The sequence below is a fragment of the Mesocricetus auratus genome, unplaced genomic scaffold (genome assembly GCF_017639785.1).
Source record: "Mesocricetus auratus isolate SY011 unplaced genomic scaffold, BCM_Maur_2.0 Super-Scaffold_15014, whole genome shotgun sequence".
Taxonomy (NCBI): Eukaryota; Metazoa; Chordata; class Mammalia; order Rodentia; family Cricetidae; genus Mesocricetus; species Mesocricetus auratus.
The window spans coordinates 17,524,097-17,781,171 of NW_024429186.1; the positions used below are offsets into that span (position 1 = coordinate 17,524,097).

Sequence of the window (257,075 nt, forward strand, 5' to 3'; positions counted from 1 at the left end):
GGTAAGTACCTATAATTGAATGTCTTTATATATTCCTTTTTTATTTTATTTTATTTTTTTAATTTTATTTTCCAGTTTAAATTTAGATAAGAATCAAGGTTGCTTCACAAGTCAGTTCCAGGTCCCTCTCCCATTCCCTCCCTTCCTCCCGTGCCCTCCCCTCCCCCCCCGTTATCCTCTCATTTCTCCAGGGAGGGTGAGGCCCTCCATGGGGGTGTCCATAGTGTGTCATTTCATATAGGGCAGGGCCTAGACCCTTTCCCAAGAGTTCTGGGTGAGAGTGCACCTCACATTGTTCTATTGGAATCCAAAGTCCGTGTGTATACTTGGGATGGGTACTGATCTGCTGCCCAAGGCTCAATAGATTCCCTAGGCCTCTTCACTGACACCCAGATTCAGGGGGTCTTGATCAGTCCCATGCTGGCTTCCCAGGCTAATGCCTGGGATTCAAGAGTTAACCTTTGTCTGGTCAGCTGTTTCTGGGGGTTAAACCAGCCCAGTCTTAATCCCTTTGATCATCAGTCCTCCCTCTCTGTTACTGGCTTTCTTGAGTTCAGCTCAGTACTTAACCAAGGGAGTCTGCCTCTTCTTCAATCAGCCACTAAATAAAGTTTCTGTTTCCCAGACTCTCTGGCCATAGGATTGTAGGCTGGCACTCCCCAGATCTATGTCTAAAATCCATATATGAGAGAGTACATGCCATGTTTCTCTTTTTGTGACTGGGTTACCTCACTCAGGATGGTTTCTTCTAGTGTCATCCATTTGCCTGCGAATCTCATGATTCCATTATTTTTTTCTGCTGAATAGTACTCCATTGTGTAGATGTACCACATTTTCTCTATCCACTCTTCAGGTGAGGGACATCTAGGTTGCTTCCACGTTCTGGCAATTACAAATAAAGCTGCTATAAACATAGTGGAACAGACCTCTTTGTTGTATGAATGGACATCTTTTGGATATATGCCTAAGAGTGGAGTTGCTGGGTCTTGTGGTAGGTTTATTCCCATTTTTCTGAGGAATCTCCATACTGATTTCCAAAGTGGCTGAACCAGTTGGCACCCCCACCAGCAATGGAGGAGTGTCCCCCTTTCACCACATCCTCTCCAGCATAAATTGTCATTGGTGTTTTTGATTTTAGCCATTCTGACAGGAGTGAGATGGTATCTCAGAGTTGTTTTGATTTGCATTTCCCGGATAGCTAAGGATGTTGAGCACTTTCTCAAGTGCTTCTCAGCCATTTTAGACTCCTCTATTGAAAACTCTCCATTTAGTTCTGCAGCCCACTTTTTAATTGGGTCCTTTGATGTTTTGGAGACTTGCTTCTTGAGTTCTTTGTAAATTTTGGAGATCAACCCTCTGTCAGATGTGGGAATAGTGAATATTTTTTCCCATTCTGTGGGCTGCCTTTTTGTCTTGCTGACTGTGTCCTTTGTAAAGAAGCTTCTCAGTTTCAGTAGGTCCCATTTATTAATTGTTGATCTTACTGCCTGTACTGGTGTTATGTTCAGGAAGCTGTCTCCTGTACCAATTCGTTCAAGGGTACCACCCACTTTCTCTTCTAAGAGGTTCAGTGTGGCTGGATTTATGTTGAGGTCTTTGATCCATTTGGACTTAAGTTTTGTGCATGGCGATAGACATGGATCGATCTGCATTCTTCTACATGCCAGTCTCCAATTATGCCAGCACCATTTGTTGAAGATGCTTTCTTTATTCCATTGTATATTTTTAGCTTCTTTGTCAAAGATCAGATGTTCGTACGTGTGTGGGTTAATACCTGGGTTTTCAATTCGATTCCATTGGTCTGCCTGTCTATTTTTGTGCCAATACCAAGCTGTTTTCAGGACTATAGCTCTATAATAGAGCTTGAGGTCAGGGATGGTGATGCCTCCGGACGTTGCCTTGTTGAACAGGGTTGTTTTGGCTATCCTGGGTCTTTTGTTTTTCCATACAAAATTGATTATTGTTCTTTCAAGGTCTGTGAAGAACTGTGCTGGGATTTTAATGGGGATTGCATTGAATCTGTAGATTGCTTTTGTCAGGATTGCCATTTTTACTACATTGATCCTACCTATCCAAGAGCATGGGAGATCTTTCCATTTTCTGAGGGCTTCTTTAATTTCTTTCTTTAAAGATTCAAAGTTCTTACGATACAGGTCTTTCACTTGTTTGGTTAGCGTGACCCCAAGGTATTTTATGTTGTTTGTGGCAATTGTAAAGGGTGATGTTTCTCTGATTTCTCTTTCAGCCCTTTTATCATCTGTATATAGTAGGGCTACTGATTTTCTTGAGTTGATCTTGAAGCCTGCCACTTTGCTGAAGGTGTTAATCAGCTGTATGAGTTCCCTGGTAGAGTTCTTTGGGTCATTGATGTAAACTATCATATCGTCTGCAAACAGTGAAAGTTTGACCTCTTCCTTCCCAATTTGTATCCCCTTGATCCCCCTTTGTTGTCGTATGGCAATATATTCCTTTTTTAAAAACTTCTTTGAAGAAAGATTTATTTATTTATATACTTATTATGTATACAGAGTTCTGCCTGCATGTATCCTTGCAGGTCAGAAGAGGGTACCATGTTTCATTACTGATGGTTGTGAGCCATCATGTGGTTGCTGGCAACTGAACTCAGGACCTCCAGAAGAGCAGCCAGTGCTTTACCTGCTTAGCTATCTCTCTAGCCATGTATATTTTTAAAAAGCCATAAAACAATAAAACAATCTGTAACAACTATGTGGCTGGAAAACACTCCTTTATAATGAAGCCAGCTCCAGAGTCCACACCACACAATGGCTTTAGCTGAGGACAGTGTGATACCACGGCAGCTGGAGTTCAACAGTGGCGAGACACAGGGAAGTTTCTCAGGCAGAGTGCTGCCTAAGAGGGGATACTCCAAGCACAGCTGAAACCTAGTAGAGTAGCATTCAGCCTTGAAATTTTATGTGCAGTTTAAGAGGCATCATCACAAAGAATAGGTAGCTGCTATTGAAGGAGAAGAGATTCTCAGATGTTACAGGTAAAGAGAAAGAAAGCAATGCAAATAGTGAAAGTAAAGGTCTTTTTGAAAAAGATAAAAGATGAGAACTTGAAAATATATCATCTCCACTATCAAGTATTCCTTCTACTTACACACTGAGCTTCAAGCCACTCCAGAATTAAGAAAACTGGATTGAAAATGAAGTTTCCTGTAGGGTTGTTAAAAACAAAAAACAAAAAATAAAACCCCAAACCACACAAGTACACAGTCTGAAAGGGCTCTCCAGACTGCAACAGTGTTCATACCTTGTTGTTTCATAGGAATTCTCAGAACAAGAGGAAGTATTCTTTGAAATATTTAGGGAAAAGATCCTAGAAAGAAGAAGACTCACATTTTCCTAAATTAACAATATAGAATATTGGAAGAAAATGAAGTAACATTTTAAGGTTTTGCTTTTCACCTAGAATGCAATATTAACCAGTCTATGTGGTAAGTAAAACAGCAAAAATAATCACAATTTATACATTGGAAATACAATGAACACAGCCTGAATTTTGGACACTCAGTGTTTGACAAAATTGTTTATTGTGGGGATTTCCATTTTCCTATGTTCCGTGTTCTATATGCAGTCCCAAGCTTATGGCCTGAGCCAGAGCCAGCAGGGTCTAGACTAACCATCAGAGTCCCTGCTAGAGTTTAAATCCACAGCCTTTCCTGGAGCTGTTCAATCTTCATCTTCTAGGCCTGCTTTACCTGTCATCTCCTGGATGATGACTGTAAGCTTCACATTTTCCTTCATGTAAATGTATCTTTACAATTGGTCTGTTTCTGCTACACTCTTGGTATAGCCAGAACTTAGAAATTCAGATGCCATGTCTCATTCTTAGGAAGTTACTATGTACTCTAGCATGACAGGAAAGCCAGAAGACCAGTGAAAGATGAGTTCTGGGAATGACTAGAGGGCTGACAGCAAGTGTTTCAGAATGGAATAAAATGGCACAGTGGATCCTAACTTTCAAGCAAAACAAATTATGTATATCTATATCTGTATCTGTCTGTCCATCTATCACTAATCTATCACTAGTAAAATAGCTAGGACAATTTCATCTTTCAAAAACAAGGAATTTCTGTGTCAAGCTCTTCCTACACACCATGGCTCCTTAGTTCTGTTTTCTGTTTCCCATTTTGTGTCAGGCAGGTGCCAGGAACATGTGTTTCTGACTTTCCACGCATTCTTGGTCTGCACTGTACTCAGTCAAGAGTGCTCTGGATTGGAGAAGCTGGGCAGCCCTTTGAATTACAGATATTTTACTTGACCTGGGTGTCTGTAAAGCTCTTGTCTTAGTTAGGGTTTCTATTGCTGCTATGAAACACCAAGACCAAGATGAGGGAAAGGGTTAATTTGGCTTACATGTCAGGACAGGAACTCAAACTGGGCAGGATCCTGGGGGCAGGTGCTGATGCAGAGGTTGTGGAGGGGTGCTACTTACTGGCTTGTTTCCCCTGGCTTGATCAGCCCACCTTCTTAGAGAATCCAGGACAACCAACCCAGGGATGGCATCACCTACAATGGGCTGGGCCCTCCCCCATTCACCACTACTTGAGAAAATGCCTTACATTTGGATCTCATGGAGGCATTTCCTCAACTGCAGCCCCTTCCTCTCTGATGACTGTGGTTTGGGTCAAGTTGGCACACAAAAGCATCCAGTACAGTTCTACATGAACCATTTAAAGATAATTGAAAAGATGCAATGAAATTTGTTGATGCATTGCTTCTGAGTTTGGATTTTGGGGTTATTCAAGAATAAGCTATTAAAGAGAGTCATGACAATAATTACAAAGGACCATGGAGTAAAGATATGTTATTGAGTTTGCTCATAGAATGGGACTCTGATTCAGTCACTTCCATGTCAGCAAATGTTTGTTCTTGTGTCTAGGACACATCATGTTTTTGGTGTGTATTGGTGGAAGAATCACATTTGAAATAGAAATGTAGAAACTGCTTTGGGATTAATTGTATCTGCACACTTCTTTCTGTCTCAGAAGTTCCAAGTATGTGGCACTGAAATAGATGCCTGCTGTGCTTGTTTACCCTGTTTACAATGAGTATGCAGATGGACTCCTATGTCAGCAGGAATTTTACTTTGTCTCAGAACTAACTGAGTAGATATGGGTTCCTACTCTATGAACCTGGAGACTTGGGAAAGCTTGTGGTAATTGTAGTAATTAATAAGAAAAAGACATCTTTTGATATGCCAGACTAAATCAATTATTCAGGAAGTTGTTAGAGATAACAGAGAATATTTCCATAGGAGATTTTAGTATGGTCATATGGATGTGAATGACTATATAAATACCTTGCACATGGGTGAATTGATAATCCCAACTGCAGTTAAACACTGCAAACCAACAATACTTTTTGCTACTTAGGTATGGTAAGGAAGCCAGTGACAGGTCCAGTTCATTAATAGTATTTTGGATGGAATAGTGCCAGTCCAAGGAAAGGAGAGCATTTTGCAGAGATTGAAAATAATAATATTTGATGCCAAATCTTCAATTGTGTCTGTATTCAAGAGCTGTTCTCTTTGTTTTGCCACTGGGTATCATCAGCATCATGTGATAGGGAACCTGCACAGCTAATACAGGAAGAAAGGCTTTATAGGACAGTGATAGGAAATATCTGTATAAAAGCTCAATGAAAAACTATAGAAGAGAGCAAAGACCAGGAGTCAAGCAGTGTAGGACCTCTATTGCAGAGTCCAGGAATGTGTTAGAAAAGAAGGAAGATTAAGTCTTTACAGATGTAAAATATTGAAAGAATTTCCAATGATTGGAGTCTGTTTATTGAATTTAGATATCTAGTCATGATCTATTTACAAAAGTGTTCGAGGCTGGACTGGTCTACTTTGTTAGCTCCAGGACAGGACAGGCAATATAGAGAGATCCGGTCTCTAAGGAAAAACACAATAATAGCAATGATAATAAAATATTATAGAAATGATTTATAGTGAAAATAGAATTTCCACCTATAATATCAATTTTCCTTTATTTTTGATAAAGTTTATATAAACAAAATCAAGTCTTTAAAATTTAGGCACTTAAACTGAGGAGCTTCTGCAGGGTAAAGGACACAGTCAACAAGACAAAACGACAGCCCACAGAAAGATAAAAGATATTCACAAACCCCACATCTGACAGAGGACTGATCTCCAAACGTTACAAAGAACTCAAGAAGCAAGTCTCCAGAACACAAAAGGATCCAATTAAAAAGTGGGGTACATAACTAAATAGAGAATTCTCAATAGAGGAGTCCAAAATGGTCAAGAGACACTTGAGAAAGTGCTGAACATCCTTAGCCATTAGGGAAATGCAAATCAAAACAAGTCTGAGACACCATCTCACTCCTGTCAGAATGGCTAAAATCAAAAACATCCAGGAAAGTTTATACTGGAGAGGATGTAGAGAAAGGAGAACACTCCTCCACTGCTGGTGGGAATGCCAACTTGTGCAACCACTTTGGAGATCGGTATTGAGATTCCTCAGAAAAATGGAAATCAGTCTACCACAAGATCCAGCAATTCCACTCTTAGGTATATACCCAAAAGATGTACCTTCATACAATAAGGACATCTGCTCAACTATGTTCATAGCACCATTATTTGTAATAGTCAGAACCTGGAAAGAACCTAGATGCCCCTCAACTGAAAAGTGGATAGGAAAAATGGTCTTGAAATTTTCAGGCAAATGAATGTCACTAGAAGAAACCATCCTGAGTGAGGTAACCCAGTCACAAAAAGACAAGTATGGTATGTACTCACTCATATATGGATTTTAGACATGGAGCAGGGCATTGCCAGCCCACAATCCCGCCGCCAGAGAGTCTGGGGTGCAGGGAGGACCCTAAGAGAGATATGCATGGTAACCCAAAGACAGTTATGGGTTGAGATCTCTTAATTGGATTGGGGGAGAGAACAGGAGAGCAGAAGGACATGGGAGAAAGAGAGGGAGAAAAGAGGGGGGAGAGGAGGACATGGAGAGCAGGAAGGTTGAGCCAGGGTAAAAATAGAGGAGAAAAAGATGGGAGTTACCATAAAAGAGGGAGCCATTATAAGTTGGAGGAGAGATCTGGCACTAATGAGATCTTCACAGATCTACAAGAATGACACCAAGTGGTATTAAGGCTACCTTAAATACCTTCTTAGAACTCTCATCCAGTGGCTGATGGAGGCAGAGGCAGACACCCACAGTTGTGAACCAAATTGAACTCCTGGAACCCAGTAGTTGCAAAGAAGAGTGATGACCACAGGAATCAAGAGCAGGCTGATGAAACCCACAGAGGCAGCTGTCCTAAACAAGGGGGAACACATGGACCCCAGACTGATGACTGAGGGGCCAGCATGCGACTGATCCAGACACCCTCCCACCGAACCTGCGTAACAGACAGGAGGCCTTGGCAATCTGTGGGACCTTGAAGAGTAAAACAGTATTTATTCCTGGCATACAGATGGACTCTGGGAACCCATACCAGGTGGAGAGATGCTCTATCAGCCTGGACACATGGGGAAGAACCTAGAACCTTCCTGGAATGATGTGACTGACTCAGAAAATCCCTCATGGAAGCCCTTGCCCTCCCTGGGGAGTGGAGGGAGGATGAAGTGGGGGTGAGGGCTTGGGAGGATTGAGGAGTGGAGGAGGAGGGGAGGGAGTGGGAACTGAGAGTAACATGCGTAAAAAGTTAAATAAAAATATGAAAAAAATGTAGGCACTTAATTAGTAATTTTTTTCATGAATCAAGGTTAAGATCCTGAGGTTTAAAATGGTGTGATTTTTTTATAGCATAAAGTGCAATCCCTGTTAGCAGTTTTCTTCAGCAGGTATCCCATCTCTCTGGTATTTCTAACATCTTGAGGTCTACAAGGTTTCAACTTCACAGCTTCATGCCAGCCTCAGTGACTTTTCCTAGACATGGAGGCAAATTCCATAGCCCCTTTCTTTTAACCTTAACTCCAGAACCACGTGACCAATGCTGTCAAGTTCTGCTGCTTACTAGTGCTGGAACCAGGGCTGCTTGTTCAATTACATCCTCACCATCTTTATGTTTTCAGTTGTTTCCTTCAGTGCCTAAGCTTGGCTGTCCTGGAACTCAATCTGTAGACCAGGCTGGCCTCCTACTTTGAGCTCTGCTTGCCTCTGTCTCCAGAGCAATGGGCTTAAAGGAACTCTACAGCACACCCAGCTCTAAATTTTTCTTTAATTCCTTTTCACAAGTTGGAAACTTAGCTGGCCCTGAGATCACCACTCCCTTTATTCCATTTCTTAATTCCTTTATCTCCTTGAACAAAAGGCTTAACTCCTCCCAGCACTTGGGAGGCAGAGGCAGGCGGATCTCTGTGAGTTCGAGGCCAGCCTGGTCTACAGAGTGAGTTCCAGGACAGCCTCCAAAGCCACAGAGAAACCCTGTCTCGAAAAACCAAAATAATAAAAAATAAAAAAAGACTTAACTCCATTCCCTTTCTTGATGCTCCTTTCTCCTTAGCATTTACATTATGTAATTTACCCTACTCAGATTGCTCCTCTTTATTATAAATCTTCATTAGAGTTTCCTCTAGTAACCACACAACAGAGTATATACTAGGTTGTTTTGAGATTTCCTCTGACAATGGAATTAATCCAAATCTCTTCACTTGAACCTCAGGTTGATTCTTTGGGCAAGGGCAAAAAGCAAGCACTTTCTTCACCAAAATATGCTAGAATGATCTTTAGGCAACAGATTAATATTCATTTCCTCTGAAACTTCATGAGTGAGACCCTTCCCCGCGACAGTTCAAATCATTCTCAGCACCACTGTCTTCTATGTTCCTACTAGTATGGCTCATTAAGCAGTGCTTAAAGAATTCCACTGCTTTCATAAGCCCAAGTACCAAAGTCTACATATCTCCAAACAAAAATATTATCAGGCTTATCACAGAATTATTCCACATTTTATACCGACTTCTGTCTTAGTCAGAGTTTCTAATGCTGTGGAGAGACACCATGACTACAGCAACTCTTACAAAGAAAACATTTAATTGGAGTGGCTTGCTTACAGTTCAGAAGCTTAGTCTATTATCATTATGACAGGGAGTATGGTGGCATAAAGACAGACAAGGTGCTGCAGAAAGAGCTGTGATATGTTGACATGGAAGCAACAGGAAGTAGATTGTCTCACTGGACATGGCTCAAGCATATATGAAACCTCAAAGCCTACCTGTACAGTGACACATGTCCTCCAATAAGACCATACCTGCTCTACTAAGGCCACACCTCCTAATAGTGCCACTCCCTCTGGGAGTCATTTTCTTTCAAACCACCACATATACACACATAAAATTTATTGTCACACCTCTATTAAGGCATATCATGACTTGTTTGTGATGTAATCAGACATGATGTCAACTCAGATGTCATAAATAATGAGAGCTAAGTTCCCTTCTCTAGTCTTTCAACTTTGCCACCAAATCAGTCATGTCTTCTCATCTTTCATTAACTTCAGGGGTGTGTGTGTGTCTGGATCAGTCATGTCTAATAGTTGGTATTTTGTGATAAACGTGCTTACTGAAGATTACTTTGCTAGTTTTGAGGGTTTTGTTTTAGATAATTTTAGAATTTATATTAGATAAACATTCAGGTGTTTGTTCTTTGAGTACTTCACAATCTATTGTGAAAGATCCACTAAACATTTACAACTGTAGTTTCTAGTTCTAACACTGAAGCTACATAGATTTTTTTTTACTTTGGTTGCCAGGGGATATTCCGTTTTCTGTTGTAGTATTAATCAGCACTGAACTCAAATTCATGTGTCTGTAGAGTTAGGAAATTGTTAGTCATAGTTTTATTGTGTCCATGTATTCTTTTCATATTTGAAAAGCACCCATTTTAATACTCAGTCTTTCATTATTAATGTCACTGGTAATGGTATACATATTTTGTCATGAGATCAGGAGATACTAGAAATAAATATTTCCAAGTAGAAACTGGAGATAAGGGGCATTCATGTAACAAGTAGACTCCTCTCCAAAGAATAAGGAGCACTCATGGGAAAGCTCATGTTAATGGCCCTGGTAGTCAAGCCTGTTTTACAGGAAGGAAAAAAACCTTAGGTAAATAAAATGCTTTATTTATGAGAATGTCTAGTAAGGAGAGACACATGAGGAAATAAATAACCGCTAGTACTTTTTCCTATTGTTTATCACTACCAAGCATTGTGTGTCTTGTAAATCATTACTTGTAAATAAGAGCGCAAAGCAAATTTACATCAGCAAACAGAACTGTATTCTGTGATCCTTTTATGAATAAGTGCTTCAGTTCTGTTTTCTTTTCACAACTCTATAATCATCCTCATGTTGTTTGTACTGTTAAAATGTATTCATTGTGGAAAAACAAAGTGTGTAAATGAATACTTTTGTTTCTTTTTGCATTGAAATAATTGCTTTTTACCCATTTCCACTTTTTAGTGTTTTCATTTGCATTAACACATTGCTCACACAGCAGATTTTAGAATTTGTTCACCGCTGTGCATTTCCCTTCAGTGTGAAATCAGGGTTCTGACCTCTGCTTGCTTGCCAGGAGATAAATACTTCAAAATCAAGGCAGATCTCTCTTAACTTAGAAAAAGATCGATATTCTAATTCAGTGATGGGTCCCATGATTAAATAGTAGCAACCGAATTCGTCAGGAAATTGGCATTCCGAAATCTTTTCTCTCATTTGCAATGAAGTTGTCTTTGTTTTCTGAAATTTCAAATTGCATCTCTTGGTTGAATCTAGTGGGAGCGACACCTGAGAATATTTCAGAGAATGTGTATGCTTTTAATCTAGTGTCTTACACAGCACTGTGTCCTGAAATCCTTCTTCATTGTGGACAGTGATAAGTTTGTAGCTTCTGTTACCCGAAACTTGTCTGACATTAGACTTAGAATTTTTGTTTTCTTCCTCCTGTATAGATATGCTCTGTAATGTAAACTATGCCGTGAGTAAAAGGTGGTGGGAAGGTCTTCATGAGTAGTTAAAGAAATTACGTCTATTGTTGCTGTTTAATGGACTTTTTATTAATTCTTAAATTATTTAACTTTTTACACGTTACTCCCAGCCCCCTCTCCCTCCCCTCCTCCTCCACCACCTTCCAATACCCCCAACTCCCTACACCTTCCCCCCTCCACTCCCCAGGGAGAGTAAGGCCTTCCACGGGTAGTTTTCAAAGTCTATCACACCCTCTCCCATGTGTTCAGGCTGAGAGAGTCTCCCTCCATGGGGAATGGGATCCCAAAGTCCATCCTTATGTCAAGGGGGGTGTCTGGATCAGTCCCATGCTGGCCTCTCAGTCAACAGTCTGGGGTCCATGCGTTCCCCTTTGTTCAGGTCAGCTGCCTCTGTGGGCTTCACCAGCTGGATCTTGATTCTTTGTTTGTCACTCCTCTTTATAACTGGGTTCCAAGAGTTCAGCTTGGTTTCCAGCTGTGGGTGTCTGCCTCTGCTTCCATCAGCCACTGGATGAGGGCTCTAGGATTGCATATAAGGTAGTCATCAATCTCGTTATCAGGGGAGGGCATTTAAGGTAGCCTTAATGCCAGGTGGTGTCATTCTTGTAGATCTGTGAAGATCTCACTAGTGCCAGATCTCTCCTCGAACCCACAATGGCTCCCTCTATTATGGTATCTATAAACCTGGTCTCCCATGTCCTCCTCTCCCCTCCTCTTCTCCCCCTCTCTTTCTCACATCTCCCCCTCCCCTCACCTCCCCCCTGTTCCCAATCCCCTTAGGAGATCTTGTCCCATTCCCCTTATCTCAGTTACCATGCATATCTCTCTTAGGGTCCTCACTGTTTCCCAGACTCTCTGGCGGTGGGATTGTAGGCTGACAATCCCCTGTTCCATGTCTAAAATCCATATATGAGTGAATACATACCATGTTTCTCTTTTTGTGACTGGGTTACCTCACTCAGGAATGATGGTTTCTTCTAGTGCCATCCATTTGCCTGAAAATTTCAAGATTCCATTTTTTTTCTGCTGAGTAGTACTCCATTGTGTAAATATACCACATTTTCTCTATCCACTCTTCAGTGGAGGGGCATCTAGGTTCTTTCCAGGTTCTGGCTATTACAAATAATGCTGCTATGAACATAGTGGAACAGACATTCTTGTTGTATGAATGTGCATCTTTTGGGTGTATGCCTAAGAGTGGAACTGCTGGAGTTTGTGGTAGACTAATTTCCATTTTCCTGAGGAATCTCCATACTGATTTCCAAAGTGGCTATACATATGAGTCGGCACTCCCACGAGCAGTGGAGGAGTGTTCCCCTTTCTCCACATCCTATTCAGCATAAACTGTCATTGGTGTTTATTTTAGCCATTCTGACTGGAGTGAGATGGTATCTCAGAGTTGTTTTCATTTGCATTTCCCTGACTGCTAAGGATATTGTCATGCTTCTGCTAATTTGATTTGGGGGCTTTTGATTTTAGTCTTAGAAAATAATATTTACATCATTGCTTCAAGATGAAGCAGACAGGGAAAAACACTATTTGTTTTTACTTTTAGAGATGCTCTTATTAACATATCCATCCCCCATTCCCTCACCTTCCCATCCTCCCATGCTTCCCACTGACCCCTCAAGTCACCCACCATTCACTCCCCGGGGATAGTATTCTTTTAATACTAAAACTGTTTTAAAAATAAACAAATGTGTGGTATTCAGACTGTTAATTAAAGAGAGGGATTAAGTTTGTAATTTTTGCCAAAATAATATTTTATTGATTATTTGGGAATGTCACATAATGTACCTGATCCCATTAACTTCCCTGTCCCTCCCAAACTTTGTGACTATCCCCAAGAAAAAGAAGAAGAAGGAAACAGGGGATTAGGAGGAGGAGAAAAACAAGCTCAATTTGTGCTGCCTGCATATTCACTGGAGCATGGTCACATTCCCAGCGGTCAATCCCTTAAAGAAAACTGAGTCCTCCCCCACTGAAAACCATAGAGTTCAATGTGTGTGTGTTCTTGGGTGTGTGGCATCTGCTGGAGCAGTCTGTTTAGTAGTTGGGTGGGGAACCAATGCCTTTGTTTGCCTTCTCCTTCCTCCTCTTCCAGTTTTCCAGCTTCTACCTGTGCCAGGGCTTCTAGAACTTGGGGTTCAGGATGCTGGTCTGGACTCTGGTGGGCTAGGAGGCTTCCTCTGGGGTACAGTTTTGTCACTTTGTTTTTACAAATATGCATTTTAAAAAATCTGAGTCCCATAGCAAGCCAAGCTCATCCCCCTAATAAAAAAACAACAACAAACCCCCAAACCCACAAAACAAAAACAAAAAAAAAACTTCGTAGTTGGGACTAAACTATAAAAGTCTGTTAAAGTCTGTACTACTCTTGATTTGTTGAATTGGGACATTGACTCAAGGCATAAATTGTAAACCTTTGTTTTTCTAAAATAAAGTAATAAAAAACCCAAGGAGTTTCCTCTCCACCAGAGTTCACCCTGGCACCCAGATCCCAGGTAAGCCTTCTGCCCACTGGACTACCAGCACTTTCTCAGTGCCTCCCAGGCTACCGCCACAGCCCCCTTCTCCTCCTCCTTGGGATCACATGCCTTTAATCCCAACACTAGGGAGTTATAAAAGGAAGAACCTAAGGGTCTTGTAGAATTTGTCTCTAACCATGTTGAGGAGAGGCAGCAGTCTGGGATTGCAGTCTGAGGCTTGGTGGAGACAGGATTGCCATTCCAGCCTGAGGTAGAGGTAAGAGCTAGTGGCCGGCTGCTTTGCTTCTTTGATCTTCAGCTTGAAGCTTGAACCCCAGAATCAGGATAGTTCTAAATGATTTTCCAATGCAAAATGCATGTTAGCAAATGCCATGAAAGAACACAAAATAATTGAGGTCAAACAGGGCCATTCAACTACCTAATGATGGTTTGGATTATGTTGTGAAGGTCACTCACAGGACTGTATTTGATAATTGGCCTCCAGCGGCTGGTATTGTTTTGGAAGCAGTGGAAATGTTTGCACTCAGGGTTCTGATAGTGGACAAGGTATTAGGTTATAGATAAATGACACTTCTGGTTAACTTTCTGTTACATGTCTGTTGATATGACCAGCTGATTTTTTCTCCAAAAAACATGGATAGAAGCGAATTTCACTACCATGTTTTCCCTAACTTGCTAGAGTACAGTAGGGAGCTCTGAGCCCTGGGAAATTCTTATTCTCTTTACTTGCTTATGGCAGGTATCTGGTCACAGGGATGAGAAAACAGCTGAGATGAGAGCTGAGGGATGCATGGAACAGAGAAGCATCAGATGGTTGTGAGTTACTGTGGGTGCTGAAACTCAAGCCACACTCTCTGCAAGAGCAGCAAGTGCTCTAAGCCACCAAACCATCCCTCCAGCCCCAAGAGTGCCTTAAGCTTTTCTGTTTAGTGAGTGCCCATGACACTTGGGGCTCTGAGATCTCTTCTCATTCATGAGAATCTTATTTTGTTTAGTAAGAGGTGATTGTAAAACAAGGAAATGCCTCTGTTCTTAAACTTTACAGTCCCTGAAGGGCTGGCCATTTTTGAGTAGTCCACTCTGTCCCTCCTCCATGCCCAAATAAACCCATAGCACTGTCCTCCCTCACAAACCTCCTCCAGGTATGCCAGGTCTGATACCTGGGGTTAAAGGCGTGCACCACCAATGCCTGGCCCCCTCTTATTTTTTAAACACTTTTTTATTATATATTTAAATTAGAAACAAGCTTGCTTCCCATGTCACTCCCAGCTCCCTCTCCCTCCCCTCCACTCCCGCTTCCCCTACCAGCCCCCACAATCCCCCCCACCCAATCCCCACTCCATTCTGCAGGAAGGGTAAGGCCCTCAATGGGGGATCTGTAGAGTCTGTCATTTTATTTCAGGGAGGGTCCAGGCCCTCCCACAAGTGTCCAGATTGAAAGCGCATCCCTCATTGTAGGATGGGTGCCCAAAGTCCATTTGTGTGCCAGGGATAAATACTGATCTACTATCTAAAGCCTCATAGATTTCCTAGGTCTCTTCACTGACACCCACATTCAGGGGGCCTGGATCAGTCCCATTCTGGCCTCTCAGTCATCAGGCTGGGGTCCAAGATCTTCCTCTTGTTCAGGTCAGCAGTTTCTCTGGGTTTCACCAGTCCAGTCTTGAGCCCTTTGCTCATCATTCCTCCCTCTCTGTCACTGACCTTCCCCTCTTATTAGGGACCACAAACCAGTTTGGTCTTCTGTAAGAAACCTAGATGACTTCTTTTTTTTTAATTTCCTACAAGGTTCTGAAAACATTTTCACTGGTTAGTCTCTCCTTGCCTGACTCCCATGGTGTAATGGCGCCCTCTTTGTAGCACTATTCTATCTAGGACTTATCCCTACCAGATGGACTCTAGATCACAAGAGCTGAATAATGCAGAAAATCCATTACACAGAGAATTGGTTATCATTTTATATTTTCCAAAAGAGTCTAAAAAACAGAAAACACAAAACCTATGTAAGTGCTAAAATAATTTTCTATGAATTAAAATAAGATAATGGAATATGGAATCATTGAACTACAACTAGAATTATAATAGAATAATAATCCTATAGCAATGTACCTAATATGTATTTCAAAAATGTAAATGTATTGTGTGGATATGTTTAATGAACTAGGAAATACAGATAATTGAAGATTATCTTTGTTCATTATCCAGATTTCACTTATGAGTTGATACTCAAATTCGATGAGTGTGCTGTATTTCTTCTGACATATCTCCGGAATGCTCTCAATGGGTGGATATTGCGCAGTTGGAATACAAATGCTACAAAAATTAATCCCCCTAGCACTACAGATGTTGCAACAGCAATTAGCATATGTCCTGGAAAAGGCAATGGTACTTCATCGACATAAATCTGAAAAGAAAAAGTAAAGTGGTTACGTTTTCTGGATGTGGTAATGCAAAACACTGGGCATTGTATGATCCCCACAATTAACCACACAGAAAATTTTTGTGGACACTCAGCATCCTCTACCACCACACTCTCATTCTCCGCCACACCCTGTCCAAGCCTTATCCTGCACACAGATTCTGCTCAGGTTTTTATCTTCATCCAACTTGGATTGGCATTGTTGTGTCATTTTCTCAGCCATCATTTCACTTCATATTTTATGCATTTACTATACCTGAAATTCTTCATGTAAGTCACAAAAGCTGACCCCAGAAACCACAGACACCTTGAAGTGAAACAACTCAGAGCCCTGTGGAACAAACACAGATGGTCATTATCAATGTGTGTGTTCCTTCAAACAGAAATATCTGTGGGAGCCACTTTCCTAGATGTCATTTATAAGGAGTTCCAAGGCTTTTGACATGACCATCACACATAAAATGAAGAGACAGTAAAGCAGGAACTCAATGATGAAGTTTTATTTCAGAATGAAACTGAAACAAAACAGTTTGGCTGTCATGAACACTTTGATTTAGCCTTCACATCTGTGGTTTTAACATGTCTCTGCATTTTCACATTTACCTTGCTTTATATATCCCTGTGATCCCTAACTTTTGGAAACAACGGCTCTACTTCCCTTTAGCCAGTTGATCTGGCCTATGTCTTAGAAAATAGTAAATTAATGTTCTGTTCAACATTCAGATTCCGTTAGAAAAAGGACAACCAGAGGGTAAAGAAAAAAGAAACTATACTTCAAAGCTGCTAAATCCCCACCATTCACCAACGTCTGAACTTTAAATCTTACTTTAGCATGAACAACTTCCCTCTGAACTGTACATGGTAAAAATGAGAATGCTGTCAACTCACCCTTATACTTAGGTTGAGACCAAAAGGATTATACACCGGAGTCTTTAGCCTTGGATCTAAGTAATCCTTCATTTTCTTAACATTTTCTGGCATATTGTGTTCTGAAATATACAGAATACATTTACAGCACACTTACATTTTCATATTTTGCCTAAAAGTTGTTGCATGCAATAAGGTACAATGGAAGAGTCTATTGTATGATGCTATTAAGGTAACTCATGCTCTTAGTTTTGTTTGGCTTTGTAAGTACCTTTAGAGTTCAGTTTTAGTAAAGATACTTTAATACAGGTTTAAGTAGAAAGAGAAAAAGAGACACAAAAAAGAAGAATGCAAAATATATACCCGAGAGCACAGGAATGGACATCTCAGAGTTACAGAAAATAAGCCATGCCCAAGTGTGCGTATGGGATCAAGGGAGAATTGCCTGTTTCTATGAAGTATCTGGTACTTAGAAGATGGAGAGATGGTTGAATGGTTAAGAGCGTTGGCTGCTGTTGTAGAGGACCTGCATTTGAGCCCCAGCATCCAAACAGCAACTCCCAATCATCTGTAACTCCAGTTCTAGAGACCTGATGGCCTCCTCTACCCTCTGAGGGTACCAGGCATGCAAGTGATGCACAGACGTGTAGGAAAAACACCCATATTCATAGAAAATAATTTAAAAATTCTGATACTAGAGATTGAACCCTAGGTCCTCGTTCACACTAGACAACATGCTGTCACCAAACTATGTCTTCACTGCTCTTCAGGGGGGAATTAAACTAACTTCCTCACACTGCTCCAATGCCCTCCTCTAGAAAGGAGAGAGCATCTGACCACCTTGCTGCAGCTTCAGTTCTTTGCAGCCTGACTCATCAGAAACCCATCCTGACAGTTCAGGGTTTGCATTTTTCTTAGTGGTAGGCAAATGATTTTCCTAAGACGGCAGTAGAGTTGCAAAATAGGATCACTTAAGGCTTCTCCGGGGAGCTCAAGAAAACAAGTCCGACTATCTGCTTAGCTAATTTCCATTGGGAATATGCTCACCATGGCCAACTTAAGAGTCTAAAAATCAGCTTGTAAGATGCTTCCATTTTTAAAAGTCAATTCTCTAAACATGGTAAGAGCCACCAGGATACCACAGAAACTGTGAATATTTATCAGTGAGCATGGGGACTTTACTTTCTTTCCTGGAGTTTTCACTTCAAGAAGGCATTAAATTTAGCAGAGCAACGTTTCTGGAGATAAAGGAGAAAGAGTGAATGGTGCCTGAAAGAGGGGAGGTTGTGAGGAGGGACTGGGAGAAGAGGAGGAAGAGTGTGGAAACTGTATGAGCTGGGAAAAAGAAAAAACCTTAAATAGGAAAAGAATTAAAAATTAAATTTGTCAGAGTAAGACTCACTGATGACCAATTGTCTGCAAACTTAGTGATACAGTGATGGCTAATAAAAGTTTCAATTTAATTCATCTTCCTACTTCACCAGACCTATCTGCCATCTTCCTGACTTATTGTGGGGCAACAATGGGGATTGAACCCAAGGTTTCAAACATTGTAGGCACTGAGCTACAACCCCAACCTTTATATATGTGTCTGTTTTTGTGCCTGTCTGTCTGTCTGTCTATCTATTACCTGCAAATATTTACACATAAATAAGCGCAAAATATGCAACTAAAAGTATCTTTGAGGTAAAACCGAACTTACATAAATTTCCTTTTATATTGTAAAATATGTGTCTCTTTTCAGCTCTTTTACCACAAAATCCCCACTCTCTTTCTTTTCATCCTTCCTTCTTTTTGAGACAGTGTCTCATGTTGACCAGGCTGATCCCATCTTACTGAACCTGGCCTTGAACTGTTGCCTGTACCTACCAAGTGCTGGGATTACAACTGTATACTACCACATTAAACTAAAAAGAAATCTTCACAAAACTTCACTTACACAACTAGAAACAGATCCTACAGAATATCTGGCAACACCTAGAACATTCAGGTAACTGTGTCATGGTGATTAATAAAGATACTCAACTGGTACATAGCATAAACTTAACCATTGTTGCTACTAATCTACAACATGACTTTCAGATTCATTTTGTGCTACAGATCATTTAAAGATTTATCTGTAATTATGTTTGTATGTGGGTATGAACAGGTCCTGCAGATACAGGCATAGGGCACCCTGCAGCTGGAGTCACAGTTATGTGAGCTGCTTGACATGGATCATCTGCAAGAGCAGTGCACCCTTCTAACCACTGACCAGTCTCTCCAGCCCTGCAGTTCAAATAACAAATCTGGCCTTAGACCATTGAATCCAGGTTACTGGAAGTGACAAGAACTTAAAAGCAGATGACAGAGGTAAATGTAAACATGCCAATGATTTAAATCCTTTTCTTAAAAAACCTCTGTCTTTTATTCATGTTAACAGGCTTTGCACTCCACTCATTATAAGACAATAATATTATAATGACTTGTACGATAAGCATAGAAGACAGAAAGCCATACTTAGTTGCCAGTTTTGCCTCCTATTCACTTCAGTCATGGTCACCAAATATGGAGGTTTTACGGATAATTTTTCTTTTTCATCGATAATTTCCAAAACAACTGGGTATTGTGTGACTGGAAACTTGAAACGATGAACCTAAAATACAAATGCCATGAATGCACATAATCTGTAAAATTCAGTACCATCATCCCTGGTCAAGAAATGACGTTTTCACAGATCCTTTGCTATTCTTAGGGTCTCTGCCCTTCAAAAGACATGAAAACAGTCTACCACAAGAAAATCCATGCAAATTCCAAGACAGAAGACATGGTAATGAGATTCATAACTTTTAGAAGTAATGTTTAAGCTTAGCATACAAAGTGATAGGTGTGATTGTGATTTTACATATATAAATGAATATGTATAATTGAATTTCCTTCTGTAACTGTCATTATACTTTAGGGTTTTTTGTTTGTTTGTTTTTGCTCTCCTCTTTCAAGTCCCCTTATCCCTAGATAGACCTTCCTTCTGCTTTTATGTCTCTTGAATTCCCTTATCTGTCCACCCCATTCAAGATCTCTCCCTCCTCCTGGGTGGCTACTTTTCTACTTTCTACTCCCCCAATGTAAATTTGAGTGTAGAATCTTTGTATGAGGAAAAACCTAGTGCTTCTCTTCTAAGCCTGACTTATTTCACCTAACATAATGATCTCCAGTCCTTTCCATCTTCCTGAAAATGTGTCCTGATTTCATGTTTCCTTATGGCTGAAAAGTGCACTTGTACAACATATTATTTATCCATGTATTGATGGATGTTTAGAATGGTTTCATTTCTTAGTTATTGTGAGTACTGCAGTAGTAAACATGTATGTGCATACATCTCTGATGGTGTAGTGACTAAGTTCTCTGAGTGTGTATCCAGCAGTGGCACAGCTGGGTCACATGGTACTCTTACAAATTATATTAACTAAATTAGTTTATGATAATGATGATGATGATGATGATGATGATGATGATTACTAACCATGTGCGCAAGTGCCCAAGTGCTCATGTGTCACAAAGTGCATGAGGAGGACAGAGGACAACTTGGAGACATAAAATCTTTCTTTCTACCTTGTAGATCCCAGAAACTGAACTCTGATTGTCAGACTTGGTGAGAAACACAACAGATGGCTCTATCCCCTGAGCTATCTCATCAATACTGATTTTAATATAAATTGAGGTCAGAGATTATGATCTTTCCATCTCTGTTCTTCTTACTTAAGATGCCTTGGCTATTTGAGAGTATTCAAGCTATCTGTGGACTTTTTGTATTGTTTTCCTATGTCTGTAAAAATGTTATTGGAATTCTGATGGAGACTGCATTGACTTTGTAGATTGCTTTGGGTGACACAGCCATTTCACAACACTAATTGTGTCAGTTCATGACCATGGGAGGCATTTCCATCTTCTAGTGTTTTCTTCCGTTTCATTCTTCATCTTCTTCAAAGTTTTAATTAACAGGCCTTTTACCTCTTTGGTTACGTTTCTTTCCTTCCTCCCTCCCTCCCTCCCCCTATCAATCTGTCTTCAGATATTATAAATATGATTTTTTCCTTATAAAGTTTATTATTGGTATATAGAAAAATAATGAGGCCAACAGGGACTACATAGGAAATGCCAGGCCAGCTAGAACTGCATGGTGAAAACTTATCTCAAAACAAAACAAAACATCTTTGTGTGTTCAAATGTATATGTGTTTGTATATTTGTGTACTTGTTTGCAGGGGTCCATGTGTGTGGATGGCAGGAGTCAATGTCCAACATTATCCACAAACACCGTCCATATTATTATTTTTTTTTTTTGGTTTTTCGAGACAGGGTTTCTCTGTATTGTTTTGGAGGCTGTCAGTCCGCCTGCCTCTGCCTCCCGAGTGCTGGGATTAAAGGTGTGCACCACCAACACCCGGCTCCATATTATTTTTTGAGGAAGGGTCTCTCATTGAACCTGAACTTCAGTGATTTGACTAGACTAGTTGGGATCCTATATCTGTCTTGCCATGTGACTGCCATGATACTTAGGTTTTTTTAATGTGGGTGCTGAGGATTTTACTCAGTTTCTAGTCCTTGCAAGGAAAATATTTTATTTACTTAGCCACCTCCTAGATCATCGTCCATTATATTTATTTATTTGAGACAGGGGCTCACTATGTAGTTCTAGATGGCCTGGAACTTGTTACATAGACAGCATTGTCCTCAGGTTCCCAGAAATATTCCTGACTCTACTTCCCAAGTACAGAAATTAAAGGTGTGTACCAAGAAACCCAAGGCTATGTACATGCTAGACAGGCACTATACCATGAGCTAAGCCTCAGTCTTCCTCCCCCCTCTTCAAAGATAAAGTCTTATATAAACAAGGCTAGCCTTGAACCCCTGATCCTCCTATGCCCACCTCCCTTAAGCTGTGTGTATGGGCATCAGTCACCAATGATTGGATTTGATCAGCAGTCACTTGAGAATTCAATTCCCAGTAACACTTTTAGATGAGATGTCTGTCTCCTCTCTCCCTCCTTTTCTCCCTCCATCTCTCCCTCCCTCCCTCTCTCCCTCCGTCCCTCCCTAAGTCTCTCCCTCCCTCCCTCTCTCCCTTCCTCCATCCTTGCTGAGAAGTCATAGCTGGCCCTGCTTGTGACTTGGCTTCTTTTCATTATGTCACTCATCTTTTTTCTTAGTACTTTCCAGGTGTGCTTTGTGAATTTTCAGAATTTTTCTCCATTTTCTCTTTGGAAATGGTGTCTAGTGTTTCTCTTGGTGACTCTTCTCCTTAACCAGGCCACACAGACATCTCTTCTATTCTGTCATCTCATCTAGAAATTACCCAAACAACTTTTGTCGAGGGGGAGATCTTTTAAGATAGGGCCTTGCAACAAAGTCTAGGCTGGTCAGTAGCTCACTTGGTAGCCCATTCAGGCCTTAAACTCCTATCAATTCCCTGTCTCAGCTTCCCAGGTGTTGGGGCTGCAAGTGTTTTTACCATGTACGTTGAAATTCATAACTTCCTGTTTTCCTTTTTCACGGTGATTGCTATGAAGAAATTTGACCTATTTTGGCTAAATCATATCCTATGTGGCACTCAATCAACTTCCCTTGCCAGTCTCCCTTACACATTACCCAATGTCTCTGCTTGTCACACTCACACACACAGTAGGTACCTCAGGCTTAGGATTCAGCATTCAAGCCCCACAGCCTTGATTGGGGAGCGGAGCATGGTCCTGCCTCAACTTGATGTGCCATGCTTTGTTGACACCCATGGGAGGCCTGCCCCTTTCTGAATGCAGACTGAGGAGGAGTAGATGGGGAAGGAATTAATGGGAGGTGGGGGAGGGGAATGGGAGGAGAGGAAAAAGGGTCAACTGTAGTCAGTATGTAAAATGAGTGAGAAAAATGTCAATTAAATAAAAAATTTATGCTAAAACCAAGCTGTTTTTATTACTATATAGCTCTATAGTAGAGCTTAAAGTCAGGGATGGTGATACAGGATTGTTTTTGCTAACCTCAGTTTTTTGTTTTTCCATATGACGTTGAGAATTGTTCTTTTGAGGTTTGTGAAGAATTGTGTTGGGATTTTGATGGGGATTGCATTTAATCTGTATATTACTTTTGGTAAGATTGCCATTTTTACTATGCTGATCCTATCTATCCAAGAGCATGGGAGAGCTTTCCATTTTCTGATACCTTTTTCAATTTCTATCTTCAAAGTCTTAAAGTTCTTGTTATACAGGTATCTCAGTTGTTTTGTTAGAGTTACCCCAAGATATTTTATGTCATTTGTGGCTATTGCAAAGGGTGATGTTTCTCTGATTTACTTCTCAGCATTATTCATACTAGCCAGAAACTTGAAGCAACTTAGATGCCCCTCAACTAAAGAATGGATAAAGAAAATATCATACATTTACTCAATGGAGTATTACTCAGTTGTACAAAGATAATGACATCATGAAATTTGCAGGCAAATGGATGGAACTAGAAAAAAGGTAACCCCAGACCCAGATGACAAACATGATATGTACTCACTCATAAGTGGATATTAGAGGTAAAGCAAAGGATAAGCAGGCTACAATCCTCAGCCCCAGAGAAGCTAGGTAAAAAGGAGGGCCTTAAGAGGGACACACAATTTGTCCTCCCCCTTGAACTCCTTTTGTTGTCTTATTGCTCTAGCTAGAATTTCAAGTACAATACTGAAAATGTATGGGGAGAAGGGACAGCCTTATCTTGTTCCTGATCTTAGAGGAATTGCCTTGAGTTTGTCTCCATTTAGTTTGATGCTGGCTATTGATTTGCTGTATATTGCCTTTATTATGTTTACGTATGTTCCTGTTATCCCTGATCTCTCCAAGACCTTTATCATGAAGGGGTGTTGGATTTTGTCAAAGGCTTTTTTTTTTGGTATCTAGTGAGATGATCGTGTGGTTTTCTTTTTTCAGTTTGTTTATATGGTGGATTACATTGACAGATTTTCATATGTTGAACTATCCCTGCATCTCTGGGATGAAGCCTACTTGATCATGGTGGATGATTTTTCTGACATGCTTTTGGATTCGATTTGCCAGTAATTTATTAAGAATTCTTTGCATCAATGTTCATGAGGGCAAAGATTTTCCAATCAAATGTACCTTAGAAACAAGCTGGTGTAACTATCCTAATATATAACTAATTAGACTTCAAACTAAAATTAGTCAAAAGAGATGAAGAAGAACATTTCATATTTATCACAGAAAAATACATCAGGATGTAGTCTCAATTCTGAACATCTATTCCCCAAATACAAAGGCACCCACATTCGTGAAAGAAGCATTACTAAAACTCAAATCACACATAAAATCCCACACACTTATAATGGGAGACATCCTACTCTCACAACTGGACAGAACTACCAGGTAGAAACATAGCAAAGAAACAAAGGAACTAACAGAAGTTATGACTCAACTGGGTTTAACAGACATCTATTGAACATTCCATCCAAACACAAAAGAATATACCTTCTTAGCACCACACGGAACCTTCTCTAAAATTGACCATCTAATAGACAATAAAGAAAACCCCACACATACAAAAAAAAATGGAATAACACCCTGTATCTTATCAGTCCACTATGCTTTAAAGTTAGAATTCAACAACAACACAAATTGCAGAAAGCATTCAAGCTCATGGAAATTGAACAATGCAACAATTGAACAATTGCATCACTCCTCAGTCAAGGAAGAAATAAAGAAAGAAATTAAAGACTTCCTAGAATTCAATGAGAATGAAGGCACAATATACCCAAACTTATAAGACACTTTGAAAGAAGCACTAAGAGGAAAGTTCATAGCACTAAGTGCCCACATGAAGAAACTGGAGAATAGTCACACTAGATAATTAACAGCACAGCTGAAAGCTCTAGAACAAAAAGAAGCAAACTCACCCAGAAGTAGAAACCAGGAAATAATCATTGTGCTGTCTTTTTTTCATATTTACTCATGTATGATGTTGGTTCATGTGGGCATGAATATTTGTGTGTATGCAGGGGTGTGCAGGATTATGTGCACTTTGAATATTTCCCTTGACCACTCTCCACTTTATTTACTGAGGTGGGTCTTGCTGACCCCAGAGATCACAAGTTTGGCTCATCTAGCTAGCCACCTAGCCTGGAGATCACCTGCTTCTTCACAGGTGGGCCAAAAAACTCCTGCAGTTTCATCTGGGTGCCTTGGATATAAAGTGTGGCCTCCATTCGTGTATAGGAAGCACGTTTTCCTCTGAGTTAGCCACCCAGACCTCTTATATTAACTTTATTTGTGACTACTGCTAGACTGAACACTGAATTACAGACTTTAACTTTTATTTCCAAGAACATGGGCATACTAGCTGCAGATCTTTGTAATGAATCAGATGACCATTACATGGTATTGTGCTTCATCAGTTACAGATTGTTTTCACATACACGTGTGTCTACACATATGTCTTTACATGCGTTGCATGGAATGGAGAGATCAGAGCAAGTGTTTCTGTTTTACTCAGGGTTAAGTCTACTTAACTCCTCTAGGTACAAAAGTTAGATCCTTTTAGCTGTGTCATATTTAGTTCTGTGTCATAATAGACATTATTTCCCCATGTGAGATTCAATTATTATTATCATTTAAATATTTTTTATGTATACGGGACTTTTGCCTTTTTGGTTGTTTCCAAGCCGTGTCCATACAGTGCTAGTGGAAGCCAGAAGAGGGCTTTAGACCCTTTAGGACTGGAGTTATTACAGAAGGCTGTGAGCTGCCTGTGAGTGCTGGAAACTGAACCTGGGTCCTCAGCAGAAGGAACAAGTGCTGTTATCCTCAGCCATGCCTCTAGACCCCATGTCTGAGTTTTCGGGTTTAACTAAAAGGTGCCTTTCCAGTCGTGGGAATAGGAACCACTCTATCATCGGGTAGTTACAAACTGTCTTACCTTTTCTTTACAATCTGAGAAGGCAACAGCATGGGAAAACTTTTGATGTTCTGTGCAGTTGCACATTTCCCGATTCCTAGCACTGGCACATTGTTTGTATTTGCCTGCTTCCTGTAGACAGAAATAGCATAGGTTGACTTATTTTCATAATTTGGGGCTTTTCAAATTAAGTGTTTGGGAAATATTTATTATCTGAATAATAAAATTCCAAGAAGTGAGAAGAAGAAAAATCTGTTAATGATAAAATAAGAGGCACTGAGGCTGTAGATTTGCATATAGTGCTTGCCAAGGAGATGAGATTATGGATGTTGTAATGCAACAGTATCTGATGTAATGGAACAGCATCCTTTCTGGTTACACATATACACTCAGAAACACTGCACAAAAAGACACAGCTTCCTTTCTGTGACTTTTCCTTTCATAGTGAGTTTCTCTGAGTAGCATGAAAGCCGATAAAGATCCCATGTATCATGCATGTGCAAGACTGTATCTTACAGAATGCAGACCAGTGTCTGATAACACCAAAGTGCTGACATGTACAACTGTCACATCCCCCAAATCCAGCATTAAAAGCTTCTTCAGGGGTAGCTGTGGTGACACATGTCAGAAGACTCAGCCCTTTGAATCAACTTTTTGATCAGGAATTCCAAGTCAGCCTGGACTGCATAGCAAGTTTGAGCCTGCCTAGACTATACAGCAAGACCTTGCTCAACAATACAAAACAAAATAAACAAAGGGTCAAACCTAACTCATAGTTACTTGGCAGGAATTGGATATATTTCCCATTTTACACACAGGGAAATCATGGTGTGGGAAACTCCAGGAAAGTAAAGATATACATGCAAAAGATCTTATGTCCCTAGAGGGAATGGTTATAGTAGCAAAACAGGTTTTATCTTTGGGAGAAAATGGAGTTGGAGAACTCAGTATCTTAGCGGCTCACTGCTTGGAGCAGAATTTCTTGCCTTTGAATCCATGATTCAGCAAGAAATGTGTTATGTGGTAATATATTATTTATGATTTTTTAACGCTTTCCTGAAGATCAGAAAAGCAAAGCAGGTGGTTACTAGCTCTTACTCTACCTCAGACTGAAAGCTGATCCTGCCTCTACTCTGCATGGCTGGAAAATCCTGACACTTCAGGGTCTCCCTATCCTCAATGTGGCTAGAGAATGAATGCCTCTCTGAGACCCTGTTGTTGTCTTAAATACCTCTCGTGAATCGTGGGATTAAAGACATGTGATATCAAGTACTGAGATCATCTTTGTGGGAGCTGTTTCTCCTTAGGACTGGATAATTTCTTGTAGCTCAGTGTGGCTTTGAACTAACAGAGATGCGTCTACCTCTACCTCCCGAGTGGTGGGATTAAAGGAGTGCACCACCATTGTCTGACTCTTATAGCTTGTTTATTCTATAGCTTCTATAATAGCTTCTTTGCTTTCTATACCTTTTTTGTTTGATGAATATTCAGACAAGCTTTAATAAATCATAAATAATATATCACCACAGTATCAACCTCTGAATATTTTGAGCATATAAAAACATGCATACAATGTGTATTATTTGTTCAACTCTTGATTTTTGAGTGTCTCTCTATGTAACTAAAGGGGGACTCAGACTTACTGTATTACCTAGGCTGACCTCAAACTCCTGATTCTCATGACTTAGACTCATGAACTGCTGAGATTACATATGTATGCACCATCATGATATAATTCTTCTACAATTTCTGAATACTCCTTTGTCTGGTGCTCATGGGGCAACTATGGTTATAGTAGGAACAGGTCAAAACAAGCAAAACCCTTGAGTTAGTATATCCAAGGCTTTGCCTTGACAGTCAGTATCAGGAAAATAAAGGCAACCAAAAAGAAGCCAGTCTTGTCTTATGAGCTTACTTTCTTGTGGGGTTAGAAGGACACAAAAATAAAAGAAATGAGTAAAATGTATAGAATAGTAATACTTACTACATAGAAAATCGAAGGAAATAGGGAACCCAGGAAGGTGAAAGTGGGGTTATAATTCTACATGGATTGGTCATGGAAGGCCTCACTGTAAGCAGAGAATTAAGCAAAATACTGACAAAGGTGACAATAGGGTGTGACATCTGACAGAAGATGGAAGGCTGTTCTGTCCTGAGGTGAAACATATAAGAGAAACAGAAAACATGCCAACAAGGTTAGGAAGAGAAAGCTGGGGGGAGTCATGTTGAAGCATGGTGCAAAGACAGAGAAAATGACACTAATCTTTTTCTGAGTGATCCTTCACACCAGATTATTGAAACAAGTGGGCTGTGTGTGCTTAGGGCAGAACTCATGTGGCCTCGGAGTTGAACTGTTGCAGCATTCCATTCTCACCCTGAAACTGAACAATGAACCTCACAAAGCACATTAACATTTCTTTTACAAAAGGAAATTCTCTCACTTGACCAGGCTTGACACCTCATAGAGATTCATCTGCCTTTGCCTCTAGCATGCTGGGGTGCTGGCCCCAACACATCAGGCCAAAGGAAATACTTAAGGGAGATAAACCAACAAGTACATATGCTTTTTAAAAGCTTTCTTTTAAACTTGACCTAATGGTAAACTTTGCTAGTCTTTGACATGGCTGTAAGTCACATCTCTAGCAATGTAATTTTGCAGGGCACAGAATCATGCATATGACTCTTAAGGTCCCTCTCTCTGAACAACACTACCTAACAATGCTTAAGTCTAAGGTGTGCAGCAGTCCTTGACTTCACTGTCCAAACTGAGCTCTTCTTGGGTCTGATTCATCCTGGACTGCACTTCTGTGGCACAGTCAAGATTCCAGTTTCACTTAGTGAAGGTCCCTATGGGAAACTCCTCAGGCTTTGTCTCCCTGCCTCCCATTGACAAGGGTCAAGCGTGATGCCAAAGCCAAGTTTTCCCTTTGAAAGTGACGGGAAGGCGCTGAATAGTTCTCAGCAAGAGGAATGCTAAATTGAAGTAGTGCATGTTTGTGTGTGTTTGCATATGAGGCACCAGAGGTTACCCAGATATTATACCCTTTCTCCTACCCCTAATGCCTTCCTGTGATCTACCATGCTCCTTTCACCCCAGACAGGTGGCGGCCAACTCCAAAGAGCCAGACTAGGAAAAGACAAGGAAAGAGTCTACACCAGCTTCTTGCTTGCTGTCTTAGTCAGGGTTCTGTTGCTGTGAGGAGACACCATGAACAAAGGAAAACATTTCATTGAGGTGGCTGCTTACAGTTGAGAGGATCAGTCCATTAACATCATGGTAGAGATCATGACAGCATGAACGCAGACATAATGCTGGAGATGAGAATGCTACATCTTGACTCAGAGGCAACAGGAAGTTGACTGACTGTCACACTGAGTGATGCTTAAGAAAAAGACCTCTCAGACCACCTCCACACACAGTGGCACACTCTCAATAGAAGATCTGGCCCAGATTGAAGTGTGCCCTCCAGCTTCAAGGTCTGTATTAAAGGCACATGTCATCCAGCCTCCTCCAACAAGATCACACTTCCTCCAACAAGGCCATGCCTCCTAAAAGTGCTCCTCCCTACAAGCTAATTAGGGGCAAATTCCATTCAAAGTACCACAGCTGGAAAGTAGTATGAGAATAACTGAAGGGGGCCAAAGCAGTAATAGTTGAAAAAGGGACAGCAGCAGTCCTGGAGTAATCAAAATAGATGAAGTTTCCCATTAAATTCTCGTAACTGTGACCATCGACATCTAAATAAACGGTTTCCCTTGCAAATTCAAGTTAACAAGTAAGTATGTATGTTGTATTTAGTACATATGCACTGTGTGTGTATCTGTGTGTGTGTGTGTGTGTGTGTGTGTGTGTGTGTGTGTGTGTGGTGCATATGTCATGGAGTGGGTGGAGTTCAGAGAAAACTATCAGGAGTCAGTTCTTTCCTTCCACTTCCTGGGAGTCAGACTGAGGTTCCGGCTTGAAGGCAAGAGCCTTTTTCAGCTACCCCATTTCATCGGCACAGTGCTTTCTTAAACATAAAACAAACACTGCATTAGTCCACTTAGAGATAAATTATTTACCTTTGACTTGTGAAATAGATTTCTTGGTATGGGTTTGCTAGGGTCTGCATGATAAAAATTATCTGTGAGTGGAATAGAAATTCCCATAGTAGATGGAGGTCTGTAGTTTATCTGCAAGTGATTAAACAGAGAAAGAGGGCCATGTTATTATTCACCAAAGCATAACTATTTTGTTTTTCCAGACAACAGTTCCATGCAAATATTTCAGGTTTAGCTCTAGGTATTATAGTCAACTTCTCCTTTTCAGGAGCCCTACTCCTAAGCTTCTGTAGCTTCAAAGAACTTACCGTAGGATGATACAATCTGGAATCTGTAAGGAGGAGAAAATGCCTTTTGCTACTTAAAACAGCTGCCATAAAGATAGAGGCTCAGTGATGTGTTCACAACACACCTTCAAGTTTTATTATTTTTTTTCTGTCACAAAACTAAAAGTAGTATATCAGCTAATTTTTACCTTTAAAATTGTCATAAGAATCCCCAAATAAACAAAACACAACAAATTCGCTGATCAGAGACTCGGCTGGTAGTGTCTGCTACTCAAGTGTGAAGGCCTAAGTTTGGATCTCAAAACCCAAGTGTCAGTAGAACCTATAACCCCAGTGCTGGGGGTAGAGATTGGCCTATCCTTGTAGGTCATTGGCCAGTCTAGGGAAAATGATGATCTCTAGGCTCAATGAGAGTCCTTGCCTTAGAAATAAGCCAGGGAAACAATTGAGGAAGACATTCTGATGTTAACTGTTTGCCTCCGCACTACATGAGCAAGCATACCTGAAGACATACTTGCACACATGTATACTGGCAACTCTCATACAAAACAAAATTAAAAGACTCACAGATACTAACAAAACACAAGCAAAACTTATTATATTGAAATGGGATTATGTACATGAGAATCCCAGGTTTAAGTTCAACATTGTGAGGCTTTATCTGAGGGAAAAAACACAAGAAAATAAACAAACCTAAACCCACCCGAAGAGAAATAGGATCAATTAGATGCATTGTTTGAGAGAAATCATTGTAAGTCAAAATAGCTGCATGTATCAGAAAAAGGCAAGATTAGCCATCATCATATTAGACTAATGGTGACAAGAGAAGTTAGTAAGAAACACAATTATGTAAGAAGGTCTAGGAATGGGTCATCACTATCATGTTCTCAAAATGACCCATAGTTTGAAAATGATGGAAGCGCTGGAGTGCCCCATGCAGAAATGCTGACACAGAGTGGCCATGGGAGCACACTGGAGAAATCTATCACTTGTTCTCTTAAAGGTGGCATAGCTACATTTCTTACTGGCAGAGTTTTGATCATATTGAAACCCTGGCTGTCCTTGTGAACTCCAGTAATCCAGTCTTCCCGTGGTATGTGCCGGCCAGGAATGTGGTGCATAGTCCTGAGGTAGCTGCAACTGCTCTTCATGGTTGGCACCACTGTAGTAAGAGGGCACTGAGTTGACGATTCCCACACAACCAGTGCTAGTGAAGTGGAACCCTGGAAACATCAAAACACGAAGTTTAGAATCCCGAAACACCCCAAATACATTGTTTTCAATCATCCAGAGAATGAACTATGGCAGTTGTGCTTTTGATTTTGAATGAACGAATTTATTAAGCATATAGCAAGTCAGCCAAAGGAAAATAATTAACATCAAGAAGTATAGAAAAAAACAACATTAAATCAGGTATTCAAAGCCCTTAACACAGACTGAGGTAGTCTCATGTTCTGTTTGTTAGTTTTTTCTTACGTGTGTGTGTGTGTGTGTGTGTGTGTGTGTGTGTGTGTGTTACAGATCAGAGGACAACTTGCACAAGTTGATTCTTTTCTCCTGCCTCCACCTTCCAAGTGCTGGGACTATAAGTATGCATTATATGTGGGGCTGGCAGGTAACCCTGGCTTCATGCATGCCAGACAAGCACTTTACCAACTGAACCACTCTCCCGATTCCTAGCATTTTTGTCTTGAAGTTTGTGAATATTGTTTCTTTGTTTTCTAATATCCAGGGTGGGTATTGCCACCTCTGTTAACCTAATTAACAAATTTTTCCTTGTATGCTCATGGACCAATCTAATCTAGACAAGTTCATTGAGACACCTTCACCTTTCCAAGGTGATTGAAGATTATGTCAAGTTCATAGGTATAGCTGACCATTAGGAAACAAACTGAAACATGAGTAGCATTATCAAACTAAATCAGGTATAGAAATAATAATAAAATATATTAAAACCAAGCCCATACTATAAATAAAAATATAAAATGGACAAAAATAATGTGGAGTGAGGTTTAAGGTTCAAACTTTTAAGATAATATATGTAACAATAAGGAGCATGGGATGGGAAAAAGAAAAAAAAACAAGAAGGAAAAAGAAAAAAAGATGAAATGGAGGGGCATAAAAATCAAGAGAGAAATCCTGATTTACAATGAAGGGAACACAAAACATAAAATTAGAAAAACGGTTTAAAAATGTAAAATCATGAAAGCTTTTCATTTTTTTATTCTTTTAAGATCCTCTTATTATGTAGGCCAGGCGGGCCTGGAATTCACTCTAGAGACCAGGCTGGCATCAGACTCTCAGATATCTCTGCCTGTTCCTGCCTCCAGAGTGCTCAAATTAAAGGTGCGTAACACTCCTGCCCAGATCTCATATTTCTAACCTTTGCTATGACCCCCCAGTACCTCCCCCATGTTATAGTGTACCACACACGCTAAGGGTAGTTACATAGTTACATACCCTTTTGATGGAAGGATTGTTTGTTATAGCTACTATACTATATTTTCTATATCTAATAAATTGCTTCGTAATTTTAAAACCCTCTTACTTTTTGGAAAAATTTGCTAGCTATGTGAACCTTCATATGGTAGCTATCAGTGATGTCAAAATGGCCTTCTGTCTTAACTTCCAGTAACGCTGGGTTTCCAACAACCACACTGACTGGTGGGACATGAAGTATTTTTATACCTATGGAAACAGTGCCAACAGCTAACATTACATAATGAAAATTGTAAAAAAACAAAAACAAAAAAACTAAATGTTTGACAGCTTAATAAATCTTAGTAAAATTCACCCTCATAGATATTTTCCTCAGAAGATGTATTTTCCCTTCCACTCCATATTTCTCTTCCATGTTCTCAAATGGATAGCAAGGTCACAGGGGTACAATTGGTTATGTTTGGTACTAGGCATGTGTTTGTAAGTACAATTACCTACAACTATGGAGATGAGGAAGCTGATGTCCTTTAAGTGACTAATATCCCTGCAAAGTCTGTATGCTGGGTTAGAACTCGTTCTCTAAAGAGCTAGGAGAGTCATCCCTCTAGTGCTCCCTCAGAAACCTGTTGGTGAGATTTACTGGTTTGGGAAAATCTCCTCCAGAGAAATTTAAGAACCAAAGAAAACATCCCAGTGTCACTGATTCACTCTTCTTAGGTAACCTAAGGTAAACAGCAAATGTCCCATCATCTGCTTGTCTGCCTTTTAGTGAGCCTTATTTCAAGGTTTATCTCTAGTGGAAAAATGTAGGGCTAGGGTAAAGGCATTTTCCCTTTACAATACAGATGACCTGAACTCTATTCTGGGTACCCAGAGAATAGTTGCAGAGACCTTACTCCTGAAAATAGTTCTCTGAATCCCACACATGTACTGTAGTCCACATGTGCTATGATATACCCTCACAAACACAAACAAAATAGGGATTAATAAAATAAGAAAATCCAGACAGCCTACTAAGTGACTAAGTGCATGCATTAAAGGAGGCCAGGGGGTAGGGCAAGACTAAAGCAGATACTGGGGTAGTTACATCACAGGACAACTTTACTTTTTTTTTTTTACAATAGCTGATCTATAGGATTGAACATCTGCAAAACAGGCTTAGAGAATAAATTCTAGGAACAGTGAGAGAAGAGCGTGGCAGAAGAGATGAGGAAGTTGAGATGTCAGAGGAGAAAGCCGGTGCCTTCTGTAGTATCCAGCCACTCAGAGACAGAATAGATGTCTCACACTCAGGGGAGCACCAGCCACATGGGGTTGGCACCTGACTTTACAAGAGTTTCACTACATCTCTAGAGCCTGTTATTAGGAGGTAGGAAGCCCAACACCCAACACCTGTCTCAGGCCCTTTCAAACTGAAGAAAGAGTAACCGAAGCAGTTTTCTGTCAGCTTTTCCATCTACTGTCCAGAACTCCATTCCCAATCATTGTCCTAATCCTGACCTTCCTGGGAATAACAGGAGCTGTACACACAAGCAGGAGCAACCATCCCACAGGAGGTGGGTTGTCTCTTCTGGCTTGGGCAGCAGTAAGACCTCTAAAGCAACACGTAGGCCCAGACCTGAGAGTGAGCAACCAGACCACACCTTGACTGAGATTTCTGGATTATTTTTACAGCTCCAACTCATCCTCTATAGAAACCTAAATCGTGTCAGTACTCTAAAGACAGACGCAGGCCTCTATCCATTTCTCTTCTCAATGTTCCATACTGGCTGCACATCTCTCTTCTGCTTTCTCCAGTACTCATCTCTTTAGGCACAGTTGAACTTCTAGCCCTTCCTTAGCAAACCAGTATGAGTTCAAACTCCATTTCGATGTTCTAAGAAGACACCAACTCTTTCTTACAAAGCACTGTGAGCCTCACTGACTCCTTCTCTGTCTAGAAAACCATCCTCTGGCCCTGTCTTAGCTCTTTCCCTGTTACTATGATAGAAACCCTTCTGAGAGCAGCTTACAGAAAGAGTTTATTTCAGCTCACAGTTCTAGGTACAGTCTATCCTGGTGGGGAAGTCAAGTTGAAGCAGCTGGGCCTGTCGTCCACAGCCAAGAAGCAGAGAGCAGCACACTAATGCATACTGGTGTCGGCTTGCTTGCTCCACTTCACAGAGTCCAGGTGAATGGACCCAGGTCTTCCCACATCAATGAATGTGATCAAGACCATCCCTCACAAGTATGCCCAAGGGCCTTTTCCCCAAGGTAATTCTTATTTGTCAAAGTTGACAACAGCAACCCTCATGAGCTCTGAGCCTGGGATGACAGAGCTCTAAGGAACTGCCCCCTCCTTCTTCAGCATACACAATAAACCTGATTCTTAGCTACCAGCGCTTGTCTCCTGAACATTGGTGTTTCTTTCACAATGACGATTCATGCATGTGCATTTAGACCTTAGTTAAATCTTAATCATTGCCAGCAAGTGCAAATCTGTCCTGCTTATGTGTATAATTTCCATGCCATTGGCTGTAACCAGCAAAGAAGTCTGGCAACCTCAAGCAACAAGTGGTTCTTGTTGATGACAGATCTGCTTCAAAAAAGCCTCTGCTGTGAGCTCTCTCATGTTCTTATCTGTAAGCTATGTGGTTTCAATTTACAGTATTTATGTTTTCCTTTTTCCAATTGCTATCTAGCCCTGCTGCTGGTAGCTGTCTCAGGACTTGGCCTTTGCTGGCTAGTGTCTGTAATGACTGAACTAATCCTATGACTTCAGAGAAACTTCAGCCCTGACAGTTTTGGTTTCACATACTTAAAATTCTTCAGTCATTATATTGTGTGTATAAGATGTTTGTGTGTTCAAGTGTGGGTACATAGATGCCATGGCAAGCATGTACATGTCAGAGGACCACTTTCTGGAGTCAATTCTTTCTTTACATTGTGGGATTAAGTGGCCTAAGTGCTTATATCCACTGAGCCACCTGGTTAGCCCTCACATTTTTCATAGACATTGTACTTTTATTCTTTTGTTTATCTATCTCTCTACTTATTTAATAGTATGTGTGTGAGTGCATAATATGTGTGTTGCATATTAATGTGGGTATGTGCTCTTGGGAAGGTCAGAGGGCAACCTGTGGGACTTGGTCCTAGCTCTCTCCTTTACTATGTTGTTGTGGCTCTCAGGTAACAGTCTTGGGGAAAAGCACCCCAGTATGTTGAGACATCTTTCCAGCATAGCTCACAAGTTTTTATAATAAATATAAGATATAGTATACTATATCATGTAAAGTCCATTTTGGCTTGAATTAAATACCTCAAATAAGTGCTAGAGAGATGGTTCAGTGGTTAAGGGCACTTGATGTTCTTATAGGGGAAGTTGGTTTGATTCCCATTACTCACATGGTATCTTACAACAAGTGTCACTGAGTTCCAGTGGATTTATACCCATTTATAGCCTCCATGGGCAGAAATATGGTACAGATACATGCCAGTAAAACACTCAGATACAACATAAAAATAAACCCATTAAAAATTAAGACAAATATTACCACACCAGAGAAACTGAAAGGTTTTCATGTAGAAGGAAAACAAAAAACTATGCTAAAATTGATATAAGCTTCAACTGTTAATTTACCTTAACTTTCTCATTTATAAAATGACTATTATATAGACTTTTAGGGTGACTATGAATATTAAAAATATCTATAAATAATTTAATATAGAGCCCACAATGTAGTCTTTAACCATAATTAGAACATACCTCTGTTAGTAGTAGTGTTCTAGGAATGATGGAAAGTAAAACAAATATCAAAGAGTTATGTTTTATACTTAAGAAAAGAAATAACTCCTTTTTACTCTTTCAATGAAAGCAAACTTACCTCTTGTATTAGCCATCACCTTAAGTTCATAATTCTCTTCACGTCCCACATCAATATACTTCACAATGTTTGGGGATATAAATTCATGATCATCTTGTTGAACCAAATAATTACATGGTCTTAAATTTATACTCCAATCCCGTCCATTAGATGTGCTAAAATTGTATAAATACCAGGACCTTGCTGGGAAGTATAAAGTTGATGTTATTTTATGTGGCATGGTAGCCAGTGATAAAGCATTCTTCAAATCTAGAATTTGTATGATCATGAAGCTGCTGTATCCAGGTTTCACCACAGTCTTTTCTACATCTGAGTTGCTAAACACTGCTGCATGACCTGGAGGTAAAACACAAGATTTTGTATAAAAGAAAACAGTTCCCTCTTTGAGCCCCCTGGCCCACACCTGCCAGACCCCTCCTGCCACCAAACCCTGCAAAGGGACCTGGAGGCAGAAGAAAGCAGCCAGCATCATTGGTTGCCATTCTGGTCTTGCCACTCCACCCTCCGGGGGAGAGAGAAAGAAACAGAGAGAGAGGGGAGAGGATAGAGCCTTGAACCCATACCCACCAGAAGAGGGAGAGACTCCCCCATACCCCCTGGAAGAAGAGATGGGAAGAAGACAGTATAAGAACACATCCAACAACAGAAAGATTAATGTAACACCACAAGAGTCTTGGCAATCTGTGGGACCTTGAGAGTAGAGCAGTATTTATTCCTGGCATACAGATGGATTCTGGGAACCCATACCACGTGGAGGGATGCTCTCTCAGCCTGGACACATGGGGGAGGATCTAGGCCCTGCACGGGATGATATGACAGACTCTGAATATCCCTTACTGAAGCCCTTGCCCTCCCTGGGGAGTGGAGGAGGGGATAGAGTGGGGGTGATCAGATAGGAAGATTGGGGCTGGGGGAGGAGGGGAGGAAGAGGGAACTGTGTAAAAAGTTAAATAAAAAACTATGAAAAGAAAGAGTCTCAGGACTCTACTCAAGCAAGACCTGACAATTCCAATGGAAATGAAACAGAAGAGAATGACCTTAAAAACAAACTAGTGAAAATTATAGAGGCCCTCAAAGAGGATATCCCTCAAAGAGAAAATCCCTTAAAGAAATGAAAGAAAACACAAGCCAAAAAATGCAAGAAATCAACAAATCTCTTAAAGAAAGCAAGAAAAGCCAAGAAAAAAATCAAACAGATGAAGGAAACAATTCAACCAGTTCAAGACCTGAAACTGAAATAGAGGCAATAAAGAAAACACAAACTGAGGGAATTCTGGAAATAGAAAAGCTAAGTAAATGATCAGGAACTACAGATGCAGGCATGACAAGCAGGATACAAGAGATGGAAGACAGAATATCAGGCGCTGAAGATAAACTAGAGTAAATATATTCATTGGCCAAAGAAAGACTTAAATCCAATAAATCCTTAACACAAAATATCCAGGAGATATGGGACACTATGAAAAGACCACACCTAAGAATAATAGGTATAGAAGAAGGCAAAGAAGCCCAGCTCAAAGGTGCAGAAAACATATTCAACAAAATCATAGAAGAAAACTTTCCCAACCTGAAGAAGGACATGCCTATGAAAGTACAAGAAGCTTACCAAACACCAAATAAATAGATTGGACCAAAAAAAAGTCCCCTTGACACATAATCAAAACACCAAACCTATAGAATAAAGAAAGAGCAGTGAAGGAAAAAGGCCAAGTAATATATAAAGGGAGACCTATAAGAATCACACCTGACTTTTCCATGGAAACCCTGAAAGCCAGAAAATCCTGGACAGATGTTCTACAAACACTAAGAGACCATAGATTCCAGCCAAGATTTCTATACCCAGCATAACTCTCAATCACTATACATGGAGAAAACAAGATATTCCATGACAAAACCAGATTTACACAATATGTATCCACAAATACAGTCACACATAAAGTTCTAGAAGGAAAATTCCAACCCAAGGAGATTAACTACACTCACAATACCATAGGCAATGGATAATTTCACTTTACCAAAAACAAGAAATAGGGGGGAAACTCACACACAATACCACTACAAAAAACAAATCCAAAACAAACAAGAATCAACAATCAATGCTCATTAATATCCCTCTATATTAATGGTTGTTGTTGAATTCTAATTTTAAGCCATGATGGTCTAATAAGAGACTAGTCAAAGGAACTAACAGAAGTTTTGACCCAATTGGGTTTAATAGACATCTATAGAACATCCCATCCAAACACAAAAGAATATACCTTCTTCTCAGCACCACATGGAACCTTCTCTAAAATCTACCACATACTTGGAAATAAAGCAAACTGCAAAAGATACAAATTGAGAGCTGAAATCAAAAAAATAGAAACAAAGAAAATAATACAAAGAATCAATGAAACAAAGAGTTGGTTCTTTGAGAAAATCAACAAGATAGACAAACCTTTATCCAACCTAACCAAAAGGCAGAGAGAGAACATGCTAATTAACAAAATCAGAAATGAAAAGGGTGACATAACAACAGAAACTGTGGAAAACCAGAGAGTCATCAGGTCACACTTTGAAAACCTGTACTCCACAAAATTGGAAATTTTGCAGGAAATGAGTGATTTTCTGAATAGATATCACTTACCAAAATTAAATCAAGAACAGGCAAACAATTTAAATAGACATATACCCACTAAAGAAATAGAAGAAGCCATCAAAAGTCTTCCAACCAAAAAAAGTCCAGGGCCAGATGATTTCAGTGAAGAATTCTACCAGAAACTCAAAGAAGAGTTAATATCAATACTCTTCAAATTGTTCCAGACAATAGAAACAGAGGCTACAATTACCTTAGTACCCAAACCACACAAAGACACTGTAGAGATAAGCCTTTTCCTTGCCAGCTGCTTTGGTTTTCCCCACCAGTCACTCTGCCACGTGGTAGTCCCCAAATAACACACAAGATGCAGTATTAATTATGAAGCTGTTGGCCTTGTTTGTTTCTTACTGGCTAGCTCTAACTTAAGTATTTAACCCATCTAAGTATTTCTCTCACCGGACAGACATCTTACTTCTCTGGTGGGCTACATGATGACTCCCTATGTTTCTCCTACCCAGAGTCCTCCTGGACTCCTAGTCCCACCTATCTTGCTTCCCTATTGGCCAACAGTGCTTTATTGACATATACACAGGACTTCCCCATCATCTCCTCTTTTCTGTCTAAATAAAAAGGAAGATCTTAACTTTAACATAGTCAAATTATATATAACAGAGCAGCTATCAAGCAAGAACACAGTTACAACATTTTGTCTATCAACATTCAGCAAGATTTAAATAAAATATCATCTATCCTATCCTTGTGAGTCCAAAGTCCTATATATAGCTTATCTTTTATTATAACTAAGGGAAACTATAATTATAACTATCTGTCTTCAACTCCATCAAAGACCACAGAAGGATAATATATAAGCACTAGGATTGACAGAGACATCTTGCTACCTGGACAGTCACCTGAATTTTCTCTGTAATGGTGGGGCATCCATCTTCAGCCTATAGGCCACAGTGTGTCTAGAAGACTTTTCAGCAAAGCAGGAAATTTCAAACTGTCCATCTGCATCAGCAGTCTTTCAGTCATTTTTCTGTGTCCTACAGAAAGTCTCGTAGACTCTTCCATGAAGCAGGAACCCTGAAGGACTGTTTGAGTTCGGCAGTCACTTTCCTGTGGGTCCTATATGTCGAGTTTATACAGCAACAGTCAAGCAGTCCAGACAAGAGCAGTTTCTTGCCCAAATGGCTAATCTTGCCATGTTGAAAGCAAACTCCATAACGAGTTTCTTCGATGCCTATCTTCCTCTCAAACATTTCTCATTGTCAAGAAAAACCCTAAACCATTTTAAATGCCATTTTCTAAAGGTCTTTGAAAGATTTGAAGACTGTCTATCTATCTCAAATATATTTCTGTATATATAGAAAACCTAACTTACCTAACTATAAGTTCTGACTATTATAAGTAACTATCTACAGTCTGTATTTAATTATGCATTATTTTTTAAAATATCAATATACGCACATATACTGAAATATACATGTCACAAAATTGACCTTGAATTTGTATCAATAAATGAAAAACCATACCAATATAAAGTACTCATTTCCATACCATAATCCCCTTTTTCCTTTAAAAAGAGATTAGTTGTGATCATTAACCAATTATAAGCAACCCCATTCAAATGAAAACAAAGATTTATAAACAATATGGGGATTTGGACATTGCTCATTCCAAACTGCTTCGTGCTGGATGGGGACGCTGTTCATACCATGGGGATCATGACAAAACTCAGAAACCTGTATAAGTCCTTATTTTTGGGGTCTGTAAGACTGCATCATCTTATATGTTTCAATTGTTGGAATACCTGGCCCACTGTTTCCGGGGGTCTTGGTTCATCAAACCACAGAAGCCTGGAAGGAATCCTCAGCTTTCCATTTTCTGTAGAAACATAAACAAAAACTCTTTTCCAAAGTAACATATTCTTATACTTAAATTTTGAAGTCAAGGCATTTTCAAAAGATATAAGTTGAATTAACTTAGCAGCATTTATAATCAAGTGTACTTTAGTAGTTTTTCCTTCCTTAGCAATCAAAAAACTGAAAAACACAATAGCATACAGTATTCAGACTCTCTGTGTATTTTCCATCTTTACGTGGCTTATTTATTTATCTATTACCATTACTCTCTTTCTTTTACTTTTATTTATCTATTTATTTCTCTGAGACAGGTTTCTCTGGAAATCTGCCTGCCTCTGCCTCTGCCTCTGGATCAAATCCCACCTGCGTGTGCTTCTCTACCACTATGCCATTTCATTGTCTCTCTCAATCTTACATATATTTTTAAACACACTGTAAACCTTTAGAGGTTTTTCTTCATCCAAGTCTGACTTTACTCTAAATCTTTATGTTTTTCTGGCCACGTGTATTATCTGTTAAGACCGAGGCTGTTTAAACTGCTGTTTTTCCAAGATGGCGGACATAAGTGTGATTCCAGCTCACTGTCTCAGTTTATGCTGAGATCCAGCAAAAGATGCCGAGTTGGAGATGTGGTCACTGCCACTTCCAGCTGTACGTATATACCTTTCAATTGTTAGCAGAGGCTCTTTTTTTTTTTTTTTTTTTTTTTTTTTGGTTTTTACGAGACAGGGTTTCTCTGTATTGTTTTGGAGGCTGTCGGTCCAGCCCAGCCTCGAACTCACAGAGATCCGCCTACCTCTGCCTCCCGAGTGCTGGGATTAAAAGCGTGCACCACCACCACCCGGCGTTAGCAGAGACTCTTAAAAGAACCTTGCTGGTTTTTTTCTTTTCTTTTTTTTTTGACTTATGCTGAGTCAGGAAGACTCGCTTGAGTGCGCCTAGTGAGTCTCTGCTTATCTCTAGCAAAACAGAGCCCACCTGAGAAAATGCTACCACCAAGAACCCATGCTTTTTTCCATTCTTTTGTTTCTAAAATTCCTTTAAAGCTTTTGTCATTCTATGTGGAAATTCATGATCCCACACCTGATCACCATTTGTAGAGTGAAGACTTTTCCTTGCCAGGTGCTTTGGTTTTCCCTACCAGTCGCCTGGGCTCTGCCACGTTGTAGTCCCCAAATAACACACAAGACACTGTATTAATTATGAAGCTGTTGGCCTTGCTTGTTTCTTACTGGCTAGCTCTGACTTAAGTATTTAACCCATCTAAGTATTTCTCTTACCAGACAGACATCTTACTTCTCTGGTGGGCTACATGATGACTCCCTATGTTTCTCCTACCCAGAGTCCTCCTGGACTCCTAGTCCCACCTATCTTGCTTTCCTATTGGCCAACAGTGCCTTATTGACATATACACAAGACACAAGTAAGATAGGGAACTAAGGACCAATCTCCCTAATGAACATTGATGCAAAAACTCAATAAAATACTGGCAAATTTAATCCAAGAAAATTAGAAAAATCATCCACCATGATCAAGTAGACTTCATCCCAGGAATGCAGGGATGATTCAACATACGAAAATCCATCAATGTAATCCAACATATAAACAATCTAAAAAAGAAAACTCACTTGAGGCTGAAAAGCCTTTGACAAAATTCAACACCCCTTCATGATAAGGGTCTTGGAGAGATCAGGGATAACATGAATATACCTCAACATAATAAAGGCAATATACAGCAAACCAATGGCCAACATCAAACTAATGGAGAAAAACTCAAGGTGATTCCTCTAAAATCAGGAACAAGACAAGGTTGTCTACTCTCTCCATATCTCTTCAAAACTGTACTTGAAGTTCTTTCAAGAGCAATAAGGCAACAAAAGGGGATCAAGGGAATACCATAGGAAAGAAGAAGTCAAACTTTCACAATTTGCAGATGATGTGAAAGTCAACATAAGTGACCCGAGGAATTCTACCAGAGAACTCCTACAGCTTCAACACCTTCAACAAAGTGGCAGGATTCAAAAAACTCAGTAGCTCTACTATATAGAGACAATAAATGTACTGAGAAAGAAATCAGAGAAATATCAGCCTTTACAATAGCCACAAACAACATAAAATATCTTGGGGCAACTCTAACCAAACAGGTGAAAGACCTGTATGACAAGAACTTTGAGTTTTTAAAGAAAGAAATTAAAGAAGATACCAGAAAATGAAAAGATCTCCCATGATCTTGAATAGGTAGGATAAACAAAGTAAAAATGTCAATCTTACTCAAAGTAATCAACAGATTCAGTGCAATGCCTATCAAAATCCCAGCACAATTCTTCACAGACCTTGAAAGGACAATTCTCAACCTTATCTGGAAAACCAAAAAACTCAGGATAGCCAAAACAACCCTATACAATAAAGGAACGTCAGGGGTAATCACCATCCCTGACTTCAAACTCTACTATAGAGATATAGTAATGAAAACAGCTTGGTACTGGCAGAAAAATAGACAGGTATACCAATGGAATCGAATTTAAGGCACAGATATTAACCCACACACCTATGAATACCTGATCTTTGACAAAGAAGCTAAAACGACAAAATGGGAAAAAAAGCATCTTTAAGAGATGGTGCTGTCATAACTGGATGTGGCATATAGAAACTGCAGCTGGATCTATATCTATCACCATGCACAAAACTTAAGTCCAAATGGATCAAAGACCTCAACATCAATCCAGCCACACTGAACCTCTCAGAAGAGAAAGTGGGAAGCACCCTTGAATGAATTGGTACAGGAGAACGCTTCCTGAACATAACACCAGTAGCACAGACACTGAGATCAACAGTTAATAAATGGGATCTCCTGAAACTGAGAAGCTTCTGTAAGGAAAAGGATGCACCAACCCCACCCACATCTGACAAGAGGGCTGATCTCCAAAATTTACAAAGAATTCAAGAAGCTAGTCTCCAAAACACCAAATAATCTAATTAAAATTGGGGTACAGAACTAAATATAGAATTCTCAATAGAGGACTCTAAAATGGTTGATAGACACTTGAGAAAGTGCTCAACATCCTTAGCCATTAGGGAAATGCAAATCAAAACAACTCTGAGATGCCATTTTACTCCAAAATGGCTAAAATCAAAAACACCAGTGACAATTTATGCTGGAGAGAATGTGGAGAAAGGGGAACACTCCTCTACTGTTGGTGGGAGTGCCAACTTGTACAGCCACTTTGGAGATTAGTATGGAGATTCCTCAGGAAAATGGAATTCTGTCTACCAAAAAATTCAGCAGTTCCACTCTTAGGCATATATCCAAAAATTATTACATTAGACACACAACCACATGCTCAGACAAATTGCAACTCAAAACAATGTGAAGAACCAAGACAACATGTCTCCTATCAAACCCACTAGTCCCCTGGATGTGTTTCTAGAGATTTGAAGAATCATCGAACTGTCAAATGTTTCAACTGTGGCAAAGGGACTGTAAACAGGGTGTTCCTAAAAGCAATGTTTTTTTTCTAAGAATAACACAAACAGAATGCCCCTTCCTTCTGGAATATGCAAAAGGTGTCCCAAAGACAGGCATTGAATTAATGAATGCAAGTCAACAAGGGACACTCAAGGTAATGTTTGGCTGTCTGGAAACTCCTGGAGGGGTCTCTTACAGGTCCCTATGCCACATTTATTTTAGTTGTTTCCTATCATCATGGAGGAAACTCCTTCCCAGGGCAACTACAGAACATAATGCCTATTTTAAGAAACCATATTGTCTATTCATTCAAGGGTACCTCCCACTTTCTCTTCTAAGAGGTTCAGTGTGACTGGATTGATGTTGAGGTCTTTGATCCATTTGGACTTAGGTTTTGTGCATAGCATAGGTATGGATCTATCTGCAGGCTTGTAATGTCCACATCCAGCACCCTGCTAAAGGTGTTAATCAGCTGTAGGAGTTCCCTGGTAGAATTTTTCCATCATTTATGTAAATTATCATACCATCTGCAAATAGTAAAAGTTTGACCTCTTCCTTTAATTTTTATCCCCTAGATCTCTTTTCTTGTCTTATTTCTTTAGCAAGAACTTCAAGTACAATATTGTAGAGATATGAAAAGAGTGGACAACCCTTGCCTTGTCCCTGATTTTAGAAGAATTGTCTTGATATTCTTTCCATTTAGTTTGATGTTGGTGCCTTGAGATTCTCTCCATTTAGTTTGATGTTGGCTGTCAGTTTACTGTATACTGCCTTCATTATGCTTAGGTATGCTCCTATCCTCTTACACCTGTCAGAATGGCTAAAATCAAAAACACAAATGATAGTTTATGCTGGAGAGGATGTGGAGAAAGGGGAACACTTCTCCACTGTTGGTGGGAGTGCTCACTTTAATAGCCACATTGGAAATCAGTATGGCTGTTTCTCCAGAAAATAGAAATCCGTCTACCTCAAGATACAACAATTCCACTCTTAGGCATATTACCCAAAGGATGCACATTCATACAACTAGGACATCTGTTCAACTATGTTCATAGCAGCATTATTTGTAACCTAGATGTAACCTGGAAGCAACCTAGATGCCCCTCCGCTGAAGAGTGGATAGAGAAAATGTGGTACATTTACACAATGGAGTACTATTCAACGGAAAAAAACAATGGAATCTTGAAATTTGCTGGCAAGTGGATGGAAGTAGAAGAAACCATCCTTCCTGAGTGAGGCAACCCAGTCACAAAAAGACAAACATGGTATGTATTCTCTCATATATGGATTTTAGACATGGTGAAAAGGACTACCAGTCTACAATCCACACCTCCAGAGAATCTAGGAAACAAGGAAGATATAGAGACATACATGTCTCCCAGTGAAGCAGAAATGGACAAGAGCTCTTGAACAAATGGGGAACATGGGGCAAGGGAGAGGGAGGTAGGAGAAAGAAGAGGAGAGAAGAGAATAGGAGGGATCAGGAAGGTTGAGTGGGGAGAGGAATAGAGGAGAGTAAGAAAAGAGACACACCAATAGAAGGAGCCACTATAGGTTTAAAGAGAAATCTGTACAAGTTGGCACTCCCACCAGCAGTGGAGGAGTGTTCCCCTTTCTCCACATCCTCTCCAGCATAAATTGTCATTGGTGTTTTTGAATTTAGCCTTTCTTACAGGAGTAAGATGACATCTCATAGTTGCTTTCATTTGCATTTCCCTGATGGCTAAGGATGCTGAGCACTTTTTAAATGTGTCTTTCAGTCATTTTAGATTCCTCTCTTGAGAATTCTCTATTTAGTTCTGTACACCACTTTTTAATTGGATTATTTGGTGTTTTGGTGACTAGCTTCTTGAGTTCTTTGTAAATTTTGGAAATCAGCCCTCTGTCAGATATGGGGTTGCTAAATATCTTTTCCCATTCTGTGGACTGTTGTTTTATCTTGTGGACTGTGTTCTTTGCCTTACAGAAGCTTCTCAGTTCCAGGAGGTTCCATTTATTAATTGTCGATCACAGTGTTTGTGCTACTGGTGTTATATTCACGAAGCAGCCTCCTGTACCTATTCATTTGAGGGTACCACCTACTTTCTCTTATAAGAAGTTCAGTGTGGCTGGATTCATGTTGAGGCCTTTGAGCCACTTTGGAAATCAGGATAGCAGTTCCTCAGGAAAATGGGAATCAGTCTACCACAAGATCGAGCAATCCTACTCTTAGGCATATACCCAAAAGATGCACATTCATACAACAAAGACATCTGTTCAACCATGTTCATAGCAGCATCATTTGTAATAGCCTGAACCTTGAAGCAACCTAGATGCCCCTCAACTGAAGAATGGATGGAGAAAATGTGGCACATTTACACAATGGAGACTACTCAGTGGAAAAAAACAATGGAATCAAAGGGAGAGGGACCTGGAATTGACATGTGAAGCAACCTTGTTTCTAATTTAAATTTAAATTTAATTTAAAAGTAAAAAAAAAACAATGGAATCTTGAAATTCACTGGCAAATGGATGGAACTAAAAGAAACCATCCTGAGTGAGGTAACCCAGTCATAAAAAGACAGCCATGGTATGTACTTATATATATAGATTTTAGTCTTAGAGCAAAGGAGTACCAGCCAACAGTCCACACTGAAAGAGAAGCTAGGAAACAAGGAGGACCCTAAGGGAAATATACATGGTCCTCCAGAGAAGGGGAAAGGGACAAGATCTCCTGTGGTAACTCAGTGCATGGGAGGAGGGGAGAGAGATTTGGGAGAAAGAGAAGGGGAGAAAAGGAGGGGAGATGAGTCAGGGGAAGAACAGAGGAGAGCAAGAAAATAGATACCATAATAGAGAGAGCCATTATAGGTTTTAAGAGAAATCTGGTGCTAGGGAAATGTCCAGAAATCTACAAAGCTGACCCCAAGTAACAATCTAAGCAATAATCCAGAGGCTACCTTAAATGCTCTTCTTTGATAATGAGATTAATGACTACCCTATATGCCATCCTAGAGCCTTCATCTAGTAGTTGATTGGAGCAGAAGCATGGATCCACAGCCAAGCACTGTGCCAAACTCCTGGAATCCAGTTTCAGAGAGGTAGGAGTGACGAACAAAGGGGTGAAGACCATGCTGGGAAAACCCACAGAAACAGCTGACCTGAGCAAGTGGGAACTCATGGACTCCAGTCTGACATCTGGGGAACCAACATAGGACCAAACCAGGCTCCCTGAATGTGGGTGTCAGTTAGGAGCATTGGGCAGTCTATGGGGCCTCTGGCAGTAGAATCAGGATGTATCCCTAGCCCTAGTACACAAATGGACTTCGGGAGCTCATCTTCCATGGAGGGATACTCTCTCAGGCTAGATACACAGGGAAGGGCCTAGGCCCTGCCCCAGTGACTTGACAGATTTTAATGATCCCTCATGGAAGGCCTAACCCTCCCTGAGGAGTGAATGGGGGATGGGATGGGGGTTCATTGGGGATATGGGAGGATGGGAGGGAGAGGGAACTGGGATTGACATGTAAAATAAAATTGTTTCTAATTTAAATTATATATATACATATATAATACTGCTAAGGATGATAGAAAAGCTATAGAGGGAGAACAAAAAATACAGGAGAAACCATAAAGTGGGTATTTTGTCAAACTTCTATAAATGAGCAAAGACCAAAATTAAAAATATGAATAAATGATTGTTATTGCTGGTTTGGTAGACATAGGTATGGATGTAACAATAATTTCATCACACTCTTGGTTTCCAAATTGGTCTCTTCAGGAGGTACATGTTCAGCTTTTAGGGATTGGAACTTTATCTTAGGTAAAACAGAGCACAAAATGGGTCAAATGTATAGGGCCAAAAGGACAGAGAGCAAAATTAAAGCTATATGTGGTTAACATGGCAATGAATTTATGAGGACATGATTTGTAACATCATGGAATGTAACAACATGGAATACTCAGATTAACATTCCCCCAGCCTTTTTTTTTTTTGGCTTTTACGAGACAGGGTTTCTCTGTATTGTTTTGGAAACTATCAGTCCAGCCCGGCCTCGAACTCACAGAGATCCGCCTGTCTCTGCCTCCCGAGTGCTGGGATTAAAGGCGTGCGCCACCACCGCCCAACCATTCCCTCAGTCTTAGAAACAATCTATTACTTAATGTATGTTTCTGGGAAAAATATTGCAAGATATTATAAAGAACAGTCACTAAGTATTCAAGCTGTAGAAAAACAGGGCACAACAGCTGCCTTTAAAATGGTTGACAGACAAACCTGAATGGGTTGCACAATGGCGTTTAATAACAGAGCAACTGAAGGCTTTAGAAGAGCTGGTACAGGAGGAGTTAAAGCTCAGCTTATTGATGAGTCAAACAGTCCTTGCAATTGTCCTGTATTTGTTATTTTTTTAAAAATCTGGAAAATAGTCTAGAATTCCTTTGCCTTCCTTATTGTAAGGATAGCCTCTTACAGTCATTTATTTAGAAGACTGCTTCTTCCCTTTACCTTTACAAGAAAAAGACAGAGAAAAATTTGCCTTCAAGCTGCCAACTTATAATAATACTCAGCCTTTCATGCGATATCAGTGGAAGGTTCTCCCACAGGCCAATCGGTGCCAAAATTTTGTAAGTCAGATATTGGAACTAATGCATACGCAATTTTCTCAATCTATAATTCGCTATTAGATGGATGATATTTACTAGTTGACTCAAATGTAGAATTTTTTAGAAAGAATGTTGGAAGAAAAAAATTTTGCCTTGTTGAGGATTACAAATTGCTCCTGGAAAAATACAAAGATGAGATACTATTAATTATTTAGGATATAAAATAGGTATACAGAAAATTAGACCTCAAAGGGTACAAATTGGGAGAGATTGATTGCAGACTCTTAATGACTTTCAAAGATTGATAGGAGACATTTCCCATCTATGACACTTTATTGGGATAAAACCTGATCAACTGATTAATTTAACCAAAGCATTAGAGAGTGGCAAGGACAAAAAGTTCCAGGAAATTATTAGCCAAAGCTGGCAGAGAATTGGATTTGGTGGAAGAGAAATTATAGAATGCACATGTGGATCATGTGGGTCTGAAGCTTAACTGCATTCAGGTCCTATTATCCTCTAAGCATCCCCCACAGGAATTGTAAGGCAGAAGGAAGATATATTAGAATGGATCTTTATTACCACATAAGCTGAGTAAAAAATTTAAAACTTTTTGTAAAATGTCTCTTAGTTAATTCTAGAAGGAAAACCGAGACTTCATTAATTAGCAGGAATAGTCCTAACAGAAATTATAGTACCTTTTAATAAGTATGAAATTGACAAATTATGGGCAGAACCCTGGCAAGGAGATTGAAGTAAGTTTTTGGGAGAGATTAACAACAAATATCACAAAATCAAGAGAATTCAACTTATAAAGAGAACTAACTGGTTCCTTCCTCACATTGTATGGGAAACAACAATTTCTGAAGCCTCTACATCCTACACTGATGCAAATAAATCAGGAAAGGCAGGTTGCAAATCAGACAATTTAAGTAAAGTGGATCTAAGTCCTTATGATTCTGTCCAAAAGTCAGAATTATATGCTATTCTTATAGTGTTAATGAATGAATTTTATGGAACCTCTCAACATAGTTACTAATTTGTAATATGCAGGAAGAATTGTTTTGCATATTGAAACCACTGAAATATATACCAGATTTGACTTTATTGTTTATTCAGTTACAAGGCATAATTAGGAATATATTCATCCATCCATCCATCCATCCATATGTATGTATATATATATATATATATATATATATATATATTTATTTATCACACATCTCATCCCAGATGGGTCTGCCAGGTACTCTAGCACAAGCTAATGAAGAAGTTGATCAACTACTGAGTGGAAATGTGCTGGAGGCCTCAGAATTTCATTTAAAAAAACAATCATTTCAGTAGCAAATGTTTAAGAAAAAGGCTTTCCCATCATGTGACAACAAGTCAGAGAATTATAAGGATATGTCCTACTTGTTATTTATATGGCCAAACTATACTACCTGCAGGTAGTAACCCAAAGGGTACTCAAAGGAATAAAATCTGGCAGAATGGCTGGGCGTTGGTAGCGCACGCCTTTAATCCCAGCACTCGGGAGATGGAGGCAGGTGGATCTCTATGAGTTTGAGGCCACCCTGGTCTACAGAGCGAGTTCCAGGACAGCCTCCAAAACAATACAGAGAAACCCTGTCTCAAAAAAACAAATAAAAAAATTAAATAAATAAATAAAATCTGGCAGAATGATGTGTTCCATTTTGAATGATTTGGAAAGTTAAAGTATTTATACCACACCATTGATGCCTATTCAAGATTTCAATGGGCAACTGCTTTGTGTTCTGGAAAGGTTGGTTCTATAATCACACATCTACTAGATATTATGACCATCATGGGTATACCTGTATAAATCAATGTCACGATGCTTCATCAAATGTCTCTAAAAAATGAAACAGTTTTTTACTTTATAATATAAAGCATATTACAGGTATACTACACAATCCTACAGGGCAGGCAGTTACAGAAAGATCAAATTGAAGTCTAAAGGATATGTTAAATAAACAAAAGGGATAACAAAGACCCCCAGAAATAGATTGCATAACGCTTTATTAACTTTGAATTTTCTAAATGCCAATCAGGAAGGAACATTGGCTACAGAGAGACATTGGATAATAGAAAATACTATGGAATTAAATCATCTAATATACTTTAACAATGTGTTGACCTCAGAATGGAAACCAGAACATGTGTTATGTTGGGGAAGGGGTTTTCTTTTGTTTCCATAAGAGAAGAAAAGCTATGGATACCATCAACATTGATAAAAATTCGACTTAAACAAGAGAGGTTTCTTAATTAGAAGGGATGATAGTTCCTCAAGCAATATGGCTGAGTAATTGAAACTAACCTGTAAAACTAACAAATACTTTTCATTTGATAAGATATAACTTGCCAAAAGAGAACTTCCCCAAAATTAGGGTTGGGGAAGGCTTTTGTTTCCGTCCTTTCAGGAGAATAACAGCATCCCACTAAGGAATCTGATAACTACTGGACAAATGAGTCAGGTGTAGAAAAAGATAAATCATCAAAAAAACTCAAGAAAAAGAGTAAATTGGTCCATTGGTATATCACATTTACAACAGGATAAAATTTCTTAACTCTTCTCAAATGTTTGTTTCTACTGTTCTATATAGATATATAATGCAAATAGGTTTTTTGTAACTCCACTCCAATTAAAAACTAAAGCTGGCTTTAGAGTGGAAGTGTGGATCTCTCCTTCTCAAAACCCAAGCATGCTTATTAAAGTAAAATCCAAAATCTCTGTCTCGGAAGAGCCCCCAATACAAGACAGAAGAAAAACAAAAATTGAAGGACTAGGCTATTGCCACAAATCTCTTAATTCATTAGTCTTATATTTAATTTTCAACAGCTTTTCTTTTTTGTGTTTTTAATTTAATTTATAGATAAGCCTGTTTTACATGTCAATCCCAGTTCCTTCTCCCTCTTCTCCTCCCCTGCCCCCAACCATTGCCCTATCCCATCTGCTTTCTGCTCCACATGGAGGGTGAGGCATTCTATGGGGGAAATCTTTAGTCTGTCATATCATTTGGGCCTAGGACTATCCCTCTATGTGGAATGGGCTCCCAAAGTCCATTCATACACTAGGGATAAATCCACTACCAGAGACCCCATAGATTTCCCTGGCCTCGCAATTGACACCCATGTTCAGGGTGTATGGGTCAGTCCTATACTGATTTCACAGTTGTCAGTCTGGGGTCCATGACTCTTCTTTGTTCAGGTCAGCTGTTCCTGTGGGTTTCTCTAGCCTGGTCTTGACCCCTCTCTGCAACTGGATTCCAGGAGTTCAGCTCAGTCTTCAACAGCTTTTCTTAAGGCATAAATATCTCAAAATTTGAAAGATTAGTACATATGCATCTTGAAGTTTTTGTCATGATATTAATGGCCATATAGAGTACTAACTAATTCTAGAAAAATGTTTCCTCTACCTTTCTGTACATGATTTTGAGTTTTAGTCTCTATCACTTTTCCCAGTGAACCATGACCATGCCTAACAGTGACCTTTGAAGTCTCCAAAAGGATGATGGGCCCCACAATGATGATTCCATCAAGACTAAGATAATACTACTAAGCTGAGAAATATAACCTAAAGATTAGCCTTGGACTACAAGCTGCTCAGAACAGTTTTGAGGTAGATAGCTGAGATGATCTAGCTTCACAGTCTACTCTAGCCAGAAACTGAGACAAGTCCTGCACTTTCCCATTATGCAAGGACTAGAAAACAAATGATATAGCTACCTCTACCAGGAATTCACAATTAACCCAACAATTCTCTTTTCAGGATGCCCTAAAGATTCCCTCATCCCCAGACAGCAGTAATTAAATATAAAACCAAGACACCTGCTTTCGGGTTATGGATATGTGTCATAGTTTGGGGGGATTGGCTACAAAATATTATAGGTAATGGTCAGGACGAAAAGCTAAGCAAAAGAGTTCAGATTTAGGGTTCTTGTTTTGAAAAGAAAAAAAGGAGGATATTAATACGATGGAATAAAAATGTACGTTATTGAATCTACTTTTAAAAACCAGCTTCTAGTTTTAAATATTTTACATTGAACTGGACTTTTGTATATTGTACACAAATTTTGTATATTAATAAAAATTTGAGATTTAATTTTGTTAGAACATAATATACACACATTTCTCATTTCTTAACTTGCTTAAGACATTGCACCTATACAGCTCATTTAACAATTTAATATAAATTTCTAGTTTTGAAAGTTATTACTACCAATTAAATAGGATATAAAGGAATGGAAGTTAGTAGTTAAACATTACATTCTAACTTGTAGTTATATTCAGTATGTTTTTAAGGTCAAAAAGAGATATATTTCAGATAGACAGGTCATCTTCAATCACTTCAGAGATCTACAGAATATTGCATTTAAGATGTTTTAATAGCATAGGTTCTTTTTTACAACAATAAGACATGTTTGCTCATGGAAGCACCACTCAACTTCAGAGAAGATGATGGGCATTGAAGAAACTCCATATGGAATTTACTTTAAAGTAGTCACTGGGAAAGAATACTTTCTTGCCTCAACTACTGACAATATGCTATGCAAATTGTACAAGCAAGATACAAAAGAGGTGACTGCCAAACCTTGCCAAGACAAAGCAGTTCAGTCAATCAAAAATTCTGCTTTATACAAAAGTCTGTCAGATATTTTAGGCCTTTAGGTCAGTGAAGGATGCCCCACAATTTCAGGAAGCCCTTGGTTGACTGTCCAGTCAGCAAGCTGTTTTTGTTATTTCTCACATTTTTTGGAAGTCATTTGCTCCCATTTCCTGCTCACACTGATAATATTTTCTTCTCAGGTCTCTGAGGGAGTTGAAGACTAGATAGTTACTAAAGAGGTACAAAGTATAAAAGGTTGAGAGACATAAAAAGATAATTTTATTATGAAAATAGAAAATAGAAAGTGAATTAGGTACAACCTTTTTTACTCATGAAGATAGGATATATATGGAGTATTTTCTATGAATTTGTCATATGCAAATGGATTAGACATTGTTGATGTATTTATTGTCTGTGTATATTGTATATAGTTTTCTTATATTACTTATAAACATTTATTTTAGACAAAAATGGGAAATGTAGTGATATTTTGTTTATGAGCTAACAGTAAGGAAAACCTTCTAACAATAGAAAGTCTGGACCCAGATGGAGTCAGTAGAATTCTACCAGACTTTCAAAGAAGAACTACTACTAATTCTTCTTAAACACTTCAGAAAAGTAAAAGCTGAGGTCACACTCACAAACTTGTTCTATAAAATCAGTCTTACTATAATACCCAAACTAGTTAAGTAATAATACACAAACTACAGACTGATATCCCTGATGAACATAGATACAATAGTTCTCAAGAAAATGGAAGCAAAAATAATAGATGTACTTATTAAGAATATTATCCACCACAGTCAAGTTGGCTTTATTTAAAAAAAATATGAGGTTGGTTCAACATATGTAAATCAATAAGCATGAGAAATCATACAAATGGTCTTACTGACAAAAATCACATGATCATCTAAATAGATGCCATTAAAGCCTTTGATAAAACCCAATATTTTTTCATGAGAAAATTTTTAAGGAGAATAGGGCTAGAGGGAACTTATCTCAACATAATAAAGGCTATGTATGAAAAATCCACAGCCAATACTATCCTAAATGCACAAAAATTGAAATATTCTCACCAAATCCAGATTGGCCACTATCTCAACTCCTTTTGAATATATTGTTGGAAGTAGTAGACAGAGCAATAGAACAAGATAAGGAAATTAAAGGGATATAAATAGGAAAGAAGGAAGTCAAATGATTCCCATTTGTATGTGATATAATATTATACATAAGCATTTCCTAAAAGTCCATAACAAACTCCTAGAAACAATAACCCAATTCAGTAATTCAGAAGGACATGAAATCAACTTAAAAAGTCATCAACAGCAAAAATACTGAGAAGAGATCATGGACATACCCATTTATAACACCATCAACGACAACAAAATATCTTGGAATAACACTAGCCCAGGAGGCTAAAATTTCAAATGTCTGAAAAAAGAGACAGAGAAAGACACACAAAAAATAGAAAAAAATCAAATCCTAGAAAAATTAATTTACAGTTTCAATGTAACATCAACCAAAATACCCACATTTTTAACAGAAATAGAAAACAAATACCCGAAAGTTTATAGAGAACCAGATCATGGATAGCCAGAGATATCCTGAGTAAAAACAATTCTTGGGAATTGCTATTCCAGACTCCAAGATAGTTGAAGTGGCTGTTGTACATACACACGCACACACACACACACACACACACACACACACACACACACACACACACACAAATACCACATGTATCTCTGTGTGTGTATTTGTATGTCAAAACAACATGGAAAAGGCTTCTCTTTACATAATGGAGATCAGGAGTGGGATGATGAATTTCCACGTAGAAAGGCAAAAGATTTAAGGGAATTTTAGAAACAAAAGAACGGATAAAAGCATGGACTTTTTGGTAGCAGCATTTTTATCAGGTGGGCTCTGTTTTGCTAGAGACAAGCAGAGACTCACGTGACTCGCTTAAGGGAGTCTTTGAGTCTTCCTGACTCAGCATAAAAAAAAAAACAGCAAGGTTCTTTTAAGAGGCTCTGCTAACAATTGAAAGGTATGTACGTACAGCTGGAAGTGGCAGTGACCACATCTCCAAGCCGGCAGCTTTTGCTGGATCTCAGCATAGACTGAGACTGTGGCTGGAATCACCCTTACGCCCGCCATCTTGGAAAAACAGCAGTTTAAACAGCCGCGGTTTTAACAGATAAGACACGTGGCCAGAAAAACATAAAGATTTACAGTAACGTCAGACTTGGATGAAGAAAAACCTCTAAAGATTTACAGTGTGTTTAAAAATATACATAGGATTGAGAGAGAAAAAGAAAAACAGCATAGTGGCAAATAAGAATAGAGAAGCCGGATGTGGTGGCGCATGCCGGTAGGATTTGCTGCAGAGGCAGAGGCAGGCAGATTTCCAAAGAGAAACCCTGTCTCAGAGAAAAATAAATAAAAGTAAAAGAAATAAAGTAATAATAGATAAATAAATAAGCCACGTAAAGATGGAAAATACACAGATAGTCTGGATACTGTATGCTATTGTGTTTTTCAGTTTTTTGATTGCTCAGAAAGGAACAACTGCTAAAGGACACTTGATTATAAATGCTGATGAATTAATTCAACTTATATCTTTTGAAAATGCCTTGACTTCAAAATTTAAGTATAAGGATATGTTACTTGGAAAAAGAGTTTTTATTTATGTTTCTACAGAAAAAGAAAATCTGAGGATTCCTTCCAGGCTTCTATGGTTTGATGAACCAAGACCCCCAGAAGCAGTGGACCAATGTTCCAACAACTGAAACAGCTAAGATGATGCAGTCTTACAGACCCTTAAACTAAGGACTTATACAGGTTTCTGAGTTTTGTCATGATCCCCAGGATATGAACAGCGCCCCCTTCCAGCACCAAGCAGTTTGGAATGAGCGATGTCCTAATTCTCATCTTGTTTATAAACCTTTGTTTTCATTTAAATGGGATTGCTTATAATTGGTTAATGATCACAACCAATCTCTTTTTAATGTTGTATAATCTGGACATGCAGGACCCATAGGAAAGTGACTGCTGAACTCAGTCTTACAGGGTTCCTGCTTCATGGAAGAGTCTACGAGACTTTCTGCAGGACACAGAAAAATAACTGACAGACTGCCAATGCAGATGGACAGTTTGAAATTTCCTGCTTTGCTGAGAAATCTTCTAGACACATTGTGGCCTATGGGCTGAAGATGGATGCCCCAACGTTACAGAGGAACTTCGGATGACTGTTCAGGTAGCAAGATGTCTCAGTCAATCCTAGTGTTTATATGTTATCCTTCTGTGGTCTTTGATAGAGTTGAAGGCAGATAGTTATAGTTATAGTTTTCCTTAGTTATGATAAAAGATAAGCTACATATAGGACTTTGGACTCACAAGGATTGGATGGATATTTTCTTTAAATCTTGCTAAAATATTGTAACTGTGTTCTTGCTTGATAACTGTTCTGTTATATATAATTTAACTATGTTAAAGTTAAGACCTTTCTTTTTGTTTAGACAGAAAAGAGGAGATGATGGGGGAAGTCCTGTGTATTTGTCAATAAAGCACTGTTGACCAATAGAGAACCAAGATAGGTAGGACTAGGAGTCCAGGAGGACTCTGGGAAGGAGAAACACAGGAAGTCAGGATGTAACGCCATGGTGTAGGAAGCCCAGAAACCTCTCCTGTAAGAGAAATACTTAGATTAGCAATTATGTTATAAATACTTAAGTCAGAGCTAGCCAGTAAGAAACAAGCAAGGCCAACAGCTTCATAATTAATATAGCCTCCTGTGTGTTCATTTGGGACTGATGTGGCTCTGGAACTAGGTTGGCAGGAAGGCTTCTCTTTACAGGGAGGGAAGTCAATATAGAAGGAAGGAAGGAAGGACAGGAACAAAAAACACCAAGGTTGCTTGATAAGACCTCAAGGAATGATATTACTTTATACTTACCTAAAATTATATATATAATATATAATTTTGGCTGACAATGCTCCCCACAAAAATCATAGCCTAAAACATCGCAGTACCGGGCTTTTCAAATGGTTATTCAAGGTTGTCCAAGTAAACCATCCTCAAAGCAATACAGGCTAGTGATGTAGCTGTTTGGTTGCCTCTCTGTTGTCTATCCCTGTCTTTGTGAGTCTCAAGTCTTATAGGTAACCTATCTTTTATCGCAACTAAAGAAAACCATAACCATAACTATCTGTCTTCAACTCCATCAAAGACCTCAGAAGGATAATATATAAACTCTACAGTTGACAGAGACACACCCAAAGTTGTTCTTTAATGTTGGAGCATCTATCTTCACCTACAGGCCTAGTGGTTCTGGCAGACTTCAGAAAAATGGGAAATTTTAAACTGTTCATCTGTATTGGCAGTTTGTCAATTATTTTTCTCTATGTCCTGCAGAATGTCTAGCAGACTCTTCTCTGAAGCAGGAACCCTACAGAACTGCCTCATCTTGTTTTGTCAAGTTCAACAATCATTTTCCTGTGGGTCCTTCATGTCTAGTTTACACAGAATACAATCAAACAGTCCAGCCAAGAGCAGTTTCTTGCCCAAATGGCTAGACTTGTCATATTGAAACCTACTCCATATCAAGTTTCTTTGATGCCCATCTTTCGTTCTGATGTAATTGGTGTTGCCAGGAGCAGTTGTGTCTCACATTCATGAAAAACCCTAATAATCCATTTTAAATTACACATTCTGAAGGTCTTTGCAATATTTGAAGACTACCTATCCATCTCAAATATATCTGTTTATCTAGAAAATCTAACTAACCTAACTATACGTTTTGACTACTATAGGTAACTATATATAATCTGTATTTAATTATACATTACATTTTAATAGAGTTATATACACAATATCTCAACAAGAGGAGAAATATACCTATAACAAATTGAACTTAAATTTGTCAATAAATCAAAATCCATACCAATGCAAGGTATTAATTTCTATATCATATTTTCCCTTTTTTCCTTTAGAAAGAGATTGGTTTTGGTCATTAATCATTTAACCAATGAAAACAAACATTTATAAGCAATATTTGGGAATTTTGCCATAGTTCTCTACAAACTGATTCCTGATGTTTTGGGGTGCTGTCAATGCCATGGGATTCTTAGAAAACCAAGAAACCTAGCAAAATCTTGACTGGAGTAGTCTGAAGGCTACATCATCTCAGCTGTTTTGGATGTTGGATCACTAGGCCCACTGCTTCAAGGGGCCTTGTTTGATCAAACCATATTAGTCTGGAAGGAATCCACAGTTTTTCATTTTCTGTGGAAGCAAAAAACAGAACCTCTTTTCCAAACTAACCTGTCCTTAGACTTAAATTTTGAAGTAAAAATATTTTCAAAATATACAGGTTGGATTAAACCAGCAGCATTTATAATCAAATGTCTGTTAGCAGCTGTTGCTCTTTTCCCAGCAATCAAACAATTCAAAGATAACACAGTAACATAGAGTATCCCAGACTCTCTGTGTACTTTCCATCTTTACTCTATTTCTTTTAATTTTGTTTGTTTGTTTGTTTGTTTGTTTGAAACAGGGTTTTTCTTTGTACTTTTGCCTGTCCTGGAATTCACTCTGTAGACCAGGTTGGCCTTTAACTCACAGAGATCTCCCTGGCTCTGCCTCCGAGTGCTGGGATTAAAGGCGTGTGGCCACCACGCCCAACTATTACTTTTTAACCACTTTATCCTTTTCCTTTTTTCTCCCAAGCCTATGTATATTTTTAAACACACTATAAACCCTTTAGAGGTTTTTCTTCATCTGAATCTGTCTTTTGTGTGTATCTCTGTCTTTTTCTGGCCATGAGTCTATTATCTTCCAAACAGTGTGGCTAAAATTAAAGCAGATGTATTAGCTGCTGGCTTTCCAACATGGAGGGGGCATGTGCTCACTGCCTCAACTTTTAAACCTTTTTGTCTGTATGACTAAAAGCTAAATCTGCCATGGACAAGCTGTGCGGCTTGGTGATATGGTCACTGCTGCCACTAGCTGCTGTACACACCATTTACCTGTTTGGTAGCACAGCCTCCTAAAAGAGCTGTGTGGTATTTGTTGCTTATACTGAATCAAGAAGCCTCTCTTAAAGGAGCCACGAGCCTCTGCTTGTTTCTAGCAAACAGAGCCCACATGAGGAAATGCTGCTACCAAGAAGTCATGCTTGATTTTGTTTATAGAGTCCCTTTTAAAACTTTTGTCAGATTTTATGTGGAAATACTCACTGGGTATCATTTCGTAGCTGGAATTTCTTGTCCCACCAGGTCCTGCTGCTGTTTTAGCCCCAAATAAGCACACAGACTCTATATTAATTAAAAAACTGTTGGCCTATAGCTCGTGCTTCTTATTGGCTAGCTCTGTCTTAATTATTAACCCCTTTCTATTAATCTAAGTATTTCCCCATGGTCTTATCTTATCGGAGAAGGGTCCAAGTAGGGAAAGATCTTTATAATTTGTTTATTGCAATTCATCATAATGTGTAAAGTCTTCTTTCTATGCATAAATATCCTTATCATCTTCTATGAATATATACTTTATATGTTTGAGACATTTTGTATATCAACACAATTTAGTTTTGTTTCAAGACTAAATCTTTTATTTAGACCAAAAGGGGATCTTAGAGACTTGTGCCAATGACCATGCCCACTTTGGGCATGGCTACAGGTGTATACAGACATGGGAAATAAAGGGCTATGCAGGGGAGATTCTCTAATACTTGGGGTTCCGGCCAAGTCTCAGAGACCAGTGGAGAGCTAACCTCGGTTCTCGGCTTCTCATGTAAGTGACTTCTCCCTAAATAAATATCATATAACAAACTATCCTGTGTAGCTTAATATTCTCCAGTATGTCCAGACCTGTTACTACTTCCTTGGCTACATGGCATCACTTTGAGGTCTCTTTCTGCCTACCTTTCCCAGAATTCTCCTTGTCTCCGAGTACTACCTGTCTTCCTACCTCTATTGGCCAAACTGTTTTATTTGTCAACTATTAAGAGAAACATACACAGAAGGACATCCCACATCAGCAGGTGTTGAAACAAATATGAACAAGGTGAAATAAATGGATAGATCAGTTAAAGAAACTGTTAAACATAAAACATATAGGCCCCCAAATGTCCAGGGAATCTAGGGTACTTTGAAAAGACCTATCTATGAATAACAGGGATACAGGAATGAGAAGAAACTCAGGTAAAAGACACAAAATTCTTTTCAAAAATACTTTAAATCATAGAAGAAATTTTCCCTAACTTAAAGGAGGTGCATGAATCAATAAAGAAATTCCTCATGATACATATTAATCAAAACACTAAATGTAAAGAACAAAGAAAGGTTATTCAGTGTTGCAAGGGGAAAAGACTGAGTCATGTATAAAGGCAGGTGCTATGGCTCACAGATTTATACAATGAGAGTTCAGCACATATTTTAGGGGTCAATCCATCAGAGATGCTTATCTCTTGAAGGACAAGACCCCATTTAGCAAGGTGATTAGAAATATTGTCACCAGAGATGCACATCTCATTAACCTTAGCAGCAAGGCAATAAAGAATTCTGCCTTCTGAATGTGTCAGCTGCCCCCACTGCAAATTTCTTGAGAGAAATGTGAATGAAGAGCTCTTTCCCTCACATTACAACTTGGGGGTTTTCCCATAGCACTACAATGTGTTGTTTACTGGGCATAATTTCCCCTATAAATGTGTATGTTGGATGACTGCCCCAAGCAATGCGTGATTCTAGCAAGAAAGTAACCGCAGTCAATACCCTTACTCTCTCAACCAGTTCTTTGTATAAACTTGTAAGTCTGACGATTGCTGGAACTAAAGACGTGCATCACCACCACATGGAGCTACACAGATTAATAGAAATGGGATAATAATTAAGAAAGAGCTAGCCAATAAGACGCCTGAGCCATTGGCCAAACATTTTATAACTGAAAAAAAAGAAGTCTGTCCTCCTGAAATTATCTTCCTTGGCAGACACTTGGCCCATGTTAGTATCCAGACAAAAGAGACATTCAAGGACAAGAATTATGGCATGTCTGAAGTTATTGAGTCATAGGTCTCAGAGAGCTATAGAACAGGAGTGTCCAGGATTCACTCTACCAGCATATAGGGAAGTGCTATCCCAAGGTAACCCTACATTAACATTTAGCTTATTTACCTAGTGACATTTAAGAAAATAGTAAAACATATGTATTCCCCTCTTAGGTTTCCTTAATGACTTAGCCTCTCTCTTAATTAACTCCCCTTTCTCCTTTAGAAGTTCTTGGAGGCTTAGCCTCCCACTTTGAACCATAAAGTAAGGCTGACAGTTACCACTTTATGTACAATTTTTATTTGTTTCTATGACCTGAAGAAATTTGGCTTTGCACCAGGTTAGAGCTAGAGAATTTCTGACTATAAGTATATTATCTGGAAACATTTATAGCACAGCAGAATGACAGGAGAAGAAGAGACATTTGGAAAAAAGAGAGGACTAGAGAAGTAGGTAGTAACTGGCAGAAAATGAGAAGAAATGTAATAAGACAAGACTGTAGGAAAAATAAGTAGGTAGAAACATGAAGAGGAAGAAAAGAACAAAGAATGAAACAGAGAATTAGAATTGTAATAAGAATTAAGACAGAATTAGAGCTAAGAAATTATAGACATTAGGACAAAAGAATTAGAATAGAGAACATTAAAGAGAGAACAATAAAGAGCACAAGTATGAAAAAATGTGTGTGCTAGATGATTCTTTTCCTCAGACTTAGATCCTAAGTTTATTGTGGCATCTCCTTGCAAACCCTGAGTGAAAGCTATAAAGGCATGACCTTGAATATTTTCAATACCCAGGCTCGAGTAACAACCAACTTCTTGATAGAAACTCTGAATGTCAAAAGGTCTGGATGGATGCTCTACAAAATGTGAGAGACCTCAAATTCCTGCCCCAGCTACTATATCCAGCAACACTATCATTCACAATCAATGGAGAAAGAAAAACATTCCATGATAAAACCAAATATAAGCAATTTCTATCTACCAATACAGATCTACAGAAGGCACAAAAGAAAAATTTCTATCTGAAGAGGTTAGCTACACCTAAGAAGACACAAGGAATACATAATCCCAGAACAGTAAATCAAGAGGGAGAAAAGACCTACACCATAGAAACAAAATAACAGAGATCAACAAACACTGCACATTGATCATTCTCAATACTAATGTTCTCACTTTCTTAATAAAAAGATTCAGACTAACAGATTGGACTTGAAAACAGAATCCATTTTTTGTATGATGCATCCAAGAAACACATCTCACCATTAAGAATAGGCATCACCTCAATATAAAAGGATAAAAAGGGGTATTCCAAGCAACAGATGTAGGAATTTATCATCAGACAAAATATACTTCACACTAAAACTAATCAAAAGAGTCAATAAAGGGCACTACATACTCAAAGAAAAAATCCAGCAAGATGATAAGGCAGTTCTGAACATTTATGCATGAAATACAAGGACACCATAGTTCATTAAAGAAACACTACTACAGTTAAAATCCCATGCTGACCCCCACACAGTGATAGTGGGTGATGTCAATGCTCCATTCTCACCAATAGACACGTCTTCCAGACAAAAACTAAAGAGACAAATGCTTGAAATAAATATCATGAATGAAATGAACCTGACAGACATCTATAGATTATTTTTCCCAAAAACAAAGAATATACTTTCTCCTTAGCAGCTCATGGAACTTTCTTCAATATTGACCAAGTACTTAGATACAAAGAAATTCTCAAGAGAAGAAAATTGAAGTAATACCATGCATCCTATCTGACTGGCATGTATTAAAGCTGGATATCAACAACAACAGAAAGTATACAAACTTATGGACACAAACTCACCACTGAATGGAAAATGGATCAAGACAGATATTAAGAAAAAAATAAAAACACAACAAACCCAAACATATGGGACATAATGAAGGCAGTTAATTGTAAGAGGCAAGTTTACAGTAACTTAGTGGCACATCTGAAAGCTCTAGAACAACAAGAAGAATTAATACCCCAAAAGAATATACAGTAAGAAGTAATCAACCCAAAGACTGAAATCAATGAAATAGAAACAAAACAACAATAAAAACAATACAAAAAATATACTGAAATGAAGAGTTGGTTCTTAGAGAAAATAGAAGATTGAAATATCTTTAGCCAAACTAACTAAAAGATGGAGAAAGAAGATCCAGATATATAGAATACATTATTATGGAGCTACAAAGGGAAACTAAAATAGGAGGATTCAATAGGAATTAAGATGCAAGAGACAGGTAAAATAAAGGAAAATACTGGAGGGATGATTAACATCAAAGGTCATTTAAAAGCCATAAGGTAACATACTACTGTGCCTAAAATATATGCACATATAAAAGGAATCTAATGCAATCACCAATTAATGAGGAAGACAATGCTCCAACTAGACATCTTATTCCACCATGTAAAACATTCAGTGCCAGGAATGGGTTACATCCTGTTGAATTGTTGGCTCAAAGGGTCTGTGCAAAGCCACAAACACCACAGGCTATTGCCAAGGGTACTGTTTACTCTCCAAAAACTGATGGTAAGGCCCTTTGATGAAGACAACATTTAATATATCTCATTGGAAACAGAAAAGTCAAGGTGGTACCTAACTAGAAAATTCATGCCTAGTGATTCCTGATTGTGGCACTAGAAGGTACTCTGCACGCATGCTACCAGAAGAGAAAGTTTATTATCAACCCAGCTACAGATCCTGTGTTCTACACCAGTGATCTGTCTGCAAGACTTACTGGTACAATACTGACACAAACATTATGGAGGTAAACAACCACTTACTGGTACAGTACTGAACAAACATTATGGAGGTAACCAACCACTTTCTTATTGGATATGAGGCTCACTCTATGATATAGAACTCACACCTGACACTACTAAAGTGGTGAAGAACTTGAGGCTATACATGCTATGGGCCTAGGAAAAAAATCAAATATGATTATTCTGCTAAAGGATCGTGGTAATAAAGTAACTTTTAATGACTTTTTTGATACCTATGTATCAGTGCCTCACTCAGCCTTCATCAAATACACTTATTTTAGTAGATACGGGAAAACACACACACACATACACACACACACGCACACACACACACACACACACACACACACACACACACACACACACACACACACACACACACACTGCTCAGGCAGGGTAGGTCTCATGCCCAGGAATAGTTAGCTAACAGAAAACAAACTCAGTAGGATGTTTTTTCTTACTTTGCTTTGTTATGGCATTATTTGTCTTACTGGTTTTTTGGTTTACATATTTTAGTTTCTGTTTTTGTGAGGAGGATTGTGTATTGTTTGTTTTTAGGGAAGGAACATAAAGTTGCTAGACTAGAGTGCTGGGGAGGATCTTGGAAGAGTTGGGCAGAGGGGAAACGATCAAAATATATTTTGTGCTTTTTTTCAATAAAAGAATAACAATACAGGTTCTTGCTATGTAGTTGAGGCTTACCTTGAGTTCATGATTCTCCTGTCTGAGTGTGCTAGGGTTCAGGAGTGAACCACTTTCTGTCACTCTGTCTTTACCTCTCTTTGTGGGCTGTAGATTGAATCTAGAATCTTGTGCATGCTTCACTTGACAAGATGAAGTCTTGATAACTGGAAACATAGGATCCTAAAATTTGGCATGATCTCCCACCCCATGACTTGCCTTTGGCTTGCATCTCTGCTTTCCTCTGTGGCCTGTCTATATCCCCTGCCAAACTAAAATCGAACCAGTTGTTTTCTAGTAAGTCCCTCTAATGGTATCCCAGTTACTCAGAGTGCATCCTAAATCCTTCACTAAATTAAAAAGGTTTTAATTATGTGTAATTATGTGTGTTTGTGCATGTGAGCATAGGTGCCCTCACAGAGTCGAGGCATTGAATCCCTTGAAGTTGTAGTTCTGGACTGTTTTGAGTGCCTGAGGTTGGTGATGGGAACTGAACTTGGAATCTTCCCCTCAAGCTGTATATACTTTCAATCACTGAGCTATCTATCTAGCCCCAAACCCCATCAACCTCTTTTGTGTACCTATCAGATAATAATTAGAAATAGAATCATCCTTTATAACAGAGATTCAAATTCTCTTTTTTGTTATTTTGTTTTTTGAAACAGGGTTTCTCTGTGTAGTCCTGGTTGTTCTGGAACTCACTCTGTAGACCAGGGATGGCCTTGAACTCACAGAGATCTGCCTGCCTCTGATTCAAAGTTGAAACTCATGTGCCACCACTTCCTGATTCAAATTCATTTGTATTTTGTAGAGCAACATTGTCATATTCTTTGGGAAAAAAAACTGACACAAAGTCTTACTATACCTCCTTGCCTAGCTTGGAACTTGATATGTACATCAGACTGACCTGAAACTCACAAAGTTCTGCCTTGTGAGTGCTAACATTGAAAGGTGCTGCATCATCATTTCTGTCCTCCTTTTTAAAAAGTTTTTAAAAATTAAATTCCAAATGTATTTTTAATTGACACAAAAATCCCATTTTCTCATACTTCTTCTGATCACTGTTTAATACCTAGTAAGTCTCAGTGTAATAAATAATAAGCACTTCTGAGAACATAGTTGTGAAGTTGTAGGTGTGGTTTATTATATTATGAACAATTGATCCTGCAACCTAAGTATCTGTAAACTGTGGTTGTCAGTTGAACAAGTACTGTAGTGACAGAGTATTTGCTTAGCATACACAAGGCTTTATATCTAATGTTCAGCACCCCACACACACTTATTAAAACATATTATAAAGAAACATGAAGTCTTCTCCGAAGGCAACTTTATTTTTTGTAACCACCAGAAATAGGCTATACTTTTTACTTACCTTTTGTTGTAATATGAATGTGGTACAAATTGTTTCCAGAATATGAAATGTTAAGAGAACCATATACCAAATAGCTTCCTATATTTCCGTATTCATCTATTCCAAAAGGTTGTATTATGTCTGTGAGAACCGACGTATGAAATCCAAAGGGACCATTCGTATGTACTAATAATTTTCTGATGTAAGCAATTCCACCTCTATGAAAACAAACCAGCAAACATAAAATAGATATCCTAAAGGTTTAAGTAAGTAGATATATTAACATATAATTCACAAATAAAATAAACCAATACTATAATTGATGACAATAATATACCAGTTAACAAATGGCTACTCGGACAACAGTTGGTGAAAGTTTTTACATGTCAACAAAATGGTATATACAACATAAATTTTCACTTAAGATGGGCAAAGATTATCTAGCTAGCTAACTAGCTATCTGTTATCTATCGGTCAGCTATCATCTTTATATTGCTGGGGATCAAACCTAGAACTTCATGAATGTTAAGCAAATGCTCTACCTCTGATCCACACCCCACCCTATAAATACTTTCAAATATCAGAGTTCAGCATAGATGATACTTGAATGAAAATAGATGCATACTCATTACTGCAATGTTTGTAAATTAAGACAAATTTCCTAAAGCAATTTTACACTTCACATATCAATGGAAATGTTCAAATTGATGATATGACTGCCACTAGGCATGATGAAGGAGATATATTGTAGATAAGAGGGAGAGAATAATCAGAGTCATATGGAAGGGCCCAAACTGAACTGGGCCATGAAAGGAGAGTAGAGAGGGAGAAGAAAAGAAAGAGGGAACAAAGAGAGTAGGTAAAATAAAGAGGTCTAATAATCCCAGCACTGTGGAGATGGGTGAAGACACAGAGAGAGGGGGGAGAGAGAAGGAGAAAGAGAGAGACAGAGACCAGAGAGAGATTGCAAGGAGCAAGACAGCACAGAAAGAGAAGCACATCTTACATCATCAGGGAACTGGAAATTAGAATAACAAAATCTAAACACTAACAATGCCAAATGTTGGTAAGGATGTAGGAAAGAAATTCTAATTTATTCCTAGTGAAAATGGAGAAAGGTATGGGGAATTAGGCAGTTTCTTTTAATCTCAATCATATTCTTAACATATGCAATATTCCTATGTATTTACCCAAGTGAAGTGAAAGGGCATATCTACACCACAGGCTGTATGTGGATACTACCAGCGTTCTGTTCTTGGGGAGGGGCTGGGAAGTCTTTCAGTTGGTGAATAGGTTGGAACTGAGGAGATGCTTAGTGTTTAAGAGCACTGGTGGTTCTTACAGAGGACCTGCTCTGATTCCCAGCACCCACAAGGCAGCTCACAACCATTGTAACTCCAGTTCCTGGAGATCCAATGCCCTCTTCTGGGCACCATGGGCACTGGGATACACATAGTGCACAGTTAGGTGCCTGTGTAGCCAAAACACCCATGCATAAAATAAAATAATTTAAAACAATGGGTGAATATTTATATAAACTGTTTCAAACAGACAGTGGATTAATACTCATCATTAAATAATTATCAAGCAATTAGAAGATAATAGGTATCTTAAATTCTTGAAATTAAAATATAATTAAATCTCTCCCCACCTTCTTTCCCTTCCTCCAAATTCTCCATGTCAGATCCTCCCTCATATTGCACCCTTTCAAATTCATTACCTGTTTTTCTCTTGTTGTTATATATATATATATATATATATGTGTGTGTGTGTGTGTGTGTGTATGTGTATAATATGTATATTATATATGTACACAAATCTGCTTAGTCCATTTACTATGTATATGATTACAGAGCTGACAACTTGTTGTTAAATAAACAATTAAGGGGTTCATGCCCTAGGAAGACTATTTTTCCAGCTCTCAGAACACCTTAGTTGACTCTAGTTCTTTATTTATTGATGGGGCCCTATCAAATTTCCTCCTTCTATGTTAGCATGTCTAGTGGTGTAATAATTGTTCAGGTCTTGTTTAAGCAGGGTAATAGGAATATTATAGGCACATTTAAAGAGGTAAAGTCAAATCTCAAAAGGCTGAGTATAACTCCAGTTGTGTGGCATTCTAGAAAAGGTAAAACTAAGGAGACAGCAACAACAACAACAACAACAACAAAAGTTGCCTGTTGCTGTGGAGGCTAGGGTTACTAGATTAGACAGAGTGGAATTTTAGTACACCAAGACTATTATATATGTCCTATAATGCCATCATACATTTGTTCCAAAACCCAGAATGGGCATCAAGAGTGAAGCCTGAGGTGGCCATGGGGTACATGTCTGTTACTTCGGCGCTCAGGAGGCTGAAGCAGGAAGATTAAAGGTTTGAGGTCAGTTTTGGAATACACAGCAATTTCCTCTCTCAAAAAACGGTAAATCCTGCCACAAATTATGAACACTGTGTAAAGATATGTCTGAGTAGGTTATCAGTTGCAGTAGATGGATCTCTGTTAGTTCAATGCCGCACTAGGCTACATGAAATTGATCCAGTATAAAAGAGAATCAGCTCACACAAAGGTGATCTCAGTACTTGGAATCGCATGTCTTTAATTCCAGCATTTGAGATATATAAGGTAAGAGCAGATATTCAGTCTGGAGCATTTTGGTCTGGAATCATGTTGGGACAATTTGTCTCCAGCCACCTTGAGGGCAGGATTGCTTCAGCCTGAGTAGAGGTAAGAGCTACTGGATTGGCTGCTTTGCTTCTCTGATCTTTCAGCTTGAATCCCAATATCTTTTTCTGGGCTTTTATTTTTCATGTTACAAGATCACATTGGGTGAAGTGTTTAAACAGTTATTTTAAAAATCAGGAGCAACAATGAAACCAGATATCTTCTACTTAAGATATTTATTATTAGGCCTGAACACTGTAATAGGAAAAAGCTTAATGTGCTAAAAAATGTTAAGAAATAAACAGAAATTGCATGTAAGTGATATGATTATTTACTTCAAGTGTATCTATGCCTACTAGGAACATCTAAAGGAATATGTAGACAAGCACCAAAATTATTACAAGAATTTAGCAAATACATGATTATGATACAAAGGGAAATGAAACTTTGGCTTTTGTTTCAATTACAAGAAAAGAAAGTATCAACTCATCTCTTTCCTTATGGCTATTAGGCAGACATAATTGGACTATGATTTGTTCCCACCAAGACTCATGCTGAGGGTTTCTTCCTCCACACAGTGGAGGCCAGTGGAGAGGTAAGGTCTGTTCTTGGTTGTCAGTTGACTACATTTGTGATCAACTAAAACCCAAGTGGCTGAGTACACCAGTGAGGGATTTTTTTTCTTAATTAAATAATTTGAAGTGAGCAGACTCACTTTAAAATCTGGATCTTTGGAGGTGCGAAGATACACCTTCAATCAGGGCCAAACCTTCTGGTTGCAGCCTTTAGAAAGAACATGGAAGAAAAACATCTTTTGCTTTTTGCCTGCTTGCTCTTGCTCTCACTGGCAAGTCCATTCCTTTCTGGCATTAGAGCCTACATTTTTGGGATTCTGCAATATACTGAAGACTAGTTGAGACACCCAGCCCTGTGGGCTGAAACAACGACTGGATTATTGAATCTTCCACTGGTAGACTGTTGGACTAGCTCCACCACAGCAAGTTTGCCATTCTAACCCCCCACACACACATTCTATAAGCTGGTTCCTCTAGAGAACAATGAGTAATACGTGAAATGTTTGCATCATGGGAGTACATCCAGTTGTCCTTCTATCTATCTTACACCATCAAGTAAGGTCGCTGCCCTGACCACAGTTGGAAGTCTTAGCTTGGATATTCTAGAAGCTGGAATAAAAAACCCAAACAAAGCTCTTTTCTCTATACATCACCCAGTTTCAAGTGTTCTTTAGTAGAAATAGAAAATGAACTAAGCCGGAACTAAGCAGAAATACAGCAGGATTATCAGCTTTAAGGAAACACCAAACACTAGGATCATTTCCACCATGGAAGCAGACCATGGGGAAAGGAAACAGTATTGACCGGGACACAAGAAAGTAAGCATGAGCCTAAACTGTTACATGTGCCATAGGCGAACATGTGAGTCTGGAAATGCTGGAGCACTTGAGCAAAGGGCCTGATACTCAGTGAAAGCCCCATGGCTTCCCTTTGAAGATTTATGACAAAGACTGGGGCAAGACAGTGACTAGAGACGCTGACAGCACAGGCAACATGAGAAGAATCCGAGTACAAGAAGAAACAGGCTACTACATCACTTGAGTTTCTGAACTTTGTTTCATGGAAGGCAAAACCCCTAATCCACAGAAGACTGGGTATCAGAAACTTGCACACAGGCTTCCAACAGTCAATTGGTGCTATCTGAGGATAACTATCTCCCTCTCAGTCTCTGCCTTCATCCTCCCGCTGCCCTTCTTCCCTAAGACGAGAAAGCTGTGAGTGTGTAAGAAAACAAAGACAGTTCTCTGCAGTGCACAGGCCAATACACTTTACAGAAGAGGGAAGTATAATATAAGCAACATTTCCTTTTCCTAAATTTCTAAGTAACTAATTAAGCAAAATTAGCCTCCAACAAGATGGCACAGTAGATGAATCCCTGTGGGTTGTCCTCTGATCCCACAAGTGGCACACACACACACACACACACAGAGAGAGAGAGAGAGAGAGAGAGAGAGAGAGAGAGAGAGAGAGAGAGAGAGAGAGAATAAATATTTCAAAACAAAAGAAAATTAATTATTAAGGCACTTGAGAAAGATAAATAAATTCCACCCACAAACTAATTGCAGACATAAAGCAGAATTTGGTTGCTTTAAGATATAACCTCTGTTAAGAGACTTTTTTCTCCCTTAAGAAAACCTGAGGAACTCAATATAATAGTCACATAGATAATCAAAAGCCAGAGAAATCCAGTAACAGGCAGAGGCAGGGATATATCAGGGAGTTCATATTAGCCTGGTCAACATAGAAATTTCTAGGCCAGCAAATACTATACAGTGACAATCTGTCTCAAATAGGTATTTAGTCATGAAAGACATTAAAAACTTATTAAACAAACAAATCTTCAAAAAAGTCAGTTAAAATTTTGACTCTGAAGGTCAGCATGTATTCTAAATAAGTGTGAGCAAATAGTCAATTACCTGTGGTTTATCACTTTCCCAAGGTGCATATTTTTAAATATCTTGTTGTATATATTGTGTGCAGGCTCATTCAGAGGAACATATGCAAAGAAAAGCATCTCACTGGGAGAGATATACTGTGGAGCTAATGCAGTATTAAATCCCAAATCAGGAGGCTGAAATTGGAGAAAAAGAAATATTATATGTTGAATGTCTGATGTTGTAATTATAATGCAATACAAATAGCGTGTTTCCCCTCCATATCAAAATGATACTGCTTTACTTATTGATTGAAATAATATGCCTATATACTCTTTGATATCTTTGAGTGTCTGTGTGTGTGTGTGTGAGAGAGAGAGAGAGAGAGAGAGAGAGAGAGAGAGAGAGAGAGAGAGAGAGAGAGAGAACTCAGTTTTCTACAGTGGAGGAAAAGGAAGTCTGATAAATAAGAGCCAGTTTGAGCGTCCTGTGCCCTTTGTAGGAGGCCAAGGTGGTGTAGGTAGTGTATGTGATGAGTTTGGAGGTGCAGATTTTGGAGTTGCGTTATCTATGGTGACCCCACCCTAAATACAACAGATATTGTCATAACTGGATTCTTACTAGGAATGATACTGAGCAAGGACCACTAAGGGCCTTCAAGCTATATTGCTCTGAGTCTCATGGTCTGTGCCTTGAGCCTCATGGTTCTGGTCTCTGCTGGAATATCCCTTTGCTTGAACTTAAGAAATGTTTTCATAGGTTTCTGACATTTAATTCTTTCATCATGAGCTGATCAGTTCTGGAACCTTTTAGTGTGGGAAAATAGAGCTAAATAGTAGCTTTCAAATGGTTGTTGGAGTTGATCATGTGTCTTAGTATGTGCTTGCCTGTGCGTGTGTGCGTGTGTGTGTGTGTGTGTGTGTGTGTGTGTGTGTGTGTTGGAGGTTGTGGGCACTGGGTTTTATCCATCAAGTACTACCTCCAACAAATATTTTCTGTCACGTTTTCCTCCCAGTGTTTGAATTTTGGGTACTCACCAAGAATGAAAGAGATAGGGAAACAGGGTGGCTAAAGAGACAATACTAAATTAATTGCCTCAGTGAAAAACATGATTCTAATCCCCCAATATAATTTGGGTATTTATTTACTCTCTGTGTGCCTTCCTTCCCTCCTAAGGAAATGAGGACAGATAGTTGTTATAAGATGAAGAGTTCACAGCCATGCCCGAAGCAAGTAAGAGATACTGATGGCTTTGTTTTCAGAGAGGATGCATGTGTCATTTTTAGAGAGAACGAAATAAAGTTGTTGAGTCAGAGTTCTTCAAATTTGTCCTGAGTATAAGAATCCCTATAGTTTCTCCATCTTAATAATTTCAACATTCACTAAAGGGAACTAGACCACTTTCTGCAAAACTGTGACATTAGCGAAATTCTGACATGGCTGCTTTTTGACAGTCTATCAGACTGCTCACGTCATCTACTTTGTACATTTGCAGAATCCAGACTCCAGCTCAGAGAACATGCTGGCATCTCCCCTCATGGAATTCCTCTCTTTACTTCGAGTGCATGTCTCAGAAAGAGGATACAAAAGCATCTTCCTCTCCACCTGTAGCAGTGGCCTGGTATACAGATTGATCTTTTAACGAATATATAATTTAATATATTTATTCAAATAATAAGTGTATAAATGCCTTCCTTCTGTGCTAGTTTACTCTCTAGTGCTGACCATAAGTAACTAGGGGAGGAAATGGCTTATTTCAGATTGTAGCTTTAGTCCACCAGGAAGGAAAATTATGTCAGGAACCTAGGAAATGAAGCAGAAGCCATGTAAGAATGCTTCTTGCTGTGACTGCCCACATTAATCAGCAATCAAGAAAATGCCTCAGAGACTTGGCTCCAAGCCAGTCTGATGTAAGCAAGTCATCAAAAGACATGATTCTTCCCAGATGTATCTGTTTGTGTCAAGTTGACAAAACCCAGCCAACACAGCTTGCATACATGTGCCACATATGTGTACTTACTGCTTTTAGAGGTAATAAACCTATATTGGATAATCTGGAGCTGTAATTATGGATGGTTTAGTCACCGTGTGATTTCTGAATACCAAATTCTGATCTTCAGAAATACCACATTATACATTATAAATATTAAATTATGCATCTATGATCATCTGTGGAGGACAGAAAAATTGTGCTCTATGTTAGCAATAATAAGGAATAAACTAAGGAGCAGGAAAATTTAATATGGAAAGTAAAAGGCAAGTTAACCCCCAGAAACAGCTGACCAGACAAAGGTTAACTCTTGAATCCCAGGCATCAGCCTGGGAATCCAGCATGGGACTGATCAAGACCCCCTGAATCTGGGTGTCAGTGAGGAGGCCTAGGGAATCTATTGAGCCTTGGGCAGCAGATCAGTACCCATCCCAAGTATACACACGGACTTTGGACTCCCATAGAACAATGTGAGGTGCACTCTCACCCTGAACTCTTGGGGAAGGGTCTAGGCCCTGCCCTATACGAAATGACAGACTATGGACACCCCCATGGAGGGCCTCACCCTCCCTGGGGGAATGAGAGGATAACAGGGGGGGTTGGGGGAGGGCACGGGAGGAGGGGAGGGAATGGGAGAGGGACCTGGAACTGACTTGTGAAGCAACCTCGTTTCTTATCTAAATTTAAACTGGAAAATAAAATTAAAAAATTATATATCATTAAGGACAAGATTTTCTTTGTTGTTTTTAAGTCTTTTTATTTCTAAATTTAAATTAGAATTAAGGTTGCTTCATATGTCAATCCCAGGTCCCTCTCCCTCTCCCTCCTCTCCTCCCACGCCCTCACTCCAACCCCTCTATTCTCCCCCTCCATCAGTACCCACTCCTTTCCCCAGGGAGGGTGAGGCCCTCCATGGGGGAATCTCAAGAGTCTGTCATTTGATTCAGGGCAGGGCCTAGGCCCTCTCCCAAGACTCCGGGCTGAGAGAGCATCTCTCATTGTGGGATGGGCACCAAAGTCCATTTGTATTCCAGGGATAAATACTGATCTACTACCCAAGATCCCATAGTTTGCCTAGGCCTCCTCACTGATATGCACATTCAGGGGTCTGGATCAGTCCCATACTGGATTCCCAGCCAGCAGTCTGGGGTTCAAGAGCTCCCCCTTGTTCAGGTCAGCTATTTTTGTGGGTTAAACGGGCCTAGTCTTGACCCCTATGCTCATCAGTCCTCCCTCTCTGTCACTAGGTTCCTTGAGTTCAGCTCAAGGTTTAGCTGTGGCTGCCTGCCTCTGCTTCCATCAGTCATTGGATGAAGGTTCTGATTCCTAGACTCTCTGGCCATGGGATTGTAGGCTGGCACTCCCCTGGTCCATGTCTAAAATTCATATATGAGTGAGTACACACAATGCTTGCCTTTTTGTGACTGGGTTACATCACTCAGGATGGTTTCTTCTAGTGCCATCCATTTGTCTGCAAATTTCAAGATTCCTAGATTGTTATTTTTTCTACTGAATAGAACTCCATTGTGTAAATGTACTGCATTTTCTCTATCCATTCTTCAATTGAAGGGCATCTAGGTTGCTTCCAGGTTCTGGCTATTACAAATAATGCTGCTATGAACATAGTGGAACAGATGTCCTTGTTGTATGAAGGTACATCTTTTGGATATATGCCTAGGAGTGGAATTGCTGGGTCTTGTGGTAGGCTGATTCCCATTTTCCTGAGGAATCTCCATACTGATTTCCAAAGTGGCTGTACAAGTTGGCACTTCCACCTGGTGGGGGAAGTCTTTCTGTGTATGTGCTTATCTTATTGGTTGTTGAATAAAGCACCATTGACCAATAGGGAAGCAAGATAGGTGGGACTAGAAGTTGAGGAGGATTCTCGGGAAGAGAGACATGGAGTCACCATGTAGGACATGGGAGAAGTAACATTCCCGGACCTTCCTCCGGTGAGAGACATGGAAATATTTAGATTAGCAATTATAGGTTAAATAGTCAGAGCTAGCCAGTAAGAAACCAAGCAAATGGCCAACAGCTTCATAATTAATATAGTATCTTTTGTATTATTTGGGGGTTGAAACTGCAGCAGGGCCCAGGCAGTTGGAGGGGAAAACTATATGTTACACCCCTTTCTCCACATCCCCTCCAGCATAAATTGTCAGTGGTGTTTTTGATTTTAGCCATTCTAACATGAGTAAGATGGTATCTCACAGTTTTGATTTGCATTTCCTTGATAGCTAGGAATGTTGAGCACTTTCCCAAGTTTCTCTTAGCCATTTTAGTCTCCTCTATTGAGAATTCTCTATTTAGTTCTGTAACCCTTTTTGATTGTTTCCTTTGGTGTTTTGGAGACTTGCTTCTTGAGTTCTTTGTAAATTTTAGAAATCAGCCTTCTGTCAGATGTGGGGTTAGTGAATATCTTTTCCCATTCTGTGGGCTGCCTTTTTGTCTTGCTGACTGTGTCCATTGCCTTACAGAAGCTTCTGAGTTTCAGGAGGTCCCATGTATTAATTGTTGACCTCAGTTTCTGTGCTACTGGTGTTATGTTCAGGAAGCAGTCTCCTGTACCAATTCATTCAAGGTTACCACCCACTTTCTCTTCTAAGAGATTCAGTGTGGCTGGATTTATGTGGAGGTCTTTGATCCATTTGGACTTAAGTTTTGTGCATGGTGATAGACATGGATCTATCTGCATTCTTCTACATGCCAGCATCCAGTTATGCCAGCACCATTTGTTGAAGATGATTTCTTTTTTCCATTGTATAGTTTTAGCTTTAGATCAGATGTGCATACATGCATGGGTTAATATCAGGGTGCTCAATTCGATTCCATTGGTTTACCTGTCTATTTCTGTGCCAATAAAAAGCTGGTCATGGGGGAACAGGAAGTTGAGGGGGTGGGGGTAGAATAGGGAGAAGAGGGAATCATAGGATCGAATACAGATCAGGCACCAGAGCGACCTCGAGTGATCTAAAGGGATAACACCAATTGGCAAGCTAAGCAATAGTGGAGAGACCACCTCGAATGCCCATTCCTGATAATGAACTTGATGTCTATAACCATCCGGGAGCCTTCATCCTGTGACTGATGGAAGCAGAGGCAAACACACAATTAATCACTGAACTGAACCCAAGGAACCCAGTGACAGAGAGAGAGGAGTGATGAGCAAATTGGCAAAGAATGGGCTGGCAAAACCAGCAGAGACAGCTGATCTGAACAGGGGAGAGCTCTTGGACCCCAGACTGACAGTGGGGAGGCCAGAATGGGACTGATCTGGACCCCCCAAATGTGAGTGTCAGCGAGAAGGTCTGGGCAACCTATGGGGCCCTGAGCTGTGGATCAGTGTCTATCCCTGATATACAAACAGTCTTCGTGTGCCTATAGCACAAAGAGGGATGCTCTCTCAGCCTGGACTCTTAGGGGAGTGCCTGGACCCTACCCAGAGTAAAATGACAGACTCTGATGTCCCCTATGTGGAAGGATTTCGCAATAGGGTGGAAGGGTGGGGGGGAAGGGGAGTGTGGGAGGAGGGGAGGGAGAGGGAACTGGGATTGACATGTAAAACAAGCTATTTAAAATTTTAAAAAAGATAAAATAAAATTTAAAAAAATTATACAAAGCTCACAGCTTTAAAAAAGCTGTTAGTAGGACTACAGCTCTATAATAAAGCTTGAAATCAGGGATGGTGATGCCTCCAGATATGGCTTTGTTGAATAGGGTTGTTTTGTCTATCCTGGGTCTTTTGTTTTTCTATATAAAGTTGATTATTGTTCTTTCAAGGTCTGTGAAGAATTGTGCTGGTATTTTAATGGGGATTGCATTGAATCTGTAGATTGCTTTTGGCAGGATTGCCAATTTTACTACATTGATCCTACCTATCCAAGAACATGGAAGATCTTTCTATTTTCTGGTGTCCTCTTTAATTTCTTTCTTTAAAGACTCAAAGTTCTTGCGATGCAAGTCTTTCACTTGTTTGGTTAGCGTTACCCCTAAGGTATTTTATGTTGTTTGTGGCAATTGTAAAGGGTGATGTTTCTTTGAAGGTAGAATATAAAATCCACCAGGAGCTAAGTTACTTCTCACAGATCTGTTTTAGACTTGTTCTGATGTGAAACCTTGTATGAGGATACCCATGGGGCTTGGAGAAGATTTTTGGAGCTGTTCATGTTGTATACAAAGTTTTCCTTTGGCAAAGAGTGTTGGTCCGGATAGGTCTGGATATGGCTCAGCTGTTAAGAACACACACTTGCTCTGGTAATGGACCTGCATTTGGTTTTCAGGGACCCTGCCAAGTGGCTCACAACTGCCAGTAACTCCAGCTTTAGGGTAAAACCCAGCACCTATAGCATCCACAAAAACCTGCCTTTATATATGTACACACACACACACACACACACACACACACACACACACACACACACAATTTAAAAACCTTAAAAGGGTTTGCATTGAGGAAAACATTTTCTCATTCATTGTCCTGAACATTGAATGTGGCATCTGTTCTCAAAACAAGGCAAACAGTTTCAGTGCATCATGTTACTGACCTTTCCAAAAATCAGATGAGAAGCACGAGTGCCTGAAGGTGATGAGCCAGTGTCAAAGCGTTCTGGAGTCAGTTTGTGTAGGAATCCCAACTGATCATAGTATATTATGTAAACTTTATCACTACATTTTCCACTCAGAGTGTATCTTGTCAATCCTGTTAGGAAACAAATGGAACTCTTTTGATACTGATATAGTATAAGTAGAAGAAACTTCGTATTATACCTGTAAATTTTGTTGTTTAAATTAAGGATGAGAGTAGGGCTCTGAGACTTGTAAGTTAGTAAAATACATGCTACTTTCTGTTACACCCTTGAAAAGTCTTTTGTAGGTCCTCTTCATTACAGAACATCTTCACCAAAGTGGGCAGTAGAACAGAGCAAAGGGGTTGTCTAGTCAAGGGATGTGGAAGAAAGGTGGTTTAGTCTTCCTGATAGTGTTGTCTCTTCCCGAAACTGTCAACTTAGATTACTGTTTGTCCAGGATCTCTTGTGCTTCTGCAAGGATTTTAAATTGTTTTGTCTCTTTCTGTGATGAACAGAACTGGAGTTTGAAGGCAAGGGTGTAATGATTTCATTAGACCCAAGATAAATGATAAGGGGTGTTTATTAGGGAACACTTACACAAATAATAATAAAGAATCGTGGGTGTGCTTCTCTGTCCTTCCTATCGGATCTGCTGCCCCAAGACAAAGAGCATGTGAAAGAGACTATGCCTCACCCTACCCTTTTTTTGCTTCCATCCACCTGAAACCATGCCCAAAGAGGTGTGTCCACCATTACAGGTTCACAGGCAAGATGCCACTACAGAACTTTGACTGTGCTTGTATGGAACCTGTAGATTGCTTTTGATAGGGCAGCCTGTTTTACAACAGTGATTCTTCCAATTCAGGAGCATTAGGAGTCTTTCCATTCTCTAGTGTTTTTCTCAACTTAATTCTTTGGTGTTTTAAAGTTTTCATTGTAGAGATCCTTCCCATCCTTTGTTATATTTATTACAATGTATTTCACCTATCAAGGCTACTGTGAATGGGATTTTTGATTTTCCTTAACACGTTGCCTGAAGGTTTGTTATATTATTATACTGATATGTGTTCCTATGGTCCTTGTATTCTGAGATTTTTAAAACTTTAAACATGAAGGGATGTCGGACTTTGCCAAAGAACCTTTTGTGTCTGATGACCATGTAATTTCTAAACTAGAGTCCATTTATGTGATTTATAAAATTTATAGGTTTACATATTGAACCAATCCAGAATCTCTGGAGTAAAACCAGCTTGATAATGGTGAGTAATGTTTTTGATGAGTTTTTTGTTGTTGTTGTTGTTTGTTTTGGTTTGGTTTGGTTTGGTTTAGTTTTTGGTTTTTTTTCGAGACAGGGTTTCATTGTGTTGTTTTGGAGGCTTTCCTGGAAGTCACTCTGTAGACCAAGCTGGCCTCGAACTCACAGAGATCCGCCAGTTTCTGACTCCTGAGTACTGGGATTAAAGGCATGCGCCACCACCGCCCGGCAGATGAGTTCTTACGTTTAGTTTGCAAGTGCTTCTTTGACCTTTTTTTGGCCTAAGTTCATCACATAATTTAGTGTTTTTGTTTTGTTTTTGTTTTGTTATCAGGGTAATATTAGCTTCAAAAAGAATTGAGAAGGGTTGGCATAGAGGAGCATGTCTTTAAACCCTGCACTAGGGAAGCAGAGGAAGACATATTTCTGTGAGTCTGAGGCTAGCCTGGTACAGTTCATGTGTTCCATGTCAGTCAGAGCTACATAGTGTAAGGTCCTGTTTTCAAAAGTGAGAGAAAACAAGGCTAAGTTTGGTAATATTTCTTCATTTCTGTTTAATGGAATAGTTTGGGAAGCACTAATGCCACTCCTTTGAAGGCGCAGTAAAACAAACAAGTCAGTTTAACAGGGGCTGGACATTTTTAATCTTACTGCTTGTTATATATATTCAAATTATTTATCTCATCTTTGATTACTTTCGGTAGGTCACACATATCCACAAATTTAAACGTTTCTTTTAGATTTTCAAATTTAGTAGAATATATATTTTAAAATAAGGCCTAACAATTTTGTAAATTTCATTGGTATTTTCATAATACCCCACATTGTGGTGATATTTTGTTTGTATTCTAACAAATAAAGCTTGCCCCCAGTGGCCACAACTATGAGGTTCACAGAAAATTTTCTACCAGGCAAATTTCTATACTATGCTAGAATCCAGAGACGAAACAGAACCCAAGGAAAAAACCACCCACCCAACAAAGACAAAAGCAAAAATCAGCACCTAGAGTTATAAGCATTCCAGTCACAAAAGGTATGATGTGAGTGTAAAAACACAATCAATAACAGTCAGGACAATATGTCTCCATTAGAGACCAGCAACCCGACTACTACAGGAGACTGTGAATATTCTAACAGTTGAAGCACAAGGAAAAGACCTTAATATGGCCTGTCTGAAAATAATAGAAATTAAAGAAATTAAAGTCTTCCTATAATTCAATAAGAATGAAGACACAACATACCCAAACCTATGGGACACTTTGAAAGCAGTGCTACGAGGAAAGTTCATAGCAATAAGTGCCCACTTGAAGAAACTGGAGAATAGTTACACTAGAGATTTAACAGCGTAGCTGAAAGCTCTAGAACACAAAGAAGCAAACTCACCCAGGAGGAGTAGACACCAGGCAATCTATGGGGCTTTGGGTAGTAGATCAGCATTCTTCCCTGGCATACAAATGGACTTTGGGTGCCCATTCCACAACGAGAGACACAATCTCACCTCTTGGGAAGGGTCTAGGCCCTGCCCTGAATGAAATGACAGACTGTGGACACTCTCATAGAGGTCCTTACCCTCCCTGGGGAAAGTATGGGGTATTGGGGGGGTTGGTGGCAGGGCGTGGGAGGAAGGGAGGAAAAGGGGGAGGGACCTGGGATTGACATGCGAAGCAACCTTGTTTCTAATTTAAATTTAAAAATAAAAATAAAAACAAACCACAATCAATAACAACCAGGACAATATGTCTCCATTAGAGCCCAGCAACCTGCTACTTCAGGAGGTTGTGAATATTCTAACAGTTGAAGCACAAGAAAAAGACTTTAATATGACCTGTATGAAAATAATACAGGGCCTCAAAGAGGAAATAAATAAATCCCTTACAGAAATCCAGGAAAACACAAACAAACAATGGAGGAAACACATAAAAATGTTCAAGCCTGGAAAATGCTTCTTGGTTCAGCAGCACATATACTAAAATTTGAATGCTATAGAGAAAACTAGTTTGGCCCTTGTGCAAGGATTACACACAATTTCATGAAGAGTTCCATATTTTTATACATAATCACACACCAGAAACACACACACACACACACGCACACACACACACCATTACCAAAACCAAAAAAATAATGGAAATTAACCATCACTGGTCATTAATCCACCTATAAAAAGATACAGGCTAGCAGAATGGATCCATTCTTTTGGTGCGTACAAGAAACACACCTCAACTTTAAAGACAGACATTACCTCAGTGTGAAAAATGGGCCTAGGAAACAAGCCAGATATAGCTATCCCAATAGCTAACAAACTAGACTTAAAACTAAAATTAAAATATGGATGACATTTCATATTCATCAAAGGAAAAAAACATCAAGATGAAGTCTCACATCTGAACAGTTATGCCTCATATATAATGACACACATACTTGTAAAGGAAATATTGCCAAATATTAGATCACACATCAAACCCACAAATCAATGGTGGGAGTCTTCAACAACACACTCTCAACAAGGAGCAGTTCTACCAGACATAAACTTAACAGAGAAACAAAGGAACCAACAGATATTATGAACCAAATGGACTTAAACGACATCTACAGAATATTTCACCCAAACACAAAATAATACACTTTCTTCTCAGCATCTCATGGTACCTTTTCTAAAATCAACCACATACTTGATCACAAAAAAATCTCAACAGGTATTAAAAACTTGAATAAACCCATTGGATAACTATGGCCTCAGATTATAATACAACAACAACACAAATTTCAGAAAGTCTTCAAACTCATGTAAACTGAACAACTCTCATCTGAATTATCAATGGGTCAAGGAAGAAATAGAGAAAGAAATAGAAATACTTCCTAGATTCCAATGAAATGAATCCGCAGCATATCCAAACTTATGGGACACTATGAAAACAGTGCTAACAGGAGTGTCCATAGCAATAAGTGCCTATGTAAAGAATCTGGAGAAATCTCACACTAGTAACTTAACAGCACACCTGAAAGCCCTAGAACATAATGAATCAAACTCACCCAGAAGGAGTAGATGGCTAAAAATAATCAAAGTGAGGATTGAAATCAATACAATAGAAACAAAGAGAACAATACAAAAAAATCAAAGAAATTAAGAGTTGGTTCTTTGAGAAAAATAACAACATAGACAAACCCTTATCCAAACACACCAAAAGGCAGAGAGAGACTATCAGAATTAACATAATCAGAAACAAAAGGGGGGACATAGCAACAGACACTGAGGAAATCCAGAGAATCATTAGGTTACACTTCAAAAACTTGTACTCTACAAAACTGGAAATTTCTAAGAGAAATGTACAATTTTTTATAGGTACCACACACCAAAATTAAATCAAGATAAACAATTTAAATGGACATATAATCCCCAAGAAGATAGAAGCTGCTAGTAAAAGTCTCCAACCACTCCCCCCACCAAAAATGTCCAGGGCCAGTTAGATTTAGGACAGAATTCTACCAGAATTTCAAAGGAGAGATAATGCCAATACTACTTAAATTGTGCCACGCAACTGATAAATAGGAACATTGCCAAATTCTTTTTATGAGGCAATAGTTACCCTGATACCTAAATCACACATGGATGTAACAAAGAGAGAGAATTACAGATCAATATCACTAATGAACATTGATGAAAAGGTACTCATTAAAATACTGAAAAATTGAACCCAAAAACAAATCAGAAAAATTATCCAGCATGATCAAGTAATCTTCATCCCAGAGATGCAGAAAATCTGTCAATGTAATCCACTACATAACAAAATGAAGGGGAAAAAATCAAAAATGAAGGAACTTTAAATCTTTAAAGAGAGAAACTAAAGAAGATATCAGAAAATGAAAAGATCTCTCATGCTCTTAGATCAGTAGGATTAACATAGCAAAAATTCAACCTTACCAAAAGCAATCTATAGGTTCGATGCAATACCCATCATAATCCCAACACAATTCTCCACAGACCTTAAAGGAACAATACTCAACTTCATATGAAAAAACAAACAACCCAGGATATCCAAAACAATCCTGTAAAATAAAGGAATGTCTATAGGCTTCACCATTCCTGACTTCAAGCACTATTATAGAGCTACAGTAATGAAAACAGCTTGGTATTGGCATGAAAACAAACAACTGGACCAATGGAATCAAATTGAAGACTATGATATTAATCCACACACCTATGAACACTTGATTTTTTATGATAAAGCTATAATTATACAATGTTTTTTTAAAAAGCATCTTTAGAAAATGGTGCTGGAATAACTAGAGGTTGACATGTAGAAGAATGCAAATAGATCCATATCTATAAGCATGCACACAACAGAAGTCCAAATGGATCAAAGACCTCAACATAAATCCATCCACACTGAACCTCACAGAAGAGAAAGTAGGAAACACACTTGTACACATTGGCACAGGAGACCACTTTCTATATATAACCACAGAAGCACAAACACTAAGAGCAACAATGAATAAATGGGACCTCTTTAAAATGAGAAGCTTCTATAAGGCAAAGAACATGGACTAAACAGAGAATTCTCAACAGAAGAAATTCAAGTGGCTAACAGACATTTAAGGAATTGCTCAACCACCTTAGCCATCAAGGAAATACAAATCAAAACTTCTCTGAGATATCATCTTACATTTGTTGGGATGGCTAGGATCAAAAACATCAATGACAGCTTATGCTTGAGGGGATGTAGAGAAGAGGGAACCCTCCTCCATTGCTGGGGGAAATGCAAGCTTGTACAGTCACTTTGGAAATCAATATGGGGATTTCTCAGTAAATTGGGGTTCAATCTATCTCAAAACCCAACAATACCACTTTTAGGTATACACCCAAAGGAACCACACTCATAAGATGAACATGTTTGCTCAACTATGTTCATAGCAGCATTATGCATAATAGTCAGAAACCTGGAAATTACCTAGATGCCCCTCATCTAAAGATTGGATGAAGAAAATGTGGTACATTTACACAATGGAGTACTACTCAGTGGTAAAAGAAAATGATTCCTTGAAGTTTGCAGGCAAATGCAAAGAACTGAAAAAAAACATTCTGAGTGAGATAACCTAGACCCAGAAGACAAATATGGTATATACTCACTCATAAAAGGATATTAGACAGAAAGCAAAGGATAACCATCCAAGAGTCTACAATCCCAGAGAAACTAGGTATTAAAGAGGACCCTAAGAGTGGCATGCATGGATCTGCCTCAGAAGGAGAAATATACATGATCTCCTGATACCTTCATCCAGTAACTGATGCAGAGATTCACAACTAACCACTGAACCCAGATCCTATAGTCTAGTCAAAGAGATTGGAGGAGTGATAATATGGACAAAGGGGTCAAGACGATGATAGGGAAAGCCACAGAAACAGCTGATCCAAATGAGTAGAAGCTCAGTGACTCCAGACTAATAGCTGGGGAACCTGAACAGGACTGAATTAGGTCCCCTGAATGCAGGTGACAGTGGGTAGCTTGTGAAGTTTGTGAGACCCCTGGAAGTGGGATCAGGAGCCATCCCTAAAGAATTAACTGGCTTTTTGGAATGCATTTCCTATGGAGAGATAGCCTAGACACGGATGTGGGGGCCTTTGGTCCTGCCTCGATGTGGTAATGGGACAGAATTTCATGACTCCCCATTAGAGGCCTTACCTACTCTGGGGAGCAAATAGGAAGTGGGATAAGGGGATGGAGCGGGGAGCGAAAAGAGAGGAAGAAAGGGAATGGGATTATTACCTTAATAAAAAAGAACTGCTGGAGGTATCAGCATCCCAGATTTCAAGTTGAACTACAGAACTATAACATGCTATTAGCATAAAAACAGACACATTGATAAATGGATTCAAGTTGAAGACCCAGACATAATTCTATGACTTATGAACTCCTATTTTTTACAAAATTGGAAGCCAGAAATACACAGTGGAGAAAAGATAGCATCTTGTCAAACTGGAAAACTCCACATAGAGGAATGAAAATAGATCCATGTTTATTAACCTGCAGAAAACTCAACTCACATTGATCACGGACTTCAACATAAGACCAGATACCCTGAATCTGATGGAAGAGAAAGTAGGGTAGATGATTTAACTCACTTGCACAGGAAAAGAGTCTTTGAACAGAACACTAATAGAACAGGTAATAGGGTCAACAATTAATAAATGGAACCTCATGAAGCTGAAAGGCTTTTGTATGACAAAGAACACCAACATTCAAACAAAACAGCAGCCTACAGAATGGAAAAAGATCTTAACCAATTACACATCTGATAGAGGGTTAGTATCTAGATTATTGTTCAACATCCTTAGGCATCAGAGAAATGCAAATCAAGATTAATTTGAGATTCTGAAAGATGAAACACAAATGGCTGAGAAAACCTTTTCAAAAATATTCAACACCCATAGTCATCAAAGAAATGCAAATTAAACTACTTTAAAATTTTATGTTGCACTAGTCAGAATGGCCAACATCAATTAAACAAATGCCAGCTCATGTTAAGAGGATGTGGGGAAAGAGGAACACTTAATTATTGCTGATGGTTGTGCAAACATGTATAGTCACCATGGAAACCAATGTTGCAGTTCCTCAGGAAACTGGGAATAGATCTACAGCAAGATCCAGCTGTACCATTCTTGCCTATATATCCAAAGGATTCTACATCTTACTCTATAAATACTTGCTCATCCATATTCATTGCTACTCTTTCATAAGAGCTGGAAATTGGACCCCTTTCCGCTGTGGTTATTCAAGTTGAAACACACATGTCTAAAGCTTAAAATCTAACATCCACATATAAAAGAGAACATGCTTTTTGGGGTCTGGGTTAACACACTCAGGATGATTCTGTTAGCTCCATCCAGTTTTCTGAAAATTTAATTTTTCTTAACAGTTAAACAAATTATTTTATTGTACAAATATTGCATGTTTTCATTATCCATTCAGCAGTTTATGAACATCTAGACTCTATACAATTTCTGGCAGTACCCTGTAGTGATATTTTGTTTGTGATCTAACAAAGCTTGCCTGAAGATCAGAGTGCAGAGCCAAGCCACTAGTTAGCCATAGAGGCCAGCCAGTGGTGGCACACACCTTTAATACCAGCACTCAGGAGGCAGAGTCAGATAAATCTCTGTGAGTTCAAGGCCCCCCCCCAGGCTATATGGTCTAAAAGAGAAACAGAGTTTACACTTTTTATTCCAGTACTTGGGATCACATGCCTTTAATCCCAGCAATAGGGAGGTGGAGACAGGAGTTATATGGTTGGGGGGGGAGAGGAATATAAGGCAGGAGGAGACAGGAGATCAGAGAATTCAGTCTGAGGATTTGTAGGGGCAGAATCCCCCCCCCCAATCTTTGGTCTAAGGATTCAGTAGAGGTAAGACCTAGTAGCTGGGTGCTCTGCTTCTCTGATTTTTCAGCATTAACACCTATATCTGAGTCTGGATTTTTATTATTAAAACCAATTAGAATTTGTGCTACAAGTCCCTTGCCCAAGAGAAGATGGTTAGCATAAAACAGACTCCATTTGTGTGTATATGTTTATTGTTACATTTTGGTATTTCTCTCTTATTTTTATTTTAATTTGTTGGGTTTTTAGGAGAGAGAAGGAACATGAAGTTTTGAGGGTAGGGAGGAGTTGGGAAAGATAAAAAATGTAAAAAGATCTATTGAATGTTAACATTTAAAAAATTAATTATTTGAGACCAGGGAACCAGCAGGACCAGGTAAAACAGGCCCTGCATCCAGGCCTGCCTTTCAAGGCCTGGGGATTGCCTGGGGACTGCCACAGAGATTCCCATACAGGCAAGAGCCAAGCACCCCAGATCCCAGGTCTTCCCTTTCACCAACTAGACCAGGGGACCAGCAGGTCCAGGGGACCAGTGGACCAGCTGGACAAGGTAAACCAGGCCCTGCATCCGGGCCTGCATTCCAGTGCCTGGGGATTGCCTGGGGACTGCCACAGAGTTTCCCATCCCTGCAGGAGCCAAGCACCCCAGATCCTAGGTCTTCTCTTCCACCAATGAGACCAGGGGACCAACAGGTCCAGGGGACCAGCGGGACCAGCGGGTCCTGTGAAACCAACAGGACCAGGTAATACAGGCCCTGCATCCAGGACTGCATTCTGGGGCCTGGGGATTGCCTGGGGACTGCCACAGAGTTTCCCATACAGGCAAGAGCCAAGCACCCCAGATCCCAGGTCTTTTCTTCCACCAACGAGACCAGGGGACCAGTGGACTGGCTGAACCAGGTAAAACAGGCCCTGCATCCAGGTCTGCATTCCAGTGCTTGGGGATTGCCTGGGGAATGCCACAGAGCTTCCCATCCCTGCAGGAGCCAAGCACCCCAGATTCTAGGTCTTCTCGTCCACCAAAGAGACCAGGGGACCAGCAGGTCAAGTGGACCAGCAGGACCAGGAGGACCAGGTAAAACAGGCCCTGCATCCAGGCCTGCATTCCAGTGCCTGGGGATTGCCTGGGGACTACCACAGAGCTTCCCATCCTGGCAGGAGCCACACACCCCAGATCCCAAGTCTTCTTTTCCACCAACGAGACCAGGGAACCAGCAGGTCCAGGTAAACAAGGCCCAGCATCCAGGCCTGCCTTCCAGTGCCTGAGTTCTGCCTATTGACTGCCACAGAGCCTCCCATCCCGGTGGGAGCCAAGCACCTCATTTCCCCGGGTCTTCTCTTCCACCAACGGGACCAGTGGGACCATTGCCTGGGGACTGCCACAGAGCCTCCAATCCGGCAGGAGCCATGCACCCCAGATCCCATGTCTCCTCTTCCACCAAAGGGACCAGGGGACCAGGTGGGAGACTAAGCACCCCAGATTTCTGGGCTTCTCCACCCACTGGACCAGAAGTAGGACCAGGAAGAAAAGAACTACCGGAATATTGAACTTGCTTGTACCCACCGAAAGGGAACTCTGGTGCCCTAACCACCAGACCAGTAAGGGGCTCTTTCTGTACCCACTAGAAGAAGAGATGGGAAAGAGACAATACAAAAACACACTCAGCAACAGAAAAACAAATATGACATCACCAGATCCTAAAGACTCCACACCAGCAAGACTCCAACATTCCAGTGCAAATGAAGCAGAATAGAATGGCCTTAAAAACAACTTCATGAAAATGATAGAGGCCCTAAAAGAGTATATAGGAAAATTCCTCGAAGAAATGGAAGAAAAAACAAACCAAAAAATGCAAGAAATGGAAGAAAAAGCAAACCAAAAAAATACAAGAAATAGAAGAAAAAACAAACCAAAAAAATCATCAAATGCAAAAATGGACTAAAAGATAAACCAAAAATTGAAAGAAACAATCCAAACAGTGCAAGGGTTGAAAACTGAAATAGAGACAAAAAAATACAATCTGGATGAAGGCTGGAAATAGAAAAGCTGGGTAAATTGTCAGGTACTACAATACAAGAATTACCAACAGAATACAAGAGATACAAGAGAGAATCTCAGGTGTTGAAAATACACTAGGAGAAACTGATTCATTTACCAAAGAAAACCTTAAGTCCAACAAAACATCCAGGAAATATGGGACACCATGAAAAGACCAAACCTAAGAATAATAGGTGTAGAAGAAGGTGAAGAAAACCACTTCAAAGGGGCAGAAAACATATTCAACAAAATCATAGAAGAAAACTTTCCCAAACTAAAGAAAGACATGCCAATGAAGGTACAAGAAGCTTACAGAACACCAAATAGAGTAGACCACAAAAAAGTCCCTTCACCACATAATAATCAAGACCCCAAATATAGAGAATAAAGAAAGAATATTAAAAGCAGCTAAGGAAAAAGGCCAAGTAACATATAAAGGCAAACCTATCAGAAATACACCTGACTTCTCCATGGCAACCTTGAAAGCCAGAAGGTCCTGGATAGATATTCTACCAACACTAAGAGACCATGGATGCCAGCCTAGCCTACTATACCTGGTAAAGCTCTTGATCACTATAGATGGAGAAAACAAGATATTCCATGACAAAACTAGATTCAAGCAATACATATCCACTAACCCACCCCTACAGAAAATAGGAGACTTCAACACCCTACTCCTGCCACTAGACAGGAAGACCAGACAGAAACTTAACAAAGATGTAAAGGAACTAGTAGAAATTATGACACAAATGGGTTTAACAGACATCCATAGAACATTCCAACCGAACACAAAAGAATATACCTTCTGCTCAGCACATGGAACATTCTCAAAAATTGATCACATACTTAGCAACATATAAGACCTCAACAGGTACAAAAATTTGGAATAACTCCATGTATCTTATCAGACCACCATGCTTTAAAGTTAGAATTTAACAACAACACAAATTGCAGAAACCCTACAAACTCATGGAAATTGAATAATGCACAATTGCACCATTCTTGGATCAAAGAAGAAATAAAAAAAGAAATTAAGATTTCCTAGAATTCAATGAGAATGAATACGCAACATACCCAACCTTACAGGACACTTTAAAAGCAGTGATAAGAGGGAAGATCATAGCATTGCCTGCCCACATGAAAAAAAACTGGAGAATAGCCACACTAGAGAATTAAAAGCAAAACTGAAAGTTCTAGAATACAAAGAAGCAAACTCCCCCAGGAGGAGTAGATGCTAGGAAATAATCAAACTGAGGGCTGAAATCAATAAAGTAGAAACTAGGAAAACAATACAAAGAATCAATGTAACAAAGAGTTGGTTCTTCCAGAAAATCAACAAGATAGACAAACCTTTATCCAACTTACCAAATGACAGTGTGAACATGCAAATTAACAAAATCACAAATGAAAAGAGACGCATAATAATGGACATTGAGAAATCCTAAGAATCATCAGGTCATACTTTGAAAACCTGTACTCCACAAAATTTGAAAACTTAAAGGAAATGAGCAAATTTCTGGATAAATATCACTTACTAAAATTAAATCAAGAACAGATAAGCAATTTAAATAGGCCTATAACCCCTAAGAAAATAGAAGCAGTCATAAAAAGTTTCCCAACTGAAAAAAACACTCAGGTCCAGATGGCCTCAGTGCAAAATTCTACCAGAAATTCAAAGAAGAACTTATTCCAATTCTCCTCAAAGTATTCCATGCATGCAATAGGAGCAGAAGCATCTTTGCCAAACTCTTTCTGTGAGGCTTCAAAAACCTTGCTACCCAAGCCACACAAAGACACAACTAAGAAAGAGAACTTCAGGAACCAGAGAAGCCAGGGAGACCAGGGGACCAGCTGTTCCGGCAGGACCAAGTACAACAGGCCCTACATCGGGGTCTGTGTTCCAGTACCTGGGGATCGCGTGGGAACTGCACAGAGCTTCCAATCACGGCAGGAGCTAAACACCCCCAACTCTAGGACTTCTCTCCCACCAACGAGACCAGGAAACTAGCGGATCCAGGGAGACCAGGGGACCAGCCAAGCACCCCAGATTCCAGGTTTTCTCTCCCACCAACGAGACCAGGAAACCAAAGGGGCCAGGAAGACCAGGGGACCAGCTGTTCTGGCAGGACCAGGTACAAAATGGTCCTGCTTCAGGGCCTATGTTCCAGTGCTTGGGGATCACCTGGGAACTGCACAGAGCTTCCAATCCCAGCTGGAGTCAAACACCCCAGACTCCAGGTCTTCTGTCCCACCAATGAGACCAGGAAACCAGCAGATCCAGCAAAGGGCCCAGGGGACTAAGCACCCCAGATTTCTGGGCTTCTCCACCCACAGGACCAGAACGAGGACAAGGAATGGAAGAACTACCAGATTATTGGACTTGCTGGCACCCAACAAAAGGGAACTCTGGTGCCCTAACCACCAGACCAGTAAGGGGCTCTTTCTGCACCCACTAGAAGAAGACATGGGAAAGAGACAATACAAAAACACACTCAGCAACAGAAAAACAAATATGAAACCAGCAGATTCTAGAGACTCCAAACCAGCAAGACTTCAACATTCCAATGCAAATGAAGCAGAAAAGAATGACCTTAAATCAACTTTCATGAAAATGATAGAGGCACTAAAAGAGTATATAGGAAAATCCCTCAAAGAAATGGATGAAAAAACAAACCAGAAAATGAAAGAAATGGAAGAAAAAAATGCAGGAAACAGAAGAAGAAACAAAGCAAAAAATGCAAGAAATGGAAGAAAAAACAAAGCAAAAAATGAAAGAAATGGAAGAAGAAACAAACCAAAAAAGGCAGGAAATGGAAGAAAACCAAACCTAAAAAAACAAGAACTGGAAGAAAAAGCAAAGCAAAAAATGCAAGAAATGGAAGAAAAAGCAAACCAAAAAAGACAGGAAATGGAAAAAGAAACAAAGCAAAAGATGCAAGAAATTGAAGAAAGAACAAACCAAAAAAGGAATAAAAGGCAACAAATGGATGAAAAGATAAACTGAAAATTGCAAGAAACAATGCAAACAGTGCAAGGGTTGAAAATTGAAATAGAGACAATAAATAAAACACAACCTGAAGAAAGGCAGGAAATAGAAAAGCTGGGCAAATGGTCAGGTACTACAGATACAAGCATTACCAACAGAATACAAGAGATACAAGAGAGAATCTCAGGTGTTGAAGATACACTAGGAGAAATGGATTCATCAACCAAAGAAAATCTTAAGTCCAACAAATCCTTAACACAAAACATCCAGGAAATATGGAACACCATGAAAAGACCAAACCTAAGAATAATAGGTATAGAAGAAGGAGAAGAAAACCACCTCAAAGGGTCAGAAAACATATTCAACAAAATCATAGAAGAAAACTTTCCCAACCTAAAGAAAGACGTGCCAATGAAGGTACAAGAAGCTTACAGAACACCAAATAGAGTGGATCACAAAAAAAAATTCCTCTCGCCACATAATAATCAAGACCCCCAAATATACAGAATACAGAAAGAATATTAAGAGCAGCTAAGGAAAAAGGTGAAGTAACATATAAAGGCAGACGTATCAGCATTACACCTGACTTCTTCATGGCAACCTTGAAAGCCAGAAGGTCCTGGATAGATATTCTACCAACACTAAGAGACCATGGATGCCAGCCCAGACTACTATACCTGGCAAAGCTCTCAATCACTATAGATGGAGAAACAAGATATTCCATGACAAAACTAGATTCAAGCAATACGTATCCACTAACCCAGCCTTACAGAAAGTTTTGGAAGGAAAACTCCAACCCAAGGAAAATAACTACAACCAGAAAAACATAGGCATTAGAGAATCCCTCTCTACCAACAGCCAAAAGAACAAAGGGGTGAAATTCCACACATAATTCCACCAACAACAACCATTCCAAATCGAAGAAGAATGAGCAATTAATGGTCATTAATATCCCTCAACATTAATGGCCTTAACTCACCCATAGAAAGACACAGGCTAGCAGAATGGATTCAAAGACAGAACCCATCCTTCTGCTGCATACAAGAAAGACACCTCACCCTCAAAGACGGACACTACCTGAGAGTTAAAGGTTGGGAAAAAAATTCAGTCAAATGGACCCAAGAAACAAGCAGGGGTAACAATCCAAATATGTAACAAATTAGACTTTAAAATACAATCAATCAAAAGAGGTGAAGGAGGTCATTACATACTCATCACAGGCAAAATCCAACAAGTGTCTATCCTGAACATCTATGCCCCAAATACAAAGGCATCCACATTCATAAAAGAAACATTACTAAAACTTAAATTACATATAAAGCCCCACACAGTCATAGTGGGAGATTTCAACACACCACTCTCACCACTAGACAGGAATACCAGACAGAAACTCAACAAAGAAGCAAAGGGTCTAATAGAAGCAATGACCCAACTGGGATTAACAGACATCTATAGAACATTTCATCCACATAAAAAAGAATATACCTTCTTCTCACCACCACATGGAACTTTCTCAAAAATCGACCACATCCTTGGCAACATATCAAACCTCAGCAGCTACAAAAAAATTGGAATAACTCCATGCATCTTATCAGACCACCATGCTTTAAAATTAGAATTCAACAACAACACAAGTTGCAGAAAACCTACAAACTCATGGAAATTGAATAATGCACAACTGCACCATTCCTGGGTCAAAGAAGAAATAAAAAAAGAAATTAAAGACTTCCCCGAATTCAATGAGAATGAAGACACAACATACCCAAACCTATGGGACACCTTGAAAGCAGTGCTACGGGGGAAGTTCATAGCACTAAGTGCCCACATGAAGAAACTGGAGAACAGTTATACTAGAGAATTAACAGCACAGCTGAAAGCTCTAGAACACAAAGAAGAAAACTCCCCCAGGAGGAGTAGACACCAGGAAATAATCAAACTGAGGGCTGAAATCAATGAAGTAGAAACTAGGAAAACAATACAAAAAATCAATGCAACGAAGACTTGGTTCTTTGAGAAAATCAACAAGATAGACAAACCTTTGTCTAAACTTACCAAACAGCAGAGAGTGAACTTGCAAATTAATAAAATCAGAAATGAAAAGGGGGACATAATAACGGACTCTGAGGAAATTCAGAGAATCATCAGGTCATACTTTGAAAACCTGTACTCCACAAAATTCAAAAATTTAAAGGAAATGGATGACTTCCTGGATAGCTATCACTTGCCAAAATTAAATCAAGAACAGATAAGCAATTTAAATAGACCTATAACCCCTTTGGAAATAGAAGCTGTCATCAAAAGTCTCCCAACCAAAAAAAAACCCAGGTCCAGATGGCCTCAGTGCAGAATTCTACCAGAAATTCAAAGAACAGCTTATACCAATTCTTCTCAAAGTATTCCACGCAATAAAAGCAGAAGGGTCTTTGCCAAACTCTTTCTATGAGGCTTCAATAACCTTGATCCCCAAGCCACACAAAGACACAACTAAGAAAGAGAACTTCAGACCAATATCCCTCATGAAACATTGATGCAAAAATACTCAATAAAATACTGGCAAATCGGATCCAAGAACACATCAAAACAATCATTCACCACGATCAAGTAGGTTTCATCCCAGGGATGCAGGGAGGGTTCAACATACGAATATCCATCAACGCAATCCACCATATAAACAAGCTGAAAAACAAAAATCACATGATCATCTCACTAGATGCTGAACAAACCTTTGACAAAATCCAACACCCCTTCATGATAAAGGTCTTGGAGAGATCCAACATAACAGGAACATACTAAAATATAACAAAAGCTATATACAGCAAACCAACAGCCAACATCAAACTAAATGGAAAGAAACTCAAGGTGATTCCTCTAAATTAAGAAACAAGACAAAGCTGTCCACTCTCTCCATACCTTTTCAATATTGTACTTGAAGTTCTAGCTAGAGCAATACGACAACAAAAGGAGATCAAGGGGATACAAATAGGAAAGAAAGATTCAAACTTTCACTATTTGCATATGATATGATAGTTTACATAGGTGACCCAAAAACTCTACCAGGAAACTCCTACAGCTGATAAATACCTTCAGCAAAGTGGCAGGATACAAGATCAACTCAAGAAAAACAGCAGCCCTACTATATACCGACGATAAAAGGGCTGAGAAAGAAATCAGAGAAACATCACCCTTTACAACTGCCACAAACAACATAAAATGCCTTGGGGTAATGCTAACCAAACAAGTGAAAGACCTCTATTGGAAGAACTTTGAGTCTTTAAAGAAAGAAATTAAAGATGACACCAGAAAATGGAAAGATCTCCCATGCTCTTGGATAGGTAGGATCAATGCAGTAAAAATGGCCAACTTGCCAAAGGCAATCTACAGATTCAATGAAGTCCCCATTAAAATACCAGCACAATTCTTCACAGACCTTAAAAGAACAGGTCTCAACTTTATATGGAAAAACAAAAGATCCAGGATAGCCAAAACAACCCTGTTCAACAAAGTATCGTCTGGAGTCATCACCATCCCTGACTTCAAGCTCTATTATATAGTTATAGTCCTGAAATCAGCTGGGTATTGGCACAAGAATAGACAGGTAGACCAATGGAATTGAATTGAACACCTGATATTAACCCATACATGAATAAATACCTGATCTTTGACAAAGAAGCTAAAATTATACATTGGTTTGGGACAAGTAAACAGCACTGAGAACACAGAATGCTAACCCAGGCTTTGTCTCTTTTATAGCTGTTCATATGTTTTGTCTCTGTAGATCCAACAAATACATTTCTACCATATTTGAGGCCATTTTTAGTTGATTAATACAACATGGTTTTCAAACAACTTACATTTCTGACCCACATGTAGAGCAAACTTACAACCCCAAATAGAAAATTCCTTACCTGCCTTTGTCATGTAAATCCTTCCAGTATGTGTAGTAAAAGATATATCTGAAGTATAAAAACTATGAGCAGAGTCCTTTACAAAGTTATGCTGAAAATTACATACTAAGTCAAAAGAATTGCCACCATCCATTGAAAGCCATACCTAAAGGAATAAAGAGATAATACCTCACTAACAAAATTACCTATTACCCTGATCTTCCTACAAAGCAAAATCATGCAGTACTATTTTCCTCACATCTCGATGCCCATCGGGAACTCAGGCACACACTGACTACTGCCCCACATACAAACTTGACTTAGACTTCCAATGCTTTCTATTGCCAGAAGTAATTAAGTCAACTAAGTGGCTAAGTGATATTTTATTGCATTCTCTCTCTCTCTCTCTCTCTCTCTCTCTCTCTCTCTCTACACACACACACACACACACACACAAACACACACACACACACACACACGTGGGTATGTTACATCCATGGGGAGACTACAGGATGATATGAGTGAATTCCTCTATTGTGCACTCTATTGAGACAGAGACTTTTATTGAATGAATTGTTTATTGCTTTAGACACATTGGCTGTCCAGTGAGCTTGCTGGATATGCCTGTTTCTACTCCATAATGCAGTTGCTATAGATATGTACAGTCTTGCTCAACCTTTAACACTGGTATTGGGGATTTGAACTCAGGTCTTCATGCTCTCAGAGCAAGTGATACCAGCTGAATCATCTTCCCAGTGCCACGTATTGCATTTCTGGCAGGTATTTTTCTGACACATAGGAACTGTACAATCTCTTCACATGTGTTTCTATTTTCATTTAAATGAAATGCCTCTTCCTCTCATTTCTATTTTTAGCTATTGGCTTTTCCTTTTGGAAATACTTTGTATGAATTCTTTCATTATTGTTATTTTAATTCTCCCCTCCATTGTAAACCGTTTTTCTTGTATTCTTTAAATATTTTTGGAGGCTACATGGTGTCTTTCATTCTCCATACTGGGAATAGAAGTACAATTCTATAATCCTAGCACTTGGGAGGCTGAGATAGGCAAGTTCAAGACAAACTTAAACTATGTAGTGAAGTCCAGGTTGGCCTGGAGTAGAGTATAAGACTTGGTCTCAAAGAAAGACAAAATGCAGGGCTACAAACCCAAGTGACTTGTAATACACCAGGATCTTTTATTCCCAATATAAGCATCATTCTCACTGGAGCTTTTGCTAACTGTGCATTTCTTTTTGTCAGCACTCTTAAAATTAGTTGTTGCACATTTGTTTCCACAAAAGTTGTTCTGATTGTTTGGTCTCTTAATTCCTCAGCCCACTATGAGGAATGTGAATCAGCTCATTTCTTAGACTAGTTTTGTTGAACACCATCTTAAGCCTTTTCGTTTCAATTGCAGCTGTTATTGCCTATAGTCAAAATACACATGTGAAATTTTGAATCATAGAGTCTATTGGCAATCTTCCTGATTTACATGCTTTCTAGCCATCAAATCTGACAGGTACAGTAAACTCTTCCAAAATCAGGTTTCGGTTCACAGCCTGAGAATTCTAGAACAGAAAACTATAAAGCATTCACACTGGCAAAAAAGTGAGAGCAAACTGATAGCTAAAGTCTTAGAAGGCCACTACAGCCAGGGCGATAAGAGACAAATTTGCGGGACAGAGATTGAGAAGAACGTAAGCTCAGGGATGTTAGATATTTGCCTAAAGAATGTGTGAAGCAATGTAGACACAGCAGGAGGTGTGGGGAAAAAGAAGTCAATGGCCAGAAGAGAAATCAGAGGTTCTGAACTGTTAGTATAGGAGCTAAAATAAGGGCATTTGAAAAAGCCCTAATCAGGAGGGCAACTTTATACATCTCCAATTCTCTATACAGTAGAGACCAAGCCAAGAAGTCATAAGCATTGTTAAATAACAGATGTTTTATGCATGTATTTGCACTTGATTTGCAAGTTAGAGGCACAGACTCAGCAGAAACCAAGTATGTGTTGTGTCAAGGTGAGACAGATTGAATGAATTAACAATGAAGTTAATATCAACCTAAACAACTTTTGGAAGTTACCCGAGTTATTTTTCTTTGAGACAGAGCTCACTGGAGTCGAATCTGGCCTTGGACTGACAGCAATCCTCCTACCTCAGCCTCCAGACTGTTGGGATTGCAAGGGGGAGTCACTGTGTTGTGCTTCCCTGATGGTTTTCAGTGAGTTTAGATTCTCACTGCTTTTCTTTCCATATGTGTGACTGCTAGAGGGAGTTATATATAAACAATATATATTCTGAGATAGTCATCAAGTGACCAGAAATTCTAGATTAAATTCTGGAGTCTTTAACCACTTTCTATTCAAATAGAAATCATAGTTTAAAGTTAATGACTTAGGAGTTTGTATCTTTGAAATAAAACTGTAACCATCATGTGCATCTCAGAATCTCACAGAGAATCTCTGTTCTCTGTGCTGACTAAACTTCAGCCACCAAAGTTTTCATTTCTAGGGGATAAATCTCACTATGAAAGTGAACTGAGTGAATTGCCTGGAAGTCACCACAGTGCTTTCTTGGTACTGAATTTCTCCATGTGTTATATTTTGTTTTCCTTACTTTCACTTGGCTGATGACAGGAGGTGTTTTGTCAAGTTTTACAAAGCTTTCAGGCTGCTCATGATAGAACTGTCTGACTAGAGGTCCAAGAATGGAGAACATCAGCAGAAGGAGCTCAGGTAGCACCAAAGCCAGCAGAGAATGCATAGACAAAGTCAGAGAGAGAGAAGGCAATGTCAAGTGCCAGAAATACCAGACAAAACATACTTTCGATGGATTAATAGCAAAATCTAGGTTGTAGAGTTGTAAAGAAGTGGGTTACAGCTGGCAATATTCAGAACCATGGTGCCCCATGCTCATTTTAGAACTTAGCACCAATGAACAGTTGCTAAGTGTGTGTTGTCCTCCCTTCTACTTCTATCCTCCAGATCACAGGTTCCTCCTGTCTTTATGTGCACAGTCACTCAGTCTACACAAGTTGGACTACTTACTCCTACTCCATAAGAATAAATTCTGGCTGCATACCTGATTGCCATATACATATAGAAAGTGGCTTCGGGGATGGAACACCATTCCAACTGGATTAGAGAATGAGGAAGGAAATTGGAAATTTGGAAATTTTGGTTGACTTTGGTTTGGTTTGTCATCTTTGAGCACTGCCACAGAGACAAAGGTTTTTTTGGAAATCTAGATAAAGAACAATGAAGTCATGAAATTTATTCTGTTATTCTTTGTCCATATTATAATTTCTAGACTTTATCATTATTTCAGTTTTAATTAAGACAGAGGCATACCCATTAACACTGCAAAGAACTGAAAAGAGTAGCAATCACTGGTAACTCTGCTCCACTACCTCTACTTGGCTGTTTCATGGATACTGAGATGTAGTATAGGAAATGAAAAAATCGCTTGAAGTTGTATAATAAATGGTATTGAGAGGTTTATGAATCATTACTAAAATAACCATATAGACCCCATTCTCCATGCTACACATGGGTAAATGACAAAAATCCCAACTCTGTTGGGCCATAGTCTTTAAAGGAACAAGACTCTGACACCTTATAAATATTATCTGGTTTACAGATAATGTTAGGATGAAGACTTTCACAGATACAAGGGGGAACAGCTGTCTTAGCTCTTCCCTTGTTTGACTAAAAGCAGCAAATTCTTGGAAAAGAGACTGCTAACCATTTCTTTTCAGAGCAGTTCTACTAGCAGAAGAAAAACAGCAAAAAAGATCTATACTAAATACCTTTTAAAGGGGAATCACATGTCTCTGAGAGAGATACCCACATGGACCAACACTACCACCTTCTTCACTACTGTTGTTATCCTGAAACCTGTCTCTCAAAAAATTATCTTGTTTTCTTCAGGAAAACATCAGTTTAATCTAAAGTATGTTCAACATAGGCAGCTGTGTTAGCACATGCCTTTAGTTCTAGCACTCAGAGTCAGAATCAGGTATATCACTGTGAGCTCGAGGTTACCCCAGTTCTACCTAGTAAGACCCTACCTTAAAAAAAGTTCAGCTGGAAAAATAAGCTTATTTAATGTTGCTTGGGCTTTGGAAGGGTGACATATATGTCCCACTTAGGACTGAGTGCTGAGCAGCCACTTAGACAACTCATAAAATTTTTAATGACTCTGAGAATAATTCTAATTAATAGCCACGGTTAAAGACCTATACAACAGAAAATATCTATATCTGTAACAACGGGTTCCTTTTTTTGTGTTGTTCATCTAAGCTAACCCTTTCAAGGAACTTTAGATTTATATGGAAAATATTCGTCTTTAAATCCCCTGGAGAATGAGTAAAGAACAAGGAAGCAACCAGCATCATGACTTAAATTTTCATCAGCTGGAATGATAAATAATTTAAAAACAATTCAGGGCCAAATGAGTCTATGGATCATGAATAATTTCATAATATTCCATGCTTCAAATCATGACAAATTGGAAATGATGTCCTCTAAGATCAATTTGCAGTTGTTGGTAATATAGCAAACACCTCTGAGCTGTAAGACTTACCCGATTTTGGAAGAGATAAATTCCTGTTTGACGTTCTTGATCAATAAGAAATGTTATCACATGTGGAAGAAAAGTTGTATTTTTAGAAGTAGAAGATAAGCAAGGCAACCACTGCAAAAACGGTTCTTTACTGTAAAAACAAGAACTGGCCTACAAAAAGAGGAGAGTTAATATTGTTTCAGAAACACAAATCATACTAGTTACTGTATGAAAATAAGTCAATGGATGATTGTGCTATTCTGACAGGCCACATATAAATCAGTTAGACTCTCTCTGTTACACACATGCATACATCCTTACACACACACACACACACACACACACACACACAAACACGTATACAAAGACGTTTAAGACATGTTTTCACTATGTGAACCTATGCTGACCTAGAATATGTAATCTAAGTTCATAATGAATTTGATTTCCTGCCTCCACTGACTGATTACAAGGTATACAACCACGCCTAGCTCACCAATCATTGTTTTAATTCTTTAATATCTATTTCTTTCTATTGAGTGTATTCAATTTCAGAAGAGAATTCAAAGAAACTTTCTTCATTGGTATGAGTTATACGGCTAGAGTCAATGGGTTTAAACAAAAGTAGGTATTCACTATTACGTCTACAAGGAGACACCACTGGGCTTGATTAAGTTTTTCTGTGTGTTTAAGTACCATATTTTAGATTAACGACAATTCTTGAAATCATGATTAAGAAAATTTGCTTTCTTTGAAAGTTCTCTATGTCATACCTCACTTAGGGTCCTGTTTCTGTCGAAAGTGATAGTCACATAATCAACTGTGAAGTACAAAAGTGAAGAAAATATGAATAACATTGACTTAGGAAGTGTTAGTGTTTGTAAAGCTGACTCCATAAAACAATGCCAGTTCTGTACCATCTACTAATGTGTCTTTGGACACAGTTCTCTTGAATTTAGGCAGAAGTGTCACTCCCATTCATTATTTAAAAAGCTGTAAGTATGTGGTCCAGGGTAGCCTCAAGCCAGCAGTGTTCCTGTTTCTGCCTGCTGAGAGTTAAGGAATAATAAGTATGTACCACTACTGAGCCTGGCTTTCTCAGTTTTAAGTCATTAATTTATATATAATAGTTATCTTCACATTTTATTCAATTTTGAAATTAATGCAGTTAATTTAATCTACATATGTAACCAATAGTGATAACATCTGCTAACATGTCTTAAAACTTACCTTCAAATTTTTCTCTGTTTGCAAAACATTTTTCATTATACCACAGTTTTCCCTTGATATAGTCAACCTATATAAATATATAAATAAAAATGTCAATTGGGTCATATCTGGAGTTAAGATTTTAAACAGCAAGAAGCTTACTTTAAAGATTCCAAAGTTTTGATCATGTGTGGATGTGAGGCAAATAAAGGTAGAAAAACTGTACACATGGAAGAGGTTGCAGAATGGGGTCAAGAAACCAGAATGCACGAGGTCAACAGTCACCAAGAGCAGAATAGCAAGGCACAATGATGTTCTTGGTTATGAAATGTCTTTCTACTCCCCAGAAGCTCCTTAACCCTTTTCACCACAGTTAGAATAGGGCACAGCTTATCTTTTATCCCACGTTTGCTGCAACAGGGCATAAGGAACCTGAACAGAAGAGGAGCAGCAATGTAAGGCACTGAAAATTGGGCATAAGAGGGAAGCGGTCAACAAAGTAAGATCATTTTTGTTGAACATGAACTATAATGAGATGAAGGTTTGCTAGGGGAAGATTTTCACTTCCCAGCTGCTATAGTGACAAGAAAACCCTTGTGCTTTTATAGATACAGCAGTGATAAAATCAATAGAACTTCTTCATGGAACCCTTTAAATTGTCCTAAAATTGACCCTGATGATAAAAAAAACAATAGGGCCGAACATGATAAAAAGATAAAGTTGCACCATGTGAATTGTACCTTTATTAGACACTAAGCAAAGAAAAAGACCTTTTAAGAGTGAATGGCCAATGAGTTTTTAATTATACTATATCATCACTCGAATTAAGCTGTTAAAATACAACCTTTGAGTTCACATAAAAGCCTCCAAGTTTCAGGATACCATGATTATCACTATCAATCTGGAAAATTTTAATATAGAAACTTTTTCAGCATTGAACTATGCCTCTTCCTTCTGTTCAGATTATTCCTGCATTTTTGAGACATGAATCCAAACTGAAACAGCCAGGTGACTGTCCTTAGGATGGTGTCACTTCTGGAAGGCTGACCTCATGTCAAAGATGAGTCCACAATGCTGTCCGGACCCGAAGTCACAGGTGAGGAATGAACACCTGACTTACATCACATGAGCAATGGAAAAGACCGTTAGAGAGGATGGAAACCTTTATTCTTTCTGCAATAGCAAAAGAGGTGGTGACAAGCCTGGCAGCTATTCTTACTAATGACTGGAGAACAGTCACTTAGAAAATGCTATTATATAAAGGACAGCACAGCCGAATTTGAAGACAGAGTCCCATGGACATCTGCTGTTCAAGGGAATCCAGCCAATCAGGAAGGCAAATTCACCCTTTAAATTCCCTATGATTTTGCTGAAATCAGTTTTAGTTTGGTTTCTTTTGTCTTTGAAAGGATATTTGGAGACAAACTTTGGGAAGTGATTAGGTAGAGGAGTTTGATGCCTTTCATAATTTGAAGGACACTGGAAAGGTGAGGTCAGTGCCCTTACAAGAGAGAATGCCAAGATATACCTCACCCTCTCTGCCAAATAAGGACACAGGGAGGAGACAGCAGTGTGTGTGAACCAGGAAGTGGGCCATCACCAGACACTGAGCCAGCCAGTCAGGTTTCATCCCTGTTTCCTCAACTTTGTACCTTCTACTTAATTGAAACACCCATTCTCATCCATGCCTTTTGTTCTGGACATTGGTTCTTTTGTATCAATAATAGTCTGTTGATGCTGATTTCACTGTCTGTGAGTGTCAGAGATTCTTTTGATAGAATCTAACAGGGAGGCACATTTTACTTTTGTTCTCCCTATGTAGAAAAATATGAGGTGAGGTTTCCTAGGGGACATAGTCAATATCACACATACAACAGGTGATTTATTAGATTGGGGTTTACAGTCAGAGACTAATTTGTCCCCCATTGGGTCCACACTTTAGAGAGTGAGAAAATCAGTTGCTTCTCAGGCCAAGAAGCAGGAAGTCAAAAGAAAAAGGACCAATCACACAACCCAATTCCAAGGAGAAGACCTGAAAGCATCCTGGGGAGTAGCTGATGCAAGTCCATGTTCATAGGTGGATACTCTGCTGCCTGATGGTCTTCTATAGTCATTGGCATCAGAAAAAAATTGCACAAGTACCTGCTCCTCACCCAAGTTCAGCCTGTCCTCCTGTGTGCTTGTCCTCCTCCTTTTAGTTCAACCCAGACTACAGTATGGCTCCACCTGCCTCCTGGGAGAGTCCCCCTCCTAGGATCTGCATGCAGAACTCTGGAAACACCCTCACGGATGTGTTTCCATGGTGCGTATTACCAAATGCTTTAGGAATCCATCAAGTCAACAACAAAAATCGGCTATCATAGGAAACTTGTACTTTCTCTCTCTAATCTTCCAGTTTAGGGGCATTACTAGAACTTGAGTATATGTGCATTATTCCCTCCAAGCATGTCATAATGTTTTTAAAGGCAGGATCTCGTGACACCTGGGCTGACCTTTAATTTGCTATGAGGATGACCTTGTACTTTTGATCCTCTTGTCTCCACCTCCTTGAGTGCTGGGATCACAGTTGTGCATAATCATGCCTAATATATGAAGTGCTGGAGATTGAACCCAGAGCTTAGGGTGTGGGAACCACATGTTCTACCACTGGTCTAGATCCCTGAACTTGGATCATTTTCAATATTATTGCAACTGTCTTCTATGTCTTTATTGCTTTCTGTGTTCTTTTATTTCTGAGAATTCTTTTTTTCTCACCCAGAGTGAACTGCTAATCTCTGTGTCCAACAGTGTTTACTGAGTGTAGACTTTTTTGTGACTCTGTCACCATGTCTATCACAAGAATCAGGCAGAGATGCACTCATAGGAAGAAGGAAAACCATCCTTTTGCCTTCTACTTGAACATAAAAGAACCAACGTGGAGGAAGAAAAAATTTCCAATCTTATTCAAACCCCAGACAGATAAGCAGAGATTTTATGATGTTCTCAGTTCTGAGAACTGTATCACTCGCCTTGTAGAACTTCTGGACCACTTCTTTAAGGATCATCAGTGCTCTGAAATTTCTAGCAATCTCCCCCAAACATTTGAAGATGTTTATTCATTTTCACCTTCTGTGGCACTAGTCTACATCTAATTAACAGCAATGCTATCTTTCACTTTATTTTACTTTTAATTACAATTGTAAAATTTCTTTCTAGAATATTGGTTTGTGATTTTCAAACTTCTAATAAATGTTGGTTGACTTTCTTTTCTTTTCATTCTTTCTTTTGCTCTTTCTTTCTTTCTCTTCCTGTCTTCTGCTTCTTCATTTCTGTGTGTTTTTTATTGTTTGTTTGTTTTGAGACAATGTTTCAGTCCTGATTGTCCTGAAATGCATTCAGTAGACTAGGCTGGCATGGAACTCGCAGAAATCTTGCATGCCTCTGCTTCCCAAGTCCTGGGATTGAAGGCATGAGCCACCATGCCCTGCATTCATTTTTCTTTTACTATCTCAGTGTCAATAGCAATGATCATTGTAGCAGCTCACTGAATGCCTATGATTATATTAGCTAAATTTTGTTGCTCTGGTACAGTTGCCCTCTTCACCGCTAGCATTATTGAACATCTCTTGATTTTAATTACTGTGTTCCCTTGGGACCCCAGCAAACTCAGACATAGTTTTGAATGAGAACTCAAGAGTGCTTTTCAGGATACATTAGTCTATGGCAATGCCTGAATGAGAGGAGACCATGCTCTCTACTCTTAGTTTCTGTTTCCACACATTCGAAGTTCATCATGGAAAGCCTTCGTTTCCTAAAGCTGCCCTTGAACCTGTCACCTCAGGCTCAGGGGAAACTCAGTTCCCCTTCTAGCAGTCTTCTCTCTGGTCTCTCATAGCCTTCCCTCTCCCAGTGATGAGCAAAACCATTTGATAGTTCCTGGAGTTCTGAGGGTAAGCTATCTCTGCAGGATTCTCTACTTGCCTTTCATTTGCTGCCCTGTGTTTCCAGGATCCACGATCTCATTACTTGAGTCCATATTCTACTGTATAAACAGAGTACCCTAAGTTTGGGAAAATAATTTCCATACTCCATTTCAGTAAAACCACAAGTAAATGTTTCTATACATTGGTGTTTCTGGGAATTAAAACCAGAGCACGAACATGCAAGGCAAAGGCTCCAACATTGAGCTACATCTCTAGCACACTAACATTTTTGATTGGCAGTTGACTAGTAGAAGCAAGTGAATTTGAGATAAAATATAATGTATTTCCATTTGTTCTTTCCATCACTTATTTGTTTTCTCTATTGATTTCCCAGTTCTCTATTTCACTTATCCTCCCACCAGCACTTTGATAATATGATTAGTTCTATTTAGTTCTTGAGAAGTAAGTTTGGTTTCTTCCTTGTAGTGACGGTGTACAACACAGGACAGAATGGAAGGGGACATGCCAAGGCCTGAGAATGAATATTTTTCTTGCAGTTTCAAAACTGACAATGCATGCTATGTTTTGAAAATGGCCTGGTTGAATGTGACAGACAGATTTCATAATGGAAAGGAAATAAACTAATAGAGGGAAAAGTGCCACAAAAAAATAGAAACAGAGTTGTCAGATCTCATGGCAGTTTTTGTCCGAAATGGAAATGCTCCCTTTTCTGGGTAGATACAGGGGTGGGTTGGGAAATAAAATTTCTGCCAGATTCCAGGCCTCGCCTTTTCCACCTGGGCATCTCTGTGCAGAGCATGACTGAGCAGTCTCCACAGCCAAGAGAGAACCCGCCAGACAGAAAGAACAGCTGCCAAAGTGAGGAGGGTATTGTGGCTATGGAAACATATTATAGTTTAAACTGAAAATAATTTTATGGTAGCAAGAAACATCTAGATTATGAATTATAGCTTTTCAAGTTACCAAGTGAATATGTGTCTCTAAACCAATATTAGGAAATCAAAAGTCTTACCCTTTCAAAACCACAAAAGTCTGCTCTTGACAGCTGGAGGAGGAAGGGGAGGACAAGGAAGAGGAAGAAAATAAGAAAGTTAAAAATTTAGTTGCTTTTCAGGAAGTATAACAAGCCTTTGTAGTTTAAGCTGTACCATACACACACACAGAGAGAGAAAGAGAGAGAGAGAGAGAGAGAGAGAGAGAGAGAGAGAGAGAGAGAGAGAGAGAGAGAGAGAGAGAGAGAGAGAACACCCCTGTTGTCTTTTGTATTTAAGCAGATATATGACCAAACGTTAATGTAGCCTCTCATACAGTCTCTTGATGGGACTTCATGATATGTACATAGCTCCGTCTAAATGTATATTTCTCTTTTCTTTGTCCCAGAGTTATGTTATCTCTTATTTTCTTCCTATGTCTTTCTGTCTGAGGAAACTTTCTAGTCTCTGGAGCTAGGCCTGGATAAATAGTCCCTATTTCAATTTTCATTGCTTCTTGGTAGAATTCTTTTCAGTTGCCCTACTGAAGAATTTCCCAACAGGATTGATCCAGTTATAGGAAGAACCTTGGAGTCTGCTTTCTTTTTGATTAGCTTGTAATTTTGCACATGTATGTGGACAGCATGCCATGTCAATATACTTGTAAAATGTGTAATTATCTTAGGATAATTGGCATCTCTATTATCTTAGGCATGCATCGTTTCCTTTACAACACTTAATTTCTGTTAGTTTTAATATGCCATTTAGTCATATAAATTACTTTACAGCATTTTTGAAGCATACTAAACATTAGATAAAGAGGCAAGTAGATAAATAGATGATGTCTTTCCCATTACACATGTTAAAAAATTTACTATAAATGGTACCACAATAAACCTAATGCAAATTTCAATTTATACTTCAAATAGTATGAAGCAAAGAGAAAAGTAGTGGTATCATCTTTATATCTTTTTAATTTTTAGTTCTAATATATACTATTGACAACTCAGCTGAAACAGATTTCTTTTTATACCACAGAAGATATTAAGACTTATAAATGGATTACAAAGAAATTCTCATACCTGTATGTATGCAGAGACTGGATAGCGAAGATCACTACTTACATAAAGACCCAAAGAGGTGAGGATGACTAAAAAGTGATTCGTTAAAACAATATCTATCATCGTAAGCCCTTGGTGTTCTGAAGGAAGAAATCAAATCGTACCATAGGTTAGAATCAGTGAGTTCTTTAGAAAGACATTTCAGAAATACTAAATGAGTTTCAAAATAAATGAAATCATGAAGATAAAGAGAGCCAGAAAAATTACCATCTTTAAGATGTAAATAGATGTTTTCTGTCATGTTATACCATGTGGTTTCATTATATTCCCAAAATCCAGAAATGGTCCTGCCTATATAAACACCTGACAGGAAAGAAAAAGAAATTAGAGCCAGGCAACTTTGTAGAGCTGAATTCTGTGAACACAAGCCTGCTCCATCTTCTAACACAGGATCTTCCACACTGAATCAGTCACAGTTCTCTAGAACTGATAGAACAAATGAATCTCTCTCTCTCTCTCTCTCTCTCTCTCTCTCTCTCTCTGTGTTTTCTCTCTCCATATATACATATATATGTATGTATGTATGTATACATATTCGCATACACACTACATAAATACACACACACACACACACACACACACACACACACACACACACACGGGTGGAGTGGAGTTAGAAGTCCAAAAAGCCGAATAACAGAATATCAAATATTTATTTGGGAGCACTCACACAATAAAGCTGGACAGCTGTCATGGTCTTCTGCCCTGGAGGCACAGGATGCTGTGAACAGATCTCAGATGACTACCCAAGAGAGGATGAACATGTACTTCTCCCCCTTATCAGTCTCAGGTAGCACCTGAGACCACCTATGTGGAGAGATCTATCCAAATACTTCTTCCACAGATGTCTTTCTCACAAAGTTTCTTCCATCCTCTTTCTAATCCCTGACATCTGGCCAATTCATTGGCTAAGGAGGATGAACCAGAGAACAGTCACACATCTGGCTATTTCTCCTTCCAAACAAAATATTTGACCATGTGTACTGTCTAAAAATCTGCCAACTGAGAGATTTCCCTTTGCTGGTGACTTCAGCATTGTCCCAGAAAGAGGTTGTAATGCTGCAGTGGTCTACTTCTGGGTGGTGCCTGCATAATGTGCAGAACCTTTGGTAAACCAGGCTCTAGCCTTCTCTCCCTGGTCAACTGATCATAGGGTACAACCCATGAGCTATAGGTGCATACTCGGGTGCAGGCAGCATTCTAATGGGATAGAAACTACAGTCATTTGGGAAACTTATTCTTATAACTTGCTTGTGCCACCAGAACCTTCTCAGGTTCTGGTCACATACATTCCACTTCCATTTGATAACAGATTGTCGCTGGGAATATCTTACTTTTTGGCTTTGTGGGTCACCTTCCGCATGATGGGAAGCTCAGTTTGCATGCTAAATTGGTGGTCTGTTGTCACATGTTCTGTTTCCACTAAAGCCAATTAGCAGACCAAGGGTTGTCTCTCATCTCTCAGAGAGATAAGAGTTGTCTACAGATGATGGTAGGGTCTTGGTCCAAACTCCCAAAGGTGCCTTCTGTGCTTTTCTATATGGGCCTGTCAAAGGTTCCAATCATCATCTCTGACAGCCACTGATGCCTCAAGTATCATTAGGGAAGCCACATCATATAATCCATGTAGTAGAGCAGCCTGGAGCTGGGGAAGAGCCTTCTCCTCTTCCACATCCCATGCAAAGCCAGGAGTTCTCTGAGCCACTTGGTGTATGGGCGAGAGTAACACACCCAAGTGAAGAATGTGCAGTCTCCAGAATCCAAACTGACCCACTAAACATTGTGCTTCTTTCTTGGCGCTGGGAGAGGCCAGGTGCAATAAGTTATCCTTCACCTCAGAAGGAAGGTTTCTGTGTGCCTCACCCCACTGCACTTCCAAGAGCTTAACTGAGGTACAAAGCCCTTGAATTTTGACAGATTTTATTTCCCATATTCTGATATGTATATGTGTTATCAAGTCAAAAATGGTTGCTACCTCCTCCTCATTTTGTCCAACCAGCATCACATCATCAAGATAGGAGACCAATGTGATACTTCTGGAAAAGATAGAGCATCGAGATACCTTCAAATTATGACACAGGAGAGGAGAGTTAACATATCCTTAAGGTAGAATTGTAAATGTGTACTGCTAGCCTTTACAACTGAAAGCAAAAGCTTCTGGTAGTCCATATGGACAGATTCTAAGAAAAAGGCATTTACTAAATAAATAAATGTATGCCATGTACCAGGAGATGTGTTCATCTGCTCAAGTAAGGACACAATTTCTGGTATAGCAGCTGTAATCAGAGTCATTACTAGTGGGTTTTGATAGATAACTGTCATTCTCCAAGATACATTTTTTTTTGTGCGCTGACCCATTAAGAAACTAAAGAGGACATGTCGTGAGAACCAACAACCCTGCATCTTCCAAGTCCTTGATGCTAGCACTAACTTCTGCAACTCCTCCTGGGATGTGAAACTTGTTTTTGATTCACTATTTCCCTGGAAGACACAATTCCAATGGATTCCATTTGACCTTTACAACCACAATTCTCATTCTACAAATCAGGGAAACAATGGGATTTCTGGCAACTTCTAAGTATATCTATCCCAAAAATACATTCTGTAGTATTGAATAAAACAGAATAATTTGGAGACCTACTGTGCACCGGTCTTCAGTCAACAAACTCCATTAATCATCGGTCCTTCCTAAACCCTTCCCTTTTTTTCATTTTTTCATTATTTTTTTTTACATTCCAATCCCAATTCCCCCTCCCTCTTTCCCTCCTGAAGCCTCTACTTCCCACTCCTCCCATCTGCTCCATGGAGAGGGTAAGGCCTCACCTAGGGAGTCTACTAAGTCTGTCCCATCATCTAGTTGAGGCAGGACCAAGGCACCTCCCACCCCCCACACCCCTGTGTCTAGGCTGGGCAAGATATCTCTCCATATAGAATGGGTTCCACAAAGTCAGTTTGTGCATTAGAGTTAGATCTTGGACCCACTGCCAGTGGTCTCATAGATTGTCCTAGTCAGACCATTGTCACCTATATTAAGTTAGTCAAGTTTTGTCTTATACAGGTTTCCCATTTATCAGATCTGTGTCAGTGATCTCTCACTAACCCGGGTCAGGTGATTCTTTAGGTTTCCCCATCATGGCCTTGACCCCTTTATTCATATTGTCACTCCTCCCTCACTTTGATTGTACTCCGGGAGCTTTTCCCATTTGTGGATTTCTGCATCTGCTTTCATCTGTTTCTGGAGGAGGGTTCAAGCTTCTTTGGGGTTATGGATTGTAGGCTGGGTATCTTTTTCTTTATGTCTGTAGTCAACTTATTGGGGAGTACATACTATATTTGTCTTTCTGGTTTTGTGTTACCTCACTTATTATAGCTTTTTTCTAGTTCTGTCCATTTGCTTGCAAATTTCAGGATGTCATTGTTTCTTACCAATGAGTAGTAAATAGTGTAAATAGACCATATTTTATCCATTCTTCAGTTGAGGGGCATTTATGCTGTTTCCAAGATCTGGCTATTACAAATAATGTTGGTATGAACATAATTGAGCAAAAGTCCTTGTGGTGTAAATGTGTCTCTTTTGAGTGTATGCCCAACAGTGGTATTGCAGGGTCTTCAGGTAGGTTGATCACTAAATTTCTGAGAAATCACCTGACTGATTTCTGCAGTGGCTATACAAGTTTGCACTCGCACCAGCAATGAAGGAGTGTTTCCCTTTCTTCACATCCTCTCCAGTGTAAGCTGTCATTGGTGTTTTTTATTTTAGCCATTCTTATCGGTGTAAGATTGAATCTCAGAGTGGTTTTGATTTGCATTTCCCTGATGACTAAGGATGCTGAGCATCTCCTTAAGTGTCTTATTTCCATTTGAGATTGTTCTGTTGAGAATTCTCTATTTAGATCTATAACCCATTTTTTATTTGAGTTATTTGGTTGATTTCTACTTTCTTGAGTTATTTGCATATTTTGGAGGTCAACCCTCTGTCAGATGTGGGATTGGTGAAGATCTTTACCCATTCTATAGAGAGCCATTTTGTCTTGTTGACCATGTTCTTTGCTTTACAGAAGACTCTGTATCAGGACATCCCATTTATTAATTGTTGCTTTCAGAGTCTATACCATTGATATTCTATTTAAGAATTGGTCTCCTGTGCCTATGAATTCAAATGTATTTCCCACTTTCTCTTCTATGAGGTTTAGTGTGGATGGATGGATTTATATTGAGGTCTTTGAGCCATTTGAACTTGAGTTTTGTGCATGGAAATAGATATAAATCTATTTGCATTCTTCTACATGTTGACAGCCAGTTATACCAACACCATTTGTTGAGTATATTTTCTTTTTTTCATTTTATATTTTTAGCTTCTTTGTCAAAAATTAGGTGTTCATAGGTGTATGGGTTGATATGGGTGTCTTTGAGTCCATTCCATTGGACCATCTGTCTGTTTTTATGCCTATATCAAGCTGTTTTCATTACTATAGCACTGTAGTAGAGCTTGAAGTCAGGGATGATGATACCCCCACATGATCCTTTATTGTACAGGGTTGTTTTGGCTATCCTGGGTCTTTTATTTTCCATATAAAGTTGAGTATTGTTCCTACAAGGTCTGTGAAGAATTGTGTCGGGATTTTGATGGGGATTGCATTGAATCTGTAGATTGCTTTTGGTAAGTTTGCCTTTTTTACTATGCTAATCCTACCTATCCAAGAACATGGGAGATCTTTCCATTTTCTGGTATCTTCTTTAATTTCTTACTTTAAAGACTCAAAGTTCTTATTAAACAGGTCTTTCCCTTGTTTAGTTAGTGTTACCCCAGGGTACTTTATGTTGTTTGTAGCGATTGTAAAGAGTAATGTTTCTCTGATTTCTTTCTCAGCCCATTTATTATCTGTATATAGTAGGGCTACTGATTTTTTAGTTAATCTTGTATCCTGCCACTTTGTTGATGGTGTTTATCAGCTGTAGGAGTTCCCTGGCAGAGTTTTTTGAGTCACTTATCTAAACTATCATATCATCTGCAAATAGTGAAAGTTTGATTTCTTCTTTTCCAATTTGTATCCCTTTGATCTACTTTTGTTGTCTTAATATTCTAGTTACAACTTCAAGAAAAGGTTGACTTAGAGAGAGTGAACAGACTTGTCTTGTTCCTGATTTCAGTGGGATTGTTTTGAGTTTCTCTCCATTTAGTTTGATGTTGGCTGTTGGTACTGTGTATTGTCTTTATTGTATTTAGGTATGTTTTTTGTAGCCCTCTTCTCTCCAAGACCTTTATCATGAGAATATGTTGAATTTTGTCGAAGACTTTTTCAACATTTAGTGAGATGATCATGTGGTTTTTTTCTTTCAGCTTGTTTATAGAGTGGATTACATTGACAGATTTTCTTATACCTAATATACTCCTTTGGCTGGAGGTCACAATGCTTCATGGGCTCACTGGGAATCAATGTCAGTTCTGAACCAGCATCCAGTAGGTCTTCTGAGGAGGTCCAAATTGGAAAATGGACTGTTCCTCATCTTGGACATCCTGCCATTGCTCAGAACCAGGGTGATCATGTGGCTGGGGAGAAGGGGCATGTTGAAAGCTGAAAGGGAGTGCACGCTCCAGACTGCTATACACCCCCTATTGGCCTATTCAGCTCCGACGTGTTCTCCAGTCCCCTGAAGACCTGTTTCACACTTACCATCACTATCAAGTCTCTGTTTCCACAACTTTCCACCTCTTAATCTCCACTCCATTCCTCTGTCTTTCCCACCTCTCCAGGAAATATTTGTTCTTCCTAGTGACTTTGAAACTGTAGTGTATGACTGTATATGTGTGTGTATGTGTGTATGTATGTATTATGTATGTATGTATGTATGGCCCAGACAGCTTTGTATGCAAATATTGAATCAGATAAAGAGCATTCCATGTGAAATCTGGTAGTTGGGAAGCAGATATTTAGCTTCACTTTGACACAGTCTAGACCAAACCATACTTTGAGTTGAAACTTGAAACTTCATACGATAGTGACCAGTCCCCCATTTTAGCAGCCGTTACAGGCTAACATGTGCTTGCATGACCTTGCCGCTCCTGTCCTGGTCACTAAGGTCAAATGCCCTCCTCGTGACAAGGAACCAACCAGAAGTTAGCTGGCAGGGCTGTGCTTTACGGCTCTGGGTGTGCTTTATGGACAGTGCACAACAGTGACATGCAGAACATAGCAACCACCCTATGGGCCATAACAACCAGTTGACCAATCAACACAGGGCGGGTCACCCAAACCTAGAAGCACACCAATCCTGAGACTGTTTCATGCGCCTAGACACTCCCCTTATGCTGCCTTTGAGATCTCTGTCTCAAGGTTGCTTGCGGTCTTTTCTCCAGCCATTCGCCATGGTGGCAGGGTGAAGGGCCCAAGCTAATGGGGTTAGCTCATTAAACATCTACAATAAAAGACTCTTTGCTTTTGCATCGAAATGGGCCTCTTGGTGATTTTGGGGTTCAAAATTTGGGCACAATAATACATAATCCTCAGGAAGGGGAGAGAGGCTGGAGGTTGAATTAATGATTGATGTGAAGCCTCCCATGAATATCTGTAATTCCAGGCTTTGAGGAGGGGCTTCCAGACTGACACACATGCCATGTCCTGAGAGATGATGTAATGCAATGCCATGGAACAGTACTTCCTGTGATTGGGACCTGTCTAGATCTTACTCTTTATACCTCTTTGTCATTTCATCTGCATCCTTTGTAATATCAGTGACAATAACCTGGTAAATATGCATAAGAGTGACGCTGAGTTCTGTGAACAGTCTAATAAAGTCTTCAATTTATGAAGGGGCTTAACTGAGTTTTCCCTCCCGGCGGGAGCCAACGCATCCCAGAGTCCCAGTCTTCTTCTCCATGCATGGGTCCAGTCCAGGCAAACCAGGGCCTGTATCTGGGCCCGCATTCCAGTGCCTGGACTGCCACTGAGTCTCCCCTCCTGGCAGGAGTCAATGCACCCTATAGTCCTGGTCTTCTTCTCCACCCACAGGAACAAGACAAGGACCAGTAAGAGGAGAATGACCACAGTATTGGACTTACTTGCATCCACTGAATGGGAACCCTGGTCCCCTACCCACCTGGAAAGGAAGAGACTAATTCTGAATGTAATGGAAGAAGGGATGTGAAGGAGACAATACAAAAACACACTCAGCAACAGAAAAACAAATATGATACCACCAGAGTCTAGAGACTCTATACCAACAAGACTCAAACATTCTAATGCAAATGAAGCAGAAGAGAATGACCTTAAATACAACTTCATGAAAATGATAGAGGCTCTCAAAGAGCATGTGGGAAAATCCCTTAAAGAGATGTAAGAAAAACAAACCAAACAATGCAAGAAATTAAAGAAAAAGCAAACCAAAAAGTCAAAAAATGCAAGAAATGGAGGAAAAAACAAAACAAGTTTGCAAGAAACAATTCAAACAGTGCAAGGGTTGAAGACTGAATTGGAGACAATAAAAAACACAGTCTGAAGGAATGCTGGAAATACAAAAGCTGGGTAAACAGTCAGGTGCTACAGATACAAGCATAACCAACAGAATACAAGAGATGGAAGAGAGAATCTCAGGTGTTAAAGATACACTAGGAGAAATAAATTCATCAACCAAAGAAAATCTTAAGTCCAACAAATACCTAACAAAAAAATATCCAGGAGATGTGGGACACTGTGAAAAGACCAAACCTAAGAAAAATAGGTATAGAAAAAGGTAAAGAAAAACACCTCAAAGGGGCACAAAACACATTCAACAAAATCATAGAAGAAAACATATTCAATCTAAAGAAAGACATGCCAATGTAGGTACAAGAAGCGTACAGAACACCAAATAGAGTGGACCACAAAAAAATATCCCCTAGTCATGTAATAATCAAGACCCCAAACATACAGAATAAAGAAAGAATAATAAGAGAAGCTAAGGAAAAAGGGCAAACCTATCAAAATTACACCTGACTTCTCCATGGAAATTCTGAAAGCCAGAAGTACCTGGATAGATATTCTTCTGAAACGAAGACACAATGGATGCCAGCCCAGAATACTATATCCAGCAAAGCTTTCAATCACTATAGATGGAAAAAAACAAAATATTCCATGACAAAACCAGACTTAAACAATACATATCAACTAGCCGAGCACTATACAAAGTTCTGGAAGGAAAACTCCAACACAAGGAAGTTAGTTACAACCAGAAAAACATAAGCAATAGAAAAATCCCACTTTACCAACAGTCAAAAGAAAAAGGGGTGGAAATACACATACAATTCCAACAACAACAAGCATTCCAAAACAAACAAGAGAGCAATCAATGGTGACTAATATCTCTCAATATTAGTGGTCTTAAATTGTCCATAAAAAGACACAGGCTAACAGAGTGGATTTAAAGACACAATCCATCCATCTGCTGCATACTAGAAACACACCTCAGCCACAAAGACAGACATTACCAAAGAGTTAAAACTTGGAAAAAGATTTTCCAATCAAATGGACCCAAGAAACAAATGGGAGTAGCAATCCTAATATCTAAAAAATTAGACTTTAAAATAAAATCAAACAAAACAGATGGAGGAAGTCATTTCATATTCATCACAGGAGAAATACACCAAGATGAAGTTTCAATTCTGAACATCTGTGCCCCAAATACAAAGGTATCCACGTTCGAAAAAGAAACATTACTAAAACTCAAATCGCATATAAAATCTTACACACTTATAGTGGGAGACTTCAACACCCTACTCCTGCCACTAGACAGGAATACCAGACAAAAACATAACGAAGATGTAAAGGAACTAGTAAAAATTATGACACAATTGAGTTTAAAAGACATCTATAGAACATTCCAACCAAACATAAAAGAATATACCTTCTTCTCAGCACCACATGGAACCTTCTCAAAAATTGATCACATACTTGGCAACATATCAGACCTCAACAGGTACAAAAAATTGGAATAACTCCATGTATCTTATCAGGCCACCATGCTTTAAAGTTAAAATTCAACAACAACACTAATTGCAGAAACCCTACAAACTCATGGAAATTGAATAATGCACAATTGCACCATTCCTGGATCAAAGAATAAATAAAAAAGAAATTAAGGACTTCCTAGAATTCAATGAGAATGAAGACACAACATACCCAAACTTACAGGCCACTTTAAAAGCAGTGATAAGAGGGAAGATCATAGCACTAACTGCCCACATGAAGAAACTGGAGAATATCCACACTAGAGAATTAAGAACAAAACTGAAAGTTCTAGAACACAAAGAAGCAAACTCGCCCAGGAGGAGTAGACACTAGGAAATCAGTAAAGTAGAAACTAGGAAAACAATACAAAGAATCAATGTAACAAAGAGTTGGTTCTTCCAGACAATCAACAAGATAGACAAACCTTTATCCAACTTACCAAACGACAGAGTGTGAACATGCAAATTAACAAAATCAGAAACGAAAAGGGGGACATAACAACTGACACTGAGGAAATTCAGAGAATCATCATGTCATACTTTGAAAACCTGTACTCCACAAAATTTGAAAATTTAAAGGAAATGAGCAATTTTCTGGATAAACATCACTTACCAAAGTTAAATAAAGAACAGATAAGCAATTTAAATAGAACTATAACCCTAAGAAAATAGAAGCAGTCATAAAAAGTTTCCCAACCGAAAAAATGCCCAGGTCCAGATGGCCTCAGTGCAAAATTCTACCAGAAATTCAAAGAAGAGCTTATTCCAATTCTCCTCAAAGTATTCCATGCATGCAATAGGAGCAGAAGCGTCTTTGCCAAATTCTTTCTGTGAGGCTTCAATAACCTTGTTACCCAAGCCACACAAAGACACAACTAAGAAAGAGAACTTCAAGACCAATATCCCTTATGAACATTGATGCATAAATACTCAATAAAATACTGGCAAATTGAATCCAAAAAAAATCAGAAAATTCATCCAGCATGATCAAATAAGGTTTCATCCCAGGGATGCAGGGATGGTTCAACATATGAACATCCATCAATGTAATCCACCATATAAACAAGCTGAGAAAGAAAAATCACATGAACATCTCACTAGATGCTGAAAATGCCTTTGATAAAATCCAATATCCCTTCATGATAATGGTCTCGGGGAAATCTGGGATAACAGGAACATACCTAAACATAATAAAAGCTATTATACAACAAACCAACAGCCAACATCTAACTAAATGAACAGAACTTCAACAGGTTTCCTCTAAAATCAGGAACAAGACAAGGCTGTCCACTAACCATAAATCTTCAATATTGTACTTGAAGTTCTAGCTAGAGCAGTAAGACAACAAAAGGAGATCAAGGGGAAACAAATTGGAAAGGAAGAGGTCAAACTTTCACTATTTGCAGATGATATGATAGTTTACATAAGTGACCCTAAAAACTCTATCATGGGACACCTACAGCTGATAAATACCATCAGCAAAGTGGCAGAATACAAGATCAACTCAAGAAAATCAGTAGCCCTACTATATACAGATGATAAGAGGGCTGGGAGAGAAACATTACCCTTTACAATAACCACAAACAACATAAAATACCTTGGGGTAATGCTAACCAAACAAGAAAAAGACCTGTATTGGAAGAACTTTGAGTCTTTAAAGAAAGAAATTAAAGAAGACACCAGAAAATGGAAAGATCTTCAATGCTCTTATATAGGTAGGATCATACTTGATGCCACAAGTATGACAAGTGAGTGTCTAATACAGCTACTTTTCCTCCATACACAATTATATGTAACAATAATTGAAAAATACATATGTAATAATTAAATAAGGTAGTGTGCCAGAAATAACAACCCTGATTTGCATATAGCAGAAAGAAAAAGATAGACTGGAAGCAATAAACCATCTCTGGAAAGATGCCACAAAATTAAAACACAGAGGGTAGACCTATCAGAATTACACCTGACTTCTCCATGGAAACTCTGAAAGCCAGAAGGTCCTGGATAGATATTCTACCAACAATAAGAGACCACGGATGCGAGCCCAGAATATTATACCCAGGAAAGCTTTCAATCACTATAGATGGAGAAAAGATATTCCATGACAAAACTAAATTCAAGCAATACATATGCACAAACCCATCCCTACAGAAAGTTCTGGAAGGAAAACTACGACCCAAGGAAGTTAACTACAACCAGAAAAACATAGGCATTAGATAATCTCACCTTACCAACAGCCAAAAGAAAAAAGGTGTGGAATTCCACACATAATTCCAACAACAACAATCATTCCAAATCAAAGAAGAATGAGCAATCAATGGCCATTAATATCCCTCAATATTAATGGTTTTAACTCACCCATAAAAAGACACAGTCTAACAGAATGGATTCGAAGACAGAACCCATCCTTCTGCTGCATACAAGAAACACACCTCACCCTCAAAGACAGACATTACCTGAGAGTTAAAGGTTGGGGAAAGATTTTCCAATCAAATGGACCCAAGAAATAAGCAGGGGTAGCAATCCTAATATCTAACAAATTAGACTTTAAAATAAAATCAATCAAAAGAGATGAAGGAAGTCATTATATACTCATCACAGGCAAAATCCACCATGATGAAGTTTCAATTCTGAACATATATGCCCCAAATACAAAGGCATCCACATTCGTAAAAGAAACATTACTAAACCTCAAATCACATATAAAGCCCCACACAGTTATAGTGGGAGACTTCAACATCCCACTCTCACCACTAGACAGGAATACCAGACAGAAACTTAACAAATAAGCAAAGGGCTAATAGAAGTTATGACCCAAATGGGATTAATAGACATCTGTAGAACATTCCATCCAAATAAAAAAGAATACACCTTCTTCTCAGTACCACATGGAACCTTCTCAAAAATTGATCACATACTTGGCAACATATCAAACATCAACAGATACAAAAAAATTCTAATAACTCCATGCACCTTCTTAGACCACCATGCATTAAAATTAGAATTCAACAACAACACAAATTGCAGAAACCCTACAAACTCATGGAAATTTAATAATGCACAATTGCACAAGTCCTGGGTCAAAGAAGAAATAAAAAAGAAATTAAAAGCTTCCTAAAATTCAATGATAATGAAGACACAAACCTATGGGACACTTTAAAAGCAGTGGTACGACGGAAGTTCATAGCACTAAGTGCCCACATGAAGAAACTGGAGAATAGTTATACTAGAGAATTAACAGAACACCTGAAAGGTCTAGAACACAAAGAAGCAAACTCCCCCAGAAGGAATAGACACCAGGAAATAATCAAACTGAGGGCTGAAATCAATAAAGTAGAAACTAGAAAAACAATACGAAGAATCAATGCAACGAAGAATTGGTTCTTTGAGAAAATCACCAAGATAGGCAAACCTTTATCCAAACTTACTAAATGGCAGTGTGAACATGCAAATTAACAAAATCAGAAATGAAAAGGGGACATAACAATGGACACTGAGGAAATTCAGAGAATCATCAGGTCATACTTTGAAAACCTGTACTCCACAAAATTCAAAAATTTAAAGGAAATGGACAATTTTCTGGATAGATATCACTTACCAAAATTAAATCAAGAATAGAAAAGCAATTTAAATAGACCTATAACCCCTAAGGAAATAGAAGCAGTCATCAAAAGTCTCCCAGTCAAAAAAAAAGTCCAGGTCCAGATGGCCTCAGTGCAGAATTCTACCAGTCTCCAAAACACCAAAGGATCCAATTAAAAAATAGGCTACAGAACTAAATAGAGAATTCTCAATAGAGGAGTCTAAAATGGCTGAGAGGAACTTGAGAAAGTGTTCAACATCCTTAGCCATTAGGGAAATGCAAATTAAAACAACTCTGAGATACCATTTTACTCCTGTCAAAATGGCTAAAATCAAAAACACCAATGACAGTTTATGCTGGAGAGATTGTGGAGAAAGGGGAATACTCCTCCACTGCTGGTGAGAGTGCCAACTCATACAGCCACTTTGGAAATCAGTATGGAGATTCCTCAGGAAATGGGGATCAGCCTACCACAAGACCCAGCAATTCCACTCTTAGGCATATATCCAAAAGATGCACATTCATACAACAAGGACATCTGTTCAACCATGTTCATAGCAGTATTATTTGTAATAGCCAGAACTTGGAAGCAATCTAGATGTCCCTCAACTGAAGAGTGGGTAGAGAAAATGTGGTACATTTACACAATGGAGTACTATTCAGCAGAAAAAAAATCAATGGAATCCTGAAATTCCCAAGCAAATGGATGGCATTAGAAGAAACTATCCTGGGTGAGGTAACGCAGTCACAAAAAGACCAACGTACTCTCTCATATATGGATTTTAGACAGATCTTGGGATTGTCAGCCTACAATCCCAGGGCCAGAGAATCTGGGAAACAGAACCTTCATCCAATGACTGATGGTAGCAGAGGCAGACACCCACAACTAAACACTGAGCTGAACTCAAGGAACCCAGTGACAGAGAGGGAGGACTGATGGGCAAAGGGGTTAAGACTGGGCTGGTTTAACCCCCAGAAACAGCTGTCCTGACAAGGGGTAGCTCTTGGATGCCAGACTTATGGCTGGTAATCCAGCATGGGACAAATCAAGTCCCCCTGATTGTGGTGGGTGTTGGTGAGGCCTAGACAATCTATGGCGAGGCCTAGACAATCTATGGTGAGGCCTAGACAATCTATGGTGAGGCCTAGACAATCTATGGGGCCTTGGGTAGTAGATCAGTATTTATCCCTGGCATACAAATGGACTTTGGGTGTCTATCCAACGATGAGAGATGCTCTCCCACCCTGGACTCTTGGGGGAGGGTCTAGGCCCTGCCCTGAATGAAATGACAGATTATGAACACCCTCATGGAGGGCCTCACCCTCCCTGGAGAAATGAGGGGGTACTGGGAGAGTTGATTGGAGGGTCTGGGAGGAGGGAAGGGAAAGGGAGAGGGACCTGGGATTGACATGTGAAGCAACCTTGTTTCTAATTTAAATTTAAAAATTAAAAAAGAAAAGGACAAAAAAGACAGCTACCAACTACATGATTGACTTTGTTGATTGGTTTTGAAATGTGTCTAACAAGTGGCTCAGGTTAACCTTTTAAACTCAACTGCTTTGTTTCAGACTTCCAAGTAACTGGGATTATAGGCATAAATACACCATGATGACCAGTTTTAAGTCACCATTTGTCTGACATAAGGCCAAAACAAAGGAGTAGCTCTCCAAGCAGATAAAACTAGCAAGTAGCAGAGGTAGAGTAACAATCAATAAATTTTATTGTCTGCATGCATTTAGTGTGTATTTCCAGTTAAAACCATCCTTATCAACTATAAAGCACTAGTAGTTTCTAACATGCACTCAGACTGTAACTTACCATTAGCTGTCGAGTTCAAAACTAAGCCAAGTAATGCCACATCATTGGCACAGGGGCACTTTGCCACTTTCATATCTATCACATGTGGATGCAATTGTTTGACCTTTGCTTCTATCAGTATAGTTCCAAGATTCCACTGAAGAATAGGCTCTATGGCAGACAAATATAGGCATTTGCATCATCTCAGTACTCTTGAAAATGGAACAACATTATTTTTCATTAATGGTTTTGGAAAACTATGGAAAGGAAATATTTGATGTCCAAGGCATGTAGGGGATGTAGTTGAGGCTGGAAATACAGTTCATGGTTAAGAACACTGCCTGTACTTTGGAAATCAGTATGGAGATTCCTCAGGAAAATGGGAATCAGTCTACCACAAGACCCAGCAATTCCACTCTTAGGCATATACCCCAAAGAAGCACATTCATACAACAAGGACATTTGTTCCACTATGTTCATAGCAGCATTATTTGTAATAGCCAGAATCTGGAAGCAACCTAGATGTCCATCAACTTGGTACATTTACACAATGGAGTACTAGTCAACAGAAAAAAAAACAATGGAATGTTGAAATTCCCAAGCAAATGGGTGGCATTAGAAGAAACCATCCTGAGTGAGGTAACCCTGTCACAAAAAGACAAGCATGGCATATACTCACTCATATATGGATTTTAGCCATGAAATAGGAGAGTGCCAGCCTACAATCCCACAGCCAGAGAGTCTGGGAAACAATGAGGACCCTAAGAGAGATATGCATGGTACCCCAAAGAAAGGGAATAGGACAGAATCTTCTGAGGGTATTGGGAGTGGGGTGGGGAGAAGGAATCTGGGAGAAAGAGAGGGGGTGAAGACAAAGGGAGAGGAGGACATGGGGGAGCAGGAAGAGTGAGTCGGGGGAAGAATAGAGGAGAGCAGGATGAGAGATACCATAATAGAAGGAGCCATTATAAGTTTGAAGAGAGATCTGGCACTAAAGAGATGTCCAGAGGCCTACAAGGATGACAACAACTGGCAATCTAACCAATATTGGAGAGGCTACCTTAAATGCCCTGTCCCAATAATGTGATTATCTACTTCCTTGTATGCCATCCTATAACCTTCATCCAGTGGCTGAAGGAAGCAGAGGCATGCACACACAGCTAAACACTGAAGTGAACTCCAGGAACCCAGTTGCAGAGAGGAGGAATGATGAGCAAAGGGGTTAAGACTTGGTGGGTGAAACCCACAGTAACAGCTGACCTGAACAAGGGGGGAGCTCATGGACCCCAGACTGAGCTGAGAGGCCATCATGGGACTGATCCAGACCCCCTGAACATGGGTGTCAATAAGGAGGCCTCAGCATTCTTTGGGGCCTTGGGCAATAGATCAGCATTTACACTGGCATCCAGATGGACTTTGGGAGCCCATTCCATGTGGAGGGATGCTGTCTCAGCCTGGACACGTGGGGGAGGGCCTAGGCCCTGCCCTGATGACATGACAGACTCTACAGATCCCCCATGAAGGGCCTTACCCTCCTTGGAGAGTGGAGTGGGGATAGAGTGGGGTACTGGGGAGTGTTGAAGGGGGCCGGGGAGAAGAAGAGGAAGAGAGAGCTGGGATTGACATGTGAAGCAAGCTTGTTTCTAATTTAAATTTTAAAAATGTTTTTTAAAAAAAAAGAAAACTGGCTGCTCTTTCAGGGGACTTGGGTTTGATTCTCAGCCCCCACAAAGCAGCTCAGTGTCATCTGAAGCCCCAGTTTCAGCAGATCCAATACTCTTCTGACCTCCTAGGACACCAGACGTACACCTGATGCACAGACATATACACTGGGAAAGCACCCATAACCATAAAAACTTTATACCTTGGTGTAATATGATTTCATGCTTCTTAAAATGGGCCTGTTTCATTGTGCAAAGGAGAAAGAATGAAATTCCCTTGATAATACTCTGGAAAGGTCATACTGCTGAAGAACATCTAGGATAAGAGATATTACTTTAGCCATATATGGAAAACACATAGTCACATTGTGCTTAGAATTACAGAGCTAGAACACAGAACAGTGATAATCTGTAATTTAAGGATCTGCTTCTGCCTCAAAAGCACACATTCCTTTTGCTCCTATTTGCAATCCCATCAAAGCAGAACTAGGTAAATAAAAAGGTAATGAACTGTATAAATAGAGAAAATAGACTATCATTAGTGAACAAGAAACTACGGTATCTAGGAAACAGCAGAAGTTGGGAGAGGATTAATAGAAAAAACAATCCATCTTTGGCCTATCAAAAACTGCATATCACCTTCCTAAGGAAAATCAGGGCGTTTTTTAAATTCCCCTGATTTTGTTTTGGCTAAACTCTAACTCAGAAGTTCCCTGCTTTTCTCCGTATCTTTCTTCCCTCTCTGAGACATTCCATTAAATGAGAGAATAAGTGGGGCTCTCCTGGGGACCAGTGCAGGCCTGAGCATCACTATGCCCTCTTCCATCCACAGGAAGAGGAGAGCAATCAGAGTATTGGACCTGCTTGCTTTCACCAGAAGAGAACCTTGGTCCCGTACCCACCAAGGGAGGAAAAGACTCCTTCTGCACCCACGGGAAGGAGACAATATAAGAATACATTCAACAATAGAAAACCAATATGACACCACCAGAGTCTAAAGACTACACCAGCAAGACCTGAACATCCCAGCACAGAAGAGAATGAACTTAAAAACAACTTCATGAAAATTATAGAGGCCCTCAGAGAGGATATGAGAAAGCCCCTTTAAGAAATGGAAGAAAAACTAAACAAAAAAAAATGAAAGAAATCAATGATTCTCTTAAAGAAAGCCAAGAAAAAAACAAACAGTTGAAAGAAACAATTCAAGACTGGAAAACTGAAATAGAGACACAAAAAGGAGGAAATTCTTGAAATAGAAAATCTGGGTAAATGATCAGAGTACAAGACGTGGAAGACACACTAGGACCAAAGAAAATCTTAAGTCCAACAAATCCCTAACACAAAATATACAAGAAATATGGGACACTGTGAAAAGGCCAAACCTAAGAAAAACAAGGATAGAAGAAGGGGAAGAAACCCACATCAAAGGTTCAGAAAATATAGTCAACAAAATCATAGAAGAAAACTTTCCCAACCTAAAAAAAAAACATGCCAAAGAAAGCACATGAAGCTTACAGAACACTAAATAGAGTAGACCACAAAAAAATCCCCTTGCCACATAGTAATCTAAACAACAAACATACAGAATAAAGAAAGAATATTACCAACAGCTAAGGAAAAAGGTCAAGTAACATATAAAGGAAAAACTATCAGAATTACACCTGACTCATCCATGGAATCTATGAAAGACAGAAGGTTCTGGATAGATATTCTACCAACACTAAGAAACCATGGATGTCAGCCCAGACCACTATAGCCAGCAAAGCTTTCAGTCACTATAGATGGAGAAAACAAGGTATTCCACAACAAAACCAGATTTAAACAATACATATCTAGTAATCCAGCCCCCAAAAAAATTCTGGAAGGAAAACTCCAACCAAGGTAGTTAACTACAACCAAAAAACATAAGCAATAGAGAATCCCACTTTACCAATAACCAAAAGAAAAAAGGGGTAGAAATCCACACATAATTCCAACAACAACAAATACAAAACAAACAAGAATGAACAATCAATGGTCATTAATATCCCTCAGTACTAATGGTCTTAACTCACTCATAAAAAGACACACCTAACAGAATGCATACGAAGACAGAATCTATCCTTCTGCTGCATATAAAAAATGCACCTCAACTTCAAAGACAGATGGAACCTCAGAGTTAAGGGTTGGGAAAAGGTTAGATTTTTCCAATCAAATTAACCCAAGACACAAGTAGGGGTAGCAATCCTAAAATCTAACAAATTAGACTTTAAACTAAAATCAATCAAAAGAGATTAAAGAGGTTATTTCACCCTTATCACAGGAGAAATCCATTAAGATGAGGTCTCAATTCTGAACATCTATGCCCCAAATACAAAGGCTTCCACGTTCATAAAAGCAACATTACTAAAACTCTAACCACACATAAAACCTCATATACTTTTAGTGGGAGATTTCAGTATCCCACTGTCATTACTAGACAGGACCACCAGATAAAAACTTAACAAAGAAACAAAGGAACTAATAGAAGTTATGGTCCAATTGGGTTTAACAGACACCTATAGAACATTCCAACCAAACACAATAGAATATACCTTCCTCTCAGCGCCTCATGGAACCTTCTCAAAAATTGACCACATACTTAGCAACATATCAAACCTCAACAGGTACAAAAAAATTGGAATAACTCTGTTGGGCCTAAGAAAGGCTCAGATGACAGGCCCAGTGTAAGCTCCTGAGCCTGACTTGAGTTTAGGGCTTGGATGTGAGGCCCAGTGTAACCTCCTCTGTGTCTTATCTGTAACCTCCACGTGGGGGGTGACTCAGCCAGACCTGATGCAAGATTGCCCCCTGCCTAGCTACCTGCCTGCTTGGTGGAATACTATTGGCCCTTAACTCCTTATGTCACCTTACCCTATCCTAAGATTCCCATCCCCTACCTCAGCCCTATATAAGTCCTGCCTGTTGGAATAAATTGAGATCCTGCTTCGACAGACTCAGTGTGTGTGTGTTTTTCTCCCCGGTAACTAATGGGGGGAGGGTCTGAGTCAACACTCACCATCCCGCTCAGCCCCTGGGAAGAGACCAGCTGGACCGGCCCTTCCCCCCTCTCTACCTGCAGAAAGGACCCTGCATAACTCCATGTATCTTATCAGACCACCATGCTTTAAAGTTAGAATTCAACAACAACACAAATTGCAGAAACCCTACAAACTCATGGAAATTGAATAATGCACAATTACACCATTCCTGGGTCAAGAAAGAAATAAAATAAGAAATTAAAGACTTCCAAAAATTCAATGAGAATACAGACACAACTTACTTAGCACTTTGAAGGCAGTGCTAAGAGGAAAATTCATAGCACTAAATGCCCACATGAAGAAACTACAGAATAGTCACACTAGAGAGTTAACAGCACAACTGAAAACTCTAGAACAAAAAGGAGCAAATTCACCCCAGAGGAGTAGAAAATAATAAAATTGAAGGCTGAAATCAATAAAGTAGAAACTAGGAAACCAATACAAAGAATCAATGTAACAAAGAGTTGGTTCTTCTGGAAAATCAACAAGATAGACAAACCTTTATCCAAACTTACGAAATGGCAGAGAGTGAACATGCAAATTAACAAAATCAGAAATGAAAAGGGGGACATAACGACAGACAGTGAGGAAATCCAGACAATCATCAGCTCATCCTTTGAAAAGCTGAACTCCTCAAAATTCAAATTTTTAAAGGAAATGGGCAATTTTGTGGATAGATATCACTGACCAAAATTAAATCAAGAACAAATAAGCAATTTAAATATACCTATAACCCCTGATGAAATAGAGGCAGTCACCAAAAGCCTCCTAACCAAAAAAGCCAAGGACCAGATGACCTCAGAACAGAATTCTATCAGAAATTCAAAAAACAGCTAATACCAATTCTCCTCAAAGTATTCCACTCAATAGATGCAGAAGGGTCATTCCCAAACTCTTTTTACAAGGCTTCAATAACCTTGGTACCCAAGTCACACAAAGACACAATTAAGAAAGAGAACTACAAACCAATATTCCTTATGAACATTGATGTAAAAATACTCGATAAAATAGTGGCAAATCAAATCCAAGAACACTTCAGAAAAATCATCCACCATGATCAAGTAGGCTTCATCCCAGCAATACAAGGATGGTTGAACATATGAAAATCCTTCAATGTAATCCACCACATAAACAAACTGAGAAAGAAAATCCACATGATCATCTCACTAGATGCTGAAAAAGTCTTTGACAAAATCTAACACCCCTTCATGATAAAGGTCTTGGAGAGATCCGGGATAACAGGAACATACCTACACATAATAAAAGCATTATATAGCAAACCAACAACCAACATCAAACTGAATGGAGAGAAACTCAAGGCAATTCCTCTAAAATCAGGAACAAGGCGAGGCTGTTCCCTCTCTCCATATCTCTTCAATATTGTACTTGAAGTTCTAGTTAGAGAAATATGACAACAAAAGGAGATCAAGGGGATACAAATTGGAAAAGAAGAAGTCAAATGTTCAGTATTTGCAGATGATGTGATAGTTTACATAAGTGACCCGAAAAACTCTACATGGAAACTCCTACAGCTGATAAACACCTTCAACAAAGTGGCAGGATACAAGATTAACTCAAAAAAATCAGTAGCCCTATTATATACAGATGATAAATGGGCTGAGAAAGAAATCAGAGAAACATCACCCTTTACAATTACCAAAAAAAAAACATCCAATACTGTGGTGTAACAGTAACCAAACAAGTGAAAGACCTGTATAGCAATATTTTAGTCTTTAAAGAAAGAAATTAAAGAAGATACCAGACAATAGAAAGATCTCCCATGCTCTTGGATGGATAAGATCAACATAGTAAAAATGGCAATCTTGGCAAACGTAATCTACAGATTCAGTGCAATCCCCATCAAAATCACAGCACAATTCTTCACAGAACTTGAAAGAACAATTCTCAAATTATATGGAAAAACAAAAGACCAAGGATAGCCAAAACAACCTTGTTCAATAAAGGAATGTATGGGGGAGGGGTGCTTCACCATCCCTGACTTCAAGCTCTATTATAGAGCTGTAGCCATGAAAACAGCTTGGTATTGAAACTAAAGTAGATAAGAAGACCAATGGAATTGAACTGAAAACCCTGATATTAACCCACACACCTAGGAACACCTGATTTTTGCAAAGAAGCTAAAAGTAGGCAATGGAAAAAAGAAAGCATCTTCAACAAATGGTGCTGGCATAACTGGGTATTGGCATGCAGAAGACTACAGATAGATCCATGTCTATCACCTTGCCCAAAACTTAAGTCCAAATGGATCAAAGACCTCAACATAAATCCAACCACACTGAAACTCTTAGAAGAGAAAAGTGGTAAATACTCTTCAATGAGTTGGTACAGGAGACCGTTTCCTGAACATAACGCCAGTAGCACAGACACTGAGATCGACAATTAACAAATGGGACCTCCTGAAACTAAAAAGCTTCTGTAAGGCAAAGGACACAGTCAACAAGACAAAAAGGCAGTCCGCAGAATGGGAAAAGATATTCACTAACTGCACATCTGACAGAGGGCTGATCTCCAAAATATACAAAGAACTCAAGAAGCTAGTCACCAAAACACCAAATAATCCAATTAAAAAGTAGGCTACAGAACTAAATAGAGAATTCTCAATAGAGGAGTCGAAAATGGCTGAGAAACACATAAGAAAGTGCTTAACATCCTTAGCCATCAGGGAAATACAAATCAAAACAACTCTGAGATACAATCTCACTTCTGTCAGAATGGCTAAAATCAAAAATTCTAATGACAGTTTATGCTGGAGAGGATGTGGAGAAAGGGAAACACTCCTTCACTGCTGGTGGGAGTGCAAACTCATACAGCCACTTTGGAAATCAGTATGGCAGTTTCTCAGGAAAATGGGAATCTGTCTACCGCAAGCCCCAGTAATTCCACTCTTAGGCATATACCCAAAAGAAGCACATTCATACAACAAGGACATCTGTTCAACCATGTTCATAGCAGTATTATTTGTAATACCTATAATCTGGAAGCAACCTAGATGCCCCACTACTGAAGAATAGATGGAGAAAATGTGGTACATTTACACAATGGAGTACTACTCAGCAGAAAAAAATGGAATCATGAAATTCACAGGTAAGTGGATTGCACTAGAAGAAACTACCCTAATTGAGGTAACCCAGTCACAAAAAGACAAAAATGGTATGTTCTCACTCATATATGTATTTTAGACATAGAACAAAGGAGTACCAGCCTATAATCCACACTACCAGAGAAGCTAGGAAACAAGAAGAACCCTAAGAAAGATAGACATGCATGGTTTCCCAGAGAAGGGGAAAGAAACAAGATCCGCTAAGATAATTGGGAGGATGTGGAGATGGGAGAGGGAGCTAGAAGAAAAAGGAGGGGAGATGAGGACAGGAGAGAGCGAGAAGATTGAGTCAGAAGAAGAACAGAAGAGAGCAAGAAAAGAGATACCATAATAGAGGGAGCCATTACAGGTTTAAAGAGAAATCTGGCACTAGGAAAATATCCAGAGATCTACAAAGTTGACCCCAACTAACAATCTAAGCAATAGTTCAGGGGCTACCTTAAATGCCCTTCCCCCGATAATGAGATTGAGGACTACCTTGTATGCCATCCTAGAGCCTTCATCCAGTGGATGATGGAAGCAGAGGCAGACAGCCACAGCTAACACTGAACTGAACTCTGGAATCCAGTTTAGAGAGGGAGGAGTGATGAGCAAAGGGGTCAATACCAGGCTGGAGAAATCCACAGAAACAGCTTACCTGCACAAGGGGTTGCTCATGGAGCCCAGACTGATAGGACTGTTCCAGACCCCCTGAACGAAGATGTCAGTGTGGAGATCTGGTTAATCTATGGGGCCTCTGGTAGTTGATCAGTATTTATCTGTAGTATATGAATGGACTTTGGGTGCTCTATCCACAAGGAGGGAGACTCTCTCAGCCTAGCCACACAGGGGAGGGTCTAGGCCCTGCTCCAAATGAAATGAAGATCCCCCATGGAAGGCCTCACCCTCCCTAGGGAGCAGAAAGGGCATGGGATAGGGGGTTAGTGAGGAGGGGAGGAAGGGAAGGAGAGGGAACTGGGATTGACACGTAAAAGAAGCTTGTTTCTAATTTAAATGAAAAAGGGTGAAAAAGAAAAAATTAAAAAGGAAAGCATTTTTCCTCTTTTGGAAAAAATTAGAGACAAAAGTAGCAGAGAAGAACAAGGTAGTCCAGGGAAGTTGCAAGAATACTAATGTGCGATATAAAAAATACTCATAGAACCTCTAACAACAGAGATATGTGATGATCAATTCTTAACTGTTTGTATTCTATAATGCAGATAATTCTCCTCAAACTTTCAGAAAAATCAACTGTGTCTAGACCCAAATACCCTGGGTAACTCCCCTGTTCCTCTACTCTGTGTAATTCAAGAGAAGCAGTTCAATTTCTGTCTGTTTGATTATTTTGCTGTCCCAGAAGGGGAAAGAAACATTGACAGCAATTCAGCAGGAAGTTGCACAGGACTTCACACAGCTTCAGGTAAGGAAACGCCCTCATGGGCTGTCACGTGGTTGCAGGTCATTCCCATCTGACCTTAGAGAACAAGGAAGTTTAATTTGTCCTAGATTGACCGTGCCTCTGACCTTCAGAAAAAGCTGTTTGGGGTCGGATACTCTAAGTCATAAGAACTAAAAAGTGTTAGTGACCTAAATGCCTCAGATGAGCTGATAAATTAATTGTCCAGGAAAGTTGATTTGCCTGATAAACACCTTTGGTAAGCTTCTGATGAGATCAACACCTAACATTTGCTGGTAATTATCACTTTTCATACTGGGAACCTCACTTCCTATGGAAACTTACTCTCCCAAAGTTCCCCTTTTTGTCCCTAACCCCTCATCTGCCACTTGCACAGTCTCCACTCCTGCAGAGACACCGAGACCCTTCAGTTGTTCTGATTAAAGAACAATTCTGTTTCTGGAGAAAGCAAAAAAACAAACAAAAAAATAGAGAGGGATTAAGGTTTGACAGCTGCCAATTAAGAGAGGAAAGTGACCATTGGGAAGGTTACTGTTGACCTGTGATTAAAAACAATTTATGTGGACAATACAGGATTGAGAAGCATGCTTGGAATCTATTTCAGTCTGTACTAGATATGAAGCAGCACAGATAGTATTTTTAAGCCTCTCTTTTGAGTTTAGTAGAGAATAAAGACTAACACCACACCCTTACTTTCTCCTTGACTCCCACTTCCTTGTGTTGCCCCTCCCTAGCAGGAATAATCAAAACCCAGAGACAGATATTGGGCAGCCAAGCCGGTAGTTCTTACCTCTACCTAAGGCTGAAAGGGTGATCCAGCTAGCTCCACAAATACTTCAGTGTGTTGCCTTTCCTCAACGTGACTGAAGAATAAATCTTCTTATGAGGCCCTTTTCCTTTTGCTTTTATACTTCCTTAGCGCTGAGATTAAAGGCAAGTGACCCCAGGTGCTGAGATCACTCTTGCGTGAGCTGTTTCTCTTTAGGACTGCGTCAATTTAATTGTATTTCAGTGTGGTCTTGAACTGAGAGATCCCTCTGCTTGTCTCTTGAATCCTGAGATTAAAGGTGTGAGTCACCACTGCCTGGCTTTATGGCTAGCTAGTGTGGCTGCTGGGATTAAAGGCGTGTATCACCAGTGCCTGAATCTATGGCTTAGGGCTAGCTTTGCTTTTTATATCCTCAGGCAAGCTTTATTAAATCATAAATAATATATCATCACACCCCTCCTATCTCTAACTTCTCTAACTGCTCTACTGTGATTCCTCCAGAAGAAGAGCAGGATTCATCCTTGGCACTCACACTTCCCTCACCCTGGCCATCAGGAATCCCATCTGCTCTACTTCCAAAGTACTTTGGGCTGCTCCTGCTCAATTTCTGCATGGCATGCACTGCACAGCCTGATGATCACATGAAGCTCTTGGGTATGGTGATGCAACAGCTGCTAGCCATGGCCATTCTTCTTCAAGCATCTAACAGTAGGACCTTTTCTAAAGCTTAAATCAGAATGTATCACCTCCCTACTCAATGCACTCAGTTAATGTCTTTTTGTTATAGCTAGTTAAAAATCCCTCACCTTTTCCACAATCCCTACCAGCCCTTCCAAACTCAGGGGACACCAACCATACCATCATTTTCTGTGCTTCAGCAAGAAGGGGTCCTCTCAGATTCTCAAGCAGGCCAATCCTATTTCTGCATACTTGTTTGCTTCATCAGGCTGTGGTCCTGGCCATTTGGGATTTGGCACTGTATGGTAGTCATCAAAGTTTGTTCAAAGACTATGTGAATTCCACTCTACTTTATACACTGATATTTACCTCGGACAAGATCCAATAGGGTCCCTTCACTGTTATAAATATTTAATCCTTCATGCATTGTGACCTTTATAATCCATTCTTCCACAGATTCAATGTCTAAAAATAAAAGATAAGCAACATTTTACATGCCATGTTGATGAAATGGAAGCTATGTGAATTCTACCAACAGGTGTACCTTTTCTACAAATATTTTGACTACATCTATGTGTCAAATTTCACATATTTTCTGCAAACTTATTTTCTGATGATAATGGTAAAGGATTATGAAATGATTCTACTACCACAGCAATGTAACTTTTTAAAATATTTTTAAATCTCAATCCCAGTTCCCTCTCCCTCCTATCCTCCTATGCCCCACACTGACCCCCATCCCATTCCTCTTCTGCTCCATAGAAAGGGTAAGACCTTCGATGGGGGATCATCAAAGTCTGTCACATCATTTGACGCAGGGCCTAGGCCCTCCCCTGTGTGTCTAGGCTGAGAGAGTATCCCTCTAAGGGGAATGGGCTCCCAATGTCCGTTTGTACACTAGTGACAAATACTATTCCACTACTAGATGTCCCATAGACTGCCTAGGTCTCCTAACTGACACCCATGTTCAGGGGGCCTGGTTCTGTCTTTATGCTGGTTTCTGAACTGTCAGTCTGTGGTCCATGAGCTCCCCCTTGTTCAGCTCAGCTTTTTTTGTGGGTTTCCCCAACCTGGTATTGACCCCTTTCCTCATCACTCCCCACTCTCTGCAACTGGATTCCAGGAATTCAGCTCAGTGCTTAGCTGTGGGTCTCTGCTTCTGCTTCCATCAGCTACTGGATGAAAGCTCTAGGATAGCATATAAGGTATATAAGTCATCAATCTTGCTATAGGGGAAGGACATTTAGGACAGTCTCTTCACTGTTGCTTAAATTCTTAATTGGGGTCATCCTTGTATATCTCTGGACATTTCCCTGGTGCCAGATTTCTCTTTAAACCTATAATGGCTCATTCTATTAAGATATCTCTTTTCTTGTTTTACTCTATTCTTCCTCTGACTCAATCTTCCTGGTCCCTTGTGTCTTCCCTCTTCCCTCACCCCATGCTACCAATTTGCGCAGGATATCTTGTCCCTTTCCCCTTCTCCAGGGGACCATTAATGGTCCCCCTTCTTTCCCAGCTTATCTAGAGGGATGGGTTGTAGACTGGTAATCCTTCACAGCAATGTAACTTAATGCTAATAAATCCAGAATGCAATTTCTCTCCTATAGCTACAATGAGGGAAAAGAAAACCATAACCCTTTGGTGAAACACTATAATATCACTTCAAAATACTTGACAAAGAAAAGTACAGATTTTGAAGATGGCAATGCTGAATTTGACCAAATGTGTAAAGAAAAATTACCAGAATTTCTTGTCAAACTAGTGCCCATAAATGAAGCAGAAAGAATACTTCTAAACACATTCTACAAGGTCAGTATTTCCCTGATACCAAAGCAGATACAGGCAGACCATAAAGAGAAAACACCAAGGAAACATCCCTGATGAACCTTTAGGTAAAATATCCCAAACAAATACTAGAACACTGGGAGCTGTAGAGATCACTCAGTGGTTAAGGGCATTTGCTGCTCTTCTAATGGATCCAGGTTCAGTTCCCAGCAACCACATGGCCAACACAACCGCCTTTAACTCCTGTTCCAGGGCTTCAAACACCGTGTTCTGGCCCCTGTGAGCTCTTACACACATGATGCACATGCATATGCATAGACAAAACACACATAAAATAAGAATAAATAAATCCTTAAAATGCTAGAAAACATAAATCACTAGCACATTAAGAAGATCACCCTCTTGGGATTCATCCCAGAGATCCAAGGATAGTTCAATAACAAGAAAGCAAGCAGCAGAGTTTAAAATGGGCAGTTCTCAAAAGAAGACATGGAAATGGCCAGCTGGTTTATATAACATCACTGGTTGCCTTTGGGAATGTGTTTTGAAACAATGGCACAATATCTACAATGCCTGGTAGAATGACCATGATCAAAAAGGCAAAAGATAATAAGTGCTGGTAAGGATGTTGGGAACTAATAGCACTTCAACACTGTTATGGGCATGTAAATCAATATAGCCAGCAGGAAAAACAGAATGAAGATGTCACAAAATGTTAAAAATAATCCAGCAATCCTACCACTGGGTTTATAGTCAAAAGAAGTGGAAACAATGTGTCAAGGAGATGCCTGGCTGCCTCTGTCTTACTTTTTGTAGTACTATTCACATTCAAAATATCCATTTTTGTTGAAATGATTAATGGAAATATAGAATATATACACACCCATATGAATACTGTGAAATCTTGTTATTTGAGACAACAGGGATGAGTCTGGAAAACATTCATTATATTAGGTGAAATAACCCAGGCATAGAATGTCAAATACCAGAATTGTCTTATTCACATGGAGAATGTAAAGAAACTGCTTTTAAAGGACAGACGTGAAGGTGGTTCCCAGAGTTTGGGTGGTTAGGTGCTAGAGAGAGATGGGATGATATTAGTCTGGAGACATAGATATACTTAGATGGGAGAATGGAAAGTGGCAGAACACGAAGATACACACAGACAGAAATAAAGGGAGTTTGATAGGGTTAGGTGCTTGGGAGGGATGATAGGTACTGAGGAGAGAAGGCTTGGTGATGACTACAAAAGTTCATAGAGTTTCTGCCTTTAGTGATGAAATGTTCTAAATTTGAACTGAAAAAGTATTGTACAATCATTCAGTAAAGCTGTTTTAAAAACAAAATATTGCCAGCATGTTTGGCACATGTATTTAACCCCAGCACTTTGGAGGCAGAGGCAGGAAAATCTCTTTGTTTTTGAAGTCAAATTCCAGGCCTGTGAGATCCACATAGTTAGACCCAGTTTCAATAAAATAAAATAATAAGGGGTAATGTTCCACTAAGCATAAACTCACTGAAATGTATTGTAAAGATCGGACAGAGCACTGATCTCCAAAATGCATAAGGAACTCAAGAAACCTGACATCAAAATGCCAAATAATGTAATTAAAAATTGGTTACAGATCTAAACAGAGAATTCGCAACATAAGAATCTCAAATAGCCAAAATAAAAACCTTAATCTATTGCTCAACATCCTTAGCCATCAGGGAAATGCAAATCAAAATGAGTCTCAGATACCAGTCAAAATAGCTAATATCAAAAATACCACTGATAGCTTATGCTGGAGAGGACATGGAATATGGGGAACACTCCTCCATTGGTGGTGAGCTACAAACTTGTATAGCAACTTTGGAAATCAGTATGGTGGTTCCTCAGAAAATTGGGAATCAATTTTCCTCAATAACCAGTCATATCTCTCTTGGGCATATACCCAAAGGCTGCACAGTCAACAAGGACATTTGTTTCACTATGTTCAAAGCAGAATTATTTGTAGTAGGCAGAACCTGGAAACTATCTAGATGCCCCTCAATTGAAGAATGGATAAAGAAAATGTGGTACATTCACACAATGGAGTATGACTCAGTAGTAAAATACAATGATATCATAAAATTTGCAGGCAAATGGATGGAACTATAAAAAAACATCCTGAGTCAGGTAACCCAGACCCAGAAAGACAAACATGGTATTTACTCACTCATAAATGGGTACTAGACATAAAGTAAAGGATAACCAGACTATATAGTGCATGACCCCAGAGAAGCTAGGTAACAAGGAGAACCCTAAGAGAGGCATACATGAATCCCCCTGTGATGGAGAAATAGACAAGATCTCCTGAGAAAACTGGGAGTGTGGAGAGGGGAAGAAAAGGAGAGGGGACAAGAAGGGGGAAAGGGGAGTAGAACATGAGAGAACAGGATGGTCCAGATGGGGAAAGGACAGGGTCGGGGAGCAAGGAAGGAGATATATTGATAGAGGGAGCCATTATGGGCTAGTGAGAAACCTGGCACTAGGGAAATTCCCAGGAATGGATATAGATGACCCCAGCTAAGACTGTAAGCAATAGTGGAGAGGGTGACTGAACTGGCCTTCCCCTCTAATCAGATTGATGACTACCTTAATTGTCATCATAGAACCTTCATCCAGCAACTAATGGAAGCAGATGCAGAGATCCACAGCTAAGCACTTGGTGGAGCTCCCAGAGTCCAGCTGAAGATAGGGAGGAGTGATAATATGACATAAGGTCAAGACCATAATGTGAATACCCACAGAAACAGTTGACCTGAGCTACTGGAAGTTCACTGACTCTGGACTTACTGCAGGGGAACCTACATAGGACCATAATAGGCACTCTGAATGTGGATGACAGTTGTGTTGTTTGGACCATCTCTGGGGGCCGCTGGCGATGGTACTAGAATTTATTCCTACTTCTTGAACTGGCTTTCTGGAGCCCATTCTCTTTAGAAGGATACTTTGCTCAGCCCAGATATGGAGGGGAGCTTGAACATGCCTCAAAGTGACGTGCCAAAATTTGTTGACTCCCCATCAGAAGCCTTACCCTCTCTGCGGAGTGGATAGGGGGTGGGTGGGATGGAGGGAAGGTGAGGTGAGTGGATAAGGGAAGGGAGTGGTAACGGGGATTGGTATGTAAAATGAGGAAAGTTTGCTTTAAAAAATAAATTATAGGGGGCTGGAGGGATGGCTCAGAGGCTAACAGCACTGACTGCTCTTCCAGAGGTCCTGAGTTCAATTCCCAGCAACCACATGGTGGCTGACAACCATCTACAATTCAATCTGGTGTATATGTGATAAATAAATAAATCTAAATAAATAAATAAATAAATTATAAAATAAAAGAAATAAGAGTAAGTGTCAATTAGTTAAAATGTATAGTTAAACACTGAAAAAATTAAGACATAATAATGTCCCTATAGTAGAGGTCAAGCAGAATCACAAAAGTAATTAACATAAGATGAAGACAGAAAAGTAGGAAATAGTGAATCTGGAGGTAACCAACAAGTAAAACTTTTTTCCATTTGCAAGATGGTAGATTTCAATAGAACCAAATAAGCAACTATGTTAAGTGTAAATGGTCTAAAATAACAATTGAAAAACTGAGTTCTCAAAAAATGAAACACAAATGGCTGAGAAATACTTACAAATGTTCAAAGTCCGTAGATATCAGGGAAATCCAAACTAATCCTACTTTGAAATATCATCTTACCCCTGTGAGAATGGCCTAAGCTATGGATACACATTAGAAGAATTAATTGTCAAAATTATGCCCATAGTAATATTATTTCACTTTGGACTAATGAAAGCACAATTTAAAATTCTAAATTTTAAGATGATGCTTTTGCAAAAAATAAATCACAAAATCTTTTTTTAAAAAATACTCCATTAGTTCAGGTAGGCAGGTGTCACATAGTATGGCTGTATGTGGACAACCCTAGGCATCAATCTATGACCTCCACCTTCTTTGAATCAGGGTATCTTTCTTGATATTTTGTAGGGCAGAAATGTCTCTGGGGATTCCCCTGAATCTGAGTCCATCTCTCCATACTAACACTGGACTACATGTTCCCACTACAAAGTGGAGTTTTACATGGCTCCTAGGAATCTGATCACAACTCCTCTATGCACTTTACACAGAGTCAATGTTTAGATGATGAATAAAATGTAGAGAGGATGGTATTGTCCATGCCATCTCCCACAGCTACAGCTTCTCTCTTTATTGTTGAACTTTCCTTATCTGTCACTCTGCCCTACCCTCACCCTTCTTCACTCAGTAGGGCATGCTATTGCCCCATAGACAGAAAGGCTGGTCTGCACATAGAGTCCTATCCTACTCCCCCAGTGTTCCTTTGCCTGCATATTTTGTTGGCACACAAGTAAATGTCTGACCAACAATGAGCAACCTGATGATAGTCTCCTGGGAATCTGGAATTGGCTCACCTCTAGGAAAAATATATAAAGATTAGCTTTAGAAAGCCAGTCTTCAGAGAAAGAAAACAGATTCTAGAAAACGTAACTTAGATAGAGACAGGATGAAAGTATTCCCTGGGTACTTGATTGCCTTGAATTTCTTATTTATACTTCCTATATTTAATGAGGCTGCATTTCTGTCATTTAATTTTACAAACTAAAATTTCTTAGCTGGGTGTTGCTGACAATAGTTGCATAAAAACAACAGTTAGCAATTAATATTCAAGGTGTCAACACACCAGAAACAAATTCTCTGATGGAGCAATCTGATTTAAGCAAGGCTGTGAGCTTACAGACCCAGGAATACCTTTTGCTGCAGACTGTAACTTCACATGTGCTATTGCATTCTTTTCCTAGCTGCTACGGGGAAGTCCCCACTACAAGTGTTTAGCATGTGTGAGTATCTTGGGAATACATCCCAAATTTACTGGGTATTTTTATCTGAGCGTTGTCAAAGAAGTAGCTCCTCCTTAGATGTATTGTCCAATTGATATTAATAATGCTAGCCTATACAGTGTTTTGAAACAAAGTTTGTTTAGGTTTGGCTGTCCTGACACTCACTATGCAGACAAGGCTGGCCTCAAATTCACAGAGATCCACCTGTCTCTGCTTCCCTGAGTGCTGGCATTAAAGGCATGTGTCACCACCACCTGGCAACACGCAAACTTTTAAAGGGAACATATATATCTGCACTAGCACAAGTATGGACTGTGTGGTGTGCAAAGTCAGCAACGATTTTTTTTTGTTTTATGTTTCATAAGGTAAAAGGCATCTGTTAACTTTACAAGTTTGTTTGGACTGTATAACAAAACTGTAATATAAATCTCTTTCCATGCCAAATGAAAGGATGCCGTGTAATCCTAAATCGTGAGAACTCTCCAGCAAACAAGATTTATCATGTCTCATCCAGTCTCGCAGCTGTTCCCATGTGAAGAGATCAGCATACTTATCACCTGTCTTTTCTGTCTTCCTTCCTCCTATCTGTAGCCAATATCCTCAGGAGGTCTCCTCGGTCAAATATAATATCAACTTTGAAGTAATCCATAGAATTTCATTTCCTGCAGAAACAAAGGCATAATCTCCCTGCCAACACAACATAGTTCTTCACATCCATCCGGAAGCCAATGCATTTCTAATGTCTATAGGCTGGTTTAATTCAACAGCCCTTTCCATAATCAGTGTCTCTTAGCAGCTCATCAACATTCAAAACATGCAAATTCAACAAAGCACCAGAATCCTGATGCCATATGTATTTCCCATCTTTTATTTATTTAAATTTAAATTAGAAAAGGTTGTTTCGCATGTCAATCCCAGGTCCCTCTCCCTTTCCCTCCCCTCCTCCCACACCCTCCCACCAACACCCCCAACACCCCCTCCTTTCCCCAGGGAGGGTGAGGCCCTCCATGGGTGTGTCCACAGTCTGTCCTTTCATTCAGGGCAAAGCCTAGACCCTCCCCTAAGAGCTCAGGGTGAGAATGCATCTCTCATTGTGGGATGAGCACCCAAAATCCACTTGTATGGCAAGAATGAATACTGATCTACTACCCAAGGCCCCATAGATGGCCTAGGCCTCCTCACTGACACCCACATTCAGGGGGTCTTGATCAGTCCCATGCTGGGTCCTCAGCCACTAGTCTGGGATTCAAGAGATACCCCTTGTCAGGTCAGCTGTTTCTGGGGGTTAAACCAGCCCAGTCTTAACCCCTTTGCTCATCAGTCCTCCCTCTCTGTCACTGGGTTCCTTGAGTTCAGCTCAGTGTTTAGCTGTGGGAGTCTGCCTCTGCTTCCATTAGTCATTGGATGAAGGTACTGTTTCCCAGATCCTCTGGCCCTGGGATTGTAGGCTGGCACTCCCAAGATCTATGTCTAAAATCCATATATGAGAGAGTACATGCCATGTTTCTATTTTTTGTGACTGCATTACCTCACTCAGGATGGTTTCTTCTAGTGTCATCCATTTGCCTGTGAATCTCAGGATTCCATTGTTTTTTTCTGCTGAATAGTACTCCATTGTGTAAATGTACCATATTTTCTCTATCCACTCTTCAGTTGAGGGGCATCTAGGTTGCTTCCAAGTTCTGGCTATTACAAATAATGCTGCTATGAACATAGTGAAACAGACATCCTTATTGTATGAATGGGCATCTTTTGGATATATGCCTAAGAATGGAGTTGCTGGGTCTTGTGATTCCCATTTACCTGAGGAATCTCCACACTGATTTCCAAAGTGGCTGTATGAGTTTGCACTCCCACCAGCAGTGGAGGAGTGTTCCCCTTTCTCCACAACCTCTCCAGTATAAACTGTCGTTGGTGTTTTTGATTTTAGCCATTCTGACAGGAGTAAGATGGTATTTCAGAGTTGTTTTGACTTGAATTTCCCTGATGACTAGGGCTTTCTCAAGTGCCTCTCAGCCATTTTCGACTCCTCTATTGAGAATTCTCTATTTAGTTCTGTACCCCACCTTTTAATTGGATCCTTTGGTGTTTTGGAGACTTGCTTCTTGAGCTCTTTGTAGATTTTGGAGATCAGCCCTCTGTCAGATGTGGAGTTAGTGAATATCTCTTCCCATTCTGTGGGCTGCCTTTTTGTCTTCTTGACTGTGTCCTTTGCCTTACAGAAGCTTCTCAGTTTCAGGATATCCCATGTATTAATTGTTGACCTCAGTGTCTGTGCTACTGGTGTTAGGTTATGGAAGCAGTCTCCTGTACCAATTCATTGAAGAGTACCACCCACTTTCTCATATAAGAGGTTCAGTGTGACTGGATTTATGTGGAGGTCTTTGATCCATTTGGACTTGAGTTTTGTGCATGGTGATAGACAAGGACGTATCCGCATTCTTCTACATGTCAGCATGCAGTTATGCCAGCACCATTTGTTGAAGATGCTTTCTTTTATCCATTGTATAGTTTTAGCTTCTTTGTCAAAGATCAGATGTTCGTACATGTATGGGTTAATATCTGGGTGTTCAATTCAATTCCATTGGTCTACCTGTCTATTTTTGTGCCAATACTAAGCTGTTTTCAGGACTCCAGCTCTATAATAAGGCTAAAAGTCAGGGGTGGTGTAGGAGGAAGCCTGTATGCCGCCATTAGCCATGTGACTTACTAGAGGCGCATACAGATGAGGTAAGAGTGGTTTACCACCCCGCTAACCACACCCACTTTAGGCATGACTAAAGATGTGTATGGACAGACGTAAAGACATATACGTACATAGGCAGTGAACTACGTCACTAGCCAGGCCCACTTTTGGGCATGGCTAGGGAGCGTTACGGGGGAAGGCATAAAAGACAGCACACAGGAAGTCTTGGTCTCTTCTCCCGGAGTTTGGCTTCCAGTTCGTCAGTGGGAAAACTACTTGGCTCATCTGGGTTACTTGTTTGGTATCTTGTGAGTAATTTCTGCAATAAATAGTTAGTTTTACTTTCAGTAAGTGTGTCGCTTATCGTTACAGCGTCATTTGGTGTCAGAAGTTTTGGAATCCGGATCCAGGCGCCCAGAAAAGCGGCTGCTCCTCGGCCCGACCAGGCACACATGGACTCTCCTTTCGCTAAGTTCCTCACCACTTCGCTCAGCAAGGCACGATTCCTGCCGCCAGGAACCAGCACCTTCTACCTGCCGGTAAGGTTAGGCGGTATTTCAAGATTTCTCTCGCGGCCACGTGCTGTTTTACTGGCGGCCTGCTGACTTCGGCTTGAATTACTCCACTGGTAACAAACTTAACTGCTTTATACAATGTCAGCTAACATTATGATGCAGGATGTTAAGAATTTTCTTGTTTTTTGTATGGATGGGATTTTAGAAAGGGTTGAGGACCTACCTGAAAGGTACTTCCTACCCATGATGGTGATTATTAGTTTCATAATCAATATAATTTTGCTAAAGAAATGGCTCAAAAATAGGACTAAATTTATACAGGCCACACGATCATCGCAGGATAGTTTGGAAATCTTAATACAAAGAATTCAGGAAATGCAAAATTCCTTGCAGGATAGTAAGAAAGGGTTGGTAGAAAATATTCAGGATATTAGAAATGATAATGTAGGTCTGACAAACAGGTTTAAAGAGACGGAACACAAAATTGAATTACTTTCAGAAAAAAATGTGTTCAACAGATAGAATTGAAAAAGTGGAACATAATGTTGAAACATTTAACCAACAAAACTGTTCCATGTTCAATGATTTCACTAGCAAACTACAAAGACTGGAACATAAGATTGAAATGCTAACAGAAAAGAATTGTTCCATGTCTGAGAGCAATGATAAACTAACTGATAGAATATCATTTGTGGAAGGCAGTTTACATGCCATTGAGGTACTTTCTAAGGATGAGAATATTAAATATTTGGAATCACGTGTAAATGATAAATGCAAAAAAATGAAAGATTCCATGACGTCCTTAGAAAATTATTTGTCCCAAGAACTTCAAGAGCTCAGAGAAACAATGATGAATAGACTGCAGGAGTTAGAAGATGTTCAATCTGATACTTCAGAATCAGACATACAGGCAACAGGTCAGGACAGGAGTTTCCCAACACCTCTCAAATGCTGGAAAGATCTCCCTAAGGTTGCTATGCGTTCACCTATGGTTTTCTCAGTATCTGTAACAGAAAAACCAGCAACGAAAAAACAATCAAATGGTACCATTGCTTATCACTGGGAACCTATACAGATGAAGGATCTAAAGGGAATCAAGGAGGCCATTGTTTCATATGGTCTTCATTCTCCCTTTGTCAGAGAGCTCCTAACCTCATGGGCCACTATAAATAAATTACCCCAAAAGACTGGGCCCAATTAGCCTCCGCAGTGCTCGAAAATTCTTGTCAAATTCAATGGAGAGCTTTATGGAGGCAAGAAGCGAAAGCCTTAGAGATTCAGGAATTAAAGAACGGTCATGAAGTACCCCAAGACAAGATTCTTGGGGAGGGTCCTTATGCTGACACGCAGGTTCAATCTGCATATGACGAGCACATGTTGTCTTTATGCCGTACAACTGCTTTAAATGCCTTGGATAAGGTTTGTGAAACAAGAGAGATAATGCAACCCTATACCAAGGTAGTACAGAGCCCAAGGAAAGGTTCACTGAATTTTTAGAGAGATTATCCAAGCAATAGAAGTACAGGTAGCGAATCCAGAATCCAGGCGACTCCTTACAGAATCTTTGGCATATGAGAACGTGAATCCTCAATGCAGGCAGGTAATTTGGCCATTAAAAATAAGATCAGAGCCATTGGAGGAATGGGTCCTACATACAGCAAACCTGGAATGTAAAAGTCAGGATAGGGGAGCTTGGGTAGGTGAAGCTATTTCTACAGGCTTGAGGAGGCACCAGGATGCCAAATACCCTACCTGTGATGATATAGAGGCCTGGGTAGGGAAGGCAATCTCCAAGAATTTTAACAGGCATAAAGATGCAACATGCTTTAACTGTGGTAGAATAGGACATCTTAGTAGGAACTGTAGACAACGCATTCCTAGAAATAATGCTTTTACCAGGAATACATCAAACAGAAGGCCTCAGCCTCCTGGTCTCTGCATGAGGTGTGGAAAGGGATAACATTGGACTGACGAATGCTGGTACACAAGAGATAGACAAGGTAGATCTTTAAAGCCGGGAAACGGGGATCAGGAGCTCACGCGAGCCCCAGAAAGAAAGATTATCCGGTCATTCCCAGTGACAGTGGAGGACAGCCTGTCCCAGGACAATTAGAAGATCCACTGCCCATTGTAAATAATACGGCACTGGATAATACATTAGCTCCAGAGGATGAATCAATTATATCAGGAGGAGATACAAAACATATATTTTGGCAAACTTCTATACAATATCATAGACCTAAGTTATCAGTTAAGGTAAATAATATGGTGATTAATGGCATTTTAGACACCGGAAGTGACATCACTATCATTAATCGGAAGTCCTGCCCCCCCCAATTGGGCTTTAAAAGAGGTTAATGTTCAATTCTTAGGGATTGGAACACTATCTAAAGTTAAACAGAGCGTTAGATGGATTGACTTTATTGGTCCAGAAGGACAGAGAGGAAGGTTAAAGCCATATGTTGCAGATATTGCTATAAACCTCTGGGGTCGTGATCTACTCCAGCAATGGAATATGCAGATTAACATTCCTCCTGTATCAGCTAGGAATTATAGACAAGCTCTTAGTGGTAGAAAGAATATAGTAAGGCAGTACAGAAAACAGATGCCAAATGTACAGGCTGTACAGAAGCAGGATGCTAGTGCCAAACTTACAGAACAACCAAAAGCTCTACCCTTAAAATGGCTGTCAGATGAACCCGTCTGGGTGGGTCAATGGCCTATGACATCTGAGAAGTTAGAGGCTTTGGAGAAGTTAGTTCAGGAACAGCTAGATGCTGGACATATTGAGGAATCAACTAGTGCATGGAATTCACCTGTTTTTGTTGACAAGAAGTCTGGTAAGTGGTTACTGATCTTAGAGCCATCAACAAGGTAATTCAGCCTATGGGGTCTCTACAACCTGGGATGCCATTACCTTCTCTAATTCCTAAGGATTGGCCAATTATAGTTATAGACTTAAAAGATTGCTTCTTCACCATACCGCTACAAAAAAACGACAGAGAAAAGCTCGCCTTCACGGTACCTACCTATAATAATTCCTGTCCGGTACAGAGATTCCAGTGGAAGGTACTACCTCAAGGTATGTTAAACAGCCCAACTTTGTGTCAATATTTTGTGAATAAACCTCTAGAAATAATTCATAAAAAATTTCCACATTTGTTAATATATCATTATATGGATGACATATTATTGTCTGATTCAAATAAGGATATTTTGGAAAAGATGTTTGAAGCAGTAAAGGAAACTTTGCCTCACTGGGGATTACAAATTGCCCCAGAAAAAAATACAAAGAGGAGATTCTATTAACTATTTAGGTTATAAAATAGATGCTCAGAAAATTAGACCGCAAAAAGTACAGATCAGAAGAGATCGTTACCGGACTCTTAATGATCTTCAAAAATTATTAGGAGAAACCTCTCAATAACAGACAATTATTGGTGTAGAAGGGTATGATTTAAAACACCTGAAAATGGCTTTAAAAGGAGATAAAGACCTAAACAGTCCACGAGTACTATCAGCCGAGGCTGAAAAAGAATTAGAATGGGTAGAAAAGAGAATATTAGAAGCACATGTGGACCATGTGGATCCAAAGCTGGACTGTATTCTGGTTATTTTACCATCTAGAGAATACCCCTCAGGAATATTAATGCAGAGGGAAGACATCATTCTAGAATGTGTATTTCTGCCACATAAACAAAATAAAAAATTGAAAACATATATAGAAAAGATCTCTGATTTGATATTAAAAGGTAAGTTAAGGCTTCGTCAACTGACTGGGAAAGACCCAGCTGATATTATTGTACCTTTAACGAATGAAGAAATTTCCTCCTTATGGAAGGATAATGAGTATTGGCAAATAGCTTGCAGTGACTTTTTGGGAAGTATTAGTAATAACTATCCCAAAACAGAGAGAATCAAATTCATAAAGAAAACAATTTGGATTCTTCCATGTATCGTGAGGCAAACACCTATTTCTGGAGTTCTTACCTTCTACACAGATGCAAACAAATCAGGTAAGGCAGGGTATAAATCAGGAAATATAAGTAAAGCAGTTCAAAGCCCTTACAACTCCGTACAATAGGTACTTAAAGACTTTACAGAGCCTCTCAATATAGTCACGGATTCTCAGTATGCAGAAAGAGTTGTCTTGCACATTGAGACTGCAGAATTTGTTCCTGATAATACAGAATTGACCTCATTGTTTTTACAATTGCAGGAAATCATCAGAAACAGGACTCATCCTATATACATGACACACATCAGATCCCATACAGGTCTGCCAGGTCCCCTGGCATAAGGCAATGATGAAATTGATTGTTTAATCGTAGGTAATGTGTTGGAAGCTTCAGAATTTCATAAGAAACACCATGTTAACAGCAAATGTTTAAAGAAGGATTTTTCTATCACCTGGCAACAAGCCAAAGAAATAGTAAGAAATTGTCCCAGTTGCTCATTCTACAATCAAACTCCATTACCAGCAGGTTGTAATCCTAAAGGTATTCACAGATATGAACTTTTGCAGATGGATGTATTTCACTTCCCAGAATTTGGCAGTTTGAAATATGTATACCATACCATAGACACGTTCTCAGGCTTCCAATGGGCTACTGCCCTCAGCTCTGAAAAAGCTGATTCTGTTATTACACACCTCTTAGAGGTGATGGCTGTTACGGGTATACCTAAAACAATAAAAACTGACAATGCTCCAGCATATGTCTCCAGTAAATTGGAACAATTTTTCAAATATTATAATATAAAACATGTAACTGGTATACCTTACAAATACACAGGACAAGCAGTAATTGAAAGATGTAACCGAACCTTAAAAGAGATGCTTCATAAACAGCCAGGGAAAACAAAGACACCTAAACACAGGTTACATAATGCTTTACTAACGTTGAATTTTCTTAATGCTGATGAAAAAGGACAAACTGCAGCAGAAAGACACTGGACTTCTGAATTGAACCAAACGGTGTATTTTAAGGATGTTATGACCTCAGTCTGGAAACCAGAATATGTGTTACGTTGGGGAAGGGGTTATGCTTTTGTTTCCATAGGAGAAGAAAAGGTTTGGGTTCCATCAAAATTAATTAAAATTCGATCAGAACAGAAGACATCTCAGGAGGAGGAAGATAACAGCTCATCTACAAATTCATATTCCACCATGGGTAAAGTGACCTCCTAAAAGGAAAGAGAAGTGTTTTGTTTTTTGTCTTCACAGGTAAACTTAGCAAAGAATACTGGATATATAGATTCCTGAAGAAGAATGAATAGCTACCCTGAGGACCATCAAACAAACAGTAACTCACTGTGTGGTATCAAAGTCTAAATCTCTCTATACTGTTTTTTCATAATACCCTTTTATCTTTATTTCTTCACATACTTCAGTCCCCATTCATTTAACTGAAGCTGGCTTTGGAGTTGTATTGGCTCTCCTACTCTAAATTCAAGCACATTATTTAAATAAAATTCAGAATTTCTGTATTATATCAAAGAGCCATTGATATAAGACAGAAGAAAATAAAATTAGGGACTGTTATCTGTGGATTTCTTTTTCTGAAAAGTCTAATTTCCTTCAGGTTTACCATCTTCCCTGTTGTCACCTCTTCCAGTATGCATACCTATAAAAGTTAAAATATTTCTTTGTTAACATTAATGTTGAGTTTTCCAGAGAACAAGGGATTTCCTGACAGCAATCTTCAACTGCTTCAGAAAGAAAATGTGGATCCACTTCCTTGACTTCACCTGATTCGACTGGAGGCATCTGAACTGCCCCACATCATTGACTCCACCTGACAAGCATTATCCTGAAACTGGCTTGAAACTACATCACTCTACACAACTCCAGACCAAGAAACTGAAACAGCACCTTCTACAATCTGGCCAGAGCTTCAGACGAGAGCTTCAATCAACACTAGAACCCCAGTCAGGAACTTCAATCAAGCATCTCCTGCCATACAGAGACTGTCTGATCTACTGAGATTTTGTTATACTAACATTTTTCTTCTCACAGGTCCCCATGAGATTATCATCGTCCCATCCCAGCAGGAAGTAGTTTTGAGAATTCCATGCCCCCTCTCCCTACTATTGATATTATAGGATAGTTTACACATGTTAGTGTTAGTTTTCAAATTATTTTAGAGTTGGAATTAGAAGGAGGTGTTCAGATTTGGGTGTTTCTTTCAGATAAGTTTAGGTTTAGATAGAATAGATGTTTGATACATTTTGTTCATTGACACAAGTTAGTTGTCCTTTTTAGACTAAAAGGGGGATTGTAGGAGGAAGCCTGTATGCCGCCATTAGCCATGTGACTTACTAGAGGCGCATACAGATGAGGTAAGAGTGGTTTACCACCCCGCTAACCACACCCACTTTAGGCATGACTAAAGACGTATACGGACAGACATAAAGATGTATACGTACAGCTCCTCCAAGACCCCAACCCAGCGAGCCCAGCTTCAGGTGAGATTGGGTCCCCGGCTGGGACCACCCGCCCATCACCCATCCCCCTCCATCTTCGGGGCCGCTCCTGGCTTCCAGAAGAGCCGCCCACACAGGGAAGAGATCAGCTCCTCCAAGACCCCAACCCAGCGAGCCCAGCTTCAGGTGAGATTGGGTCCCCGGCTGGAACCACCCGCCCATCACCCATCCCCCTCCATCTTCGGGGCCGCTCCCGGCTTCCAGAAGAGCCGCCCACACAGGAAAGAGATCAGCTCCCCAAGACCCCAACCCAGCGAGTCCAGCTTCAGGTGAGATTGGGTCTCTGGCTGGGACCACCCGCCCACCACCCATCCCCCTCCATCTTCGGGGCCGCTCCCGGCTTCCAGAAGAGCCGCCCACACAGGAAAGAGATCAGCTCCTCCAAGACCCCAACCCAGCGAGCCCAGCTTCAGGTGAGATTGGGTCCCCGGCTGGGACCACCCGCCCATCACCCATCCCCTCCATCTTCGGGGCCGCTCCCGGCTTCCAGAAGAGCCGCCCACACAGGAAAGAGATCAGCTCCTCCAAGACCCCAACCCAGCGAGCCCAGCTTCAGAAGAGCCACCCACACAGGAAAGAGATCAGCCCCTCCAAGACCCCAACCCCAGTGAGGCCAGCTTCAGCTTCAGCTGCAGTAAAGAAGGAGACCAGTGGAGACAGAAAGCCCCCACCAGCACCCACTGGAAGAAGAGATGGGAAGAAGACAGAATAAGAGATCACTCAGCAATAGAAACACCAACATGACCCCACCAGAATCCAGGGATCCAACACCAGCAAGACCTGAAAAGCACTACATAGATGAAGAAGAGGAGACAGACCTTAAAAATTATTTCATGAAGATGATGGAGAGCCTCAAGGAAGAAACGAGGAAATCCCTTAAAGAAATAGAAGAAAAAACAAACAAAAAAATCCATGAAATGGGGGAAAAATTCAAGAAATAAACAAATCTCTCAAAGAATCTAAAGAGCACCAAGAAAAAACAACCAAGAAAATTAAGGAAACAGCTCAAACAGTTGAAGGATTGAAAGCTGAAATAGAAACGATAAAGAAAACACAGAATGAAGGGATGCTGGAAATAGAAAAGCTCGGTAAACGGTCTGGAATCACAGATGCAAGCATCACCAATAGAATACAAGAGATAGAAGAGAGAATCTCAGGTGTTGAAGACTCATTAGAGGACATAGCATCGTCAACCAAAGAAAATCTCAAAACCAACAAATCCTTAACACAAAATATCCAGGAAATATGGGACACCGTGAAGAAGCCAAACCTGAGAATAATAGGTATAGAAGAAGGTGAAGAACTTCAACTTAAAGGTACAGAAAACATATTCAACAAAATCATAGAAGAAAACTTCCCTAACCTAAAGAAAGATATGCCTATGAAAGTACAAGAATCTTACAGAACACCAAATAGGCTTGACCAGAAGAAGAAGTCACCTCGCCATATAATAATCAAAACATCAAACCTACAGAGCAAAGAGAAAATATTAAGAGCAGCTAAAGAAAAAGGCCAAGTAACATACAAAGGCAGACCTATCCGAATTACACCTGACTTCTCAATGGAAACGATGAAAGCCAGAAGATCCTGGTCAGATGTCCTACAAACGCTAAGGGAACAAGGATGCCAGCCCAGACTACTATATCCAGCAAAGCTCTCAATTACCATAGATGGAGAAAACAAAATATTCCATGACAAAGCCAGATTTAAACAATACGTATCCATGAATCCAGCTCTACAGAAAATGCTAGAAGGAAAACCTAGAGCCAAGGAAGATAACTACATTCACAAAGACACAGGCAATATAGAATCATACTTTACAAAACACTAAAAGAAAAAGGGAGGAGAAACTACACAAAATAACTTCACTAACAATAAATCAAGCGCAAACAAGGATCACCAATCAATGGTCATTAACATCCCTCAATGTCAATGGCCTCAACTCACCTATAAAAAGACACAGACTAGCAGAATGGATACGAAGACAGAACCCTTCCTTCTGCTGCATACAAGAAACACATCTCAACACCAAAGACAGACGTTATCTCAGAGTAAAGGGCTGGGAAAAGATCTTCCAATCAAACGGCCCCAAGAAACAAGCGGGCGTAGCAATCCTAATATCTAACAAATTAGACTTCAAATTAAAATCAATCAAAAGAGATGAAGAAGGGCACTTCATATTCATCAAAGGAAAAATACATCAAGACGAAGTCTCGATTTTAAATATCTACGCCCCAAATACAAAGGCACCTACATTCGTGAAAGAAACATTACTAAAGCTCAAAATGCACATAAAATCTCACACACTAATAGTAGGAGACTTCAACACTCCGCTCTCACCGCTAGATAGGACCTCCAGACAGAAACTTAACAAAGAAACAAAAGAATTAATAGAAGTTATGACCCAACTGGGTTTAACAGACATCTATAGAACATTCCACCCAAATACAAAGGGATATACCTTCTTCTCGGCACCACATGGAACCTTCTCTAAAATTGACCACATAATAGGAAACATAGCAAATCTCCACAGATACAAAAAAATTGGAATAACCCCCTGCATCTTATCAGACCACCATGCATTAACATTAGAATTCAACAATAACACAAATCGCAGAAACCCTACAAACTCATGGAGATTGAACAATGCACAATTGCACCATCCCTGGGTAAAGGAACAAATAAAAAAGAAATTAAAGACTTCCTCGATTTCAATGAGAATGAAGACACAACATACACAAACTTATGGGACACTTTGAAAGCAGTGCTGAGAGGAAAGTTTATAGCACTAAGTGCCCACATGAAAAAACTGGAGAACAGTCATACTAGAGAATTAATAGCACAGCTGAATGTTCTAGAACAAAAAGAAGCAAACTCCCCCAGGAGGAGCAGACACCAGGAAATAATCAAATTGAGGGCTGAAATCAATCAAGTAGAAACCAGGAAAACATTGAGAAGAATCAATGAAACAAAGAGTTGGTTCTTTGAGAAAATCAACAAAATAGACAAACCTCTGTCCAAACTAACCAAAAGACAGAGAGAGAACATGCTAATTAACAAAATCAGGGATGAGAAAGGGGACATAACAACGGACTCTGAGGAAATCAAGAGAATCATCAGGGCATACTTTGAAAATCTGTACTCCACAAAATTTGAAAATTTAAAGGAAATGGACAATTTCCTGGATAGATATCACTTGCCAAAACTAAATCAAGAACAGATAAATAATCTAAACAGACCTATAACCCCTAATGAAATAGAAGCAGTCATCAAAAGTCTCCCAAACAAAAAAAGCCCAGGCCCAGATGGCTTCAGTGCAGAATTCTACCAGAAATTCAAAGAAGAGCTCATTCCAATACTCGTCAAAGTATTCCACACTATAGAAGCAGGAGGCTCACTGCCAAACTCTTTCTACGAGGCTACAATTACCTTGATACCCAAGCCACACAAAGACACAACTAAGAAAGAGAACTATAGACCAATTTCCCTCATGAACATTGATGCAAAAATACTCAATAAAATACTTGCAAACCGGATTCAAGAACACATCAGAAAAATCATCCACCATGATCAAGTAGGCTTCATTCCAGGAATGCAGGGATGGTTCAACATTAGAAAATCTATCAATGTAATCCACCATATTAACAATCTGCGAAAGAAAAACCACATGATCATCTCACTAGATGCTGAAAAAGCCTTTGACAAAATCCAGCACCCCTTCATGATAAAGGTCCTAGAGAGATCAGGGATAACAGGAACGTACCTGAACATAATAAAAGCAATATACAGTAAACCAACAGCTAACATCAAACTAAATGGAGAGAAACTCAAAGCAATTCCTCTAAAATCAGGAACAAGACAAGGCTGTCCACTCTCTCCATATCTCTTCAATATTGTACTTGAAGTTCTAGCTACAGCAATAAGACAACAAAAGGAGATAAAGGGGATACAAATAGGAAAAGAAGAAGTCAAGCTTTCATTATTTGCAGATGATATGATAGTTTACATATGTGACCCAAAAAACTCCGCAAGGTTACTCCTAGAGCTGATAAACAGCTTCAGCAAAGTGGCAGGATACAAGGTAAACTCAAAAAAATCAGTGGCCCTATTATATACAGATGATGAAGTGACTGAGAAAGAAATCAGAGAAACATCACCTTTTACAATAGCCAAAAACAGCATCAAATATCTGGGGATAATGTTAACCAAGGAAGTGAAAGACCTGTATATCAAAAACTTTGTGTCTTTGAAGAAAGAAATCAAAGAAGATACCAGAAAATGGAAAGATCTCCCATGCTCTTGGATTGGTAGGATCAACATAATAAAAATGGCAATCTTGCCAAAAGCAGTCTATAGATTCAATGCAATCCCTATCAAAATTCCATCACAATTCTTCAAGGACCTGGAAAGATCATTAATCAACTTTATATGGAAAAACAAAAGGCCCAGGATAGCCAAAACATCCCTATACAATAAAGGAACTTCAGGAGGCATCACCATACCTGATTTCAAGCTCTATTATAGAGCTATAGTCCTGAAAACAGCTTGGTATTGGCACAAAAATAGGCAGGTAGACCAATGGAACCGAATCGAAAGCCCTAATTTTAACCCACACACCTATGAACACCTGATTTTTGACAAAGAAGCTAAAACTGTACAGTGGAAAAAAGAAAGCATCTTCAACAAATGGTGCTGGCATAACTGGGTAATGGTATGCAGAAGACTGCAGATAGATCCATGTTTATCGCCTTGTACAAAACTTAAGTCCAAATGGATCAAAGATCTCAACATACATCCAGCCACACTGAAACTTTTAGAAGAGAAAGTGGGAGATACTCTTCAACGAGTTGGTACAGGAGACCACTTCCTAAACATAACACCAGTGGCACAGGCACTGAGATCAACAATTAACAAATGGGACCTTCTGAAACTAAAAAGCTTTTGTAAGGCAAAGGACACAATCAAAAAGACAAAAAGGCAGGCCACAGAATGGGAAAAGATATTCACTAACCCTACATCTGACAGAGGGCTAATCTCCAAAATTTACAAAGAACTCAAGAAACAAGTCTCCAAAACACCAAAGGATCCACTTGAAAGGTGGGGTACAGAGCTAAATAGAGAATTCTCAGTAGAGGAGGCTAAAATGGCCAAGAGACACTTAAGAAAGTGCTCAACATCCTTAGCCATCAGGGAAATGCAAATCAAAACAACTCTGAGATACCATCTTACTCCTGTCAGAATGGCTAGAATCAAAAACACCGAAGACAATTTATGCTGGAGAGGATGTGGAGAGAGAGGATCACTCCTCCATTGCTGGTGGGAATGCCGACTCATACAGCCTCTTTGGAAATCAGTATGGAGATTCCTCAGGAAAATGGGAATTAATCTACCACTAGACCCAGCAATTCCACTCTTAGGCATTTATCCAAATGAGGCAGGTTCATACAACAAGGGCATCTGCTCCACTATGTTCATAGCAGCATTGTTTGTAATAGCCAGAACCTGGAAGCAACCTAGATGCCCCTCAACTGAAGAGTGGATAGAGAAAATGTGGTACATTTACACAATGGAGTATTACTCAGCAGAAAAAAACAATGGAATCTTGAAATTCGCAGGGAAATGGATAGCACTGGAAGAAACCATCCTGAGTGAGGTAACCCAGTCGCAAAAAGACAAACATGGTATGTACTCACTCATATATGGATTTTAAATATGGATCAGGATAGTGCCAGTCTGCACTTCCACAGATAGAGAGTCTGGGAAACAGGAAAGAACCTAAAAGATATGCATATATGCATAGTACCCAAGAGAAGAGGATGGAGACAAGATCCTCTGAATGGATGGGGAACAGGGCGAGGGGGGGTAGTGGGACCTGGGAAGAGTAGAGGGGGTAAAGAGGAAGGGAGTGGGTCATGGGGGAACAGGAAGTTGAGGGGGTGGGGGTAAAATAGGGGGAAGAGGGAATCATAGGATCGAAGACAGATCAGGCACCAGAGTGACCTCGAGTGATCTAAAGGTATAACATCAATTGGCAAGCTAAGCAATAGTGGAAGGACCACCTCGAATGCCCATTCCTGATAATGAACTTGATGTCTATAACTATCCGGGAGCCTTCATCCTGGGACTGATGGAAGCAGAGGCAAACACACAACTAAGCACTGAACTGAACCCAAGGAACCCAGTGACAGAGAGAGAGGAGTGATGAGCAAATTGGCAAGGAATGGGCTGGCAAAACCAGCAGAGACGGCTGATCTGAACAGGGGAGTGCTCTTGGACCCCAGACCGACAGTGGGGAGGCCAGAATGGGACTGATCTGGTCCCCCCAAATGTGAGTGTCAGTGAGAAGGCCTGGGCAACCTATGGGGCTCTGAGCTGTGGATCAGTGTCTATCCCTGGTATACAATCTGTCTTCATGTGCCTATGGCACAAAGAGAGATGCTCTCTCAGCCTGGACTCTTAGGGGAGTGCCTTGACCCTACCAAGAGTGAAATGATAGACTCTAGACATCCCCTATGTGGAGGGATTTGGCAATAGGGTGGGAGGGAGGGTGGAAGGGGAGTGCGGGAGGAGGGGAGGGAGAGGGAACTGGGATTGACATGCGAAACAAGCTATTTAAAATTAAAATAAAAAATGATTAAAAAAAAAAAAAAAAGAAGATGTATACGTACATAGGCGGTGAACTATGTCACTAGCCAGGCCCACTTTTGGGCATGGCTAGGGGACGTTATGGGGGAAGGCATAAAAGACAGCACACAGGAAGTCTTGGTCTCTTCTCCCGGAGTTCGGCTTCCAGTTCGTCAGCGGGAAAACTACTTGGCTCATCTGGGTTACTTGTTTGGTATCTTGTAAGTGATTTCTACAATAAATACTTAGTTTTACTTTCAGTAAGTGTGTCGCTTATCGTTACAGCGTCATTTGGAGCCTCAGGGTGGTGATGCCTCCAGATCTTGCTTTGTTGAATAAAGTTGTTTTGGCTGTCCTGGATCTTTTGTTTTTCCATACAAAGTTGATTATTGTTCTTTCAAGGTCAGTGAAGAATTGTGCTGGTATTTTAATGGGGATTGCTTGTTAAGTTTGGATAAAGGTTTGTCTATCTTGTTGATTTTCTCAAAGAACCAACTCTTAGTTGCATTGATTCTTTGTATTGTTTTCCTAGTTTCCACTTTATTGATTTCAGCCCTCAGTTTGATTATTTCCTGTGATCTAGTCCTCCTGGGGGAGTTTGCTTCTTTGTGTTCTAGAGCTTTCAGCTGTGCTGTTAATTCTCTAGTGTAACTATTCTCCAGTTTTTTTCATGTGAGCACTTACTGCTATGAACTTCCCTCATATCACTGCCTTCAAAGTGTCCCATAGCATAGATTTGGGTACGTTGTGTCTTCATTTTCATTGAATTCTAGGAAGTCTTTAATTTCTTTTTTATTTCTTCTTTGACCCAGGAATGGTGCAGTTGTGCCTTATTCAGTTTCCATGAGTTTGTAGAGTTTCTGCAATTTGTGTTGTTGTTGAATTCTAATTTTAAAGCATGGTGGTCTGATAAGATGCATGGAGTTATTCCAATTTTTTTGTAGCTGCTGAGGTTTGATATGTTGCCAAGTATGTGGTCGATTTTTGAGAAGGTTCCATGTGGTGGTGAGAAGAAGGTATATTCTTTTTTATGTGGATGAAATGTTCTATAGATATCTGTTAATCCCAGTTGGGTCATTACTTCTATTAGACCCTTTGCTTCTTTGTTGAGTTTCTGTCTGGTATTCCTGTCTAGTGGTGAGAGTGGTGTGTTGAAATCTCCCACTATAACTGTGTGGGGCTTTAGATGAGATTTAAGTTCTAATAATGTTTCTTTAACGAATGTGGATGCCTTTGTATTTGGGGCATAGATGTTCAGTATAGACACTTCATCTTGGTGGGTTTCACCTGTGATAAGTATGCAATGACCTCCTTCATCTCTTTTGATTGATTTTATTTTAAAGTCCAGTTTGTTAGATATTAGGATTGCTACCCCTGCTTGTTTCTTGGGTCCATTTGATTGAAAAATTTTTTCCCAACCTTTAACTCTCAGGTAATGTCTGTCTTTGAGGGTGAGGTGTGTTTCTTGTATGCAGCAGAAGGAAGGGTTCTGTCTTCGAATCCATTCTGCTAGTCTGTGTCTTTTTATGGGTGAGTTAAGGCCATTAATATTGAGGGATATTAATGACCATTGATTGCTCATCCTTCTTCGATTTGCGATGGTTGTTGTTGGTGGAATTATGTGTGGAATTTCACCCCTTTGTTCTTTTGGCTGTTGGTAGAGAGGGATTCTCTAATGCTTATGTTTTTCTGTTGGTTAGCTTCCTTGGGTTGGAGTTTTCCTTCCAAAATTTTCTGTAGGGCTGGGTTAGTGGACACATATTGGTTGAATCTAGTTTTGTCATGGAATATCTTGTTTCCTCCGTCTATAGTGATTGAGAGCTTTGCCGGGTATAGTAGTCTGGGCTGGCATCCATGGTCTCTTAGTGTAGGTAGAATATCTATCCAGGACCTTCTGGCTTTCAGAGTTTCCATGGAGAAATCAGGTGTAATTCTGATAGGTCTGCCTTTATATGTTACTTGACCTTTTTCCTTAGCTGCTCTTAATATTCTTTCTTTATTCTGTATGTTTGGAGTCTTGATTATTATGTGGCAAGGGGATTTTTTTTGTGGTCCACTCTATTTGGTGTTCTGTAGGCTTCTTGTACCTTCATTGGCATGTCTTTCTTAAGGTTGGGAAAGTTTTCTTCTATGATTTTGTTGAATATGCCTTCTGCCCCTTTGAGGTGGATTTCTTCTCCTTCTTCTATACCTATTATTCTTGGGTTTGGTCTTTTCATGGTGTCCCATATTTCCTGGATGTTTTGTGTTAAGGATTTGTTGGATTTAAGGTTTTCTTTGGTTGATAAATCCATTTCTCCTAGTGTATCTTCAACACTTGAGATTCTCTCTTCCATCTCTTCTATTCTGTTGGTAATGCTTGTATTGGTAGTGCCTGACTGTTTGTCCAGCTTTTCTATTTTCTGCCTTTCCTCAGATTGTGTTTTTTTAATGTCTCTATTTCAGTTTTCAACCCTTGCAGTGTTTGCATTGCTTCTTGCAATTTTCTGTTTATCTTTTCGTCCATTTGTTGCCTTTTATGAATTTTTTGGTTTGTTCTTTCTTCCATTTCTTGCATTTTTTGGTTTGCTTTTTGTTCCATTTCTCGCATTTTGTGCTTTGTTTCTTCTTCCATTTCCTGCCTTTTTTGGTTTGTTTCTTCTTCCATTTTTTTCATTTTTTGCTTTGTTTCTTCTTCCATTTCCTGCCTTTTTTGGTATGTTTCTTCTTCCAATTCTTGCATTTTTTGCTTTGTTTTTTCTTCCATTTCTTGCATTTTTTTGCTTCATTTCTTCTTCCATTTCTTGCATTTTTTGGTTTGTTTGTTCTTCCATTTCTTTGAGGGATTTTCCTATATCCTCTTTTAGGGCCTCTATCATTTTCATGAAACTGCTTTTAAGGTCGTTCTCTTCTGCTTCGTTCGCATTGGAATGTTGGGGTCTTGCTGGTGTGGAGTCTCTAGAATCTGGCGGTGTCATATTTGTTTTTCTGTTGCTGAGTGTGTTTTTGTATTGTCTCTTTCCCATCTCTTCTTCTTGTGGGTGCAGAAAGAGCCCCTTACTGGTCTGGGGACCAGAGTTCCCTTTTGGTGGGTGCTAGCAAGTCCAATAATTTGGTGGTTCTTCTATTCCTTGTCCAAATGCTGGTCCCATGAGTGGAGAAGAAGAACAGGAATCTGGGGTGCTTAGCCTCCTACCTGGTCCCCTGGACCCTATGCTGGGTCCTGTTGTACCTGATCCGGAACAGCTATTCCCCTGGTCTCCCTGCCTCCTCTGGTTTCCTGGTCTCGTTGGTGGGAGAGAAGATCTGGAGTCTGGGGTGCTTGGCTCCTGCCGGGATTGGGAGCTCTGTGCAGTTCCCAGGCGATCTGCAGGCACTGGAACACAGGCCGGGAAGCCAGCCTGTTTACCTGATGCTGCCGGAGGAACAGCTAATTCCCTGGACTCCCAGCCTCCACACCTCAATTTCAAAGACAGACTTTACCTCAAGGTTAAGAGTTGGGAAAAGATTTTCCAATCAAATGGATATAAGAAGCAAGCAGGTGTAGATATCCTAATATCTAACAACATCAACTTCAAATTAAAATAATCAAAAGAGATGAAGAAGGTCATTTCATATTCATCATAGGAAAAATCCATCAGGATGAAGACTCAATTCTGAACATATATGCCCCAAATGCAAAAGCACCCACATTCATAAAAGAAACATTACTAGAACTCAAATCATACATTAAGTCCCACACACTTATTTATAGTGGGAGACTTCAACACCCGACTCTCACCACTGGATAGGTCCACCAGACAGAAACTTAACAAAGAAACAATGGAACTAACCCAATTAGGTTTAACAGACATCTATAGAACATCCCATCCAAACAAAAAAGAATATACCTTCTTCTTAGCACCAAATGGAACCTTCTCTAAAAATTAACTACATACTTGGCAATAAAGCAAACCTCAACTAATACAAAAAAAATGGAATAGCCCCCTGTATCTTGTTGGACCACCATAGCTTAAAATTAGAAATTAATGTCAACACAAATTGCAGAAACCCCACAAACTCATGGAAATTGAACAATGCTCAATTGCATCACCCCTGGATAAAGAAAGAAATACAAAAAAAAATCAAAGACTTCCTAGAATTCAATGAAAATGAAGGCACAACATACCCAAACCTATGGGATACTCTGAAAGCAGTTCTAAAAGGAAAGTTCATAACACTAAGTGCCCAAATGAAGAAACTGGAGAATTGCCACACTAGAGCATTAACAGAACACCTTAAAGCAATAGAACAAAAAGAAACAAACTCACCCAGGAAATAATCAAATTGAGAGCTGAAATTAATAAAGTAGAAACAAAGAAAACAATACAAAGAATCTATGAAACAAAGAGTTGGTTCTTTGAGAAAATCAACAAAATAGACAAACCCTTATCCAACCTAACCAAAAGACAGAGAGAGAACATGCTAATTAACAAAATCAGAATTGAAAAGGGGCACATAACAACAGACATTGGGGAAATCCAAAGAATCATCAGGTCATACTTTGAAAACTTTTACTCCAATAAATTGGAAATTTTAAAGGAAATGGATGGTTTTCTGGATATATATCACTTACCAAAATTAAATCAAGAACAGATAAACAATTTAAACAGATCTACAACCCCTAAAGAAATAAAAGCAGCCATAAAAAGTCTTTCAACCAAAAAAAGTCCAGGGCCAGATGGCTTCAGTGCAGAATTCTACCAAAAATTCAAGGAAGAGCTAATACCAATACTCTTCAAATTGTTCCACACAATAGAACCAGAAAGATCACTGCCAAACTCTTTTTACAAGGCTATCATTACCTTAGTACCCATACCACACAATGACACAACCAAAATAGGGAATTACAGAGCAATCTCCCTCATGAACATTGATGCAAAAATACTCAATAAAACTGGCAAATTGAATCCAAGAACACATCAGAAAAATCATCTACCATGATCAAGTAGGCTTCATGCATGGGTGGTTCAACATATGAAAATCCATTAATGTAATCCACCATATAAACAACCTGAAAAAGAAAAACCAAATGATTATCTCACTAGATGTTGAAAAAGCCTTTAATAAAATCCAGCAGCCCTGCATGATAAAGGTTTAGGAGAGATCAGGGATAACAGGAACATACCTAAAACATAATAAAAAGCAATATACAGCAAACAGATGCCAGCATCAAACTAAATGGAGAGAAACTCAATGTGATTCCTCTAAAATCAGAAACAAAACAAAGATATCCACTCTCTCCATATCTCTTCAATATTGTACTTGAAGTTCTTGATAGAGCAATAAGACAACAAAAGGAGTTCAAGGGGATACAAATTGGAAAGGAAGAAGTCAAACTTTCACTATTTGCAGATGATATGATAGTCTATGTAAGGAAATGAAAGAATTCTACCAGGGAACACCTACAGCTGATAAACACCTTCAGCAAAGTAGCAGGTTACAAGATTAACTCAAAAAATCAGTAACCCTACTATATATGGAAAATAAAGGGGATGAGAAAGAAATCAGAGAAACATCACCCTTTACAATAGCCACAAACAACATAAAATATCTTGGAGTAATTCTAACAAAATAGTAAAAGACCTGTATAGCAAGAACTTTGAGTCTTTAAAGAAAGAAATTAAAGAAGATACCAGAAAATGGAAAGATCTCACATGCTCTTGGATAGGTAGGATCAACGCAGTAAAAATGGCAACATTACCAAAAGCAATCTACAAATTCAATGCAATACCTATCAAAATACCAGCATAATTTTTTACAGACCTGTAAAGGACAATCCTCAAATTTACATGGAAAAACGAAAGACCCAGGATAGCCAAAACAACCCTTATGATAAAGGAACTTCAGGATTGAACTATAGACCTGAAAACAGCTTGGTATTGGCACAAAAACAGACAGGTAGACCCATGGAATCGAATCGAAGGCCCTGATATCAACTCACACACTTTGAACACCTGATATTTGACAATGAAACTAAAACTATACAAGGGAAAAAAGAAAGCATCTTCAACAAATGGTGCTGGAATACCTGTATGCTGGCATGTAAAAGACAGCAGATAGATCCATATCTATCACCATGCACAAAAGTTAAGTCCAAATGGATCAAAAACCTCAACATAAATCCAGTCACACTGAACCTCTAAGAAGAGAAAGTGGGAGGTACCCTTGAACGAATTGGTACAGGAGACCACTTCCTGAACATAACACTAGTAGCACAGACCCTGAGATGGATAATTAATAAATGGGACCTCCTGAAACTGAGAAGCTTTTGCAAGTCAAAGGACACAATCAACAAGACAAAAATGACAGCCCACATAATGGGAAAAAAATATTTACCAACCCCACATCTGACAGAGGACTGATCTCCAAAATTTACAAAGAATTCAAGAAACAAGTCTCCAAAACACCAAAGGATCCAATTAAAAAGTGGATTACAGAACTAAATAGAGAATTCTCAATAGAGGAGTCTAAAATGACTGAGAGGCACTTGAGAAAGTACTCAACATCCTTAGCCATCAGGGAAATGCAAATCAAAACAACTCTGAGATACAATCTCACTTCTGTCAGAATGGCTAAAATCAAAAATTCTAATGACAGTTTATGCTGGAGAGCATGTGGAGAAAGGGGAACACTCTTCCACTGCTGGTGGAAGTGCCAACTTGTACAGCCATTTTGGAGATCAGTATGGAGATTCCTCAGGAAAATGGAAATCAGCCTGCCATAAGATCCAACAATTCCACTCTTAAGCATATACCCAAAAGATGCACATTCATACAATAAGGACATCTGTTCAACTATTTTCACAGCAGCATTATTTGTAATAGCCAGAACCTGGAAGCAACATAGATGCCCCTCAACTGAAGAGTGGATAGAGAAATTGTGGTACATCTACACATGGAGGGGAAAAAATGGAATCCTGAAATTTGCAGGCAAATGGTTGGCACTAGAAGAAACAATCCTGAGTGAGGTAACCCAGTCACAAAAAGACAAACATGGTATGTACTCACTCATATATGGATTTTAGACATGGAGCAAGGGATTGCCAGCCTACAATCCCACTGCCAGAGAGTCTGGGAAGCAGGGAGGACCCTAAGAGAGATTTGCATTGTAACCCAGAGAAGGGTTATGGGAGGAGATCTCCTAATTGGATTGGGAGCAAGGGGAAGGGGAGGGGAGAGGGAGGTGGGAGAAAGAGAGGGACAGAAAAGAAGGGGAAAGGAGGACACGGGGGGGGAGCAAGAAGGTTGAGCTAGGGCAAAAATAGAGGAGAGAAGGATGAGAGATACCATAATAGAGGGAGCCATTATAAGTTGGAGGAGTTATCTGGCACTAGTGAGATCTTCACAGATCTACAAAAATGACACCGACTGGCATTAAGGCTACCTTAATGCCCTCCACTGATAATGAGACTGATGACTACCTTATATGCCATCCCTCATCCAGTGGCTGACGTAAGCAGAGGCAGATACCCACAGCTAAAAACTGAACTGAACTCCTGGAAACCAGTTGCAAAGAGGAATGATAAGCAAAGGAATCACGACCCGGCTGGCGAAACCCATAGAGACAGCTGACCTAAACAAGGGGGAACACATGGACCCCAGACTGATGACTGAGAGACTAGCATGGGACTGATCCAGACACCACCACCCCCAACCTGGTTGTCAGAGAAGAGACCTCGGCAATCTATGGGACCTTGGAGAGTAGAGCAGTATTTATTCCTGGCAATATAAATGGATTCTGGGAGCCCATTCCACATGGAGGGATGCTCTCTCAGCCTGGACACATGGGGGAGGACCTAGGTCCTGCCCGGGATTATATAACAGACTCTGAAAATCCCTCATGGAAGTCCTTACCCTCCCTGGGGAGCAGAGGGGAAATGGAGTGAGGTGGGGTTTGGGAGGAATGGGGGGGTGGGGAAGGAGGAGAGGAAGAGGGAACTGAGAGCAACATGTATAAAAAGTTAAATAAAAATTATTATATGATAAAAAGATATAGCAAAGTAACTTAAGATGTACAAATGCAAGTTATCAGATTTCTTTATCTCATTATGCTACTGCTCATAATCTTACCATTAATCAATAAAGTTCTGATAAGCTATTAATCCAACTCTGACAGGGTACTAAGCACCATGCATGCTATACCACTATATGATCATAACTGCAAGCTCAAAATTAAGGTGCTTTTCATTGTGCTAAAGATAGCTGTCTGTTTTAAGAGAGTTAAGATTGTTTCTAATTAAATAAATAAATTTTAAAAAGGAGTGTGAATTCTTTCAACCAAAATCATTTCTGACTACTATGCACAGATCATAAACAATAGAAATGCTAATGTGTCTACGACATACGTTTTCACAAACTCAAAGGATTCTTGTAAGTTCCAGGGAACTGAATTTGACCAACCAAAAGAGGTCAGATTCACTCCAGATAAATATTATTCAACCTTTCCCTGGTTCCTGGACTCCCTTCCCTCATCTTGGGACCCCTCCCTCATTTATGATCCCCTTCACCCCAAGCAGCAGGGCTTAAGAAATTTTTTTTCCTAAACCTAACCTTGTCCTTAGCTCTGCCAGCATCTTACCAGTTCTAACAGGCAACAGAGACTTCCATACAGCCTGGACTGCAATAAAACAACCAGCTATGCAGGATGTGGAAGGACCCTAGCTTTCTCAGGTTCCCCAAATAAGGTCAACAGCTCCAGGTCAGCAGGAAGTAGTCTTAAGAACTTGACATCCTTATTCCCTAACCTGCCACACCTGACTCCTCACCTTTTTAATAATAAAAGTGGGGATATAAGGACTCAGGCACTATGCTGGCCTGTCACCTGGCAGAATGCACTCAGGCAGTACCCTGGTCAGCCCAGGTTCCATGGTTGCATAGTCTGCAGGCAGGTGCAAAGGACCCTTTTAAAAGGAAGACCCCGCCCACTTATGCTCTCTTTCCTGCTCTTTTTTCTTTGTTGCTCCTCTCTTTCCCACTCTTCTCTTTACCTGATCTCTTTCCTGCTGGTCCCCCATCTCCTCCTTCTCTTCTGTCCTCTCTCTGTTTCTAAACGTCTGTGTCTCTTTACCTGTTTTCTTTTTCCCCTTCTCTCCCCTTTCTAATAAAACGACTCACTTAAGCTCTGTCTGCCTAGCAAGTTTTTCCCTCTGTTGGACAACATCACCGGCCATGGAATCCGCCAAGGTGCGGCATGCAAGGTTCACCACGAGCATTATCTTAACAGACCCCTGAATACATGAGTTACTTCAGATCTCCCTTACCTGTATTTACGGTGATGTTTTCTCTAGGAATGTCAATTAGCCAGAGAACACGATTGTTGAACTTGGAAAGAAAAAAATCAGCATACATTATTTTACAACATTAAAGCAACACTTACTTTGGCGTATTATGCTCAACATTTTAAAAGTAAAATTAGTCAAAAATATCTCAATATACACACATATGTACACTTACATATGAAGGGTTTTTAATAGCAAATTTCACTGTTAGGGATTTTTCCCATATTACACTCACATAGGAGTGATATCACACACACACACAAACACACACACACACACACATACACACACATTCAAGGATACTTTGCATCATTCTTTGTAATAAGGGGTTGACAGCAAGGCTAGATATATATATGCCACATGTTGGAACAGCCCAGGAAGCACAAAGCTGAAGCTTTAGGGACCCGATAAATCAGAGTCAAGGCATCAGGCTGGCAGAGCATTTGGAAATGTAAGAGGAGAACTCCAGGAACAGGAGAGAAGTAAGAATGGGAGCTCTAAAGTTTACACTGAAAACATGTCTAAATCCCCCTGCTACACCAGTGTAGAGGACACTCCCAGAACATCTTTAAAAAGAAAAGCTGTGGAAGCCAAAAACCTAGCAGGATATTAACCATCAGAACTACAGGTAAGACAGCTTTCAGGTTTCTTTCTTCTTTGCAAAGGGAATTATCTACTTTTTAGACAAACAGTAAAAATAGCATTTCTTAGAATAATGAATCAGAATCCATAGTTGCCACAACATGTCACCTACAGTGTCCAGCTTTCAACCAAAACAATGACAATAAGGGGGAAAAAAAGGCAAAAGTAACTGATTTTATGCCAGAAACTGTACACAGTCAGTTGACTCAGTTTGGCTAAAAGGCAATAGAGCAAATATTATTTTTACGAATCTGTGTATATACTGAAGGAAACTGAATGCAAAGATACTTCCAGAGTAGAAGAGATACATATACAAAACAAATGCAAACAAAAAAGCTTAAGTAGAACAAATTAAGTAAAATAAGTTCAGCAGGAGATTGAATAAGATAGACAAGGAAAAAGTGAACTCAGAGATAAACAATTGACCCAATAATAAAGGAAAAGGAAGCAGTAGCACGGCTAGAGATGATAATAATGTTCTATTATTTCAAAATGTTAAAAAAAAACAGGACTTTAAAATTTTACCATAAGAATGAAATGCTATCTCAAATAAAATAAACTACAACATCAACAAAAAATACCTATTTGAGAGAATATATCACAATAAATAAAAGGACCAGAAACAAATATTGGGTTTCAATCTTCAAGTTGAAGATCAGAAAAGCAAATTACCGGGCCACTAGCCTACCACTATCTCAGTCTGATCCCTCTGCCTCTCCTCAGTGGTGACTGGAGAATCTTGGGACTGAACATCTTCCTATTCTCAGGATGGCTGGAGAATGAATGCTTGATACCTTGCTCCTGTCTAACATACCTCCCTAATGCTGTAATTAAACGTGTGTGATCCCAAGTAATAAATTCATCTTTGTGTGAGCTGTTTCTCTTTGGGACTGTATCAATCTCGTATAGATCTGGGTAGACTTGGACTCACAGAGATTGGTCTACCTCTTAATCCTGAGTCCTAGGATTAAAGGAGTGTACCACCACCTTCTAACTTCTGGCTGCTGGGGTTAAAGGTGTGTATCACTATAGCTTGAGACTCACTTTCATTTCTGAATCCTCAGGTAAGCTTTAATAAGTCATAAATAATATATCACCACAACAGAGTAAATTAACCTAATACAAATATTGCACAATATGTACATATATTGAAATACCTCTGATACCCCCACTTAAACACGCAATTTTTATGTTTAGATGTATCAGTGAAATTTAGAAAAAATGAAAATGACTAAAGAAACCTAATAGTTTTAGAAACTTGCCCAATAATATTTGCCTTCCAAGATTTTTACTTTTTAATTTTTATATAAAATTTTATTCAAATTAAAAACAATCTTATTTTACATACTATCCCAGTTCCCTCTCCCTCCCATCCTCCCATGCCCCCAACCAATCCCACATCCAAACCCCAGGGAAGGTGAGGCCTCCCATGAGGAATTATCAAAGTCTGACACATCATTTGGAGCAGGACCTTGGCCATCCCCTGTGTATCTAGGGTGGGAAAGTTTCCCTCCACAGGGAATGGTCTCCCAAAGCCCATCTTTGCACTTGGGATAAATACTGGTTGCTCTGCCAGAAGCCCCATAGACTGCCCAGGCCTCCCAACAGACACCCATTGGAAGGAGAAGGGCAGAGTCTGAAGAGTCTCTAGCTGGACTCGGAGCAGGAGGTAATTGTGACATGCTAATAAAGGTACTGCCATGTGGCAGAGTGTGAATAAGGAATATAGGTTAACTTGAAATGTAGTAGGTAGTAATAAGCCTGAGCTGTTTGTTAAGCATTTCTAAGTAATATTGCCTCTCAATGTGTTTATTTGGGAGTTGCTGTTGGGACAGAAACTTTTGTCTGCAAAAGAGAGAATTGAAAGCGGAGTTGCTCAAGGTGGAGGAAAGGCACCAAGAGAAGGTACTCTACCTTCTCAGTCAGCTGCAGCAAAGGCCAACAGCAGAGAAGCCGCCAGAGGTGTGGATCAGTGGAAAGGAACAGCAGCTGCTGAACACATTGCAGTGTCAGGAGGAACAGTTTAGGAGAATGCAAGAAGCATGTGAGCAAAATCAGCAACTTCTCCAAGAGAATGAAGCCATCACACAGAAACTGACCCTCCTTCAAGGGGCCAAAGGCCAGAAACTTCACCTCCGCAAGGATGGCCTTCAATCTCCAGATTCTTCCTTTGACTACATCCCACCTCTGCCCAAGCCATCCTGTGTTAGAGACAAGTTCCTGGAACAGAGTTTGGACACTGATTATCACTCAGAGAATTCTGAAAATGAGTCTGAAGATGGAGATGCAGATGATGAGGAGTGGAAACCAAGAACACTGGCTAAAGTGCCCAGGAGGACCATCCTAGGGTGTTCCTGTAGGGGATGGTGTAAGAACAGACACTGTGGGTGCAGGAAACAAGGGGTGGACTGCAGCGTGACCTGTGGCTGTGACCCCACAAAGTGCCAGAATCACCAGCAAGAACAAAGTAGCTTGGGTACTATTGAGTGGAACCAGGATTCTGAAGGATCCTTCAAACTGGAGGATCCTACAGAGGTGACCCCAGGAAGGAGCTTCTTCAACCCCGTCTGTGCTACTCCCAATACCAAGATCCTAAAAGGGATGTGTGATATGAATCAGGTTCCGTTAAGGAAGACTGCTATTGCCATTTCCTTAGACCTCCCAGACATAAAACACAGAGCAACAGAATCCCAGGAAAACAAGGCCACTGGGAAGAAGAAGAAACGAGCTCTGGCCAGCAACAGCAGCTTCTTCTCTGGCTGCTCTCCTACCACAGAAGAGAGGCGCTGAGAGTGCAGTGAGCTCAGCTCTTCTCATCTGCCCTGGCAGACACTTCCAAGGTACAGCAGGGTAGAGGACTGTTTTCTAATGACTTCCCAGGGTTTTTGTTTTCTTGTTATTGAGAAAAAGGGACACAGTGGTACTGGAAGAAGGAAGGCCTTTGTTGAGTTTGGCTCTTTGTCTTCAGACCCATACCCAGGACCACTATTCTCTTCTACAGAATGAAAATCACCTACAGAAGACTCGGGGACACTTCAGGAACTGATCCCTACAACAATGCAGCTCTTTCTTTGTGATCACCCAATGCTGTCTGCTCACAGAGATGAGGTTGAGGCTGAGACTATCTCAACTTGAAGGAGAAGCCTGGTCCAGATGGAGGCTGGCCTCATCTCCTTCACCACACCTCAGGAATTGGGCTGGGATCATTCCTGTCCTAACTATATCTGTATTTTAAGTGTTTTACTAGGCCTCCCAAATTGTTTCATTTTTAAATATTAAATAAATCAACCCTAGCTATTCCAAAAATGACTACAGATTCTTATGTACTGTAGTATACAAAAATGGGTGACAAAGTTGTTCAAAGTACAAAAATACAGTGAAAAGTACAGATAGATAGAATAAAGATAGAAGTAAACCAGTAAGGTCAGGCAATGATTTTTTCCCACACATGTCACAAAATGCACAAGTAACAAAACTGAAACAGCCCCAAAAAGACAAAGTTACATATATTGGAGAATGTGAAAATATAAATCATAGAGCAGATGAAATAGTAGCAAATTATATATCTTATAAGCAACTCATACTTGGGATATATAAGCAGCATATATAAATTATCTATGAAAACATTAAAAAAACACTAACATTGGGAAAGGAATCAGAATAGCCATTTCCCCTAAGAAGATATTCAAGCGACCAATAAGCACAAGGAGAGATAGGAAGCATTAAAGACATGCAAAGTAAAACCATGATGAAGTACCAGTTTATACATACTAGAAGATTACCATAACCATTGGTGAGGATATCGATAAATGTTACTGATTAGTCAAGGGTAGGAAAAGAAAAGAGTAGTACCACTTTAAAAAAAGCAGTTCCTCACCCTATAACCCAACAATTCCATTCCTGGCTATGTATCCCAAATAAATGAAAAACTATTTCCACAAAAAGAACCATATATGCAGTAGCATCAGAACATCAGATACAAACAAGCCCGATATTCATCTTCTGAGGGAGAAACACAATGTCTACAGTAGAGTATTACTTGCCCATAAAAAGGCAAAGATTTGACATGTCTCTTGCTATGTATGGAGCTTGAGCACATTATGAAAACTAAAGGAGGCAGCTACCAATACTATCTATTGTATCTTGTTTCAATGGGCTTGAAGATTAGAAAGTCTATGGAGAGGGAGAGAGCAGGAGCACAATGGTGGTTGCTTAGGGCTGGAGAATCTGGAAGGAGAATGGGAAGTGACTGTTAATGACTCCATGTTGTCTTTCAAGATGATGAAATGTTCTGAAATTGTTTACTAGTGAGCGTGCACAACTCTGAATTCAAAAAAAACCAGTGAACTATGTACTTTCAGTGGATGGATTCAATGATATGTGAATTTGTTAGTTTAAAATTAATGTACAGATTCACAGATGGTTTTCTGACATTTGACTTCCACTGACAAATGCTACAAAAAAACTAAAGCTAAAGGAAATGATGTCTGATCTACAGAAGCAATAGAAATAATTCACTGCTTAAAATGTATTTTTAGGGCTGGAGAGATGGCTCAGCGGTTAAGAGCACTGCCTGCTCTTCCAGAGGTCCTGGGTTCAATTCCCAGCAACCACATGGTGGCTCACAACCATCCATAATGAGATCTGGTGCCCTCTTCTGGTGTCCAAGCATAGAACACTATATGCATACATAATAAAAATTTGTTTAAAAAACAAAAAAAGCAAAAAAAAATGTATTTTTAAGTGATTACATTTTTAAAGGTGGTGCAGAGAAAGGTTTTTGCTGTGTATTCTAGGATGGCCTTGAATGTACAGAAATCCTTATGCATCTAAATCCCGAGTGCTAGAATCATAGGAATGTGTCATTATGCCTGTTTAATGTATCTTATCATCACCATTTCTTTTTTTTTTTTGAAATTTTCTTTTTTTGTGCTTTTTTTTCTTTTTTTTTCTTTTTTTTTATTAATATTTTTTATTTTCCATTTTAAATTTAGATAAGAAACAAGGTTGCTTCACAAGTCAGTACGAGGTCCCTCTCCCTTTCCCTCCCCTCCTCCCGTGCCCTCCCCGCATCCCCCCCCCCGTTATCCCCTCATTCCCCCAGGGAGGGTGAGGCCCTCCATGGGGGTGTCCATAGTCTGTCATTTCATATAGGGCAGGGCCTAGACCCTTTCCCAAGAGTTCAGGGTGAGAGTGCACCTCACATTGTTCTATGGGAGTCCAAAGTCCGTGAGTATACTTGGTATGGGTACTGATCTGCTGCCCAAGGCTCAATAGATTCCCTAGGCCTCCTCACTGACACCCAGATTCAGGGGGTCTTGATCAGTCCCATGCTGGATTCCCAGGCTGATGCCTGGGATTCTAGAGTTAACCTTTGTCTGGTCAGCTGTTTCTGGGGGTTAAACCAGCCCAGTCTTAATCCCTTTGATCATCAGTCCTCCCTCTCTGATACTGGCTTTCTTGAGTTCAGCTCAGTACTTAACCAGCCACTAAATGTAGTTTCTGTTTCCCAGACTCTCTGGCCATAGGATTGTAGGCTGGCACTCCCCAGATCTATGTCTAAAATCCATATATGAGAGAGTACATGCCATGTTTCTCTTTTTGTGACTGGGTTACCTCACTCAGGATGGTTTCTTCTAGTGTCATCCATTTGCCTGCGAATCTCATGATTCCGTTATTTTTTTCTGCTGAATAGTACTCCATTGTGTAGATGTACCACATTTTCTCTATCCACTCTTCGGGTGAGGGACATCTAGATTGCTTCCAAGTTCTGGCTATTACAAATAAAGCTGCTATGAACATAGTGGAACAGACATCTTTGTTATATGAATGGGCATCTTTTGGATATATGCCTAAGAGTGCAGTTGCTGGGTCTTGTGGTAGGTTTATTCCCATTTTTCTGAGGAATCTCCATACTGCTTTCCAAAGTGGCTGAACCAGTTGGCACTCCCACCAGCAATGGAGGAGTGTCCCCCTTTCGCCACACCCTCTCCAGCATAAATTGTCATTGGTGTTTTTGATTTTAGCCATTCTGACAGGAGTGAGATGGTATCTCAGAGTTGCTTTGATTTGCATTTCCCGGATGGCTAAGGATGTTGAGCACTTTCTCAAGTGCCTCTCAGCCATTTTAGACTCCTCTATTGAAAACTCTCTATTTAGTTCTGCAGCCCACTTTTTAATAGGGTCCTTTGCTGTTTTGGAGACTTGCTTCTTGAGTTCTTTGTAAATTTTGGAGATCAACCCTCTGTCCGATGTGGGATTAGTGAATATTTTTTCCCATTCTGTGGGCTGCCTTTTTGTCTTGCTGACTGTGTCCTTTGCCTTACAGAAGCTTCTCAGTTTCAGTAGGTCCCATTTATTAATTGTTGATCTTACTGCCTGTGCTACTGGTGTTATGTTCAGGAAGCTGTCTCCTGTACCAATTCGTTCAAGGGTACCACCCACTTTCTCTTCTAAGAGGTTCAGTGTGGCTGGATTTATGTTGAGGTCTTTGATCCATTTGGACTTAAGTTTTGTGCATGGCGATAGACATGGATCGATCTGCATTCTTCTACATGCCAGTCTCCAGTTATGCCAGCACCATTTGTTGAAGATGCTTTCTTTATTCCATTGTATATTTTTAGCTTCTTTGTCAAAGATCAGATGTTCGTACGTGTGTGGGTTAATATCGGGGTTTTCAATTCGATTCCATTGGTCTACCTGTCTATTTTTGTGCCAATACCAAGCTGTTTTCAGGACTATAGCTCTATAATAGAGCTTGAGGTCAGGGATGGTGATGCCTCCGGACGTTGCCTTGTTGAACAGGGTTGTTTTGGCTATCCTGGGTCTTTTGTTTTTCCATACAAAATTGATTATTGTTCTTTCAAGGTCTGTGAAGAACTGTGCTGGGATTTTAATGGGGATTGCATTGAATCTGTAGATTGCTTTTGGCAGGATTGCCATTTTTACTACGTTGATCCTACCTATCCAAGAGCATGGGAGATCTTTCCATTTTCTGAGGGCTTCTTTAATTTCTTTCTTTAAAGATTCAAAGTTCTTACGATACAGGTCTTTCACTTGTTTGGTTAGCGTTACCCCAAGGTATTTTATGTTGTTTGTGGCAATTGTAAAGGGTGATGTTTCTCTGATTTCTCTTTCAGCCCTTTTATCATCTGTATATAGTAGGGCTACTGATTTTCTTGAGTTGATCTTGTAGCCTGCCACTTTGCTGAAGGTGTTAATCAGTTGTAAGAGTTCCCTGGTAGAGTTCTTTGGGTCACTGATGTAAACTATCATATCGTCTGCAAACAGTGAAAGTTTGACCTCTTCCTTCCCAATTTGTATCCCCTTGATCCCCCTTTGTTGTCGTATGGCAATAGCTAGAACTTCAAGTACCATGTTGAAAAGGTATGGAGAGAGTGGACAGCCTTGTTTTGTTCCTGATTTTAGAGGAATTGCGTTGAGTTTCTGTCCATTTAGTTTGATGTTGGCTGTTGGTTTACTGTATATAGCTTTTATTATGTTTAAGTATGTCCCTGTTATCCCAGATCTCTCCAAGACCTTTATCATGAAGGGGTGTTGGATTTTGTCAAAGGCTTTTTCAGCATCTAGTGAGATGATCATGTGATTTTTGTTTTTCAGCTTGTTTATATGGTGGATTACGTTGATGGATTTTCGTATGTTGAACCATCCCTGCATTCCTGGGATGAAACCTACTTGGTCGTGGTGAATGATTGTTTTGATGTGTTCTTGGATCCGATTTGCCAGTATTTTATTGAGTATTTTTGCATCAATGTTCATGAGGGATATTGGTCTGAAGTTCTCTTTCTTAGTTGTATCTTTGTGTGGCTTGGGGATCAAGGTTATTGAAGCCTCATAGAAAGAGTTTGGCAAAGACCCTTCTGCTTCTATTGTGTGGAACACTTTGAGAAGAATTGGTATAAGCTGTTCTTTGAATTTCTGGTAGAATTCTGCACTGAGGCCATCTGGACCTGGGCTTTTTTTGGTTGGGAGACTTTTGATGACAGCTTCTATTTCCATAGGGGTTATAGGTCTATTTAAGTTGCTTATCTGTTCTTGATTTAGTTTTGGCAATTGATAGCTGTCCAGGAAGTCATCCATTTCCTTTAAATTTTCGAATTTTGTGGAGTACAGGTTTTCAAAGTATGACCTAATGATTCTCTGGATTTCCTCAGAGTCTGTTGTTATGTCCCCCTTTTCATTTCTGATTTTGTTAATTTGCGTGTTCACTCTCTGCTGTTTGGTAAGTTTGGACAAAGGTTTGTCTATCTTGTTGATTTTCTCAAAGAACCAGCTCTTCGTTGCGTTGATTCTTTGTATTGTTTTCCTGGTTTCTACTTTATTGATTTCAGCCCTCAATTTGATTATTTCCTGGCGTCTACTCCTCCTGGGGGAGTGTGCTTCTTTGTGTTCTAGAGCTTTCAGCTGTGATGTTAATTCTCTGGTATAACTGTTCTCCTGTTTCTTCATGTGAGCATTTAGCGCTATGAACTTCCCCGTAGCACTGCTTTCAAAGTGTCCCATAGGTTTGGGTATGTTGTGTCTTCATTCTCATTGAATTCGAGGAAGTCTTTAATTTCTTTTTTTATTTCCTCTTTGACCCAGGGATGGTGCAGTTGAGCATTATTCAATTTCCATGAGTTTTTAGGTTTTCTGCAATTTGTGTTGTTGTTGAATTCTAATTTTAAAGCATGGTGGTCTGATAAGATGCATGGAGTTATTCCAATTTTTTTGTAGCTGCTGAGGTTTGATATGTTGCCAAGTATGTGGTCGATTTTTGAGAAGGTTCCATGTGGTGGTGAGAAGAAGGTATATTCTTTTTTATGTGGATGAAATGTTCTATAGATATCTGTTAATCCCAGTTGGGTCATTACTTCTATTAGCCCTTTTGCTTCTTTGTTGAGTTTCTGTTTGGTATTCCTGTCTAGTGGTGAGAGTGGTGTGTTGAAATCTCCCACTATAACTGTGTGGGGCTTTAGATGAGATTTAAGTTCTAATAATGTTTTTTTAACGAATGTGGATGCCTTTGTATTTGGGGCATAGATGTTCAGAATCGACACTTCCTCTTGGTGGGTTTCACCTGTGATGAGTATGTAATGACCTCCTTCATCTCTTTTGATTGATTTTATTTTAAAGTCTAGTTTGTTAGATATTAGGATTGCTACCCCGGCTTGTTTCTTGGGTCCATTCGATTGAAAAATTTTTTCCCAACCTTTAATTCTCAGGTAATGTCTGTCTTTAAGGGTGAGGTGTGTTTCCTGTATGCAGCAGAAGGAAGGATTCTGTCTTCCCATTTCTTTTTTGATGTATTCTGAGTACTTCAAAACTATATGACTTCTAAATTAGCTACTTATACTGTATTTGTAGGCAGATTTTTCTGTTCCACCTGCCAGATCTCAACTAACCACAGGGAGACTTATTAATTATGAATTTTGGCCTACAACTTAGGGTTGCTTCCAACTACTTTTTATAATTTAAATTTAGCCATATCTTTTATTTATAGTTAAATGTATTTTAATAGCAAACTTACAGAAACAGCCCAGAAGACAGACAACATTAAAAACATGTACTTGCATGGATGAACAGTATAGTAAATGGATGGAATCTGCTGTATGATAAAAATGCTACAAACACCATTTAGCTGCCATCAATAAGAAATTTACTTACTTTAAAAAAAATAGAAATACTGGAATTGTCCAGAAAATTTTAACAGGTTTATTTATAATTGCTATAAAGTTGAACTGTTGAACTCTGTTGATTGGAACATTTTGTTTGAATTAATGCTTTACATCTTGCATTTATATTAAAAATTCACACACAAATGAAAATGAAAAAACTGCCAATACCTGATTCTTTTTTTAAATATCCAGGAACTTCATTTTTAAACCATCAATCAGACACAGATTTCATTGACCCAAACATGCATAATCCAATGTGAATATAAAATGCACTCAGTAGGTAAATTACATGAGATACAAAGGGAATATAATTTTACAGATGTGAAATGATTGTTATAGCAATTTAACAAATTAATAAAAATGCATGTTTAAAAACAAAAATACCTTAAAGCCAATTATCTATAGTAAACTGAGGGAAATTCTGGTATGGAATGATTGGATTCAAAGGAAATAAGGCACCTGCTATAAATTTAGAGGCTATCTTTCACTTTTAAAGTTATAAAATACTCAGTTAACCAAGACTTGCTTCAGAGGGACCAAGTGTAGGGTTCTTAGGAGTGAAGGGGAGGTAAGATCAGTGATGCCCTGCAGACCCACAGCCGGCTCGTTCCTGTTTTACACACTGCTCTTGCACATCCCTGACTACCCAGAGCCGGCTCGTTCCTGTTTTACACACTGCTCTTGCACATCCCTGACTACCCAGAGCCGGCTCGGTCCTGTTTTACACACTGCTCTTGCACATCCCTGACTACCCCTTTCCTTCACTCTCCCACATCTGAGGGAAACAACGTCCCCCGTGAGGTGCACACTGCTCACAGAACAGGTAGCAACTTTTCCTTCCGTTCCTTTGAAAACAGCTTATTTTAAGAAATTGCCTGAGGAGTGGGGCAATTAGCAAAGCAAACATAAGCAGGCTTCTTCCACGTCATAAACACAGAAATTGCTTGACTTCTGCATCAAGTTCTGGCTAAGAATATAAGTAGTCAGGACTTGCAGTTCTGGACAGTACCAAAAACCCCAAACCTGCCTCATTACTCTCACACTTACTAACAGCAAAAAGAAAATTTGATCAATCACAACCTACGGAGTTATACAAGGGAAGACTAGACTGTAGGGGGAAACTTAGGACTGAGCCATTAGCCACGTGGCACTCTAAAGACGCTTACGGATGTGGTAACGAAAGGGCGAACCGCACCGCTAACCACACCCACTTTGGGCATAACTAGAGACAGGGCAGCAGAACTACACCACTAGCCAGGCCCAGGTACGGAGGAAGGAATAAAAGACTAAACAGCAAAACAGGCCGGCTTCCCGGCCTGTGTTCCAGTGCCTGCAGATCGCCTGGGAACTGCACAGAGCTCCCAATCCCGACGGGAGCCAAGCACCCCAGACTCCAGATCTTCTCTCCCACCAACGAGACCAGGAAACCAGAGGAGGCAGGGAGACCAGGGGAATAGCTGTTCCGGATCAGGTACAACAGGACCCAGCATAGGGTCCAGGGGACCAGGTAGGAGGCTAAGCACCCCAGATTCCTGTTCTTCTTCTCCACCCACGGGACCAGCATTTGGACAAGGAATAGAAGAACCACCAAATTATTGGACTTGCTAGCACCCACCAAAAGGGAACTCTGGTCCCCAGACCAGTAAGGGGCTCTTTCTGCACCCACAAGAAGAAGAGATGGGAAAGAGACAATACAAAAACACACTCAGCAACAGAAAAACAAATATGACACCGCCAGATTCTAGAGACTCCACACCAGCAAGACCCCAACATTCCAATGTGAATGAAGCAGAAGAGAACGACCTTAAAAGCAGTTTCATGAAAATGATAGAGGCCCTAAAAGAAGATATAGGAAAATCCCTCAAAGAAATGGAAGAAAAAGCAAACCAAAAAATGCAAGAAATGGAAGAAAAAACAAACCAAAAAATGCAAGAATTGGAAGAAAAAACAAACAAAAAAATGCAAGAATTGGAAGAAAAAGCAAACCAAAAAATGCAAGAAATGGAAGAAAAAACAAACCAAAAAATGCAAGAATTGGAAGAAAAAGCAAACCAAAAAATGCAAGAAATGGAAGAAAAAACAAACCAAAAAATGCAAGAATTGGAAGAAGAAACATACCAAAAAAGGCAGGAAATGGAAGAAGAAACAAAGCAAAAAATGCAAGAAATGGTAGAAAAAACAAAGCAAAAAATGAAAAAAATGGAAGAAGAAACAAATCAAAAAAGGCAGGAAATGGATAAAGCACAAAATGCGAGAAATGGAACAAAAAGCAAACCAAAAAATGCAAGAAATGGAAGAAAGAACAAACCAAAAAATTCATAAAAGGCAACAAATGGATGAAAAGATAAACAGAAAATTGCAAGAAGCAATGCAAACACTGTAAGGGTTGAAAACTGAAATAGAGACATTAAAAAAAAACACAATCTGAAGAAAGGCAGAAAATAGAAAAGCTGGACAAACAGTCAGGCACTACCGATACAAGCATTACCAACAGGATAGAAGAGATGGAAGAGAGAATCTCAAGTGTTGAAGATACACTAGGAGAAATGGATTTATCAACCAAAGAAAACCTTAAATCCAACAAATCCTTAACACAAAACATCCAGGAAATATGGGACACCATGAAAAGACCAAACCTAAGAATAGGTATAGAAGAAGGAGAAGAAATCCACCTCAAAGGGACAGAAGGCATATTCAACAAAATCATAGAAGAAAACTTTCCCAACCTTAAGAAAGACATGCCAATGAAGGTACAAGAAGCCTACAGAACACCAAATAGAGTGGACAACAAAAAAAATATCCCCTCGCCACATAATAATCAAGACCCCAAACATACAGAATAAAGAAAGAATATTAAGAGCAGCTAAGGAAAAAGGTCAAGTAACATATAAAGGCAGACCTATCAGAATTACACCTGATTTCTCCATGGAAACTCTGAAAGCCAGAAGGTCCTGGATAGATATTCTACCTACACTAAGAGACCATGGATGCCAGTTTATACTGGAGAGGTTGTGGAGAAAGGGGAACACTCCTCCACTGCTGGCGGGAGTGCAAACTCATACAGCCACTTTGGAAATCAGTATGGAGATTCCTCAGGTAAATGGGAATCACAAGACCCAGCAACTCCACTCTTAGGCATATATCCAAAAGATGCCCATTCATACAACAAAGATGTCTGTTCCACTATGTTCATAGCAGCTTTATTTGTAATAGCCAGAACTTGGAAGCAACCTAGATGCCCCTCAACTGAAGAGTGGATAGAGAAAATGTGGTACATCTACACAATGGAGTACTATTCAGCAGAAAAAAGTAATGGAATCATGAGATTCGCAGGCAAATGGATGACACTAGAAGAAACCATCCTGAGTGAGGTAACCCAGTCACAAAAAGAGAAACATGGCATGTACTCTCTCATATATGGATTTTAGACATAGATCTGGGGAGTGCCAGCCTACAATCCTCTCTCTGCTAGGCGACCATCTTCTCCACGCCAGCCACGGGGGGGCCTTGGACTAGCAACGTTCGCTTGCTCCCGGGCCGCCCGCGGGGAGGGGAGCGGAGACTAGCAGAGGGGAGCGGAGACTAGCAGTGCCTGCGCCGCCGGGTGCCGAGCGAGCGAGCGTGGGTCGGAGCCCCGGTGGGAGCGCCGGCATCCGCAGCGGTCAGAGCAGCGGAGGCCCGGGGGCGTGGGGGCGGGCGCCGGGTGCTGGGGGAGAGAGAGCGGGCCCCGGGGCCGAGCGAGGAGGGGAGCGAGCAAGGGAGCCCAAGCGAGCAGACGGCAGCCTTCAAAACCTGATTTCTGTCCCCTCTTTTTCCACTCGCAATCATAATACTTCGGTACCTTTTGACCCCATGGAAAAAATACCTAACATTCAGAACTACTGATAGCAGGAAAAAGAGGAAAAAAATTAGAATGAAATGTTTCCCTTCATGGTGGGCTCTTAAGCACGTTCTCCGCGTATCAGGCTTACTAGCTGGATAATTTTTGACGCAATAGTTACGCGATTGGCTTGGATTGCCCACAGGTTGGTATCTTCAAAAAGGCCAACCAGGTAGGCCTCATTTGCCTCCTACAAAGCACCTATGGCAGCATCCGGAAGCGCAGATCTGTTTGAAATCACCAGTCCCTGGAAGGGGAGCTTGCGAATCAGAAGCTCAGTGGATTTCTGACAGTGTCTAATTTCCCAGAGTGCCACAGTACAAGGCCTGTCACGATGAGGTTTCTTCGCCCTCCAGTAGAGGGCGCACTCTTGCGAGCGGCTTTTGTAGCCAGCTGTTTCCTGGGTGCTTCACCACTGGTGGATTTGCAGACAGTCTGCTTTTTAAGAGCCATGTTATGAACACCCCTGTTCTCCTTCAGCTGGAGCTTGCCATCGAGAGGCAGCCCTGGCATTAGAGAGCTGCTGCAGCGCGGTGGAGGCTGCGAACACCTACCCATATCTTTTAATCTGTGTTCTTTCACATGGCTTGATTACTTTTACTTTGTAAATGCTGCTTGCTCTGTGTCCCTGGTGTCTCCTTGCAACTACACTCTTCTTCTTCACAGCATTCCCTCTGCCCCCCCCCCATATCCTACCTAGCTCTTGGCTGTTTAGTTTTTATTAAACTAGCTGCAGTTACATATTTTCACACAGTTTAAAGGAATATTCCACAACATGTATTATTGGATTTCAAACATTTGTAGAGATATTACTGAATTCCCAACTTGTAAAATGATATCCAGTAACAGAGTATGCTTCTTCTCGGTACCATACTGTGCTATAAAACAAAGCATAATTACCAGAGATAAGTTAAAGTGGAAGTGATCCCGATATGTATTGTTCATGACTATCAGCTTGGGAGCAACGCCTCCTGATGTAAATACACTCAAAATCGCCCTGGAGGTATCTGTGGTTTCACTTCGGAAGAAACAGTAGACTTTCTTTAGGAAAGAAAAAATATAACAAGTAATGAGAATTTGATATGGAGAAGCATATTACATTAAATTATTAATGTAGATAAATTTGTGAAAATAATTGATGATAAAAATTTCTATCTTTACATAAGGGAGGGCACAGGTCCTGCCCCAAACAATGTGACAGACTTTGATGAGCCCTCATGGGAGGCCTCACCCTTCAAGAGTGGATGCGGGTGGGATGGAGGAATGAGGGGTGAATGGGAAGATAAGAGGGAGATAGAAATGGGATTGGTATGTAAAATAAGATTGTTTTTAATTTAAATAAAAATTAAAATATTTCTGTCTTTAATGATTACCATCACCAGTGAGGAAAACCTATTTTTACAAGCATGTCATCAGAACTCAGTAACCTATTTAGTATCCTAAAGTTTCAATTCATCCTTATGAGACTGTTTTACTCATGAAAATGGTACGTTTACATTTCTCATAATCATTAAATGAAAACCAACTAGTCTCACATGTAGAAAATATGATTTTACTAAAACGGATGCTTTGTGACTAAATTAAAGGGGATTTAAATTTATTGTTCACTTCCCGGTTTTAAAAGGAATGTGAGAAGCAGGCAGAGATGGACATATACATGCCTTCCCAGGGGTGTTTGCCCTGGGCAGGGAGATTAAACCACAGGCTGGAGACGTGTCATTAGGACCGAGCAGGGAGAGACAGACAGACAGACACCTAGGGCCATTTGTCCTCGGCAGGGAAATAACTATGGGCCTGCCCAGTGCCTGCTGTGCTAGGCAGGTGAGCACCTTCATGGTGAGCAAATTCATGGTGGGAAATGGGACAGAGAGAAAAGCTGAATATTTCCTGTGCTGTGATGGGAGACAGATATGAAGAGATGAAGGTGTTGAGGAACAGGTTAATGTGGGAGGCCTACTTGCCACCCTGGGTGGTGGTGATGTTGCGTTCAGATTGCTCCCAAAAGCTATGGCACTGGAGAAGGCGCAGTCTGCGTTGATATCCATGCCTCTGCTACCAACAATGGCTCTGGGGATGCCCAAAGTCTGGGACACTCCACATATGGCCACATTGGTGTCCAAGGGCCACACCACAGCAAGGACCATTCCAATCTGCGTGGTGAGAGCTATCACTGAAATCAGCGAGAAATATTAGGGTCATGTTGGATCTGTGACCTACCAGAGCCAAGGTCTGTGTTGATATCCACGGTGCCTGTTAGCATGGAAGGTCATGTGCATGCCCAGAGTCTGAGTCCCCACATGGGGCTGTTTTTCTGGCCAAGGGCCATCTTGCAGCCAGGTTGATGCAGATCTGAGTGGCCTGTGCAGGCACCTGGGGCCATGGTAACATCCAGGCCCAGGTTGTTGCCTAGGACCATATCCAGGTCCATGGTCCTACAGCACCTGGGGTCTGTGTTAATGTCCATGACCCACAATGACAGAAAAGACCACAAGGATGCCCCACTTCTGGGCTGCCATCTATAGCCATGTTGGGTTCTAAGGGCTGTGCCACTACTGGGGCCATGAACCTAACATCTCTGTGACTCCACAGATTCAATGCCCTCCTCTGGCCTGCATGGGCATCAGACATGCATGTATATTATATTATGCATCTATGTAGAACACATATGGGGATGTAGAAAAACATCCTTAAAACAAATAAATAAATAATTCTACAAATAATTTTTAAAAATAAAATCACTAAAACCAAAGCATTGTCTGTGTCAGGGTATACAACCATAAATATCAGACCCAAGAGTTGATCCCAGCTTTGTAAGTCTCCCTTCCCTTTCCTATAGCACAAAATCACAGACAAATATTGCACAGGTTTCTCAAGAGTTGTAAATTCGAAACTTAAATTAAGTATATATTTGTTATATCAAACAGCAATTAGGGATTAAATTAAAGAAGACAAAAGAATGAATTATGTGTCCTTGTGGAATGTTATTCTGTGTTTTTAGAGTATCTATCTAAAGATAATCTGTGTATTTTTAATTGACATTTGTTTTTGCTAGCAATTGCTACATGGATTTTCGTGTGTTGAACCCAAGGCTCTTTGAGCATGGTAGGCAAAAACTCTATCACTGAGCCATTATACCCAGACTTAGCCCATAACCATCTTAATATTCTCCTTTATTTTATTTTGTTGTTTGATTGCTTAAAAATCTCTCATCACTTGAATGGAAAGGTCATACCAACCCTTACACAAAATGACAAGCCCAGCATGGTCCTTGTTATACAAGGACTATTTGTTTCTTAAAGTTACTGAGGTATGTTTCTCTGACAAGATACTTCTGTCAAACTTTAAAAGAACAAGTTGGTTACATATCAGAGGAAGATTGTTGCAGCTAGTCTACAGAGGAAGTCATCAATTATTAAAAACACTCACAGAGCATGGCTTACCCAGGATGCTCAGTGGTTAAATGAAATATACTAACCTATCCAACTACAGACACAATTACATTGAATTTCACCTTCCTGTCTGGACAGAAGGCACTGGAGAGACTGCAGTGCCATTGCATCTATACTTGGCCTTAAAAGGGGACAAGGGATTATATTACATACAGTTAGTGGACTTTACCAGACTGTCAGTGGAAAGAAACAACTTGATTATGTTCTTGTCTGTGAAGACCTCTTCACTGGAACAAGCAAAGTGGTTCTTATTCTCATCTAAACAAACAAGCAAACACGCAGACATGTCAAGACAGAAGGCTTATCTGAGAAGTACCACATTTTCAAACTGATAAAGCATGCTTAATTCTTGTTTTGGAGGCCGGGTTTCTCTGTGTAACCCTGATGCCCAGGATTCTCTTTGTAGACCAGGCTGGCCTTGATCCAGCAATCCCACAATAGCTAGGGTCAAAGGTGTGTGCAACCACTGTGGAGTGAGGAAGCACTTTTTAAAGAGTGAGAATTATAACCTGGGTTTTTGGTGAAGCAAGCCTTCAGTGCCAGAACTTGAGAAGAGGCAGGAGGGTATCTACAACTTCAAGGCCAGCCTGGTCTATAAAGTGAGTTCCATGACAGGCAAGGCTACACAGAAAAACACTTTCTTGGAAAAAAAGAAAGAATATACATTTAAATCTGGGTGTGGAGATGCATATCTCTAGTTCTAGGTCTCCAGAAGTGGAGGCAGGAGGATCAGCAGTAAGAAATCATCCTGGGCTACATGAAATTCTGTCTAAATTACTTTCCCATCTCCAAAAAACGGAATTGTAATTTTGAATACCTATGTTTAGTGAAAACCCAGATCTTGCACTTTTTTTCTTCTTCAAGATATACTATCAGAACTCATAAAAGAGGGTGTTGTCTAAAGCATTAATTACAGTGCTGGGTATGCGAGGCCATGATGTCAAGTTTGTGGAAGGTGACACAAACCAGTTTGTGACTCTTCAGTTTCTCACTCTTGTTGTGAGCATAAGATGATTAAAAACCAAAGTGGAGAAACTCTAGGCATTTTGAGACAACATTTCATAATTTTGTCTTGGCTGGTCTTAAACTTGCTATATAGACCAGGATGCCCTTGAAATAACTGTCATGTTCCTGTGTTCAGTTACTGAGTGCTGGAATTGTAGATTAACAGCATCCCACCAGGCTAGAGAGGGAATTTTTGCTCTCATAGAGAGCTGCTGGCAGGAAGTGGTTGGAAGGAGGATCCCTGCATCTTACATTGATATAAAGAGGGCAAAATGGATACAATGGAAAATGTAACATGTAGTCGTGTGGTGTGGAACATGACTTGGACTCCCTCAATATTAGTTTTCTTAACTGAAAATTGACCACATAATCTGCAACATATTAACCTCAACAGATTAAAAAATGGAATAACTCCATGTATCTTATTAGGCCATCATGCTTTAAAGTTAGAATTCAACAATATTGCAGAAACTCTACAAACTCATGGAAACTAAACAATGCGTAATTGCACCATTCTTAGGTGAAGGAAGAAATAAAAAAAAAGAAATTAAAGACTTCCTAGAATTCAATAAGAATGAAAACACAACATACCCAAACTTAAGGAACTTTGAAAGCAGTGCTAAGAGGAAAGTTCATAGCACTAGGTGCCAACATGAAGAAACTAGAGAATAGTCAAACTAGGGAATTAACAGCAAAACTGAAAGCTCTAGAACAAAATGAAACAAATTCAGCCTGGAGGAATAGATGCTAGGAAATAATCAAATTCAGGACTGAAATCAATAAAGTAGAAACAAAGAAACAATTCAAAGAATCAACATAACAAAGAGTTGGTTCTTTGAGAAAATCAACAAGATAGACAAACTTTCATCCAAACTAACCAAAAGGCAGAGAATGAACATGCAAATTAACAAAATCAGAATTGAAAAGGAGGATATAACAACAGTCACTGAGGAAATCCAGAGAATCATCAGGTCATACTTTGAAAAACTCTAAGCCACTAAATTTGAAAATTTAAAGGAAAGGGACAATTTTCTAGATAGATATCACTTACTAAAATTAAATCAAGAACAGATAAGCAATTTAAATAGACCTATAACTCCTAATGAAATAGAAGCAATCTTCAAAAGTCTCTCAAGCAAAAAAAAAAAAAAAAAGCTCAGGGCCAGATGGTTTCAGTGTAGAATTCTACCAGAAATTCACGCATCAGCTAATACCAATACTCCTAAAAGTAGAAGCAGAGGAGTCGTTGCCAGATTCTTTTTATGACGTTATAATTATTTTGGTACCAAAAACAAACACAACTAAGAAAGAGAATTACAGACCAATATCCCTCATGAACATTGATGCAAAAATACTCAATAAAATACTGGCAAATCAAATCCAAGAACACTTCAGAAAAATCATCCACCATGATCAAGTAGGCTTCATCAAAGGGATGCTGGGATGGTTCAACATATAAAAATCCATTAATGTAATCCACCATATAAAAAAGCTGAGAAAGAAAAAGCACATGATCATCTCACTAGATGCTGAAAAAGCCTCTGACAAACTCCAACATGATAAAGGTCTTAAAGAGACCAGGGATATCAGGAACATACCTACAAATAATGAAAGCTATATACAGCAAACCAACAACCAACATCAAACTAAATGGAGAAAAACTCAATGCAATTCCTCTAAAATCAGGAACAAGACAAGGATGTCCACTCTCTCCACATCTCTTTAATATTGTACTTGAAGTTCTAACTAGAGCAATAAGACAACAAAAGGAGAATAAGTGGATATAAGTTGGAAAGGAAGAAATAAACTTTCACTATTTGCAGATGATATGATAGTTTACATAAGTGACCCAAAAATTTTACCAGGGAACTCCTACAGCTGATAAACACCTTAAGCAAAGTGACAGGATAAAATATTACCTCAAAAGAAAATCAATAGACCTACTACACACAGATGATAAATAGGCTGAGAAAGAAATCAAAGAAACAAGCCCTTTACAATAGCTAAAAACAGCATAAAATATCTTCGGGTAACACTAACCAAACTAGAGAAACACCTGTGTAACAAAAACTTTGAGACTTTAAAGAAAGAAATTAAAGAAGATACCAGAAAATAGAAAGATCTCCCATGCTCTTGGATAGGTAGGATTAGCATAGTAAAGTGGCATTGTTGCCAAAAGCAATCTACATATTCAATTGCAGTCCCCATCAAAATCTCAGCACAATTCTTCACAGACCTTGAAAGAACAATACTCAGCTTTATATGGAAAGATAAAAGACTCAGGTTAGCCAAAACAACCCTGTGCAAGAAAGGAACCTCTGGGGACATCACTATCTCTGACTTCAAGCTCTATTATAGAGGTATAGTAATGAAAACAACTTGGTATTAGAATAAAATAGGTAGACCAATGGAATCAAATTAAAGACCCTGATATTAACCCACACACCTATGAACAGTTGATCTTCAACACAAAAACTAACAATATACAATGGAAGAAAGAAAGCATCTTCAACAAATGGTGCTTGAGTAACTGGATGCTGGCATGTACAAGACTGCAGATAGATCCCTGTCTATCACCATTCACAAAACGGAAGTCCAAGTGAATCAAAGACCTTAACATAAATGCAGCAACACTGAACCTCTTAGAATAGAAAGTGGGAAGTACCCTTGAAAGAATTGGTACAGGAGACCGATTCCTGAACATAACACCAGTAGCACACACACTGACATCAACAATTAATTAATAGGGCCTCCTGAAACTGAGAAGCATCTGTAAGGCAAAGGATACAGTCAACAAGACAAAACTGCAGTCTACAGAATGGGAAAAGACATTCACCAGCCTCACATCTGACAGAAGGCTGATCTCCAAAATTTACAAAGAATTCAAGAAGCAAGTCTCCGAAACACCAAATAATCCCATTAAAAAGTAGGAGTCTAAAATGGATGATAGACACTTGAGAAAGTACTCAACATCCTTAGCCATCAGGGAAATGCAAATCAAAACAACTCTGAGACACAATCTCACTCCTGTCAGAATGGCTAAAATAAAAAATGCTAATGACAGTTTATGCCAGAGAACATGTGGAGAAAGGGGAACACTCCTCCACTGCTGGTGGGAGTGCCAACTTGTACAGCCACTTAGGAGATCAGTATGGAGATTGGTCAGGAAAATGGAAATCAGTCTACCACAATATCTAAAAATTCCACTCTTGGGCATACAGCCAAAACATGCATATTCATACAATAAGGACATCTGTTCAACTATTTTCACAGCAGCATTATTTGTAATAGCCAGAACCTGGAAGCAACCTAGATGCCCCTCTACTGAAGAATGAATAGAGAAAATGTGGTACATTTACACAATGGAGTACTACAAAGTGGAAAAAAATGGAATCTTGAAATTTGCAGGCAAATGGATAGCACTAGAAGAAATCATCCTGAGTGAGGTAACCCAGTCACAAAAATACAAACATTTTATATACTCACTTAAATATGGATTTTAGACATGGAGCAGGGGATTGCCTGCCTACAATCCCACCACCAGAGAGTCTGGGAAACAGGGAGGACCATAAGACAGATATGAATGGTACCCCAGAGAGGGAGAATGGGACAGGATCTTATGAGGGGATTGGGAGCATGGGGGAAGGGGAGAAGAGAGGGAGTTGGAAGAAAGAGAAGAAGAGAAGAGGAGGAGAGACGAGGACATGAGGGAGCAGGAAGGCTGAGTCAGAGGACCAACAGAGGAGAGCAGGTTGAGATAAACCATAGTAGAAGGAGCATGATAGGTTTGAGGACAGATCTGGCACTAGTGAGATTTCCAGAGATCGACAAGGATGACACGAACCGGCATCGAGGCTACTTTAAATACCTCTGTACATATTCTTCCTCCTGCTGGGTCCTCTAACCTATTGAACAAACAAGGACTAGTGTCCCTCCTGGGTCGTTCTAGAGGTGGCCTAAACAGTTCCATTTCCAGGGTACTTCTAGAAGACGCATCCAAGATGATTTTAAAGAAGACTAGGCACACACTTGTGATGTCCTACCTCTCCATTGCCCTGCTTTTTCAATCTGTAAAACTAGCTGTCCATGTTTTTCAAAGGGTGCTCTAAAAGTGTTGGGGGGAAAAGTTGAGAGCAGCCTTTTCATAATATAAACAAGGGCTTCTACAGTGGCAGCTAAATTGTCTCCAGGATTTCCAACTGGCCACATGCTATGTCACATCCAGGCTTCTCTTGGTGGAAGGAGGCCCCGCACCTTATGATCGTTCCTCTAACCTCTATGTCAGGCTCGGCTCACCTTCCTCCAGGACCATGGAGGCCTCTGCTCATCAGGGTCTGAGGGCTCTTTAGCAGGGCAGCCCCTCCCAGAGATTGTCAAGGGAACCTGACCACACCTCAGACTACAGAGGCCCTGAGCCCCAATCTTGGCCTTCAGGAGGCTCCATTCTTTCTACCATGCGCCACCTGCGGACATCTGGAGATGTCTTCGAAGACCTGACTGAAGCTTCTTCACGGGCCTGACCCTGGAGAGCAGGGTGACTATATGTTCTAGGAGACCAACAGCAGAGATTGCTGGTATCAAGCTGAGTATTGATATTGGCAGAGTAGAATGTTGCTCCAGATCATGACTCCACAGGGCCTGTGGCTGTTGGAAGGCTTGGGTTCCTGGGGTCCTCAGGAGGAGACCTGGGATGCTCCTGGTCTTCCTGGATCTCCAGACATAGGCTGGTAGGGCCTGTGTGACCAGGAGGAAGGAGGCTGCACTCCCTAGCTCAGCATGCTCTCTGCAAGAACTCCAAGGGTAATCTTCACATCTGCTGGCTCTGCATGGTGCAGTTGTGTGGTGGTCAGCTCCAGGCATGCTAGGCAAGGCCTGGGCCACTTTGTGGCTTCTCCCTTCCTATCTACAGTAAGAAGCATAAAGGCCTGAAGTTTGATGCCAGAGAGTGAAATGAACTTGAAACATGAACAGAGGAGGAAAGGCACAGGCAGGCTTCTTACAGCCTTGACCAAACAGGAGAAGAAATAGCCTCTGTTATAGGATAGAGCTGTGTTTGGCCTGTTCCATCCATTGGGGACTATAGTCCAAACTATTAGAGTTCAAACCCATGTTTCCATTTCTTAGAAATGGATTGGATTATATAAAATAATATCCTGGAAAGGATCTGAATTAGAGCAGAATTGGAGGAAAACTGAGGATTCGATTTAGTAAGAACTAAATATAAAATTAATTTATACTTCATATTGTTTGTACACCATAATTGTTTCATGTTATTCTTAAATTTGTCTATGTGAGCTTGTCAGAGTAAACAGCCTTCAGAAGATTACAGTTGGAAACCAGCATTCCTTTGGCTCACATGCAAACACCACTATGACATGCGCAGCTCCAGGTCTTTCAGAATAGTCCATTGCATCCCTTCTCTCCTGTCAGACTGAGCATGCACTGCTTCCCTCACATGGTCTGCAACTTCTCCCCAAAATATTGCTTACCGTGAGTCCTGATGCTGCCTTTGAAACATGCTTTTACTCATATGCACTTACACAAATTTTACCCACTCTAAAGAGCTAGACAGACTGCTCTCTTTTGTGCAAAAGCAGCGTTAGCACAATGCTAAGCAACATAATGCCACAGTAACATAAAATAACTCTTTTCCCTGGCATTTCTCCTTCTCTGACTCTCCAATGTATGCTCATATACACACCTATGTCAGAAATTCCCAACTATAATATTGGGAACCAAAAACTGGGACAATCCATAACTCGTCACATTAAGCAACACATTTGTGAATAGAAGGTCTCCATTCCTCTGTCTCTCCATTTAGTAAACACCACTGTATTCTAGCATGCATTCTAATATGCAGGAAGGTCTTAAAAGTGTATATACTATACACTATGGAAGTGGATTTTCTCCTTCACAAAATATTTCTATTCCTAAAGTTTTGTTAACTAATTCTATCTGCATATTTCTTTCAAGAACTTCTCCTTTTAATTTGATAGCCTGAAAGTTCATAATCAAAGAAAAGATTTTATATCTGTTCAAATAATAAAATATTTGCCATGTAAAAATTGTTTTTAATGTAAACATTCTACGACCTGGAAGTGACAAAGTGCTATTAAAAAAGGTTGTATATAAACTTAGTAAATGCTGGTTGACAATAACATTACTAGATACCTTGGCCAGAGTAAACAGATAACATATGAAAAATATTGGTAATATATTGTCAAGAAAAATGTTAAATGGACAATATTTGAACTATACATGAGGAAAGGATATAAATAATATCTCCTTGAAAGAAAACAATCTTATACTTACGTTTATTATATATCAGTCCTGATGAAAATTCAAACACATTCAAAAGTAAAATCATAACATGCATAAGTGGTGATTCCATCTGTTGAAATAAATATAAATTATTTATCTGAAGTTACTCTGAAAATATTATTTTGAGTTTTTAGAAATAAAACCAACTATACAGAGGTGAAGCAAACATCTCTTCAAGTTCAAAATATTTTATCATGTGACAAAAGTGGATGAGAAAACTGGAGGTAGAGTGTCTGGATAGCAAGCACACAGCCTGAGTCTGATCTCCAGCTCCCAAGTGACAACTGGACAACCAACAACACCTGAAATACACACACATGCCTACTCCCTAAATCTATCTCCTACACTGCATTTAAATATGTAAAAGTATGGTCACTGTAGAGACAGAGAGTTTGGGGCTTGGGATTTTCTTCAATATAAGTTGTAGGAGAAGTGAGATGCATGCTCCTAGACCAACTATGAGATCAAGGACATGGATTAAAAAAATGCTCTCAGGATAATAGCACTGACAATCACTTTTTCTATTTTGACAACACTTTGACTATGTAGATTTGTCTACATGACCCCAAGCATCCTTACACATTATTGCTGAGCACAGGAAGAAATCAAGTCTCTGGTGCTCATTATCCAGGGCTTTTCTCAGGGTTGTATTTGCAGTCAGCAGATGTGAGGAAGTAGCAATAGCAGGCCAGTTTCAATGGTGACTCTCCTAATGTCAGTGTGTTTTCCCCGTCATACATTTCATGGCCTGTGTAGGGCTCTTATAGACTGAGGCATTCATAACAAAATTCATACTAAACCCTAGAATGAGACCATATTTGAAGAATGAAGTCATTGAAAGACGCTTGAACTGAAAATGTCGGGTGTCCTTAAAATCTGAGTAAACTTGGTCCTAGAGCTACACAAATAGAAGATGAAGCAAAGACAGGGACAAGATAATCATCTACTAACTCATGGGAGAGGCCAGACCAGATCATTCTCTCAGGGCCCTCAGAAGAAATCAAACATGGTAACACTTTGGCATCAGACTTCTGGCCACCAGAACTGTGAAAAAAATACATATCACTTAATCTACCCAGTATGTGGTACTATGTTATGGAACCCTAGGAAATGCTCTTGGACTTGGGAAATGAAGGAATTAGAAAGAGCTTCGTGCTGGCACTGGCTTCACTTGTCTCTATGAGTAATGATGCCTTTGCCTCTAACCTAGGAATCTCGGGACTTTTGTTTAGGAGGTTTAAGACATGTCACTCAAGGCAGGCTCTGAGAGTTCACTCTCTCTCTTTTAAGCTTGCAATTCAAGATGTGAGCCCTCTGGAACCAGAGTCCCAAATACACTCTTTCCTCTCTAAGTTGCCTGGTAATTGCATTTTATCACAGTAACGAAAGAGTAAGTAATACAAGCATGTCTCAAGATCATTACTACCTAGTCACAGATGAGCTTGGAACCAAGTTCTGTGGACTAAGCAGATTTGGGCAACACTTGAAGATGTCACAAATTAAAAAACTCAAGTACATCAGAAATAATTAGACTTGACCTATCACTAAAGTGGATGACACATACCTTTATCTCATTTTTTCCTTCACTATCACCATTTTCCCCCAAGTTGATATTCCCTTTATTCAACAGTAACTTCATATCAAGAGAGATTTTAGCTTTAGTTAATCCTGAACAATTGAAACTTTTTCAGCTAAGTTGTTTCTGTAAGTTCACTTTTCATTCAGTAAAATTAGTATGGCAGCTATTACACACTGTCTGTGCTTCTGTACAGAGAAGAAGTATTTGATTATCTCTACAACTCCTTTCTTATGTTACATGAGTCTCAGTTTATTAAATTCAGATGTTTCAGCTTACCTGACAATCAATCATACTTTCTCTTTCACTACTCATAGTCAAACTTGGCAGCTACATAACAATAAATAGCAACTCCTTTTACTTTTTTTTTCAACTCATTTAACAGTTAAACTGACAACAGTTAAACATCTCTGGCTACCCATTCCTTTAATTACTATGGGTTTTATGTAAATGCCCATGACAAACCACACATTTTGAATTTCCCTATTCTTTGGCACCAAAGACTGCAAATTGTATCAAAGAAAGGCCCTAACTTCTCCCCATCCAGTTCATTTGCAGCTATTCCATAATCACAGATAATTGATTGCATTAAATTAATATTACAGTAGGGAGTTTATTTTAATGTTCATTATCATAATTACCTCTAACTCCTCCGTAGTTGTCTTTTCTTTTTATATTTTACTCATGTTTCTTCTTTTTAGAGTCTACACTGTATATCCAGTATCCAGAACTGAATTTACTCAACTGTCTAAAACAATGTATGTGTGGTGTTCTCTTCTGTGACAACATACATTGTGAATTCAACCAAAGAAGAAGCCATCTCCTCCCATCTAACTCATTTGTCCCTATTCCACTATCACAGAAAAGTGATTACATATATTAATATCATAGAAGGAAGCTTATTTTAGTATTCATTACTATAATTACCTCTAATGGATGTCTCCCTCCTTGTCTTTCCTTTCTTTCTTTCTTTTTTTGGTTGTTGTTGTTTACATGTTAGCCTTGTTTCTTCTGTATAGATTAAAGGCCCACCTATCTAGAGCTGAGTTTTCACAGTTGACTGCCCTAGGTGAGTTTTACAGTTGACTGCCTTAACAGTCCACTTAGTTTTGGTAACAGCCAATCAGGTGCTACTAAGTACAGAAGCCTGCTAAGAAAAATCTAAAGGATAGACAGTTGGAATCTCCAACTGACTGCCTCCGTTAAGAGTATCTATGAGCAGCAGTAGTTTTCCAAATCTATCATCTTTAATACAATATCCGTTTTAGAGTGTTCAGATGCTTATTTGATTACATAAGTCAAAACATAGCAGCCAAAACATTATTCTGTCTCTATATATTGAACCTTAAGGAAACTTGTCCTAAAGAGCTTCATACTTGTTTTGAAAAAAGATGGGACTTAAATGGGAAGACTGACAAATTAACTTATCGGAAGATAAACAGATAAACACACAAGGTGCAGAGATTAGAAAGAGCTGTGTCTGCATTGAGTTTGTCAATGTCAATTCTCTCCTGTATTGTTAATTTTGGAGAAAGTTCCATGAGGTGTTGAGAAGAAAGTGTATTATCTGTGTTTGGGTGGAATGTTCTGCAGAATCTGCTAGGACCATTTGGTTTATATGTCTATTAGCTCCAGTGTGTCTACATCTCTGTTTAGTTGTTGTATAAGTGGCCTGTCCACTGATGAAAGTATGGTATAGTGAAGTCTCCCACTATTAATAGACATGGGTTGAAATGTGATTTAAACTGCAACAGTGATTCTTTTAAAAATTTGCATGCCATTGAATTTGAGACATAAATGTTAAGAATTGAAATGTCTTCTTGGTGGATTTTTCTTATGTTTTACAAGTATGTAATGTCCTTCTCTATCTCTTTTGATTAATTTTGGTTTGAAGTTTATATTTTTAAAGACAGGATCCCTCATTGAACTGAGAAATCATTTACAGTTTTTCTCTACATTTCTTAGATTATTCACATCTACAATGTAGGCCTTTTTTATTCTACACTGGAAGAAAATATCATTTTCTTGTGTATTCGTATTCCTAATGTGTCTTTTTATACGTGGAGTAAAAGCACATATTTGTACTCTCAAAAGACATTTTTTTCTCTGACTCCCACAAGTAGGGTCTCTGAGAACAATACAATTAACCCTGATGGGTGAACAATGGCAAGAAGATGTCAATAATAATTTGTTACCTGGAACAACCAATTCAAAATACTTGGAATTAGATTATATACAATAAAATTTCTGTGTTGCTCTGTGGATGCTTCTTATTGGTTCTGCATTCTCATTGAAGGTACCCAGAATGAATGTGAGTGAATTCCCCAGTACCAAACAGTCAGAAATGGACGTAACACTGGCACATGATGTTGTAGTGATGCTAGCTTATTTCATTTTTGTTTTTTGATTTTTTTGGTTTTTTGTTTTGTTTTGTTTTGTTTTTGTTTTTTCAAGACAGAGTTTCTCTGTAGCTTTGTAGCCTATCCTGGCACTCGCTCTTACATCAGGCTGACCTCAAACTCACAGAGATCTGCCTGCTTCTGCCTCCAGAGTGCTGGGATTTGCATGTGCCACCAACGCTCAGTGTTAATTCCATTTTATAGCCATGCTTTACTTCAAATGATGCTTCCTATGGCCACATAAAATCTGTTTTTTGTATATCTATTCCAAAGAAAACCGGCCACATTTTAATGTATTCCTGGGAAACCCATGTCAGGTGACCTCAGATGAAAGGATACTATTTTATATAATCCAATCGATTTCTAAGAAATGGAAACATGGGTTTGAACTCTAATAGTTTGGACTATAGTCCCCAATGCGATGGAATAGGCCAAACACAGCTCTATCCTATAACAGAGGCTTTTTCTTCTCCTGTTTGGACAAGGCTGGAAGAAGCCTGCCTGTGCCTTTCCTTCTCTGTTCATGTTTCAAGTTCATTTCACTCTCTGGCATCAAACTTCAGGCCTTTATGCTTCTCACTGTAGATAGGAAGGGAGAAGCCACAAAGTGGCCCAGGCCTTGCCTAGCATGCCTGGAGCTGACCACCACACAACTGCACCATGCAGAGCCAGCAGATGTGAAGATTACCCTTGGAGTTCTTGCAGAGAGCATGCTGAGCTAGGGAGTGCAGCCTCCTTCCTCCTGGTCACACAGGCCCTACCAGCCTATGTCTGGAGATCCAGGAAGACCAGGAGCATCCCAGGTCTCCTCCTGAGGACCCCAGGAACCCAAGCCCTCACAACAGCCACAGGCCCTGTGGAGTCATGATCTGGAGCAACATTCTACTCTGCCAATATCAATACTCAGCTTGATACCAGCAATCTCTGCTGTTGGTCTCCTAGAACCTATAGTCACCCTGCTCTCCAGGGTCAGGCCCGTGAAGAAGCTTCAGTCAGGTCTTCGAAGACATCTCCAGATGTCCGCAGGTGGCGCATGGTAGAAAGAATGGAGCCACCTGAAGGCCAAGATTGGGGTTCAGGGCCTCTGTAGTCTGAGGCAGCAGGGTGTGGTCAGGTTCCCTTGACCATCTCTGGAAGGGGCTGCCCTGTTAAAGAGCCCTCAGACCCTGATGAGCAGAGGCCTCCATGGTCCTGGAGGAAGGTGAGCCGAGCCTGACATAGAGGTTGGAGGAACGATCATAAGGTGCGGGGCCTCCTTCCACCAAGAGAAGCCTGGATGTGACATAGCATGTGGCCAGTTGGAAATCCTGGAGACAATTTAGCTGCCAATGTAGAAGCCCTTGTTTATACTATGAAAAGGCTGCTCTCAACTTTTCCCCCTAACACTTTTAGAGCACCCTTTGAAAAACATGGACAGCTAGTTTTACAGATTGCAGAAGCAGGGCAATGGAGAGGTAGGACATCACAAGTGTGTGCCTAGTCTTCTTTAAAAACATCTTGGATGTGTCTTCTAGAAGTACCCTGGAAATGGAACTGTTTAGGCCACCTCTAGAACGACCCAGGAGGGACACTAGTCCTTGTTTGTTCAATAGGTTAGAGGACCCAGCAGGAGGAAGAATAGGTACAGAGGCAGATTGGCTGTGTGAAGAAGACATCTTTTTTGGTGTTCTAACTTGTATTGTGTATGGGGGTTTATTCTTTTCAACCCCCACCGTGTGTGTGTGTGTGTGTGTGTGTGTGTGTGTGTGTGTGTGTGTGCACGCACATGAGGGTTTTGTGAGACAAGTACTTTTGGGAATTACCTTTCTTGATACCCTAAAGTGCCTGGCATATTTTATAAGTAGCAGTAGTAAAACGTCACACTGTGTAAATACGTTTTTGTTAGGATTCATTTGAAATATAGTTTTTGGATCAATAGCCAAACTGCTCCTGAGTTGACAGCATTGTGTTTGTGCTCTGGTTTCCAGGAGAGGGTAATGCAGAGGTCTAAGCCATTGTTCTCCACGGGTGGAAAAATAACATTGTCCCTTTTTGTTTGACTTTGCTGCGTACACAGTATATACAAAGGACAAAGGAGTCCTAATTTACAACATCTAGTCACTCTAGATGTTAAAAAGGATGCAAGTGTATGACAAAGCAGAAGGAGTCGAACAAGTCACTTTTTCCTTTGTGTTAAAGTTCCTTTCTTTTTGTGTTAAAAATTTTTAATTATCACTCTTGCTACATGTGTGCCATTTACTGGACTGCTGTGTACAACAGTCCTCACTTGAAACGTCTTGTCTATCTAGATGTTTAGAAGTCCCCAATATAAATGTTAAATATAGACATAGTAAAATGTCACTTTGCAAATATCTTTTTGGTAAAATTCATGAAACACTGTCTTTTGGGAGTAGAATCATGAACCCCCTGTAAGCATGCTGTCTGTACTTACTCAGTGCTCTGGAGGAAGTGCTGGGAGGCAACGAGGTCCAGTACTAGTGTGCTTTTATGGGACCTTTTCAGATGCTGTTTTTGCGTATTCACATTTTGTTTTGCTTTGTGTATGCTGCATTTGATGAATAAATATGTCTAAAAACTTTAGGTTTAGTGTCTAGATGCCAAGGAGGTTTCCAATGTATGACAAAGTAGTAACATTAGCACATTGTGTACACTGTTAAAATCTATAGGAAAGATTAATTGTTATGTAAATGATTAAGAGATATTAATTTGTTCAGTTATTTCAAGCATCCTATATTGGTGTACTGGTTTGAAGGCAGAGAGATGGTTATATTTAAAAGATACCTCAGACAATAACCATTGATTTACATACAGTTTTATTTACCAGTGCAGTGTGAAAAGCAGGTAAGTTCTTATTTATTACACAAAATACCTAGTCTTTCTAGATATTTTTAAAGTGCTTGATACATTTTAAAGTGGAAGCAATAGAATAGTATTTTGTGTAAATAGTTTTAAAACTGGAGAGAGACTGTGATTAGGAATAGAATTGTTAACCCACCTATGGAACAGCATACCTGCTGTACTTGTTCAGTGGATTGAAGATATAGGGGGGAGAGAAACTGCAAAAAGATTCCATTGGTTGCTAGACATTTTTAGCTTACCCATCACCCTGTATGTTCTATGCATTTCATTTCACTTTGCTATACTGTGTATATTGTGCACACTGGACAAAGGAATCCTAACTTTATGATATCTAGTTTCTAGGTATTAAAGAGGTTACCAACAGATGAGAAAATTAGAGTTTGTAAGCTAACACATTCTGTATACTCTGTGTTAAATGTCACAGCGAGTTTGTCTTCTGATAAGATTTGTGAAAGTATCATCCTAGTTCCAGTTACCTGGGTCACGTGATAGAGGGGAGGGGCTGGAGAAAAAGGAGGTGGGAGGCCAGAATGCTCTCAGTAGAAGACACTTTGAGATCTACCCATTGTTACACATGTGTGATTTCAACACTACTGTATTTAATGTGACAAATTTATGTCCTCATCTGAAGCATCCAGTCCTCGGTGTTAGAAGTGCACAAAATATGTTTAGGGTAGATACAGTAAATAATACATGTTGTTGATTCTCCTGTTTAAACTCATGGTGAAATGCCATCTTTTGGAAATGGAATGATAAAACCACTCTTGAGCAATATAGATTTGTGTTGGTTTGGGAGGGAAGAAGAAAGCTTTAGCAATGCAAGATTAGCCATTGTCTTCTTTATCTGGGCCTCTTATTTGGCAATATATCATGTATACCAAAGACAGACAAGTCCAAATATGCAGCACCTAGTCTTCCTGTGTGTTAAAGAGGCTGCCAGTGTGTGACAAAGTAGAGTTAGTGAAAACACATGTTCTAAGTTGTGTTAAAATTTGTAGGAAAGAACTCATAAAACCACTTAGGAAGTAAAATTGTTAATATCCCTACACAGACTTGACAGTTATATAAACCTGACCCATGGGTAAGAGAGATGGGAGAAGTTCAAGACCCTAATATCAGTATTTATAGCTATGTTGGGTGCATGCAGTTTATTTACTGCACTGCACTGTCCCTATGCTGGACACTGAAGAATTATTGGACATATCTAGCTTTTAGACTTTGAAGTGCATAATAGACTTGGTGTGGTAAAGCAAGCCTTTAATCCTAGGCTGAAGCAGGTGGAACTCGTGAGTTTCAGGCCTGCCAGGCCTACATAGACTTTGTCTCAAAATAGTACGAAAATGTGCAGAATGCACTAGTATGGTGGCTCAGAAGGTAAAGGTGCGTGCCACCAAGCTGGTGACCTGAGTTTGATCTCCAGCATCCACATGATGAAAAGAGAAAACTGATTCAATTTGTGTTTTAGCTTCCATACAAGTACAGTGGCATGCACGTGCCCACATGTATACTCTAATTCATGCATGCAAATAACGCACAACATGGTAAAAATAGAAGATTAGCAACACCTCTTAAGGATTGTTATTTCATAGAATTGGTCACACTGGGGAATGGTTAAACTCTGTGTTTGAACAGATACTGCTACTAGGGGGTGGAGGTGGGTAGAGGAAAGAATAGTGCAGAGTAAGGCACTGGGCCTGTTGGCTGGTTCCCTGTTGTCTAGCCATTGTTCCCATGTGAGTTTCAGTGAATGTTGCCACGTATGAGAGGATAAGTCCCAGTGCCCAAAGAATGTAAGAAGTAGCACAACAATCACCATAACTGTCCTGCTAATCTTTTGGAAGGGCTGTCTTCTGGGTGTACCCATTGTAATAGTCCCCCTGGAATTATCCTAACTGAAGTTGAGCAGGAAGAGATGAATGAGGGGAGGGATTTCTGCTAGGACCACCACATCCAGAAAACAGTTTCAACTGTATCCAGGAATTCATGTGTGCTTTTCTGGGAAGATAAATGTGCCTATTGTGTACAAAGTTCATTCCACAATATCTAAATTTTATACATGTCCTAATGGAGAACATATGGCTAAAAGTATAGCTTCATAGGTTGATAGAAAGTGTTCCTCTTAAATGTAGAATAGCTAAGCCATGCCTAGACCTTGTGAGTTAATTCATGTTGCTAGGCTGACTGTGGAGGGCAGAGGGAGGCTCACGAGGCGAGAACTGCAGAGCTCTGCTTTGTTGAGACTGGCATCCTGGGAAGCCCTGCCATCCGTGCATCTGCAGTGCATCCAGAGGAATACATTTACTGAGCAGGAGCACACGCCTTCCTCCTATTTTACTATATAGATCTGATGAGAAACTTTAGAGCACCGTACTTAGTCTGTTCTGTGTTTCCTTGTGAGCTGAGCATTGGTGCAATGGAGAATTTATTTGTAACCTTGGAGTAATTCTATCTAGAGGCCTGCTGCCATATTTGTCTTCTATGAAGTTGTTATTGCCAAGGAAGACAGGATTACAGTTTTGTCTGACAGGCTGAGATAGTGTAGTGTATTCTCGGTTATCTAAATGTTCATGTAATGGGAAGTTTTGGTTGGGGGAAAGCATATACATACTGTATATCTCAATTACCTAAATGTATATACACTTGCAGCATCTGGAAGAACAAGTCAAGTTGAGCTGTTTGTTAACGGGTAACTGTTATTCTCTTCTTTTGTTTTGTTTCTTGTAATACACATAAAAGCTTCTTTGAAAGCTTAAAAACAAACTTATCTTTAGGTGCTTGATGGGGTCCAACTTACCTCCTCCACTCCACTGTACTATTTTTTACCTAAAGTATTTCTAACAAGCACCAAAATATTTCGGTAGCCTCACTAGTCATGCATTATTGTATAAGCTCCTGAAATATGTTCATCCATACCTTGAAATTCTTTCTGCTAGTGTCAGCTGTGATTCCAAAATAATTTTGAGATCAGGACACTCAGTGACCATAAGCTAGTATGTTCTTGCTACCAGCCTGAAGGAAGCATCCATATATCCATACACATTAAAAAGCATATATCCAAATGTAAGCACATATATTTGTCCCAGCAAACTGTGGCTGTGCAGGGCTCTGTAGACTGGTTTTTCTTTAGGCCACCATCTCACAAAAAATGACATGGAGATTTTCTATTAATTAGGAAAGTTCGACCTTAGCTTACTTAATATTTTACTACTAGTTCTTATAACTTACATTAAGCCTTATTTTGGGGTCGACCTTAGCTTGCTTAATATTTTACTAATTAGTTCTTATAACTTATATTAAGCCTTATTTGGGGGGTTCTTTTTTAGGCCTTATTTTTAATCTACATTCTTTTATGTGTCTTGGTTAACTTTGTTCTGTACTGCCCATTCTGCTTTCTCATGTCTGTCTGGTGACCCTGCCTTTCTTCTTCCCTGAGTTCTCTCTGTCCAGAGTCCCTGCCATACTTCCTGCCATTTAGTAGTTTTATTAAGCCAATCACAGTGATTGGTTTTTATGTCTAAATAAAAAAGAAAGGTTTTAGCTCTAACACAGTAGAACTATATACAATAAGAACAATTATCAAGTTAGAATTACATTTACAATATCTAGTTCATTTGTGTTCCACACATTGGGAGAAAATACTCCATTATTTATTCTACATCGATGAGTCCAAAGCTCTGAACCTAATTTACCTTCTGTCATAACTAAAGAAAACTGCAGCTGTATCTACCTAGTCTTCAACTCCATCAAACACCCCAGAAGGATATATTACCTGAGTAAATAGGAAGGGCAGTGCAAAATGTTTTCAAAATGACAGAAATATCTGGCTGCCTGGACAATCTCCCAAGATTCCTCTGCAACATTGGATCATCCGTCTTCAACCTACAGGCCTAGAATATCTCATAGACATTTTTGTGAATAAAGAATTTTGAAGGACTGTCCTACCTTGTTTTGGCAAAATACAGCAGTCACTTTCTCATATGTCCTGCTTGTCCAATTTGAACTGATTACTGTCAGGACTCAAGGCAAGGGCAGCCCCTTGCCAAGATGGCTAGATTTGCCACAATAAAGCAAACTCCACATGGAGGTTCTTCAATGCCCATCATCCTTTTTTTGGTTTTTTTCGAGACAGGGTTTCTCTGTATTGCTTTGGAAGCTGTCCTGAAACTCACTCTGGAGAGCAGAGTGGCCTTGAACTCACAGAGATCCACCTGCCTCTGCCTCCTGAGTGCTGGGATTAAACACATGTGCCACCAATGCCCGGTCCCATCATCCTTTTTTAAAATAGATTGGTGTTGCCAGGAGCACACATGTCTCACTGTCATGAAAAGAAGCCTTATCTTATTAACACATCTTAAATGCCACATTCTGTAGGTCTTTGAAGTGTTTGAAGATCATGTATCTTTCTTAAATACATCTTAGTATTACCTTGAAAACATACCTAATATGACTTTAAGTTTGATTGTTATAGATGACTATTAACCTCTCTTTCGTTATTATCCTAAATAGGTTTTAAGGATAAAAACTTTACATTAATTTTTTAATGAGCCACATGAGTGCAATACCTTAATCAAAAGTAGAAACATATATATAGTATAGAAAAAATAACCTTAAATTTGTATAACTACACAAAATTCCATACCAATGCAAAATATTTGAGACTAGTGGTTGTTCAAAAATAAGCTCAACAACCCACCCCATTTATTCCATGATTTCTTTATTATATCCCTCCTTTTTTCCTTTGGAAAGATTTCCCTGAATCTAATCTCCTCTACTTAGCTTTCTCCCCTATGGTGACTAGTAACAATTTGTAAACAACACCCCTAAATGATATCCACAGTGCAGTGAATGACCAAAACCACCTACCCACCTCTTGGGAATGTGGGTGTCATGCTCTCTGGACTGTGTACTATTTTCTGGGGGTGATGGCATCTTTAGAGGACCCTAAGAATAATGGGATAATGGTAAGGTCTTGAAAGAGCTAGACATAATTATTTGTTGTCCAGTCTCTATGTAATGGGAAAGCACAGGGTATCTCCAGACTACATAGAATATGTCTGTGAGGCTGGACCATCTCAGCCAGCAGCCTTGAAGCTGTTCTGGATGCAGAAATATGAGGATATTGCAGCAAAAGCATTCTGAGAGGATGTACTGCCTGGGATACACATTTTCATTTGTGTCTGGTCCCCTTACTCTAAAACAAACAAACTTTCAAAATCAATATGCATATCTGGACTATGACCTTTACACAAGTCAGCCAAAGATGATTTTTTATGTTTGAGTTGGGAAAACACATGTCACCTGACTTACAGTTTTTCCAGGTTTATTTCTTTATGTCTGTAGCTATAATTGTTGGTAGAGGGGTATTCCCCTGATACAACCTGATCCTATTTAACCTTGAATGACTCCATAGCCTTTCATGTTCTATGAAAACAAAAGTATAACCTCTTCCCCAAAGCAATACATTTTCTGACTTCCATTTTGAAGTTAAGGCATGCCTAAACTTAATAGGCTAGTTTAATTCAACAGTCCTTCCACAACCCAGTGTCTCTCAGCAGCTGTCATTCTCTGTTCATTAGCATTAAAAATTTTAAGTTTTATGAACCATATATGATCCAGATATGTTGATATTTCCAATATTCATGTGGCTTTTAAAAGTATCTTTCTTATTTTCTTCAAAGACATTATTAAACTATTTTTTCTGTGAGTTTTTTCTCTCCTCTTCAGCATCTAAGCACATGTTTAAACACATTATACCTTTTTAGAAGGTTTCTGTGCCTATACCTGCCTTTATTAAGTATCTGCAGTATTATAGGATCACATGAGAGCAATCTTATACTGCTATGTCTACTGCCAGATGTGCTTAACTTAGTACATGGTTCTGATGTCTGGCTCCAGCATGTAGGTAGTCTCTATACACCAAATCTATCCTAGACACCTTGGTCACTAGAAATCCCTGCCAAGAAACTGCATTTGACTCCATGTTTTTAATTTTGTTTTTGCTTTCTCAGGCCTTATGTGGATATGTGTGGTGGGATGTTGGGCACCATATGTAAACAGATTTTTAGGGGAACACCAGCTCATAAAAAAATGACCTGGAGACTTACTAAATATGAAAGCTCAAACTTAACTTAGGCTTGTTCCTAACTAGTTTTTACAAACTAAATTAAGCCATATCATTTAATCTACATTCTTTTATGTGGCTCAATTTCCCTTACTTTGTACTGCCAAGTCTGCTTCCTCTCCTTCTGCATGGAGACTCTGCATTTCTTCCTCCCAGGGCTCTCTCTGTTCACAGTCCCTGATATACCATCTGCCTTGCTATTGGACATTTAGCTTTTTATTAAACCATTCACAGTGACACATCTTCACACAGTATAAAGGAATATTTCACAGCATGGTGGTCTGATAATATACAGGGTATTATTTCAATTTTTTTGTATCTGTGGAGGTTTGCTATGTTTCCGATTGTGTGGTCAATTTTAGAGAAGGTTCCATGTGGCACTGAGAAGAAGGTATATTCTTTTTTGTTTGGATGGAATGTTCTAAAGATGTCTGTTAAACCCAATGGAGTCATAACTTCTGCTAGTTCTTTTGGTTCTTTGTTAAGTTTCTGTCTGGGGGTCATGTCTAGTGGTGAGAGTGGGGTGTTGAAGTCTCCCACTATAACTGTGTGAGGTCTTATGTATGATTTGAGTTTTAGAAATGTTTCTTTTACGAATGTGAGTGCCTTTGTACTTCGGGCATAGGTGTTCAGAACTGAGACTTCATCTAGATGGACTTTTCCTATGATGAATATGAAATATCCTTTTCATCTCTTTTGATTGATTTTAATTTGAAGTCTAATTTGTTAGATACTAGAATTGCTACACCAGCTTGTTTCTTGGGTCCATTTGATTGGAAAATCTTTTCCCAACCCTTTACTCTGAGGTAACGTCTGTTTTTGACGTTGAGATGTGTTTCTTGTATGCAGCAGAAGGATGGGTTCTGTCTTTATATCCATTCTGTTAGTCTCTGACTTTTTATAGGCAAGTTGAGACCATTGACATTGAAGGATATTAATGACAATTGATTGGTGATTCTTGTTTGTTTTGTATTTATTGGTGGTAGTGTTATTGTGTGTGGATTTCCCTCCCTTTTTCTTTTGGTGTTTAGTAAAGTGGAATTATCTATTGCCTATGTCTTTGTGAATGTAGTTATCTTCGTTGGGTTGAAGTTTTCCTTCCAGTACTCTCTGTAGGTCTGGGTTTGTGGATATGTATTGTTTAAATTTGGTTTTGTCATGGAATATCTTGTTTTCTCTGTCTATGGTAATTGCAAGCTTTGCTGGGTACAGTAGTATGAGCTGGCATCCTTTTTCCCTTAGTGTTTGTAAAACATCTAACCAGGATCTTCTGGCTTTCATAGTTTCCATTGAGAAGTTGGGTGTAATTCAGGTAGGTCTGCCTTTATACTTTACTTGGCCTTTATCTTTAGCTGCTCTTAATATTTTTGCTTTATTCTGTAGGTTTGATGTTTTGATTGTTATGTGATGAGGGGACTTCTTTTTTTGATCCAGTCTATTTGGTGTTCTGTAAGATTCTTGTATTTTCATAGACATGTCCTTCTTTAGGTTAGGGAATTTTTCTTCTATGATTTTGTTGAATATATTTTCTGTACATCTGAGCTGTATTTCTTCACCTTCTTCTATAACTATTATTCTCAGGTTTGGCCTCTTCACAGTGTCCCATATTTCCTGGATATTTTGTGTTAGGGATTTGTTGAACTTGAGAATTTCTTTGGTCGATGACTGTATATCCTCTAATAGTCTTCAACATCTGACATTATCTCTTCCATCTTTTGTATTCTATTGGTTATACTTACATCTGTAGTTTCTGATCATTTACCCAGCTTTCCCATTTCCAGCATCCCCTCATTCTGTGTTTTCTTTATTGATTCTATTTCGGTTTTCAAGGCTTGGACTGCTTCATTTGTTTGTTTGTTTTTTCTTGACTTTCTGGATTCTTTAAGAGATTTGTTTATTTCTTCAACTTTTGGTTTGTTTTTTCTTCTATTTCCTTAAGTAATTTCCTCATTTCCCCTTTGAGGTTCTCTATCATCTTCATAAAATAATTTTTAAGGTTGGTCTCTTCTGCTTCATCTATGTTGTGCTTTTCAGGTCTTGCTGGTGTGGAGTCTCTAGATTCTAGTGGAGTCACATTGGTCTTTCTGTTGTTGAGTGTGTTCTTATACTGTCAGTCTTCCCACCCCTTCTTTGAGTGAGTGAGGTGGGGTCTCTCTATCTCCACTGGTCTCACTGAAGCCAGGCACTCAGATGTGGGGAGAGCTGGGAATGAAGACTGGGCCTTTCCTGTGTGGGTGGGTCCTCTCAATGCCAGAAGTGGCCCTGGAAGATGGAGTGAGCAGGTGATGGGCAGGAAAGGGATCCCATGAGGACCCAAGCTCAGCTGAAGCCAGGGCCCAGGTGTGGGGAGAGCCAGCCAGTGACACATCTTTATACAACATGATTAAATATCCCACAACAGTCTGGCCCAAAGTAAAGGACAGATCCTTTGGACTCCTGGCAGACCCTAGTGAAAGTCAATGCTTTTTAACAAAAGGAGTTTCTAGGTGCCTGTTATGGGACATCAAGTCAGAGACGTCAAAAATTTTATCCCATTTTAGTCTCTCTTCAGATATCAGCAAGTTCAAGTGAAGATTCAATGCTTTTAGCCAAGCTTTTAAGGCCCTACAAAGTGGTGTGCACAACTGATACAGCTCAAACAGTAGATGTCTTATCTACATAAAAATAAACATGAAGACACTGATGTATGACATCCAAAATTCATAATATCTTAATTTCTATAGGTAACACTTATCTATTAAAATATTCCCTGGCTGTCACTAATGAGGGTCTATGTGAATACAAATTCAATAAACAATGCCAGGAGATAACAGAGGGAAGGAAAGTCTTTCTTCTTCCAGCAAGTAAGAATACACTGGAAATAATTTCCAAGGCAGTTTCTCCACAGGGGAAAAATGTTTTAATTTATTTTCACTTACTAAGAAAATTAATCATACTTCATGTAGAAATGTTGTTAGATGGAAGCATCTTTGAGTATACTCAGTTCAAGTTTAAATTAATGCATTCTTCAAAAGGTGGGTTGGCAACTAGAAATTCCACAAAGCAGAATATTTAGTATTATAGTGAGCAAAGTTTACCCTAGGTTACCTAAGAAGACTGAGTCAGAGAGACTGGAATGTTTTGTCTGGTTCCTAAATTTTTCTGGAGGTTTTCCCAAACCAGTAAATCTCACCAACAGGTCTCTGAAGGAGCACTAGAGGGATGGCTCTCATTGCTCCTTAGAGAACTGAGTTCTAACCCAGCACACACACAAATTTTGCAGGGATATTAATAATCATTTAAAGGGCATTAGCTTTCTCCGTTTCACAGTTGTAGGTAATTGCACCTCCAAATACCTACCTAGTACCAAACATATAGTACCCCAGTGACCTTGTATCCATTTTCAAACAGTGGGTCTTTTGAAAACATGATGGTGATGATCCATTCCTAAACTGTGAAAACCTTCTGACATAATTGTGTTTCTTACTAACTTCTCTCATCACCATTAGTCTAACTAATACAATGATGGTATAATCTTGTGGCTTTGTGATACATGCAATGTATCTTACAATGTGACTTACAATGATTTGTCTCAAACAATGCATTTGATTGATCCTATTTCTCTTTGGGTGTCTTTAGGTTTGTTTCTTTTCTTGTTTTGTTCCCCACAGATTCTCCTGTGCACAATCCCATTTTAACATAACAATTTTTTCTTGTGTTTTGTTAGTATCTGTGAGCCTTTAAATTTGTTTTTGTGTGTATGAGAGTGGCCAGTATACAAGATATGCTTGTTCATGTAGAGTGGAGGCCAGCAGTTAACATCAGAATGTCTTCCTCAATTGTTTCTCTGGATTATTTCTAAGGCAAGGTCTCTAATTGAGCCTGGAGAGCACCATTTTCCCTAGACTGGCCAATGACCTACCAGGATAGGCCACTCTCTGCCCCCAGCACTGGGGTTACAGGTTGTACTGACACAATTGGTTTTTCACTTGCGTATGGAGATCCAAACTCAGGCCTTCACACTTGAGTAGCAGACACTACCAGCTGAGCCATCTGATCAGTTATTTTTGTCGTATTTTGTTTATTTGGAGATTCTATGATATACTACTTTTACTTTTAGTTTTGTGACAGAAAAAAAACAATAAAACTTGAAGGTGTGTTGTGAACACATCACTGAGCCTCTATCTAAAATGTTTGGACACACCCACATTGATTTTGTGGCAGCTGTTTTAAGCAGTAAAAGGCATTTTCTCCTCCTTACAGATTCCAGATTACATCATCCCAGGGTAAGGTCTTTGAAGCCACAGACGCTTAGGAGTAGGGCTACTGAAAAGGAGAAGTTGACTATAAACCTGGAGCTAAATGTGAAATATTTGCATGGAACGGTTGTCTGGAAAAACAAAATAGTTATGCTTTGGTGAATAATAACATGGCCCTCTTTCTCTGTTTAATCACTTGCAGATAAACTACAGACCTCCATCTACTATGGGAATTTCTATTCCACTCACAGATAATTTTTATCATGCAGACCCTAGCAAACCCATACCAAGAAATCTATTTCACAAGTCAAAGGTAAATAATTTATCTCTAAGTGAACTAATGCAGTGTTTGTTTTATATTTAAGAAAGCACTGTGCTGATGAGATGGGTTAGCTGAAAAAGGCTCTTGCCTTCAAGCCGGAACCTCAGTTTGACCCCCAGGAAGTAGAAGGAAAGAACTGACTCCTGATAGTTTCCTCTGAACTCCACCCACTCCATGACATATGCACCACACACACACACACACACACACACACACACACACACACAGATACACACACAGTGCATATGTACTAAACACAACATACATACTTACTTGCTAACTTGAATTTGCAAGGGAAACCCTTTATTTAGATGCCGATGGTCACAGTTATGAGAATTTAATGAGAAACTTCAGCTATTTTGATTACTCCAGGACTGCAGCTGTCCCTTTTTCAACTATTACTGCTTTGGCCCCATCAGCTATCCTCATACTACCTTCCAGCTGTGGTACTTTGAATGGAATTGGCCCCCAATTAGCTTGTAGGGAGGGGCACTTGTAGGGTGTGGACTTGTGGGAGGAAGTGTGATCTTGTTGGAGGAGGCTGGATGACATGTGCCTTTAATACAGACCTTGAAGCTGGAGGGCATACCTTCAATCTGGGCCAGATCTTCTATTGGAATTGTGCCACTGTGTGTGGGGGTGGTCTGAGAGGTCTTTTTCTCAAGCATCACTCAGTGTGACAGTCAGTCAACTTCCTTTTGCCTCTGAGTCAAGATGTAGCATTCTCATCTCCAGCATTATGTCTGCCTCATACTGTCATGATCTCCACCATGATGATAATGGACTGAACCTCTCAACTGTAAGCAGCCACCTCAATGAAATGTTTTCCTTTATAAGAATAGCTGTGGCCATGGGGTCTCCTCACAGCAATAGAACACTGACTAAGACAGCAAGCAAGAAGTTGATGCGGACTCTTTCCTTGTCTTCTCATTAACCATGCACAGGTAGAGGGAAGAACCTTGTGTTTTCAAATGAAAGGGGTGCTTAGACACATCTCATGTCTTTCAGCCTTATAAAAGGAATGGTGTCCAAAAGAAAGGCAACTCTTCATTCTGAGGGAGGCACATTTAAACTCCACCTTTATTATTACTAGAAAATAGTATGACTCTTTGGAGTTGGCCACCACCTGTCTGGGTTGAAAGGAGCATGGTAGATCACAGGAAGGCATTAGGTGTCAGAGAAAAGGTATATTATCTGGGAGAACCTCTGGTGCCTCATATGCAAACACACACACACATGCACTACTTCAATTTAGCATTCCTCTTGCTGAGAACTATTCAGCGCCTTCCTGTCACTTTCAAAGGGAAAACTTGGCTTTGGCATCACATCTGACCCTTGTCAATGGGAGGCAGGGAGACAAAGCCTGAGGAGTTTCCCATAGTGACCTCCACTAAGTGAAACTGGAATCTTGATTGTGCCACAGAAGTGCAGTCCAGGATGAATCAGACCCAAGAAGAGCTCAGTTTGGACAGTGAAGTCAAGGACTGCTGCACACCTTAGACTTAAGCATTGTTAGGTAGTGTTGTTCAGAGAGAGGGACCTTAAGAGTCATATGCATGATTCTGTGCCCTGCAAAATTACATTGCTAGAGATGTGACTTACAGCCATGTCAAAGACTAGCAAAGTTTACCATTAGATCAAGTTTAAAAGAAAGCTTTTAAAAAGCATATGTACTTGTTGGTTTATCTCCCTTAAGTATTTCCTTTGGCCTGATGTGTTGGGGCCAGCACCCCAGCATGCTAGAGGCAAAGGCAGATGAATCTCTATGAGGTGTCAAGCCTGGTCAGGTGAGAGAATTTCCTTTTATAAAAGAAATGTTAATGTGCTTTGTGAGGTTCATTGTTCAGCTTCAGGGTGAGAATGGAATGCTGCAACAGTTCAACTCAGAGGCCACATGAGTTCTGCCCTAAGCACACACAGCCCACTTGTTTCAATAATCTGGTGTGAAGGATCACTCAGAAAAAGATTAGTGTTATTTTCTCTGTCTTTGCACCATGCTTCAACATGACTGCCCCCAGCTTTCTCTTCCTAGCCTTGTTGTCCTGTTTTCTGTTTCTGTGACATGTTTCACCTCAGGACTTTGCAGCTGTAGAAAAGCCTTAAATCTTCTGTCAGATGTTACACCCTACTGTCATCTTTCTCAGGTTTGCTTTGATTCTCTGCTTACAGAGAGGCCTTACCTGACCAATCCATGCAGAATGATAACCCCACCTCTACCATCCCACATTCCCTATTTCTTCCTATTTTCTCTATATCATGTTATTCTAATAATATTCTATACATTTTACTTATTTCCTTTATTCTTGTGTCCTTCTGATCCCACAGAAAGTAAGCTCAGAAGACAAGACTGGCTTCTCTTTGTTTTCCTGTATTTTCCTGATACTGACAGTCAAGGTAAAGCCTTGGACATGCTAGTCAAGGGTTTTGCTTGTTTTTTTTTTACCTGTTCCTACTGTATCCACAGTTGCCCAACGAACACCAGACAAACAATTATATCATTATGGTGCACACATATATAATCTCAGTAGTTCATGAGCCTACATCAGCAGCATCAGGAATTTGAGGTCAGCCTGGGTAGTATAGTAAGTCTGAGGCCTCATTTAGTTACATAGACACTGTTTCAAACAAAAAACCAGAATTGAACAAACAGATAATATACATTGTACACATGTTTTTATACACACAAAATATTCGGTGGTTAACACTGTGGTGATATATTATTTATGATTTGTTAAAGCTTGCCTGAGGATTCAGAAAACAAAGAAGCTATAGAAGCTTTAGAAATCAATAGAATTGATAGGAGCTACAGAAAGCAAAGAAGCTATAGAAGATATAGAACAAACAAGCTATAAGACAAACTAGTTATAGAAGCCAGACAGTGGTGGTACACACCTTTAATCCCACCACTTGGGAGGTACAGCTAGATGGATCTCTGTTAATTGAAGACCACTCTGAGATACAAGAAATATCTCCAGGCTAGGCGGCAAGCTAGATGAGCCAAACTGGTGAGCTCTGAGGTCGCAAAAGGCCCCACCTCAATAAATAAAATGGAGAGTGGTCAAGGGAGACACACAAAGTACACCCTTGCACACCCCTACATCCACACAAATATTCACGCCCACATGAACCAACACCATACTCAAGTAAATATGCAAAAAAAGACAGTATAATGTGTTTGTTAAGAAAATAAATTCTAGGGACTGAGCGATGGTTCAGAAGATAAAAGTACTCACTGTGAAAGCAAAAGGACATGAGTTCAAATCCCCAGCCTTCATGTAATTGTTGGGCATGACCACATGTCCCTGCAATCCCAGTGTTCAGGTAATAGAGATAAATGGATCCAGAGAGCTCACTGACTAGCCTAAGCCGGAATGGCACACTTCGGGTTCAGTGAGAGACTGTGTCTCAAAAAATAAGGTGGAGGGCAATAGAGGAATATACCCAATACTCTCCTCTGTATTTGAACATCTGTCCTTTTTTCCACACACACATATTAAAGCATATAAAGGTATATCAAATTAGTATTGTGTTTGCCTTAGCCGAGTCATGTGTTCAGCTGCTATGTTATTTCAAAGTCCTTATAGAGACTCATAGAAAATCTGTATGTTTTATGTAAACTGCACGTAGGACTACAAATAAAACTCTGATTTTAGATGACATATAGGGTTGGGCATAAAGTGAGCAGTCAGATATCATATGGGCTGTCACTTTACACACTAACTTAATTACGTTAATATTTCCTTTGTTATTTCTGGTGTGTATGTGTGATGTGATGTTCATGTTTGCACATATGCTGCAGTGCATGTGTGGTAATCAGAAGTCAACCTTGGGTGTCAGAGCATCCCTTCTATTTTGCTGCCACTTGTCACTGCCTGTGGAAGTCCAGCTGTGCCTCAGACTTCTCAGTATCCCCTGTCTGTGCTTCATCTCACCATAGTAACACTAGAATTACAGATTATCAGGTCCTCATGATAATACAGTGGACACCTAACCATGTAACCCTCTCCAGTCCTGTTCTTTTGTTTTGTTTTGTTTTTGAGATAAAGTTTTGTATCCCTGCCTGTGGAGGAGAAGCCTCCAGGGAGCACAGGGCTCAAAGGGAAATACACAGTGTTGGCCCTTACTGGTCTTTTCTTCTATCTGATGGGGTTATAGAAAAAGACAGTCACACACTCTCTGGATGGTTTCCTTCTTTATTCTACATTCTTTCCATGCTGTATACTTTTTTCTACAGCGTATATATCCCAACAAAATCTTTCAGGCAATACAGGAGTCACAAAAGGGTTACATTCCATTTTTCAAGTGAATGAATATAGGTAAAAACATGTTTTCATCTCCTTTACATGACTAAAAACAGAATCATCCCAACATCCCACAAAAAGTAAGTCTAAGTAACTTGTCACAGATTAATAGAACATGAGTAGTCAAGGAACATTTTTTCCTCAGGCAACTCTTTTGTTGGCAGACTGCAAACTATAGTTACGAAGAAAGAATCAATCACCTTACTATGTATCCTGAAAGGTAATCTTATAAGGAACTTTAAAGGAGTTACAAATCTAAACTTTTGCACATACAAAACAGTCAGCTGAACATTGAATCTTTAGGGCACACACCATTCATCAATAGTTTCTTACATCAAAAAATTGAGGTCAGAAATGGGTGCAAAGGATTAATCATCACCTTTGATTATCACCCAGACCTAGCAAAGAAGGTACATCAGCTAGCAACAATTAGGCTGTTTTGTATTTTCATCCTTAGCCTAATGAATCAGACAGCTCAGCTATGTGTCCTTGTGAACTTTAGATTGTTTTCTGGTGTTATTTATCTTAAAACTATTAGCAAAGCATCTGGTCTGATCTGAAGTTGTTTTGAAGCTCTGTTTCACCTAAAGGTGCACACTGAAACCTGTGACTGGGTCTTTCAACATCAATAGAATTAGAGCTAGCCTGTCTCCTGGACTCAAATGTTTTCCTTAATCATTAACCTGAGATGTGATCTAGGTGAAACTCGTTAGTTGGGTAACATATCCTGATAACTTTATTTTTATTCATCAAAACTCTGTATAAACTATCATTATTATTATCAATTAGACTATAATTTAGAAAGGGATCATCTTCATGACAATCCACAGATACAAATGTCCAGTAGAATGGGATGGTTCCATGAGATAAACACACTACATCACAAGCAGTGGGGATCTCCCTACTCACACCATGCCAGGTACCAGAGAAACATAGCCACACCAAACATGTAAAGCACAGCAGAAGTAAAAGATATTACAGGGTTGGTAGTCACATGGTCTTGCCTAAACATGATTCACCCGTCAGAGAATTTCTTCCTGGTGAACTGAAACCTTGAACTTTGATTGCCACCAGCTGCTCCTCCTACATGGCAATTTTGATATGTAACCCTGGCTGGCCTTGAATTCTTAATCATCCTTCCACAACTTCCTAATTCCAGAAAGAACAATTTCTACCTACTGTACATTTCTTCAAGCCTTTCCTACAATTTATCTCATTATATTTGAGGTAAGGCAGACCTAAAACCATACTTTTTTCCGTTTTTTTTTCTTTAATTTAATTTTTTTTCCATTTCACATTCCAACCCCAGTTCCTCTTCTTTTCCTTCCTCTCTACCTCCTCCCACCCCATCCCTCATCCATTCCTCAGGAGGGGATAAGGCCTCCCTTGGGGAATCATCCAAGTCTAGGATACCACTTTGAGGCAGGACCAGTCCCCTCCCCACTGAATCAGGCTGGGTAAGGTACCCTGCCTCAGGGAATGGGCTCCAGAAAGCCAGTTCATGCCCCTGGGATAGGTCCTGGTCCCACTGTCAGCACCCTCCCCCCACATCACATCAAGCCATGTAACCTTCACCCACATTCAGAGGGCCTAATTGGGTCCCATGCAGGTCTCCCTGGTGTCTGCCCAGAATCTGTGAGCTACCACTAGCTGGTTGTCTTTGTGGTTTTCCCCATCATGATCTTGACCCCCCCTTGCTCATATGACCCCTCCTCCCTCTTTTCAACTGAACTCCAGGAGCTCAGCCCAGTGCTTGGCTGCAGGTCACTGCGTCTACTTCCATCAGTAACTGGAAGTAAATAAACTCTATGATGGGAGTTAGGGTGGTCACTAATCTGATTACAGGGGAAGGCCACTTAAGACATCCTCTCCACTATTGCTAGGAATCTTAACCGGGGTCATCCTTGTGGGTTCCTGGGAGTTTCCCTAGCACCAGGTTTCTCCCTAATCCATATGGGCTCCCTCTATCACAATATCTCTTTCATTGCTCTCTCTCTGTGTCCCTCTCCCAACTTGACCATCTCAATCCCTCAGGTTCCTATCTCCCACCCCCACCCTTCAAGCCCCTCCCGTTTACCCAGGATATCTTAACTATTTCCCTTCCTGGGGCCTTCTTTGTGTGTCACTCTTTTTATTTAACTTAAAAACAATCTTATCTTACATACCAATCCCAGTTCCCTCTCCCTCCCCTCTTCCCATTCCCCCACCAATCCCCTATCTATCCACTCCTCAGGGAGAACAAGGCCTCCCATTCAGAATTCATAAAAGTCTGCCACATCATTTGGGGAAGGACCTAGGCCCTCCCCCATGTATCTAGGCTGAGAGAGTATCCTTCCATAGGGAATGGGCTCCCAAAGCCCATTCAACCACTAAGGGATAAATACTGGTTCCACTGCCAGATGCCCCATAGACTGCCCAAGCCCCACAACTGACACCCACAGTCAGGGGGGACTGGTTGGATCTCAATGCCTAGAATGTCTGAAACCTTAGGTTCAATCCCCAGTGTTACCCTCACAATAAGACGGGAAGATGGCAGATAGGTCTGGTGAAGTAGGAAGATGAATTAAATTGAAACTTTGATTAGCCAACACTGAATCACTAAGTTTGCAGACAATTGGTCATCAGTGACTCCTACTCTGACAAATTTAATTTTTAATTCTTTTTCTATTTAATATTTTTTTCTTTTTCCTAGCTGAAGAGCATGAGTTACTTTAGTAATATCACACAATAGACTCTTCCATGCATGTAACAACATCTAGGCAAAATATGAAAATGTAAGTGTGCTGTAAATGTATTTTCTATATTTCAGAACACAATATGCCAGAAAAAGTTAAGAAAATGAAAGATTACTTAGAGCCAAGACTTAAGACTCCGGTGTATAATCCTTTTGGTCTCAACCTAAGTATAAGGGTGAGTTGACAGCATTTTCATTTTTTACCGTGTACAGTTTAGAGGAAAGCATGTATGTGCTAAAGTAAGATTTAAAGTTCAGACATTGGTGAATGGTGGGAATTTAGCAACTTTAAAATATATTTTTAAAAATTTTCTTTTTTCTCTGTTTCCTGGTTGTCCTATTTCTAACAGAATCTGAATGCTGAACAGAACATTAATTTACTATTTTCTAAGACATAGACCAGATCAACTGGCTAAAGGGAAGTAGAGCAGTTGTTTCCAAAAGTTAGGGATCACAGGGATACATAAAGCACAGGTAAGTGTGAAAATGCAGAGACATGTTAAAGCCACAGATGTGAAGGCTAAATCAAAGTGTTCATGACAGCCAAACTGGTTTATGTTTCAGTTTCATTCTGAAATAAAACTTCCTGCTTTACTGCCTCTTCATTTTATATGTGATGTTCATGTCAAAAGCCTTGGCACTCCTTATAAATAACATTTATGAAAGTGGCTCCCATAGATATTTCTGTTTGAAGGAACACACACATTGATAATGATCATCTGTGTTTGCTCCACAGGGCTCTGAATTGTTTCACTTCAAGGTGTCTGTGGTTTCTGGGGTCAGCTTTTGTGACTTACAGGAAGAATTTCAGGTATAGGAAGTGCATAAAATATTAAATGAAATGATGGCTGAGAAAATGACACAGCAATTGTCAATCCAAGTTATAGATGAAGATAAAAAACATGAGCAGAATCTGTGTGCAAGATAAGGCGTGGACAGGGTGTGACCGAGAATGAGAGTGTGGTGGTAGCGGATGCTGAGTGTCTACAAAATTGTGGGTGGACTTTTCTGTGTGGTTAATTGTGGGGATCATACAATGCCCAGTGTTTTGCATTACCACATCCAGAAAACGTAACCACTTTGCTTTTTCTTTTCAGATTTATGTCGATGGAGTACCATTGCCTTTTCCAGGACATATGCTAATTGCTGTTGCAACATCTGTAGTGCTAGGGTGATTAATTTTTGTAGCATCTGTATTCCAACTGCGCAGCATCCACCCATTCCGGAGATACGTCAAAAGAAATACAGCACACTCATCAAATATAAGTATCAGCTAATAAGTGAAAGTCTGGATAGTGAACAAATGATGATCATCAATTATCTATATTTCCTAGTTCTGTTAAACATGTCTATACAATACATTTATAATTTTAAAATACATGTTAGGCACAATTTATAGGATTATAGGGAATATAATATATTTACCAGAGAGAGAGAATCACCCAAGCTGGGAGTCAGAAGCATGGCTGGCTTCCAAAAGAGGAGGTCCTTTTTCCTTTCGCTTCCTTTTATCTCTACCTGTGCTAATTTACTTGTCCCCGCCCTCATGGGCGGATAACTTTGTGGGGTTCACTCCTACAATTATATTATATTATTATTATTATAATTCTAGCTGCAGTAGGCCAAGAGTTCTACATTCCATTTTCTTATTTTTAATTCAAATAGAATTATTTTAGAACTTTTATAAGGAAACTGTGCAGGGAAAAAAGGGGTCTAAGATACTTTATTAAATATAGAAATTACTTACAGGGAAAGCTGGGAAGCGCTCTGCTCTCCAAAGCATGGCCAGCATCCAAGACAGAGATCTTACTTTCTCTTTCTCCTATACGGGTGTGACCTGTATCTTCGGTACGTGAACTCTCCCCTACAGCACTTTACATACTTACAGTACATAAAACGCTTACAAACGTTTTGTGTTTTCTGATTTTTAGATTATTTTGGAAAATATAAAATGATAACCAATTCTCTGTGTAATGGTTTCTTGGCATTATTCAGCTCTTATGATCTAGAGGCCATTTTGTAGGGCCAGGTTCTAGATAGAATAGTGGTACAAAGAGGGTGCCATTACACCATGGGAATCAGGCAAGGAGAGGCGCTAATCAGTGAATATGTTTTCAGAGCCTTGTAGGAGATAAAAAAAAAAGGCCAAATCAATTAGTGGTGCCTAATAAGAGGGGAAGGTGACTCCATCATGGAGTACTGGAAGAATATAGAGATTGAGCCAGGTGTTGGTTTCAAACATGCAACATACAGAACTCCAAAGGATAGCCTCTGTGTGTGTTTGGTGAACTTGTCCCCAGGATCCAGAAAGTGGTAGCTAAACACACTGGCACACCTGGAGGAGGTTTGTGAGGGAGGACAGTGCTATAGGTTTATTTGGGTATGGAGGAGGGACAGAGTGGACTACTCATAAATGGCCAACCCTTCAGGGACTATAAAGTTTAAGATAAGAGATATTTCCTTGTTTTACAATCAACTCTTACTAAACAAAATAAGATTCTCATGAATGAGAAGAGATCTCAGAGCCCCAAGTGTCATGGGCACTCACTAAACAGAAAAGCTTAAGGCACTCTTGGGGCTGGAGGGATGGTTTGGTGGCTTAGAGCACTTGCTGCTCTTGCAGAGAGTGTGGCTTGAGTTTCAGCACCCACAGTAACTCACAACCATCTGATGCTTCTCTGTTCCATGCATCCCTCAGCGCTAGTCTCAGCTGTTTTCTCATCCCTGTGACCAGATACCTGCCATAGGCAAGTAAAGAGAAGAAAAATTTCCCAGGGCTCAGAGCTCCCTAGTGTATCCTAGCAAGTTAGGGAAAACATGGTAGTGAAATTCGCTTCTATCCATGTTGGCTGAAGAAAAAAATCAGCTGGTCATTTCAACAGACATGTAACAGAAAGTTAACCAGAAGTGTCATCTATCTATAAGCTGATACCTTGTTCACCTTTTGTGCCCTACTTCCAAACATTTCCACTGCTCTCAAAACAATACCAGCAGCTGGAGGCCAGTTATCACCTGTGAGTGACCTTGACAACATAATCCAAACCATCATTAAATAGTTGAGTGACCCTGTTTGACCTCAACTATTTTGTGCTCTTTCATCACTTTTGCTAACACGCATTTTGCATTGGACAATCACTTAGAACCATCCTGATATGGTCCAAGCTTCAAGCTGAATATCAAAGAAGTGAAACTGCTGACCACTAGCTCTTACCTCTACCTCAGGCTGGAATGGCAATCCTGTCTCCACCAAGCCTCAGTCTGCAATCCCAGACTGCTGCCTCTCCTCAACATGGTTAGAGACAAATTCTCCTACAAGACCCTTAGGTTCTTCCTTTTATACCCCCCTAGTACTGGGATTAAAGGCATATGATCCCAAATGCTGAGACCACCTTTGTGTGAGCCATTTCTAGTTAGGAATGGAACAATTTAGTGTAGCTCAGTGTGGCCTTGAACTAACAGAGATCCATCTGCTTGTCTCTTGAGTCTTGGGATTACAGGTGTGCACCACAACTGCCTAGCTTCTATAGCTAACTAGTATGGCTGCTGGTATTAAAGGTGTGTATCACCATTGTCTGGCTTTATAGTTTGTGACTGGCTTTACATCATGAACTCTAAGGCAAGCCTTATTAAATCATAAATAATATATCACCACAGTGTGGGCTGGGACACGGTGAGAGGAGAAGGGGGCTGTGGCGGGAGTCTGGGCAGCACTGAGGAAGTGTTGGTAGTCCAGTGGGCAGAAGGCTTACCAGGGATCTGGGTGCCAGGGTGAACTCTGGTGGAGCAGGAAACTCCTTGGGCCTTTTTCATTTTTAATTTTGGGGGTTATTTTTATTACTTTATTTTAGAAAAACAAAAGTCTACAATTGATGCCTTAAGTCACTGTCACAATTCAAGAAACCAAGAGTAGTACAGACTTTAGCAGACTTTTATAGCTTAGTCCCAACTAGAAAGTTTTTTTGTTTTTGTTTTTACTTTTGGTTTGATTTTGTTTTTTGTGTGGGTTTTGTTGTTGCTATTTTTTGTTCTTTTGTATGGGGTGTTGAACTTGACTCCCTATTGGACTCAGATTTCTTAAAATGCATATTTGTAAAAATAAAATGACAAGACTGTATCCCAGAGGAAGCCTCCTAGCCCACCAGAGTCCAGGCCAGCATCCTGAATCCCAAGTTCTAGAAGCCCTGGCACAGGTAGGAGCTGGAAAACTGGAAGAGGAGGAAGGAGAAGGCAAACAAAGGCATTGGTTCCCCACCCAACTACTAAACAGACTGCTCCAGCAGATGCCACACACCCAAGAACACACATACATTGAACTCTATGGTTTTCAGTGGGGGAGGACTCAGTTTTCTTTGAGACTGACCACTGGGAATTTGACCATGCTCCAGTGAGTATATAGGCAACGCAAATTCAGCTTGTTTTTCTCTTCTTCTTCTTCTTCTTCTTCTTCTTCTTCTTCTTCTTCTTCTTCTTCTTCTTCTTCTTCTTCTTCTTCTCCTCCTCCTCCCCCCCCTCCTCCTCCCCCTCCTCCTCCTCCTCCTCCTCCTCCTCTCCTCCTCCTCCTCCTCCTCCTCCCCCTCCTCCTCCTCCTCCTCCTCCTCCTCTCCTCCTACTGCTCCTTCTCCTTTTCCTTCTTCTCCTTCTTTACTTGGGGGCAGTCACAAAGGTTGGGAAGGAGCAGACATGGGATGACAGGGAAGTTAGTGTGATCAGAGTTCACTATGTGACATTCCCAAATAATCCATAAAAATAATGTGATGGAAAAAACGACAAACTTAACCCCTCTGTTTAATTAACAGTCTGAATATCACACATTGGCTTATTTTAACAATTTCTGCATTAAACTAATAGTGATTTCTTTCCCTGTCTACTTCTTCATCAAGAAGCAATGATGAAAATATTTTCTAAGACTAAAATCAAGAGCCCCCAAATCAAAATACCAGAAACATCATGAGCAATAAAATCCATTAAACAGAAACAATAGACATAATTTCTTTAACTATTCATGAAGACCTTTCCACTACCTTTTACTCACTTGATATAGTTTACATTACAGACCGTACCTATACACAAGGAAGAAAACAAAATTCTAAGTCTAATGTCAGACAAGTTTCAGATAATAGAAGCTACAAACTTATCGCTGTCCACAATGAAAAAGGACTTCAAGACACAGTGGTGTATAAGACACTAGATTAAAAGCATACACATTCTCTGAAATATTCTCAGGTGTCACTCCCACCAGATTCAACCAAGAGATGTAACTTGAAATTTCAGAAATCAAAGACAACTTCATTGCAAATGAAAGAAAAGATGGAATGCCAATTTCCTGAAGAATTCTGTTACTACTATTTAATCATGGGACCCATCACTGAATTAGAATATCTATCTTTTTCTAAGTTAAGAGAGATCTGCCTTGATTTTGAAGTATTTTTCTCCTGGTATGCCAGCAGAGCTCAGAACCCTGATTTCACACTGAAGGGAAATGCACAGCGGTGAACAAATTCTAAAATCTGCTGGGTGAGCAATGTGATAATGCAAATGAAAACACCAAAAAGTGGAAATGGGTAAAAAGCAATTATTTCAATGCAAAAAGAAACAAAAGTATTCATTTACACACTTTGTTTGTCATCAATGAATACATTTTAACAGTACAAACAGAACATGAGGATCATTATAGAGTTGTGAAAAGAAAACAGAGAACTGAAGCTCTTACTCATAAGAGGATCACAGAATACAGTTCTGTTTGCTGATACAAATTTGCCTTGTGCTCTTATTTACAAGCAATGATTGACAAGACACACAATGTTTGGTAGTGATAAACAATAAGGAAAAGTACTAGCGGTTCTTTATTTCCTCATGTGTCTCTCCTTACTGGACACTTTCATAAATAAAGCATTTTACTTACCTAAGGTTTTTTCCTCCCTGTAAAACAGGCTTGACTATTGGTCTTAACATGAGCTTTCCCATGAGTCCCCCTTATTCTTTGGAGCTGGGTATACTTGTTACATGAATGCTACTTGTCTCCAGTTTTTACGTGAGAATATTTATTTCTAATAGCTCCTGAAATTCCTCATGAATAAATATTTATACCATTACCAGTGACATTAATAATGAAAGACTAAACATTAAAATGGTTGGTTTTCAAATATGAAAAGAATACATGTATACAATAAAACTATGACTAACAGTTCCCTAGTTCTACAGACACATGAATTTGAGTTCAGTGATGATTAATACTACAAAAGAAACCAAAAGATCTCTGGAAACCAAAGCAAAAAAAATCTTAGGTAACTTCTAGTGTTAGAACTACAAACTACAGTTGTAAATGCTTAGTGGATCCTTCACAATAGATCCTGAAGTACTCAAAGAACAAACACCCGAATGTTTATCTAATATAAATCCTAAAATTATCTAAAACAAAACCCTCAAAACTAGCAAAGTAGGGCTAGAGAGATGTCTCAGAGGTTGAAAGCACTGACTGCTCTTCCAGAGGTCCTGAGTTCAATTCCCAGCAACCACATGGTGGCTCACAACCATCTACAATTCAATCTGGTGCCCTCTTCTGGTATGTAGGCAGAACACTGTATATGTAATAAATAAATAAATCTTTAAAAAAAACTAACAAAGTAATCTTCAGTAAGCATGTGTATCACAAAATACCCACTCTTAGACATGACTGAAGTTTAATAAAAGATGAGAAGTCATGACTGATTTGGTGGCAAAGCTGAAAGACTAGAGAAGGGAACTTAGCTCTCACTGCTTCTGACATCCTAAGTTGACATCATGTCTGATTATATCACAGACATGTCATGATATGCAAAGGCGTGACAATAAATTTTATGTGTGTATGTGTGGTGGTTTGAAAGGAAATGTCCCCCAGAGGGAGTGGCATTATTAGGAGGTGTGACCTTATTAAAGTAGGTGTGATCTTATTGGAGGAAGTATGTCACTGTGGAGGCAGGCTTTGAGGTCTCATGTATGCTGAAGCCATGTCTGGTGAGACAGTCCACTTCCTGTAGCAGCTCCTTCTCAAGCACCATGTCTGCCTGTACACCACCATACTACCCACCATGATGATAATGTAAGCAGTCACCTCAATTAAATGTTTTCTTTGTAAGAGTTGCCGTAGTCATGGTGTCTCTTCAAAGCAATAGAGACCCTAACTAAGAATGTATAAACCCATATTCTACATCACAATTTTTTTTTTTGGTTTTTCGAGACAGGGTTTCTCTGTGGCTTTGGAGGCTGTCCTGAACTAGCTCTTGTAGACCAGGCTGTCCTCGAACTCACAGAGACCCGCCTGCCTCTGCCTCCTGAGTGCTGAGATTAAAGGCATGTGCCACCAATGCCTGGCTCTACATCATAAATTGTTATTAAAATTTACATAATATAAGAAAACATGGGTTCGGAAACATCCCTTTTAATTGATGTAAATTGTAGAAGTAATGTCAATATTTAAAATAAAAGTGAAATGAAACAAAATACTGGGCTATTTTGGCTAAGGCAAGGGGGACTAAAGGGGCCTCTCCTTCCTGCAGTACTGGAAGATGTGCCCACCGAGTGCTACAGAGGCATGGGCTAAAGCTGCCACTCTCTTTATATCCTAGTCATTTTACAAAGATCAATCACAAGACTCTCACCCCTCATTTTGTGGGTCCATATGCCAATATTATAACAATAAAACTAAGTATAAAGTTAAAAAGTAACCATTCTTCTTTTAAAATAAATAGTAAGATAAGCATTCCATGCTACAAAAAAAAGCAATCACACCATCTTTAACCTCAGGATCTTAAATTTTATTCAGGAAGAAAATTTTAAGTGCCTAAATTTTAAAGACTTGATTTTGGCCGGGCGTTGGTGGCGCACACCTTTAATCCCAGCGCTTGGGAGGCAGAGGCAGGCAGATCTCTGTGAGTTCGAGGCCAGCCTGGTCTACAAAGTGAGTTCCAGGACAGCCTCCAAAGCTACAGAGAAACCCTGTCTCAAAAAACAAACAAAAAAAAAAGACTTGATTTTGTTCATATAAATTTTATCTAAAATCTAGGAGAATTGATATTGTAAGCAGAAATACTATTTTCCCTATAAAGCACACTTCTATGTTGTTACTATTAACAATTATTATTATTATTTTGGAGAAAGGATCTTTCTATATTGCCCAGCCTGTCCTGGAACTAACAAAGTAGACCAGTCCAGCCTTGAGCTCTTCTGTAAATAGATCATGACTAAATATCTAAATTCAATAACTAGACTCCAATCATTTGAAATCCTTTCAATATTTTACATCTGTAAAAACTTAATCTTCCTTCTTTTCTAACACATTCCTGGACTCTGCAATAAAGGTCCTCCACTGCTTGACTCCTGCTCTTTGCTCTCTTATATATGATCCTAGTTTTTCACTTAGCTTTTAGACAGATACTTCCTATCACTGTCCTATAAAGCCTTCCTCTCTGTATTAGCTGTGCAGATTCCCTAGCACATGATGCTGATGACACCCAGTGGCAAACCAAAGAGAAAGCAGCCAATAAATGAACAGCTCTTGAATACAGATACAATTGGAGATTTGGCATCAAATACTATTAGTTTCAATCTCTGCAAAATGCTATCATTTTCTTGGACTGGTACTGTACCATCCAAAATGCTATTAATGAACTGGACCCGTCACTGGCTTCCTTACCATGTCTGAGTAGCAAAAAGTATTGTTGGTTTGCAGTGTTTAACTGCAGTTGGGATTGTCAATTCACCCATGTGCAAGGTATTTATATAGTCATTCCCACCCATATGACCACACTAAAATCTCCTATGGAAATATTCTCTGCTATCTCTAACAACTTCCTGAATAATTGATTTAGTCTGGTATATCAAGAGATGTCTTTTTCTTATTGATTACTACAATGACCACAAGCTTTCCCAGGTCTCCAAGTTCATACAGTAAAATCCCTGATGATACAGGAGTCCATCTTCATACTCATTGTAAACGGGGTAAACCAGCACAGTGGGAATCTATTTCAGTGTCACATACTTAGGAACTTGTCAGACAGAAAGAAGTGTGCAGATACAATTAATCCCAAAGCAGTTTTTATGTATTTCTCTTTCAAATGTGATTCTCCCACCAATACACACCAAAAACATGATGTGTCCTAGACACAAGGACAAACATTTGCTTACATAGAAGTGGCTGACTCAGAGTCCCATTCTATGAGCAAACTCAATAACATATCTTTACTCCATGGTCCTTTGTAATTATATGTCATGATTCCCTTTAATAGCTTATTCTTGAATAACCCCAAAATCCAAACTCAGAAGCAATTCATCAACAAGTTGCATGCCATCTTTTCAATTATCTTTAAATGATTCAGGTAGAACTGTACTGGATGGTTTTGTGTGCCAACTTGACCCAAACCACAGTCATCAGAGAGGAAAGAGCCACAGTTGAGGAAATGCATCCAGCTGTAAGGCATTTTCTCAAGTAGTGGTCAATGCGAGAGGGCCCAGTCCACTGTGGGTGGTGCAATCCCTGGGTTGGTGGTCCTGGGTTGTCTAAGAAGGTGGGCTGAGCAAGCCAGGGGAAACAAGTCAGTAAGCAGCACCCCTCCACGGCCTCTGCATCAGCACCTGCCCCCAGGATCCTGCCCAGTTTGAGTTTCTGTCCAGACTTCCTTCAGTGATGAACAGTTATATGGACATGTAAGCCAAATTAACCATTTCCTCAACTTGGTCATGGTGTTTCATAGCAGCAATAGAAACCCTAACTAAGACAAGAACTTCTACAAATCCTTAACAGACAGGTAAAGAAAAACAACTGTAATGCAAATGGCTGTCCAGCTTCTCCAATCCAGAGCACTCTTGACTGAGTACAGTGCAGACTGAGTATGCATGGAAAGTCAGAAACACCTGTTCCTGGCACCTGCCTGACACAAAATGGGAAACAGAAAACAGAACTAAGGAACCCTGGTGTGTGGGAAGAGCTTGGCACAGAAATTCCTTGTTTTTGAAAGATGACATTTTCTTAGTTGTTCTATTAGAGATAGATTGGTGACGGCTGGATGGGTTGGTAGATAGATAGATAGATAGATAGATAGATAGATAGATAGATAGATAGATAGATAGACAGACAGACAGACAGGTAGGTAGAAAGAAAGAATTTGTTTTGTTTTAAAGTCAGGAACCCCTGTACCATCTTAGTCCATTCTGAAACACTTGCTGTCAGTATTGCAGCCCTCTAGTCATTCCCAGAACTCATCTTTCACTGGTCTTCTGGCTTTCCTGTCATACTAGAGTACATAGTAACTTCCTAAGAATGTGACATGGCATCTGAATTTCTAAGTTCTAGCGGTACCGGGAGTATAGCAGAAACAGACCAGTTGTAAAGAGGCATTTACTTGAAGGAAAATGTGATGCATATAGTCATCATCCAGGAGATAACAGGAAAAGTAGGCCTAGAAGATGAAGATTGAACAGCTCCAGGAAAGGCTGTGGAATCAACCTCTGGAAGGGACTCTGATGGTTAGTCTAGACCCTGCTGGCTCTGGCTCAGGCCATAAGCTTGCGACTGCATATAGAACATAGCAACATAGGAAAATGGAAATCCCCACAATAAACAATTTTGTCAAACACTAACTGTCCAAAATTCAAGCTGTGTTCATTGTATTTCCAATGTATAAATTATGATTATTTTGCTCTTATACTTATCAACTAGACTGGTTAATATTGAGTTCTAGGTGAAAAATAAACCCTTAAAATGTTGCTTCATTTTCTTCCAGCATTCTGTATTGCTAATTTATGACAGTGTGAACATTTTTTCTTCCTAGGGTTTTTTCTCTGAATGTTTCAAAGAATACTTACCCTGTTTTAGTCTGTGGATCCATTTCAGACTGTGTCCTTGTTGTTTTAGCTGGGAATTCCGCTTCCAACCCCCACCAGCCTCCAGAAGAGTCTTCAGAAAATTCACCAAGCAGTGGCTCCTCCTCCGGAGCTACTCAAGACCAACAGGGTACTTAAAACTGCCACGTGGGCCTTCCAGTCCCTTCTCCCATTCTCATCTCTGGGAGCCTGGAGAGTCACCTGGGAGTCTTTTACCCAAAAACCTGGTCTTTTATTTTAATTTGGCTTGATTCAGATTACTGCATCAGTGGGGAGACTTACTATCAGGGTACAGAAACCATTCATCTGGTGCTTATTTTCTTTGGGGGCTTTTTCAATTTTGTTACTTGTGCATTTTGTGACGTGTAGAAAATCGTTGCCTGACCCAAGACCTTACAGGTTTACCCCTATTCCTTGTTCCAGGTATCTATACTTTTCACTGTATTTCTGTACACTACAGTATATACGAGTCTATGGTCATTTTTGGAATAGGTAGTTTGATTTATTTAACATCTAAAAATGAAAACAATTTTTGGGGCCTGCTAAAACATTTAAAATACAGACACAGTCAGGACAGGAATGATACCAGTTCAATTCCTGAGGTGTGGTGAAGGAGTTGAGCCAGGCTCGATATGGACCAGGATTTTCCTATAAGCTGAGACAATCTCAAGAGAGGAAGGCCTCAGCCTTACCTCTGTGAGCAGACAGCATTGGGTGATCACAAAGAAAGAGCTGCATTGTTGTAGGGATTGGTTCCTGAAGTGTCCCTGAGTCTTCTGCAGGTGACTTCTATTCAGTGGCCCTGGGAGTGAGTTTGAAGGAAAAGAGCCATCACTCAAAAAAGACCATCTTTCTTACATAGTACTGTATCCCTTTTTCTCAATAGCAAGAAAACAAAAACCCTGGGAAGTCGTTAGAAAACAGTCCTCTACCCTGCTGTACCTTGGAAGTGTCTGTCAGGGCAGATGAGAAGAGCTGAGCTCACTGCACTCTCAGCGCCTCTCTTCTGTGGTAGGAGAGCAGCCAGAGAAGAAGCTGCTGTTGCTGGCCAGAGCTCGTTTCTTCTTCTTCCCAGTGGCCTTGTTTTCCTGGGATTCTGTTGCTCTGTGTTTTATGTCTGGGAGGTCTAAGGAAACGGCAAGAGCAGTCTTCCTTAACGGAACCTGATTCATATCACACATCCCTTTTAGGATCTTGGTATTGGGAGTAGCACAGACGGGGTTGAAGAAGCTCCTTCCTGGGGTCACCTCTGTAGGATCTTCCAGTTTGAAGGATCCTTCAGAATCCTGGTTCCACTCAATAGTACCCAAGCTACTTTGTTCTTGCTGGTGATTCTGGCACTTTGTGGGGTCACAGCCACAGGTCACGCTGCAGTCCATCCCTTGTTTCCTGCACCCACAGTGTCTGTTCTTACACCATCCCCTACAGGAACACCCTAGGATGGTCCTCCTGGGTACTTTAGCCAGTGTTCTTGGTTTCCACTCCTCATCATCTGCATCTCCATCTTCAGACTCATTTTCAGAATTCTCTGAGTGATAATCAGTGTCCAAGCTCTGTTCCAGGAACTTGTCTCTAACACAGGGTGGCTTGGGCAGAGGTGGGATGTAGTCAAAAGAAGAATCTGGAGATTGAAGGCCATCCTTGCGGAGGTGAAGTTTCTGGCCTTTGGCCCCTTGAAGGAGGGTCAGTTTCTGTGTGATGGCTTCATTCTCTTGGAGAAGTTGCTGATTTTGCTCACATGCTTCTTGCATTCTCCTAAACTGTTCCTCCTGACACTGCAATGTGTTCAGCAGCTGCTGTTCCTTTCCACTGATCCACACCTCTGGCGGCTTCTCTGCTGTTGGCCTTTGCTGCAGCTGACTGAGAAGGTAGAGCACCTTCTCTTGGTGCCTTTGCTCCACCTTGAGCAACTCCGCTTTCAACTCTGTCTCCACCACGACAAGATGACTCTGCTCCTCAAACAGCATTGTCTGGATTTTAGAACAGCTGGCCTGGCTCTGTTTCAGGTTGCTTTCAAGCTCACTGACACACAGTTTAGAGGAGACCAGCTCTCCGACCAAATATTTTAGGGCGCACTTGGCTTCCAGAATTGTAGTGATATTCTCCCAGTGTCGTTTTGACCTGTCTTCACTTTCTGCATCCAGGAGCTTTTGCTGTAAGTCTGCAATCTGAGCACTCCTGAGTTCCATTTCAGACTCTAGGCTTTTTATCTGCTTTGTAATAGAATTCTCTGGCTCTGAAGCATGGCCACATACTTCATCACTAGTGGGTGCACTCCTCTGGAGCTTAGGGGGTGGGTTCTCACCAGGTTCCTTGTTTCCTTTCAGCTGAGCCACATCCATGGCCAGGATCTTGCGCTCTTCCAGGAGGTCATTCAGATGGCGTTTGACTTCCTCGGTGCTGACCATAACTTCAATTTCATGTCTAAGCGAGCTCTTCACTCGCGCTTCTGTGCCTTCTATTCCACGGCTCTGAGTTTCCTTCCGTTTATCTGCGGCTTCTCGTTGCTTTTGGAGGGCATCCTTGAGCTGCTTGTTGGCAGCTGCTGCCTCTTCAGTTTTACGCCTGAGCACATTGGACTGTTTCTGGAAGTCTCTTTCAAGTTTAAGCAGCTCATATCGCCTTTTACGGTCTTGTTCTTTTAACTGGATTACCTCTTTGTCCTTCCGTCGCTTCCACTGTCTAGACTTCTCAGCATCTTCCTTCATCTGACGCATTAACTGTACTCGCTGGGTTTTCATCATCTGTATCTCCAGGGTCAGTTTAGAGACAGTATTCTCTGTGGACTCTTTCAGTTTCAGAAGCTTGGACTGTTCATTCAGTTTCTTCTTCAAATCAGCTATTTGAGCTTCCAGCTCTTGTAGACATTTACGGCGGTGCTCGCTCAACTTGGCTTGGTTGACATCCTTCTTGGCCATCTGAAGTTCCAGAAGCAACTGTTCCTTTTCCTTCTGCAGACTGCTGACTTCTGACTCTAGAGTTTTGATGTTAGCTTCATACTGGCAATGAATGGGCTGTAGTTGGCCACCACTGAAAGTTATCTTCCTAGCTAGGGCCTCTTTCAGTGTAAGGGCTTTATTCAACTCAGTGAGTTCCTTAGCCATCTGAGCTTGACGAAGAGCATGCTGTGTGGTGAAAGCATCACCAGACCTACTAGTCTCTGGACTGACGACCACTTGAGCATCCAATTCCATTGCTGATTCAGTGGCTGCAGCTAGGAAAGCAACGGTTTCATCTGATAGATGAAGAATCACTTGCTGCAGACTACGCATTATCTCTACATTTTCTATCAGTTCCTGATCTTCCAAAGTCTCCATTAGCTTTTGAAGATCCAGTTTGCAGGCTGCATGATGCCTGAGCTCTTGTATCTTGGTGTTAATTTTTTCATTTGCTTGTTCTGTTGTAAGGATCCTTTCCAACATCTGGGCTGTCTGACCAGCTGCCTCACTCAAAGCATGACTTAATTTTTCATTCTCTTCTACCAGGGACTGATTCTTTTCCATCAGAGACTGGAGAGTCTCAGATGATTCTAGATTTATAGATCCGGGCAGGCTACCTCCACGGGTCTGTAGTAACAAGACCTGCAGCTGTTTAACCTGATGCTTCAGATGATTAAGTTCAGCTGTCTGGGGATCAGTATTAATAACAGGTTTGTTCTTGATTTTTCTGGCTCTGTCAGCATAGCGTAAGGTGTTTAACGTTTCCTCTAGACTGGAGTCAGCAGGACTCACACAGGCGATCATAAGAGTGTGACTGTTGCCTCCCAGAGAATCTTGAAGCAGGCGAGTTAACCTGGAATCTCGGTAGGGCACAAACCCACCCTTTTTGCCATCCCCAAGGGCACTGATTACATTTCCCAAGCATAGGAGTCCTTGGTTAATATGAATACCCTCTTTCAGGCGGTCACCTTCGGCCTTGGTTTTCTTCTGTCTTTCTGATCCAGCAAGATCTACAAGACACAGCTTCGAGTGAAAGCTGCTGTTCTTGTCAGTTTTCTTCCTTTGCCTTATGGAAATTGTGAAAATGGCATGGGATCGGGAAGACTGTGAATTCATAGCTGTGGCAGCTACAGTCCTAGAGTTGTTTCCCTGCTCCAAACAGGAAACCATGTCAGAGGCAGCTGACACCGTCCTCTCGGTGAGTCCCACAATCTTTATCCCTGCCTTGGGATCCTCCCGGATGTGTATTTGAGAAGCTTTCTCACAAGGTGAGCATAGAAGGTCCAAAATTTCTTCATTGTAAATCTCCAAGTAAGACACGCTCAGTGTAAACTCAGAGTCTCTGTCTTCAGCCACTTCTCTGAAAAGAAGCTGTATTACCCTAGGAATGACACCGATGGTCTGTTCATTGCCTTGATCTGCACTATATGCACCTCCCATAGAGTAGGTTTTTCCGGAGCCAGTTTGTCCATAAGCCAGCACAGTGGCATTGTAACCCTTAAATATACCTTTAATGAGTGGTGCTACTGCTGTGTTGAAGACCTCCTCCTGTTCAGTGGAGGGGTCAAACACATAATCGTAGGTAAAGGATTTATCTGTACCAATCACCACCTGAGGCTTCCCAGGCACAAAGGACAGGCACATCTGACAGCCCTCGCCAATCTCCTTAGGGACCAGAGGGCGGCAACGCAATGCCACTCTCACAGGGATTCCCTTCACCTCTTCCTTCATGATCCTAGTCCAACATCTGCTCAAACTAATCGCCAGTCCCTTGGTTTTCCTTGTCTCCTGACCCCTCCCAACTGGAGTTTTAACCGCTGTTTCCTGACCTCCTCAGACCTCTTCCGAGGCGCCAGCCAATCAGAGAGCAGGCAGCCGGTGGGCGGAGCCCAAGACTGCTACAGACACTGTGTTGCCTGCACGCCAGCCCCTTACATTGAGGAGTATTGTTTTGTTTTGTTTTGTTTTGTTTTGTTTTGTTTTGTTTCCTGGTGGGATTGTTTTAGCATCTGTGTTGAAATCTATAGCAGTGCTTGGATCCGTGTTCCTCACCTTTATGTTAATACCATGTTGTCTTGATAGCGTGGCATTGTTCAAATGAAAAAGTCTCAATTCACTTTTCCTGAATTGATTGTTTTTTTCCTAGTCTATGTCCCTTTGGTTTCCTTAATTTTAGGATAACCTTGCCACTGACTACAAATAGCCTGCTGAGACTGTGTTCAATAAGTAAATAAATTTATTTAACATTGCCATTTTAATAATGTACAGTTTCCAAGTGATGACCATGAGATCTTTCCATTTATTTAGGTCTTCTTTGACTTCTGCCAACAATGTCATGCGGTCATCATGATTACCTTTCATTATTTGTTCTTTGAAATCCACTCCCAACATTACATTTTTTTGTATACGTTTACAATTTGGCTAAAAATATTAAGAGTTCTACCAGTTATCTATTAGTCACCTAAATTTTGAATGATAGTTTTGGCAGATATACCATTTCTGGTTGGCTTAATTTTCTTTCAGAATCTGGAACATTCTAAAATCACTTGGACTTTTTACACCAAGTCCCATTACTAAGTGTGTGGTGCCTTCAGAAATAAGAACTTGCTTTCAAATTCTGAGAGGCAACCAAAGGCAACTGTAATAGCCTATATTGTTTTGGGAGTTGCTTGGACTCCTCTGATGAACAAAAACTCAAGAGGAAGTTTCTCATGTCTGGTTCTGAACTTACTGTTAGTCTATGGCCTATGTGGGAAGCTTTAGCACCCCAAGTAGAGTAATTTCATTTACTCTGTGTGTATGTGCAAGTTGGGTACACATACACTTCTATATATTTTATGTAATTCAGGCAAATGTAAAATACTATGATTCCCTATGGCTTTTCCAAACACCCTCTATATTATACCTACCCCCTTCCTTCTCCCTCTGCATTGCCTTCTCTCCACACTCTCCAGTAAGGCGCCCCTCCATTTTTTTCTATTTTAAATTTATTTCATTAACTTATTTGCTTATTTTATTTTACAGGCATGATCTGACTAGGTAGCCCTAGCTGGCCTAGAATTTGCAGAGATCTGCCTTCCAAGGACTACAGTTGAAGGCAAAACCCACCGCCCTCAGCTAAGTAATTTTAGTTTGTAGAAACCAAAGACAAAAATGCATCCAGGTTACAGAAAGGACATATGAATGAAAATAGAGAGCAATCAAGAACCCAGGGAATACTTTCATCCTGTCTCTATCTAAGTTATGTCCAAATGGATCAAAGACCTCAACATAAATCCAGCCACACTGAACTTCTTAGAAGAGAAAGTGGATGGTACCCTTGAACGATTTGGTACAGGAGACAGCTTCCTGAACATAACACCAGTAGCACAGACAGTGAGATCAACAATTAATAAATGGGACCTACTGAAACTGAGAAGCTTCTGTAAGGCAAAGGACACAGTCAGCAAGACAAAACGGCAGCCCACAGAATGGGAAAAAATATTCACTAATCCCACATCTGACAGAGGGTTGATCTCCAAAATTTACAAAGAACTCAAGAAGCAAGTCTCCAAAACAGCAAAGGACCCAATTAAAAAGTGGGCTGCAGAACTAAATAGAGAGTTTTCAATAGAGGAGTCTAAAATGGCTGAGAGGCACTTGAGAAAGTGCTCAACATCCTTAGCCATCAGGGAAATGCAAATCAAAACAACTCTCAGATACCATCTCACTCCTGTCAGAATGGCTAAAATCAAAAACACCAATGACAATTTATGCTGGAGAGGATGTGGTGAAAGGGGGACACTCCTCCATTGCTGGTGGGAGTGCCAACTGGTTCAGCCACTTTGGAAAGCAGTATGGAGATTCCTCAGAAAAATGGGAATAAACCTACCACAAGACCCAGCAACTCCACTCTTAGGCATATATCCAAAAGATGCCCATTCATACAACAAAGATGTCTGTTCCACTATGTTCATAGCAGCTTTATTTGTAATAGCCAGAACTTGGAAGCAACCTAGATGTCCCTCAACCGAAGAGTGGATAGAGAAAATGTGGTACATCTACACAATGGAGTACTATTCAGCAGAAAAAATAATGGAATCATGAGATTCGCAGGCAAATGGATGACACTAGAAGAAACCATCCTGAGTGAGGTAACCCAGTCACAAAAAGAGAAACATGGCATGTACTCTCTCATATATGGATTTTAGACATAGATCTGGGGAGTGCCAGCCTACAATCCTATGGCCAGAGAGTCTGGGAAACAGAAACTTCATTTAGTGGCTGATCGAAGAAGAGGCAGACTCCCTTGGTTAAGTACTGAGCTGAACTCAAGAAAGCCAGTAACAGAGAGGGAGGACTGATGATCAAAGGGATTAAGACTGGGCTGGTTTAACCCCCAGAAACAGCTGACCAGACAAAGGTTAACTCTTGAATCCCAGGCATCAGCCTGGGAATCCAGCATGGGACTGATCAAGACCCCCTGAATCTGGGTGTCAGTGAGGAGGCCTAGGGAATCTATTGAGCCTTGGGCAGCAGATCAGTACCCATCCCAAGTATACACACGGACTTTGGACTCCCATAGAACAATGTGAGGTGCACTCTCACCCTGAACTCTTGGGGAAGGGTCTAGGCCCTGCCCTATATGAAATGACAGACTATGGACACCCCCATGGAGGGCCTCACCCTCCCTGGGGGAATGAGGGGATAACGGGGGGGGGGGAGGGGTTGGGGGGAGGGTACGGGAGGAGGGGAGGGAATGGGAGAGGGACCTGGAACTGACTTGTGAAGCAACCTCATTTCTTATCTAAATTTAAACTGGAAAATAAAATATTTTAAAAAATATATTAGCAAATCGAATCCAAGAATACATCAGAAAAATCATCCACCTTGATCAAATAGGATTCATCCCAGGGGATGCAGGGATGGTTCAACATATGAAAATCCATCAGTGTAATTCACCATATAAACAAACTGCAAAAGAAAAACCACATGATGATCTCACTTAATGCTGAAAAAGCCTTTAACAAAATACAACACCCTTTCATGATAAAGGTCCTGGAGAGATCAGTAACAAGAACATACCTGAACATAATAAAAGCAATATACAGTAAATCAACAGCTAACATCAAACTAAATGGAAAGAAACTCAATTCGATTCCTCTAAAATCAGGAACAAGACAAGGCTGTCCACTCTCTCCATATCTCTTCAATATTGTACTTGACATTCTAGCTAGAGGAATAAGATCAAGGGGATACAAATTGAAAGGGAAGAAGTCAAACTTTCATTATTTGCAGATGATATGATAGTTTACATAAGTGACCCAAAAAACTCTACACGAGAACTCCTACAGCTGATAAATACTTTCAGCAAAGTGGCAGGATACAAGATCAACTCAAGATAATCAGTAGCCCTACTATATCCAGATGATAAAAGGGCTAAGAAAAAAATCAGAGAAACATCACACTTTACAATAGCCCCAAACAACATAAAATGTCTGGGCATAATGCGAACCAAACAAGAACTTTGTTTGTTTTAGCAAGAACTTTGAGTCTTTAAAGAAAGAAATTAAAGAGGATACCAGAAAATGGAAAGATCTCCCATGCTCTTGGATTGGTAGGATCTACATAGTAAAAATGGCAATCTTGCCAAAAAGCAATCTACAGATGATTCAACCCAATCCCCATCAAAATCCCAGCCCAATTCTTCACAGGCCTTGAAAGAACAATTCTCAACTTTATATGGAAAAACAAAAGACTCAGGATAGCCAAAACAACACTGTTCAACCAAGCAATGTCCAGAGGCATCACCATCCTTGAATTCAAGCTCTATTATAGAGCTATAGTCTTGAAAACAGCTTGGTATTGGCACAAAAATAAACAGGAAAACCAATGGAATCCAATTGAACACCCCGATATTAACCCACACATGTACGAACACCTAATCTTTGACAAAGAAGCTAAAATCATACAATGGAAAAAAGAAAGCATCTTCAACAAATGGAGCTGGCATAACTGGATGCTGACATGAAAAAGACTGCAGATAAATCCATGTCTATTGCCATGCACAAAACTTAAGTCCAAATGGATCAAAGACCTCAACATAAATCCAGTCAAACTGAACCTCTTAGAAAAAAAAAGTGGGAGATACCCTTGAATAAATAGGTACAGGAGACTGCTTCCTGAACATAACACCAGTAGCACAGACACTGAGATGGACAATTAACAAATGGGACCTCCTGAAACTGAGTAGCTTCTGTAGGCCAAAGGGCACAGTCAACAAGACAAAAAGGCAGCCCACAGAGTGGGAAAAGATATTCACTAACCTCATATCTGATAGAGGGCTGATCTCCAAAATTTACAAAGAACTCAAGAAGCAAGTCTCCAAAACACCAAAGAATCCAATTAAAAAGTAGGCTACAGAACTAAATAGAGAATTCTCAATAGAGGTGTCTAAAATGGCTAAGAGATACTTAAGAAAGTGCTTAACATCCTTAGCCATCGGGGAAATGCAAATCAAAACAATTCTGAGACACCATCTCACTTCTGTCAGAATGGCTAAAATCAAAAACACCAATGACAGTTGGTGCTAGAGAGGTTGTGGAGAGAGGGAAACACTGCTGGTGGCAGTGCCAACTCATATACCCACTTTGGAAGTCAATATAGAGATTCCTCAGGAAAATGGGACTCAGTCTGCCACAAGACCCAGCAATTCCACTCTCTGGCATATACTGAAAAGATGCCCATTCATACAACAAGGAAGTCTGTTCCACTATGTTCATAGCAGCATTATTTGTAATAGCCAGAACCTGGAAGCAACATAGATGCCCCTCAACTGAAGACAGTAAAATGTGGTTCTTTTACACAATGGAGTACTACTACTCAGTGGGAAAAAACAATGGAATCTTGAAATTTGCAGGCAAATGGATGGCACTAGAAGAAACCATCCTGAGTAAGGTAACCCAGTCACAAAAAGACAAACATGGTATGTACTCACTCATATATGGATTTTAGGCATGGATCAGGGGAGTGCCAACCTACAATCCTACCGCCAGAGAGTCTGAGAAAGAGGAATATGCATGGTCCACCAGAGAAGGAGAATGGGATAGGATCTCCTGAGCAGATTTGGAGCAGCATGGGTGGAGGGGAGAGGGAGCTGATGAAAAAGAGAGGGGGAGAAGAGCAGGGGAGAGGAAGACATGGGAGAGCCGGAAGGTTGAGTCGGGGGAGAGCAGGATGACAGACACCATAGCAGAGGGAGTCATTATAGGCTTGAGGAGAGATCTGGCACTAGTGAGATTTCCAGAGATCTACAAGGATTACACCAACTGGCAAACTAAGCAATAGGGTAGAGACCTCCTTAAATGCCCCTTCCTGGCAATGAGTTTGATGACTATCTTATATGCCATCCTAGAACCTTCATCCAGTGACTGATGGAAGCAGAGGCAGACACCCACAGCTATGCACTGAACTGAAATCCTAGAACCTAGTGACAGAGATGGAGGAGTGATGAGCAAAGGGGTCAAGACCAGGTTGGTGAAACCCACAAAAACAGCTGACCTGAACAAGGGGAAGTTCTTGGACCCCAGACTGTTTGCTGAAAGGCCAGCATGGGACTGGCCCAGACCCCCTGAATGTGTCAGTGAGGAGGCCCTGGCAATGTATGGGGCCTTGGATAATAGATCAGTATTTATCCCTGACACACAAATGAATTTTGGATGCCCATCCCACACTGAGGGATGCTCTCTCAGCCTGGACACATAGGGGAGGGCCTAGGCCCTGCCCTGTACGAAATGACAGACTCTGGAGATCCCCCATGGAGGGCCTCACCCTCCCTGGGGAACAGAGTGGGAAGGTGAGGGGGGCAAAGGTGGAGGGGAGGGAGAGGGAGCTGGGATTGGTTTGTGAAGCAAACTTGTTTATAATTTAAATTTAAAAAGGCATGTGCCAGCTTTACATATGAGTAAATTTTAATAGACTTCTTCACACAGGATTAAAAATATAAATATTATATTTACCTAAGTCATCTGTGGGGTCTTCTAAATAGTGGCTGTGTAAAGTTACTTTGTACCTCTTGAACCAAATCTTAGTTACAGATTGTTTATTGCATCACAGTCTTTTTTTTAATGACTTGTCTGTTCTCAAGTATGATTCTGATAGGTGGTTTGTTCATTTTGGTTTGTTTGTTTGCTTGTTTGTTTTCAGTCAGGAACCTAGACCTACAAGACCCAAGCATTGTCATTGTCAGCAAGTGCTTTACCACTAGGGTATATCACCAGCACATAGCAGTGTTTTTCTGTGAGGATCAACAGCAGAACATCTTGTTCAGTTTACCCAGAACAGTTGAGACCTTCCCTGCTCTTGTTTCCCAAGATAAGGTCTCACTATGCAGCTCAGTCTGGCATGAACCACCACCCTCTTTGCTCAGCCTCCCAAGTGTCAGGTGCCATTGCAACCAGCAGAATAATTGATTCCTATAAATAAAAGATAGCTTCTTTAGGGGCTGGAGGGATAGTTCAGGGGTTAGGAGCATTGGCTGCTCTTTCAGAGGATCCAGGTTTAATTCCCATCACCCACATGGCAGCTCACAGCTGTCTATAACTCTAGCACCAGGGAATCTGGTACCCTCATGGGGACCTACATATACGCAACACACCAATGTACATAAAAATAGATTTTTTTAAAAGTTAGCTGTTTTAAACTCAGGAATACTGAGTGTAAGAAATACTTAGGCTTCTCTTTTTCAGTCAACAAACATGAAATCAATAGTTTAATATTTTTCTGAGACATAGTCTCATTATTCAGCTCTGGCTATCCTGGAATGTGCCCTGTATACACATCTGACCTCAAACTCACAAAAATCCACCTACCTCTACCCTAAATGCTAGGATTAAAGGCATGTGCTACCATACCCGGCCCTAATTTTATTGATCACCAGTAGCACTGTAACATAAGCTTTAAAAAACAATTCTTCAAGTTCTATTTCTAGTATTATCTTTTCTTTTCCTATTGCTTTTATTACTACCAGTCTGATATAATGCTATGTAGACTGCAGAATAAAAATCAATAAAAATTTCATTTTACAAGAAAAATACTTGGGTAGCCTTACAAAAAGCAATGAATTATAATTAGCCTCCATTATACATACACAATTAAAATCTGTCTCTATAAATAGCACTAAGCAACTGTATTTTAGCAAGTCTTCCACCAAAATTACAAAACATAAGGAAAATTGAGAATGATCCTAGAAGAATGCGAATTACAATCATGCCTAAGAGAACTGTGTGATGGTTTGAATGAAAATGGCCTCCACAGGCCTGTTGGGAGTGGCATTATTAGGAGGTGTGACCTCGTTGGAGTAGGTGTGGCCTTGATGAAGGAAGTGTGTCACTAGGGGTGGACTTTGAGGTTTCAGATGTTCAAGCCAGGCCCAATGTCACACTCTCCCTGCTGCCTGTCAATCCAGATGTAGAACTCCCAGCTCTTCTCAAGCACATACCTGCCTGCACACCACCATGCTTCCCACCATGACAATAATGGATTAAGCCTCTGAACTGTAAGCCAGCCCAAATCAAGTGTTTTCCTTTATAAGAGTTGCTGTGGTCATGGTGTCTCTTCACAGCAATAGAAACCCTAGGACAACCATTTTTAATGCAGTGTTATTTGTAATAAGAAAAAAAACTGGTTACAACGTAACTATCTGTAAATAAGGAGAGAAACAAAAGCATACAGATACATTCTGTTAAAATGAGAAAATAGATGCATATAGAGAACTGAACTTTCAGAATTTGAGTAAAAAAATAAGTTTCAAAATATAGTAGGACAGGGTCTGGGAGAATCCTCCACTTCTGGGGCAATCAAGTAGAGCAGTATCAGTTCCTGGAAGTTAGAGATAGAGGGGTGTAGTGACATATTATTTATGATTTTTTTTTGGTTTTACAAGACAGGGTTTCTCTGTTTTGGAGGCTGTCGGTCCAGCCTGGCCTCGAACTCACAGAGATCCGCCTGCCTCTGCCTCCCGAGTGCTGGGATTAAAGGCGTGTGCCACCAACGCCCAGCTTTATTTATGATTTATTAAAGCTTGCCTGAGGATACACAAAGCAAAGCTAGCCACAATCCATCGACCCAGGCAATGGTGATACACACCTTTAATCCCAGCAGTCAAACTAGCTAGTTGTAGAGTCAGGCAGTGGTGGCACACATCTTTAATCCCAGGACTCAAGAGACTACAAATGGATCTCTGTTAGTTCAAGGCCACACTGAGATACAATGAAATTGATCCAGTCCTAAAGAGAAACAGCTCCCACAAAGGTGATCTCAGCACCTGGGATCACGGCCTTTAATCCCAGCAATAGGGAGATACATAAAACAGGAGCAAGGTCTCAATATCAGGCATTCATTCTCCCGTCATGTTGAAAATAGGAATGCCCCTCCTATTAGAGGTAAGAGTTCTCTGGTAGCGTGGCTGCTTTGCTTCCCTGATCTTCAGCTTGAACCCCAATATCTCTCTCTAGGTCTTTTCTTTATTAGTGTTACAGGTGTTTGCCTGTATGCATATATGTGTCCTGTGTGTGTGCAGAGCCGCAGAGAGCGAAGAGAGCATCAGTTCTCTGGAAATAGAGTTACAGGCATTTGTGAGCAGCCATGTGGGTGCCAGGAACCCTGTCCTCTGCATGATCAGCAAGTGCTCCAGTTTCAGGGTACCCAACACCTTCTTCTGGCCTCTATTAAGTACTGCATGAAAATAGTACAAATACACACAGAAGGCAACACTTTTGTGTAAATGAAGATAAATTATATATGTATAATACATAAATATGTGAACAGAATTGAACTCCTGGAGCCCAGTTGCAAAGAAGAGCGATGACCAAAGGAATCAAGATCCAGCTGGTGAAACCCACAGAGACAGCTGACCTAGACAAGGGGGAACACATGGACGCCAGACTTGATGACTGAGGGGCCAGCATGGGACTGATCCAGACACCCTCCCACCGAACCTGGCTGACAGAGAGGAGGCCTTGGCAATCTGTGGGACCTGGGAAAGTGGAGCAGTATTTATTCCTGGCATACAGAAGGACTCTGGGAACCCATACCAAGTGGAAGGATGCTCTCTCAGCATGGACACATGAGGAAGAACCTAGGCCCTTCCCGGGATGATGTGACAGACCCTGAAGATCCCTCATGCAGGCCCTTGCCCTCCCTGGAGAGTGGAGGAGGGATGGAGTGGGGGTGAGGGGTTGGGAGGATTGGGGGTGGGGGAGGAGGGGAGGGAGAGGGAACTGAAAGTGACATGCATAAAAAGTTAAATAAATATATATATTATATATATATTCTGAGAACTAGATATTTTAGCTAAGAGCAAAATCAAAACCCTTGAAAATCTTGTCTCCTAACCAGAAAGTACCAATCCTGAGTCATATTTAATTTTTGTTATTAGGAAACTGGCCATGTGGAATGAAACAAGCAACCTGTTCCTTGTACCACCAACAGCATCTGATGATATCAATTGATTGCATTTTTTCTTTTAACCATTGTTAAATGCATATACACATCCAATTATGAATTTAATTTGTATTTCCCTAATAACTAGCGATCTGAACAACTTTTTCTGGCTATCTCTTGTTGTTTTTAACAAAATCTCATTTGTTAGATTTTACCAATAAAGACTCAAGAGTCAGATACTGGGGTCAAAGCCTGCTAGCTAAGAGAAGGAGAGAAAGCTCCCAGCTGGCCTTCCTTCCAGCACCTCTCCCTTCTCCTCCCATCTCAAACAAGTCTACTCAAACTCAATGTTCCTCCCTTCTACTTCCTGTGCATCTCTCTCTATCCATCCTCCTGACTTCCTCTTACTCTCTATGGTCTTTTCTTGTCAACTGGCTGCATGCTCTACCTCTTGACTTTTGGTTGACTTTATTTAATCTTATTTACAATATTCAAGCAGAAAGCTCTTGGATTAAATGTGTGTGTGCTAGGACTGAGCCACACCACAACTAGAGACAGGTTGACAGGTTTTTCCAGTAAAAAAAAAATGCAATCTCTGGGTTCACAGTGTTATCAAATACCCTGCAACAATCTATCACGGTAAAATGTCAATTTATGTCTTCCAATAGTTGGATTGTCTGATTTTCACTGTTGAATGTTCAGCTTTCTTCACGTACTCTAGAAAATCTTTTATTAAATATATGATTTTGCAAACATAATGCCAGTATGTAACATCTTATACTGGTAACAGGATATTTCTGTGTGCGTGCAGAGCCGCAGAGAACAGAAGAGAGCATCAGTTCTCTGGAAATAGAGTTACAGGCATTTGTGAGCAGCCATGTGGGTGCCAGGAACCCTGTCCTCTGCATGATCAGCAAGTGGAAATCTTAAATTCTTGAGACAGTATCCTACTATGTAGACCCAGGTGGCCTGGAACTGACAGAATTCTTCCTGCCTCTGTTTCCCAAGCAAGGGGATCAGAGCTATGCAGCATATGTTGGATTTCTGAGGGCCAGGAGAAAGCCTTACTTTCTTTTTCTTTTTAAAAAATATTATTTATCAGCCAGGCATTGGTGGTGCACACCTTTAATCCCAGCACTCAGGAGGCAGAGGCAGGTGGATATCTGTGAGTCTGAAGCCAGCCTGGTCTATAGAGAGAGTTTCAGGACAGGCTCCAAAGCAATACAGAGAAACCCCATATCTAAAAACTAAAAAAAGAAAAAATATTAATTAGTTTTATTTTTATTTTGCATGTATGTGTGTCTATATACAATGCACATGCCTGTGGAGGCCAGAAGGGGGCATCAGATCCCCTGTGAATTGAGCCTGGGTCCTCTGGAATAGGAGTCAGTGCTCTTTACCACTGGAACATCTCTCCAACTGCACCCTATGCCACCTCTACCCCCTGCCCCCCGCCACCCCATTACGTCTTACATATTTCTTCTCATCATTATATCTTACACATACTCACAGCTGAGAAAACTAAAAGTGCCATTTAGTCCCCATCAATAATAAAGGACAAAAGGATGTGATGGTTCACAGATGGATCTGGAATCCTGTGTCACATCTGCCTCCCTGTGACTAATGGAGGAAAGCACTGGAGAGAAGGGGGGGTCATCCTGTAACAGACACAAGTGGCCTTGGCCTATGACATTACAAAGCTACACTTTTCCTTCCTCTTGCTGCCCAGCTCTTCTCCAGGCTCTCGGCTTCCGCTCTAGCACTCTGCTCAGCTCTGGAATTCTTCATGGCCTAACAGCACACTTCGCTCAGAAACAGATTCTTGGGCCATGACCTCTCTCTTGCCACACTAATCTTACAAGTGTCTGCTCTCAGTTTAATTAGCTCTGCATGGAGGCTGAGAAATGGCATTGACCTTTAACTAGTGCTCCAAGAAAACAGTGTTCCCGTTTAGTCGGAGTTAAAAAGAAGATCCTATACTCGCTCTTTTTTTTTTTTTATTTGTATTGACTTTAAAAAAAAAAGCATTGTCGGGGCGCTGGAGAGATGACTCAGCAATCAAGAGCAGTTGCTGCTCTGTGGAAGGCTGGAGTTCCATTCACAACATCAGCACTGAGATGCTTACAATGCCTATAACTCCAGCTCCCAAGAATCAGACAACCTCTTCTGGTCCCTGCAGGCACATACAAGCACATATACATATCCACACATGCACATATACACGCATATACACACACACTCACACACATACACACTTACTCATAAAAATAAAACAAACCTCTAGCAAATGAAGTGTCTGACACATAGCCCAGGTTGGCCTTGAATTTTAAATCCTCCTACCTCGGCCTCCCGAGTCCTGGAATTACAGGTGACCATCTTGTCCAATGTTCAATATATATCACCAGTTCTTCATATTTTCCTTTGATCCAGCTTCAAGTACAAATAACATAAGTAAAAGTTAAATTCCACTGCAAGGTGTGGTGGTGCATTGCCACCCACTCCGTGCAGGCCCAGCACTCAGGAAGCCGAAGCAGGAAGTTTACAAAGCTTTCAAAGCCAGTCTGAGCTACATGAAACCCTGTCTCAGACTGGTCCCCCTACCTGAAAAGAAAGGAAGGCAGGCAGGCAGGCAGTTAAATCTAGTTAAATTAAAATTTAAAATCACTCATATACAAACAAATCTAGCACAGTTTTTTAGTATAAGTAGCTGTATTTGTTGTGTACAGTATGTATATTTGTATAATTACTGTAAAGTTGGTATGACAAGACCTGGTCTCTATCAAATCAAATCTCGGAACAGACATCTAGACTGTGCTCAAAGGTTCATTTCATAGCCAGGCCAGATTGTGCAGGTCTGTGACTTGAGGCTTAGGTGGGAGAAAGACAAGTTCAAGATCAACCTGCCATGTACAATGAGTCTCTAGCCAACCTGGGCAAATCTTTTTTTAAAATAATAAAAAAGAACAATTCAAAGACTGGGAATATGCCTGAGCAAAATGGCTCAGCAAGCAAAGGTGCTTGCTATGGAAACCAGACAACTTAAATTCAGTCCCTGGAACCCAGCATGGAACAAGAGGACCATGTCCTGAAAGCTGTCCTCTGAACCCCACATGCATTCATTGTCTGTGCCACAGTCATGCATACCCATCATACACATAGTATGCTAAACAAAAACAGATAAACAAAAGCCTGAGAATGTGGTTTAGTGGTAGACTGCTTACCTCGAATGGGAAAAGCTCTCAGTTCAATCCCCATTACTAGCAAAGGAAGAAAATTCATTGCATAAAAACACCGTATATACTACCAGCAGTTTTTTTCATGTGTGCATGTATGTGGTGTGTGTGTGTGTGTGTGTGTGTGTACATGCAAGTGCATAGCATATATGTGGATGCCAGAAGTCAACACTGAGTATCTTCTTCAATCACTCTTTAGTTAATTTTGATTTTGTATTTGTGTAAGTGTGTGTGCAAGTGTGTGTACACATGTGTGCAGGTGCCAATGAATGTCAGAAGAGGATACCAAATCCCCTGGAACTGGAGTTACAGACATTAGTGAACTGCCCAATATGGCTGCTATGATCTGAACGTGGGTCCTCATGATGGAAGCAAGCACCCTTGCTGAGCCACCTTTCCGGTCCCTTCACCTTAGTTTTTGGGATCTGTCACTCAGCCCAGAACTCACTAACTGGCTACCCTGGCTGGCCAGATGACTCCAAGGATCTGTCTACCTCCAGTCCCTCAGTACTGGGACACAGGCATAAACCACTATGCTTGTTTTTAAGGCGGGTCCTCGTGCTTTCTCAGCAGACAATTTACAAGTAAAGCTGGGATTGGAGCTCTAGGTAATTGTCTAGCATATACCAACCATGGTTTAAATCTCTAGTACCACCAAATAACAAATAAAACACAAATTATCCAGCTCCCACTTAATCAGTCCTGGAAAAAAATGTATTTCTACCCTCTTTGAAAGTAGACTCCCTGGGTGTGGCTGTGCACGCCTTTAATGCCAGCACTCCAGAGACAGAGGCCAGCCTGGTCTACAGAGTGGGTTCTAGGATGGCCAAGGCTACACAGAAAAACCCTGTATCAAAAGAAAGAAAGAAAGAAAGAAAGAAAGAAAGAAAGAAAGAAAGAAAGAAAGAAAGAAAAAAGTATACTCGATTATACATACAGGTGACAGCCGGATTTCTATTGCTGTCTTGTATATTACCTCCAACACTAGCGCTCTGGAACAGGCATTTTAGTGTGCTTTGGACTCCATGGGTCAGGAACGGGGAAATTTTGATTGGGAAGTCCCTGGCCTGAGGTCTCTCCTGCAGTTACAATGATATGCCAGCTGCACAGCTCTCTAATGAGTGACACATGGTGACAACTGTTGATAGCTGTCATCTGGAGCTCAGCCAGGGCTCCCTACACCTGTGCAGCCACAGGTGGCCTTTCTGGCAGGGTGCTTGTTAAATTCTTCCATGGTGGCTGGTTTCCCCACAGAAAGCATTCTGACAGAAGCTGGCCGAAGCTTCTTGCCCATTCTGTCCTAATCTCTGATGTCAACAGCCTCAATCTTGCTTCACTCTGTTAGGCACAAACAAGTTGGGGGGATCTGCCCAGATTTGAGGAGAGAGGTGTTGGTGATGGTGCCCTTGTTCATTTTAACGTGTTTGGTGGTTTGGGGGATGGGCTAGGTTTTGGAAAGTTCAAGGCCTGCCTGGGCTACAGAAGCAGGGTCTCATTAATTAGCTCCTGCTGGCCTCAAACTTACTGTATCATACTTGATGTCCACAAATTCATGATCCTACTGCCTCTGCCTCCAAAGTGCTAGGAGGCATGTGCTACCACAGCTGTCTTGAGACTCTATTTTGTTGTTGAAATGGGTTCTTATATGGCATAGGGAGGGCTGTGCTTTCTGTGAAGCCAAGGATGATATTAAATTTTGGATCCATTTTCCTTCAACTCCCAAGTACTGGAATTACAAGCATACTCCACTATATCTGGTCTATGCAGTATTTGGAATCGAATCCAAGGTTTTGTTCATTCATATTAAGCAAACATTCTTGTGGTGATAACTTACTTGTACAAATAAAACCTGTCTGAAGATCAGGATGGAGCTTGCCACTAGTTAACCATAGAGGTCTGAAGGTCTGTACATACAGACAGGAAGTGAGATGGTTGGGCACAGGAAGGAAGTGAGATGGTTGGGCAGAGAGAGGAATATAAGTGGGAAGAAACAGGAACTCACTCTCTTGTCCTTGAGAAGCAAATGAAGTAAATGTGGCTTTCACTTGCTCCTCCTTCTCTCTGATCTCTCAGCATTTCCCTCTATATCTGACTCCACGTTTTTATTATTTAGACCAATTAAGAACTCCATTTATGTTGGGTGTTGGTGGCACACGCCTTTAATCCCAGCACTCGGGGGCAGAGGCAGGTGGATCTCTGTCAGTTCCCCCAGCCTGGTCTACAAGAGTGAGTTCCAGGACAGCCTGTAAAGCCACAGCAGAGAAACCCTGCCTTGAAAAACCAAAAAGAAAAAGAACTCCATTTATGCTGAGCATTGGTGGCACACACCTTTACTCCCAGCACTCTAGAGGCGGGTAGATCTCTGTGAGTTCTAGGCCAGCCTGGTTCACAGAGCGAGCACCAGAATAGGCTCCAAAGCTACACAGAGAAACCCTGTCTCAAAAAAAAACAAAAACCCAAACACCACCCCCATTTACACATTCTATCAACTGAGCTACATCCTCAGTCCCAAGACTCCATTTTTGCTTGTTTGTTTTGTTTTGTTGTTTTTTGGAGATAGGGTTTCCTCATGTAGTCCTGGCTGTCCTGGAACTCACTCTGTAAACCAGGCTGTTCTTGAACTCAAATCTTCCTGCCTCTGCCTCTGCCTCTGCCTCTGCCTCTGTCTCTGCCTCTGCCTCTGCCTCTGCCTCTGCCTCTGCGTCTCCGCCTCTGCCCCTCTGCCCCTCTGCCCCTCTGCCCCTGCCTCTGCCCCTCTGCCTCTGCCTCTGCCCCTGCCCCTCTGCCCCTCTGCCTCTGCCTCTGCCCTTCTGTCCCTCTGCCTCTGCCCCTCTGCTTCTGCCTCTGCCCCTCTGCTTCTGCCTCTGCCCCTGCCCCTCTGCCCCTCTGCCTCTGCCTCTGCCCCTGCCCCTCTGCCCCTCTGCCCCTCTGCCCCTGCCCCTCTGCCTCTGCCTCCTATGTGCTGAGGTCAAAGGCATGGACCAATACTCCCAGCTTCAAGACTCCACTAAAAAGCAGATACCAATAGAAGCCAGATGAGAGTGTTAGATCACCAGTAACTGGAGATACAAGATTTCAAGCTGCCCAGTGTGGATGCTGACAAATGAACTTGAGTACTCTGCAAGAGCAGCGAGTGCTCTGCTGCGCTCTCTCCAACCCCAACTAAGACTCCATTAGCTCACAGTGATCCATCTGCCTCTGTCTTCCTGAGGGCTCGGAACAAATGTGTGCACTATCACAACCAGGAAAGACCCCATTTTTAGAGTCTTTGGAACATGTCTTAAAGTCTTAGGAAAATGTCAAAGAACTTGAAAGTAAAGTTTTAAGAAAACTTTTGTTTCTGTTGGGGAGGGGGGGTTGTCAGAAGACAATTTGAGGGAATCAGTTCTCTCCTTCCATCGTGTGGGTTTCAAGGGCCAAACTCAGGTCATGGGGCTTAGCAACAAGCACCTTTACCCACTAAGACATCTCAAGACCATTTGAGAGTAACTTAAAAATCATCTTAGGTCTTTGGAACTAGAAAGACAACTCAACAATTAGAAGCACGTGTCTCCCTTGGAAAGGACCCAGGTCTGTTTCTCATCACCCACTTGGCGGTTCACAACCACCTGGAATTCCAGTTACAGGTGATCTAACACTCTCTTCTGGCCTCCAAGAGCACCAGGCACACACATGGCACACATACAGACTTGTAGACAAATACTCATATACATAAAAATAAATCTCTTCAAAAAATCATCTTAGGCCGGGCGTTGGTGGCACACGCCTTTAATCCCAGCACTTGGAAGGCAGAGGCAGGTGGATCTCTGTGAGTTTGAGGCCAGCCTGGTCTACAAGAGCTAGTTCCAGGACAGCCTCCAAAGCCACAGAGAAACCCTGTCTCGAAAAACCAAAAAAAAATCATCTTAGGTGTTTACTCATGCAATTGCTAGAGGAGAAATATCTGTGTGCAGTAAAGCAAGATAAGTCTCAGGGTACAGATAGGGAGGAGAAATGCAGTTTACTAATGACTGCAGGGTGGAGCTGCTGTGCTATGGGGTATAACTTGAGCCCCTACAGAATGTTCTGATTTCTTCTCAAGAGTATAGACATCTACTTACATCAAGGATGGACCTGCAGGGTGCACATGATATACAATACACATCCCTACTCCTTTCCCTCAGTAACAGTCAGGGGAATGCAGCAGGCTCTATATCTGACTGACCTGACTCCTGTCAAATACAACCCTAGCCAGTGTGACCAGATAATTGAGGTACGGAATTCTTCAATTGTTTAAGGAACATCATATTAGCCCAAAATAAAAAATTAGCAAGAGCATTTGGAATTACAAAAGCCAAGTCACAATCTAGGTCATTTAAAGATAGCTGAGTAAAAATGGTCTATTGTACAGCAATGGTACATTTCTGCACTCAAGAGGCAGAGGCAGGAAAATAGAGATTCCAAGATGCCCTAGTCTACACAGCAAGACAGTGTTTGCTTGTTTTTTAATCAATAATTTTATATCCACCATCCTTGTCACTTTGAATTATCAAAGGTGGAAAAGAAGCCAGGTGTGGTGGCACAGTCCTCTAATACTTGTACTCTGGAAGTAGAGGCAAGAGGACCAGGAATTCAAAGTCATTCTTGACTACATAGTGAGCAGCCATCCTGGACTACATAAGATCCTGTCTCAAATCAGTGAAGAGAAATAAGTGCATGGATATGTGTATACTCAAAAAAGACAAGTTATTTTCTGTTGCTGGAGTTTCTTTGCAGCCAAGTCCCATAGCCACTTTAGCCCCAAGCAAACACATGGGCGATATATTAATTGTAAAACTGTTGGCTGATGTCTAGAGCTTATTACAGGCTAGCTCTCTCTTAATAATTAACCCATAACTACCAATATATGTATTTCTACTTGGCTTTATCTTACCAGAGAATGCCTGGCAAGTCCTAACTCTTTATGGCATCTTTTCGTGGCCTCTCCTTTCTCCCCAGCATTCTCCTGGTCTCCTAACCCTGCCTATTCCTGCCTCTGCTGGTCAATCATGCTTTATTTATCAACCAATAAGAGAAACATATATACAGAAGAACACCCCCATCAATTTTCTCTTTGCCAATAATAATTTTTTAAAAAATCCTACCATTTCAAAATAAGAAGTTCTCTGTCTTCTGGACACCAAAGATGTTAAACTGAAGACAGCAGGATTGGGGGCTTAGTAAAGTGCTGGACATAAAAGAAAGTAGACAAACATAGTATGTATTCACTCATATATGGATTTTAGACATGAAGCAGGGGACTGCCAGTCTACACTACCACCGCCAGAGAGTTTGGGAAACAGGGAGGACCCTAAGAGAGATATGCATGGTACCCCATAGAAGAGAAATGGGACCAGATTTCCTGAGTGGACTGGGAGCATGGGGGGAGGGGAGAGGGAGATGGGGAAAAGTGAGGAGAAAAAGAGGAGGGGAGGAGAGGACACAGGGGAGCAGGAAAGTTGAGTCAGGGGAAGAATAGAGGATAACAGGATGAGAGATACCATAATAGAGGGAGTCATTATAGGTTTGAGGAGAGATCTGGCACTAGTGAGACTTCCAGAGACCTACAAAGATGACACCAATTGGCAAACTAAGCAATAGTGGAGAGGCTACCTCCCCGATAATGAGATTGAGGACTACCTTGTATGCCATCCTAGAGGCTTCATCCAGATGGAAGCAGAGGCAGACACCACAGCTAATCACTGAACTGAACTCCTGGAATCCAGTTGCAGGGAGGGAGGAGTGATGAGCAAAGGGGTCAACCGGGCAGGTGAAACCCACAGAAACAGCTGACCTGAACAAGGGGGAGCTCATGGACCCCAGACTGATGGCTGAGAGGCCAGCATGGGACTGGTCCAGACCCCCTGAATGTGGATGTCAGTGAGGAGGCCTCAGCAATCTTTGGGGCCTCAGGCAATAGATTAGTATTTATCCCTGGCATCTGAATGAACTTTGGGAGTCCATTCCACATGGAGGGATGCTCTCTCAGCCTGGACACATGAGGGAGGGCCTAGGCCCTGCCCTGAATGATATGACAGACTTTGGAGATCCCCCATGAAGGACCTCGCCCTCCATGGAGAGTGGAGTGGGGACAGAGTGGGGGGGTTGGGAAGGCTGGTGGGGGGCAGGGAAAGAGGGAAGGGATAGGGAGCTGGAATTGACATGTGAAGCAAGCTTGTTTCTAATTTAAATGTAAACAAAAGATCACAGCAATAAAATGAACTGTTCCTACAGTTACTTCAAAGAAAAAGAAAGTAGAGATTTGACATGACCTGGAAAGGATCCAGTTCTCCCCAGTGGGAGGAAGGAAGATAAAATAACATTTTTTCTGTTTAAGGCCTTCTCAAAACTTGAGCAGATGCAAACTTTATTTATTTATTTATTTTGGTTTTTCGAGACAGGATTTCTCTGTATGGTTTTGGAGCCTGTCCTGGAACTCGCTCTGTAGACCAGGCTGGTCTCAAACTCACAGAGATCCACCTGCCTCTGCCTCCCGAGTGCTGGGATTAAAGGCGTGCGCCACCAACGCCTGTCACAAACTTTATTTTATTTACTTTTTTTTCACTATGTAAGCAGAGATGACTTTGTACTTCTGATCTTCCTGCCTCCATCTCTGAAGTGCTAGGATTAGACATGAAGTTTTCAAATCTAAAGAACGCATTGTTTAGAAATTCATCTATTTCCTGAATGAGTTCAAAGTTAGGTCTCTAGCCTGGGGTTTATAAATCCTGTCGGAGAAGGGGAAGGGAGCAGAAAGAAAGGAGGAAGGGAGAAAGGGGGGATTTAAAAGGCAGGGGAGGATACAGCTCAGTGGCAGAGTGCTTGTCGACATGTGCAAGGCCTTGCATTGGAACCCCAACATCATAATTAAAAAAATACTTGGGAGGCAGAGACAAGTGGATCTCTGAGTTCAAGGCTAGTCTAAAGATCAAGTTCCAGGACAGCCAAGACTGCATAAAAAAAAACCCTGTCTTGGAAAAAATAAAAGAGGAGAAGAAATAGATAATAATACTCAGAAAATACAGGTAGTGGCCTATCATATGTGCCAGTTCATAACTGCTCATTTTATTATGATTCAATAAACTGAATAATGTATGCCCATATTTTCATGTGTATCTAATACATTAGCATATAGGCTTTAGACTGCCCTGATGAATTTATCTCTTGATAACAAGAAACTCGGAAATAGAAAGATCAAAATGTGGCAAGCCAGCAACCACAACCTGCATCTGCAATTTTGCTTTTTACCCCACGGGTGACCTTTTGGTACTGCAAATAATCTGGAAAAGAAAGAGTTGGCCGCATGCACCGGGATAAAGGGTAAAAGATTGCTTCACATCCCTCTAATTAAACATTTCATGTGCCCTACTTTTAGCTTTAATTGTCAATGTGATACAATCTAATGTCAGCTTGGAGAAAACGCTCCATTGAGGAATTGTCTAGATGAGACTACCCTGTGGGTTTGTCTGTGGGGATTATCTTATTAATAGTTGATGTAGGAGTGTGCCCAGCCCACAACAGGTGGCACCATTCCCTGAGTAGGTTGTCCTGGGCTTTACAAGAAAGCTAAGCATGAGGATACAAGTCAAGAAGCAGCATTCCTCCAAGGTTTCTGCTTCAGGTTCCTGCTTTGAGTTCCTGCCCTGATTTCTCTCAACAATAGACTGTGAATTAGAAGTATAAGCCAAATAAATTATTTCTTCCTCTGAGTTGCTTTTGTTGGTTGGTTTGTTTCTGAGACAGAATTTCACCATATAACTTTTGCTGGCCTGGAACTTGATATGTAGACCAGGCTTGCTTTGAACTCAAAGAGATCTTCCTGCCTTCTAAGTGCTAGGATTAAAGGTGTGCACCACCACACCAAGTTTAGAATATATTTTTATTTTGTAAATTTTTCATGTTACTGCCAAATTATGTCCTGTGATCAATTTCCCATCCTCAAACTGTCATGTGACTTGGAAACTCTAGTTACCCGTGATTCCTCCCTTCTCAGTGTTTCATTGGTGTAATTCTTCCTGACTGTGTACCTATAATTCTAAAATAACTCTTTTTATCAGTTCCTCTTCTTTTCAAAACTTGGCTTTAGTTATTACTGACAGTTTTGAGGGCAGATTAAGGAATTCCACTTCTAAAGTGTGCATCTTTGTTTATTGTGACAATAAGTATGGGTGTGAGTGTATAGTGAAATTTATCATTTTAATAATTTGGAGATGCAGGCTTTAGTTTTTTATTACAAGAGTTTTTAATTTTTAAATTATACCTTTTATTTATATGTGTATATGTGTGTGCACATCCACATATAGAGTTAGTTTTCTCTTTCAAATGCCAGTTTATAAAGGTAAAAGAGAAATCCATGTTAGGGTGGGTTGGTTTGTTTTGATTGGGTATGTTAACTAGGTGAGTCACAAAGGGCTTTGATTGCTGGACTTCAATACTTTGATACCTGGGCTTTGGTAGTCAGCCTCAGGAGGAGGAAGTGGCCAGATAAGGGAATTGGTGGCTCGCTTTAGGGGTGTAATATAGCAGTTTATGGCAAGGTAGAGGGAGTGGAGGAGAAGGGCAAGGCCTCCCTTCAGAGGCCATTTTCTTTCAAACCACCATACCCTTGTTCTTTTCTAGGTCCAAATAACATTATATTGTATGTGCATATATTATTTTCATTGATTCCAGCGTTTGTCTATCCATAGACCTTAGTGCTATTTTTTATGTTTGGCTATTGTGAATGATGCCTATGAACATAGGGGTACAAATACCTTGGTTTTAGTTCTTTTGGATCTATATATATACAAGTAAAATTGCTGTCATTCTACACATTTCTATTTTGAGCAGGGCATGGTAGTAAATCCTTTTAATCCCACCATTCAGGAGGCAAAGGCAGGCAGATCTATCTCTGTAAGATACTAGTCAGGTCTGCATAGTTTCTTCCAGACCTGTCAAGGCTGTATAGTGAGAGTCTGTCTCAAAACAAAGCAAAACAAAAAATCAAAACTAACCAATTGTGTGTGCATGTCTCTTCCCTCCCTCCTCGCTCCCTTCCCTCCCTCCTCGCTCCCCCCTCCCTCCTCCCCCCTCTGTGTGTGTGTGTTTTAAATAAAACACACATCTTGTTTCCAGCTATAACCCAGTGCTATTCCACTAATGGTGCTCAAGCATTACCAGGTCCTGGGAAACACTACTTTCTCCTTTTTGAATACTAGCCCCCCCATAATTATGAAATGCTATCTCACTGTGATTCTGATGTGTATGTCCCTAAAAGTCATGTTTAGCAACTTTGTCATTGTAGATCATTTTTCTTTTGTAGTTTTGAGACCACCCAACCTCATACATACCCAACTTTTTCTTTTTCATGGGTGCTATAATCTAAACTCAGATTCTTATGCTTGTACAGCTTTCCCAGCTCATAAGTATGATTTTTCTATGAATTACTGCATGTTTGATTTGGATATGTAGAAGTGAATTGACATATGTTTAAATTTAATTTCTCATTGCATTAAAAAGACAAATTGAAGACCAATTAGATGGCTCCACAGATAAAGGCACTTGTTGCCAAGCCTGATGACCCAAGTTCTGTTCCCAGGGCACAAATAATAGAAAGATACACCTACACCACACACACAAAACACACACACACACACACACACACACACACACACACACTAAATGTGAAAAAAGGAAAACAATGACTAGGGCCTGTTGTAATCCCAGATATTCAAGAAACTAAGATAGAAAGATCACATTTTCAAGGTCTGTGTGGGCTACAGAGCAAATTCAACTCCAAACAGGGTAATTTAGTGAGAATCTGTCTCAAAATTAATATGCCCTTTTGGGGGGGGGGATTGTCGAGACAGGGCTTCTCTGTGGCTTTAGAGGCTGTCCTGGAACAAGCTCTTGTAGACCAGGCTGGCCTCAAACTCACAGAGATCCGCTTGCCTCTGCCTCCTACATGTTGGGATTAAATGTGTGCACCACCACCGCCTGCTGTCTCAAAATTAAAACAAAATGTCCCTGTCTATCATATATGAAGCCCTATGGTCAACCCCCAAGTACTTCTTACACACCCTCCCAGAAGAATTTTTCTCTCTGAAGGTTTTTGTCATTTAGTCTGAGGCAGAACAGAAAGACAAGGGAAACCATGGGCACATAGGAAAGGAAGAGAACCTGTTATGAACTTATTATGCCAAAAGCATAAGTTTATGTCTTCCCACAATGTCTGAATTTATTAAACAACAGTACATTTGCAGGGTTTAGCTGTTTTAATGACAGCTTTTGTCATTTGTTACCATGTAACTTGGTAACCTGCCTAAGGTAAATACAGGGTCTTTTATTCCAATCCTATTAATTTCTTAGTTAGGGTTTCTATTGCTGTGAAGATGCACCATGACTACAGCAAGTCTTGTAATGGAAAACATTTCATTGGGGCTGGATTACAGTTCAAAACTTTAGTCCATTATCATCACGATGGGAAGCACACTGGTGTGCAGGCAGACATGGTGCTGGAGAAGTAGCCGAGAGTTCTACATCTTGACTGGCAGACACCAGGAAGAGACAGTGACACTGTCCCTGGCTCAAGTATCTGAAACCTCAAAGCCCACCCTCAGTGACACACTTTCTCAACAAGGCCACACCTCCCAATAGTGCCACTCCCTATGAATTTATGGGAGCCATTTCCATTTAAACCACCAGAATGAACTCATCACAACCACACGGTAAATATATGTCTATATGCATATATGTGGCTTACAGAATGAATGCCAGTTTAAAAACCTGCAGCAGAGCAGGAGTTTTTGAGTAAGGGACTGAGTCTGTATAAATAAAATAACAAACCATGCCCGTCCCAGAAGGTAGTTACTCCAGCAACTACAGTTTCAGCTAGGAGGGGAAAGCCAAATCTGCATCTAAAAGTGAAAAACAGGGGGTTCAGGTCCCTATATGGGCCAACAGGAAGACGGGCAGGCAGTCAAGCAGACCAGGTCAACAGCAGGGGACCCAGGAAAAGCCTAAGCTCTGGGGACAGGGAGTTGTCTGGTTGCTGGTCCTTGTCAGGCAAACCATAGCTTTGTGTGGCCCGTGCCATCTCAGTATGTGGCATGCGTTTCTTTGTGGGGTCTGGGTATTACTCCTTTTCCTTAGTCTGGCATGTTCTGTATGTTCTTGGGCTTTGTTTCCCTGATTGTTTTTAGGATTTATTTTTGAAAGGGGTAAACTAAACTCAAGGGCATCACTTCTAATAATTTAGAAATAAAGGGGCCAGACCTTCACTCAGCCCCCTGCTTTAATAGCCATGACAAGCTACAGAAAAGACTAGTGGGCCTCTGACACAAGGAAACTCCAGATTCTCTGGCCTCCCAGAGCCTAGGACCAAAACTGAACACAAAGAAACTCCAGACAACACCCCCCCCCTCAGCCTCCTAGATGCTTGGTTCCTGGGAACTGTTTGGCAACAAAAGAAACTCCAGGGGGGACCAAAACCTCCCCTGTAGTCTCCAGGATATAGTTCTTAAAACTATTGGTATCTATGTACAACAGGCCACCTGCAAGTAACAAGACAATGCCATAGAAACCACAGAAATGTTCCCTCTCAGCACTGACCAATGAAAATAGTTGGTACACAGGTTATTTCATGCCAAAATATGATTTTGGGAAATTCTCCTAATTGTTCCCAAATGTCAACCAATCAGAAACCAACCTGTACCTACTGATGTAATCCTGTAACTTTTGTCTTAAAACCTAGCAGTAGACAGGGAACTGCACTCCCTCTGGGGGCTGCTGCGTCAGCTTGTTAGATGGGGTCCCTGTTATGGGTGGATGAGCAATCATTAAACCTTCCTTTTGCAGATTAGTGGGTCTGTCTTCCTGGTAGTCTCTGGGGACTTTGCAACTTGGGCACAACAATTTTTATGTGCATGAGCATGATACCTACACATACATACCATGTGGAGGCCAGATGAGGACACTGGATCCCTAGAACCTGAGTTACAGATGTATGGTAGCCATTGTTTGGTTGCTGGGACTCAAACCTGGTTCCTGCAGAAGAGCAGCCAGTGAACTTAATGCTGAGCCATCTCTCCAGCCCACTTTGTGGTGGTACCATAGGTTAATATATTTGGGTGTTTGGTTCCCCAGATGGTGGAACTGTTTGGGAAGGATTAAATGCGACCTTATTGGAGGGGGTGTGTCACTGGGGACTGGCTTTGAGGTTTCAAAAGCCCATGCCATTCCCAGATAGCTCTCTCTTCCTCATGGTAGTTGTCCCAAAATATGAGCTCTCAGCTATTGCTTCAGCATTGTGCCTCAATCATGGTGTTTTGTCACAGCCATTGAAAAGTAACATAAACACCCCTAATTTTGGGGGGTTCCAAGACAGGGTTTTTCTTTGGTTTTGGAGGCTGTCCTGGAATAACTCTTATAGACCAGGCTGGTCTGGAACTCACAGGGATCCACCTGCCTCTGCCTGGGATTAAAGACATGCTGCACCACCACCACCACCACCACTCGGCAACACCCCTAATATTTTAATAGACCCATGTCCTGCTACAGTCTCAATTCATAGAATAGCTCCCTTTCTACTCCCCCAGAATGTAATGTATTGGTCTGTGCTGGATGGACGGTACCTAAAGATGGTAAAATTTATGGGTTCCCCCAGGTGCTGCAGTCATCCTTCTCCCTCAAAATGGAATCAAGAGCTGCTTGTAGAATGGGGTCTCCTAGGGCAAGACACAGCCTAAACTGTTTGCTACACTATGGAGCAACTCAGAGTCAGACATAGTCTGATGTCCACAGAGCCCCTCCAGAGTGACTGAAGCTTCCCACCAGCTTAGAAGCAAGAATTTCACTGTAACAATATTTGCTGTGACCACTACCCCAATATATAGCTCGTGTGTGTGTGTGTGTGTGTGTGTGTGTGTGTGTGTGTATTTCTTTCAAAACAGCAACATATAAGGCCTGAATGTACACAGATTTAGGTAGGGTGTCATTCCTTTCCCCAGACATTTTTTCTGGAAATTTAGTTATACTGTCATCCTTATCTACAGTAAATATGCCCTATAGTCCCATGTCCTTGTGATCTACAGTTTTACCTTATTAATTATCTTGTCAGTTGCCCCTCAGGACCTCATTTAGATTCTTCAGTAATCTTTTCTGACTTTTTTTTTTGACAGGGTTTCTCTGTGTAGCTTTGTAGAACAGGTTGGCCTCGAACTCACAGAGATCTCCCAACTGCCAGGATTAAAAGCATGCACCACCAACCACTACCTGGCTTCCTCAGTAACCCTTTTGAGATTTCAAATCCCACCCAAATCCTGTATTTGACTACTGGGGGAGGGGTGTAAAAATAAAAAAAATTCGACTCTACTGTCGAATGTCCCCTTGAGTTCCTCACTTCCTTAACCCCCTGCTTATTAAGTCTACATTAAAATACTCTGCTGGGTGCTGGTTATTCTGAAATTCTGAGAAGCACAAATCCTGGTTGGGCCTAATTCAAAGTCCCTAAAATGCACTTTGGGGGTGGGAGGAGAGGGAGACCCAGAGTATAGTAATTTAGAATAAAAATATTTTAGAGGGGGAGTGGCTCCAGAAGACACAAATTTGATTGTAAATAATGTCCTTTATCATAGTAACCCGGGAGACAAATACTGTGATTCTGCTTAGGTGTGCTTTATTCCAGTTTTCTTTCCCCAGAAAAACAGTTTCAGAGAGAACTGAAAGCAACAGTCTCCTCTTCGATGGGTAAAGCTTATCTCCAAGTCCCTTAAAAACAGAGGTTCTCAACCTGTGGTCCTGCATATCAGATATTTACATTATGATTCATAGCAGTAGCAAAATTACAGTTAGGAAGCGGCAGCAAAATAATTTTATGGTTAGGAATCACCGCAGCATGAGGAACTGTATTAAATTATCACAGCCTTAGGAAAGTTGAGAACCGTTGCTTTAAAATAAAATAATCGGAGCTGGGTGGTGTCGCATGCCTTTAATCCCAGCACTCAGGAGGCAGAGGCAGGCGGATCTCTGTGAGTTCGAGGTCGGGCTGGACCGACAGCCTCCAAAACAATACAGAGAAACCCTGACTCGTAAAACCAAAAATAAACAAACAAACAAATAAATAAATAAAATAATCGGGAGGCAAAGGCAGGCGGATCTCGTGAGTTCGAGACCAGCAGGGTCTACAGAGCAAGTTCCAGGACAGGCTCCAAAACAATACAGAGAAAACCTGTCTCGAAAAACCAAAAATAAATACATAAATAAATAAAATATAAACTAAAATAATCAGCACATCAGTGCGCCACACTGATTGATAATCTGGTCAGCCTGATAGTTCATGGGCTTCATCTAGATGCTTAGAACGACTGCATTCCAGTCCTTAGAAACAGCAACCGCTTTATTCTTTACATACTTTCCAATTTTGTTTGCAAACGCTTTCAGACATGTTTCTCACTTGTCTCTGAAGTTGTGGGTGAGGAAGGTCCCAGTTTC

At 40.1% G+C, this 257,075-nt stretch overlaps 2 protein-coding genes, 1 non-coding gene and 2 pseudogenes across 3 annotated transcripts; 2 read left to right on the forward strand and 3 right to left on the reverse strand.

Moving 5' to 3' along the window:
* The first annotated feature begins 2,783 nt into the window (after positions 1 to 2,783).
* On the forward strand, positions 2,784 to 5,591 carry LOC101840629 (annotated as a pseudogene).
* Positions 5,592 to 15,143: 9,552 nt separating this feature from the next.
* On the reverse strand, positions 15,144 to 192,205 carry LOC101840898 (cation channel sperm-associated protein subunit beta). The gene is made up of 27 exons (XM_040742620.1): positions 192,092 to 192,205; positions 189,580 to 189,658; positions 182,432 to 182,520; positions 179,714 to 179,854; positions 164,597 to 164,657; positions 132,708 to 132,803; positions 121,676 to 121,825; positions 107,498 to 107,593; positions 107,252 to 107,370; positions 106,211 to 106,243; positions 101,297 to 101,363; positions 100,840 to 100,886; positions 100,091 to 100,240; positions 98,588 to 98,749; positions 95,528 to 95,672; positions 77,946 to 78,100; positions 71,451 to 71,605; positions 66,318 to 66,514; positions 36,312 to 36,647; positions 32,558 to 32,697; positions 31,035 to 31,232; positions 29,744 to 29,854; positions 25,703 to 25,813; positions 19,263 to 19,398; positions 16,785 to 16,885; positions 16,153 to 16,227; positions 15,144 to 15,881 (listed from the first exon to the last, which is right to left on the reverse strand). Exons 2-27 carry the CDS (start codon positions 189,656 to 189,658, stop codon positions 15,690 to 15,692), a joined length of 3,342 nt encoding a protein of 1,113 aa, XP_040598554.1. The 5' UTR covers positions 192,092 to 192,205; the 3' UTR covers positions 15,144 to 15,689.
* Positions 81,164 to 81,273, forward strand: LOC121139547. Its single transcript, XR_005876463.1, has one exon. It is a non-coding gene; the product is annotated as a U6 spliceosomal RNA (small nuclear RNA).
* Positions 192,206 to 218,590: 26,385 nt separating the features above from the next.
* On the reverse strand, positions 218,591 to 223,442 carry LOC101841166 (annotated as a pseudogene).
* A 2,033-nt stretch (positions 223,443 to 225,475) lies between these two features.
* LOC101841435 (chromosome-associated kinesin KIF4A-like) lies at positions 225,476 to 229,732 on the reverse strand. The gene is made up of 2 exons (XM_040742621.1): positions 225,938 to 229,732; positions 225,476 to 225,797 (listed from the first exon to the last, which is right to left on the reverse strand). The coding sequence occupies exon 1, from the start codon at positions 229,663 to 229,665 to the stop codon at positions 225,988 to 225,990; it is 3,678 nt and encodes a 1,225-aa protein (XP_040598555.1). The 5' UTR covers positions 229,666 to 229,732; the 3' UTR covers positions 225,476 to 225,797; positions 225,938 to 225,987.
* Between the last annotated feature and the right edge of the window lie 27,343 nt (positions 229,733 to 257,075).

Excerpts from the sequence above, each read along its gene's own strand:
- LOC101840898 (XM_040742620.1), bottom strand. The coding sequence starts at position 189,658 with ATGGAATCACCACTTATGCATGTTATGATTTTACTTTTGAATGTGTTT. Across the intron at positions 107,371-107,497 it reads CTATTTACATCTTAAAGATG|AACACCAAGGGCTTACGATG; the intron begins GTAATTTTTCTG and ends TTCTTCCTTCAG. Across the intron at positions 101,364-106,210 it reads ACTTTTGTGGTTTTGAAAGG|GTTGACTATATCAAGGGAAA; the intron begins GTAAGACTTTTG and ends ATATTTATATAG.
- LOC101841435 (XM_040742621.1), bottom strand. The coding sequence starts at position 229,665 with ATGAAGGAAGAGGTGAAGGGAATCCCTGTGAGAGTGGCATTGCGTTGC.